Source organism: Astyanax mexicanus, chromosome 9, assembly GCF_023375975.1.
Source record: "Astyanax mexicanus isolate ESR-SI-001 chromosome 9, AstMex3_surface, whole genome shotgun sequence".
Lineage (NCBI taxonomy): Eukaryota > Metazoa > Chordata > Actinopteri > Characiformes > Acestrorhamphidae > Astyanax > Astyanax mexicanus.
This window is the reverse complement of record NC_064416.1, coordinates 23,152,700-23,405,294: the sequence shown is the minus strand read 5'-3', so window position 1 is coordinate 23,405,294 and position 252,595 is coordinate 23,152,700. Positions and strand designations below refer to the sequence as shown.

Below are 252,595 nucleotides of genomic sequence, written 5' to 3'. Positions count from 1 at the left end.
AGTGTACGCACAAGTGTGCATGCACTCCTCAGCAGCCTAAATCCCACTCGCTCTGCTTACTCTAGCATGCCGCTGTGGTAAGCGTTGTGGCAAGACCCAGCAGTCTCTGGAGGAAAGGGGTGGAGTTTTCCTGCAGATTCGTCCAGAAAAGTCATCCTGGACTTTTCTTTCTCTCACTCCGTCTCTCTCGGTCTTTCTCTTCTGTAGTTCTTCCCACTCTTTCCTCCTCTCCTCGTCGTCTCAGAGCAACTCCAACCCTGGCCTGTCCAGACCCAGAGACATGGCCGTCCTTCCTTGCTGGCCGGCGGTCGCTGCAGTGACCCGAGTGACAGCTGCACGCAAGTTACTGCAGTGCAGGGTGTGTGTGTGTGTGTGTGTTGGCGGTCAGCTTATGTGAATGGAGTGTGTGTCTCAGTGCTGGCACAGCAGGCAATAAACTGCACCCCCGTCCGCAACAGGTCCACGCTCAGGCCGGCTGCCAGAAGGTGGGGCTTACTTTTCTGTGGGCATCCCCCACAGAATGGGCACTTTTCTACTTTGACCCAGTGAAGAAGTCAAAAGGTGTGTGTGTGTGTTGAGCGTGTGTGATGTATGTGTTCCAAAGGGTCCACTCTGCCTTAAAGAGAAAAAAAAAAAGAGAGAAAAAGATTAATGCAAAAGATGTGAACCAACAAAAGCAATCAAAATCACAAAGCCGTAAAGACTCTAGCACACACAGAGGGATTTGAAAAAGTATGGGTGGAGAAGATCTGGCAACCTCCTTAAAACGGCTTACGAAGGAATGACCTGCAAGAAGCGGGGAGGCAATCAGTGACCGGATTAAAAAAGAGGAAAAAAAAAAAGACAACAAAAAAATCTCATCACTCCAGCTGACCTGCTTTTGTTGCTACAGTTATTACGTATCAGCAAAACAAAGAAGTATGTGTGTGTGTGTGTGTGAGTGTGTTTTTGTGTGTATGCATGTGTATACACGTGTATGTGTGTGTATGTGTGTGTCTGGCCATCCCCTACCATTTTCACATCCAGGTTCACACTGCTGGGTGCCACCCTCAAGGCTGGCTGCACTGGTTTTGATGGAAGCTCCTGTTTTGACAAGGCGATGTGCCCTGCTCTGTTGTTGTCCCTTAATCTCCTAATCTGTAATCTCCATGGTGTTGCCACCCCTCAGCACCCACCCCCACCCTCTCTGCCCTCTCACTGCCAACCCTCCCAATGTCCTCCGGCCACCAGTCTCCCCTTAGTGCGCCCATGCAATTGCTAATGCTTGCACTGTACCCAGGGGCTCCGATACAGCTGGTATAAATGACTGGGACCTGGTGAGGTTCAGGGTCAAGATCACCTGATAAAAAAATAATAATAATAAATAAATAAATAAAGATAAATGTTTTCAGTAAAATTAAATTTCTATTTTTTTTTCATTTTATAATGGGAAAAAAAGAAAACGAAAAAGAGGTAAAAAAGAGCTTGATGCATGTCATTAAGTGTGTGCATCCTAAATGGTCAGTACTACTGTAATTAACACTGCCTTTGGCAAATCTCACAGTTTGTAAACCCTGTTTATAGCAGCTAAGTTTGTTTTAGTACTTGGTTGAGAGGTTTTTGACCATCCTTCCTGGCAAACGGCTTCCAATTCTATGAGATTCTTAACCTGGCTGTTTTTCTACAATGAAGACTTTAGTGAAAAATCTACCAAAATACTTACATTACAATTAATTAATCCGTTTCATATCAATCTGAACAGAAAATGTATCAACACAGAATATTTCATCTTGCTTTTTGTCTATAGAATTATGCTGGAAAAAACTGCTCTAGGTCTATTCACAGGGTCAGCTATATCCACTCCAGGGTCAGCTATATCTTCCAAAAGGTCTTTGGCAGTTAAGGTTATGCTGGTAATTCCTTTATCTACTGTAACTGTAGATTTACCCTTATTTATAGAGGAGATGCCGCTTGTTTCTCTTAGCCCCCAACTCCTTACTACCCTACTATTTACTTCTTGTCCTGGACCTGATGTCACATGATCACACTGGGGTAATAAAGAGTAAAACTAATCTCTATTTTTTATCCAAGCATAATTCCATAATTTCTTAAATGTATGCTTGTTTGAAAAAAAAATAAAACAAAAAAACTCAAAATAAACAAATTAACTGATGCATTGCACACTAACAAATACACTATGACATAATGCTCCTGATTGCTTAATTCTAAGTGGGTATCGCTATCAGCAAATACAGAAATACACAACAATATACTCTAACTGTAAATGGTATCTATGCATCTGTACTAATTTATAAACAAAAATAAATGGAATCAGAGAGTATTCTGTTGTATGACATCCTTTTTTTAAGGTCAGATTTTGGCAAGAAGGCAGAATTTGGCACAAGCCCGACAAAACGCAAATCGCTGAATTCTGACACGTGCCCTTCTACAAACCCATCAATGTCTTATAATAAAGTTCTTCAGTGCACTTTCTAAACTGCAATGCAAACATAACTAATGGGACCAAATATACAGTATGCAATGATGGACTGTTGTGTGGATTTAGTGTGGATTTTCAGGTGTAAAAAAACACCTTTAATCTTTCAGACCTTTCCTTGAACAAAGTTAACAGCTGCCTGAAAAACGCTTTGCTATCTTCTTAAAGCCTTCATCTGCTTTTTTAAAAGCCAGCTGCAAAGAGTACCACAAGGCTGCTGATTATTTGGAGTCAGAATATTAATCAAGCTTGGCCTTGAGCTTCACCTGGCCTTTCCTAATGATGACTGTGAACAATCCATAGCCCGTACAAGTTAATTAAGGCCTGTGGCCATCAACTGAGAGCTCAAATCCCTCACTTATTTTATTTACCGTAACAGAACATTTGACTAGACTAGAGCTGCAACAAGAAGTCCACATAATCAATCAATCAATCAATCAATCAATTAATGTTAATTATAAAAATTTGTTGACTCAAAATTTCTTTGTTGACTAATAGTTGTCTTCATTTGAAAAAGTGCTTGCAGTTATATTTGTATTATTTACTTTATTCAATTCACTTTTATTGTACTTGATGTATGTTGATGTAAATACATTTAATTAAGATTAAGTGTTACATTTATGTTTCATAGGGAATTATGTTAATCTATAATAGTTTCGTTAAGTTATGGCAGAAACTGGACAACAGTGTGACATTCACAGGGGTGCAGACTTTAGCTTAAAAAATGCATTAAATTAGCAGTCATGCCCACAGGAAGCAGAGAGAAAGAGCATGGTAGAAATAATCATCAGATTAGTCGACTTCCTAAATAATCATCAGTTGCAGCCCTGCTCTTTAAACTCTGCACAGCTAGTCCACTTAATTCTGGAGGAATAAACAGTTTTGATGGTACCTAGAATACAAAATTCCTGCTTTATCTTCAAACACATTAAGCACTGGCCTTCATATTAACCAGTATGTGAGGTAAGCTTCCAAACATCTGCGTTTCATTACTGCATTACCCAGAAATGAGATTCTCCAGGAAGGCCTGTTTTAAATCGTTTCCAACTTTTTTAAAGCCTTGTTTGGTATAGGCTGAAGTGTTCTTTGTGGGTTGTACAAATGTACAAGAGCTGGCCTCAGAGCATGTCTAAGAGAGAACAAGAACCAGAATCATGGCAAAACCTGAAATTTTATTCTGATTTCTACACTAAAGTTAAGATGACAAAAACTTTTCTTAGGATAGTTTGCAAAGTTTTTAGTGTTTTATTTTATGGAAATAATTACATTAATTGATGTAAAATATTACTCTATTGCATTATCCATCTACTGCATTAATGGCTACAACAACCATTGCATTATCTTGATTTTTTTTCATAACAAGCATAAAAGATTGCTAGTAATAGTGTCGGTAGCTAGGTAATTTTTTGTTTCACCTTAAATGATGGAGCAGTTACTTTCTGGCACGTGAGGCTGTTTCAGGATTTCATTTGGAATTAGGGGTGGACAACAAAAAAAAAAAACATCTGAATCAGTTTCTTTCCTTTTGCTATTTATATGTATATGTTTGAGTAAAATGAACTTTGTTTTTATTGTTTTATTCTATAAACTACAGACAACATTTCTCCCAAATTCTAAATAAAAAAAAATATTGTCATTAGAGCATTTATTTGCAGAAAATGAGAAATGTCTGAAAAAAAGAGATATTAGACCTTAAATAAGTCAAATAAAACAAGTTCATATTCATACAGTTTAAGAGTTCAGAAATCAACATTTGGTGGAATAAACCTGGTTTTTAATCATAGTTTTCATGCATCTTGGTTCTCCTCCACCAGTCTTACACACTGCTTTTGGATAACTTTTTGATGGCTTGTGATCTCCCATCTCTTCCTGATATATATTATATATATATTATACACCAAATCTTATATTCCAGATTTGGTAAAAAAAATCCTCATTTTTAAGTGGTCTCTTTTTTTCCAGGGCTGTAACTGTTGCATGACTGATCATCCCCCACACACACACATTTTCTGAGAAACAATGCCCTAAATTTAAGGAGGGTGACCCCTGAAAACAAGGCTTAAAATAATAAATGGAATTGGGCCTTAGTTTTATCCAGTTCAGTTAACTTACCTGTTATAGAGCCTCTCCAGTCCAATCACTCTGTTCAGCCAGATCAGATGATTACAAGACTAGATGCTGCTGGTCTTTGGTCACTCACAGTGGAAGATCCTATGAAAAGGTCAAAGAAAGTGAAACCATCAGAGGGTGAAAATACTTAATATTAAATCAATTTGTTTTAAAGTCAACTTGACAAAAAAATAGACAAGCAGAACATCACAATCAGTGTTTAACAATTACATAAATACAGGTTCCTACATGAACCAGACCTTGTGACTGTGTCAATATCTGCAGAAGGGCAACTCAAACTCAAAAGCAAGCGAGGAAGCTGAAGGAAGCCAGGGAAGCTAGCTGGTATCTGTGCTAGGATAAGTGCTAACTCTAGTCAAAATTCATTTACCGTATTTTTGGCAAAGTAGACTACATAAAACTAATGCTAACTACATATCAGAAGAAGAACTTAAACAAAATATACAAGAAAACCATAAGCAGTAGTGCAAAAAGTTAATAGGCATTTGCTTTCTGCAATGTTACTTCTAAACCACATGCTTACATGCATTTCTGGACAAGCTGAGAGATACATAATGATGGATATATAGTTATATAATGAAAGAGGAAATAGGTGTTGTAACTGCTTATTACTGATTTATAACCTAATTAATAACCATCAATAAACTATTTACAAACCCTTTATAAAGGAGCCTTATTTTAAAGTGGTACCTGCCCACTTCACTAAGAGTTAGTGGAACTAGCAAAGTTAGAGTTTGTAAAGTTACATAGTACAATCAGATATCAGATTCCCGAGCACTGGGCTATCAGTGACAGAGATTCTCGAGATTATACTGTCCCTATTACAGTGGGTGAAGCATCACAATGGTTTTGAAGCTCTTATTTTAGAGAAAAAATCTAAATATTGAAATCAAGGTTCACACTTCACAGTGACAATTTTATTTAGTTATGAGACTCAGCCCCAATTATTTAAAACATTATTAAACACCAGTGAGGTGAGGTGACTACACGATTTAATATGCTGCCAATAACGAACTCTCATAAAATAAATCATCAAGGGGAATATCTCTCGTGAATTGCTGTGAATTAGGTGGAGCAGGATTTGTATTTGTAAGTTCATATTCATAAAGTTTCAAGTATTCAAACATCAATATTTGGTGGAATAACCCTGGTTTTTAATCACAGTTTTCATGCATCTTGGTATGTTCTCCTCCACCAGTCTTACACACTGCTTTTGGATAATTGTATGCCACTACTGGTGCAAATATTCAAGCAGTTCAGCTTGGTTTGATGGCTTGTGATCATCCATCGTACTCTTGATTATATTCCAGAGGTTTTTAATTTAGTAAAATCAAAGAAACTCATTATTTTAAGTGAACTCTTTTTTCCAGAACTGTAACTGTTGCATTACTGACCACCCCCACACACACATTTTTTGAGAAACAATGCCCTAAATTTGAGGAGGGTGACCCCTGAAAACAAGGCTTAAAATAATAAATAGGGCCTTAGTTTTATCCAGTTCAGTTAACTCTCATAAAAGAATTCATCAAGGGGAATATCTCTCATGGTCTGAAGAGCCCTACCTGCTGTGATTTGTATTGAGAAATTATCTCACAGCGATGTGGCATGACACTGACAGCAAACTCCTCACACCAGCCCGTCTCACCCTCTGATTGAGGATTCACCATCTGACTCTCGCTCATTTGTTGAGCACTCCTGCCTCGTAAACCAACCTCAAGTCCCTCTCCTGCTCTCCCCTGCCAACACTCCTTCCAAGACCTGTCTTTCTGCATTTTCTCTTCATCTCTCATCTCAATTCCCAAACCTTTTTATTTTCTCTCAACCCCCCCACCCTCACTTTTTCACATTTTCAACCATGTCTTTCTCTCCCTCTCTCTGAGGTCAGTACAGTGGGACTGCTTCTATCTTTGGGGTTCTCTGGTGGCAGCAGCTCTCTGAGGAGGGGAGATGGTGTGTTCTGTGTGTGTCATCCAAAAAGATGTAGAGCACCGTGGCAAAAAGGTTCAGGAGAAGTAGGAATGCCCCAAATAAATAGGTGGAAACCGATAATATTTGTCTGAAAATGGCAAAAGCAGCAGCTTCTGTGTTCGTGTTCAATTTGTAATAATCAATGACTCATTTATTTACAGTCCTATTTCAGTGATTCATCTAATGGAGAGGATTTTTAAGGCACCAACTGGTGCTTCTGTCACTAAAGCTGGTGTCTGGAATTGGATAGTGGCATAGTTTTTTTTGTTTTGCAGTGCATGAAGATTTCCTTGCATAATTTCCAACGGCTGTGTACAGTTTACCATAAACCGGACTTTAACTAAACACCAGGCAAAACAACCGGTTTACCAACCAGTTTTCAATTAATTTGCATTTCCCCAAGCCAGCAAGTTAATGAACACACCGAAGTTTAGCACCTCTCAGTCATGAATAATGCTGACGGTTTCTCTTAGTTATGTCTGTCTGTTATTTAATGAGCTAGCTTGCACACAAAATCTGGAACTTGCTAAATGCTATTTGTAAAACTAATAAAACTACTAAAATTACATTAATTGTTTGTGGTAATTTTAAGATTGGGAGATAAACAAATTTAAGACTTTCAATGACCTCTGGCATCCTGGTTTACAACACTTTTACACACTTCCTGTCTTCCAGCTGATAGATACAAGCTCTAAAGGGCTAAGCAAGGAACATAGGCTAAGCTAAGCTAAGCTTTAAGCCTTAATTAGCATCTGTTTGTTTACAATAAGTCTCCCTGCACCTCTCTTTGTACATTTCACTCATATGTGATTTTTTATGACATTTATGACTATGACTATATGACATTTTATATGACATTTTTATATGATATTTATGACTTAAATAGCACTGCTTAAATAAATGTATGCTAAACACTGAACTGCTGAGGTAAATACATTGTGCTTTGCTGGTGTGTCTAAGATTAGTGATATGCCATATTGTGTCTTACACAAAAATATAAATATAATTTTTTTTAAGAGCAAAAACCAGTCATATTATGAATCTTGTTCTTAAAATAGTATATTTTGTATTTGTTTTGGTATGTATTCTAAAGCTTTAAGGGTATTTTTTTATTTATTTATTTTAAATGTGTGCACTAAATATTTTGCATATTAGTTTTTGTGGTAGATTTACTTGTTACATCTTTTTTCATCTTTGTTACATTTATTTAAAAAATGTAAAGTTTTATAATTATAATTTAAAAAATGTTAGAATAAATAAAACATAACCATTTATTTTTGTGCAGTACTGTATTTTTGACATAAATAATTTTATTTTTAGTGTTTTGTCATCTTGTCATGTTGCATACTTAAAAAATTCCCTGAAATATCATTATATTATTTTAGGCACATCTCCCACCGCTGGCTGGGATAATAAAAAAAGTGTTGAATAAAGAAATTCAAATTGTAGTTTTGCTTAAAAATGGCTAAATAAATTTAAACCTACAAAAAATATGTTCGGTATTGAGTCTTGTTTTTGCAAATAATTTCTTCACTTTTGTTTTCAGTCAAAAATGTTAATTCTGTTCATCTCTAAGGAGTAGCGGAGTATTCAGTATTCCCACTCCTGCACTACAGCGAGGGAAAGCCGGTATGCAGTTTTCGCCTGTGGCAAAACTAAATATGAGTCTTCATGCTGTCAAAAGAGACGCCTGTTTAGAATCAAAGTGCTCAAAAAACAAAAGAAGAGTGCAAGCTTGTAGAACAGTAAAATGCTGGCAGCTCTGGCTTTGTTGCACTTTTGCTTTTAACCTCATTTCTGCTGCTTCATGATGTCGATACGTCAGTACGTGTAAGAACCTTTTCAAGTGCAAAATTAACACAGCTTCTACAATCTCTTCATCTACACAAAGCAACACTGATACGGCTTCTAGAGCAGTCACAAAAGATCTCAGAGCTCCGTTTCAATGCTGGAGTTGTTACTGTACCACACCGGGCGAGTCTCTTTAATTACAACAGTGACTACCTCAGGTTACCATGGTAACCGCAAAGGCCAGATCCATGCAGTTCAATAGATAATAGTTCAGAACTGAGCCTGGGTTACATCAGAACGCTGCTGGGAAGCAGACGTGGACGACATGAAGGGATTGGATGTCTGATCAAACAAAAGAAAATGAAAAAAGATCTTTCTGTCCTTGAGCAGAGATCGACTAGTAGCAGTACATTCTGGTATAAAAGCCCAGACTTACAAAAACAAGAAAGCGGTCACGCCCAGCAGAGGGTTTGGTTCTAAATGTAATACAGCATCTCATTCACACTCAAGATGCTACCTTTGACAAACACATTCTAATCAATACAAAGTGCATTTAGCACTAGTTACGAGGTGGAGGGCAAAGTTTCCTCATGCCATCATGCTATATCTCACCAGGTAAGTACCTAAACTTGTGTTACGAAACATCAATCACCTCTTTAAAGGACCATTAGGGATTATAGTAAATCCCAGGGTTCCAGTAAAGCGAATAGTGTGAAGCAGCAATGGAAACAGGCGAGCTGGCTATTTTTCTGCTGAACAGGTAATCACTGCGCTTCAGTAGGGTTGCAAACCACCACCACTAGTGTAGTAGAGACATGCACTTTGATTAGCTACAGAGTAAGACTCATCGTCGCTTGCCACTGTGTGTTAATCTGGCAACCCACATGAAATTGGACTGATTGTTCCGTTAAAGAAGTAGTATACAAAAGCCGATATTTCCCACTCATGGGCTCTCCCTGCTGTCTCCCTGCCAAAGGACATGTTTACATGCATTTCTGGTCAAGCTGAGAGATACAGAACCATCAATGAAAATGAAGGAAGAATGTCGACTGATAGAGTAATTTTACAGTAAAGTAAAGTAATTTTACAGGATTTTACTCAAATATGAGCACTCATCATGCCTCACAGTCACAATTTTATTTAGTTCTGAAACACAGCCCCATTTACTCACAGCATTTAAACATCAGTGAGGTGGTTAAACCAGCTTAATATGCTGTGAATAATGAACTTACATTAAAAGAAAGATTGTATAGTAAAAAGAGACTGCCTTCTGTCTGTCCAATATGAGTCTCTGGAATAAATTGATTACATTCTACAAAAAAAAGATGAGCACACTATTTTGTTCTTTAAATGAAACTTCAGAAACAGCTAATTTTAATTAACACTGTTTTTCATGTCACAAAAAGCCTTGCATTACATTTACATAAATCCAGTTATTAATCCTTGATCGTGGCGTTGGCCATTCATGTTGAAGTTATTAGGAGTGCTGTCAATCAACCTGAACTGCTTTTTGAATGAGGCACAGTACATTAGAGCCAATCAAGGTCATTTACATACCATGCCATAGTCTATACTCTGCACTCAGTAAAAGACTGTTTTAGAAAGAAACACATACCATACAGCTCTGGAAAAAAATAAGAGATCACCTAAAAATGAGGAGTTTCTTTGATTTTACCAAATTGAAAACATCTGGGATATAATCAAGAGGAAGCTGGATGATCACAAGCCATCAAACCAAACTGAACTACTTAAATTTTTGCGCCAGAAGTGGCATAAAGCTATTCAAAAGCAGTGTGTAAGACTAGTGGAGATGAACATGCTAAGACGCATAAAAATATAATTAAAAACCAGGGTTATTCCACCAAATAAACTTATAACCTTTATGAATATGAACTGGTTTTCTTTGCATTATCTGAGGTCTGAAAGCTCTACATCTTTTTTGTTATTTCAGCCATTTCTCATTTTCTGCAAATAAATGCTCTAAATGACAATATTTTAATTTGGAATTTGGGAGAAATGTTGTCCGTAGTATAGAATAAAACAAAAATGTTTATTTCACTCAAACATATACCTATAAATAGCAAAACCAGATAAACTGATTTAAAAACTGAAGTCCTCTCTTAATTATTCCCAGAGCTGTATATAAAACTAGAGAATTATATTTTTTTTTTATTTTTTTGTATGTACTCAAATGGTAAATGCAATATTTGGAATTAAACCTACTTAATTTTGCAGATAATTTAACCTATTAAGTTTCTGAAGTGACTTTTGCCATATTCATCAGTAGGGGTGTGCCATTTTGTATTCCTACATAGAAAATCCATATTGTGATAAGAGCGGTATTCTGTCTTGAATTAATTATGCTCTTTACTAATATTTACTAATAATTAATAATACAATGCGATTTAATAATATTTTTGTAAAACTGTTTATCTTTGCACTTTATATGCACATACTAAATATCTTATACCTTAATAGTTTGGCATTTTTTTATACAAACTCTCTACAAAACTATTTGCAAATAGACTTTTTTTTCATTTCTGCTGAATTTTTAATAAAACTGCAACATTGATTTTATTGCTTCTTAAAATTAATCAAATATTTGTCATTGTTTTCATATCACCACACAACATATTGTGTTATTATTTAAGGGGCTATATCTCAGACCCCTAGTGTACAGTACAGTAACTAAAACAGCTTGCTTTATTCAAAATGGCAAAGAGGAAAATAATAATTTAAAATTAATTACATGTTTTTGTTACATAAAACCTCACAAATGTCAAACATACCTCATGGAGACAAAACACACACAAGAGACAGTATGAGGGCCCTTTAATGAAGTGTGAAATGATCACTGGCACTGCTGGTTATAACTATGTTAAAAAGAAACAAGGTGTTTGTGTAGAGGGCTGAATAAATTGGTTATTTTTTCCCCTTTCTACAAATCTCACTTTCAGTAAGCTTCCCCTTAGCATAAACAAAAGCTCTCGTTTATGTGGGAAAACATCTCTGGAGAGCTGTCACATTCCTCCACCATGGCTTTCACAAAATTGTAAGTTACCAAATACACACTGCATATTAAACCTGTGTTGTTATGTTGTGTTCTTTGCAAAGCAGCTATTCATATATAAAACCGTGTGATTATCCAGTGTTTTACAGGCTGTTCTTAGACCAGCTTTACAAGTCTACTGATGTCCATCAAAGTACATTTCAGTCCATTTTAACTCATTTAACAATTCCCCTTCATTATACGTTTAAAAACTTCTGCAACAAGGACACATACTGATGCAAAACACCACACTTTTCAACTGTGATCAAATATTTAAGCAATATTGACACTATTTTACACATCAGCATCAAACCTGCCCCAGTGTTAAAATTAAAACATGACAACCTCAGCTCCATTTATTTATTAACCATTCAGCTGAATGTGGAGTAAATGCGTGTGTTACATCTTATCTCATAGTTGAAACAGCGGTAAAAGGTTTGCTAAACTGATGCAACCTAGAGATGTTCTAAACTAAACCAGGGGATCAGAAAGCCTCTCAGCCAATCACATTACAGGGTTATAACTAACTGTGGTATAATTAAAGTTTAATATGATTTAACTGCCCTTTTGAAGCTATAACAGCTTCAACTCTTCTGGGAAGCCTTTCCACAAGGTTTAGGAGTGGGTTTATGGGAACTGTTGACCATTCTCCCAATAGAGCATTTGTGAGGTCAGACAGGTCTGATGTTGGATGAGAAGGCCAGGCTCACAGTCTCCGCTCTAATTGATCCTTAAGCTGATCTATAAGAGATCAGGACTGTCTGCAGGCCAGTCAAGTTCTTCCATATCGAATTTGTTCATCCATGTCTTTATAGTCCTTGCTTTTGCACTGGTGTACAGTAATGTTGGAAAAGAAAGCCCCAAAAAATGTTCCACAATGTCTGGTAAGATAGAAGTTAATTAAAGTTAATTAAAGTTATATTTAAGTGATTTATGATAAAGTACAATTCTTTAAAGAGTAACATTCTATACTTGCATTTTTAGTTCATTTAATTAGTTCATGGCCATTTGTTACATGTACATATTGCCCAACATTTTATTTGCATTTACACATCAGTAAAAAAAATATACAATGTTTTATCATTTTTTTTATCAGTCAGCATTAAATGTGTGTCTCTGTTAATAATTATATTATATTATATTTTATTTTCAAACTAGAAGGCTTATTATCTAAAAAAAAGAATCCTGATTTGTGTGCATCCCTCAGTTACATTACCACCTTGTCAGAATCCACTCTGTCAAGTTAAATTGTGAAAATGGCATCCATGTATGAATAAAAATGATGACATTAATGAGAATTTTATGCCTGAGGTGGGAAAATGTGTTTTTGGGAAGATAAACACATTAGTCATTTTGTGGATGAAAAAAATGTTTGGTCTTGATAAAAATAGGTTAAAAATGCACTTTGGTACGTTTTTGTATTTAATTCATCTTATCACACATTTCAGACGCAAATGATACTCATTTTATTGAATCAGAAGGTGACAGAAGCGATGTTTCCATGTTATATTTTACCCACATTAGCTTGTGCCCCTTGCCTCCTATTGCGAGCACTCACTGGAATAAAAAGCAGTGCAGTTGTGACCTAACGATAAATAAGAAAAGATAAATAGAGGTGTCCGTGGTCCAGTGCGGGATGGACTGTGGGAGAGCGGTGAAGGGTCAGTGAAACAGGTGGCTCAGCTGGCCAGCGGCAAGCTCCAACCACTGCTGCTGCCACCGCCACCGCCTCTGCTGCTCCAGATTAAACCATGCCGCTGTGATTGCATGCGTGGGTGAGCCGCTAAAGCTCGGATAATGCCCTCCTTTGTTCCCAATTAGAAAAATGAATTCCAGATTACATTTTCTCCAGCAGCAAGCTTTAGCCTACACATCGGGCTTTGGGGGTTATTTTTTCCTCCTTAAAGCTGCTGCTCATCCTCGAGATGCACATACATTATTAGTGACAGTGAGGGGGAGTGAGGGAGATACAAAGGAAGAGAGAGGAAGACAGGATGAGATGACACAGAAGAACCTTAACATCATGCACATCATGTAAGCCGTGTACATCTATTTTGCACTCAGTATGTGCCGCATGTGGAATTGCGCCACAGCCACCGCGGGGAAGTCCAACAGCTCTGCTCCAGAACATTCCGGCCCATTTTACCAAATTCCAGTGAGAAATTCTTTTTATTGCTGTGTATAAACAAGGACACACAGTTTCACTTATGCAAAGCATCACTATTTTCCATTGCAATTAATTAAGCATTTTTTATACAGTTCAGCACATTAACCTGCAAAACTCAGATACAAATGAAAACATTAAAAGCTTGCTAACTGTTTTAAGCTCCTACATTAAGCAATTCAGCTGAAAGAATAGTTACTAGAAGTAACTGGGGCAAACCAAGGCAAACTAGGGATGTGATAATCTTTTTCAAGGGGTCAGGGCTAATCTAGGTATATTTAAACAGATCGGGTTTGAGCTATCATAGTTTCAATCTTTCTTTTTTCTTTTCTTCTTCTCCCTCTTGTGTCATCTAGTCTCCTTTAACAGACATTATTTATAGCCTGCAGCAATGATGAGAGCTCTCAGGTGGTCTGCAGTGTAATAATATATGTATATACATATACATATGTATATATATATATGTATATATATATATACGTATATATATATATACGTATATATATATATATATACGTATATATATATATACATATATATACGTATATATATATATACACTGCTCAAAAAAATAAAGGGAACACTCAAATAACACAATAAAACTCCAAGTAAATCAAACTTCTGTGAAATTAAACTGTCCACTTAGGAAGCAACACTGATTGACAATCAATTTCACCTGCTGTTGTGCAAATAGAATAGACAACAGGTGGAAATTATTGGCAATTAGCAAGACACACTTAATAAAGGAGTGGTTCTGCAGGTGGGGACCACAGACCACTTCTCAGAACCTATGCTGTCTGGCTGATGTTTTGGTCAGTTTGGAATGTGGGTGGTGCTTTCACACTCGTGGTAGCATGAGACGGACTCTACAACCCACACAAGTGGCTCAGGTAGTGCAGCTCATCCAGGATGGCACATCAATGCGAGCTGTGGCAAGAAGGTTTGCTGTGTCTGTCAGCGTAGTGTCTAGAGGCTGGACGTCCACAGATGGGGGTTGTGCTCACAGCCCAACACCGTGCAGGACGCTTGGCATGTGCCAGAGAACACCAGGATTGGCAAATTCGCCACTGGCGCCTTGTGCTCTTCACAGATGAAAGCAGGTTCACACTGAGCACATGACAGACGTGACAGAGTCTGGAGACGCCGTGGAGAGCGGTCTGCTGCCTGCAACATCCTTCAGCATGACCGGTTTGGCAGTGGGTCAGTAATGGTGTGGGGTGGCATTTCTTTGGAGGGCTGCACGGGCTGCATGTGCTCACCAGAGGTAGCCTGACTGCCATTAGGTACCGAGATGAGATCCTCAGACCCCTTGTGAGACCGTATGCTGGTGCGGTTGGCCCTGGGTTCCTCCTAATGCAGGACAATGCTAGACCTCATGTGGCTGGAGTGTGTCAGCAGTTCCTGCAAGATGAAGGCATTGAAGCTATGGACTGGCCCGCCCGTTCCCCAGACCTGAATCCGATTGAGCACATCTGGGACATCATGTCTCGCTCCATCCACCAACGTCACGTTGCACCACAGACTGTCCAGGAGTTGGCGGATGCTTTAGTCCAGGTCTGGGAGGAGATCCCTCAGGAGACCATCCGCCACCTCATCAGGAGCATGCCCAGGCGTTGTAGGGAGGTCATACAGGCACGTGGAGGCCACACACAATACTGAGCCTCATTTTGACTTGTTTTAAGGACATTACATTAAAGTTGGATCAGCCTGTAGTGTGTTTTTTCACTTTAATTTTGTGTGTGGCTCCAAATCCAGGCCTCCATTGGATTTTTGTGTGATTTTGTTGTCAGCACATTCAACTTTGTACAGAACAAAGTATTCAATGAGAATATTTCATTCATTCAGATCTAGGATGTGTTATTTGAGTGTTCCCTTTATTTTTTGAGCAGTGTATATATATATATATATATATATATATACATATATATATATAAATAATTGTGGTAAAATACACTGTATATTAATAACTGTTGTTCTAGTGTTTTGACTAGATATGAATGAAAGAAAATTGTCATCATAGACAAGCAAAAACTTTGTATATAAAAACTTGTATGTTAATTTTTCTATATTACCTCTTTTTGACATTATGTTATTTGCATTTGATTAACATTTCATGATGAATAGACCAATAAAAATTTAAAATGCTATATATTCCAAAATGACTAGGAATAAAATCTTTTTACATTGATTTCCACTTAACGTTAACTTGAAGTTTTTTTTTTTGTGAAGTTTCCATTTTAGTGATGAGATCATCTGTCTGAGGCCCTTCAGTCGATTGAGATTCTCAGTGTCTGTCTGTCAGTCAGTGTGTATTACAGTGTATGCATTAGTATGCACTGCCTGCGAGAGAAATTGAAGGGAAATCCCGCATCACATCACAGCCTCCATAGGGGGGTCCGAAAGCTTTGCCTCGAGTGTAATACTACACACCGGGTCAGACACCCATTCCTGTGGAAAATGAGGACATCATGCACTAGCAACCGCCAAGCCCATTCATATTCCGGCCTCATCTTCTAAAAGAGAAAATCAATTATCATATTCTACACACCTCATCCAATTACTGGAGGCGGCAGCCTCACCATTTACAAAGCCTCTGGCCCACGAGGCGCCTGGGCGAATTGGTTTGGCCGCGCCCGCCGCCGCCTCCAGCACGCACAGCGCAGGCTGCACAAACAACAGGAGACGGGATTGATTTGGCCCCGGTCAACAAATCTAATGACAACAGAGAACACATAAACACAGGAAAACACACAAACAGCAGCCTGACTCGGCTTGGCTCTGAGTGCCGCACTCAGACAGATGTCTGTGTCTGTCTGCCGTTAACTTTGGCATATTGGCAAACAAATGTGTTTATAAGTGTGGGCTAGCGTGTCTGCCTGTCTGTCTGCCTGTGAGTTTGTGTAGTGCATCACAACAAACATAGATGCACACAATTTTATTTTCTAGGGGGGCGGGTTTGGATATGGCGCTACTGACTTTTTTTTTCTCCCCAATTTGAAGCTCACTCACCCCACCCACAGATTAAGACTCATCCCATCACCAGCAAGGCCCTGAAAGTAGGAGGGTGAAGATGCCTACTAGTACACCACCTCTTTTTTTCCAACTGGGATGCTCATGCATTTTTCAACAAGACAATGAAAAAGCTCACGCTGTACATAAGCTGTTACCAAAGCTTGGCTGCAGAAGAAGAGGGTATGCTGGGGTATGCTGAAACTCTCTCTGCTCCAGAAAAGGGATATTTCACAGCAACCAAGCAAAGTCCAATGTTATCATAGGATTCATATCCATGATATGTATACTGTATGCAAACTTCAAACCACAACTGTACACATCTGTACTGTGGGCAGGCTATTACCTAGCAACGCTGGATTCACACACAGACACATCCTCCAAAACATCCCCTTATCCCACCTTAAAAGCTAACCCATTATCATCATCCTCTTCCACAGAGACACACGCCAACGTACAATGACACAAACACAGGCCCTAAATGCTCCTTTTTTTCTACAGCCTCCCACACATTTATAAAAGTGCTTTTCCATCTCCCCTCCTTGTTTTTGCGGGTCAGGCCTGCGCACCTGCATGAAAAAGTGAATAAATCATGGGTAGTGGGCGTAAGCGTTGCTGTGGCAATCATAAAATAACAGCTGGCTGCCATGGAGATGGAATTGGGAGAGGAGAGGCACTGGCCTTTCCCTCAGACTGCTGCTGCACTGCCTCAAAATACTCGTATGAGATTGGTTTGCTTTCCACCTTTAAAGATCTACAGCTTTTGGGGATGATTTGTCACAGTAACTCTAAAGGGAAGTCCTGAAGTTGTGATGTGAAAAGTGTGTTTTTCTATTTCGTCCCCAGACTTTTCTGAATCACCACTATGGTTGACTGACTGGTGTATCAGAGATAGATAAAAAAAAATCTCAATTAGCAACCAGACAAGCCAAAGAAGTTTTGCAATGTGTCATTGATTTGTAATTGATGTGTAAAAGAGCATTATCCTGCTGAAAAAAAAGGGGAAAATACATGCCCGCAGGATGTCCTGCACATATCACTACTAGGGTTGACCGACTGTTGTGCGCATCCCAACATGTCAGCATAAATGCTAGATTGGAGATAAATCTGGTAAATGTGCAGGCCAAGGAAGGGTTGAAACATTACTGGAAACCCTTGCTGTGAATGGGTAAGCATTGTCCTGTTGAAAAATGCCAGTTGGCCATTGGTGTTGTTGGCCAGTTGGTCCCAACATAAGATGCAACACATGCCCAGAGTATGTCCTGCACACATTGCATAGAGCTGTGAGTGTCCTTCATATCAATAAGGGTGGCAGATTGTTGTGTGTATCCCAAGTGTTAATATTAAAAGCTTGTTTGACGAGAAATCTGGCAACTAGGAAGACTAAGAAAGTGTTGCAATCTGGCAGAAACATTCTTGGGAATTCCTTGCTGTGTGTGGGCGATCATTATCCTGCTGAAAAATGCCAGCTGGTGGTCAAAGGATGTCTTTGTTTTTGGAGATGCGTTATCACAACTCAAAGTAAAGCACTGAGGCCGTTTATGTGTTTCATCCTCAGAGATTTTCTAAAGTCTACAATCGTTTGAAATGTAGAATCCTATTCAATAGCAGCTGTCTGGATAAATAATTTTTCAGAAAAGGCTGAATACAGTTCATATGGTTCATTCAATCTTTCTTTACACCAATAATATATTTCCTTCACCTGCTTTAAAACTGTTTAACAAGTAAAATTCAAGAAATTTGAGCCTTAAAGTTGGAAACTCAGAAGGATATATATATATATTCTACCGGAAAGGATGATTTATACCCAGAGGGACTTCAGTGTGGGGGTCTGAGAGAGCGTCAAAGGCTTGTGGTGGCAGTCCAGTGGATTTAGAGTTAGCACTGCAGCGGATTAATCTAATCATAAAACAGTAATTTTCAACGGCTGGGCCCAAAGGCCTAATCTAATTTCATGTTTAATGGATTAAACCCTTTAAAGCTGGAAGCACTATTGCCTGTTAGAGGCCTCTCTCTGGGACTATACTGCGAGCCATTTCTTCAGAACATTAATATATGTGCAGAGGGAACGTATGGCGAAGATTCATGCTCTATTTTTCAAGGCTTTGCTACGTTCCCATGTTACATGATGGGTTTTTTCTTTTTTTCCAGAAATAGAAAGAGGTGTATACATAATGTCCTTGGATATAAGGGGAGGCTTTGTTCTGCGCTATCTTGGACCAGTGTGGACCAGTCCATCTCTTCACTGCACTTTTATATGCAGCTAGAGAGTGCAATTCCTGCAGAAACTGTTAGCGTGACTGCAGCTCATTCATGTTGCTGTGATATAGATGTTGGTTGCTAAAAACATTTGGATGAACAGCTTCTAAGCCTAAGTCTTGGAGTTCAAAAATTGTTATTTTGATAAACGGTGGAAAGCAAATACCTTTCACTAACAGAGCTGTGTTCAGAGGTTTTTGGTTAAATATGGGGTGAAAAAGCTTTTGCTGAAAATATAGCTGATCTAAAAGCTCCCCCAAACACACAGTACTGAAGAGCAATGGAGAGGAAGGAGACCACAAGATCCCTCAAATCTGGGAGAGCTGCATCCGTGACATAATTTCTGTTTGAAGATTTCACAAAAACAGTATGTTGGATCTGTTAATAAATAGAGAAGTTTTAACGTTTTTGTATCCCTGCTAGGGCTGACCATACGTATTCCAGCTGGTACCACAGATGCTCGAATGGTAATAAACTTGGCAACCTGCAGTCCAAAGACGAATTGCAACCTTTATGGAACTTAAAACAGCAGTACTAAAAGGCTCCAGTCGGTCAGCATTAGGCAGCACAAGATATATATTCAGATATTCAGATTTAATGTAATTTTAAAATGTTTTTTTTACTTGCAGTTTAGTTGCCTTTGTCCAAATCAAGCACTACAATGATACACTGTTGCATTTTATCCCTAATTTGCTTTGCATTCATACTCACATATTTGCAAACAAGCCAAATGAGGGTAATAAGATAACATATGACATATGAATGACAGAAAGCTGCGAGCAGAGGCACGAGGTGGGTGTGTCCACAAGTCCTGCATGAGCCACATAATCACTAGCAGAAAAGAAATATCTATTCCCTGACCCTAAACCTGTCTTATTAAAGCACATCGTCTTAATATCAGTAATAAACAATAATTTTGATCATGCACAAATGTTAATGAAACCAATGTTAACTTTTATTTTACAAATGAATGTTTCCGCTGTAAAATTTTATCTTACTGTGGCTACAATCTCAACTTGCACACATTTTCACTTTACTAAGGTGACAGCACTAATAAATCCAGTTTTGATGGTGACAAGTGTTAAAATGCACTGTGTAGTTTGTATGAATGTGATATGGGACTCAGTCCCACTAAACTAATGGTGCTTTCACACCAATCATGTCTAGACTGAACCATAATAGCGGGGTTAAAAGGTACCACAAACCAAGATCTGGAACAAAGGACCAAAATTTGGTCTGACCAAAAGAAGTGGTCTCGGTCAAGAACCATGGTCATGGTCAGATTCCTTGCAGTGGGAAAGCACTTTTCTAGATGGTTCAGAATTTACAGAAGCTACAGGAGGCATTAAACAAAAAAATTAAAAGGTAAGTCAAGTTGTCAATACTGCATATGTACAGGACATACAGAGAATTGAAATTACGTTACTCTCCTTCCCAATTTTACAGCAAGTACAGATAATAGATATAATAAAGGAGAATGGAAGACACTATGTATACAATACAGCAGGGACACAAATAGACATACATGAGACAAAAACAAGGTGCAGTGGTGTGGGGGAGGAATAGATATATAAATATAAGTAAATAAGTAAAAATAGATATATAATTATAATATAAAAGAGTGGGAGACACTATATGTTCAATACAGCAAGACACAATAAACATACGTAAGACAATAGTGCAATATTGATGGTGATTGAGATGGAATGACAGTAAAAATAGTAAATAACAGTAGTGCAAATACGGTATATGGTATATAGCTTAAGGCTGGTAAAGTGAATGGGTGCGTAAGTCCTTAAAGTTCACAGTTTAATTAAGTGGAATTAAAGTGCGTATTGACAGTGCAAGTATATCAGTAGTGCAGGTGTTGTGTAGTGCAAGTCCGTTTGGAAGGGACCAGTACTTTGTGCATTGTAGTGCAGAGTTTCAGTACTTTATTAGTGGGGTGGGTCAGGATGCTGAGTGAGTGTGTGCTGGGGGCAGGATTGGGATGGGGGGTAGAGCAGGAAGAGAGTTCAGCATCCTCACAGCCTGATGGATGGGGCTGTCTCGCAGTCTGCTGGTCCTCGCCCCGAGACTCCGCAGTCTCCTCCCTGATGGCAGCAGGCTGAAGAAGCTGTGTAGTGGGTGAGAGGGATCTCCTGCCAGACGGAGGGCTTTCCGTGTGAGGCGGGAGCTGTACAAGTCCTGAAGGGAGGGGAGAGAGGTGCCAACAATCTTCTCAGCTGCTCTCACGATGCGCTGGAGGATCCTGCGGCAGGATGCTGTGCAGGCCCCGTACCACACGTTGAAACAGCTGGTCAGTATGGTCTCGATGGCCCCTCTGTAGAAGGTGGTCATGATGGGGGTGGGGGCTCCAGCTCTTCTCAGCTTGCGGAGAAAGTAGAGACGCTGATTTGCCTTCCTGGCCAGTGACGCTGAGTTGGTGCTCCAGGAGAGGTCCTCTGTGACGTGCACACCCAGGAACTTGGTGCTGCTCACCCTCTCCACAGCAGTTCCGTTGATGAACAGAGGGGTGTGCAGGGGTATGCTGAGTTCTCCTGAAGTCCACAACAATCTCCTTGGTCTTCTCTGTGTTCAGAGAGAGATTGTTGTGTTTGCACCAGGAGGCCAGGCGGCTCACCTCGCTCCTGTAGTCTGACTCATCGTTGTTGCTGATGAGACCCACCACCGTTGTGTCATCCGCAAACTTGACGAAGAGGTTGGAGGTGTGTGCTGGTGTGCAATCGTGGGTCAGCAGAGTGAACAGAAGGGGGCTCAGCACACATCCTTGGGGAGCCCCTGTGTTCAGTGTGGTGATGCTGGATGTGCTGCTGCCAATCGTTGGGGGACGATTGCTGAGCTGAAGTCAACAAACAGCATTCTGACGTAGGTGTTCTTCTTGTCTAGGTGTGTGAGGGCTGAGTGGAGAACAGTGGAGATGGCATCATCGGTCGAGCGATTTGACCGATAAGCAAACTGGTAGGGGTCCAGGGAGGGGGGGAGCAAAGACTTGATGTGATGCATGACTAGTCGTTCGAAGCACTTCATGAGGATGGGGGTGAGTGCAACTGGACGATAGTCATTGAAACAGGATGGCGATGCCTTCTTTGGGACAGGGATGATGGTGGTGGCTTTGAAGCATGTGGGAACCACCGCCTGACTCAGAGAGGTGTTATAAATGTCAGTATAAACCTCTGCGAGTTCCCAGGCACAGTCTCTCAGCACACGGCCAGGAATGTTGTCAGGCCCAGGAGCTTTCCGAGCATTGATCCTGCTGAATGCTCTCCTCACACTGTCTGGGGACAGCGTCAGCACCTGGTCACCAGGAGGAAGGATGGATTTCTGGGCGGGTGTGTTGTTGAGTGGCTCAAACCTTGCGAAGAACCCATTCAGGTCGTTCATCAGAGATGTGTCGCTGTCGCAGGTCTGTGGATGTGGTTTATAGCCTGTGATAGACTGGATACCCTGCCACAGGTTTTGTGTGTCTCTGCTGTCACTGAAGTATTGGGAAATCTTCTTTGAGTACAGCCTCTTAGCTTTCCTGATCCCGCGGGACAGGTTGGCCCTGGCTGACCTCAGGCCTGCCTGGTCACCTGTTCTGAAGGCTGCATTTCTAGCCTACAGGAGCTTGTGGACCTCTCCTGTCAGCCATGGTTTCTGATTTGCACGAACAGTGACGGTCTTGAGGTCGGTTACATCATCAGTGCACTTGGTGATGTAGGCAGAGACAGTTTGAGCAGTATGGGCACAAATGCCCATGTCGTATCTACTGTAACTATAGATTAACCCACAGTGTTAAACTGAAATGTCAGCTTGTTAAACTCAGAACATAAATGTATACAATGTAACAACCTCATCAACCTTGGTTCAGACCCTGGTCCTGACTTTCAAGTATAAAAATACACTAAACCACAGGACAGAAGAAAGATAAAGCAAAGTGCGGAAATATGTGCACCTGTGCACAACTCTAACTGCAAGAATACTTTTAATGCAACCATCTTTTGACCTAACTTCTGCCTTTATTGTGTTCATATCTCAATCGAACACACCAGAGTTTGAAAGGCAGCGTTCAGGCTTAGGCCAGATCCCATTTATTCTTTGTGTTACTACAAGGGGTGTGCCATATCATATTGTACACAATAATATCGCCAACATTTTTGCATATCGTGAACGATATTATATCCTGAAATATTGTGCCACATCACCCACCCCTAATTATCACATCAGGGTACTACTTTTTTGCTGTTTTAAGCTAAAGAAAAACTCACACATTTCTAATTTCCTATTAAATATCTACTAGAGACAGATCTGTCCAGTATCATTTATTTTCATTGACTTCCGTTACAAATCTGCTAAAATTATAGTTTTTTTATATCTTAGTTAGAGGTGTGCAATATCATATTGTATACAATACAAAACTTTTTGCAATGATTCTGATAACGCTCTATTCCGAGGACCATGCAGCCCTAACACCTTTACCTCTCTATCCCAACAAATGAGACACTGTCTGGGACAAATGAAGAAATGGGATTGGGCCTAAATGTACTACGATTTAATTGAAGCAAAGCAGCCTTAGACACAGCCTTACAATCCAAGGTCAAGATTCAATTGGATTTTCATATTTCATAATAATTAAAACGTATTGATTCTTCAGAATTCTAATCACCTTCTACATCAGTGGTGGCCAGTCTTGTCCCCAAAGAGCCAGCGTGGCTCCAGACTTCGATTCTGCCCAAAGCACGAGCACACCTGACTCGACTTGTTTAATCAGTTGGTCTCCGTCTTCAAACAATTGATTGGATTGAGAACCTGAAGCCAAATGGCTCTGTGTGGATGAGACTGGGCACTCCTGTGCTGCACAGATTGGTTTGGCTCAGACACATAAAAGTTCTCAAACTGAACTCAGAACTTCTCAGAACTGTCTGTGCTGCTAGCTCTCTTACAAAGAAAGCCAAAAGTCTGAGTTCCAGATCTATTCAGAACATACAGTATATTCTAATCATATACATTGTCTTTTTTTAAGAAATAAAACATAGTCATTTTACTTTATTTACAGTAACAGAGATGTTTCAATCCATCCTTCCAATTATTTTGTTATGTGGAAAACATCAGTCACGCTGCATAATTACTCTGATATAAAAAAAAACAATAAACACTTACTGACTAGAACGACACACTGAATGCAAACACTGACTCTCTCAGACAGAATCCTTACTCAGCCAACATATGAGTCATCCATATTTTGCTTTAATATGTATAAAAACAGATCTGTGTAAGGCATGTACATGATTTCCAAAGTGGTCAAATGATGGTACAGAAAACTGAATTATATTTTATAACATTACCTAAACAATTTCCTGAACTTACTCTGCAAGGGATTCCCCTTCTAGACAAGTTCTGTAATAATCAATATATTTAACAGACATTTCACATAAAAACAAATCTCCTGAAACTGTTGTTATCTTTTTATTCTTACTGCAAAGTGTTATATTTATATTTAAAAAATGGAATAATACTCCCAAATCATATGTTTTAGCTGAAGTAGAATTTATATAAAAAAAACTTAGATCTGTTAATAACCCAAAAAATAACACATTTATAAAAGCTATGATGGAACTTTTGACAAACAAAAGCAGGTGTTTTGTATTGTATTCATGTATTGTATATCGGTGTATGTTTATGTGTTGTATAATGTGTACATCAATTATACGCAATATATTATACAATCCACTAAAAAAAAACATTAAAATACGTTAGTCACTGTGATGTTCCTCTGCCTTAAATATTGAGAATAGCATCTAATATACATGCTTGTCTGGGCTCAGTACACTGCTAACTGCACTATGTAACTCTGGTAAAGCAGGCAGCACAATGGTGGCGAGAACTGAGAACTTGAGTCATATTCATGCATAATCCTGTAATATAACATGCGACAGCTGTGTTGACAGTTCTGAAACCCCTGAATGTAGCTGTCAGATATAAACACATTTATTCACTGTGTATCGCATGTTTATGTTTGAACTATTAGCCTGTGATTCACTGAGTCAGCTATAAGGGTAAAGGGTTGGAGCAATGAGCAGAGGCCTGTCGGTAACGGGTTACCCATGCTCCTTTGCACTGAGTCATATGCTTCCAAGGCTGTTGACCCCTCAGCATGAGTCCCCCAGCAGACCAGGCGTACGTTAGCCAGTGGGGAGGTAGCTAGGGAGGCACCAGTCAGACCTTCTGAGTCAGCCATATCCGAGCCAGGCACTGCAGCAGGTCTCAGAAGAATGTGTGAGAAATGCGTGGCTGGATTTCAGGAAAGTAGAACGTTAGGCCTCCCACCATACTGCTCTTGATGGGCCAGCTGGGAAAACTGCTGAATGCTCAGCAAATCTCTAAACCTGCTGAAAATAACTGTACATGTATCTTATGAGTAAGATGAATTGCTTCTACTTTACATGGCTCCACATTAGACACCCATAACTGACTGGAGCGTGTTCAGACTTTATAACCTTTTTTACTGTTCAGACTTTATAACCCATCTGGTGAATTGTATGGTGAGGAAACAGAAAAGATTATCTTCCGATGACACCTTCATAAAGATCATATATGTCCAGATGCCACTGCACAGTAGAACCACTCCAGAATTTGCTCAAATTTTCTGAAGGTATTTTGAGTCAAACACAGATTTAACAGATTTAACTGATGTTTCCTTAGTGTTCTAAAAATCAGCTTTCCTTTAACCAGTCCTGTTAGCTGCTAGTTACTAAATATATTGCAAACTGAGGAAAGAGCTACCAGAAAACTTTGAGATATAGTGTGTTTATATTAGCAACTACTCGCTTCTAAATGCGCTTTATGGTGGGGGTTTAAAAAAAAGACTTCGGACTTTGGAAATTTTAACAATATGTATATTTTTTATTTCATATTTTGTTTATACTAAAAATAAAATAAAATACTTTTTTAATTATTAAAATACTTTATTTAATTTAATTTTGATAACATTTTATTTGGAAGAAACTTAAAAAATGCAAAACTGCAGGTGAATTTTTTATATTTTGTAAGTAATCATCTTGTAATTGATGTAAATAATTTTCACCTTCATTATGTATGATTTATCATTTACAGTAAAATACAGAACTGCAGCTCATCACAAACCCAACAACTTCTCTCATGTATGATCTCACATGAATTTTCTCAGACACCATCAGTGGGTGTTCTGTTACAACTGGCAATCCCCCTTGAGGGTTCTATACAGACCAAGCAACCTGAAAGAATTGCTATATACTTCTGTGTTGTGTCAACACATTGAACCCACTTGTGTCCGCGATTACACGACACTATGCCGTTTAAACCGTGAAGGCAGGAATGTGTGAACCATGGATTGACAGAACCTGCAACATTGTGTTAAAGCCAGCAGATTCAGTGGCTCACCCAAGCAGACCAGCGCTGCAGTTTGCCGCCCAAAATGATCAAACATTTGTTTTGGTTACCTGTGCATAAGTCTTATGGGACACATTTTATACCTGACGAGAAATATTGTGCCATTTTCGTCCCACAAGTTCTCGTCACACAATGTTACATCTGTATTACATTATGGAAAATAAGAAACGTTTTGCAATAATAGTGCTGAAATGGTATAATGTGCAGCCCTATCTTGACATTTGCATCGCCTGGCCTTTAATAATGACAACTATAAAAATGGCTTAGCCACTATGTATTAGAATCAGGCTAAAGATGTCTGAAAAACTTAAATATCTTAAGGGATCACAAACTCTTTCACTCTAAAACTGCACAAAGCAAAATGACTACACTAATTTTGCATAAAATGTCAAAAAGAATGATTCATATTTATCCTTATACTTCAGAGATCAGTTCTTTTTCTATTCAGAAACTGAGCAAGTATTGTAATAATTTAGGAACTGCAGTAATTTGAAACCATTCAATATGATACAAATATTGCTAATTTGATGCCTTAACAATAAATATCCATGAATTAAAGTTGGCATTCTGAATCTAGACCTTTTTATGAAATTTGTGCTGAAATACCGAGGGAAAAAAACAAAACAAACCATTGTATTTGGCATTCACCCTCTAACTTAAAATGGTCTCGTATACAAAAAGGTTATAAAAAGATAATTCTAAGTACGGAGGACTGTGCACTCTGCAGTGAAGCTCATCTAAAGCACTCAGCCAATAGCAGGACAGTTGCTGCTGCTTATCCTCACATAAATAGGCTCCCAAGAAATCTGCTGCCTGCTCCCTGAGCTTTTAACAGCTGCAGCTGGCCAAGGGTCTGACTCAGCACCCCATCGCTGCACAGGGACCAAAGACTGCTGGACTTTGTGCATGTGCGTGTGCAAATGTATGTGTGTGTAAGTGTGTGTGTCCATTCCTATTCAGAGTGCTGGACACTCTAACAGGCATTGATTGCACAAAGACTGGACAAGTGCATAGCTCACTAGACACTCAAATTAATTTCAGAGCATAGAAACAGAGACAGTCTGAGGAGAAATCACATGCTGTGAAATGTTTAATGGATTAAAGAAGGAGATTCGGAGGGGCGTAATAAATAATGTAGCAAAGGCTTGAAGGGTCTAGAGGAAGCAGAGTGTTCACCTAAGCAAGAGTCAACATCATAATTCTCCACCAAAACTTCTTCTCCCTCTCTTTTAATTGACCTTGTGTGCATGTTGGCAGAATTACTAAAGTCTCAGAATGTTCCCTTCTGGCATATCACTTAATTAGGCCCGGGTCCAAGCCTGTAGCAAAGTAGATCCGTCTACCTCTTTCTCTCCGCCTGCCAGCCCCTGTTCTCTTTTGCTCCACAGCTTACGACTTCCTCTGCGTTTTATTAAAATAAATATATATATAGCCACCTCTGCTGCAGTTCCTTTATTGCTCATACTCTGTCTGAAGTAATATCACTCATCAGAGTCTCTGGCTCCCCTTTTATGGGGTGGGAACTGTCTCAGATCCCACTGGACTGGGGCCAGGTCCCAAGGCCTGTCGCAGAGACCATAGATCCGGAGGAAACCAGAGACACCAGGGCACCAAAAAAGCTGCCGCTGTAAGACCCCATGCTGAGGCATTTTAAGCCTGATTCACCTCCAGGCAGACTTAACAGCACATGCCTCTGAAGCAGATTAGCACCTTTGGATTCTGAACAGACTAATGCTAATTGAAAACAAAAGGGAACAAAACAAAAAAAAAAAAAAATGGCCAATTCTGATGTCATTAATTTGGGATACTAATTTGATACCAAATTGTCTAAAGTTGACAGTCTGCAGTAGAGAGGCATCAACATTATGCAAAAAGCTAAATACTAAATTGTACAAAAATGCTTATCTTTGGTTGGAGTAGCGTAGTGGATAACAATGCTGTCCTCCACCCACCAGACTACAGTTGAGTACCATTACATTTTAGAACAATTCCTTTGTTCTAAATTTCCAATGGAAATTTAAAGGTGCCATACAATATATATGCTGATTATTTCATAAAGTGTTTTAATGTATAATAGCTAGTATGTGACTTTGGTTTATTGCAAAAGATTTACAAGTCCATTTAGCATTATTTATTTTGCTTTAGAATGAAAAGTCTGCTTTTTATCATGTGACAACTTATAGAAGCCACATAGCATAGCATAGCATAAAACAACTTTGTTTTTAGCATGCAGATTTAAAAGCATATTTACTTTTAGTCTGGGCTTGCAAATAATAAGCTCTGCTTTTAGTGACCGTGACAGCTTACATAAGTGACATAGCAAATAATAGCATAGCATAGCTTAGTTTTTAGTTTTTAGTATGCATATTTACAAGCTTATTTACCACTATGTAATGTTGCTTTAGGACAATATAAAAACGTGTGGAAGCAACATTGCATATTATATCATAGATATATATCATAGATTTAGGCATATAGTTTTGTAACAAGAACATTGTAATTTTGCCTTGTAACTATGTCCATGTGTGGTTGCAACAAATATTTTTTATGGGATGATAACTGTCACAAACATCCCCACAATTTTATAATATCACAGTGTCCAGTATTACACAGTCATAGAGTATTACTAGTATTACTTTTGTTGTTGTTCGTATTAGAAACAACAATGTCAATTTAAAAAAAATGGGCTAATCATTACAGTTTACAAACACAAAGATTACATATTAACACACTAAATCTCAGTACTTTTCACATTTAAACAGCTTCAGGGCATTTAAAGGCTATTTAAACCCCATGTTTAACAGTTTCTTTCCTTTTAATGGAAAGAGAGCCTGGCAGAAATAATCATTGACTAATAAACTGAAAAGTTAATCATCAGATTAGTTGTCTATCAAAATAACCCTTAGCTGCAGCCCTTTTGACAATAAATGAATAAGAAAGCTTGACACAAAGCACATGTGATGAAGCTCTTTAGAAGTACTTTGTTTCTATCTGAATATTATTTTTATTATGGATTAATTAGTAAATTGTGTAATGAACTGACTCACTTTTGTTTTTTTAAACTCTAAAAAAAGAAGAAATTGATGAGATTTGTGTCTTGGTATCCTCTTGGCGCGATGTGCGGTTAGTGAGCTGCAGAGCTAATAGAGGAGGGTTTGAAGATTTCCTGACCACAGTGCCCACTTATGAAGAAGCAGTGACCTCAACAGCATGCAAACAGCCAGTAATTTAGACTGCCAATCATCAGACTAGATTATGAAAGAAGTGTGACTATTGGCGTTTAGGCAGTACTCTAACAGTTCTACATTTCCAGACCTAATTTCTAGCCTGGCTGACTCCAATCATGGCCGCCTACAAATAATGCATGTTCAAGGCTTTTCATTTGGATTATTACACAATTAACTAATGAGGTGAAATGGCCAAAGTGGTCCTGCATCCTTCCTCTCACTGCACCCTCATAATCACCTAATGTGTGTGTGTGTGTGTGTGTGTGTGTGTGTTTGATCTATTGTATTCAGCTCCAGTCTGAGTAAAGCTCACAGCAGATTTGGTTGGTGAGGACAAACTTGTTACTGATGGGATCAAAAGCTTGATTGTACAACGCCATCAAATTTGCTGTGCTGATGTGATGAACGTCTTTGCCAAGAAACAGCCTCCCATCTGTTTGGGTTTGAGAGCCAGTTAAAGCATTCAGTAGCCCAGAGAACGTGTAAGAACACAAACACACACACACACACACACACACACACACACACACACACACACACACACACACACACACACACAAATAGGCAGAAAATCACAATAATTCAGAGTATTTTTGTGGTAATGATATTCAGTGAATAAATATATTTGAACCAAAATTCACAAAATTCATTCTTTAAAAAATTGGTGTTAATAATAATTTTAACTGCACAATTTTAGATTTTTGAAATTCAATTCTTGAAATTTCAGTTTTAAAAAGTAGCAGGGACTTAATTTTCAGGTAAAAATATATAATAAAAAAAATAAAGCAATGCACGTAAAAACAGGTAAAAATAATAATATCATGTAAAATATAATGGAAAAATAATGTAAAATTTTAGGAACATTTTTTTGATATTCTGAAAGTGTAAACAAGTGCAGAAACAAACAGACCTTATTTGTTATACTGAAACTTCATTATCTAAAACTGTGTAGGCAAAATGTGCAACCGAATTCACCGAAATTCCGCACACTTTTTTTTCAAGAATCATAATTTCTGGTTTAAGTTTAGTTAACTGAACTTAAAGTTAACAGATTTTATGCCAGTTTTAAACATTAATAAACTCTTGTCTATTTTGTAAATAGTAATAACAAGAACAGTCTGAATCTGTATAAAACAACAATAGTGTGTAACTTGCAAATAATGTAATGTAACCAAAAGAATGTACCACAATACTAAAGTACAGATTTTTTAGTGTAGGCATTTATACTACAAATATAAAAACAAACAGAATACCACTATTATCACCGTATGCACTGTTTTATCATTAACAAAATTATGTTAGCATTACTGTCTATGATACAAAATGGCACATGTCTTGAAGATAGACCTACATAGGTCTCAACAGCTAGATGACCTATTTGACTGATGTGAAGGTAAATGTCAGAATGAAGCATCCAATGAAAGCAACTCTTTTTTGGCTGGAGCTGCTTAAGCTGAGACAAATCGTTCTCCGGTAGCCCTGCTGCGGACTCGCTCTGTGAGCTAGCCTATTTGAGTCCCTGATAAAAGAATGTACCCTGTAGAGTAACCTATTTATGAGCTCTCATCCATGGCTCCTTGACAGCACCCTGCGTTTCAGAGAAGAGTTAACCTAGTTAAGTCTGCAGGACTTTTGTTGCCACTTTCTACTCCCTCGGTGCTGCATTAACCTAGCTCCAGATAGAGCTGATGAACCTCAGTCAAGCAGATCTGGCAAACACTTACTTTCAAAAATAAAAAATTCGATTTTTCTACATTCTAATAATGTTTAAATGGTAGCACTTCCTTTTGATGGTTTTCTGTACTTAGACACATTTTAACCAACATTTACATACAGTACATGTCTATTAAATGCAAAACTATTGCAGAATTAAATGCAGAACAATTGTAATACAACGCAAATCTAAAACTAATCCTAAACCCAACCCTAGCGTAATATATCATCATGTGAACACAGATGAAGGACTAGACGATGACCAACACAGATTCAGCAACAGATTCAGAGCTTCAGTCTCTGATTTTACATCTACAAGGTGGAGCAGCTACAGTAAGTAGGAGTGTCTAATAAACTGGCACAGTAAGTGGATTTAAGTGTCTAAAAACTCCAGCAGCACTGCTGTGTCTAATCCACTCATACACACACACACACACACACACACAGCACAACACACATTAACACACCACAACTGTCAGCATCACGGTAGTGCTGAGAACGACCCACCACCCAAATAATAGCTGCTTTGTGATGGTTCTGCCCATTGAAGATCAGGGTAAAAGGAGCATAATAAAGGATGCAGAGAAACAGATACAGGACTGTAGTCTTTAATTATAGATAGAGAGTATATTATAAGAAGTGCTCCTATTTGCTCAGTGGAGCTGAAAAAATGGAAAGTGAGTGTAAAAACAGGGAGGTGGTATTAATATTATGGCTGTTTAAGTTAAGAAGCTTTCTGTACAGCAAGCATTTTTAAAGTAAGCATATGTCTTTAAAAAGGGACAAATTTAATTATTATGGTACATTTTTCAATATGTGACAAATCAGGCAAAAAGTTTAGCTTAACTGAGCATAAAAGACACTCTGGCATTCTATAAATACACAAATACTTTATTCTAGACTGATAAATCACTGCACAGATCAGCCATTGCTAGTCAAATTTCTAAAAAAAAAAAAAAATGTAAAAAAATAAAATAAAATGCTCTGGAAAAAATAATGACCATTTAAATGATGTTTCTTTGATTTTACCCAATTTAAAACCTCTGGAAAATAATCAAGAGGAAGGTGGATGATCAAAAGCCATCAAAGCAAGCTGAACTGCATGGATTTTTGCACCAGGAGTGGCATAAAGTTATCCAAAAGCAATGTGTAAGACTGGTGGAGGAGAACATGCCAAGATGCATGAAAACTGTGATTAAAAACCAGGGTTATTCCACAAAATAATGATTTCTAAACTCTAAAAACTTTACAAACATGGACTTGTTTTCTTTGCATTACTTGAGGCCTGAAAGCTCTGCATCTTTTTTGTTATTTCAGCCATTTATCATTTTCTGAAAATAAATGCTCTAAATGACAATATTTTTATTTAGAATTTGGGAGAACGAGGTCCACAGTTTATAGAATAAAAACAACAAAGTTCATTTTACTCAATTACATACCTAGAAATAAAACAATCAGAAAACTGATTCAGAAACTTTCTAGAGCTGTACATGTTCTTATATATCAGATTTAGGTTCACTCAAGCGGCTAATATTCATTGTACTGATTTATTCATAACACGGCTTCAGCACAGTGCCACATTACATGCACTGTGCGTAATTCTCAGCAGAGTGGCATGAAATAGATGGTCATCTACTATGCCTTTGGGAGACATTCCATTACACGTGGGTGCAGTCCTTCAACAGAACGCTCCGTTTGAGCCTGGCCCTTAGCTCTACGGGTCAATGGCAGCAGAAAGCCGCAAAAAAGAATTTGTTTGGCTACACGTGTCCACACTGTATCTCATTTATCTTAACAAATTATGGTCTGAAAGAGTCGAGTCATGCAATTAATCCCAATAGTGATTTCCATTTCACTTTATATAATTGGGGATGTGGGTGTAACTAATTAGGTAAGGATAAATGTATGTCAAATAAAATCAATAATGATGTGTCTCCAGAATGCAGGCTTGCAGTATGTGCAGTGCAGGTCGATGGTCTGCTGGTGTTTTACGTCCAACCTTGACATACATTTGATCAAAACATGTGTTTCATTGCTTGCAACGGTTGCCTTCAAATAATGGTAAGGAAGGTAAAGACAGGCCATTCAGAATTTAATATGCAACTTCTCTTAAGGCTGCACAAGCTCAGCTTTGATTGGGTGAGGAAAGAGCATGGTCAATTTCGAAACTGCTCCATTTTAAAGAAGATAATCTTGTATTAATTCTGATGCTGCACAACAATGCACAGTAAATGTACAGTTGGACCAGTGTTCCTTACACATCGATGATATCCTCAATATGCAAAAAAATAAGATAAACAATAAATATACTGTGATACTGCCCACCTCTACTCCAAGCTGTTCAATAAATGTATATATGAACAGTACTGTGAATCTCATTTTGAAAACACAGGGCTCTAGACTCATTTTATTTCTTATGAGCACCAGCACAACAGTTAGAGTCATTCAAAATTTTTAACTGCATCGCATTTAACATAGCAGTTTTACAGGTTCACTTATTTTTTTAAATGCTGCCCACATAGGCAATATTGACTTGTAAATGTCAATTTACAAGTCAATATTGCTGTTCAACATCAAGTCCTGTATTTAAAGCACAATTCTAAAAGAAAAGAAATTTACGGTGTTGTAGCTTAAAGTTTTGCATTGAGCTGAAACTTAAAAAAATCAATATAACTGAAATAAAAAGAAAATCTAGAGTTTTAAGGGCTTATTAATTTATTATATTAGTATGCACCTTTATTTGCCTAAATAGAAAAGGATTTATAAGATACAGTCACACCTTCCAGAGGTTACTTTTATATGATTATTAGCTTCTTAAATATGTCTTACAGAATTACTTCACTCTTTAATTCTTTAACAGAGTCAAAAGTCTTCTTCTCAAATTTCTCAAATAAAAAGAGAAGGAAACTGAACGCCCCACAGGGAACACCAACACTATTAACAAGATACTACTGAAAGAACAGAGTCAGTCTCTTGTAAAATAAGCTTGTCTGGAGGAAAACATTAGAGAAGCATCAGTTTTTAGTTGAGTAACTTGAGTAACACTGAGTGTCATTTTAGTTTGCATAAATTCAAATGTTGTAATAAAGTCTGTACAATCAATTGGATCGTTTTACAATTGTGTGAATAAACTAGAGAATATACAACGTTATCCAAGATCTGCTCTTCAACTGAACACCGACTGAGAGGGGGTGCCATACGAGAAGAGAGAGATAGAAGTAAAGAAAAAAGAAAGAAATTTAAATATAGAGATGCACGCAAAAAATGAGAGAGAGAAAATATATAAGAAATATAAATATATAAGAAATAAAGAAATAAAAAGTAAAATAAGGAATAAGTGAAGAAAATGCAAGAAAATAAGTGGTGAAGAGTGTTATAAAAAATGCATGTTTTATTAAATGTTGTATTATATTATTATGTATTAAATTCATTTTATTTTATACAATTATATGCAATGTAAGTATCTTATGTGGTTATGACAATAAAGCAATAAAGAAGCAATAAAGAAATAAAAGAATTGAGAAGTAAAAAAAAGAAAATGCAAGTAAGAAAAAGAAAGAGAGAAAGAGAGAGAGAGAGAGAGAGAGAGAGAGAGAGAGAGAGAGAGAGAGAGAGAGAGAGAGAAAGACCTCCACTTTCAGCAGCAGCAGCAGCACCATGCAAATCTCCACTATCCTGTGCTGCAGCCCCGCTGTCTCTTAGCAACGCTGGCACACCGGCGGGAGTTCAGGGCCCGAGACCCCCACATAAATTACACAGGGGGGATACAAAGAGCAGAGGATAGAGTGGGCTTCATGCAGCAGCACTGCAGACAGCCTGGACACAGCAACCCTCTGATAATGACCATATCAGTGATCATGAAGAAGAATATCAGGCATGTCAGGAACATCTTCCTCAGGTTCATCCTCTGAATCAGCGCATTTATACACACAGCACTCACACAGAGAGAAAGAGGGGGTCAGTTTATGAGAATCCGGTCCCTTACCTTCGTGTCTGGGATGCAAAACTCTTCTTCTCCTCCTTCTTCTCGTTTCTTCAAACACAGCTTTGAGCTGCTGCTGGGCTCAGCCTGGAAATCACAGCCCCTGCTCCTCCTCCTCTCCCATCAGTCCTGAATCGCTCCAGTCCTCCAGTCTGAAGCGGCAGATAAAGAAAGACTCAGCTGCTGCCATATGAATAATAATATTCTTCACATGGATCCTCAGCTGGTAGGCGAGGTTTCATGTCCAGCCTGGTCCTGCTCGCCCTGTCCAGATGTGATGGGAATGTGCTGTCCTGTCTGTTTTGCAGCTCTGACAAGCTAAGGCTAAGTGTGTGTATGTGTATATGTGTGTATATATGTGTGTGTCGGCCTCTAGCTAATTCAACGTGGAGAAAATAGTCCCTGAATCTCTCAGACAGCACTGCTTTCACAGCACCCCCGAAAAAGATACCCTCAGCCTGCATTCCCCAAACTTACCGAGGGGGCTGCTGGGAAATGTAGTTCTGAGCCACTCACTGCACCACCAATGTTGACGAACTCTCTATTAAATCAAAAGCCGATTCAATATAATGCGCCCTGAAATAGCTTTAATTTTACAATTCGAGAGCAATGTAACTCAGAAGTGTTTTTCATACCAAACCAGCGCGGAGGCATACACTGTTTTGAAACGACAAATCCCATAATGCCCTACGAACAACGGAGGGTCTTCATTGAAGACCACTGAGCTCTGTGATAGGGCACTGATTTGTCTCACGACGCGGTTTTCAGCGTGTCATTGCACGCATTCACGTTTACACGCATTTAGACACATTTAGAATGCAACACAATTACCTGTAAGCTGGCAAAAGAAGGCAAAAGTGTTGTAAAGGTAAAGATTGTGGGAAACTGGGAATTCCTCACATCTATCTCCTTTTGGACAGGCTTGAGTTAGAGCTCCAGGGTTTCGCCAGCTAACTGAATAAAGAGAGCACGCTGGCTATTCAGGACATAGCGAGCAGATTGATTACAGCGGGCTAATAGCTCTGAATGTAAAAACTGAATCTGCTTTTTCGTTGTTCTGGACATGTTTTGATAGAAAAAATCGCCTCATAGTCGTGTAACTGGTAACATAATCAGCACAGCTCATTTTCCACTGTGGGCTGGACAGGCCGAGGCTAGCCTAAACTGATTTCTCGGTCGCTTGATTTCCATCACCCTCCTCCAATCTCCACATTGAAATTCCATTAAACAGCAGGGAGAGTTTACATATGCAATGGCGCCATCGCGTGGACGAGGGTCTCCTGTTCTATAACTATTTTTATTGGGTAACCTCATACTATATGTGAGTACATCTATGGTCTATGGTTAATTTTGAATAATAAATGAAGTAAGAACATAGAAAACAAGAACTATAATTAACTATGACAATACAACTGTATTAAAGGCATAGTATTGTAGGGCAATTAACCACAGCATTACGCAGATAAAACTCTGATTTAAAAAAATATCCCAGAATTTAAAAAGATGACCATTGAGTCAAAGTTTAGAATTTAAAATATATTAAAGTTTACTGTAAAAAATAGTTTCAGAGTTTCAGCATTACAGATATAAAGAATAAACATAGATAAATAGGTACATTAGAAAAGAGTAAAAGTACATCAACGAGTCAACACATAGTATAATTATATCTCAATAGGTCAGCACATTCATAACCCAGAGAAAGAAGGAAAAAAGGAAAGAGAAAGCCAGGCGAGGGAGTGAAGACCCTTGGGCGTCTCCTCCCCTAACCCAACACAGACTTCATCCAAGCAGTTATACGTGTTTGCAAATTGCATGTTAATCAATAGGGTCCAATAAAATTGGATAGAATCTATCAATATCCCTACGTCAGCAGTGTCCAGTTAACAGCTTGTTTTCCAGTTCCTATGACATGATCAGTTCCAGCCTGTCTGGGCAACACGTTCTTATCATGGTGTTGCTCAGCTTTGTGTTGTCTCCTAGTTTATATACACTGGTCTCAGAACAGCAGTGAAGCTTCTCTGCCACTCAGGGTCATGTTCTCCTCACAGCTCTCATTGTTGATGAAAACACTCTGACCTGATTCCTGGAAAAGTACAAACAACCTCCAGAGCCTTGTCTCATTGTGACAGTTAAAAAGAGAGCAAAGTTTATAAAGCAAATTTATTAAGTAAACAATAAAATAATATATGTATATATACATGTATAAAACATTTAAGAATAAGAGTGTGAATGTGTGGTCACACCTTTCAGTTTGTATAATATTTATAGTCTTTTTTTGTGTTTGAATTCTGAGGTAAATGGCTTTTCATCTTATATAATTTACTAAACCATTTCAATAGGAACAAACTAAAGGGTATGAAACAATGTCCCTTCAAAAGAGAGACCATTCAGTTTTTCCATTATTGTTTTTTTGATGGTTCAGAAAAAATAATTCTCAGTTGGAGAGCTAGATGGATCAAGTTTAAGTAACGGCATGCAGTGGTTCATATTCTCATTTAGCATTAAAGTTACAAGTGAAATTTTAATTAAAAAAAACTAGTCAATTTTATTATGAGTTACAGCATAAGTATAATATAAATCCATTATTTAAACCATGCATATACTAGCACTTATTTTGGTGTGTTAAGTGTTCACACATTCAAAAGTCTGCCATGCTCACAGCCAGCCTAAAAAAGTAAAAAAAAAAAATCTATTTATTCTATTATTCTATAAGGTATAAGTAAAACTGTGTAATTTAACAAAATGAACAGCATCAAATTAGATGTTGGGACAGTATGGAAAATGCCATGTTCTCTCATTTACTTTTTATTTTAGCATGACAATATGACAAGCAGTATGAACCCAATATATTTAATGTTTTATCTGGTCACCTTTATTTCATTTCTATATACATCCATTCCTGCATTTCATGCCTAGGAAGAAGAAACCTTATTTAATAATGTGATTTAAAACAGGTGATGTGAACAGATCATATGTGTAAAAATAATTGAAATGTTTGAAAATTATTTTTAATAAAGCCTAAGCTGAAGGCTAATTCACAAATGCCCCATATAATTATACTGTGCTACACAGAAAACTTATGTTATTAGGCACATTTATTTAATCTTTCAAAAAATATGAGTAATTTCCATATTTTACAGGTAAAAAATGAAAGGGCTCAATGCACTCTGCATGGTCAGTAGTAACACTTATTTTTCTCACAGTACCACAGCTTGTTAACACATTTGCAGTGTTTAGATGATTTGACCCATGTTTGCACAGTAAACCACAGTAACAAACAACAAGTACAGGAATGAAACATGTAGTGAGCAATGTTAGCAATGGTATGAAGCAGGGTGTAATTAGTATACAAAGATAAACAGGACAAGCTATGGACTAAGAAAAAAGACTCAGCTTTTTGGTGAGAAATTGCTACTAGTACTCTCAGTGTTCAGTGATCTGTGGGAACTGCTGAAGGAGAGAGGTTTTAAAAAAGGGTTGTGTCAATGGGGAGAAGAAACTGAATTAATTTCCAAATTTGGACACACCTTCTCATTTAAAGTTTTTCTTTACTTCTTTATTTAATTTATTTTCTACATTGTAGAGTAACATTAAATCTATCAAACGAATTAAGGGACACATATGGAATTGCGTAGTAAACAAAAAAAAGTATAAAACATATTCTGGTTTGTTTCACATGTTTTGTTTACAACAAAATCCTGTATAGCGTATGTCTTAAATATTACATTTACAATGTAAAGAATAATTTAAAAACAAAAATATATATTTAAAGAGAAAAGGTGTGTCCAAGCCTTTGACTGATACTTTATATGTGGCTAATTGTTTTATTAATTAATTTATTATTTTTTAAGGATTTTTAAAGCATTTTTTGTCTTTTAAATAAATCTGAAATATGAATTTTGTAAGGCTTGTAGCGGGCTGGACTTTTCAGCAGGCAAATGGCAGGGCGACTATGACACAGGGCTAACAGCAGGAAGGACCCCCGTCGTTCGAGCGGCGTTTGAACACAAAACGCCGAACGAACAAAAAGTTTCTCATCGGGTGAAAATCTGCACCATCCTGCCTGCTGAAACGGTAAAACCCTGGCATACACCGCCAGCGCCAGTTAAACGGCGATATTATAGCCATATATGTGTCATGATGCGGTTTAATATCAAGTTATCTCAGAATTCTGCGTTAGCTTCACTTGCTAGCAGAGGCTGAGCGGGTAACCGGGGTTTCAGGCTGTTATTAACAGCGCGGAGTTTAATAATACTGCAGTATAAAGACACGTTAACCTAATATACGTGCAGTTTTTACGTGTTGTGGGTATTTTATGGGTAAAGTATATACATTTAGTTTAATAAACCAACATTCTGACTAGCGGCTAAGCGAGCTAACCCATTCATTTGAGGTGGTTTAGCTAGCTAATGCTAGCAAGCTTGTAGTTTACATAGATAACTAGCTAGCCAGCTGTGCCCCTAGTAACAGTAGGTTAGCTACTTTTAGTTTATTTTTTTTAAACCTGATCAATTAGGCACGTTAGGTAGATTACATCTGGAGAAAAACAAGACTTTATTAGCTTTCAAAATTTCTCTGTTTGCAGCCCAGAACGTGTGCACTGCTTTCTTCTGTTGATCTCACATGAGGCCTCTTTCTGGGTTTCAGGTGCAGCAGTAACTTTCTTCATCCAAGCCTGAGGGGGCCCAGAGACATCCACCATGTTTCTGTACAACCTGACATTACAACGTGCCACTGGCATCACTCATGCCATCCATGGGAACTTTTCAGGTATACGGTCTTCGTTTTTCCATGTTAAATATGTGATTTGTAATGTTTAACTCTAGAGGTGTAGCCCTGCCCCCACAGGCTTGCATTGTGGGCACTAGACCTGATGGGTGTCTCTCTCTTACCTTAATGTGCACCTCACTCTGGAAAAGGGGGAAATCTGGATTCATCAGACCACATGGCCTTTTTCTGTTGCTCCAGAGTCTTTGCCAGTTAACCTCACTGATGAGTGGTTACACAGTTTAATCCTAATCCCTTGAGTTTCCTTCACATTGTGCATGTAGAAATGCTCTTACTTTCACTAATAAACATATCCCTGAGTTCTAGTAAATATTTAATGGGAGGCACTTACCATTTGCTTATTAAAAAAAAGACTGTACTGGTATGTTAAGATGTTGATCTTATTAATTGAGAGAGTTTGAGACCCCCATTTCTGTCTTTTTTTTTTTTTTTGTTTTTATTGATTTTTAGGTTTTTAAAACTTCTTTTAAAGCAAACATTTTTTTTTTAAATGTACCAAGAATTTGAAAAATGGGAAGTTTCTATATAATTACATTTAGCAATGGTAAAAAAAAAAAAAACTAAGGAACTTTTTCAAACTACTAGGGGTACATATTTTATAATTGGAAATAAATGCCCTTTATCAAATAAATAACCTTTAAATCCTTAATTTAATGTAACTGTTCACCTGTAGTTTAGTTTAATAGTTTCTCCAGAAGGGGGTGGAAGTAGCACTGTTAGCTTAAGCAAATCCACATCAAACACTTTGCTTGCAATTAACTGTATGACGTTCTTTGTCTCTAGGTACGAAACTGCAAGAGATTGTGGTTTCCCGGGGAAAGATTCTAGAGCTGCTGCGTCCTGATGCCAACACAGGCAAGGTTCACACATTGCTCACCATGGAGGTGTTTGGCATCGTCCGCTCCCTCATGGCCTTCAGGCTCACTGGTGGCACGAAAGGTTAGTGTGAATGTTGAAACTGAGTTAGTTTGTTTACAGTTCAATATAATTTTGGGTAAACCAGCCGTAAGATCTTGTTAAAGTTGCTTGCGAAACTAAATGTAAAATTACTGATCAGGTAAATTGCTGATGTGTGGTTTATTCAATGTAATAAAAAAAAATGGTTTGTTTATTGGACTGTGTCTCTTAATTTTAAGACTACATCGTGGTGGGAAGTGACTCGGGACGTATTGTTATCCTGGAGTACCATCCTTCAAAGAACATGTTTGAAAAGGTGCACCAGGAGACTTTTGGCAAGAGCGGATGTAGACGCATCGTTCCCGGGCAATTCCTGGCTGTGGACCCTAAAGGCAGAGCTGTAATGATAGGTAAAATTCTGGTTCTTTGCTAAGTGTTTTATATTTAAGGTGGTTGTTTTATCTGTCTTGGGTTTGAAGAAGCCCTGTGGCATTGTTAGTATGTACACTAACAGCTAGTCTAACACTGCACTTTTGATGCACTTTGATATAAGCTCAAACTAAGGGATAAAGGCCACAACACTGTCTTAAACATGCTTTTTAAATGTGATTGGAAAATACAATGCTACAGAAAGTGTGGATTGCAAGTACCTTGTAAATTTATGTATTTCAGGCTCACTTAAGATATCACTCCTGATTCACATGTTATTATCTGTGAGCAGTTTAATTGTGTGAAACAAAACATTGAGGATAGAAGGATTCCACTTAAGTTTAGATTTGTGCAAAGTTTGACTTATATTAATGTATAGATTATGTGCTGCAATTTTGATTTCATAACTATTTACACTTCAAGGTCATTGCATTGTGAATCACCATTTCTCTTTACGAGCAGTGAATGGAATGTTCATGCGTCTGAGTTGTATTGTTTATCATCCCCACAGGTGCCATAGAGAAGCAGAAGTTGGTGTATATCTTGAACAGAGATGCTGCAGCTCGTCTCACCATCTCCTCTCCGTTGGAAGCACACAAGGCCAACACCCTGGTCTACCATGTGGTTGGGGTGGATGTGGGCTTTGAGAACCCCATGTTTGCCTGCCTTGAGATGGACTATGAGGTAAGATGACTACTACTACTTGAGGACTTAACTTTTTGTGGTGTGATTCTCTTCACGCTTCTGTTTTTGAGGACTTGTTAATGTACGCACTGGCGTAGGAATAAAGATCACCTGTATGTGTGTTTTCAAAGGTAGATCTGTGGTGTTTTATTGAAATGATGAGTTTGTTCATGTCTCTTCTCTGACCAATTACTGGAGAGAATGTAAAAAAAACCTCTGATCACTGAAAGTACACAGTATTGTCAACTGCATAAAACATGAAGCGTTCTTCTCATTACTGTTTTGTACTGCACCCTTGTCTTGTTTAGGAAGCTGATAATGACCCCACAGGAGAGGCAGCAGCCAACACACAGCAGACTCTGACCTTCTATGAGCTTGACCTGGGACTCAACCATGTTGTGCGCAAGTACAGTGAGGCTCTAGAAGAACATGGCAACTTCCTCATCACAGGTAATTCATGATATGACCCCCTTCCCCCTTTCCTTAGTCTCCTGGTTTCATGACTGGTTCAGAAAACACTTTTCTGATTTCTGGTTGAGTGTGTGTCACTTCTGGTAGTGATGTTGAAATGATGAATATCTTCATGTCTCTTCTCTGATTGATGCTGAAGAGAACATTTAAGCTATCTGATCTCTACTCACTTAATCTGGTTATATATATGCTGATATCTTGATACTTTACTAATTCTTCCCTGTGGCTTTGTGTTGAACAGTACCCGGTGGCTCAGATGGCCCCAGTGGAGTGCTCATTTGCTCTGAGAATTACATTACATACAAGAACTTTGGGGACCAGCCAGATATCCGTTGCCCAATTCCTCGCAGAAGGGTGAGTATTTGAGTGCTTCTGCACCAGACACAGGGTTTCAGGAGTTAAGCCAGATTTTATTCCACTAGCCTCAAACTGACCCACTGCCAATTGAAATGATGAGGTTTTCATGTCTCTTCTCTGACAAATCCTGGAGACACTTAAAACTTCTGATCTCAAAAACTGTGTCGTAACTCTGACTTACAGGCATAAACAAATTCAAAGTATTGTGTGGTCTTCGTGGTTGTTCCTGTGTTGCTTGTTTGTGGCACAATGGATATGATGGAAATAAGCATTGTTTTAAGAATTTTGTAGTAGCAGTTATTGGAACTGGTCCAATCCACATCCTGTTTCTTTTTGTTCTATATCAGAATGATCTGGATGACCCTGAGAGAGGCATGATCTTCGTCTGCTCTGCCACACACAAGACCAAGTCCATGTTCTTCTTCCTGGCCCAGACTGAGCAAGGAGATATCTTTAAAGTTACCCTCGAAACAGATGAGGAGATGGTGAGAACTTTTATAAGTTTTAGTTACTATGGTATTTTTCACTTGGCCTATAAAAAAAATTACAGGCATAAAACTCTGACGGTGAATTTACACTGCTCCGACGCGACAACGCACATGGTCGCACTACCCCCCTCCAACCGGTCGCATGTGGGCGTGACAAAGGCTTTCCCTGCGTCGTCCAATTAAATTGTTTTAATAAATGGGAAATGCTTTTTATATAAGCTATTATTATTTCCAATAATTAATAAATATAAATGTGTCTTTATAGATATAAATGTTTGAATGAGCTTCATTACACTGTCTAGTGAGCATTATATAAGCGGACAAAAGCAAACTTTTCCAATTAAATTACATATTAATATTTAAAAAACCCACCAGAGACTCCAACAATCACAGCAGCCTTTCTCCTCGCTGACAGAGTCCCTGTGAATCAGCAGGGATTTTATAAAGAACAGGGAAGCCTGAAACTTCTCTTCCAGGCTTCTCTGGACGCTTGAAAGCGGAACTAAAATGTTTTCACGCGCTGCGCTGAGGACGTGTTACAGGCCAACACCTGCTCTCTGATTGGACAGACGCATTGCGTTGGACGGATTCATTTGCATGAAGTTGAGCCGAGCTCAACTTTTCATCGCATCGCATCGCATCCCCCGCTCTCGACGTATCGGACCCATGATGCACCGCGCGACTGCGTCTGACGGAGGTGGCGCTTCCCATTAAAAAATGAATGGGATCAGTCGCTGTGCGTTGTCGCGTCGGAGCAGTGTAAATTCACCGTGAGCCCATTTGACAGTACAGTACACACTCTAGCACCTAGAAACAGTCTGTCCCAAGTGTCTACAATAATCCAGTGGGCAACACACCTTCCTTCACACTTTGTATTTCTCCAACCTGTTGACACACCATCGCTGTGCTGAAGACTTAGGATCACACACTCGCTCTCACAAACAACTTATGACATGTTTGAAATATGCAGCTACATTTTCTCCATCAATGTTCTTGTTAAACTCAGTAACTTAATATGCAATAAAGACCACACTACACTATTATTACTGCCCCCTCCCCAAAAACAGGGGACTACCAGCATTAATTAAATTGTACTTAAAATTCTTCCATGGTTGGTGGGTCTGTATTACACAGATGAGCTGTTTCATAAACTCCTGGTGATCCTTGCCTAAGGGGTTTAGTAAGAGCAGATAGGGGGCGCTTATGAACCTTTAGATCAGCAGGGTGAGTCTAGGAGACACACACACACACACACTCAGACTACAGGTGTACCATGTGAAACTGAGGATGACTTTGTTCTGCATAATGTTCTGCTGGGTTCCTGCATTTTTGTGGATGCTTTTTTGGTGTGTGCTGTGTGCATGGTTTTAATGTTTTTACTGATTGGTGTAGGATCTAAATCTAAAATAAAATAAAAATGTGGCTTAGTCATTTTGTGTGAATATGAAATGGTTATTTGACCGTACGAAAGCGGGCACTTCTTTGGCTTCCAGTGTGGTCTGGTGAATGTGGTGGGGAAAGAAAATCTGTTCCCAGAATTTTTGATTTGTGTTTTAAACATTGTATTACGGCAATTGCCCACAAGTATACAGACGACGAAAACTGAGAATGTGTAACTTATTTGGAAAGAGCCCCAAGTTTCATTTTTAATTATGTACCATTGCTACATAACCTGCTTTGTCACTACCTCCTAGGTCACTGAGATAAGGATGAAATACTTCGACACTATCCCTGTGGCCACAGCCATGTGTGTGCTGAAGACTGGGTTCTTATTTGTGGCGTCAGAGTTTGGAAACCAGTAAGTTGCAACACACAATCTCTCCTGAATGTCAAACAAAAGAAAGGTCCTAGGAATTTTCTGAATGATCTTGTTCATTTCCTGTAAACATGCTACTCAAATACAGTTCAGTCTTGATTCTGGCAAAGTGGATTATAAAACATTGGTATTGGACACATTTTTTTTTCCCACTTCAGTGCCATTCTGTAGTCTCTTATTCAGCGTATACACCCACCTGCTCTGTGGTAGTGGTTCTATTATGTGGTTAAACTTTGTAATCTTTGAGTGATGATTGTTTAGTCTCAAACAGTTTGTAAACCAGACCTCCTGTAATTTGAACTCTTTCTCTTTTTGGCCACACGCACTCTTACACTCCCGCAGAGCTGTCTCTTTGTGTCTCATCTTTATTTCTGTGTTTAGTTACCTGTACCAGATAGCTCACCTGGGTGATGACGATGATGAACCAGAGTTCTCCTCTGCCATGCCTCTAGAGGAGGGAGACACCTTTTTCTTTCAACCTCGACCCCTAAAGAACCTGGTGCTTGTGGATGAGCAGGAGAATCTGTCTCCAATTATGTCCTGCCAGGTGAGCTTGTGTGCAAGTTAGGAAGGTGCAGGTGTTCTTTTTTATATATATGTGTATATATGTGTGTGTGTGTGTATATGTATATATATATATATATATATATATATATATATATATATATATATATATATATATATATATATATATATATATATATATATATATAATTTTTTTATTTATTTACTTATTTTTTTGTTAGTTTTAGTAGTTCTAATGTGAGTACGTGCACTGCTGTTAATGGAAAATGCAGTTATGCAGACTGTGAATGGATAAATTTTGTAAGGGTTGCCAGTCGAACTCATCTTTAATTTACATTCTCAATTTCTATCATCATGCTTTTAAATATTACATGGGCATGTTTGTTTGTTTATTTATTATTATTATTATTATTATTATTATTATTATTAATCTTTATTTATTTATTTATTTTAATATGTAAACTTCCCTGTGTATGTGTAGTAATTTTATTCCACCCTGGAACATTGAGAGCCCAAACACACAAGTTTAGCAAATAAAAAAGCTTGTAGAATATTTCATTAATAGTAATCAAGGTAAACACGACCATGACGGGCAGTGGGATATGACTTCGTTTTGTGACAGTAAAAAAAAAAGAAAAGAAAAAAAAAATAGGAATATCATTGAAAAGTTACTTTATTTCAGTAATTCAGTTCAAACTGTGAAACTCGTATATATGTATTACACATAGTGATTTGTTTTAAGCATTTATTTCTTTTATTCAGGTGATGGCTTACAAACAATGAAAACCCAAAATACTGGGTATGTAAGTGTTTTAAGGTTTTGAGATGAATATTGGGACGTTCCTATCATGGGAATGTCGCTGTCTTTTTGATAAATGCGGAGGTAGTCAGATTTAACTAAAATTTGGAACAACACCGTCATGTTTGTTCACATGAACGTTCCATCACTAACGTCTTGTTCCATGCTCGGGCACTGATAGCGCTCACACTACATGCGTAACGTGCTGGAGGTTAAGTGAACCGTGCTCTGGCTCTCTCCTTCCAGTGTTCAGTGTGCCGTGCCTGGGCACACTAGTAAAATGAGCTATGCTTTGGAAGGCATGGCACAGATTGCATTGTGTGAGTACAACCTAAGAGTCCCCGGATTAACTTTATATAAAGCGCGTTTTTTCAGTCCTGGTCCTGCATCCCCGTGCTCTGCACACTTAGCAGGAGTTAAAGCTAAGAAATCCTAAAAAAAAAAATGCAGGGCAGAATTGTGCAAATAAAATAGTACCAAAGTTTCTCAGTAAAAGGAGAAATGTTATATTAATTAAGCATACTTCTATTTGTTTAGTGAAATTCAGTATATAATAAGAAATTGGTCTTTTTTGTGGTTATTGTATGAAAAAACAATATTTAAAAATCAGTCTATGTATTTTATAGATATATAGAGAGAGAGAGAGAACACTTTTTTTTTTTTGGGTCCTATCATAACATCAAGTGCTATAGAAACACATGCCTGTGTATTTTCAGCATATGTACTGTTCTTCTTTTAACACAGGATATGAAGATAAGATCAGATCTTTCAGGATATGACCTCAAGCAACAAACAACAAATGAGACTTTTATGGTTCTACAAATTTAAACCAAGCCAATGCCAACTGCAAACACCTTTTTTAAATTGTGTACAGCACTTAAGCATTTAATACGGTTTTATTTTCTGAACATTAGACATATAATGAAGTGGCATTGGGCATGGTGCCAAGAGGTTCATGTTTGTCAGTTCTAGAGACACCAAACTTTTCTAGACAAGACAAGCAGTGTTTCAGTTGCAATGAAGCCAATGAAAGGTACCTAAATAAATGTATTAGAAAGGGGTGTCCTAAAACATTGGACACAGTGTATTTTGGCCACTTTGCTGCCAGGGATTGCACATTACCATTCAAATTTCTCACTTTTGTTAATCCCTCTCGACTTCTCCCACTTCCATCTTCCTGCAGATTGCTGATTTGGCCAATGAGGACACTCCTCAGCTGTATGTGGCGTGTGGAAGAGGACCCAGGTCAACTTTGAGGGTTCTAAGGCATGGGTTGGAGGTGCGTTAGTTTGATGTTTTTTACTATAATGGAGATTTTGTATTTAGCAAGCCGTAAATGTTTTGTTAATTGCAAACATTTTTTTCAGGTTTCAGAGATGGCAGTATCTGAACTTCCTGGTAACCCCAATGCTGTGTGGACCGTTAGGAGACATGTAGAAGGTATACAGCCTTTTCCCAGCCTTATTTTACAGTGTGTTTTTTATATATATATATATATTTTTATATATACTTACATTTCTAAATTATTTACTGCATTAATCACTGTCTGTGATCACAGGGCACATTATAGTAATAGTGGCAAGTATTGACCATATTATCCCTCTAGTCTGGACTCTATCCTCTACAATAATTTTGTTTATCCCAATTATTTAACACTTTATGACCCTTATAAAATGCTTTATAATACTTGTAATTATTTAGATGTTGACAGTCTAAATACTGGCTTATCCTCCTCAGTGGTCACTTTTCACCAAGTGATCTAGTGATATTACAGAAAAAAGGGTAGTCTTTCACAAATTATACAATAAATCGGTAATTATTATACCACTCCAGCCATTAAAATGCCAGTTATGATTTTTAATATTGAATAAATTTTTTTAAAGTGCAATTACTCTTTCAGGCAGTTTGTCATCATTCTTTAAATGTGTCTTAAAATAATTTACAAAAGAACAAACACTGCCTCAAAAGACACCCCTATGTTTAGTGTGTGCTCTTCAGTAGGACACCTGCTGCTGATTTTTATCTAGAACACAGTGCAGATCTGACCAGGCTAGATGCAACATGTAGGTTTTTGTCTGTGTATACAGAGCTTATGTAGAAACCTGCATCTCAGATTTATGCAGCTTTAGACCTTACCTTTTAGACATGCTCTCGCTTGTGAAGGAAGTAGGAAACTGAATATTTAACATTTCTTTCTCAAATGACTTTCCTCTGGCTGCCTGACAGTGTTTTGCAGTGCACTGTGGGTAATGAATTCCCTGCCAGCCTCTGTTCCTTGAAATCATGTGATCTCTGCTCTGCTTATTTTGTCGCTTGTGTGAGTCCCCTGAGCTGAGTGTGTGAGGAAGAGAGAGAGAGAGAGAGAACGTTGATTCTCTCTTGAAATCAGAGTCTGGTTATCTTTATTTGCAGTGTGTGTACATAGACAATAAATAAATGTCTTTGGTTACACATTAGCTGAAAGGAGGTCATGATAGGCATTTCACACATGCACCTTAAATAGACGGTTGCATGCAAGAAGCCATTTCTGTAGACTTTCTGTAGAAATAATTAGCTTATCTGGTTTGTCTTCTGCAGAGCCTGATTAATTGTATTTAAGCCTCTCTAATAATCTGGCTTGCAGTTGTTGTATCTCTTCTAGACCTCAGCTATTATTGCTTTCCTTTATGTTGTGAACTGGAGAATCAACCACTTGTTATCACTTAGTCATCTTATTATAACATTTTCCTGTTAATTGTTTTTAAGGCAGATGCTATGAAGAGCTTGTTTTTTCCCAAAAATTACTATTATGCCAATAAATCACATTTTGGCTATTCCAGATCTGGCTAGTATATCCCAGAGCAGTTCAAATGTTAGAAATCCTCTTATTTGCTCCTTCCTCCCTTTGTCTTTATACGAAGCCCCATCTTAGGGTGAGATATTGCAGATTTGAAGTGGATTTATTTAAAAAAAAAATAATAATCAAATCATCTATAATTAAGATGCACAGATAGGTGTAAGAGAGCATGTTTAAATAAGGAATGTTTCATTAGATTTATATATATTATTTTATTTGTGCAAACCTGTATATGTTTGTAAAAACAAACCTGTAAAAATTACTACATTGTGTGTAGGTGGATGAAATGACCCTAAAATATTACTAGATTTTGTTGTACTTTTGCAATAATTGCATTTTTGGTGATACAGAAAAGCTGAAATTATATTTTCAAGAACAATTTTTTTTTGTAGGTGAAATGTTAAAACATTTATCCGAAACTGAAGTTGTAAAGATATAGATAGATAGATAGATAGATAGATAGATAGATAGATTCTGGTGTCCTTGGTACCACCCCAACCGTGTGTGTGTGTAATAAATATAATATATATAATAAATTAAATGAGAAATTGTAAAAAAAAAAAAAAAAAAATGTAGAAATTCATACACAATGTAATTTAGCAAATAATTGTGCTATATATATATATATATATATATATATATATATATATATATATATATATATAGCACAATTATTTGCTAAATTACATTGTGTATGAATTTCTACATTTTTTTTTTTTTTTTATATATATATTTATTTATTTATTTATTTATTTATTTTTTTTTTTTTTTTTTTTTTTTTTTTTTTTTTCCCCTGTGAATTGTAATGTAAAGATACTAGAAAATGGAAGGAAATTATTGGGGACTGTAAGAACATAGGGCTGATGTGTGATATTTTTCTTACGTCATTATGCTTTGTTAACCAAAGCTGTGGTAACTGTCGTTCGCTTATTCAGTCAGTATTTAGACATCGCTGTAAAACCATCTCACACCATAGTTTCCTTCTTCATATGGGACAAATTGACTAATGTCCGGTTTCCATTTCGCAGACGAGTTTGATGCCTACATCATTGTGTCCTTCGTTAACGCCACACTGGTTCTGTCTATCGGGGAAACTGTGGAAGAAGTGACAGATTCTGGTTTCCTTGGTACCACCCCAACCCTGTCCTGTTCACTACTGGGAGAGGATGCTCTGGTGCAAGTAAGTCCTGTAACCATTTTTGCACAGCCTTTTCAGAGTGGCCTTTGTTTTCTGGCTGTTGTGAACATTGAGAGCGCAAGTTCAGATGCAACAGCAGACACAGCCTTGCTTCCCATCCACAACTCTGCTGCCCATTCACAGTGTAGTTAGTATTTAATACTGTTATACTGTTGCGTTGGTGACTTGGTTTGCATTATACTTCATGTGACACAAAAATAAATGAATGCTTACCCATAATGTTTTATTATTTTTTTTTATCAAGCAGTTAGCACCTGAATTATCTGGGTAATTCAGCACCATTTTTCTAAAAACTCCAGACATTAATCTGCATACATTATCACATCATACAAACAAACAGCCAAACTATAACGTGCAGTGCCATCAGTCTGTTATCAAAGATAAGAGATAATGATTTATCTCAGAAAACCTGTTTGCATTTGGCCAGACATTTCAAGTTTCAAGTATGCTGATGTTGGCCCTGCCCACCCTGTGTAGCAAGAGTCCACTTCATGTAATTTGCATCATTCTAAGAATGTATAAAGAGCTTTGATTGCATTGTGAGCTTGATTTAGCTGCTAATTAAACGATAAAACATTATGCTTCTGTGGTTGATTGCTATTATGGCATAGAGCTGTGCAGTAGGTGGGCTGAATTTGACATTGAGGATCAAACATAGAATAGAAAAGAGAGAGTTCTGGAGGTCTTATCTTCTATTCTCTTCTTTTCCATTACCCTCTGTCCCTCTGCTAGGTTTATCCAGATGGCATCCGCCACATCAGAGCCGATAAGCGTGTGAATGAGTGGAAGACTCCGGGGAAGAAGACTATCGTACGCTGCGCTGTCAACCAGCGGCAGGTTGTCATTGCTCTGACTGGAGGAGAGCTGGTCTACTTTGAGATGGACCCGGTAAGCCTGCAGCATTAGCTGGACAGCTGGATTGTTCAAGAGAGCATCTCTTTTGTACAAGGAAACAAAAGACAGTTTAAATCTACTGAACGTGCAAATAGTAGTATGGTGCAAAAAATAAAAGGCAGAGGCAAAATGTGCAATAAATATAAATACAAGGAACATAAATATCTAATTAGGTATATGGTAAATGTAACAAGATGTAGACCCTCACAAAAGACTTGTACTTGAATTGAACAATCTAATTCAAATCACGGCATTTTGGTCTGATATGCAATCTGTGCATGCTCAGTGCCACCAGTTCCATGTGGCATCTACCCATTGCTACAACAAAACAAACACGTACACCGTAGCCATGTAACTCCACACTGACCTCCCCAGTGACCTATGGCTATATTCATCCCCACTGGCACTGTTAATACATGATAAGTGCCAACAGTTTAAGTTGTTTTCCACACACCTTTCTACCACACTGTAATAACATACGCAAAAATACATTTGTTAATCTTCCACTACACTACATCTGCACAATTGTTCACACTGTGAACTAGTTAACAGACTAGATTTTTTAGCTATTTTCTGACAGTTCCTGCACAGCTACATAAAATAGTTTGTTATATGAATTATATATTATAGGTTAAAATGGCTTCAATTTTCTGTACATTTTGTGGATAACTACCTATTAGTTTCTGGAAAAAAAAGTTAGATTATTTGATTATTAGATTTTTAGTGCTGGTGGCCTGAATTCCTGTGTGGTTCGGTAACATTTCCTGCTCAGGCACACCGGAGTGATTTAACAGTTAGTTGGATTGCTGGGGCTTGAAAGTAACTGCACTGTACTGCAGGCTTTAGTTTGCTATAGAGGCCCCAAATATTGAGCAACCAAACATTTTTGACTGTTAAATGGCAACATAAAAGTACAAATAAAGTTTATTTATATATTTTTTTTATTTTTATTTATTGTAGGTTGTCATTGTATATTTATTGTAGGTGTTTTTTCCCAACTGTAAAACTTAACCATAGCTAGTTAGAGCCACCCTTCTCTCTCCTGTCTTCTTCCTGTGCTCTCTGTTTCAAAAGTCCCGTGCTGAGTTTTGTAATTGCAGTTTTATGACCTTTCTAAAACAGTGGCAATTATGCATGTGTTGAGGGGAAAATACTGCTTTGATGGTATGTCTAATGAAATGTTAAAAATATTCAGTCTTAAAATAAATAGTTAAAAAATGTTAGCTTTAACATTTTTGTGTTTCAAAGAAAAAAAATTGTGTAGGCTGTTTTTTAATTTTATGCAATGGTGGAAAAAAGCAAAATTGCTGAAATCCTGACAAAAAAAAGCTATGCTTTCGCACTTGAATTGACTCTTATTTTGAGTGTGGTGATCTTTTCTCTTTTAACAATGCTGTGTGTCTGTCTGCAGTCAGGCCAGCTGAATGAATACACAGAAAGGAAGGAGATGTCTGCAGACGTGGTGTGTATGAGCCTTGCTAATGTCCCTCCGGGTGAACAGCGCTCACGCTTTCTGGCTGTGGGTCTGGTGGACAACACTGTGCGCATCATCTCTCTGGACCCCTCGGTATGTTCTCTCCATCTGTGTTCTGTTCTCTGATTACTGTCTCTTTCCTTTTAGCTTTCAGTCTAGTGTCCACTTTTAAACTTGAATCACTGTCCTAACAGCCTCTGTAAGAGTGTTTGATTTGGTCTGTTTAAAATAAAAATAGCGTTGCCATGATTGAAACAGTGTTACTTAACATTTCTGAAGCAGATGCATATTTCTCACTCTGTTTTGTGTTTGTGTGGTACAGGATTGTTTGCAGCCACTGAGTATGCAGGCTTTGCCTGCGCAGCCAGAGTCCCTGTGTATTGTGGAAATGGGAGGCGTGGAGAAGCAAGATGAGCTGGGCGAGAAGGGCACCATTGGCTTCCTCTACCTTAATATTGGTCTACAGGTAAAAACAGATTTCTGCTGTATATTGCACAGCTTTTGCTCTTGATTGGTTCAGCTATTTTCTACAAAATGATCATGCATTGGTCTTTTATGTTTAAATTCTCTCTGTAATGAATGGCTGACATGTCTTGTCTGTATCTGTCAGAACGGTGTGCTGTTGCGTACTGTGCTGGATCCTGTAACTGGAGACCTGTCTGACACTCGCACCCGCTACCTGGGATCTCGTCCTGTCAAGCTCTTCAGGGTGCGGATGCAGGGCCAAGAGGCTGTAAGTACATATCGGAGAATATGCCTTAGGGAAGGGCGTTAATGTTAAATTTGATATTAGATTAATACTCAATACTGCAGCCTTCAGCCTGCAGATTGTTCCTTCAGTGTGTGTGTGGTAGTCTTTTGTCAGTGTGAAGCCCAGATTTACATCCCTGTATGGATTTATTTCTCTGTTGACCTTAGTTAAATGTTGCAGAGTACAGTAAAAGAACTGTCCTGTCACACCGTAGCAAAAGTTATTTTGGTTAGAAATGTTAGAGGTGTAGGTAAGGGGTATGAGTTATCAATGTGTTGTACCTGTTGGCTTAAGGTACTTCATTAACAATACCTTGGTAAGCTAGTAGGCTTGCATAGTCAGACTTTGCAGAGCTGTTGCTCTGATGCATACAGTTTTTGCAAAAATCAAGACCAGAAAACAGCATTTTATTATTTTTCACTAGTCATGAGTGGCCAGGGATTGTGCAAGTACAAGTGTAGAACTTTCTCAGCAATAATTGATGCCTGCTGTGTTCTTTTACAGACACAAAATATGGTTAAAGCTGCTTCTACTCTGTAACAGAACTATGTTTAAAATACTTAAAATGCATAATTAAAAATGTGACATTAAGCTGGGTTTAGGTTGTAAACAACTCCATCTATATAAACCCTTTAGCTTAAAAATGTGATGCATTACTTTTGCATTGTCAGCCAATGTTATGACCAGTTAAACTAAGTTTACAAGTTTTAATATGTTCTGTTTAGCCCTTTCTTTTTTTTTTAAGCAAATATTGTTACACAGTTGGCTTGGCTAGCTCACTAGGGCTAACCATGCCCTGCGACTTGCTGCTAATCATGCAAGAGAAACTCTGTCAGAGAGGACTGTCAATACAATACAAGTTGTGTTGAATGTGTTGAATAACTCGTGTGATAGAAATGCCACCTACTACAGTCTAGTTCTTCTGTAATACATTTAAGGGGATTGGGAAGTTAAGTGTGTGGCTGCAGTGTATTGGATGAGAACACAGCTCTCCCCATGGCAGATTAGCTTTAAATTTCATGGCCTGGGGCAAAACTATCTTGCCTGTAACATGAATTAAATATGAGTCAGCCTGGATAAGAGTATCAGCCAAATGTGGATAATTTTAAGTTGGTGCTACCATGTTTATTTTACCTTCTCAGGTGCTGGCCATGTCTAGCCGGTCGTGGCTGAGCTATTCATACCAGTCCCGTTTCCATCTGACTCCACTTTCTTACGAGACGCTGGAGTATGCCTCAGGATTTGCATCAGAGCAGTGCCCTGAAGGAATAGTTGCCATCTCCACCAACACACTGAGGTAAAACCCCCTTTTCCTGTAAGCCTTTGCTTATGCTTAGTTCTTAAGATCTAAATGATATGCTTTTTTTTGCTAATGTTATGGCTAATGCAACTCCAGTTATTTTAAAATTGTTCATTCATTTCCAGTATCTTCTTTGGTAATAGCCTTACTGTATGTGACTTCTGTGGAATTTAGTTTGGTTTAAGGAATTCTTGTGGTCTACTCCTGGATTCATTTTAGTGCTTATTGTCATAATCAGTCTTAAATTGCTTAATTTCTTATTGGACTGTTTGGGGTGAGTCAGTTTATTGAGGTTTGTTCCACCGTAGTTGTAGTTAGTCTAAGGCACACTGATCAGATGTTTACAAATAGTAACAATCTGAAAATGTAATTGTATATATAGACAACAAGCTTATATAAAGTACTTTTTCTTCTATTAATAAATATTTTAGATATGCTGTGACCATGCTTATGGATTTTGACCTCACTGTCAATGATGGGTTGAACTTCTCTTAAAGACCGCTTTGATTCTCTCCTGCTAGAATTCTGGCTCTAGAGAAGCTTGGTGCAGTCTTCAACCAGGTGGCCTTCCCACTCCAGTACACACCACGCAAATTTGTCATTCAGCCAGAGACCAACAATCTAATCCTCATAGAAACGGACCATAATGCCTACACAGAGGCCACCAAGGCCCAGCGTAAACAGCAGATGGCTGAGGTGAGAGCTGCCCTTTTTTTTTTTTTTTTTTTTTTAATAGATCCACAATTGATGTGCTTTTTTGACATTTGGCTGATTTTAATAGTGCATGCTGTGTTTATCTCCTTGTCTTGCTTAGCAGCTTATGTCAGTTGGTAATTCTGCATCATGAGTAAGAACTGCACTAGTGTTCATTGACTTTGTGTGTTGAACACTGCTGCGATCAGAGCCAAATAAGGGTCATGAGAACTCTGTGCTTTGGAATTTCCTGTGCAACATTTTAGGCCTTTTTAAGTGTCCGAATCAAAGCTCATGGCAAAGATAGCAACTCTAAGATATTCTCTCTCTCTTCTCTTTCTTCTGTAGGAAATGGTGGAGGCAGCAGGAGAGGATGAAAGGGAGTTGGCTGCAGAAATGGCTGCTGCGTTTTTGAATGAGAATCTCCCTGAAGCAATTTTTGGTGCCCCTAAGGCTGGATCAGGACAGTGGGCATCACTGGTGCGCCTGGTCAATCCTATTCAGGGGAACACCTTGGACTTGGTTCAACTAGAGCAGAATGAGGCAGCCTTCAGGTGAGCAGGGTGGGCAGGCGGGGGAAAACTGGATCTCTTTGTAGTAATCAGTGGAAATAACCGCGCTAAGAAAAGCACTTGTTTTGAGTTAGATCATCTCTAGTTCATTCTGTGATTTTCATTCTTAATTTATTTTTGTCTCCAGTGTGGCGGTTTGTCGCTTTGCTAATGGGGGTGATGACTGGTATGTGCTGGTGGGTGTGGCCAGAGATATGATCCTTAACCCACGCTCGGTGGGTGGTGGCTACATTTACACATACCGTCTTGTAGGGGGCGGTGAAAAGCTGGAGTTTATGCACAAGGTGAGTGAAAACGAGAATTCTGTATGTCAGACCAGTAGTTGGTCCTATACGCAAGTTCTGTATCATCTCTGCATTCCCTGTAGGGCTTTGTTTAGAGTTGGTTCTTTTTTCTATAAAAGCATGGTGTTTGGTTCAGTGTTCTTATCTAATCTTTGTTTATTCATGTCCGCTGTAATATCGGCCAAGTAGTTGCAGACATCTGTGACTCTTAGTACTTTTACTTTCAATCTAGTTCTCTGATCTGGCCCATTTAACAAGAAAATAGAGGTTTGTAGTGGATACACTCTCCTGGGTTGGGTTTCATGACCAGGCAAACTTAAGGCCATACTGATGAAAGTCATTGGAAAATACTCCTCCACTGCATTTGTGTTCATGTCATTCTGGATAAGAGCGTTACCAAGTTAAATCTTGGTTAATGAAAAGTACCTGACGTTTCTACATGTTCATTTTGGCTTTGGCCTGTAAGATTAGTGTATATATGCTTATTAACTTACTTTGTCTCATTCATATTCTAATTTTAACTAATGAAGTCATGATTTGCATCTTAAGCGAAATGTTGTACAATAGAAATGTATTATAACGATGTGTTTATTGGCAGACCCCTGTTGAAGATGTGCCCCTAGCCATTGCTCCGTTCCAGGGCAGAGTGTTGGTGGGTGTGGGCAAACTATTGCGCATTTATGACCTGGGCAAAAAGAAGCTTCTTCGGAAGTGTGAGAATAAGGTGAGCAGACAAAATAAGGTTTTTATTTATTCTAATTATTCATGTGGAGGGCAATTTGGATAAAAATTCTATTAAAAGACCTTTCCACAAAACATGATTTACTTCAATATTTTGACATGCAAGTTTCTTTAAGGGTGTTTATTTAAATGCTTTTCCATTTATCTAATGCATTTAATTTAAATGAACAGAAATAATTACAAATTGTTTTAGAATGAAATGTCCTTCAATGTTCTCTAATCCCTTGTGATACTTTGTGCACCGTAACTTACTTAGTTTATCACAATATTATAATTTTGCAAATTATTAGACTTAGGTTGTGTTTGCATTGGGCTTCCACAGTCTCGCAAATGATGATTTAAAAAAAAGAAAAACGAGTGCAGTCAACTTTAATGCATAATGTAATTTATTTGCGCCAAAAATAAATAAATAAAACATTGATGACTGATGCATTAGCTGTTTTTACTGACTGTTGAGTTTAGAAGTTAGCTTACCTTTATTTATTTTATTTCAGCAAATTTATTTTCTCTTTATTTTCTCCATTAAAACAGTTTAACTTAGTGACTCAGCACATCAAAGCATCTAAACTACCGTAAGAGAGTGCAGTAGAAAAACTGTATCTAGTGTGCCAGGTGTAAACTATTTTTGGCGAGGGGACAAAAATAATGGTGTGGTTAAGTACCAGCATTTTAAAGAGATTGGCTTATAGTATATAGAGTTTATATACCTATTATCAAAAGCTAAGTCTTGAGGGAGAAAAAAGTGATTAACGCAGAATTCTATTGTGATTTTTTTAATTTGATTTTTATTTTTTTTAATTATCCACCACAAAAAAGTGTTCCTGCTTAACACGTCCTCCTGACTTTTTAATGTGTGTGCCAAATATTAAAATTATTTTTGGGCAAAGCTGGGAGTGCATGCATTTTCTACATGAGTGCATGTTTGTAAACAGTGGATCCACTGGAAAATATATACTATAATATTAATGTTTTCTCTTGCCTTTGTGTCTTGAAGCATGTTCCAAACCTGGTGACGGGTATTCACACCATTGGCCAACGAGTGATCGTGTCCGATATTCAAGAGAGTCTGTTCTGGGTACGCTATAAGCGCAGTGAGAACCAGCTCATTATCTTTGCTGATGACACCCACCCACGTTGGGTTACTAGTGCATGTCTCCTCGACTATGACACCATGGCCACAGCGGACAAGTTTGGGAATATCAGCATTGTGAGTGCTATATGATTTCGATCCTGGTTGTTGCGTGTTCTCTGTTTGTAGTATCCATGTTACTCATTAAGTTTAGCAACCTAAATTAAGAGAAACATTGATTTGGTCTTAACACAGTAACCTCATACACATCCTCTCCTCTTAGGTACGATTACCACCCAACACCAGTGATGATGTGGATGAGGACCCCACAGGAAACAAAGCATTGTGGGACAGAGGCCTACTGAACGGAGCATCACAAAAGGTACCTTCCTCCGCTTACCCTCACTCTCCACACCAGAGGCCTGAGAAAACTGCATCAAACTGCCTCTGTTAGGGTCAAATCGGCCTTCCATCCATGACTCTCTTGTTTTTGGGTCACTGTTTGTGTCTGTCTGGTGTTGTGGTCTCTTCAATACACACACCCAAAACCCAGACCTGCCCTGCGGAACAGCTAGCTTGAGTCCGCGCTGTGGTCTGGCCCTAAAGACCTCAGGAACCAAGTCTTGTCTTCGTGCCAGACATTATAATGAACAAATCAAGAGCCTGGAAATGCTTAGGTGGACACTGGGGAAATTCCCTGTGTGACTTGTGTCGGGGAATTTATCGAGATGCCAAAAGAGTGTGTAAGCAAGTGAGAGGAGGAATGGGTGGGTTGACATTGGCTTGCGTTCAGGAAGTTTGACTTGTGTGTCCATTTTGACAAGTGCCCATTAAATGAACCACAGTTGAAGGTTAATTATTCAAAGTCATGACTTATATTTTGTTTGTCCTAATAAGAGCATTTTTGTGCATATTTGCAAGGCAAATAGTAAACTGATAACTGGCCGTGTGGTGTCCAATTGTTTCTTTGTTTCTTACACACTTCTTCCTTTATATCCTAGGCTGAGGTAATTATGAATTACCATATTGGAGAGACAGTCCTTTCCCTGCAGAAGACCACCCTAATACCTGGAGGCTCTGAGTCCCTGGTGTACACCACTCTTTCAGGAGGCATTGGCATCCTGGTGCCCTTCACATCTCATGAGGTGAGCTACTTTCAAGTACACTAAAGAGCACTTTTTTAACCCTGCTCCTTGAATGCTTAATTTTTGTTTGGCCAGAAGCATGTTTAATCAGTTAGAGCTGTGATCTTCAATTCTGGTTCTGTCACCCTGTTGCCCTGCAAATTCAATGCTTTACCTTCTACCAAATCTAATTTACCTTCTACCAAATCTAATTTAACTAATTAGCTTATTAACAAACACCTTCACAGTTGCAGTGGGTGTGTTAAAGCAGGTAATACAAAAATATGCTTGACTGGGGTTGCTAGTGCAGAATTGCAGAACACTGTGCAGTCAGTGATCGTAAACTTGAAGTGGTTTGCCTTTACATGGTGAAAAATGTAATCACACACCAGTCCATGTAAAAATGTTCTCTTCATTTTTTTGTTAGGTAAAGCTGGGCAATATATAATCTATATAGATATATTCCAAACAATATCGTTGCTGCTATGTGGGTTATTTCCTCAGTGCAATTTATTTCCTGTGTGTGGGAAATGGTTTCTCTTCCAAAAAGGTCACTAAACAGAGCACAGTCTTCTGCAAAGAGCTGGTTTGTTAGTGTTTAATCAGTGTTGAATTGGACAATTTACATCTTTTGCTTTCTCTTTCCACAGGACCATGACTTTTTCCAGCACTTGGAAATGCATATGCGCTCTGAATTTCCTCCACTGTGCGGCAGAGACCATCTCAGTTTCCGCTCCTATTACTTCCCTGTAAAGGTGTGTGCACCAGTCTAAGCCTTCCACACACACACAGTCATGCATACAATAACTGTAATAGGATCCTCCCTTGTTGTGGTTACTCAGTTTTCTAAATTGTTCAGACATCTCTTTAAATGAATGAGTTTCCGTACGTAAAGGAACTGTTATTTGGAGTGAAAGTATTAATGTTCTTATGGTTAACTGCAAACAGCCACCAATGTTGCCATCAAAGAAATAATCCAGCAGAAGTGTGAAGGCTGAGTGCTGCAGCGAGGGAGGGGATACTTATCAATATTTGTTTTTTCAAAAGAAACCTTGGATGAGCAGTTATTTGCAAACTCTAAATTAGACCAAATAAGGCCAAAAACATTGTTTGTAGATAAGTGCTCCAAAACAGTGGAAACCCCCAAATGTTTCCTAGACAATTTTCTTTTACAACATTTAAGTTTCTCATGCTACTTTTTGTAGGCCAAGAACAGGAGAACCCTAAATGGCAGGTTTGGGAAAGAATAAAACATTGTCCGTAATGTGATGTGTAATCCCTTACTTTCTGGTTTGTTTTGCAGAATGTGATTGATGGAGACCTGTGTGAACAGTTTAACTCCATGGATCCTCATAAGCAGAAAAGTGTTGCTGAAGAGCTGGACCGCACGCCACCAGAAGTGTCTAAGAAACTGGAAGACATCCGCACGCGCTACGCCTTTTAAAATCGCCCATCTATGTATGTGTGCTTTACAGGCTCACATTTTCAAGCCCACTCTTTTTTTTTTTCTTCCTTCAGTCTGCCTGCCTCCTTGCTTGCTGCAACCACAGGTTTCCTACCACAAATATGGGTACGATATTTTGATGATTGCTACAAGAAGTGGTTCATGAGTGAGACCATCTGGGAAGCATCCCTGTGGTCTGTGAACCTGTCGGGCAGACATCAGTACTCCTGTAACAGTACTGTGAAACTGGGCTGTACTTGGACGTTCATTTGTATAGATGTAAATACAGCACAGTGCTGTAGAAAGACCCATAGAAGACCAAGGATTTGTTTCACCAAGTCTCTGGTAAGTTGCAGCTGTGGACTGAAAGGAGTTAGAGTATAACGTTCAGCGTGTGCGATTTACTTTCTCCACACTTGCATTGTGGCTGAAATGAACTAAATTAGAATTTTATTGAATGAATCACATGTGGAGACTTCCAGCAGTGTTGAGCAACCGCCTGGTGTCCTTCAATTTGGATATTCACAAAAAGAAAATTGTGCTCACGTTGTTTAAAAATACAGTGGCATCTTGTAAAATAGCTTTAGTTGTCTCTTCACAGGGACAGTCAGACGATAGTGGGTTGTTGTTGCTTTTTTGGAAAGAGAATGGACTTAATCATCAAACCCACAGTCACATTATTCTTTTTTTTTTTTCCTGCTGTCCTAAATTAAAGAGTTGTCTTTTGTACCATGAGTGAAGTTTTGTAAATAAATCTTTTTTTTTTTAATTAAAATGTGTTTAAAAAACTTTCTTGCCTCTTAGGGTTTAAGTAGAGCAACTGGGCATGTCTGTACACTGCCCCTTTACGCGTTAAGTGGTCATACAGGTATTGCAAGATTCCACTGTCTGCTGCTACAGACCATGTGGGCTGTTTGGTTACAAATGCTTCTTTTGTTGTGGATTTCCTCTGGTGATCGGTGCCCCCACCTCTAAACGTGTCTGTGTAAGATGGAGAAGGTGACGCTAAGTCAGCTGAGCAGATTAGCTAAAGTCTACAGTACAGGAAACTCAGTCAGAGGTGAGTCATCTCTGCTTTAAGAGTAGTTAAACTGTTGTATTCTGTTAATCATCTCTCTGGCTTTGAAGAGAGAATGCACATGTCCGGGTCACCTCTAAATCCCTGCATTACTCTTTATTTGTGTGTTCAGAAAATTTTGTAAGTATTTTTTAAATAAATTGAGACCTTGTGGAAGCGTCTTATGGATTTTTTTTTTTTTTTTTTTTTTTTTTAAATAAACATGCAGTCTCTGTATTCCAAAATCCTCCTAGGTTTGTTCAGGTGTGGCACATAAGTCAAAGCCATTTTGATATACTATTTGATATATCTATTTGAAGTTGAAATACACTGTCTGGCCAAAAAAAGAAAAAGACACCTGGATTTGAAATAAATGGTGTGGGGTTGCTGCAGTTGGTCAGGTCTAGGTTTAGCAACAGTATGTGCTGAAAGAATGAGGTCAGCTGACTACCTGAATATACTGAATATAGACCAGGTTATTCAATTTTTTCTTTCCTGTTGGCACGGATGTATTCCAAGATGACAATGCCAGGATTCATCAGGCTGGAATTGTGAAAGAGTGTTTCAGGGAGCATGATTTCATGATTTCATAATTTTTAATTCATAAGGTTTCTAATCCAATGATGTTTACATTTTCAAAACTCATGTGACCCTTTAAAAAGCATGTTTAAAAGTCCCACTAATTCATCTGATTTTTCTCTCAAAGTTTTTATTTTAAATAAATAGTTGACTGCAAGTTCAAATAATTATTCATGACAAAATCACTATGCATGCCCGTTGTATTTTTCTAAAATATGCAAAGCCGTTTTTATCTTTTCAAGAAGACCTAGACCTGACATCTATCATCAAATGTATCATGCAATTCATTGAACAAATGTGATAATTGAGGAGCAAAACAGAATGGGTGGGGGAGTGGTTTAAATTAACTAATATTTACGTAAATAAATCAGTAAATCAGGGGATTCACTTCTGATACTGGAACTCACTCCGGTTACTTTTTATGTTTTGAGTAACAGGAATGTTTAGCAAAAACAAAAAATTGTTAAAGGCGGCTATACTAATAGCATGAGGACACAAAGTTATCTTTTGCAATGAGGTCAATGTACAAGACACTATGCTTAGTAATAAAATGAATTTTAATGTTTTTTGTCTATATAAATATATATGTTGGACATTTATATAAATACAGAACATTTAATTGGCCCCAAAAAGGACTATTCCGTATTTTTAGAAACACAAAGCTACTAGCTGAACAAAACACAACACAGGCAGGGACGTGATAATTGGTAAGAGATCAGTATATATCAGCCACCGATATAAAGAAAGACGTTCTGTAGCCCCTAAGACTTCCGGAGACATTAATTCCGATGTTAAGAGACATTTTTGTACATTTTGTGTCCTGTCTTTCCTTTGGGGTTTTCCCAACTGACATCATGTTGTTTAGGGTGGCAGATGGTGTTCGGGCTCGGGGTGGAATCCCCCTCTCTTCAGTTAACGTTAGCTGGTTACTTAGTTTCTTTAAGCGGGTCCACTTCTAGCCTTTAGTTTAATTTAAATCTACAAGCAATTACTGAGTGTTTCTTCAGAGTAATATACTACTGTCGAGCGCGCGCGTGTGTGATCCAGCCCACCACGGCCTGCTCTCCTCTGAGGGTCCATTGACCTGGATCTGCTCGAGCTGCCGGGTTCAGGGGTGCGTTTATCTCCTACTTCAGCCATTCATCCTGACTGATGCCCTGATCTGACTGTTAGCAGCTTCATAACCACAGTAAATGGACGGAAGAAATTAGTAATGCTACACGTGGGTGTTGCGGTGGGACAGCGGGTATGAGAGAAAAAAGTGTGTGTGTGAGAGAGAGCGAGAGATAAATCATGCATTTATAAATAAATGTATTAGGTATCACAGGAAAACATCAACACAGGGGGACTTTTCTATATATATAAGGTATCAATTCTTTCACTAATTTATTTATTCTGTTTTACAGAAGTTGGAACGTTTATATTCACAGTAGAAGAGAAACAAAATGATGAACTTGATTAGATGTGGCACATAACTGTCAAAGCAAACTTGATACGCTGTATGTCCAACTGTTTGTGGACATCTCTTCTAATGAATGCATTAATCTACATGGAGTTGCATCCATTGCTGACAGATGTGAAAATGTGTGCATACACACACTGCTTGTCTATTCCTTGTAAAGAAAAACAAGCAGAAGCATGACCTTGTTGTGATCTGCTAGTAGAAAGCTTTCTATGGACAGTAGTAAAATTTACTCAAACTAACGTTTTTAAAGCTCTTGATTTGGAAAGTAATAATGACCAGCTGTCCTAAAACTTTTCAAAGAGTGTACTTCAGGCATTTGCAGCCTTTAAACATCTAGAGTAAAGCTTTCTGAGAATGCTGTTACTGCCTTCTCAGAGGCCCCCAGTTCTTTTTTCTTTCAGAAGAAACATTAAATGAATAAATAAATACATTGACAACATACACAATTCCATTCTTATTAGTTTATTAGTTTATTAGCAATACTATGCATGAGTGCTGCAGTGGGACAGTGGGTTTGAGAGAGAAAGATGTGTGCTTGTGTATGTGTGTGTGTGTGTGTGTGTGTGTGTGAAAGAGAACATGAGAGTATTTATAAATATTTTTTTGTAGGCCTATCTTAGGAAATTATGAGCATCCTTTGACAGGGGAATTTTCTCTGATCATCATAAAACATCCATTAATTAATTAACTCATTAGAAGTTGGAACATTTCTATTTACAGTAAAAAAAGAGAAGCAAAGTGATGAAACGGAGGTTTAGTTGTAGGCAGAGCAATATTTAGCTATGCTAGTAAGTAAAGCAATGGAAATATCTCACTAAGCTAAGGTGTCAGCGTGGGTGAAGGCGCGATTCTGTGGGGAAAATAATGCTGTGGGGACATCTGATTGTTGCCCATATATAAATCCTGTCATTATACTCATGTACACTAAATTAAATTTTGCTTAGTCATTGTGACTAAGTGATGGACAACAACAAAGTAAAAGTAATTCTTAATTTTACTTTTTACTGGAGTATTTTTATTTTGATATTTTCAAATACGGGCATCTTACTTTTATTCCACTGCATTATGCAAAATCTAATATTTATGTGTATATAAAAATATATCATAAAAAAAAACTAAGCAAAAAAAAAGTACAAAGCAAGCATACAGTTCAATTCTGGGGGTGCCCATGCATGGATTAATAATGAAATATATGTGATATATGGATAATGACATGGTAAAGGAAAACTCATTTGTGAATCTGTTTTTAAAGTAAGGTTTACATAGTGTTGCAGTATAAAAAATACATTTAAATACTTTTTTGGTCACATAAAAAACTGTTATTTAAAGGTTATTAAGCAACGGTCATCATTCTAAATAGAACTATGGACATATGAAGGTTTAAGTTGACAAAATAACTATTGAAATTTATTTATTTTCATTTTTGTGCATGGCCATTGTTTCTTCTAAGTGAATGTTTCCTATTTTTATCAGAGATGTTTAAAGTACCAGACATGAGTAAAAGCACATATCTATAAAAATAATTTGAGTAGAAGTTGAAGTGTTATTTAAGTCCCACAATTAAGTTGAAGTGCTAAAGTATTAAAAAAAAATTTACTTAATATTGCAAGATAGTAGTTTTAAAATTTACTATTCAAGTACTGAAAGTAAAAGTACAAGTAATGTAGTTATTATTGTAGTAATGTAGTTATAATGTGGGTTTGGAATTATTTTTAATATTTTTATATTTGTAAAAAGTTATGATGCAGCACTTTCGGTACATTGTGCAGGGCAGATTGCCTTCAGGATCAGGACTGCAAAACACTGTTCTATTTGATGCAAAACCACCGGTTTACACTGGTCCTAATATTTTATTGCTTCTACATTAAACATGTAGTTTATAATTCCTCTTCATAATAAATTTAAGGAGAGAATAGAACACTGAAGAATTAATTTGATTTGCATATGTCAATAACGACATAAATAGTTTTATTTGTATCAGAATAAATACATTCAGACTATATATATATTTATGCCATTATACATGCCCACAATCACTGAAGTAGAAGAAGAAGATCATGCTATGTATACTGTACCATACTTGTACTAGACACAGATGAAATGTAGCCTCTGTTTTTATCCCACCCTTGTAGTGAACACTTATACACACCAGTGAGCATATTCAAGACAAACTCTAGAAACTTTCCAAATTTATTTTTTCAGATATAAATAAAGAGAAATTAATGTTTTAACAGTGAAATAATGGTTCTTGTCCTGCACTCCATAAATATGAACATAAACTCTGCTCTTACAGACATGTCTAATTACAGACAGAATGGGAGTAAATAAGAAATTACATTTTAAAATGTTTTAAGGAAATTTTAAGGAAAAAAATTGTAAGTTTGCTTGATAAAGCGGCTAGTAAAGCTTTAAAACTTTACGATTTATGTTTAAATGCTCTTGAAGTGGTTGATGCTGTGGTATCCTAGGTGAGTGTCATGATGTTGCCAGGTGGTGGCTATTGTATTCTATGTTGTAGATATGTCAGGTCATGAATATATTGAAAGGTCTTTGATTTCTGATGCAAAATGAATTGGTAGCTGGTAGCTTTTCTGTGCTGACATAAAAAGGGTTTGTTTGAATGCACTCATTGGATTGCGTAACACACGGTTGGGAAAGCCCAAGAAACTTAGAGCAGATCTAAGAAGTATGATTGTAGTCAGAGATGCTTGAAGACATTTCTAAACAAGAGCAGATTCCAAGACTAAGATTAAATTCAGACAATTGCACAAAGGTACAGGTCTTAAAACATATCCAAACTGTCAACCTCCACTGAATGGAAGTTGCTTTAAATGGTCAGCCACAAGCCAATAATGATTTCAGAACACTCTGTAAATTAAATCTTCTGCACCAAATTCTTCTTGTATTAATTTCTATTAAAGATTCCACTAAAAGCCTAATAAAACCATAAAAAGCCTCACAAACTACCCATGTGTTATTTTACTTTTCTCCAACCTACATATCAGATCCTTTTCTGGCAAACATGTTCTGGCTGCAAAATATTGAATATTTGTCTTCTAGTGTTATATGGGGTTTATATATGAAAACTAGTGAGTTTTTATGGCTGCCTATAACATCTGCACTGGTCTCTAAATCCAAAAATGAAAGAATAAGTACTGAGGTGGTTTTAGCTTTAGGTGCAAACTTGGAAATACCCCTCAAAGACAAAAAATGACAGTGTATGCATGTGTGCATGTGTTAGCATCTTTGTGTGATTTTTTTATATGGGGACATTTTCTGGTTTAACCCTTGTGTGGTGTTCATATTTTTGTTACTCGTTTACTTTGTTACTTGTATTTAATTCAGCAAAATTACACATGCTTGTTTTACCTAAATTGCAAGCAATATAAAAAGCTTGCATGGTTAATATTTGCCCTTTACCTTTCTTATGTTACATTTCTTTCAAAAAGTGCTACTCTTTCTTTTATTGTTTTTTTAATAAAATTAATTAAACTCAAGATATGAGTAGAAAATTTGTTTAGTTTCAAATTGACAAATGAAGCAATGTTTATTAGCCCTTGGCCAAACATACTGTATGTAATATAAATGTGTAGGGGGGGGGGGGGGGAGTGTACAGTGTGTGTTTATCAAAAATGTGTTTTGATATATGTTTTTCACAAAAAATGAACCAATGCCAATGAGTTTGAGTTAGAAAAAATATTTTAATATCATTTGATGAAAAATGAAAACGGGTCCCACAGACCCGAACACCACACAAGGGTTAAAGATAGGCCCACCTCACAATAATTGAACATTTTACCATGATTGTGATAATAATTAAGAATTATTTTACATATGGTCACAGTGGGGTTTTTTTACTTGCTATTTCAGTTGCTCATTTGGCTTAGTGTTTTGAGTTTTCTTCATTGTTGCTTCCATGTAGACTGGATAGGGTGGGGGCACGCAACTATACATGCAGTAGTATTGCTGCCTTTATGTCATGTCTGAAGTATCATATTTATGAGAAGAGTGCATGTGTTCACTACAGCAAACTTTTTATTTATATATTTTTATATAATTGTATTTTTCCGGAAAAAAAAACATTTTACTGAATTCAGTGATGAAAAACCTGAGTGAGATCAGGAATTTGGATGATCACCACAAACCCCAACTCATCCCCAACTCCCTGACTCCCTGACTTGTCCCAAAAGTATTGGATGAAGCACCATAATTTCTGAGAACACAGTTCCACTGCTCCACAGCACAGGTGGTGTAGCAGTGAAGATCATGGTTAGTGTTATATGTCAGGCTGGACAAGTGGACAACATTAACTCAGAACTCAGAATCATTTACCAGTGGAAAACTCATATTTGTCAATAAGCCATGACTTTCTGAGTTAGTACATTAGTTAGTACATTAGTTTCTGAGTTAGTACGTTAGTACTAACAGTTCGTGTACCTACAGTTCGTGTCCCTTAAGCCCACACCAGGCTTTAGGCACAGTGCCAAAAGGTTCATGATTATCTGCTCTGGGGTCCTATTCTGTTGGCAGTACTTCTTCTCTGCAGGGATTAGAAAAGCTGTGTGTGTACATTTATTTTTCCACAAACATTTGGATGTATAGTGGCGGTGTCCCAGACAGATATTAAACCTAGTCCTAGACCAAATTCTTCTTGTAATGGAAAAATTTCCATGTTTTTGTTTTATTGATTCTAAGTTCTTATTTTGAAATGTTATCTCATTATCGTGATATACTTAGTAATTACTTTGAGATACTATCTCATATTTCGAGATAGAAAGTCATTATTTTAAGATAATATATCATCATTTTGAGATACAATATGATAACAATACTCTTGGCAATAGGACAAAACATTGAATTAAAATATAAAAAAACACTACTGCAACAAAATGAAAATTAAATATTAAATATTAATATTGCGTACGATATGATGTGGCATATTTTATCAGATTTGTAACAGAAGTCAATGATCCAGAATGTCATGATACTAGTAATGCATTTAAAATATCTCCATATATCCAGGACTAAAATAAAACTGGACAGATATAATTTGTGTCTAGTAGATATCTTTCAAGATACTTAAACATGTTGGCAATATTATACCCGTAAAACTAAGTTGTTATTTTGAGATACTATGTTGTTATTTGAAGATAGTATCTTTTTATTTTGAAATACTAATTTATTATTTTGAGATACTATCTCATTATTTTTAGAATAATTGGTCATTATCTTAAGATTTTAAGTGGTTATTTAAAGAGGTTTTCTGCTGACTTAGTATCTCAAAATAATGAGAGTAATAAATAATAATAATGAGTAAAAATACATGCTGGATTCCCATGCTAACCAATGCCTATAAGGTAATGTTAATTCAAGTTATAAATTAGAATTTTAATTTATAATTAATTTTAATATAAAGCCATTAAAATACCAATAACATCTCTTTTTTCCCCATTTTCTCCCCAATTTACATGGTCAATTACCCAATCCACTCATTAGGACTCTGTTTATCACTATTAATGCCCCAACACCAGGAGGGTAAAGACTAGATAACCTTCTCTGATACATGCAAAGTCAGCCACAGCTAGCTCTTTTCAAACTGCTGCTAATGCAGCATTGCTGAGTAGCATCACAGCACGCTCGGAGGAAAGTGCAGCAACTCGGTACATCGATACATCAGCTCACAGACGCCTTGTGCTGCGGACATCACCCTTTGGAGTGATGTGGGGAGAGGGTGCCATCTATGCACCCAGAGAGAGCAAGGCCTCTCGGCCTCTCTCAGAGCTTGCTCTCTCAGGGCTCCGATAGCTGATGGCAACCTACATGAACAGGATGATTATAGTGGCAACGCTTAGCCCGCTGGACCACTCAGTGCCCCACCAATAAGATTTCTATTTTCAATTTCAGGAAAATCAGTAAGATTTTATGCTGATGTGCATTATTTCTGCATTCTGTATTCTGGTTGTGTAAGGGGGTGTGGGTAGGGGGTAGACTTTCTAAAAGGCTATTTAAGTAGTCAACGAACAAACATAGCATGTGGCATAAACTTGGGTAACAATATAATTATCTTATTATATTTTCTTTGGGTTAAAATGGCAGGGGTCAAATTGACCCTAAGCATAAAAGATGTAAGTACATTTGAGGGTAACAGGAGGGTTAAATAATGTTGTTTAATAAATTGTTCTTTCATGGTCAGCATTAAATGATGTGATGCTGTTGGAAAATGAAGGTTTATTGGGTGTTGTTTGGTCTGAGGGGCAGAAGGTGCTTCTGTGCTGTGGGCTGTGAGGGGTTAAAAACCTGTTCGAAAGTGAAAGTAAGTGTCAGCGCTTGGCTCGCTGGGTCTGTGCTCACATGCTCTGTTAGCTCAGCGTGAGGAGAAGCAGGAGGAGGGTCTCAGTGAACAGAGAGGGTCAACGCGAGGAGGAGCGTCTGCGGGAGTTTCCACGCGCGCGGGTGTGTGTGTGATCAGGCAGGGCTTTTTCAGCGAGTTTAAAACCTTCCTGCCCCCTGAAGCTACGGGACGACACGGCCACTGCACTGCATCGCGAGCCTGCGCGCGCCACTGCCAGCACCGCGAGCTCCTCCACACAACACACAGGTCTGTGGGAATTCTCTCTCCCGCCGGGGCTGCGCAGCTGTTGCGCAGGTGTTGCACGGGTCACCTGCGCCTAGGTGAAGCACTGCGCAGTTTCTGCGCGGTCTTTCATCTTCTGGCCTGTGTGTGTGTAGTTAGTTTTAGTAAGGTTTTGCTTAAGAACTTCGTTTAGTTTAACTAACATGTGCTCGCCATTGCGTAAGACGTCTGCTTTCCATATTTTTTCTCTCTCTATACCTCTCTCTCTCTCTCTCTCTCTCTCTCTCTCTCTCTCTCTCTCTCTCTCTCTCTCTTTATGTACCTGTCTGTCTCTATCTCTCTCTCTCTTTCTGTACCTGTCTGTGTCTCTCTCTCTCTCTTTCTGTACCTCTCTATTTTTCTGTACCTCTCTCTCTCTCTCTCTCTCTCTCTCTCTCTCTCTCTCTTTATGTACCTGTCTCTCTCTCTCTTTCTGTACCTCTTGCTCTATATATCTCTTTCTGCACCTGTCTGTGTCTCTCTCTCTCTTTCTGTACCTCTCTCTATCTCTTTCTGTACCTCTCTCTATATATCTCTTTCTGTACCTGTCTGTGTCTCTCTCTCTTTCTGTACCTCTCTCTCTCTCTGTGTACCTCTCTCTCACACACTCACTCTCTGTATCTCTCTCTCCCTCTCTCTTTCTGTGCCTTTCTCTCTGTGTCTCTCTCTGTATAACTCTCTCTCACTTTTTCTGTGTGCCCCTCTCTCTCACTCTCTCTTTCTGTACCTCTCTCTCTTGCCTTGATCAGCTTTTTATTGGTAAGGCTGGAAGTGACTGAGCAGAGGAGGTGCAGTAAAAGTGAATATGTTTCCCTATTATTTTTAGGTCCTTCAGTTCTTTTACAGTATATTTTAATGCTCTACTCTTCTCTTGCAGTTGGAGCTTTTTTTGACAGCCTTAGATTTGCATCTGGCTGTGTAAACATCCGATCCTGCCTGTGCCCAGAGGAGTACTGAAGCTGGTGAGTGTTTGGGGTAGAATCGTGGGATATAATGTTTGTGGAACTTTTTGGGTGGAAAATTGGCAATAAAACAGAAGTTTCTATGTTGAGAAGGCTGTTTCTGCATGGCATTACACTCCTACTACTGACCTGTGGGCACTCTTCAGTGGAACAGAAGGTTTTTGTCTACACTGTTGTAAATATGATATGTAAATATATAAACACTTAAGGAACGCGTATGGAATTACATAGGCCTGCACAATCCGCTGACCTAAACCCAACTGAGATGATTTGAACAGTAGTTCATACAGTTGGTTGAAAGCTAAAATGTAAGGCAAGTAATTGTTGCTATGTTTGTTTCTAAAGTTATACCAAGGTGTCAAGTCTCGCTGAAATATATAAGTATGTATTTCAGCATAGGAGGATTAGTTGGTGGTCCCCTTTTGTGAATGGTAAATGCCACTGGGCCCCCAACCCCCACCCATGCTGGTGCAAAAACTAAATTGGCAAAATCATTTCTAAATTATACTTTTGAATGATGATTGGAAATTGATATAAAGAAGACATACAACCTATAATATTTTTCTGTGGCCCCTCTAACACCCCATTGTTCGGCCCCAGTTTGAGAACGGCTAAATTAAATTGCTTTGAGGAACCTTCACTGAATCACCCTAAGTTTTCTTGAAGGTTCCTCAAAGGTTCCTCCAGGGTTTCTGCCTGCAGAACTTTAGCTTCTCTGGTTTACATGTTGAGACTCATTTTCTTTGTTTCTCTAAAACACCCATGGATGCATTAGGCATAGATAGTTAGGCATAGATAGTGTTTAAAGCATCATAGAAATGAAATATGAGTGACAAGTCCTTTTAAGTAGGTCTGTCATCATATTTACATTATTAACTTATTGTACAATACATTGACATGAACTCAAAACATTTTGCTAAATATTAGCCATTTTTATTTACTTACGAATAAAATGGGGCAACTACATTATTATGATGTCATCACTTTTAAGTAGTATAAAGTGGTAAAAAACTGCCAATAATATAATTTATTGCAATTATTTCTGGGGCAATGTATTGTTCAAAAATAGTTGTCAGGCAGGCCTACTTTTAAGGTATAAAGGACCTCTGCATGATGTTAAAGTTCTATATAAAACAGTAATGGCAATAAAACAGTGTTTGTTCAGCAGTTTCTGTTCTAACAAGGCTGGTCCTGGTCTGTATTACTACACACTTAGTGGGTAATCTTCAGTCTAAGGGGTTTTTTGGTCTAGAAAGGAAATCATCCTACAGAATACTGGCCCATGGAGCCAGCTCGTGAGACGATGGCACAGCCTTTGGGAAGAATTTTTATTTTTCCTCCTGATTTAAAGCGAGTGGGTGGGGGGAAACATCTGGATTTGTTTTAAACTACTGACCAGCATTAGGAAGTGTAATAGGACAGATAGTGCTCTATTGCTCCTATTTTATTAGTACCTCCAAAATAGTAGCTTATATATAAATTGCCAGTTTCAAGTTATGTAAAAGGATTTTTAAAGGTTTATAAGTATACATTAGTATATACATAACGTTTCATGTACAATATAAAAGCTCTTTTGTAAAAGCAGCTTTTGTCAGATTTCCCACATCAAGTACTAAACCTATATGTATAAACTAGAGTTGTACAACATTTAAGCACTGTCATAACCATATGTGCATGCAAAAGTCACATCGCAGGACATGCATTGTCAAGTAAGGAAAGTTAAATCATACATGCCTTTCAACAACTTAAGTGATTCAAAAGGAAAATTCACACGGTTCTCATTTGATGACATTTGAACTGATTTCATTCATTTTACTCCAGGCCTTAATTAATTATAATGACATTTTTATATCACTATACATGTCACAAAACATTAAAATGGTTCAACTTCATCATTTCCCAATATTGTTTGTCTCTATTATAAATAATTTGTTATGCAGGTCTTATGTATGTGTCATGTAACCTTAATAATGCTGCCCTTAGTAAAAGGGTTCCAGAGTCACTACCTATGCCAGAAAGTATTGAGGAACCTTTATTGTTTAATGCAGTTACTGAACAATAAACCTTTCAGTGTTTGGAAATTTTGTAATGATGCAGTATAATTATGTTCTGTCTTATGTTCATGTGGACACTTCTTGACACTGTGTTTTTTCCCGTAGGTTTAAACGTGCAGGAGGCCTCGTCTGATTTCTGGAACAGTCAGTGTCCAGATTCCACTGCAGGGGACTGCAAAGTGCATATCTCTACAGAGTGTAGAATCTCCCCAGAGCAGGCATGGTCCAGTGTAAGGCCTGGATCCTGAGGGGGCTTCTGGGTAAGTGAGGCCTGTTAATAGCTTTGGGGGGAGAGGGGTCGCACGTAAGCCTGACCCTAAAATACCTCTAGTCTAAAAGACAGCACCAGTTTGTCCAGATGTTTGGGGCTGTATCTGGATGTAGCTGTGAGAGAATAAAGTGATCAGGCAGCTGAAAAAAACTTTATGTCTCAAAGAATAACAGTAGCTCTGCTGGGAGGATGCTTTGGGAATTGGCATGTTCTGGTGGTTCTGATGAGTTAAGTAACTGAGGCCAGAGTCACGTGCATACAAATATTCTCTTAAGAAAAATTATGAAGAATTTTAGTTTTTTTTTTTTAAGAAATATGTTTTTACAATACAATTTTTTTTAATCTGAAATATGATGAGATCTATCATTACTAGAGCATATTTGCAAACAGTTTTGTAGTTTAAAACATACACAATTATTCTGATTTAGATTTTTGTTAGGATTTTTCAAAAAAAAAAAAAGTCTACATTTAGGAAGTCCTTGGTTATTGAATAGGACGCTTTGGGAATTTGCCTGCAGACCAAACTGTTCTTTCATAGCCTGACAACATGGTGTGCAGAAGAAGATTGAAGGCTTCCTGAATAAGCACAAGCAGGCATGTTGAGCATTTTGAAAGTTGAGTTAATTTAGATAAAAATCTGTCAGCATGTAAAGGCTTACATTGCTGGTTGAGAGAGCATATTGGAGAGAGAGAGAGAGAGAAAGAGAAAGAAACCAAATGATGCACATCAGGTTTGCAGCAGAGATCTTGGCGAGCTTCTGTGGTTTAACAGTTACGCATTTGACCAAGTTTCATGCTGATGTAGAGGTGTGTGTGCGTGTGTGAGATGTGCACGTAGTTAATTTGAGATCAGTCTTTGCGTACAATCCTGCTTCTGTAGAAGTCAAAAGCTTTCTTTTTTGTATCTCACCACTTCCTGTACTGAAGAGATAGAAAGATGTCGAATGTAAGCGAAAGGGCAGCGAGAGGGAGAGAAAGAGGGCAAGCGAGGGTAGTGCGAGTTCAGAGAGAAGCGTGGGGATTGAGTGGTCCGAACCCGTATATAGACTGGGGTCCTGTGGCCGAACAAATTCCAGAAGGCCTCTGAAGTGTTTTGTATGGGCTCTGGGACTTTGCTGACTGACCGTCTCTTCACAACCCGTCTGAATTGCAGCTTCACCGCAGGGGCCGACCACACGGCGACGAACGGCAGAGTGACATACAGCTGCAGAGGCTCTCTCTCTTTCTCTCTCTCTCTCTTTTTCTCTGTCTTTGTCTCTCTCTGTCTCTCTCCTCTGTGCTTCTGTCTCACACTGTCTGCATCCCTCTTTCTCTCTCAGCCTAAGGCTACACAGTCACAATCACTTATCTTTAACTATCAAAACCTCTCAGTTAAAATAGACACAGGATTAAACTCCCATGCCCTCAATCCCTCTGCTCACAGCAGGACTGAGTCTCCCTGAGAGAAACTTTCCATAAACCATGCTTGACCACCTTATGCAACGCACCTCTGACCACACATGAATTACAGTGCAGCAGAGGTTATTGTATTGTGGCATTATGGCTTGTAAGTGTTTATTCAGGGGAGGTTGATTTATTTTCGGCCTTGTTTTCCTTATTGCAGGGAGGAGAAGCAGTAGATAACTAGACTTTGGAAGGACTCTGGAGGAAATACATTTTGGTCCTATTTTTGTAGAGATAAACGTATATATTTAGGTGTATAATCTGCACTTGGCAACAGCCTTAGCTTTCGTGTTGTGTTGAAACAGATCATTTTCCTCGTAAATCCAGCTGTGGTTTTGTGGTTTTGATGTTAACTACATGAGACAGCTCTTGTGTTTCACACTTTAGCCTTCATCTGTTGTGACAACAGAGTCACTGGGTCTTTAAAGAGACATTACATCTAAATTTATTCTTACATTTCATCTAAATTGGTTCTTAGCTTTTTCAAAAATGTTTTTAACCCTTTATGCTTTCTGTCTTTATGCTCTCTTACAAAAAAAGGCACTACTACTCTGTAATTACATGCAAAGCAATGCAGGGGTGGGAGTGGGAGTTTAGTAGGTTAGGTAAATGCATGGAGTCAGATTTACAAAAGTTTTCCTAAGAAAAAAAACTTATGACCAACCCTTCTTAAGAACTTGTTAACCAATACTTTTAAGCGTGATTTGTTAAATTTGTACAATGATCTGTAAACAATTATGTGGTTTAAAACCACGTCTTTAATCTGGCATAGACTTTGTTAGTTATTTTTTCTTATTATTACATTTTGAGTTGGTGAATGAGGCCCAGTGTTCTTGAATGCAGTTCAAGATCTAAAATCTAAAATATCTTAAATCTGTAAAAAATCTGAAACTGTTAATTGTTATTAATTGTAAAACAAAATTGCATTAAGTGTACAAAATGTCCACTAACAGTGGACATTGCAGTAGGTGGCAATGATCATGACAATGATCATGGCTAGAATTGCCCATCAACATAGACAAGCAACTCTGGCACAAATTATATCCATCCAATTATGTCCTTTAGCTTCCATGGGGCATGTTGAGAAAATATTTGAGAATGTATATTTTTAAGAATACTACTATAAGATAAAAAAAATATTTTTTTCTTGAGTATAAAAGTTTGAATAAAGAGCACATCAAAGATAAATTTCCTTCTTTAGACACTTTTGTGAATATTCTTCCCTGAAGTAGCTACCAGAAGAACACACATGCTGATTAAACCCATTGTTTTGTATCAGCAGTAATGAGAGACATCTTAGTACATGAGTTACTCAATCCAGCGTGTGTGCTCTTGTGGTTACTTTGTTTGACAGGAGAGAACTGTAGCATATAATCAGTTTGCCCAGGGAGAGTCCTACAATAAATACAGCGTTACTTTCAGAAAGCTGACAGCATTTAACTACTCTACAAGTAAAACTCTGGCTGAATTACTCACCCCCTGGATTAGTGCCATGGCCTAGTAAGGATTAAAGGATATTATGTGACTCTTTCAGGAGAACTGAATGTTTGTGCCAGTTTGAGTGGAAGAATTCTTATAATTTTGTGTAAATGGTAATTTAACTGTAGGTCTGGTAGTGCTTATTTAGATCCTCAGTGTAGATCATCATGTGTTGTTCTGTTTTCTGTGTGTCCGTCTCTGCAGCTCTGCTGTGGGTATTACCAGCGTGGACGAATACAATGTCAGAGAGATGCACAGCTCTACACACCGTTAAAGATCAGCTCAACCTCACCCTAAGAAGACGATACTTGGTAAAGCAGAGTGAACCTAACATTATGAAAGTTTGGGCTTTAGGGCATTGAGACACATCAGTGTTGAAAGAAAACTATGCATCTCAACTCCCCCACCAAACAGAAAGTTAACTTACAAACAAAAACAACAGATTCACTCTAGATATGATATATGTATCATATGATACAAATAAAAAATGGTTATGCTTATATAATATAAGCATACTTTAATATAATTGATCATGAAGTGTTGCTTCATTTGAGCAAGGCCTGATTGTGGGTGCCTAATGGATGGAACATTCAATTTCTCAGCTTGTTTGATCCACAGTGATACTTAGAAGTGATTACCACCCACAATGGACAGTGCAGTGGTTGGTAATGATTGTAACCAGACAACCAGACAAATGACTCAACAGAAATCAAAACAGAAATCAAATCAGCATATACTGCAGGAGGCCCTATACACTTTTTCATACAGAATAATACATTAGTTTTGACACATATCCTTCGATACAAAGTTCCTGCCCCATGACTTTTGGCATGATAGTGTATATGATTGTTGTCACAAAAACCTTGTGTTTCCAAAATGACAAACTTAAAGGAGAAAGAAAAAAACATTTTAACATTAAGTGGAGGTCAAAGTAAAATGATTTCATTATATCACAAGTGATTTTAGAGCATTTTAACTGGTTTGTTCTTAATGAAATGTGGACAGAATGCCAGGTTTGCCAGGTTTGAAAAAATGCACTTCTTCTTTGTTCTTTAAATTGTGTCAAAAGACCATGATAAATAAATTTGGTATTTTGAACATCCAAGGACAATATGTGTCCAAGTACTATATATGTCAGTCAATATAGAAAAATATATAAGCAGACATGATCATATTTAATTGAAGGTGTATATATGTACAAACACCACTATTCTGCTCACAGATATAGAAAACACCCCTCAAGACAGACAGACAACCCTCCATCTATGTTTGTTATAATTACATTTCATTAAATGTTGGTCAATTCTTGATTACATTTTAAACAGTATAAAGGTCTACTGGCATTTTAAAATATAAAAACATAATCAAATAAAAAAAAAACTATTTTTTTTCCCATGACAATAAAGAGAGCCAATTACTGTCACAGGGTAATGTGAAAGGCTATTTACACTGTTTTCTTTTTATGTTTTTAGAAGCAGAACTTCCCCATTAACTACACCATTCAAGTGCCTTATGAGGAGGTCTTCAGGCTGCACAACATCAGCAAGCTGGTGAGTGAGTGGCCCACTACTCCTGTCCCTGAACTCTGACTCACTGCTCCACTATGCCCTATTCCCACACTCTCCACATCCTCCCACACTCAGTTTGATCCTTTTCTCTGGGTAATCACTGTTTTCCTCCTCAGCTATAACTTATTCATTCATTCACCCAGTTTTTCCTCTTGTGATATTGAAGTCTCTGCTTGCTGGCATTTCCTGAGCTGAGCCACGTCTTGTCCGATGTCTGATCATTTCTTAAGTCATTTCTCTCTCTCTCTCTCTCTCTCTCAACTCTTGTAGAATAAAACTGAAGAAAATGTGCAAGTGGAGCATCTGCAGCACCTGTGGCTCATAGTGGCAAAGGCAGGCATAAAGAGGATTTTGAGGGTTCTACCCGAGAGACATCCAACACGAAAGAGATACCTCACTCAACTGGAGAACCTTTTCAGACTCTATGAGCAACGTTTTGGCACAGGGATCTCTGAAGAAGATGTAAGCACAAAGTCTTTCTCTGTTCACCCCTGAATCAGCTGACTCAATCTTTTGAATCATTCATGCAGCCTCCCACCCCCTTTTCTCTTTCTTCAATGACATAATTTCTTCTTCAGCCTTCTCTGAGCTGGTTTTGTGCCCAACAAGTGTATTTCTTTTATGATATGGCTTTTATAAAATGACTTCTCAGATTTTTACTTATGTACAGCAACTAGTTTTACTATCTATGAGCAGGGCCTGTTGTAGCCTGCTATATCAGAATGGGCTGGTAAAAAAAATATGTGGTCACATTTTGGGTGATATAATAATTTATTATGAGCATGTGGTCTAAATAATAAATGTAGTATATTATATATTTTGTGTAATATACAACTGTGTTATTGGCTTTCATCTACCTATCTACCTACCTAACTACTCACCCACCCAAACCTCAAACCACAACAGAAGTTTCCTGTTTCTCATGGCAAACATTCTGACAAATTCATCCTAATTCATGTCTATTTATATTTATTAGTTACGGGTGTCTTATAAAATTGGGTTGATGAAAAACAACTGCTAATAGAAATTCATGAGTAGCTAAATCTGATTTTAAAAAAAACATCCGCTGTTTTTGAGATACTAATCATCATACATGATTTCTGGAAAAAATAAGCATAAATATACCACAAATTTAATAAAGTTAAAAATTTAACACTAAACAATAATTGTAGCAAACTATGCTTTGAATCTGCTTTTTTATAAGCATTGGGATTGTGTGTATCAGTGCTGTTTATTAGTGCTTATTAAAATAGAGAAGGCACAACTTTGTGTTTATGTGTGTAGGTGAGAGAGCGAGAGAAGACATGAAAAAATAATCTGATGCACAGTTGAACTTGAACTTTACATGAACCATAGCTTTAATATAAATGTGATTGTCCTTGCACATTATCACATCTATAGTACCACATAATTTGCAGGAACTGAAAGAAGCTCTAACAATAAAAAAAACAGCTCATCAATTGTACTGTATCAACACAGGCCCAATTTTTTTTTGCTTTATAACATCTGTATGGAGCTCCGTAAATTAAAATTAGAAGTTGGATTAAATTAGGTAAATGTAAGCAGTCTCTGATATTTCATAATAAAACACTTACACAAGGTCATGCATAATAATTAAACCAAACATACTTTTCTGCTTATACTTGTCTACATATACATATTATTTACAAATTACACCACTATCGAAGGCACATATATGTTTAAGTCTAAAGGGACGTTATAAGGGACAGATGTTGATCTTGCGTTACACTAATGATTTATTGTTGAACATGTGTGTTTGTGTGTATGATACAGGATTACCCAGATATCATAAACGACATCTTGGAACGCATTGGCAACCAGAACTTTGAGCGATGGAGATCCGTCACCCCTAAATCTTTAATAGACAACTGCTATCGAACCATGCACTGCCTATTCAAAGAGTGCTTCTCAACTGAGGGGGACAACTACGACTGTAAGTGGATGTTCTATACCTTTAGCTTCTTCACAGTGCTCTGTAGCCCTCCAAGAGAAAACCTTGCATTGCTTAAGCATGCCCCATTCATATTGATCACTCTCCTTTGTGTAAAAGCTTGAGAAACTGGTTTGACAGAAATGTCAGAGTGTTGTTGACTTAAATCTTAGGTTTGTGCTACAAATGGAGAAATGGAGGGAAAGGATATGCTAGTAAAGTAAAGAGGCATGGAGGAAAAAACGAGCACATAAACGCTGTGTTAGACACGTCACTGCAAAGAGTTCTTGACCTTATGGATTTGATCAGGAAACTTTGCTGAGTGTGCCCACATTTGCTCAGTATTTCAAAACAAGCAGGCCATGGGGGCAAAATGAGATAGCATTTATGAGACGGGTACTTCCACCATGTCCTAAGGACTTGTTGTTATGCTCGGGTTGGTCAATATTTGCAACACCGTGGTGTAAAACCACAGGTTTTCGAAGTTCTCCTTGGTAGTCTGTGGCTGACCACCATCGTGCTCTGCGAGCGGGAACACATGCTGGGGGGGTTTGAGTCAACGACATTTCCTCCATGACAAGTGAGACGGGTGTGTTGGATCATGCCTGTATCTGATTCGGCAGTGCGTGATTCAGGCTGAGAGTGTGGAGGCGTGGAGGTGTCAGACCCCCCCCATACCTTCACTGGCCCGCCACGGCTGATTTAGCACCCTCCAGCACACGCATGTTCCAAAACATGCTGCTCACATTCACCAGTGACGTCTGAGGCGTGACCACAGACAGTGATCACCATGTAATTAGACTGAATTTGACCAGAAATAGTCTGGAACGAGGTCTACAGTAAGGTGTACTGAACTGTAACGGCCTGTTATCCTGATATCAAGTCCAGGCGTATTACTTACTAACTGTTCGTTATGAAGAAAGACCTTGCACATTAGTTTTATAGAGGTATTGAGTAATCTGTGCTGCATTTTGTATGAATAATGTCCTGAATAATGTCCTTGATGTGGGTTTTAATGTTGACTCAAGATAAAAACCTACATAAAGTTGAAGAGTTTTACGGTGCTTGTCTTTCACTGCTGTTACTGCTGTTCATTTAAACCTTTAAGCAGTATTAGTTTAAGCATCATCTGCAAACACAAGCTACCCATATTGTGTAAACATTTTAGTAGAAATATTCCAAATATTTTCATGTGGATGTGATTTCTGCCAGAGTAAATTCTGGCCAGATGCCACCACTCACAATCATTAGCACCCACTTGCTCTGTCTACAGTAAGTGGTAATGCCTTCTTATGGCATATTCCCAGTTCATACAGGACACTGTGGATAAAGGAATGTTAAATGTTAGGGGTATTATCTTGCCTTACTCACAAGATAATACCCCACAACTTATCTAGGTATGGTTAATACCTAAACCTTCCCCTGAGGTAGCACTTTGTGATCAGTTTACATAATTTAGCCATGCCTTTTTATATGACTTTTGGCATGTCATTGTAAGTAGTGGGTAGAAATGTGATGCCTTTACATTTAATATAGTGATAAACAGTATTGTGTAAAACAGTACCTATCTGGCCAGTAGGTGTTTATTTATTAATTTAAGTATTAGAATAAATACAAATTCATACAAAAACAATGTGGTTTTTATATCTCTGTGTTCATTAAAACATCTCCAATGCTTTTCAGATGGGCATCTAGTATTATTTATAGTATCTAGTATTATTTATAGTAATCATCCATCATATAGATCAGTAATGATGTTAAGTCATGCAGGTGAGCTGGTGATGACAGTAAACACATCCATGCACTGTTTTTGATGTTCAGCAGTAATCTGGTGTCAAGCTTCTTTAATCTGGCTCACAAAAAATATCAGCTCCTTTCTTGAAAATTAGAACTTCTTGTTACATTTCACTGTGTTTGTGTTTACCTGTATCTGTTCTAATGTGACCCACTGTATCTGTCAGCTTAACCGTTTTGTCTCTCTTTTTCTTTCTCTCCCACCAGACTGTGATCTCTACCACTGGAGAAAAAGGAAGGGAACAACGCCTCAGCCGACTTGAGCAGACCTGCTTGCACGTGCCTGTGCTTGTGTATTAATATTTTATGTTTGTTTGTTTGTTCGTTTTTGGGTGTGTCCTCCTTGATCTGCGGTGGTATGCACGACGTGCTTTTGTCCTGCTCCTCGCTGTGATGATTCCAAACCATCCCTGAAAGAGGATTCTGTATCAAAAGACATGCAAAGGTCGCAAGCACCCACTTTGTTTCCTCTAGACTTACAGAGCAGCTACTGTCTACATACAAACCATCCATCCACCCATTCTTCTAACAGTGCTTTCCAAGAAGAAAAGAGATTTTTTTTTTCCTGCTTCTTAAGCATATGATCCAAATGTGAGCACAGATCCATGTGTCCACTCAGGAGGAGAGCAGCTAGGAGCTTTCTGCTATAGCGTATTCTATTTGTAATTAGAATCATTCATGTCTATGGCTAACTTACTCCACTATTTTCATTGCCTCCAAAAGGGCCTCAATGGGTTCCTTAATGTTGCTCTTGATGCTGTATGCCAAAACCAGTATATAATCTTTACTGTGCATGTGTGTCTGTGATATTGTACCTGTAATGTAAGTGAGTGTTTTATAGGTTTCTTTTCTATATGTATAAATTGCATGCAGATGTTCTGCTGACTGCTGGCTTAGTCAGCAAATTCCTCTATACTTACAGCCTTTTCTGTGCGCTTTGATGTAGGCTCACCGCTAAAGTCAATTTGTGCCAGAATGATGTTTAAGTGTCTTCAGAAAAAGTATTTTTTAAAGGGAGAAAGATTTTAGTTTTATGTTTTATACGTTTTATATGAGTTATTTATTTGGAGACGTCTAAAGAATGTTCTGGTAACGTATCATGTTGTAATGAAAGAGAAGATAAAATAATAAATGTACCTCTGTCACCACCTTGTGTTCAGTCTATACATAACAGTGTTAAATCAAACCTTCCTGCAGGTCACTGAGTTTAATGGCCAATGAAAATAGTAGAAGTAGAACAGTATGTATAGACAGATTTGAACATTTGAGCAAATGTATGTTATAAAAACATATAGCTAACAATTTTTGTTGTGCTAGTTATGGTAAGTGTTGGTGCCAGCACCTAATAAGGAAAATGCAGTGATATTCAGCAGAGATATTCAATCTTCTTTAAAGGCATCTGGTTTTAATTCTTTTTATTTTATGCTGCAACTGCAGACTAATCCATTTAAATTAGATTTTATATATTGAGTGTGTCCCAACTGTATACTAATTGCTACCTATTTTTAAGTAGGTAGTATAGATAAAAATCCAAGTTAAATGTACTTAATGTACTATATGTGTAAAACAGGAAGGGAAAAAGAAAAACAGCACCACAACAATTAAGAGAAAATTAGAGATTGGACTAGGAGGGGTTAAGGGTAACTTGTTCCCAGTAACAACACATGTCTAACCCCAATCATGGCTCATGCCCACCTGGAACTTGCCTAGTTCACATTTCACCCAAGTAAGCCCCAAAGGTATAGAGCTTAAAAGCTGCCTTAAGAATTGGAAATCTGCATTCTGTATATTTGAATTAAATTTACCTAACTTTTGATTAGCTTGAAATACTTTTTTTAAATGTACCTCTGAAAAAAACATTTATCAGGTTTCAAAAAAATCTATGTTTTAACTTAAATTTATTTGAGTTTATGTCTGCATGGATCTGAATTTTTGTATGGATCTGGATTTGAGTTTAAATCTGTTATGTAAATGTAAAATTTAATTTATGAAATACACCATTAAATATTTAAAGTTTCTCAAAAGTCAGGCAAATTTGATTAAAATCTACAAAAAAAACAGATTTAAATATTTGTAAAAGTATTCACTCATCTGCCTTTGAAAACATATGAACTTGAGTGACATTCCATTGCTAAAAGACATTCCCACCCTTTGCAGCTTCGACTCTTCTGGGAAGGCTTTCAACAATTTTTGGGAATTTTTGACCAAAAGCGCATTTGTGAAGCCTGACGAGAAGGCCAGGCTTGTGGTCTCCGCTCTAAGGTTGAGGTCACTACAAATTCTTCCACACTTTCTTGTGCTTGTCTTTATGAAACTTGCTCGGTACAGGTCATACTTTGTCATGTTGGAATAGAAATTGCCCAAAATCTCCTTTCACTGGAACTAAGGCACTGAGCCCAACTTCAGAAAAACAACCCACACCAAACTTGGCACATTGCGGTTCTACTGGTAACCATGGGCGTAGAAGTGGGGGGAAAAGTGGACCTGACTACCCAGGGCCCGAGTAGGGAGAGGGGCCCATTAAAATCCAGATTTTTTTTCACTCATGTTCCTTGTGTACTGGCATGGATAGAGGCCCAATGGCATTAAGTGTGTACTGGGCCTAGAATTTGCTTCTACACCCCTGCTGGTAACCACCACCAAACTCAGATTCATTCTTCGGAATGCCAGACGGAGATATGCAATTTGTCGCTCCAGAGAACATGTCTTCACTGTTTTGGAGTTTAGTAGTGGCGTGGTTTTTGATGATGTGAGGCCTGGATGCAGCTGTTTAGCCATGGAAACCCATTTGATTAAGGTTCTTGAGCTAATCTGAAGGCCATATGAGGTTTGGATGTCTGAGCTGTAAGATTGTGTAACTGTTTCCAGAAAATTTCTGTTCTTCAAATAAAACAGGCTGCTACTTACATCAGATTGTCATCCCATTGATTGAAAACACCTGAATTTAATTTCACCTTTAAACTAACTGATAATGCTAGAGGTTCACATACGTTTTCCACTCACAATTATGTAATATTGGATCATTTTCCTCAATAAATAAATTACCAATTTTTAAGCATTGTAAGTGCTTGCTTTTAAAAACTTGTGGCAATGGGAGTAATTGAAACATGTCTCACTGGAAGAGATTCAAAAAATAACCATTATTTATTCCAAGATGAGAATAAATATAAACCAATTCACTCCACATTTGATTGAAGCTAATATTAAGTCTTCCTCATGGGCATTACTTTACAGCAAGCTTTATTATTCTCTGGCTACAACTTAATTATCTCGTTCCCACACCTTAATAAGTCGTGGCCACCACTTAATTTTCTCATTCGCACGGCATAATTCTCTCATTCCCATACCCTAGGATCTCATTCCCACACATTAATATGTCGTGGCTATACATTATTTTTTTTTAGCATGAGCAAGTTTCCCGGAAGTCATGGAATCGACTGCAGTATACAATTTTTTTTTTTTTAATCATGCATCTTATCAAAACCTCTGACTACTCAAAAGTATATCCATGTCTGGTAACAGTAAACAATACAAGTTTTTCTTTTTTTTAGGGGAAGTGGGCTGGTCGGGTAGACAGTAGATAGTAAGTTACTGACTGTCGGTCCAATGTCTTAACTGACTACTGCACTCCTCCTCCTCCTCAGCAGCAGCATTTGTTATTATCACCATAAACTTTGTCCCTGCGTGCTTGCCGTACTGCACGCTGGCTGCTGTCGTCAGTGTTTTCTGCTCACCTGATCGGGTGTGAGAGCTCTCTGGAGCTGCAGAAATCTCCTGTATAACTGAGCACAGGACCCGCAGCGATGTCCTCCAGCAGCGGCATCCAGATCCCCAGCCGCCTGCCCCTGCTGCTTACCCACGAGGGAGTGCTTCTGCCCGGGTCCACCACCCGGATCAGCGTGGACTCGGCGCGGAACATGCAGCTGGTGAAAAGCAGGCTGCTGAAGGGGACCTCGCTGAAGAGCACCATTATAGGGGTCATTCCCAACACTAAAGACCCCGAGCACGACGGAGAGGAGCTGCCCTCTTTACACCGGTAACTAACTAAAGGAGGAGGAAAAACACCGACCCGAATAGTAGCAGCAGCAGCGACGGTGTTCTGTCGAATTGTGCTAACCCGTCAAACCGTGCTCCCCTAGTGTAAGTTATGTTTAACTGTAAAAATACAAAAGAAGCACCATATTACATAATTTCCCAGTAGACGTTCCAGTATATTTAGCGTTAGCATATTTGGATAGCATAAATCACTGTACCATGGTAAAGTTATGGCAGTGAGAGGTCATTACAAGATGCTTTTGTAATTTTTTTATTTTTTTTTAATAATAATTATTGTTATTTATATTATTTATATTTATATTTTATTTATTATTATTAATGTTCATTTCAACTTGTAAAACATGTGAAATGACAGTGAGTCCAGGCTGTTTAATGCAAAACAAAAAACAGATTTATTATTAAAAAACGACGAATAATTAAAAAGTGTAGGGGTGCTCATGCGCAGTGCCTTTAGGAAGCACATATCGACGGGTAGCACAACTCGACAGAACACCGGGGCTAGCAGGCTAACGGTTATATTAGCTAACTAAAGCTAACTACTGCTGCTTGAGTGACAGGAGGCGTTTAGTAAGCAGAACCAGAGCAATAACCAAAATTTAAGACTCTTCTATCTACATAAATAAATATCTAAAAGTTAGTTACTGGCGTGTAGAAGCATTAAGAGTTGTTCTGTGGGAGTATTGTACAGTGATTACTGTATTACTGTGTTTAGATTCAGTATAAATGATATTAGCTGGATGGTAAAGTGCTGTGGATGTTCTGGAATGATCTCTGTGTTACTGAAGGACTTTAACCTCGTCAATGGACTTCATACTGTCTCATACAGTTCAGCTCAGTTAGTCTGGAGGTTTTGTAATATAGGGTAAATGTCAACAGACCCACACAACCTACTTACTGCCTTAAGCCTCGACTAAAACATTACCTTAATGTTTGAAGATGAGTTTTATGTTTTTTAGCTTTAGTTAACCCAGCTAGTTTAAGGTAATTACTAGGTTATGCAGATTTTTTGTACCTTACATAAATGGGTAGAAACACTAAACACAGCAGCACAGCTTTAAGATATGTAGATATTATGCTTTAATATTGAAGTGTATTTACCTTAAAAATAGGAGTGTGAATGACTAACTACTTTGTTTGAACTATATGTTGTCACAGAAATCCTTGCTATAAACGATACAACTGTAATTTTAAACTATCTATGCCACAAATTTAAGGTTAATAAAAAAGGGTAATAATGCAATAACATTTTCATTGATTATTAAGGTTAGTCAGTTTTTTTTTTACCCAACCCTTTCAAAGAGAGAGAGCATAATCTATCCATCCAGAGAGAGCAAGGCTAATTGTGCTCTCTCAGGGCTCTGGTAGCCAATGGCAAGTTACATAAACAGGATTCGAACCAGTGATCTCCCGATCACAGTGGCAGCGCTTAGCCTGCATTGTAATGTTTACATTTTTTTGTTGAAATATCTTTTGCTGTTTTTTAAACAGAGCCGACATACCGACAATAGTTGTACAATATATAAAAAAATACGACTTATTCTCGGTCTTATGTGATGTTGACATTTTGAAAATACATTTTTGGAGTTATAAAAAAAAGTATGTATCTATGTATACATTATGTTCAAAAGGTTCTGTATGCTTGTTTGTCCAATTAACACCTTCTGAAATCAAAGGTGTTAAAAGGGGCTTTGTCATGCCTATATCTCAACAGGTCAGAACAGTTACAGTTTTAGGCGGAATGCTTACAATCGAAAAACCAGGGGTACAAATTAGAAATGGCATTGAGTCTAAGTAGCTATCCGCTATGTATGTGTATGTTTTAAGTACTCATTTTGCTTTATCTTCTTGTAGTATTGGCACGGCAGGACTGGCAGTCCAGGTGGTGGGCAGTAACTGGCCAAAGCCACACTACACACTTCTCATCACAGGCCTGTGCCGCTTCCGTGTGTCGCAGCTACTGAGGGAGCGGCCCTTCCCCGTGGCCATGGTAGAGCAGCTGGACAGGCTGGAGCAGTACACAGAGGGAGAGCAGCTGGACGGAGAGCTGGGGGAACTGTCTCAGAGATTCTACCAGGCTGCTGTGCAGGTGTTGTTATGAAAACCTTAATGTATAAATGAAAAATTAGGTCAAGTCATCCCAGAACTTTTCTTATGGCTAAAGAAGTAAAATCTGATTTTATCTTGTTTGCATGTGTGATGCAAGCATTCTCTTTCTCTCTGTATTTACACAATCACCCACCAGCTATGTGCATTTCACCTTTTCCTTGTGTATTTTTATGTGTTGTGTTTTGTGTGTGTGTGTGTGTGTGTGTGTGTGTGTGCAGCTGGTGGGTATGCTAGACATGTCAGTGCCCGTGGTGGCGAAGCTCCGACGACTGTTAGACAGCCTGCCCAGAGAGACCCTGCCTGATGTGCTCGCATCCATGATCCGCACTTCCAACACAGAGAAACTCCAGGTACACCATGCAACAGGGTGCACATAATTTTACTATAGCAAAAGGAATGATGTTTTAAATCAACAGTAAAGGTGCCATAAGCCCTACTGAGATGGGATTTGTTTCATATAGGATGGTGGGATAATGTACGCAGCCTCAGTAAAGATTCTGGTTAAAAATGATTTTTGCCCTAAAAATATTTTCAGGTTAGTGGACATGTGACAGGCACGTGCAACATGTGCACAAAGCTTCATGTGTTATTTTGTAAAGTTATTGATTACATAGTTACATAATTAATGTGTAGACCGGGTCTGGATTTTGTTATATGTCTTAATATAAACAACAAAACAGGACAAATATAAGTAATAACAATAATTTTGTATCCCTGCAGATACCCTGCAGAAAAAGTAGTAGATCAATTATATTCAGCCTTTATTTATGCAATGTTTATGCAGTTTTTGTATAAATATGTCTCTGTATGTATTGGTGCAGGTGCTGGATGCTATAGATCTGGAGGAGCGATTTAAGAAGACTCTCCCGTTGCTCACCAGACAGATTGAGGGACTCAAGCTGCTGCAGAAGACCCGTAAACTCAGACCCGATGATGACAAGAGAGTAGGCCTGTCATTCATTCCTTCTTTACACTCACTACGCACTTTCACATATCTCCTCTGTTTTGCTCACTTATCTTCAGTCTGTTATTCCTCTTTGTCTGTTAGGTTCTGGCAATCCGTAAAGGCGGCGTGTTCCCTGGGCGCCAGTTCTCACTTGAGGAGGACGGTGAGGATGAGGATGGTGATGACATGGTGGTGTTGGATAGGAAAGTGAAGGAGGCAGGCATGCCTGAGCCAGCCTTACGAGTGTGTCTGAAAGAGCTCAAACGGTATGTAGTGTCCAAATAATTCACTTCTCCTTAAAGCTACCTGTTCCATCAATGGAACAATCTAGTGGAACAATATAGTACAGTTGTGTGTTCATATGTCATATTGGTGTAAAATCTGGTAATATTACTCTATTGCATCAGTCCACATGCTTTTTTTTTTTACTTTATATTCATATGGGTTTGGTTACTTTTCCACATGGCCTGGTGTAGTTTCTGATTTATATTGGTTAAACTGGTGCTTCAAAAGCACTGTTTTGTTTTTAATTGCATAAGAGTCTGAAGCAAGTGCTCAAACCTGCATAAATTGATAAGCGTAAGCAGTCACTGAGTTACAATAATGCATCAGTACACATGTTTTTTCACTGTATATTCTAGCTTGTCCAGAAATGCACAAGTAGAGGGAAATCAAAATGAGTTACTGTAGCAGTGTAAAAGCAAGTTGCAGGAACAAAAAATACAAATTTGTTTATATTTTTTTGCTGTAAATGAGGGTTTACCATCCTGTTTTACATTTCTAATATGTGGTATTGTAATATGTAAAAATTATAACATTCTTATGTTTTCTGACTAATGTGTAAATGTACTTGCATATAGTCTAAAGAAGATGCCTCAGTCCATGCCAGAGTACGCTCTCACTCGCAACTACCTGGAACTCATGGTGGAGCTTCCATGGAGCAAAAGCACCACAGGTGAGATTTGCCAAACTACAATATTTACTTTTACTGAACAAAGGTGACCTAGTGATCATAATCAAAAACTCCTTTTAAATATTTTAATTTAAAAGTAGTCCCTTATTCTTATTGGTTAACCCTGTGCATTGCTTTAATTTGAATTGCCTAAGTGCTTAAACCTGCATAAATTGATAACAGTAACAGTCACACAGATGCACTATTGTAGAAATTGTTTTAATATTTTTTGGACATGCTGCCTGTTTTTTTCTTTACAAAAGCAGCTGAAAAAACAGGTGAAGGAGGTTTATGGCCACAAGGGGGACCTGTTCCCTACACTCTGTATCTGTAATATTGGTCATGGCCACGAGGGGATGTTTGTAGTTTGTGTATTTATACAGTAATGAGTGCAAGTCCAGCAGCAGCCTCTGTACCTCTTCCAGGTTATTTCTGTTCATTTTATCTGTGTCGTCAGATAAGATCATTTAAGACATGTTTTTCTCTGACTATATTTCTCATGACTCTCACTTTCAGAAACACACACATACGCACACACACATATAAATCAACGTTTTTAATATTTTGTCATCATATACATTTAAAGAGCACTTGTACAGCACAGAAAACCCGTAAAACAATAAAACAAAATAATTTTACAAACGTTTTTGGATCAACATCTCATCTCAAGTGACTTGTAACAGTTTAACAATTTACACACCATGTCCTGCACATGTTGTTTAAACTTGATTGTATTTTCTCAAACATTTATTGTGATTTAATTATGATTAATGACAATTGAAACATCTATAATTGTTTAGACAGACAGATAATTACAGGATAGTAAATACAGTATACAGCTTTTAAGATGGTTTAATGTTAAATCACTACTTTTTGTATAAATTTTATGTTTATCTAATATTAGTTCCTTCCTGTGTGAAAACCCCTAGCTTATTAATTCAACATTTTACAGGTGCCTATAAAGCTTTTGCAGTACTGTATAACAGAATGTCTGTAATATCTACATATCTATGCCATATGTTATATAATTATGAATATACACATAATTATAAATTTAACACAATTACTAAACATTTTCTGCTGTACCTATTTATGTTTTGCATGTTTAGTCAGGGGTATTTCCAAATGTTTATAAGTTGGTGGACATGTCAGTTCTTAAAAACATATAATTGATGTTTAATAAGTTTAATTAGCCAATAAACAGCGCTCACATATATACAACCTATGTGAAAGCAATACATTTGATATTTTTTATTCATTATTGAATTGAATGGTTCTGAATGGTTGAATGGTTGAACTGACATATGCTTAGAGTGTGCATGCTGAGAGTGTGCATGGGAGAAAATGTGAAACTGATTTAGGTTTTTTCAGCCTCACAGACATAATTTATCTCTTTTATTTAGTTTTTTTTTAACTTTACATATGTCTACAAAGTGCTGTGTCTGCAGAACTTGGAGAAGTCTGCTTTAACAGGAAAGCACTCCTATAGGCACATTCCAAGATTTGTGAAAGCTGTAAAGACATTTCTGTGCCCAGTTTAAGTTTATTTTATGGGACAGCTGTGCGTGTGTGTATTATGTTACTCAAGATGGTGATGATTCAAATGCCTTCAAAGGAGTTCCTAGATTACTTTCAGATGCAACTATATGTGTGTGTTTGTAGTGGTGTGTGTGCTGTAATATTAGTATTATCACTTTCTATGCTCAACAGCATGTTCACTGATCTTTATTCAGACTGCCTGGACATCCGGGCTGCTCGGGTGCTGCTGGACAATGACCACTATGCCCTGGAGAAGCTGAAGCGGCGAGTATTGGAGTACCTGGCGGTGCGACAGCTCAAGAGTGCCCTCAAGGGTCCTATCCTGTGCTTTGTGGGGCCACCGGGTGTGGGCAAGACCAGCGTAGGCCGCTCAATCGCTCGCACTCTGGGCAGAGAGTTTCACCGAATAGCCCTCGGAGGAGTGTGTGACCAGTCAGACATCCGCGGCCACAGGTACACTTCTACTGTAGTTTTCTACCACTGCTGTAGGAAACAGGGTCTGGCATCAAGCTGAGAAGCTGATTTATTTATCTCAGTGTTACTGAACTCTACTGAAGCATGAGTAGACTAATAGATTGTGTCATACTAGCACTGTTGTGATGCAGTCGAATGCACTTTTAAAAAAAAAAAAAATAAAGTTTTGTTCACTTCAGCGCCCACCTGCGGAACTGCCCAACTGCGGAGTCCACCTTACATTCAGCTTCTAAATTAACTAGAAAATAAATACACTTAAGCTTTCATTTTAATAATCACAAGCCTTAACCTGTAATTAGTGGCTGATAATGTGTATAATAATGTGTATTGTTGAATCGCTGGGCTTATTTGTGGGACCGCGTCTTTACCTGCGTCGCCTATTGGAGACATGGCATTTCTGCACTGTGCCCATGGGATCTAGCACCTCCCAGTGGTGTTTAATGATATCACATTTGGTTTGTAAGCGCTGCATCGTTGCTAGGTTACCTGTATGTGGCGGAGGGTCGGAACTAACTGTGGTATAATAAAGCATGAGTAGACTGATAAATCACTGTACTGATGATCAGTTATTTATCTCAGTGTTACTGAGCTCTACTAAAGCATGAGAAGACTGATAAATAATGTCTTTCTGATCTGTTGCTTGTCAGTTTTATGATGTCTACTGTCAGCTAAGAATAGAATTGAAAGTGTATGAGGTGCAACAGAGGTTTGCTTTTGATCTAGTTCAGTTCCACTGAAGACCAGATTTCTTGACCCTGAACTTTGCTCTGCACATTCATTCAGTTTCATCTGTTTCACTGACGTTCATCTTCAGACAGAGCCAGGAATTACACAGTTCTCTACTTTTTTTCTTTCTACTTTTTTTTTGTTAAAAGGTTTACTAGTAAAATATACAAAATATCTCAGTAGAAAATGTTCAACATTTGCTACATGGATCTGCAGCTCCATCTGAAACTGCTGTAGGTTACTGGTGTAGGCCCTGAGGATAAATCTGAAGCACAGAAGCTGGTGTGTGTGCAGTAGTGCCTGGAAGGCACAGATAAATTGTCTCTCACCCTCTGCCAAACGGAAATATCTGCAAAAGACTACAGACTTCTGTTCTATAGTGTCTGAAAGTGAAGCTCAGTGTGTGTGAGGTGGGAAAGTGATATTTGGTGAAGCCTCTTCTCGGGGCGAGACTTGCACACTAGCCAGGGCCACTAGTACTAGCTAGTGAGACATTACATATGACCCAGAGTAATGTGATGGAACCTGAGAAGCTGCAGCCCTAGCTGCATCATGAGGTCATCTTTGATCTTCTCTCTGATCTCCTGTCACCGTGGAGACCAGCATTATGACATCGAGCCCTGCAGGCCGGGCAAGTCCCTACAGGTTTCCTGTGGTTTCAGCGGAAGCCCCCTAAACGCACTCAGACACATTTTGATCTATTTGAACCACTCAACACCACCAACTTGTGGGATACACTTCCCTCAGTGAACTCCCAGACTTTACAAAGCCGCAGTCGGCCCGGCCATTGTTGTTATTTTGTTGCGTGAGTATTTTTTGTACTCACTCACCCACTGTTTGTGAGCAGGGTTAGCGGTCTGCTGCTGTACTGTAATAACATCACTGCTTCCCCCTCATGTCTGTAATTATGTGTCATCTCTTGCCTTCTTTTCTCTAGATCGTCCTCCCTCCGAGCCAGACGAGTGGGAAGAAATCCCTATGTTGCTTGTCTTGGCTTAACATTCCTCCTACATGTGTTTAATTCTCTGTGAACTCCAGGGGTGGCCAGCCTCTCCATACGCTAACAGGCTTAAAGCATCCTCCCTGCTTGCACAATAATGCTGGCAGTGTGAAAGCACTAAGACATTTATCTGAATGAATTATAACGCTTTCTTCTCTTCTTGTCTTTTCTTTTCTTTTCTTCCTCCACCCATTTCCCCATATCATTTCCTTTTTGTTCTCAGGAGAACCTACGTGGGAAGCATGCCTGGCCGCATCATCAACGGCCTGAAGACGGTTGGTGTCAACAATCCTGTTTTCTTATTGGATGAAGTGGACAAACTGGGGAAGAGTCTGCAGGGGGACCCTGCTGCTGCCCTGCTTGAGGTGAGAGGAACTTTTATTTTACATACAATGATGATAAAAAATTAAGAATTTTAATATTACACAGTTTTCCACCACTTTTCCAAAATTTACATCATTACATTTCAGTACACAAATAGTTACTTAATAATCTGTCATAACGGTCTGTTTTCATTATGTTTTTTGCTTGAAATTATACAGTAAACAAATAAACAGATTTTTTTCTATTTTAAAATGTTTCTACAGCTACATTATTCTTGACACACAACATTTATTTATTGTTATTTACAGTTGTTTGGTAGTTAAATATGAGGTGGGGTGGTGATCATCCAACTTCCTGACTTGACTAATACACTTAATACACTCAATTTTGTTGTGCCCCTGAAAGGCAGTGACTAGAGATGCACCAAAATGTTAATCTTTGACAAAATACAACGTTGAACCAAAGATACAGCTCACAGGTTTCCACTTTTTTTTCACCATTGCATAAATAACATTTTATATATATGTTTAAAAGAAAAACAGTTGCAAAGCTAGAATGTACATTTTTTTTTTATTGAAAACAAAAAAGGGTAAAAGGGTTTTTTTTTTCAGATAATTTTGGAGAATTTCTATTGGTTCATTTATCAAGACATTCTGACACCGTGTAATGAACAGTTTGTCTGTTCAATTTATTATGAACTTAAAATTGATAAAAATAGAGATACTTGTTTTTTACTGGACAGTGATATGTTTTGGTCCTCAGGATCATTTTATACACTTGCCTGGAACCAATGTGCTTTTATGCTATTAAAAATATTTAACTTTAGGCAAAGTTAAATATGAATATTCTAGTCAATACAGCTATAACAAGATAACATCAAACTGACTTTGAAACTTCAGATGTCTCTCTTTATTACACATCAGTCAGCAGCAGATTTTGTTTCAGTGCTTAAATAAAGCAGGACTTTTATCTTTTGTTTTTCTGTTTTCCTTTGGGATATTTAAGAATCTGTAGGTGGTTCCTGAGTGAAAGAGGTGTGGAAGAGGACAAAGAAAAGCAAATTATACTGAAACAAGACAAGCGGCTATGGGAGTTTTGGGCTGGGAAATGAAAATAAGAAGCTGTGCGGCTGCTGCCGTGTAGAGTAATCGTACACGGGCCGTGCCCCTCTCTCCCAGCTCGATCTGGACCACCTATGAAATAACATATTTTTCCTGGAATTGCTCTAGGCGATGAAGCTATTCCGGCTCTCTCGTGTTGTAGAACAGAGAGAACTGAGACCAAAGAAGTTGCTGCAGATCATTTAGGTTCTGCATGCTGGTGTGATTTATCAGCTTTGTTTAAATGAGGATTGTAGTTTTCATTACTGTAAAATAGTGTTTTTTAAACTTCTCAGATGATGTGCCTCCCGTGATCAAAGTAAACTACAAGTACCACCTACAAGAACCTACAATTCACAGGAACACACATGCTCCACACACAACACACACACTATAGCTACATTCAGATAGGAGGGAAATGTGGCCTAGATCGTATTTTCATATGTAATTCAGATGTGCTATTTGCAGCAGTGTGAATGGCACAAAACATATTTAGTCTGACACTTTCTAATGTTTTGATTCGAGCCACTTCAGTATGTGAGACTAAAATCTTACACATTTTTAGTTTGCGGTAATGTGAATTAATGCAAAAATGGACGTACGTAGATGGAGGTGGGATAGCTAGTAAACAGACCTCTTAAATATTAGTACTGGTGGCACTGTTCCAATAATATTAGAAGGTTTGAGTTGCAAACACTTTGTATTTCTTATAAAAGGGCCAACTGCGTCCAAAATAAATGGCTAAAGCCTCAAAGTAAAATAAAAGGACAAAGTTAAAAGAAACCAAGAACACAAAGCAAAGAACTGTCCATAGCTGAATAAAGTGACCTGTTAAAAGCAAAGATCAAACTGAAACTTCACTGGAAGCGCTGCTATTTTGTGTATTTGCGTTAGTTACACAGCTCAAACTGTTCAGACAGGGATTATATTATATATAACAACCTAAAATAAACATCCAATTTTGTGAGAAAATCGAACTTGGACCACCTTCACTTGCTGTGTGAAGGTAGCCTTATATTCAGTCAGCTAAATATGGCCTCTACATGTCATCTCTATTGCCAGTGGTTCTTCACCAACAGTGTGAAACTTTGCAATTTCAATCTGTAAACTAGCATGGTTGGACATTTGATTATTGATGTTGATGTTTTTGGTAAATGCAGTACGAATAGTGAAACATTATTTTTTTTTTACTATTTTGCCAGTTTTTGCTGTTATGTTTATGTTTTTGTGGATTTCATGTGGATTTTTGTGGATTTTGCTGCAAAGAAAAGTAAAATCCACTTAAAACTACAGAAAATTCACAAAATAAACAAACTAAAATAAAACTGAAAAAAAAAATCACTCCATAGGGTTCCACTGAGGGCCTATGGAAAAACAGCTGCTAAAACTTAATAATCATAATACAGAAGTGTGGTCTCTCATACAGAGTCAAGGTTACAGGTTAAGCACTAAAAACAAACAAATGTAATTCTCTTGTTATTTTGCAGAACGAGCTCTAGTGCTGGTGTTAGACTGCTGGAAGTGATAACACTCTTTCTGGTTTTGTTCACCATCAGGTTCTGGACCCGGAGCAGAACCACAGCTTCACGGACCACTACCTTAACGTGGCCTTTGACCTCTCGCAGGTCCTCTTCATCGCCACGGCGAACACCACAGCAACCATCCCCCCAGCCCTTCTGGACAGAATGGAGGTCCTGCAGGTTCCAGGTCAGAGTTCATGTCTGGAAGATGGGACAGTCAGTGACATATGTAGACATATTGATGACTGATCACTGATATATTGATTACTGATTTTCATAACAATGGCACACGTTTCACTGGGTCCTGCAGTTAAGCAGATGGCCTTGTAGTTGCATGGGAGTGTGTGTGGTAAACTGTGTGTTATTGTGTGTGTGTGTGTGTGTGTGTATTGCAGGGTATACACAGGAGGAGAAAGTGGAAATCGCTCATCGGCACCTGATCCCTCATCAACTGGAGCAGCATGGCCTCACCCCTCAACAGCTACAAATCCCTCAAGACACTACACAGGAGATCATTAGCAAGTAAACACTCACACACACACACACAATGGATTGTATAGGATGTGAACATGAGGTCATGTGATCTGCCTGATTTTGTATTATATACAGTAACTATTAAAAGTTTTGGATGTCTAAACAACCACTTTAGTAACATTTATTTTATAATTTAAGTGTGTTTTGCATGAACAAGCATTTTTAAAATAGTAGTCCTCAATGTCACCAGTGGCTGGATATATTAATTTAAATCCTCCAGCAGTTTGATTAAAAGATAAAAAATTAAGCAAATTAACATATGTTACTGAACCCAGATGCAGTTTGATATCTAAAGTCTAGATGCTATGCTAACTTTGCTAACAAATTGTGGATTTAAAATAAGGTAAAATAAATTATTTTCATTAGGGCTGTCCCTAACGATTATTTTTTAAACGATTATTCTAACGATTATTTTTTTCGATTAGTCGACTAATCTATTCATTGAGAAACATATTTAAATAATTATTTTACGTTTTAAAGCAAACGATAAATTACTATATTTATATATAATAACAACAACAACAACAACACAAGCCTACTAAACCAAACCCCACACTTATAATCACTTACATGTACAGCACGTTGTTTAGATCTATAACGCTAAAAATGGATAAGCTCCCATACACCACAACCGTGTGTTGCACTGTTTTCTGTGACCGCTAGATTTTGTGACCACTGGCAAGTAGTTCTCAGCAGACCGGTGCACTGGCCGATTCGAAACGTGTTCGTTTCTAATGTTTACCCCGACTGGCCAAAACGGTTCAGTTTAGGGCTGAGGGTAAGGTGTAGGTATAGAAAGCTTCCGTTTTGCCAATGAACGCTCATAACCGTGAGCACTGGTCACAAAATTCCGACGGTGACAGAAAACGGTGTGACACCGCAGCGCCGACGGCGCTAGCTAAAATAACTTAAGGCAGCTAGCTTAGCTAAACACCTGAACTTATGAATAATGCTACTGTTTCTGGAAACTGCGAAATGCCATGCACAAATATAAACCAAAAATGTATAATTTCTGCCTGTGGCAGGTTTAAAACCTTTGGTAGACAGTCTTTTTAAGGACACCCGCGGAGACCCTGATGTAAACGGTAACTTACTGTGTGACTCTGTTGACATAGTGCTCCTGGATGTTTGCGCTTCAAGTGCTCCTTTTGCACGTATGGCAGAGGACCACATTGTTGCCCTTTTGCGTGAAATGCTCCCAAACTTTAGATGCCCGCTGGCGTTTTTTTGTAGCTGGAGATTGCTCTCCGGAGTCCAAGCTCTCTAGAGCTTAGATTCTCTGCCCGAACCCGACATGACCCGAGGCCCGCCCGTAAATCCGACCCGGGCTCCAGAAAATAGTCCGAGATGTAGGCGTCTGTTTTTTAATTATATTTTTATTTTAAAAAAAATAACGAAAACTGAAAGTGAAACTAAACTAATTTATTTATAAGCGCTGTTTTCACTACCGCAGTTCTACAGCGGGGGTGTTGTGCCGATTCTGTCCGCGAAGCGGGAGTCAGATTCAGCAGAGAGTCGGATTCGGCACAAACGCGGCAGCACCTCGCGGTCCGCGGTGTCAGTTGTAAGCGCTCGCGCTAGCCGCAAAATACGGCAGAAAACACTGAGGGAGCTGCAGAATTATGAATGGGACTAGAATATGAGCACGAGGAGATCAAAGAGAACCTTTACCTGTGAGTAGAACAAGCAAATCTCTCTCTCTCTCTCTCTCTCTCTCTCGCACGTGAACTCCTCCGCGTTTGACTTGCAGAACTGTGTTTAGCTGTTCTTAAAAATCATTTTAATTAAATAATAGTTCTATGCTTCTATGTTACCGTGTTAATTAACATAATTCTGATCATATTTCGCTCATTAAAACAGCCCGAAAACAGCCAGTTGGAATTTTTGGGCCCGATCTAACCTCTAATGCTCTCCACAGGCGCCGCCATGTTTACGACGCGCCGACGCACGTTATGCAAATCGATGTATTTTTGTAATCGATGACGTCGATTATGTCGATGCGTCGCCCCAGCCCTAATTTTCATACCAGCTTGCTAAGTGTGTTTTAATACGCTTGTTTATTTATTTGGCTTTTTAATAGTAGATGTTTACTAATTTAAACTAATTAAATACTAATTATACAAATTTAAAATTGTACCCTTCATTTTCTGGTATGAGATTAGTGTCAGTTTAAGTCCAGTATTTGTTAACAGTGTTAGCATAATAACTAAAGAAGCACACACCAGATGTAAAATGGTTTGGTTAATTGACTGAGAGCACTGATTATATAATGCTTGTTCGATTTTTTGCAGAATTTATACTTTTCTAAACATACCTGCAACCTCTGTCACAAATAATGTGCTTTTAGTTTTTTGTAAAATCACTGTAGATTATATCAGTTAGAGGTTTGGAATGTATGTTTCCATTAAATATTAGTTGCCCAGATCTAACACATGCATTCAGATAATTAATCACATGCAAACATGCTAAGAGCCTGCGCTGACTGTGAGCACAGCAAGAGATTACTGTGTCCAGACAGGTAAATCAGGTCATGTGGGTCGACGCAGAGCTAATGTCCCAGACAGACATAAAGAGGAAATAACCCACATTCACACCCCAACCCACACACACACACACACACACACACACACACACACACTGGCACTAATAGTCACCTCCCTACTGCTGCTCGAGTGTTAATTAGTGAGTCTGCCTGCCTCGAACCATGAAGAGTAAAAAGAGCTTATTTAAGTTAACAGTGGCACAGCAATTTTCATTCTCATTACACACAGACCTTTCAGATGGAGATTCTCTAAAGGAGACTTAACAGGACTCTTGGTTTGTGACCAAAAAATTAGTTAAGTGCTCATTTATGGATCATTATTTGTCCAAATGCAATAAATTTTTCAATATGAGACTACACCACCCCCTGCCTTCCCTAATTCAGCAGTGAGAGTAGCAAAACAAACTGAGTCTGTGTGTGTGTTGTGTATTGTGTGTTGTGTAGGTACACTCGGGAGGCCGGTGTGCGTTCTCTAGAGAGGAAGATCGGGGCCATCTGTCGAGCTGTGGCTGTGAAGGTGGCAGAAGGTCACAAGTTGTCAAAAACAGAATCATCGAGCGAGTCTGAGACAGGTATGGGTGTGTCTCATCAACACAGGCTGTTCTCTTCAGGGGCTCTTCTCTTCTTCTACAGCCCAGGGGAGGTTGATGGAGGGCTGACCCACTTAGATGAACCCAAGATTCTTAGCTTTTTAAAGAATAATACAGTGTAAAATCCAGTTTGCCCATGTTCTAACTATAATTGAAGAATTTGTGGTGTCTTCCTTCAGGTCTTACTGAATCTATAAGGCACATTTGATAAATGTCTCACTCAGAAAGATTTGAAAAGGACAAACCCTTATTTGGTTGGCATTGTAGTTAACAAGAACATCCAAAGCTGTTCTATTGATTTCATTAATATCCACTGACTGGAAATATAATAAAAAAATTAAAATGAAGTTTATGTACAGGAAAGCAGTGTAATAAGACTTTTTCTTTGTAAGAAAGTATGCCAAGAAATCACACCATTACACCACCTCCTACATGAGGTTCCATATAAACTACCTGTAGTCAGTAATTGCATTTTGGTTTCATGTATTGTAAATGCTATAAGACTGCAAGTGAAATAATACAGGGTGTTGACAAAATCCTGCACCCAACAATTAAGGTTAGAACCAGCCCATTCCCTTTTCCCATACTTCAATTACCTTCTATATCAACCACTACACCATTACAATCAAAATCCATAAATTAAACCTTATAATAAAACCTAATCTCAAACTTTTTTATTTTACCATGGCTTTTTATGATCCGATCAGTGATGTCAGTAACGCGTTAACTAGTAATGCGCTACACACACACACACACAGCGAGCCATAACGCATTGAGCAATGCGTTACGCTAATCTGACCATTTTTTTTTTCAGTAATGAATAATCTAATGCAATACTATTTCCAATCCAGTAATCAGATTTAAGTTACTGACAGGATGGACGAGAAAGACGTTTACAGTCGTCACTTTATTTCTGGAACTGTCTGGTGCAACCACACCAAAACAACAAGCTAATAGGCTAAAACTAGCACTAGGGCTGAACACACACACACAAATACACACACACACAGACCCTGCCCTCTCTTTATCCCTAAATACAATAGTACATGTTTTAACAGTCAGTAAACACAAAACATTCCTGCAGATTCACTAAAGTACATTTCCTCTCGGGAGGAGACGCCTGACTTATGCGACACTTACAGTAAAGTGAGTTTTGGCAAAACTGTTATGTTGAGGTGGCAGTAACTTAAAAGTAACTAAGTGACTTTTAAAATGAACTAATCCATAAAGTAGCTAAGTTACTTTTTAAAGCGGTAATCAGTACCTGTACCACCACTAGATCCGATCAGCAACTGAATTATACCTACTTCAGTTATTTCTTACCCTGCTGCATTGCTGTGATTGTTTATAATTAAATCAACAGCACTTACATTATTATCTAAACATTTTGCTGTGTGAAGTGCAATAGTACACGAAGAGAACAATATCCTACACCGAACAATAATAATAAAGTTACACACAGGGCCATCCCATTCCCTAAACCCATACTCTAAACAACACACTATATTGTAAGCAAGCTCTTCACAGGAGAAGAGTCAGGATATGGAAACAGTAAGTATATGAGAACAGTCAGTGCATGGAAATATTCAGTTTAAAGAAACAGTCAGTGTCAGTGAGCAGTGAGTATTTAGTACTGTTAGCATAAGGGAACAGTACATATATAGGTACAGTATAAGGGAAGTGTATGTATATTTGGGAACAGTATAAGGGATTGTTGAGTATACAGGAACAGTATGTAAAAGGGGAAGTGAAAATAAGGGAATATTTAAACAAGGGGAAGTTTAAGAGTTCAACTCTTACAAGTAGAATACTGTTGGGTTTGTTGCATGTGATTAATATCAGAGCAGGGTTATTTGCCTCATTCTGTGTGTGTGTGTGTGTGTGTGTGTGTGTGTGTGTGTGTGTGTGTGTGTGTGTGTGTGTGGTTCGGCTCTGGGAGCATTACTGCAGTGATGTGGCACTTCACATTCACCAACACTGATGGCTGTGATTTCTCTACTGCATAGAAACTGCTGAGCGCTGCACAATCCCTCTTGCTGTCTAGACTGCATATAAAACAAGACAAACACACAAAACAACACATATAACAACACAATAACATTTCCAAACACTCAAAAAAGGCCACAACAGAGTACAAAGACACAAAGAATAAAAGGTTATATAATATATTAACAAAAATGCACAAATATTTAAAAGAGTGTATCTTGCTTTTGTTGTAGTAAATGTCTTTACTGTCGGCATGGCTTTTATGCTAGATATTGCAACATTGTTGTGAGGATTTAGCCCTATGCGGACAGGATTCGTTTCTCAGGGGGTCTTAGGGTAATGTTCCCATTTATAGGGCGGGTCCTCTGTGATTTTATTCCCGTCCGGAACGACCATGTATGTTTATTTTTTTCAGACATCCTCTGAGAAAATTATAGGCTGAATTACCTACCTGAGTTTCATCTCCTTGCATTTAATAAAATAGCTATTTGTCCACTGCCACGCATTGTAACTACACTTTTGCCACAGTGATCCATGTAAACACAACAGCAAGTGGAAATGGAGGAGCTACTGAACATGATGTCATGTGACTGAGAAAGCCAAAAAACATACTGGTCCTCCTGTTTTTTATTGCAGTCTGGATGCAGGAGTTTTATCACAGAGTAGAAGTGTGAAATATTTTTCACAGACGTCCCCCCGAGAAACTAATCTCGTCCGGATTGGATTTTTACATGCATTTAGGAACAGAATATTTGTAAGGTCAGGATGTTGATGTTGAATGATCCCCAATTCATCACAAAAGTATTGGATGGGGCAGCATCATGTTAGAGAACACAGCTCTTCCACTGCTCTACAGGCACATGTTGAGGGTCTTTTATGCACTTCTAGCCTATGCTTGGCATTAGACATGGCGCCAATAGAGTCATGTGCATCTGCTTCAAAGCGTCCTTTACTATTGGCAATACATCACTTCAGGGACTAGACTAAGCTTGTATGTGTGCATTTGCACATTTGTGTCAGCAGTGGGTGCTAATTTAATGAATGCGTTCATTAAAACAAGTTCCCACAAATATTTGTGGACATATAGTGTACAAATAGTGTATGTCAAACATTTATTGTGCATTGATTGGACGAAATGCTCCAGAATGGCATGGAATAAAATCATACATTGATTTCAATTGAAAGTTAAGAAAGATTTTTTTTTTCTCATGTAAAGTTTCTGATTTGGAAAAAGAGTGTGTTTGCAAGACAATGACAGTACAGTATGACAAGAAGTCATTATTGGTGGTCCTTTTATGGTACTTTAATCTATTTCTCATTTTTTTCCACATAGCCAGGTCCCATTTTTTTCCAGAAACTAGCACATGCATGGCTGGCCGCCCGTCATCAGGTTCTTTAGCAGTGGGCCGGAGGGGGTAAAGTGTGCTAACAGCCGGCCTTGTGCCCCCGCTCCCTCCCCTCGCCTCAGTGCAGCTGCTCCTGTATAAGACGAGTGATCACACTGCCAGTTAGCACAGTCGGGGGGGGGGTGTGGGGGTGCGTGCTGCTCAGCCTGTGTTCAGTCTGATCCAGCTCCTCTCGCCCCTCGCGCTTCGCCCCGCCCCTCCGTGTCCTGGCAGCGAGAGCAGACAGAGGGGCTGATTGAGAGACTCTCGCGCAGCTCTCTTAACTCATCCGCTGCTCGCTGAATATCAGCCTCTGTTGCCAGGTAACAGATATAATAGGCAACCAGAATAAAGCTTCAAGGGGTGTGTGTGATCTGAGACATGTGCCTGATTCTGCTGCTGTCTCTCTCTGCCCCCACCTGCCTGCTGTAGTCCACTCAGAGAACACTGACACTCTAGAACTGGCCATGAGATCCATTTTATTTTATACATCACCACTAGTGGTGTCAATCGAATACATTTTAAAAAAAATCAGATTAATCACATCAATATTCTGCGATTAATCACAACCACAGTTTGAAATGCTCAAACTTGTATTTTTAGGAGGGATGAATAACATGTAAATATATAACTTTTTTAATGTTATTATAATATGTCAGTGTAGTTACGTGATTTTAAAATTAGAATATCTGAATCTGTTGATTAAATGTTTTAGGGAGAGTAAAAAGAAGTTAGAGAGAGAGAAAGAAGAGGGAGGTGTAAGTTAGTAAGAGTCAGTTATGTGATATAATGCATATTTAAGTTTTAGTAAAAAAAGTTGAACTCCATCGCTGTGTGTTCATCTAAAAATAAACCTGCTAATATTTCATCAGACATTGTAAAAATAAAAAGGAAGAAAATTGAGACCAAACTTGGTAGATAGATAAATTAGAATTTTTAAAAAATGAATGCTTTACATTCTCCAGATTAATCATGTGCATTTATGCATTAACATTAAACTTGACTGAATAAGCTCTCCTTCTCTCTCATACATACATTCTCTCTTGTTTTCTCTCTCTCTCTTTTTATCTATGTTTAGATTGAATGGGTACTGTTGTGCTGTAGAAGCACATGGACCTCCTTCGCATGTCATTAAGAGTCAAGTCATGTGATCTGTGGGCAGTCAGTGGCATGTGCATAATAATGAGTCGCGCCACGGGCTGGTACACACACACACACACACACACATTTACAAACACACACATTCTGTAAGTAATGCCCCCCATGAGGTTTAAACTCTCATTATGGAGAATGTCCAGACCACTCGTCTTTCAAGCCCCCAGAACTGAGGAGCAGCACCTGCTCTCACCCCTGACTGAGCTTCTGTGCCCCTAACAGCAGCCCCCTCATTTTACTGCCACCCCTTTCTCCACTTACACTCTCAAACACACTGCAAGCTTAAACTGAGTAAAACTGAATAAAATCTTCCTCTTCTTATTTCCCCTTGTTTGGCATACTACACTATAATGACATTTCTTTAAGGGAGCTTAAAGTAGTTAATTTTATTTTGTTATTTTCATATTTGTATACAGCATATAAATAACACAAAAGTTAAATGTTTCCCGACTACTTTATATAAATGTTTAGCTTGTATTATGCAATAGTAATTATCTTTTTAGTTGGCCTGGGTGGTCCAGTGACTGTAAAATCTGTAGGACCATTCGTTTTCAATTATGACACACAGAGTTTCAAAGATGGCTTTTGACATTCTAAAATACTGAATGTAAAGCTCATCTGATAAAACGTCTCGACACTGCTGCTTTAGAACGATCTGGTGCGTTTGTGTTCCCAGATGTGTCATGGACCTCACTGGGGTGTCATGGACATTCCTCTGGGTCACAATCTCTCTATTCTGTTTGTTTTAACCCTGCTTCAAAATACAGTAGCCTGTATCATTAATATTTTGTAGTGGATGGGGGAAAATGGAAAATCTTAAAATTGCGCAAAACCATGTAATTAGAGGTGTTTTAATAGTCATTATCATGCAGTAGAAGCCACCTTCTTTACATCAGTCCCCAGGACTTGTTTCACGATGCACCTGGCCTTAGGTTCTTTTAAAAATATCTTTATGGTGAGGATGCAGAACGTGTTTTCTTTTGATTACTTTTTCAAGAAAATCATGTTTGTACTGGTTCTGCTGCACAGTAGAACAGTGCTCCACCACTCCTAAGTCAGTTGAATGTATTGCTCTCCTATTTTACATAACAAAAATAACACTACAAATTAAAATCTCAACAGTAAAATGGCGTAAAAGAATGACTATATTTAACTTTTTGTCTTTTGAAGATTAGTTCACCTTTTACTCTTTTAATTCAGAGTAGCAGAAACCTGGGTGGCTAAACATTGGCATGCTATGGCATTTGTCTTCTTTTATTTTGATCTGATTCTTCTGTTTTTTTCTCTTTTATCCCTTCATCAGGTCAGGAACGAGAGGGGAAAGGAGTGGACTCGGACATAGCAGCTCCTCCAGAGATGCCTATAGTTATTGACCAAATTGCACTGAAGGACATCCTGGGGCCACAGATCTTTGAGATGGAGGTAAGTTTAGGGTTAGGGTTTTCACACCTGACTGTCTGGACCAAAGTTCAAAGCAGGGTGCCTGTGTTTGTTCCATTGTATGGTCTGCATTTGGTCCAGTTAGTTTTGGTATCACACTGCAGTTTAGTGAGGGCAAACTGAACTGTGATACTGTGTCATACTGTGGCATGCTTTCTGTTTGAAGGGGTGTAATTCCAAATTCTGCCTCTCTGCCAGATTCTGATTCCCTATGCATATTACACCTATGCATCCCTATCATTCTGCAGAAAGAGCTTTAACAGATTCCCATCAAATTAATTTTTATTTCTGTAAAAAAAAAAAAATTAAGGCTTCAGCATACTTGGTGCAGAGACAACATTTGCTTGGCTTTAGCAACCAATTTTCGGTGTAATTGGGAGAAAATGAATAACCGCAGACGTCTCACAGCGGCTTTACTTTGCATGTGTTAAGTGAAGAAACTGTGCAAGTGAAGACACGAAGTAACAAACCATTTGATTGGTCATTCAGTTATGCAGTTATGGAGTGTATTGTTACGGATGAGAGGGTTGGACGTAAGTGCAGAATTAATATATTTAATAAAATAAACAAACTAATAAACTAACAAACAAACATGATAAACAAAAGTATTACAGAAAGCAAACACGTGTAGGGAAACGTAAAAAAAAATAAACAATACAAGGATAACTAAACTATAAAAACTAGACAAGGAATAGAAATTCAAAAAAGTCTTAACTAGAAAACAGGAACCTAACAACAAGCAGCATGAAACACAAAACAAACCTGATAAGACTACAGACAGCAACCAAACCCACAAAAGACTAGACAAAGAAGGCTTGAAACAAAGAGGCTTATATACACGAGGAGGGAACAGGAAACTGGAAACACCTGAGGATCAATCAAGAGGGGGCGGGGTTACAAATTACTGATGACAGGGTGGGGCTAGGGCAGAGACAGGACCAAAACACAACAGTAGCGCATGGCTGGGAAACACATGACAGGAAAACAGAGGGCAGGAGCACAAGAGAGAGAAACACAAGACAGACATGGGCTAAGCTGTGACATGTATGTGAAACTACACAAAGTAAATAAGCTTATAGTTATAAGTAAAATTGCAAAGGTGCGATTGGCCTTTTGCACTTATGCTGAACTCCAACAGAAAATATGTGGATGACTTTAATCTACAGTTAAAGTATGCATGTGAAAGGATGTCAGATTTTGGCACAACACCATTTCTTTTCTTCTTCTATTGTTTAATGCTTGATGATAGCCCTCCCCAACTTCCTATAATTGATCCAAAAGCCCGAACCATCAAAAAAAACATGGCAACCAATCCAGACCAAGAACACCACCTTATTTGGTTCTTTGTTCCGGGTTGAGGTTTTTGGGTACCTTTCACACCTATTAATTTCAGGGTGCTCATTCCTGGTCCTAAAGATCTGCCATCCTGCAGTTTACCCCCTTTTTTCTCACAAACCTGATTCAGAATGTGAACAGTCTAGATCTCCAGAGTGGTAGCTCTCCAGCACGAGTAATGTGCACCCCTGGTTTGAACCAAACTAAAAAGAAGGTCTGTAACAAATAAGGATGGTGTAATAACAGTAATAGTAATAATAGCAGCAGTAATGATTCAGTCTGGGTATTACACTTTCCTTCATTTGTTCACAGACCACTTGGAGCGTTTCCTCTGAGCATGTGTGTTGAAGTTACGGTAGTTGCTCAGAGCAGAAAGTGGCTGCTTGCCTGTAGTCCTGCATTCCAACCATTCTCATGGGATTTTTAGCAACCTCTCCAAAGGAGCTCCATTGAGAGGCGCCTTAGAGGGAGTAAGAACTTCTGTTAATCTGTTCATGCTTTTAGCTCCAGGGCTCTGCATGCACGTAACACTGAGTATGAAATGCACAATGGTGGTCATTTCAATCAAATCACAAATCTTTAGGGGTCACTGGGACTTTAATAATGATTTTAATATATGCAGACAATTAACAGGAATTTAAATGAAATGCTCTGCTCTAACAAAAGTACTCATGCTGTAGTTTTCCTTACCACCTTATATGTACAGTTGTTTTGTTACTGACAACACTGTACAGAGAGTTGGTGCATTGTGCTGAAGAGTAATATAGCACCACTCAAGAGCTGTTCAACCCCCACAGTTGGCTGTTCAATGACCAGCTATAAAAATAGATCTGACTGGGGCACAACCTCTGCCACACAGCACATACAGTACCCCTTCTGCACGCTTAAAAGACAATAACTGCTTTGTTTAAGCTCTGCTTCTCCTTCTCCTTTCTTTTACAGTTTCAGCATGACAAACAAGCTTAAAAAAATCGAGGGAATATACACTGTCAGTACTTAATAATAATAAATCTAAGCCACGAAATATGTTCTAGCTCTTATTTAAGAGGAGTTTTGTCCCTTTTTAGTGATGTTTAGGTTAAGGGTCTGTGAGAGGCATAGCTAAACCAAAGCATGAACTATTCATCTCTGTGCATAGCAGTTGGAGCTTTTTTCTTCAGACACATTTCTTCATTTCTGTGTTTAATTTCATCAGTCCACGGAACATGTATCCTTTTTATTTACTCATAGCTCTGAATCTGTAGAGAGGATGCAGAACTTTTCTTGCTGGTAACTTTTTTTTCTGAAGTATAACAGTGCACCATTTCTCCTGAGTGTGCTATCTTCTTAACGATAATTTTCAGTTTAACGGGTTTATAATTTGTTCTTCTAGCTTTCCTAAAAGCAGTTCTCGCTGAAATTGTTTTAGTTACTGTTCTTGTAAATTGCCATTACTTTATTGAGCCTTTCCAGTTTATTACAAGCAGCTTTCTCTGTTTGGAAGAAATCATATATATTTTCCTACATTACAAAACTAAAATGTGCCCTGTATAGACTTATATTTTATTCTAAGTGACTTGATAAATGAAATAATTCTTATAAGAGTAGAAAAAATAACTGGTTCTCCTAAAAGGGAGATATTTGTGTTAAGTTCTGAATGGCTGAATGGCTCAATAACAGTACATACTGAGGAAACGGTTGTCTGAAAAGGATTGCTATCTTCTTGTAGACTTTGTATTTTAATTTTCAGTGTGGTAGGCAGCTGTTTAGAGGAGCCCATGACTGGTAATTGTTGGAACAAAGTTTGACAAGTCAAAGGATTTATAAAGCTCTGTACCTTTTAAGTTATCCAAAATAATGTACAAATTTTGCTTACATTTTTTAATAGAAGTTACATCTTTAGAAGACCAATTCATCCTCTACTTGATTAGCTATTCATAGTAATAGACCATTTGACTAGAGATAAAACCAGGGTGGCTAAGTGGTTAGCAAGTTTGCCTTCCAGCACTTGTGTTAAAGTCCACATCTTGGTCTGGTTTGTTTTCTCTGGGGACTCTGGTTTCCTCCCACAGTCCAAAAACATTGAAGTTAATCAGGTTAACTGGATACTCTAAATTGCCATGAAGTGTATATATGTCTGACTGTATGCCCAGACATGGATTGGCACTCTGTACTGGATAAATTTTTCAGTGACCAGTGTAGTCCTCCAGATGGACAGTTGTTTCCGGTTAGGAGTGTGTTGTGCGTGATTGGCTGCCGCCTTATACCTGTGTGTGTTGATGCGTGCTTGGGTGCCTAGAATTATATGTACTGTATATATATTGTGTGTGTGTGTTTTTTTTGTGTGTCTGTAGGTGTCTGAGCATCTGACTCTGCCGGGCGTGGCGATTGGGCTGGCCTGGACTCCGCTTGGTGGAGAGATAATGTTTGTGGAGGCCAGTCGCATGGAGGGTGAAGGCCAGCTCACTTTAACGGGGCAGCTGGGTGATGTCATGAAGGAGTCGGCTCACCTGGCCATCACCTGGCTCCGCAGCAACGCCAAGACCTACCAGCTAACCAACAGTGAGAGAAACACACTCACGATCCGGTCATACTATTACATTATACAATTATTTAAATGAGGCCGTCTACTGCTGTCTTTAAAGTTGTTTTGCAGTGTAATTTAATTTGTCGTTCACTGGAAGGTTGATTTGCAGCTTCCTTGTGTTTGGCCATCTGCCGTCCTCCATGTAGCGGACACTACTGTCACGTTTCATATCTGCTCCCGTCTGCAGTAAAGAAGACTGATCTGTTCTATGTGTGCGGCTGCAGTTGCAGGCTGTGCGGACCCTCTGGAGGGAAATGACATCCACTTGCACTTCCCGGCGGGCGCAGTCACCAAGGACGGACCCTCTGCCGGGGTTACCATAGTAACATGCCTAGCCTCTCTGTTCAGTGGGCGTCTGGTGCGCTCTGATGTGGCCATGACTGGAGAGATCACTCTGAGGGGACTGGTGCTGCCGGTGAGGCTCATCTACACACTCAACCTCTTAAACTGGGTCTGAAACTGAGCCCTAGACACGATTCCCTGCCTGCAAAAAAAAAATTATTAAGGCGCAAGACCAATGAATGTCTATTTTTTTTGGTCTATTTTCTTACATAAGGCACATTTTAAGTTACAATAGTAAGGAACAAGGGTGTCACCAAGTTCTAAATCTACACGGATTTCTTTCCTGAAAACAGTTTATTTACAGTTAAATTACATTTCTAGTTTTTTCAACAACACGGTTAGCAGCAGCGCAGTTAGCAGCAGTGCTAGCCACTGCCGCCCAACAGCGCTACACTGAGGATCCCTTAGTTTTCCTGTAGGCCAGAGAGATATCAGCTTACGATCCATCCCACATAGAGAAACTTCACTGAAACTCCATTAACTCCATTAACAAACACTGGACTTTAGCAGAGTGGCTTTACTGCTCCTCAATACCTAACTGGTAAAATTCATGCATAAGGCGCACTGTAGATATTTGGGAAAATTAAAGGATTTTAAGTGCGCCTTATAGTGCGAAAAATACAGTACATATTTACTCTTTAAATATTAGTATATTCCACATTTAAACATATTCTGGACATTTGAATAACACCTTCAGCTGTTGACTTTATTTAAAATTAAGGGAAAATGTCAGAAATAATCAGTAATCACCAGATTAGTCAAGTAGTAAAATAAATCATTAGTTGCAGCCCTAGTTGTTACATGTTTAAACTCAATGCTGTGTGATTGAGGAAAAAAAAAAAAAAAAATCGCAAAATGAGTTTCGTGCCTCAGTGTCATCATACCTACCGAGGAGCTGTCGTACCTTCGACTGCAGCCCAGACATTGGAACACAGCTATCATTTGTAACTTGCTATTAAGAATGTAGCTAAGAACATTTTTTTTACCAGAAAAAAAAGCTAGCAGTTAAATAGCAGGAGTTCTTAATCTGAGGGTCCTGACACAGTTTGTAGGGGGTTATGAGAGAGATGCAAATTAAGGAGGTTTAATAAATGATAACTGCTGTATATTTGACACATCGTGAATGCTGCAACTGTCACAAATGTCCCTTACTACATTCTGTCATTATTTGTGCAGTACATGTGCTTTTATATTATATCTGGACATCATTTAGAGTTGTCCTTTTACTGATTTGCAGTTTAACTTGATTCTTCTCAGCTTGATTCACATTCCTGCATGTGATTCGTGGTTCTGTACATTCAAGATTGCTTAAAAAATTAAGAGCTTTTTAAAACATAGGGCAGGAATTTTAACTCCAGAAACTCCAGACAAGTCTATACAGAAAAAAAGGAATGAAATGAGAAAATTATAAAACAAAAAGTACTTGCAGTTCTTGAGACCCACAAAAACACATGTGGAAGATCTTTGTACTTCAATGCAGGCCCAGCCATCACATTAAGTAAGTAAATTTATCAGATTATTATCCTATTATTAATAGAAGGCAGTGTATTTTGAACACTAAAAAGGGGTCACTCAGCTAAAAGGTTAAGAGCCCCTGATAAAATGTTTTTTTTTAAACAGTATAATACATTTTATACAGTTAGATCAAAGCAGTGATGATACCTGATCTTCTTTTTGTGTTTTTAGGTGGGAGGCATTAAGGATAAAGTCCTGGCGGCTCACCGGGCAGGTCTCAAGCGGATCATCCTCCCCAAGCGCAATGAGAAGGACCTGGAGGAGATCCCGGGACACATACGGGCTGAACTGGACTTTGTTACGGCCGGCACTTTAGATGACGTTCTCAATGCTGCCTTTGATGGAGGATTCCCTGCTCTCTCCCTGACTCACCCACAGATTACCAGCAAACTCTGAGAGACTGCAGGGCTCACATACACAAACACACAAACACACACACACACACGGTAACGAGACAGGCCTTCATGTTCCTCTTTCAGAACACTAAAATAATCAGCCTATGGAGATGTCTTGTAATTAGATGTTCCAACACTGAAAACTTAGCACTTAATTCAGAGTTTCCTTTGTTTTCTTCATTTTTTTCTTTAATAGAAAAACACTGTGAATAATGTTTATTTTTGGTTTTGAGAATGTCACTAGCTGACATTAGTTTGATATTAACAACTGTAATTACTGTTAACAGTACCTTTATTTTTGATTTATAGTGGAGCTGCATATTAATGATGACCGTAAAAGATTGTCTGCTAATTTAACCAAGAGGGAATAAGATGCAATTTTTTTTTTTTTCAAACTGTGTATCATTTTTAATTCATTCTTCTGGAGAAAACTAATGTTCATTGAGCTTCTCTTTATTAATAGATAGATTTATACATTTATAATCATATATTGAACAATCAACAATTAATAACTGAGCAGTTGTATAACTGTTATACAATATTCTGCTGCTTTAATTAACTTAAGATTAAGTTTATTATAAGTTACTTAACAGACTTCTGTTTAGTAAGTAAAACTCAGTTAGTTTTGTTGTTCCCATGAAAGACAGTTTTCAAATTAACGTAATGAGCGCATGTTTGGTCAGTGCAACATTTGAAGCAATAAACTTTGCTTTGTTCTCTCTTCTACTCTCTCTACTCTCTTAGTTTGTGGCCACGCCCACAGTTCATTTCATTGGATACAGATAGTTTGGGGCTTAAGAGTGCTATTATTTGGCTTAAAAATGTTACTACTGCAGAAGGAGGACACCAACATTTGAAGAACCTTCTCAACAAACTGTGAAATCATTCCACCATAGCAACACCATTAGCATCAGTAATTTGGTAAATACTGAATTTTGGTCCAGGTATTTATTAATACTAGTGTTAAATCATGTTAAAATATATATTCATATCTTTCCATTAGTAGTTCAGTAAGGTAATCTGGTTTGGTGTTCTGCTAAAGGATTGGAGTACCGTTACCATTGGTACAATCAATAATGAGTTTCTAAAATCATAGGATTAATTCAATAGATAAAAGGATGATGTGACCTCATACAATTATACACTTCTTTCACAAGAATAAAGGCATAAAGTCCAAAGTCATGACCCTTTATCTGAGCTAAGCTGTGGAGAGTTGTGAAACACTGGCTTTTTCTCCTGGCCTTAAATCTTCACAGTTCATCGTAATTTACTCTGAGAAGTAAAAATAGCAGGCGTGTTGAGAGATGCCTCAGGATCTAGGGAAGCCAGTATCCCTGCAGGCTCCGATTTCTCTGTAAGTTCCATGGGATTAGTTTGAAACGCCACATTCATCAAACCGTGAAATCAAGATTTCTCTACACCTCACTTGTGCAACAGCGGAATGTGGAATAAAACCGTGTTATTATCCACTTGTTCAAAATACACAAAATAATAATCCTCCACACATCAGAGTGCCTGTTCTAAGATCAGATGAGCTGTCCTAACAAAAAGCGTGTAATTGCAAAATGTTAACTTTACAGGAGAAGGTAAAAACATGCTAAAATATACTGCTCTTTTTTTTTTTTACCAACTTCTATGGAAGTTTTCAGGACGGACACTTCCAACTCCCGACTGTTTGGTCTGATTTTGCAAGTACACCCATTTAACCACATGGGATACCACAGAAACCACTTCGCAACACATTGACAAACACTTGAGACCATAGTGTTATACAGCATGTATACTGGTCTAAACTAATTCCAAGAAAAACACCTATGTGGTACCTCAGATGATCTCAGAAACAACTAAACAGCCTACCAAGCTACACTGGTACCATGTACAAGATACAGGTGCAAAAGTTCCTGTCCAACTTACATTAAATTTACATCTTAGGGTGAAGATATTTACAGTCCAAATCTCCTCAAACATTACACTTTTGATCTAGTTTACACCTTGAGTACCAGGATTATAACTGGAAAAGTCCAAACCACCTTAAATCAAACTAATTCAGCACATGTTTAAGTGGCGTAAACAGAACCATTTCTCCCTTCACAAATACATTACAATCATAAACCCCTCCCCCCCTGCAGTGAGTCATTGCTTTGTTTATTAGGGACTGACTGAGACCAAAAAACTGCCCTGGACTTCCCCAAAATAGGCCCACCAACTCTCTGGGGGCTATTGTTGATTATATCTACAGTACGTGATGGGAGCTAAGGAAACCCTGCACAGTGTGCACTGGCACATGAGAATTAAAAATGTGTTGAATGGCAATAGCCGAATGTAACATCCCGTCAGCCATACCTGAAAATATTTCACCAAAATAAGATTAACATGTTAAAAACATATATTTTTTGTTATGCCAGACTTTAAACCTGTTTTCATAAAAAAAAAAAAAAAAAAAAAAAAAACCTGATCAGCCAACTTTGGTCAATCACAACATTTGATACATACAAGAAAAAGGAAAACCGATTTAAAAAGAGCTTAAAAAAAAGGGTTACAGGTGGTTACAAATTCCAAAAGGTCCAATTTCACCATGGAGTTTTTGCATATATCCAATCACATAGAATAGCCTGTGTAAGAATTACACATTTCATAGTTGTAATATTATGCTGCACTTTTGTTAGCCTATATATTTAAGCCTGACAAACAGTCCTAAAACTAGAGTATTAACACATTACTTAATGCAGCCCTGCTGTGATTAATTATGATACCAGTCAAACATTATAAAAATCAACCTTCAAACACCGCAGACTTTTATTTACATTTATTTAATTTATTTAATTTTATTTATTTAATTTTACATTTATTTAATGTTGAATAATGTTCCACAGTCCTGTACGCAAATACTAAAGAGAAGACGAAGATAAATAAACAGCTCAAAAGAAAAACATTTCCCCTGCTCAAACCTCTAGAGAGCTTCAGCTGCTTTGTGTGTAGAGTTGTAGCGGTGGGGGTGGATGCTGTTCGGCAGCAAGTTCTTGCTGCGCATAAGGAGATAAATAAATAAGCAAGCGCAAACACAAATACAGTTAATAGAAGCTGTGAGACAATGAGAGGGTCAGTGAGTGATCTGCTGTTTTATGTGCTTTTCACTTACCGGTAGCTCCTCCTCTGGAAATTCGTTCATGCAGCTTTTCAGTCAGTCCAACTCTGAACTGAGCTCTGAGAAGAAAGGGAAAAGAGTTGTGTGTATGCATGTAAGTTTAGAACAGGGAACTGATCAACAGACCAGATATGTCACATTTTAAAAGTTGGTAAACAGCACACAAAAAAAAAGAAAAAGAAATGTTGGTTACAATCAGGATATAATGCAGATACTGATCAGATGAAATGACCATGTGTGTGTAAAAAAAAAAAAAAATCTTTTAGTTTAACCCAAAACCTGTTTTGGCAGCTGGTCTTTACTCAAAGCATTGGCACACATGGTCAATCAGCTTTTCTCAGTCTGTAAACAGACTAACATTCAACTGAAATTATCCATCCTCCAGTCTGATTAAAACAAGATCCTGCAAATCACAATGATGACCTTTACAAACAGAATCAAAACACATCTGCTTTCATTAAAAAGAGGAGATAAACCGGAACAACAAAGTATGAAAAAGATAGATTTATTTAATGGCAAAATAGAACAAAACAGAAACAAAAACAACCATTAAAACCAAATAAAAACAGACCAGGACCAGCAACAGTACAATGTATCCACAGAGATGTTTGGCTTTTGCTTCGCCCACTCCTCACAAAAACAAAAAAACAGACATACAAACGGAAAAATATCTGTACTTACAAAAAAGAGAACAAAAGACATGAGGTCTTCTGAAGAACAACACTATATACAAACACTGAAGATTAGCCACAATGTTACAACAGCCTTTTTCATTCCTTTTTCTTATAAGTCATTACAAAAATGATAACAATAATCTCAATAATAACTGTAGAAATTGCCCTCGTTTTCTAGTCTGATATTCAGTACAGCCTTGCCCCCACCTCCCCGAGTAAGAGCTCACGATTTCCAGACAACATGTCTATACCTTACAGCGGCCTGGACTCATACATGCTGTAAAACGGAAGCAAAATCCATTCTGTTAACTGGATTTCATTTAATTTCAGTACAATGACTCAACATTCACAGGCGCGTGACTGCTGTTTAAGAGCACCTGATCTGAAAAAGAGGAGGCTATTGGAGATTAAGCTAGAAACCTAAGAGGGACAGGGTGATGTTTGAGGGGCTTCAAGCCTGATGTGGTCACACCAGGTCCACACACAATCTGATGGACCCTCCCGAGACCCCTTCCTACAGAGAAGAAAGAAAGAAAAACCTTGAAAGGAAAAGAGAAGAAAAAAAAAAAAAAAAAAAAAACACTGCAGTAGTGTTGGAACAATACAGATTTGCAAATGAAATCTGGATGCATCAAGTCTCAGCCCGTGTATCAGCATCTACGTCCTTCCCAAGGGTGAGGGGTCAAAGGAAACAACGAAACTTGAATAAATTCTACAACAGCAGAAACTCAACTTGGAAGTTAGTGTTTCATTTGAACTAAAATTCCAACATGTGAGTGCGGGGGGAGGGGAGGGGTGAAGAAAACGAGGGGTGGGGGTGGGCAGTAACCAATATTTAGGAATTAATTTAAATTTATTTTATTTTTATTTTATCTTTTTGAGTGAACCCCACCACAGAACCTATCCCAAAACCCCCCAACCCTCCATTCTACTGCACCATTCTATCACCATTCATTTTCACCAACAAAGCCACATGTGCGCAAGTCCGCTTCACAAGGCCCTTTTTCACCTTTGAGGGCAATGCCATTTGCTCTCAAAAATGTAGAATACATTACTTTTATCGTTTAACTTATATATAATAATAATAACAATAATAACAATAATAATAATGTAGCATAAAATTGAAAACCCAGGAATAATATCCGGTTGGGCGTGCCAAGCTTTTAACTGATAAACGTCAGTTCTATCATTTGCTTGGAACGTACAACAGCGAAAAAGTTCCCTCGGTTAGATATCTCCCCCCTCCCTGACCCAAAGTACAACTCAAGGTGTCCCATGGTGGTGGTGTGAAATGTATGTTTTTTTTTACTGTATGCTTATGCCTGTTTTTGTGTGTGTGTGTGTGTGTTTTTGTGTCTGTGTGTGTGTCTGTGTGAGCACACGCTAGTGCGTGTGTCTGTGACGGTCCTCAGCACATGGATATGGTGACGTTGATGCCCAGGTTGCCGTTCTCAGCAAACAGCTGGGCGATAGAGGTGTCGAATACCAGACAGTCACTGTTCATGATGGCGGTGGCGATGCCCTCGTGAATGGAACGCGGCGTGGCCTCCCAGGTGAGCCGCCGCCTGTGGCCGTTTAGCTCCAGCCTGTAAGCAAAGTTCTCGGCTTGCTTCCTTGTGCCGATCAGCTGCACGATGGCGAAGAACTGCTGGTGACCGTCGTACTTTTCCTGCTTCTCCAGCACCAGCATGAAGTGAAAGCCGAAGCAGGATTGCATCATGACCCAGTCCACGGCTCCGGGGAGGTTGATGTCCGTGGCCAGGAAAACGATGTCCTCGCCCTGCAGCGTGGTGATGGATTTGTGCTGGTGCAGGAGGTGAGGCATGACTGCATCGAGCGAGCCCTGCCACTTGCAGGAGGCGCCGGGGCAGGGGCACGAGTACGGCCGGAACTCGCACAGCTCCTCGTGCTCGGCCTTGTCTGTGTGAGGCAGGGTCACCTCGCAGCCGGACGAGGCGTACTTGCAGGGGAACAGGACCGAATTGGCCACCTTCTCCATGGCCAGGTTGCGGATGGAGCCCAGGGGGCCCCTGCAGGTGGGGCAGCAGGTGAGCTTGGGCCGGCAGTTGCTGCACACCAGGTGGCCGCTCTGGCACTGCAGGATGGGGGGCAGCACATAGTCGAAGCACACGGGGCACTCGAACAGGCTGGCCAGGTCACTGTTGGAGGCGGTGGTGCCGGACAGGGTGGGGACGCGCTGAGAGGGGGCACACTTGGAGGTTCCTGTGGGCAGCGCTGTGGCGGTCTGGCGACTCATTTCTGGAGATCAGACAGAGGGAGGAGAGAGGGGAGTGGTTGAGAAATGGGCAAATGAAGGAGGAGGGGGAGAAAAGAGAAGGGAGAAGCAAAAGATTACACGCTATAGTAAGAAAAATGACTGCACAGAAGAACATGAGCAGGCAAGACCAATTGAGGGCAAGTAATACACCTGGCAGCACTTCAGCGGCATTATCCACGGCAATCGAGAATACAATTATGCCGTCGCTTTCAATCTCCCTGATGCTGCAATTTGACCCTCGGCTTTGTGTGAAAACACAGACACATTAAATGCAGACTGTGGGCAGACTGTATTTTTCTCTTTCCTTCTTCATCGATTCAAATAGCCTTGGGACGGCATGAAAAGGCTGCTTACCGTCATGAGTGGTGCGAGCCAAGTGCTGCAACACAGAGACGCTTGTCTATTTCCACTGAACAGTTCCCAGATATTGTGGTCGACTTGCACTGATAAAGTCAGACATGGGCCTCCGGGAAGTGCTCGGGGCGGCTATTTTTGGCGTGGACACAATATCCACGCTTTAGTAGAAAGCAGACGTAGCAAGAGCCGGGCTCGCTTAGCAGCCAGGACGCATGCCTGCTAAAGCAGCGTTGCTATGGCAACAGAGTGTGGTGAAGTGCGTGCGTGTGCGCATTAGCCGTACACACGGGTGAGAACAGAAGAGTGTTGCATGAGATCAGGGCAAGATTTCCCCCGTTGCTCGGCAGAGGCAGGGCGTGACCCAGCCCTCGTACTGTGCTGCTTTATGTAAGCCACAGCTGTCTCTGCCTATAGCACAGCCCAGCCCGGCTCAGCACAGCGAGACACTACATTTATCAGGGTGGAGGAAAATGAGCTCATATGAAGGGGTTAAGACAGACAGTGAGGAGTCCCAGTAAAGAGTAGGGTGGGGGGAGGTTGCTTGTATGGCTAGCTAGCTGTGTGCACATGCTAGTGGCTCAGAAGCTGCATGTAAACACATCTGCTGAGATAAAGCCCTGTGTATTTTTAGCTCCTTTACTGAGCTGCTCTTTGGGTGCAGCAGCCGTAGCCAAAATTAGCCGCGAGAGTAAGAGGCCTGCAGCAAGCCCCAAATACAGGACCTGGAGATTAGAGAGTGTAGAGCAGAAGATAACCTGATGAGCTACTGCTGCCAGTAGTGCTGGAAGATAAATCACCACCTCCATGTCTCTGAGCATGTTCTGCTAATGAAACTATACCTGGTTCTACAGAGAGTGTGAGTGGGAACTATGTAGATAAAGAAGTCACATAATGTAATGTATCATGTATCACATAGAGACGTTGTGCTCAGTGTGTGCGGATGGGCTAAACATATCAATTAGCTTTCTGACATGGTTTCACAAGTACTATCTTTGCAACATGTGCATAAACAACAGTAAAATAAATAAGGCAAATAAAACCATAGCTGTCACATGCATCATACAACATACAACTCTCTTGATACTAAAGGAAAAATAAACTTGGACTTGTAATGCAGAGTTGCTGCATTTTTCAGGTCACTTGTACTTTTCAATTCAACAAACTCAAGAGTGATGTTGGAAAATCTAGAAGGGAAAATGAAATTTCACAGGCTTGTTGCAATGCTGACAACCTATTACAGTTTCCTGCTGGAATTCAGTAATCTTTTTAGATCAACCCATTCTTTTACTAGTTATAAAAGGAAGAATGTGCATGGCTGGGTGTTTATATGTCTGTGTCAATGGGACGTAATGAATTAAAGGGCATCTTAATACTTCTGTCCATGTAGAGTCATGCGTGTCATGTTTCAAACCCATGCACTGCAAAAAAAAAAAAAAAAAAAAGCAGCTTCATGTAGGAGGAAAATTTGATATAAACTGGTGGGCAGCGTTTGGTCCTCAGACAACCTCACTAAGAAGCAACATTATTTTAGTTACCAAAGACACAAAAACCCCAGTGTGTGTGTGTACACAGAGACGTGCGTTGAGAGCTGTTGGCACGAGACGCACTGTTGAAACACTGAGAACAGCAGAGAATGCCCGTCTGCTGTTAAATGACACTGCCACAGAAATGGCAGTGAAAACTGAGGCACGCCAACCTCCCACTCAGAGAGAGTGCTGAGAGGCAGGCAGCAGCCATGCTTCAGTATACACTGCTGACCTGAAAATACTGCACTGTTTGGTTTGGCTTAAGTGACAGATGGAGTGACGCATGTTTTTTAGTGAGCAGTCGAGGGGCCTAAAAACACAGGGATGTGAAAGTTGGGATGGTGAGTTTAGAGTGTGTGCACAGTTGAAGCACTTGTTTTTGAACCCAATTTCTACCTGGATGTTAGTCACCAATTCCCCTCCCACTTCTAAGATAATGCCAGAAATGCTGCTTTAAGCAGTCATGTGCTTTGTTTGTTGATTGCGGAGTTGGTGGTTGCCAGGGTTTTAGGGTGCATCCATTTCTGTTACCTTCTGGCTTATCCCTTTTAGTTAAGCTCTGCTGGAGACATTAGACTGTTCACTAGGTGACCATTTTTGAAAGGACTGCACAGGTCAGTTTTGTGCAGTCTGATATTGTATCTTGAGTATCTGGTGTCTAAAATGAGGTTGGATTTTGCGTATATCCATGATGATACTACCACATAAAATTGTAAATAAATCAACTATTTTAACCAAATCACGACAGCCATCCATAAAGTGGTACTTGAATTACTACAATTTCTGTTTGTCCAAAAGTATAAATAAAAATCCCAAATGTGCACAATGAAAACCCCTAACCATCAGATGTTTCAGAGGACTTCCACATCATCCAACATTTTGGGCCAAAATAATCAAAACGCAGCACATAATCTCTAAATGTGTTTTTAAATGTTCACAGAGACAGACTGCTATCGCAGTAAAAAGCATTAAAGCAGTACAGTATCTGTTTAAATCCTGCAATGCAATGTAAATTAATATTAGCATTTAAAACAGAGGCAGCGCTTTTAGAGACTCAGAACATTATCTGCCTACACTTTTCTAATTCTCTGTGCAAAAACACAGATGTGTGAAAACCAAAGGCCTGCCCCACCTCTTTAATTCCAAGAAAATGCAACACTGAACTGCTGCGCAAGTGGAAAGCCTGGAGCACATCACATAACACAGGAAATCCTGTAACCCCAGAGGAAGTAGCCTGAGCAGCCCTAATGTCAGCTCCTCTAATGGAATTACAGCCATGGGGAGAGGCAAAAGACCTGAGCTCGCAGTATCAAGCATAGGCTTGGTCTTGGGTCACCACTTCAGATCTGTGTGGGTGGTAAATCACGGACACTACTAGGGCTGTGTATTGGTGATGACCTGCATCACGGTTCAGGGGTTATGAAACAGGATACTGTAACACTTAAAGCAAGACAATATATTGTGATTTTTTTCATTATAATTTTAGGAAATCTTAAACAGCAAAACACTAAATGTGTTTGGACACTTTTTTTTGGATTTGTGTTTTTTCCCCCCATACACTATAAATTACAATTTATTTACAATGTTTATTTTTGTCTATTGTATTGTTCCATGTTGAACGATGGTTCTGGAGGAACGTAATTTCGCTACTTTGTGTACCTGTACTAGGGCTGCAACGATTAGTCGACATAATCAACAACGTGAATTAAATACATTTGTCGACTACAAATTTTTATTGTCAACTTATTGTTAATTTGTAACAGTACAGCATTACTGTTGTAGTGCTGGGGACAGAAGCGCAATGGAAGATGGGTAAATATCTCACTCACAGTTTACACAACAGTTTACACAACTGGAGTCTGTCTCTCCAAAAGTGCCCAAACACAACAGATTACATATTAAATCACTAAATATCAGTACTTTCCACATTTACACAACATCTTGACATTTAAATGTCTTTAAAATCTCATGTTCAGCAGTTTCTAAATGTTTTTGAGACCGAGAACATGGCAAAACCCATCGCTGACTAGTCGACTAATCAAAAAAATAATCCTCAGATTATTCGACTACCAAAATAATCATTAGTTGCAGCTCTAACCTGTACTCAGATATAATGACTATAAAAGCTTCTTGACTTGACTTAATACTGAAGTCATCCAGACTATGAAGGAACACATACAAAACCATGTATTAAACGTGTTAAACAACTTGCTGTTCTTATCTACAGTGCTGTTAACTTGCCATTTCTAAAGCTGATTAACTTATCCTGTGCAACAAGACAAGAGCCAGTTTCATCATAACGTTTTTGATGGTCTTCACAACCGCACTTTAGGGCACTTTTAAAGTTCTTGCATTTTTTCCACATTGACCATTTTTTAAAGTAATTTTTAATTATTTGTTTAGTTCAGTAGTTTTTGCCAAAATATGGATTAGAACATTACTGAAATAAAGTTACTCACTGTATACCAACTCTACCTTTTCACAACTTCACAACTGATGCTCTCAAACACATTAAGAGGTCAAAAAAAAAAAAAAAAAAAAGTTCAGCACAGCTGTTAACTGAAAGACATTCCAGGTGACTAAATCATAAAATCTGGGACTAAGAAAATCCAGCCAAGACGTGCAAACTGTCACATAAGCAAGAGCTAATTACTATAAAGAATCTTAAATGTAGAACACATTCTGGTTTGTTTTACACTTTTGTCATAATACGGGATACCACTACAATGTTGATTATAAAAATGTCAACACCAAATTTTATAGTATCAAATTATTGTTAATTTGTAACTGCAATGCACAACACAAAATTCGGGGGACAGAAATGCAACAAAAGATTTAAGGTTAAGATTAGTTGGGGATAAGATGACTAGCTGACTATCTGAAAAAAAAAAGAAAAGATTAGTTGATTACCAAAGCCCTAACAAGAACAGTGTCACAAGGCTTCACACTAAATAATTGTAGTATGACAAATTATTTAAAAAAAAAAACACACTCGGCACAAAACGGTTATTTGATGGAACACGAAAAGAGAATTACAGTTCATCTCCTAATCAGATTAGCAACAGAGGTTTTGTCACATCATGATATGCAGCATGTTTTGTGAAAATGTCTCCAAGTATCTTTATGATCACACACACAGTGTATTGTATGTACTGAATTAATCTTAGCCTGTTGAGCATGAACTCTGCTGACCACAGTAATAATGAAATGATCTGCAATCGTAAACTGAAAAAATCTACACTGCAGAGGCAGCTCCTCATACTGGAAAGGGCAAAGGCTAAACCAACATGAGGGCAAACGAGCAGCAGTGCATACTCTAAGGGCTGTGAGCACAAACATGCTATGTGGAATGAGTCAGTGATATTTACACTGCATGATGCCTTCTTCACAGTGCTGAGGGGAAGAAGCGAGACTGGATTGGATTTAACTGCAAGCACAGAGGATTTTGTTCACGCTAAAAGATGCCTGGCAAGCAAAACGAAAATAAACTCTTTCCATCACAAAAGAAACAAGCTTACCTAAAGATATAAGCTGCATGCCCACAAAGCCTATCTGTCATATTCAACAACACAGAGCTACTGCCTGCAAACTGACTCTTCATTACTCTACAATTAACTCTATAAAATTACTAAAAAACAGATCAACTAATAGAGAATAAAGCTGGAAAAAACAGCGAAATTGAACTTTTTTTGGAGTGATGTCACTCAAATACATCTGGAAGAAGATGACAACCTTTTGGTTGAACAATAAAATCCCCACAGCAGTGTCTATACATTTTTTATATTATATATATTCCAAGTCACTCAACTCTAGCAAGGACAGTGAAAGAATTGACAGTAACCAAACATATATAGATGATTGTAAACAGAAACAAAATTATACTTCTTAATATAACATTTATCAAACATTCAAAAAAAAAAAAAATATATATATATTAGTACAGAAGCCGCACGTGATGTCTTTTGTTTTTTTTAGACATTGTTGTCCAATACAGGCTGAATGGCATGTAAATAATAACTGTATATTCTTGTAGCTTTAAACTTGATGTTAGCATCCAGCACTGTAGGAAACTGTAGGTGCACTCTGTTTACAGATCATTACACATTTACTGTTAATATACTGTGCTTTGGAAAGAAGCTGCCAGCAGATAAAACTCTGCCAGGTTCAGACAGGCACTCAGCAGACAGGGCACTGGTGGTGGATAATGGGTTTAAAGAGAGAGAGATAAGGGAGTGCTAAACAACGGCACGATGCACTGAGAGTTAGTCCTGGTGAAGGCAGGTTGTAACAGGACACGGATTCACCTCTCCCGACGCAACGAACACTAACAGTGGGTCAGAGGGCACAAGAGTTTGATGGCACAGATATGCGCCTCTCCTCTATATAGCATACAGGGGTGTTTTGGGGGAGGTGTGTTGCAAGGCCAGCCGGGGTGAAGGATGAACTCTTCCAACATCTGTTCCCCTTCTTCTCCTCCTTAATCAGCCCAATTTTTCACTTCATAGTGCATGACCCAGCTCCTCACTCACATTATAAACCAAAACAACCAGCATAACAAGCCTAGCATCTCACGTAAACAATGACAAGGTGATGCAACTCACAGCTTTTACAGGGATTTGAGTTTCCTTGAAATTTTAAGGAAGATTTTTAAAGCAAAACAAACTAAACTGTAAACTTGCCTTCGTCCATATGATTCCCAAGTAAGGCTATCTTCTTCTCTTGAAATGTGTGGACCTCTGGAAAAAAGAGAAGAGGGAGAAAAAAAAAATATTTCAAACAATAATATTAAAAAAGCACCGTGCAACCCATGTGCAGAATTCTGTAAGACAAGTTTTTCTATTCAACACAACAGGTTTTACATGAAATATGAAACTTGATCTTAATCAGCTTTGCTCAACTTTGTCATAAGCATATAGATAAGGCAAGCACACACACACACACACACACACACACACATTTTCATAAAACCTTTGTGATAAAAATCAGGCTAAATTTGAAGAGTTCACAATGTATTATCCAGACGTTTGTTTCTAAAAGTTCAAAATATGACATTTTAAACATTAATATAGCAGCAAACAACAAATCTCAATGGTGTTTCTGTTCAACCGCATACACTAGGGCCCTAACATATGATATTTCATGGTATTTTTGCGAAAACTGTACTCAACAATATGACAAAACATTGAATAAAAAACAATATACATCAATTCATAAATACACTACTGCAACATAAAGAAAATTTAACTTCACTATACCATATATGGAACACCACAAAATAAAATGAATTTTATCAGATTTGTAACAGAAGAAATTATCCAAAATGTCATGATAGTAATAATGCACTCCAAATCAGAAGAGTGAATTATACTTTTGCTAAAAACAGCAAAAACAAATAGTACCCTGATGCAAAAACTAAGGGGTGGGTGATATGGCACAATATTTCAGGATATAATATCGTTCACAATATTCAAAAATGTTAGCAATATTTGTGTACAATATGATATGGCACGCCCCTAGCAGAGTTTAGTACTGAACACTTAGGTGAAGCTATTGTCCAAATATTCCTGCAAATATTCCATCTCAAACAATATGTAGGAATCCAAATGTCTGGGGCAGATTAGCTGCAATGATAACAGCCAGGCTCAGCAGGGCTAGAGCTGCAATGCTACCAAGAACAGCAGACAGAATGCACAGGTTAGTTGTGATGCTAACAGCCTAGCTCAGTAGGGTAGGCGAGGGTTAGCCGTGACACTAACAGCTGGGCATAGCAGTACTAGAACTTCAATGTTACCATAAACAGCAACCAGGGTCCACATGGTTTAAAGAAAGTTTGTAGCAATGCAGAAAGCCAAGCTCATCAAGGTTGGAGTAGCGATGCCACCAGCAATGGTAACAACTGGGTTCAGCAGAGTTAGAACAGGACAGCAGCTGCACTGAAGCAGTCAAGACAAATACAGGAATCACAACAGAGATGCTAACTTTTTCTTACCCAGAGATACTTGTTTTGGTCTGAGATGCTGGTGCTCTAGTGTATGGTGCTCTAGTGTACCATCTAGTGATAGAAAAAGTCACAGAGCTCATTTGAGGGTCAAACTAGTTTTTTTGTCTGTACCTAAAGCTATGCAAAAAAACACCCACATCCTCCCTTTGTAGTATAAACACTAATTCACAGGAAAATATGGGTTAGGGCCTTAACATGGATTTCTTCCCTGCCTATTTTCCATTCCTTAGATCAGTGCCCAGCTTTAATATTTCAAGACCTTACAAACAGAACTGAAATCAGACTTTTAACAAATCAAAGTTTAAGCTATTGTGGTCAACTCACAATATCAAAATGACCACAAGGAATGGAAAGTACACTGATGACCAACTTTCACAGCTTATAACTTCAGATATATAACTGTTCTCTGATTGTTGATGCTGCAGTTTAATGCTTTGTGTATGTTTTAAATCTACAGCCCTGAGATAAAGCATACTGTAGCAAAGTGAAGGAAAACAACCAGTGGAGATGACTGCACTCTGCGGTTCACAGAGAAGCATGCAATACTCCAGTCCAGTCTTTGAGTCAGTGTTGCCTGGGTGGCCAGGCGTGCCCCAGCCTGTCCAGACTGTATAGCCTGACAAGACATTTAACGGTTTACTATTAAACACACATTTACAAAACACACACACAGGATAATGCCACATTTATAAACCCATACTTTACAGGACGCTCATGTTTTCTTCCAAGCTGTACCTCCCTTCCTACCCAAGTACCACAAACATATACACATATATACACACACACACACTGCAGAACTAAGTCTGGAATCTTGGGCCAAACACAAATAAGAGTGTTTTCTTCAAAACAGAAAACTTCCATGCTTTGTCCTCTACAGCGTCTCTCAGTCTCGTGCACACACTCACACATACACACAACAATCATGGAATTTAAACAGAGGTCAGAAGCGAACAAAGCTCCTGTGAAGGGGTTTCACCCTATTCATATACGCACACAAAGCCCACGTCTGGTGTGTAGGCTGTGTGCGTGAGAGATGCATGAACTGACAACATTCCAAACAGGCTATGTGACGCAGGTGGAGAGATAGGAGTCAGCAAGTACAGCGGTGGGCTTGTGTTACCTTTAGGCTTGCTGGCCGTTCGGGCAGCTATGCATGTGAAGAGCTTGAGAACCCCCTTCCATGAGTAGACGGGCTGCAGCCTAACAGTGGGCGACATGGGGAGCTGAGGGACTCTTCATTGCGCTCCTTCCATAGAAACAAAACAGCCCATAACAGAGGGCCCCTTCAGTCCAGTCTCTGAAACTGCTTCCTCTCTCCCTCCCAACACAAGGCCAGCTGAAAATACTCCTCCAAATGGTTGTTAGGTGTTAGGTCCACTCATGGAGACCCCCTGAACACATGAAGGACAGAGGGTGCACAGAGGCCTGACTGACCACTTACACAGTTTCTCTCATATACTCACAGGCACACAAATAATCCAAGTGATTGTACACTGACCACTGTGCAGGAGACTTACAGGAGTCTTACAGAGGGGGTGAGAAAAAAAATCCTCTTTAGAGTGCAACCCAGGAAACACACTCACATACACACACACACACACACAAGGGGTAGAAAAAAAAAAAAAAAAGATTAATATTCAAAAAACAAAAACCCCAAAAAATAGGCACTGTAATCCATGAATGTTACACAAGTGTGTCCAGCTTCAAGTAGTAGTCAGGAAGTTCCTTTGAGATGGAGCCCAAGGAGAGAGGGAGAAAAAGGGAAAATGAGAGGAAGAGAGAAAAACAACAAGAACGCAGAGGCAAGTTTCCCCCCTTGTCTACGAATGCATTCCAGCGCCAGTGTGAGGGACCACTCCCACAGCCTGCTGAAGAATCCAGTGAGAACTCCAGAAGCGATACAGAAGAGAAGAGCAGAGCAAACTCCCTAAGGTCAAACAGAGCAAACTACTCTCAGCAAAGAATCAGAGAGAGCGAAAGAACGCAGAGTGCTGCCTGCCTGCACTTTTGCCACTGCAGCCTGTGGGCTCAGGAGTCGAATGTCAGGCTGAAGTCAGCATGCTGGCTCACTCCCCCTGTGTGCGAGTGTCTCTCACCCTCTCTCCTGAAGAGAAGGAGTAGGGCCTGCTCTTGGGTCTGCCTCGTGTCAGATTACACACAGCTCCTCCTCCTCCAACCATGCGGTTCAGACAAAGAGACATTACAATACAGCAGCACTACACCAAAACCTACAGAAGAGGGCACAGCAGGAGAGCAGTAAGGGAACGACAAGTTTCACTTACTCCTAATTTGCAAAACAAAAACTTCAAAGCGAACAGCCTTGTAACAAGAATTTGTATTGCTTTATCAAGCAGGAAATTATCTAAAAAAAAGATTTAATACATGGATGACAGTATTGGGACACATGTTCATTCATGTTTTTTTTATATTAAGTACTTTAGTACAAAAAAGAAATCCTGAGACTTTATCCTGCTTGTGTTTGAGTATTTACTGTAACTTCTACTGTCCAGGAAAGCCTTTCTACTCCAGATTCTGGAGCATCCCTGTGACAACTGGATTTAATTCAGATACAAGAGCACTGCTAATTTTAGAGGTTCAGTTTTTCAAATAAAAACCAGACTTTCTTTTTGATGGAAAATCTTAACTCAAAATGCTGTTTAGTCCAAGACTAGGGTTAATTCCTGTCTGTTAAGTAACTGTAGCAGGATGTTTGATGAACACCACATACCAAATGCACCCAAAATCACCAAAAGTACTGGATAGAATGACATAATTCCTGAAAAAACATTTTCACTGCTCCACAGCGCTACATGATTGGGGTGCTTTATAACCCTCTTGCCAATGCCTGGCTTTGAGCAAGGTACAAACAGGTCCACCTCCAAGGAGCCCTATTATATTGGCAGTAATTTCTTACAGGGACTAGACAAATTGTAAGCGCATGCAATGTGAGGAACTGAGAGATATTTGCTGATTTCATTTAAAAGGGAAGTTCACAAATATTTGGTGTATCATAGGCCAACAGAAATACCTTGCAATTACCCAGACAATGAAAACTCTTTACAGGAGAAGGCAAAAATAGTTTAAAGCTAAAAACAGATCTATGTTTGACTGGTTTCACTTCCCTCATATTCCAAACCAATAACTTTTTTTAGACAGAATGGCATAGTCTGACATACCTGTTGCTGCAACTGATGAACTAATCTTGCAATCCGTCACAGTTTTTGCTTGTAAGCTTTTATGTCATGATTTTCGTGCTTACATTAACCCCTAGCCACAGACAAACAAACCACAAACCCACAACAAACTAGACAACCATATCTATGTTTTATGTTGTCTTTTTTACACTGATCAAAAATGTTGTGTGAATGAAGTAAGTCAACCACTTCAAGTGCCTTTAAGACATCTTCAATTCACCACAAGCATGTTGTATACCAAACACTTACAGTTAGCGTAAGTACAATAAGTAAAGTGACCTTACAGCATATAGAGCACCAGCTAATACCACAGATGCCTTGTACAGTGAAGTAAAAACAGCAGCAGACATTTAAGGGCTTTGATTGGCTTATTTGACATTTGAGCCCACCTGGTACTATCCAAATACCCAACAGAAGAAACCTCAGGTCTGATATTTCATCTGCTAAAGCTTATGCTAATGCTTATCATCATTCTACTGAACTTTCTCAGTAGCTTCACATAATGTACATGTGCTCAGATCAAATTCACAAAAAGGGCAGGGGGGATAGCCTTTATGAAGACTTTCAAAAGAGAAAATTCACTCATCCTTCTCAGCCACCCAATGAGCGCAAGAACTGATACAACAATGATGTTTTGGCTCTACCTAAGACTTAATGACACAGCAAGCCTAACAAAACAGATTGCTCTCTTGAAAAGTCAATGGCCATGTGATTACCCTTTGTGTTTCAAGTTTCACCTTTACACAGGGTAGATGCAAAGGCATCGTGCCACCGCAGCTCATTCAACCAGGTCGCAAAAACAAAACCCACAATAATCTCGCTAGAAACACAACAGAGAAACACATTTAATAAATTCCTGAGAGCAAGATTACTCATCTACGAGCTGATCCAACAGCAGGAAGCTTAAATATATACAGAGTAAATACAGACCCTTTTCATTACTGAGCATGACTCATGGCTTTTACAGACTCACCTTTTCATCAATGAAACCAGAGCAGAAAACCAGGAGCACATTTTCAACAAATAAACTGAAAGAATACTGGAATAAATGTCATAAACAACTCTAAATTCCACTCAACACTTCTTCCATTCAAGTAGAGAAGAGAAACTCAGAATTCACAAAACAATATATAGTTGATATATAGTCTATAAATGTTTTTACAACTGACTACCCTTAAACTGACTTAAACTCACATTTGTAGAGCGTGATAAACTAACATTCCTCATGTAAGAAGCAGAGAAAACACTTAAAACCACTAACCGGATACACACAGTGTACATCACGAATACTCATATGGTGGGCATCACACGATCGTAGAACTAACCAAACACTGCTAATCACACAAAACAGAAAACTGTGCAGATGACATTTAACCACAACCAATACTACAGCAGCAAAGTATCACCAAACTAAAGGAATTTAGTCCAAAGTAATTGAGATTTTAGCAAAAATGTTTCTGGTTGTTTTTTCATATTAAGCTCCACAGTGCAGTTCTGCACAATATAGTTCTGCATGGGATTTCTACAGCTTTTTATAAGTAGTTGATGCCAAAATTAAACCATGTCTTTTTAAGAGGCAGTGCACAGAACATTACAGAAGCCCGGCACAATGATGCACTATTATTAAGTGTGTCTAGGTAAAATGTGAAATCCTGCATTCCCCCTCAATTGGTATCAGGATTTGACGGACTGAACTGAAAGACGATTGGTATTGCCACAAAAATACTGATTAATCAATAATCTTTCATAATTACATTTGTGCATCTTGCAGACTAAGGTTATGACTTATTTAACTATTTAACTGTGTAAGTGAATCCAGTTGTAGTCTTCCCCTTGAACTGAAAAGGCAGGGGGATGTCTCAAAGAAATGAACTGAAAGTATTATTGATTTATCAAAGCCCAGGGGCTTATTAGTGAAGTGTGGTGTTCTGGCTCAAGCAGGGAATCGAACCACAGTCTGCTGTGCTGTGGGCAGAAGTGTAAGCCCACTACCACTATCGATTAAATTGAACAAAAAAAAAAAAAAAAAGGATTTGACATACAGAGCAAGTTACATTAGCTTGAAACAACTTAACACGCTACACAATAAACAAAAAAAGGCCAAAAGGACACAGGACAGCATTTACATCTATGTGTGATTTTCCTGGCACAACATTTACATGGAGTCGCTCAAACTCTTGGCAGAAGCAGGACGCATGAGCTGGACTTCAGTCAGCAGCAGGATGCAAAACAGGTTCCCAGTGGAAAGTTCTTTCACTAATCACTACTGGAGAACACGCCTTGGTGACAGAGCAAACACTTTCACATTAAAGCCCCTAATCAATGCCATTGTTTTCAAGTGACAAAATGGTTGTGGACCAAGCCATCAAAACAGATGGCCTTTTTCTGCCCTTTTGCCACAAAGAACAAACTAACCCCTTTTACATTCACAACCCTGTACAAATACACATTTCTGACTAGCCACAACACTGTGCTAAAAAGCCTAAAATAGGGTGATCAAGCATAAATGAGCACACCTCACAATACTTAAATGACTCTTATTCAAACGTTTCACAAACTGCACCAAACCCAATTAACAGAGACTAATTTTACTCTTAGAAATGAATACTGCAGTTTGTCTGCATGCAGTTTTTTTTGCACTCAATTTAAACCTTGATGCTAAATACTGGCAAACCATAATACATGGTCCAAACCATATTTGTGTTTATATAGCTAATACAGCCATTAGAGGTGGGAAATATGGCCATAAACTAATAGATCACAATATTCATCAACAATAATAATATTCCTGAGACAAGCATTGCATTGCAAAGCATTGCATTTAATTCGAAAATATACTACTGTTACAAACCTACTAGTTTTAATTTGCTAAAATATTGCAGTTTCATAATTTTGTATAATATGATAAGTGTAAAAAATCAAAAAATAAATGTAATAACAAAAGTGCATGCATTTAAAGTGCAAACAATTAAAAGTATATAGGTTAAATAGAAAACAACCACAAAAAACACTTCTTTCAAGAAAGACACGAATATCCTGATGTGATTTAATCATTTCAAATATGTTGCTGATATTATTGTGCACTGTATGATATAGCACACCCCCAACAGCCATACAAACTCCAAAAAGCAAGATACATGTCATCATTGTGTTTATAACTTCATACATTTGATTACATCAATATGTAATCAGTATTAGGTCTAAATTGCTCATTGAGTAATCTCTACATACCAGACATAATTCCAGAGTTTAGATATGACAGGGCTGAATATCTCCCCAGCATGGTTTTGGAAGCATGGGGGACAAATGGAAGATAAACAAATATTGGATAATCAATGCACTATAACGATTCATGTTATTTTTCATGTACAGATGTAAAATAATTACACAATACAGACATCCAAATTCATTTATCATAATTTTGTAGGTACAGACATCGTTTGTGGGCATTCCTGGTAGTTTTATGTGGCTTTTATGTTGGTCATAAAGATATCAGAATTAAATTGTACGGGCTGAAATAAAAATATATATATATATTGTGATCATATACAAGAAACTTAGGCCCTACTGTTGAGCCCTATGTTACTTCCCACTTAAAAAGTGGAATAAACCTACAATAATGCGCCTTGATAACAAGCATTAACAAAGCTTACCTGTAGGTTTCTAACCACCAACATGAGCTTGTTTATTATTCTGGTTTACACAGACTTCTGCTACCATGTTACTTGCTAAACTGAAACTCTGTTACAGGAGAAAGAGGCCACAGATATTGATGTAGTAGTTGTGGTAAGGGTCCAGGTCAATACTCCTCAATCTCTTCTGAGGGTCTCATGTATCAACTATCCTGGAAACAGCCGGCAACGAGGCATCTACATCATAACCTTGCAGAATAAATTGGACAAAGAAAGGAAAAGGCTTGTTATGCATGCACTTATATTAAAAAGCTTGCTTTTAATAAATTAATATTTGGGTTGAGATTTTTAGAAAACACAATCATGCTGCAGACGTTATCATACTAATATTAATATATTAAAATAAAACACTTATTTAGACACAAACAACATGACAAAAATCGAATGGATAGGTGACTAAAATAATCATAATTGTATTATTTTATTGCATTTAGGGGGGAAGGAGGGACCTAGTTTACACTGAACCCACTGCTGACACAAGATGTGCAATGTACAAGAAAAGTACTGGCAATCAGACGTCTCAGAAGAGGATAAACATGGACCTTCTGGTAACATGTCTAACACCAGAGATGAGCTAGAGGAGTACACAGACATTATGCATTAAGCTGAAGCACTGTGGAAGTGTGGAACAATACAGCTCTGGGAAAAATAAGAGACCACTTAAAAACTATAGTTAAAAATAGTTTCTTTGATTTTACCAAATTGAAAACCTCTGGAATATAATCAAGAGGAAATGGATGATCACAAGCCATCAGACCATGCTGAACTGCTTGAATTTTTGCACCAGGAGTGGCATAAAGGTATCCAAAAGCAGTGTTAAAGACTGGTGGAGGAGAACATGACAAGGATGCATGAAAACCTGGATTAAAAACCAGGGTTATTCCACCAAATATTAATTTCTCAACTTTTAAAACTTTATGAACATGAACATTCACATTTAATTCTTAATAGACATTCACCTAACATCAATAGTTGACAAACAACACACATCACTCCAAAGTGTGTACTAACACAGACCCACAAAGTTACTAAATTGCAGATGGAAACTGAATCGTTTCCATCTGGGAGGAGAGCAGACTGGCTTATTATATATAACATGCCCTTAAAAAGGTCACACTTTAACCAACTAAATAAATTTATTTCAGCATTTATTAACGCCACATTATATCTAAACCGTGTGGCTTTATTATGTATACAAACACAAATACTGGATGTGAATCGGCTGATCCTGAGCAATAAGAGTTCTGGATCAGATAGAAAACAAATACCCTGATAAAAATAAAAACGTCTACATACTGTAAATATGTATGCAGTGCATTTATGGCTCAAGTGTGCTTCTGCATTATAAATAGTGTTTTAGCCACTTAGAGCGCAGCCTGACTGCCAACTCAACTGGTGTCTGACTCAAAAAGTAATCTGATCTTTCCCTTCTGCACACTCACAGGACCGACTGAAGCAGAACACACTCTCCACTATGCAGTTCATAAGAGATTCTATCCCATCTATTACCTCCTCCTCATCTTTAGGATATCTTTACCATGGAGAGAGCCCATTAGTGCCCTGTCTGGTAACATGATAGGTGCAGAGAGTGCAACCCTCGGTCTGCTAAGGTAACCTGCAGCTGAAACCATTAGCAGACACACACAGTTAGCCATGTGACCAAGCAGGGTGTACATATCTCTTGTTTACTTCTTTGTCATGTCTGTCATTAAGCAAAGGCCACCCTCTATGATTTTTTAATAAAATTGAGAGGAGAGGAAAAAAAAGGCTCACAGGCCTTTAAGATCAGGTCAATCTGAGAGAGTCGATGCTCGCTGTGTGTTTAGCTTAACAAAATAAGCAAGTTGAACACTGGCTGCAAAGAGGCACCCCAGGCACAGAGCAAGCACGTAGGTGGACGAGCGAAGAGTAAACAACTCCTACTGGTTGTACACTGGTAAACAGATATTTGTGCCAGCTCCACAGTCTTAATAAGAGCAGAGTTAAGAACACTCGAGGCAAAAACAACCCTGTTCTGCACTTGTAGGGAGAATGTAGGGAGAAAGGTGGGGCTGCAGTATCTGCACAACCAACTCCAGAAAGAGCATCCAGTATTTTAGCCAGACAGTTCGTACCGCGTCAGTACCTCTACATTTAGGCTGACAGCATGCATTCAGCTGCCTTGCTTTGATCTATGTCTGTGGTTCCATGAAGGAAAGTAAATGAGAGATCAGAGGACCAGAAGCACAGATCAGCAATACAGACTGGAATTTAGCTGACAACTTACATTTTACTTATGTTGCATTAGATCTTGGCAATATGATATGCATCATGATACAGGGGTTATGGCTCAATGTATAGCGATATATTGATACTGTATGCTCAGCCATATATTGGATTTGTTAAAAATCAATAGATTACATAAAACACAAGTTTCCTTTTATGCAATTATAACATCAAACAACACTAGTATCTACTGCATGGGGTTTAAACACTTGATACTAAATAAACCACTCTCTGACATGTGAACACGAAACCTATTAAGTCTATACAGTAACATCAGTCACTGAGTTTATACATCTGTGCATCCTTTATGCTGACTTGGATACAATTGGATACATCTAAAGCAATATAATCACTAGAGGGCAGTTCAGAGACAAAAGTTTTCAAAAACAACAAAACACAGTGATAGAGATTGTTGCCAGGCAACGAATATATGAGTATGCAAATAAACCCAACCTATACCTAGCCGATTTACTAAATAATATATCCTATAATCAAGGTATATCTTAGATTAAAAAGCAAAAAATGAACTCTAAACTTACCAACACTAATATGTTTAGATGCCTCTAAACTGAAGCATACTCAAAGGACACTATGAATTTGAAGATCCAGGTGACAAGGTCACAGTAGGGCTGGGCGAAATGACAAAAATATTGTCTCCAATGTTCAGGATGCACAACATATATAAACATGCAGACTAAAGGCATTAGTGGTTGCAGATTTTTAAAAGAAATGCTAATAATTAGTAAAAATCTTTACATTGTGTTTTTATTTAAAACTGTTACACTTCATCCAGTTAAACAGGACTTATTACACTCTCAGCACTGAAATGTGGAGTTATTCAGTTTGATTGAACTATCCAATAAAATAATCATACTGCCCCGCTGTAGGTCACAGTTAAGGATAAAGGCTTGTGCAGACAAGTAAAAATTGGTTATATTCAAAAAATATATTTTTGATCCCAAATAATTTGAAAGACCCATTAAACGGTTTGACATCCTGAAGTTTACATTTACACTAAATTAGTCTGGGTTTTTTTGTAGTGAGATTAAGAGATGGCATAGTACAAATGCCACCAAATATTGATTTAAAATAGTAAGACATCAGCTGATGACTTTTCTAAAAAGAGCAAACATAGGCCATTACAATATCATAGTGCATCCCTAATTGAGCTTACTCTGCTTCATTAGGGGATGGTGATCTTTTGCTAAAAGGAAAACAAAGGCAAAATGTAAAAAGCCTAATTCAAACAAGCCCAAAGAGGCAGCCCTGGTGGAAACAGAGGTGGAAACTATTCAGAAAGTCCTGCCATAATTCTTTTTTGGCTATTTGTCCATTGTGTTTTAGATAAACTACTGGCTACACTGACCCCACAATTCACAGTGGTATGGCTCTACGTCTGGATATTAGAATTCATAATAAATGCACAATATAAATGTAATTATTATAGAATACACATTAATTACCCATCAGTAATTAATTTGGAGCATAAATTGGCCTTTTTTTGGCATTGTGTGCTTCCCAAAGTAGAAATCTATACTAAAAATAGCATCAAAATCTATTTAGCCTACTTTTATACACTTAAATTATCTACAAGTACTGTGGTAGATAAAATCTTAATATTATATTTTATATCATATATTACAGTAGTATTGTCTCGTACAGAAACTTTCAATACTGGTTTTAAAAGAATACTATCCCATCTCTAGTATTTTTGATTAATTCCAACTGACCATGATCTCAAGTGCCCTTATCAAATCATGCTCAGATCGTGTCTTTACTAGAACCAATTTCTTTTAAATCTCATCATCATAATCATCATATAGACCACATTTTTATCCACTGCTCAATACAAGCCTTTCAATATGAGGATTTGCTGTATAAATCAGCAAGCAGTACCATAGTGAAAAGAAGACTGGAATAGGCTGGAATAACAAGAAAGACCCCTAACCTCTACGAGACACATAATCAAGGTCCTCATTTGTTGCACTTGAGCAGATGGTCAGCTAGCATTTATGATCCGTGTAGTGATTATGCAGGAGGCACACTGGTGACATGAGGAAGAAACAGGCATGGCTCTGCATGTGTGAGAGGGAAGGGGGGATGCAAACAAGGGAACTAATGGAGATGACAAAAAGAAACAGGGCTCTACACTCATAATTCAGAAGTTGTGAGAAGGCTCAGATTACCGTGTCATTACCCAGGAGTTGGAGAATAAATCGCTCTACAGCACCCCTCCACTCAAAAGGACCAGCTGTCATTTTGGCAAGGGGACTCCCAGTGTGCCTGGCTCTGTATGCGCAGCTGCATGTGAGACGGCAGAAAGCTGAGGGTCAGGCTGAGCCAGAGCACATGAACCAGCACTACATGGTACAAAATGACTGATCCAGCCAAATAATCCAATTTGCATGACCATCACAAGCAAGGTTAGGCTGGCATCCCAGAATCAATACGACTCAATCACTTGCTGTAAAAGACAGCAGCTGCTACACGAGCAGATGACACAGAGAAGCTGAGTTGTTTGTGGTCCATCTGGACTACTACAATGACAAGGACTACTACTACTACTCCTACTACTACACCACTACAACAACAAATCACCACAACCATCATTATAAAACTTAGTACAATAATTCCAAATCAGAACACTAATACATGATGTGCTAATATTACTGCAAATCCAACAATCAACATCATTTTCAGGGTCACTGTTGGTCTACAGCCTGCCAGCATCATTGGGCACAAGGCAGGAACACCCCTGGGCAAACTGCCAGTACATCACAGGGAACCACACACACACACACACACATTCATTCAGTCACACTACTATCTAAATGCAATTCAGCACACATGCAGAATCAAAAGCATCACTGCTGATCTTATATCCCGTTTTTGCAATACTAATATTATTAACACACTGTGTTTGGTGTTTCTTTAGTACAATACAAATATATTAGACAACACACAATAAGTGATGGACAGCATATATTATGAGCAGTGATATATTCTACATGTGGCCTGGTCAATAATGTAAATAGGAGCGATTCTAAATTACAATTCAGATTTTAGTTTTTACATAACTTCAGTTTGTTTTGTAAACAAATAGCACCATTTAAATTAATGTGCAAGATATTGTTTTCTTTACATTCCATTTAAAACTTTTTACTTAGTTTTCATTTTTAGAAATAGTAAGCAGATATTAAACACAGTGCAAACATAACCTCCTTGTATTCAGTTAAAGAAAAGAGTGAAATATTAAAAATCACTCCCACATAAAGGTGTTTTTTTTTTACAGGTTTCTGACAGGAGCAAATCAACTGAGCCATTTATTGATATTCTGATACTCTGGCATCTTCTATATTCAAATATGTAAAATCTCAATGACCAAATTTTGAAATTAAAACAGTAATTTGATTAATCAAAATAAGTTGAATAACCTCCCAGCTCAAATCCAAACTATTGTATACAAGATTCAAAAAAAGCGTATAACAATATCACACCAGCTACACAAAAGTTACTTTCTGTATAAGAAATTCTAAAGAACATGAATGGGTCATTGGGTCATGAGTGGATATGGTCTGGTTTAGTACAGAGAGAAAACACTTAAAAGTACAATGTAGTGCAAATCATGTTATAGAAATATCACAATTAAAGGAGCAGTATGACAGCTGTACTTTCACCACTGCAAACAAAATGATCCAGGCATCCAATAAACGATATACGAATATAAAATTGTGTGTCTTACGTGCATACTGGAGTTTCCTGTGATTCTAATTCCTCCAAAGTGACTGGCCTTCCAGTGGTACAAATCTCATTTACCCTGCTAATGCGCCCCAGGGAAACAAGTACAAAGTGTCCACAACTGCCTCACACTATTATCCCTAACTAACTAATGAGTCTGGAAGAGCGTTCCACAGGCGTCCAAAATACGCGTTTAACAACGTTAACACAAATATCGCACGTTTATCAGCTAACATTAGCTACCATTTAACTCGATACTCACCTCCAGAACGTCTCTGCAAAACATAACTGCAGACAGACAGCGGGCTGATAGCGGCTAGGGATACTTGACCTGCGCCATCTTGGCACTGATTAGGTATCAGCAGCCAGGTAGAGAGGTACACACTGTGATTAAGGCAGCTAAGACTGTGAGTGAGGGATATAGCTATAAGCCTGATCCTGAACGAATATGGCCGAATAGAATCATTATCTAGAGTCCCTTGTTCTCTAATCTCAACAGGAATCAGTTGAGGTGGTGAAGTGGATGGATTAGACGGTTCTGCAGTGTGGAGGATGAGAGCGGAGCATCTCTCTGAACCGCAGTTAGCTACCGTGTAAACAAAACACTCGATCTCACTGACAACGTCAAAGTACTTTAGAGATAGCTAGGTTTACACTTGGCAGGGAATGAATAACGAAAATAAAACAGGTTGCGGGGACACAAATGAAAGTTAGTTGGTAGCTAGCTAAGTTAGCTAGCTTGTCTGCCATTCAGCTGGCGTTAGGTAATTAAATAACGTGGGTATGTTGATACATAGAGAGAGACAGACAGAGTGACAGTTAACGTTAGGTTCGCTAACTAGCTAGCTTATTTACAACTACAACAGGTTTAAGTAGCAACAATACTGCAAACACATAACTACTAACGTTAGCAAGATACAGAAGTCAATGAGTTAATTAGGTTAGCTTGGTTAAGTAACTAGATTAACTAGCTAGGATATCTGGAAAACGTAAAGACTTATAACTTACATTAAGCCATCTAGCAGCCATCCACAGCATTCGTTACAGGCTTTAACCAGAGTTAGACATGCTATGCGTTCAGCCTCAAATATCTTAGCAAACTAACTGGTTAACTAGCCAACTATAGCTTCTTATTCTGGTTACAGGGTTGCGTGCAGACTCTCTAGCGTTAGCTTGCAATGTAATAGACCATCAAGGCCGCAACTCAATATAGCTAGTCAGCTAGCACGAATATAGCTAGCTAGCTAGCTAGCTACACATCACAGTTCCTAACAACTGTCTTGTGGGCGTTGAGCATCAGAGAGACAGAGAGAGGTTGGGGACAACTGTCATTTGTTTCACAGCTTAGGTTAATAAATATGCTATGTAGCTAGCTAGCCTTACCTAAACAAGACAGACAGCAAGCTGGCAAAGTCTGTAGCCAATTTGTACAGCTCGCTAGCCAGCTACCAAGCGGTTGTTAACACCTCCACATTAGCTAGCAACGGAGCTTGCCCGAGTCCCGCTGGATACACACACAAAGGCAACCAGTGTTAGACAATAGTTAGCTAGAAATTCCTCTAAGCCCGGTCTTACCCACTAAAATATTTAATTTGTAAGATATATTGTTGATAAAAGGACAGATATGTCCTTATAGAACCAGCAGCTAGCTACCTAATGACAAACCAGTCGGCTAACCCTATGTTTACAAGCTGCCCGCTTCAAGTTAGCTGACTAGCTGTAGCTAGCTAGCGGTTGCTAACCGTTGTTCCGACACTTCAAGCTAGATAGCTAGCTAGCATTAGCATTAGCTGGCTGACCTGGCTAGCCCGCCAGTCCATACCAAGAAACAGCAGAATCACAGCACACTGACACTAATATAGCGCTTACCTCTAGAGAAATATCCTTGTATTTCTATAGAAAACAAACCCAAGCGAATAATCCTCTCACATATATCGTCGTTTAATCGTTGGGTCGTTTCAGTTTCCACATTCGCAGCTTAGCTAGCGAGCTACAACGCAGACGCTGTCGCCGGCAGCCTCCGTCTCACACACTGACTGGGCTGCTAAAATACTTTAGCTAGCTACCAGCTGCACCGCGGGAGGCGCTGTAAACACAGCCATCATTAAGCTGGCTAATGAACTCAATGGATAAGGACAGAAAAATACACAGGACCTCCCTGAACGAGACTCTCCCAATATCAAAAAGTAAGGGATTTACAATATCTGAATTTACTTACAAATTCATTGACCGTTTTTTGTTGTTTAAACAAAAAGCACGACACTGTCACCGGATTATATAAGGCAGGGTTATATAAAGCAGTCTGCCACATATACTGTTAGTTAACAGTGTAGTACGTGGTGTAATTAACCTTCCCTATCCAGTTCCCTTCCCACACCAGTCCTTTTCTTAGACTGATAAATAATTTACTGGTTAAGGAGGACTCCGGAGAGTAGTCTGTCTAGGAAGAACACTGAGATAGATACCTTTCACTTCACGCCTGCTTATAGCTGCTTATGTTGGTGGGTAGAGCTCTGCATAATTCTGCAGGTGTTTTTACACAGTAGCAGTCCATAACTAAACCCAAAACAGCTTTTTTATTAAATCACAACATACAAACTTATGTAAAAGATATGTCAACAAAGATCAACAAAGAGTTAGTGGTGCTTTTAGGTCTTTTAGGGTCTTTTAGTACTTTGAAGTCACATATGTGGAGTACAGTAGCACATTTCTTTTTGCTTTAAGATTGTTTGAGAACAGGGATATTGGCCCCAGCTGAAATCTGATTGCTCCCCTGAAGTGCCCCACAAAAATTCACTAAAATTCACAGAAAATCCACAAAAAAAACTGAAAGCAAAGACTGAACAAATCTAAATGCAACTTATTTTAAACTGCAAATAATAGTAAAGCACCTTTAAAAGTATCTTTTTAAAATAAAAATATCTAAAATTTGTTTGCAGATTTTTAAATTTAGTGTTGAACTTTTGGCAGAAAAAATAACTACATAGATGTTACTGTATACGTTTTGTTTAAACATGGTGTGACTGGTGAAATAATATGTGGCCCCTCTGTGAATATTGTTGCCCCTTTATGGCCCCTTACTCAGAAGAATCCTAGATACGCCACTGTTGGTGGTGTGGTGCAGTGGATAACAACACTGCCTGCCAATGAGCTAGCATGTGGGAGACTGGGGCTCCGGTCCAGGTCAGGGTAACTATGCTGTGCTACTTTAATAAGGCCTAATAGGCAAGACTCATAACACTACATTGATCCACCTCTGTAATAGTAATAACCTTGTAAGTCGCTCTGGATAAGACAGTCAGCTAAATGCTGTAAATGTAAATATTGTTACACGTAAATGGTGTCTCATACATTAACTTTGTGTTTTTGGCTAGCAGTAGAATAGAGTTTAGGTCACCAAATCTTCCATGACAAAACCCTAAACCCTAAAAAAAGTTTCATTTCACCTTTCATATATATGAATGATGCCTCGTACTGTGCTGAAGTAAAGGTGTTTCCATTATTCAGCTATGCAGAGACATACAGTATTTTAAACCAGCAGATGTTTTGGACATTTATTCTCAGAACTAAGGTTAGTCACAGTTCAATTTCAGTGTTACTGGACTCACTCACTAAGCATGGTTTACAAAATTTTGTACAACTATAATGGCATGTGACCTTAGACCTTAAAGCTCTGCACATCTATTGAGTGCCAAACTGTGTAGTGCTATTGTAGACAAGTTTGTTGTCCTTGATGCTAAAGTTTCCCCACAAAGAAGTGTTATTATCCCTAAATAACTTTTGGTTCTTCTTATTAGTGACACTGTGTATCCTTGTTTTTGCTGTAACAGTGCTTTGATTTCAGGTATAATAGCATCGGCTAAATACCATGATACAATATTTTGCTTTGCCTCATTTTTGTCAGCTTTGGAGTTAATAAATTCTAACTTTAAGAGATGTATTTCTCAGTTAAAGCTGAGCTTGCACTTTGCAGTAATATGCAGCAAAGCAACACTGTAAAATGTTTGAGCAGTAACTTTACTTTTTTTATTTATCTTAACTCATCATATTGAGTTTTGTGATTTCAACTACATATGCCTAAGTTCCCTTTGTTGGAGGAACCGCCACTCCTTCAGTTTGTTCAGTCATGCAACACTTTATGCAAAAACCCTTTTATGATAAAACCCTTCTCAGGTTTAGCAGACTAAAGTTCCTTGACAAAGGAGTGCTATTATTCTCTAATAACTTTTGGTGCTTCACATTAATGACACTGCATGTAATTGTCTTTGCTGTTAACAGAGCTTTGATATGATATTTGGGCCTTATTAGTTACAAAAATGTATATTACTGTTGTTTTATCAAACCTTTTTCAGCTCTAGAAAACTGAAAATAGTAGTTTTAAAGGGAAGGGGGCTATGCCTATGTTACCACTGTAATACTTTTATTAAATTTTGTGTGAAGAAAATACAAACTTACAGTACCATAGCTTACTAACATCATGTCATAGATAATAGTGCCATGATCTTCACATATTTAATAGACCAACATACATTCTACTGTGTGTCAGCAATGTATACAGTGTGTGTTTCAGTTCGCACTCTGCAGCAATGCTAAAACACAGCACAGATTGTTTAACTAAAATGTTTTGGAAATTGTTTTGTGGAAACGCAAATGTGTGGTAGACTGAGTCACACTGCCAACTACCAGCTCAGCAGTCTGCCAAGCATACTTGCCCTCCACTTAAAAAAAACACACACACGTTTTTCCACATCTACCATTCCTGTCAGACTGGACATATGCAAATAATTTATAAACAGTCTGACTCTCAGTTAAAATGAATGGCTGCACTGAAAAAAACACACACTTTGTAATGCATATACTGTTGCCTACACATCCCAGCTGTGTCACTGTTTGAAGATCAGCCAAATCAGAACAGAAGATGTCATAACAGGGTGAAAAGTTTAATACTATGATGAGTCATTTGTTCACAAACAGAAACTCCAGTCCCTGCCATGATGCCATGTCCTCCTTCTAAGTAAAGACTGTGTAAAGCTCCGACACTGAAACCAGCTTGCAAGGCTTGGAAGGCCCTGTTGTAGGCAGACAATGGAGGAGAGAATGGGGCGAGTGTCTGAAACGCATGGCCGTAAAAGAGAGAGCAGCCTTTCATGACAAACCGGCCCCTTCTTTCTTTTCAGCTCCCAAAGTTGCCAGCTCAGCCGGCAAGAGGAAATGACATCATTGTTTGTGGCTCTGCAGCAGATGGAGGGAAGGGAGCGGCCCCTCCCTGAGCCACGGGTGCAGCCGGCGTGCCACATGGAGGAGTCCAAACAGTGCATTCAGTGAAAACACATGGCCTGCCTGTGCCTCTCCCTCCACAGAGTACAGGGCAGCCACAGGAACTCCCGACAGCATCCTGGAGAGTCTGCTGGCTCTGCTAACACTTGCTTTGTCAGCAAACCCTATGACATACTCCTTCCCCAGTCTGTATTATACATATAATCTTTGTGTATGAGGGGTATTTTCCCTCAAAGCATACCATATGTACATTGTGGCCAGTTTATTAGGTACAATCATTCACATCACACTGACTCATTCTTTAGCCCATCTGTTGCTGTGAAATTTGTCAACTACCCCAACTATCAATGAAAAGGGACCACCTACATAGACTTCCAATGACCGTATATCATTTAAGAGATGGACCAATTTCAACAAAGCATGGCCACTAACTACTGCAGTTACTGGATCGATCAAATGCTGTGTACCAGTTAAACTGAGGAGGTACTTTATCCTTACTTGATACCATATCAAAGAAATGCCTCTCTGTCACTTCTTGTCTTCTTTTTAAGTGTCTTTCATGAGTTCTTTCCTTAAAAACACTGTCATTGATCAATTCTATCCCCGCTGGCCACAAATGTTGATAGATGTTTTTATCTGGTTGAATATAGGTCATGACATCGGGTGACCAAAATTCAATCCCAGCATAGCATCTTATGCCAACACCAGTTTACATCAGCGGACATCTGCCAAACATTACTATCACATGACATCGTAATATTGCTATAATATAGTTGTAAGGTGTGTTGCAAAAACCCAACATAACAGACAAAACAGTCAAAGTACTTTTAAACGTCATAACAGCAACATCACTGATTTTAGGATGATTCCAGTGTGTTATAAAAGGCACTGAATTTGTGCCCTGAGAATTCAGACAACACACAAAATTACTGATCCCCAAAATAGAACACTAAACAGCGAGCAGGGTGTGAATTCAGACACAGCTAATGTGAAATTAAGTGGTTGTTAGATATTCCTATGATGTTTTAAGATGTGTGAAGTAACCAATTTGCTAGTATTGACCCACGCTCTTGACTGGGCAGAGAAGAAGAAAAGAGGGGGGGAGCGAACTCAGAGAATTTGAGGTGGAGTTCAGGGCAGCTTCGCTGTAAAGCGTGAAGCCGAAGCCCCCCCTCTCACGTAGAGAAACATGAGAAGAGAATAAAATTAAAGAAGGAGGAAGATTGGGAGGAGGTGGGTGCGGTTTTGTTCAATGAGCAGGTAGAGAGGAAGTGACGGTTTAAATAGGGAAGGAAGTGGGTGGAGTGAGGGCGTGGATCACTCCCAAAACTTAGTTATGATACATAACTCCACTATGTAACACCTGTGAAAAGTTGGAGCTTTGTTTACATGATGTATGTGATGCTGGTACATCGTGTACATACTACACCTCACCATACTGAACTCTTTCATTTATATGCACATTCACCCAATTATAATAACTAGACTACATGTTCACTACAGCTAATTATTAGTATAGTAACAGCTAAATTCTAATCACACACATATAGTACATATTGTATTTATTGTCTATGTAGTGTTTCATTGAACTGAACAACCCTAATATTATGACAGTACATCTAAATTGAATTAAACTGAATTAAACATTTGTCTAGAGTTAGAGTCTGACATCTTTCTGACATTAAATTGACCTCTGGTGCTTGCTCTTTAAGTACATCCCATCAGACTAAAGTGGAACTGGATGGAACAGGGATTATGCTAAGGACATAGCAATGCTCAGATGACTGCTTTTTTTCTGCAAAGCTTATAAATTTTAGGGTTTGTGGCCTTTAAGGTTTATTTAGTTAGAGGGCGGCACAACAGACAGTGAGCCAAAGCAATCTGTATTGTAGGGAAGAGCAGGACACAGACTAACAGACAGTCAAATATAACATGTCCTTTGGATGTAGTTCCTGTATATTCTAATTATTTTTATAGAGCTGAGCATCTCAAGATTTACCTTAAATATTAGTTTCGGTATCATTATAAAATTATTAATATGATGGTAAAGATGTGTAAAACATCTGTAATTAACATTACATTACACACATGAGCACAAAGGCCATATTCATATTCAGACTTTACTGTACTGAAATTACAGTTCTGAAAAAAGAATACATGTATACATGTGAGCATCACAGCAGGAATGTGACTCTTCAGTGCACACTGTTGTACAGATAATACATGCTACACAGTAAGTCGTGGATGAAACATTCAAGCAGTGGCCGGAAAATAGATGAATATCATGCAGGGCTACATTTTACAAGCACTAGTTCTACCTGAAACTAGTTGAATTTTTTTCTCACCTTGAATTTTAAGCAAGTAAACTTTGCGTTCACATGCTTTTTATGTAGTGAGAATGGCTCCCGGTTAGATTATCTTCAGTGTTTTTGACTTTATTTATTGTTTATCACTCTGTTTTGTTTTCCAACCTATTTCTAGCTTATTTCAACTAATGCAATCATGGTGTATTAGACAAGGAAAATGTATCCGTGTTCTTGGACAGTTGTAAGGTAGGTGTGCAGAAATTAAACACAGAACATCCAAATGTTTACATCAGTGACTGTAGAAAGCATGGACAGTACAAAGACTCTCAAAAAGAAAAAAAAACACAGATCTAGCAGCTCTGCTCCTCTACACCCTCTATATATTTACATTTTAAAACAGATTATTTTCATCTGTGCTGACAGAGGTAGAATTTGTATTTCAATTTCCCCCCTAGAAATCCCCTTAATTATTTTGCCATATCATAAGAAGGTAGAGTTACAATAAGAAATTTAGTAATTGACAGTATTGCCTACAATAAATAAATGATTTGCAGGACTTTTATTTTAATTTAATGAACTAGCTGAGATGTATAAGAAGAGTAGAATTCTGGAAACATTTACACTTACCATCTCAGAGGCGATTATATAGGCTATAAGACTATGTGGGAAAAAACTGTAATGTGCACTACTGAGTTTTCCAAAAAAGGAAAAGAAATGCAGCCTTAAGAACTTGATAGGTTTTCTTGTTCTAAATTCTGTGAGGTCCAAACCCTGGTGTGTACTGTATGGTTCCATGCCTTAAACCAAGGCCTTTTTGTGCTTTCACATCTTACCTCATGTCTTCAGTGTGAGGTAATCTGGCAAAAATGTTTCCCTGCAACACTATATGAGCTCCTTTGTTGTTGTTATGGAACTCATTTCATCCATAAATCCCTATGCATTCCCCTCCCACCATGATAATCTCTGCACACACTGAGGCTATTCAGTAAATACTCCACAATAACATTCTCGCACGTGAGCTCATGCTCCTGATTAGTCGCACTGTAATCTGCGCGCTCTCGTTTCACGCTGAACCCGCCTGCTGTTCTGGCCTCCTGGTCCGGCTCACGCTGCAAAAAGAAAAGCATCTGCAGCAGCATGTTTATGATTAAAGATTAAAGGGGTCCATTACTTCCTCACTGGTAATCTCACCAGACTCATTCGGGACTGGCCCACTACGGCCGGGTGAGCTTAAACGGAGCAGAGGGAGAGGGGAACAGAGGGCTGGGCGGGGGGAGGCCTGGTGTGGGATTACTTTAACTGGTTATGTAAGCACATTGTCCCGCCACAGAGTGTGCATTTGTGCATGTGTGTGAGAACATATGAGATGAAAATGGAAAGAGGGAAGGAAAGAGAGGGTCTGAGGGAAAGCAGGGGGAGAGAGAGACATTAGTGAGAGGTCCAGAGCAGGGAACCAGATGAACGAGAGGGGAAATTTGGTGGGAGGAGATACAGAGGGGAATGTTGAGCTGTTTTGTAATGCCACTGGTATTCGAGCCTCCCCCCCCTGGCCAGAACAGTGAAAGTGTTTTGCTTGTTTGCTTGTTTTCCTTGCCATGTTCAGATAACAATAGGAAGGAAAAGAGGAATGATTGTCGGATTCTTTTTCACTTCTGTCGCCCTTCTTTTAAAACTTTCTGCAACTTTTTTTATTGTTAAGTAAAGGGAATTTCCAAAAGCATCATAATATTAAAGTGGCCCTTTAACTTGTCAAAATGCATTTTCTTTGGCACAGTTGAGTTCTAAAACATACTGTTATCTCCTCCTTCAAAAAAATCCTACATAACCTAAACAAAGCTAGGAAATAAGACCAAATTCTGAACCCGCAAAACTGTTACATAACAGACTTTTAACAGTATACTTTCACATTCTCAAAATATACACAAACCCAGCCCACTAGTAAAAGCCTAAATTAAAGCTGGTGAAACTTAGTATATGGTGTTGTCGATACTCGAGAGCAGTACATCACCTCCAGACTCTGCTAGTTATGGGAATATGGGTTTCTAGTTAATGGGGAAATTGACAACACTGACCGACTCTTACTATTACTTATTTAAAAATTGGCAGGGATATGTGGTCTTGATAATACATTTTTCAGAGACTTTAAGAAACTTAAAGATTTAAATAAGGATGCAGTTACATAAGCATTTGATGTTATCACCTTCATGGTGTTGAAGCCACCAGAGTGATCGATTAATTCCCTGATTTTTGTGTCACCAAATGTTTTTAGAAATTGCCCACCAATGCCTCAGAAGCAAATTGATGTTCGCTCAGTACTGACTTGGATGCTATGTGAGAACTGCAGAAATATGAAATATGTGAAAGTAGAGAAAGTACCAGAAATTGTTTTTGGAGAGCAGAAAGATATGTTGTGGGTTCCTCCTGGTGAATGGTAATAGTTGTGTCCAAAACTGTGTGAAAAGTTTTGAAGACTGATAAACTGTCCTAAAGTTTTGAAGACTGATGTTTTACAGACCCTTGTTTACTCACAGTTCTCAGCCTTTGGAGCAAAGTTAGTCTTATAAAATTAGTTTTCGCGTTTAGGAATTCATATTTATTACCTTGTAAAGTGTAAAATGATTAACTAATTAAAGCATTTGCCAATGTATCACATTATAATCATCACATTATAATAAAGTATATAATTACATAAAACAGTATGTAGTTTGTTGTATTACATAAGCTTGTTGGTGTAGTAGCTAGCAATATAGCTAATGCTAACTAAGCTAGCTTACATTTTACTCAATGTTAGTTTGCTTTTAATTCCACTAAACACCAAAAGGCTTTTAAAAAATAATCTTCATATGACAGTTCTCTTGATTACCACCATACCTCAGCTGCAACAAGAGTTTTGGAACACAGCTTGTGTGTGTTGCTACAGTGATAACACTATACTATTGCATGTGGCTTCTGTGAGCTTTCACTAGTGTGGTAAACCAGCCAATGAAAGCAGAGCTTATTGTTTTTTAGTCCCACCTGAAAAGAAAAAACAGTGTGTATTTCAATTTTAGCTAAAATAACAGGGTTGTAAATAGACTTGTTAAATGACATCTGAGCATTTTGTCACCCCAAGCCAATCATGTACTTGCTATTAAAACATCAAAGAACATAAAGAACATCTTATACAGTAGAGTTCACCCCACAGAAACTCATTTTAGAGAGCTAATACCAGACCACACCTCCTAAATTTATATTGTTCATTTTATATCATGCTTTTTTGTGTTTGCACTAAGTTTTTTTTTAGCGTAGCACAGCTATCAGCTAATATATATGTTTTACATGTCTTACAATTATTTTCACACCATAGGCACGACACAGGGGTGTCTCTGTGTTTGAACTTTCAGCCATGGAGCTGCAGAACTACAGGGAAGTAATAATCTAACTTAAGAAAAGAGATTATTTGAGATGAATGATCACGCACTTTTATAGAGGGTTGCTATCAAAATGCCTCATAATCACAGACCTTGCAGAAGGAGTAAGATCTTTGTTATTTCACCATTTAAAAATGACATTTGTAAAAATGCTTTTGTGAAACCCAGTCCAAACATTATTATTATATTATTTTTGCCACAAGCACCCGAGAAATACGAAAGATTTTTAGACCGTCTAGGATTGTGCCCCATTTTTTGTTACCCGTGGATCTGTAATAGATATTCCTTCTGGATGACAATAAAATACACTATGCAAAAGCATTCCTTGGGATTAACCATGTCTAAAAAGACAAATGCAGGATTAAACATGTCAGCATGAGGAAATAGTCCATCGTTTACAACCGCAATAGTGGAATCCATTAGGCAAACCCAGAATCCAAGCACTTGACCCTTGAGTAAAGACTAAAGCAGCACAGTTATAGGCCTGTTGAAGTGCTTTCAAGGGATCATTCTCTTACTATCAGTTCACTGACATGCCCTTTTGTACGAGCATTTTCAGAGTTAGGAATAAATGTGTTACTGGGGCTTTATGTTTTATATTTGCATGCTAGTATAGCTAGGATTAAAGGGTTTTTGAGCCTGAGATTCCACCCTGAGACTGCCAATAACCTGCTCATGTAACATATACAGCTCTGAAAAAAATAAGAGACCATTTCAGTTTCTGGATCAGCTTCTCTGATTTTGCTATTTATAGGTATATGTTTGGGTAAAATGGACATTGTTGTTTTATTCTATAAACTGCGGACAACATTTCTCCCAAATTCCAAATAAAAATATAGTCATTTAGAGCATTTATTTGCAGAAAATAAGAAATGGCTAAAGTAACAAAAAGATGCAGAGCTTCCAGACCTCAAATAATGCAAAGAAAACAAGTGCATTTAGGAGTTTAGAAATCAATATTTGGGGGAATAACCCTGGTTTTTAATCATGGCATGTTCTCCTCCACCAGTCTTACACACTGCTTTTGGATAACTTTATGCCACTCCTGGTGCAAAACTTCAAGCAGTTCAGCTTGGTTTGATGGCTTGTGATCATCCATCTTCCTCTTGACTATATTCCAGAGGTTTACAATTTGGTAAAATCAGCTCAATTTTTAAGAGCTCTCTTGTTCTTTTTCCAGAGCTGTATGTTGGACCTCCTGCAATAAGTGCATAGAGAACTCTGGCCAAACACTGCTGGTCAGAATATTATGATCACCTCCTTGTTTCTACACTCGTTGTCCATTTTTATCAGCTTTACTGTGCATAAATGAGAACATTGTAGTTCTACAATTAGAGACTGTTATTATTAATCATTTGATTCTCTGTATTTCTCTGCATCCTCCTGCAATCTTCCTGTTTTTCAGTGGTCATAATGGCACAGTACCATCACAGAGCAGGTATTATTGGGGTGGTGGGTGATTTTCAGCACTGCAGGGACACTGACATGGTGGTGATGTGTGTGTGTGTGTGTTAGTATGTTGTTCCAGTATAAGTGTATCAGAGTGTATCACAGAAGCGCTGCTGAATTTTATGGCACAAACTACTTAACTAAGTACAGAAATAAAACTTTAATGTCAGACAATCTGAAAAATTAAATAACACTTTGAAAGTATCCTCAAGTGCAGTCGCCATCAAAAATGTTATGATGAAACTGGCTCTCATCAGGACTGACCCAGAAAAGGAATAACAAAAGTTACCTCTGTTTGTCAGTTACCAGCCTCAGAAACCACAAGAGGTGTGTCCAAACCTTTTACTGGTACTGTGTTTCTTAACAATAAAAATGATGAATGCAGTTAATTTATATCAATCAAATAAAATATAATAACTTAGATTACTTTTATGAATTGCTTGACAGCACTAATTTAAATATCTGTTAATAAAATCTTCAGTTTTAAGAAGAAAAAGTGTTTAATATTGGTTTGATTAATCTGATGAATCCTTTTAATTGACTGACACCACTAGCAGACACAGTATAAATGTTGTGGTATCATAACACAAAATAAGGCCAGATTAGCACATCCTGGCATAATCACATTACAGTAATCATAACAACCGGGCAGCTCTGAACAGGTGGTGTTCTCCTCGTACTCCACGGTGCAGGTGACCCATCTGCTGCAGCTCAAACTACCAGCCCAGCAGTTTGCATAATGAGGAGGCTTTCAGAAATCACCTCTTACGCAACCTTTGAGAACCTGATCACAGTGTGAAGTAGGGACAGCCCCACAAAACAACAGGGACAAAAACAACTGTAGCCCAGCCATACTGATCAATAACGAGAGGGACCAGTGCTAGCCAAAGACAAACCTGTACAGTGCTGAACTTTTCTGTGGGAAAAAACAGGATGGAGTTGAAATAACAGCTGTAAGTAGTTCAGACAGGTTCTGTTAGTGTATAACAGTAGTATTAGAATTAGAAGTATAAGTGGACTTATATCCTCATCAGTGTGCAGAGTTTAATTGGCTTATGAAACCCATGACCCTGTATTACAGAGGATGTGCATCTCTGACAGAGGGCTTTATGCAAGTCAATCACTCCTGCATGCCAAGGTCAGTTTAGGCTGGACTTCAGCACATGAGGAAATGTCTCCCTCTACTGCCAGCTTCAGTCATGTACACAAAAAAAAGCATGTAACTATACTTGGATGTGAAACACTGATCGGCCCCAGGCCAAGAGACTTGAGTACAAGTAATCAATAAAAAAAAGTGTCTTAATTGTTTTATGTATAAAAATGAAACTGTTCTTCTATTCTATGTAAATATAAAATGTCTTAAACATAGTTCATTAAACACATAACAGATATAATTCCTGTGTTTATCATAACATCCACCCATTAATTATGGAGCAATTCTGATTCTGTGATCTGATGAAAATGATGAAAATCGGTTCCTTAAAAAGTTAGTGGTGTAAATAATAATATTCTGTTATTAATCACACTTCTTCTTAAACCTTAAGCTTTAAATAAAGGTTATTTGAAATGTAAATAAAATATTGTGAGACTGGATTCCCTGAAATATGTTCATATTAGTGTCTAACAAATAAAAAAAAAAGTGTTGTATGCCTGGCAAACAGACAACAACCATTCATTACTGTATTATAATATCTCAGGGTACTTTTAATGATTTTTATATTAGGCTATTTAAATACACAGCATTTCCCAAAATCAATAGGCAACAAGATAATTTAATGTCTAAATAAATTAGTTGAAGCTTTTTAGCAATTGGCTGCACTCATTTTCCAAGGCTAAGAAATACAGGATGAGTCAAAAGTCACAGCACACATTTTTCTATCAGAAACAAAAGGAAGGATGTTATTGCAGGCATTCAAATGTGTTTATAGCAAAAGCATATATTACAATTACAAAATAAATATGCTCTGGCATAAGTCCAAGCAGGGAAAACAAAAAAAATGTGTGTGGGGAGGTTTTATGGCCTGAAATTGACATGCATGTGCCCAACATGAATAAATCAATAAATCAACTACTACTTCTTTTAACTTGATTTAAAACAATACAAAAGATTGAGATTGAGTGATTTAGCTTAGGTTTCCACAGTTTATCAGCTTTTTGTGTGTTGTAACTACATGTTTTTTGCCCTGAGAGTAAAATACACAGAGTCTGTGTACAGTAAACACATAAATGGCCTTTATTAACACTGCCATTCAGAAAAGAAAACCAGCACAGCCTTGCTGTGAGATACCCACAGCTCACCTGGATAATCTGCTGCTTACTGTTTGAGGTCTTTTCATTTCCCTGTTCTAGACAAATCCTGTAAATCCCAAATCATAGATATCCTCAACTTAAGAGCACTGCTGCACATAATCAAGACAGCAAAAATATCAACAGGAAGGGAACACAGACACTGTGACAGGTTGTGCAATAAATCCATTGTAGTGGCAACTGTACATGCTAGGTGCTGTTCAGATATCAGTACAGACATTGTGGCGAACGCTGGTCAAGATGTTTTACACTCACACTGCCCCCTGCTGGTGAACTTAATCACTGATAAAGAAATTTAGGTCAGCACAGCAGTTTCACATTTGAAATCACTCAACATAACATGGAAGCATTGCACAATCCAGAGAAGGAAGAGGGAGTACCAAGAAAAAATTGTGTAATGATACTAAGTACTGAGAAACTTTTAAAGCGTTCAGAATGTACTCCATTATATAAAAAAAAGAAGAAGATAAAACTGCATCATTTGGGTGGGTTGTCCAGACAAACGCTTACTCCTTCATTACCCCTGAAGAACTATACATTGTAAAAGAGTGGGAGATCAAGTGAGCAGGTCCGTACTCTCCAGATTCTCAGGGCACTTCAGTGGGGGCACTTTAATCAATATACTCTATTTTACAGCCTACTGTACACTACAAGAAAACAAGAATCAATGAGGCTACTCAAAACAGATCAATATGTTGTCCATGAACTGGCAAACATACCAAAAACAGGAAATTAAATAAAGACAGAAAAAAAGAACGTTAAGTTGAGAGTCCTTCACCAGTTACTGTAGCAAAGCCAGTTTAAAACAAAAAAGCAGCTGTGTGGCTAAAACACCTTTTAGAACAAAGATTTCGTCTTTTGTGTTTGTTTACAACATAAATTATGAGTAATGTTTCTTCTTATAAATATGTACACTGAATATTCGCCACTTGGACTGTAGATTTTATAACATCCAAAAGCTTTAATTTTAAAAATGTTCATTTCAGAGCGAAGTGTAGTGCTCAGCCCAGCAGGAGGCCTGACAGTGCGTTCAGGTCTCTCATGTACGGGTTATCATTGAGGATGGAGTCGATGCGCTGCTTGTGGTCGGGGAAGATGTCATATAACTTCCTCTTGAGCTCTGTGGTTTCTAAGGGTGACCGCTGAGAAGGGGGAGGAGAGGAGGACGGTCGGGGTGGGTGCCAGTCGGGTGGGCCAGAATGCGGCCAATGGGAAGGCTGTCTGGGCTGCGAGGGGAAAGGGCCGTGTGTTGCTGATGGAAGTGTCTGGGAATAAGTCATGGGAATGACTTGTAGGTCTGCCATAGGACTTAGTCTGAATATGGAAGAAAAAAAAAACAAAGGAAAGGACATGATCACAAACCTCGTCCAAAGAACATTTGTGAATAATAACCACATATGTACATAGGGTCAGGTATTCCCTGTGAGGAATAACTCACTGGCTATCCTTGTGCAGGAAGTGCTCTAACGAAGGGCCAAACCTTCCCAAAGGATCATCTGGGATCATGAAGTGATCTCCAACAAAGGTGAACTGAAGCAATCTGAATAAAGTCATAGTTACAGTTATAGTTACATCTTTAAGAACCATTAGACAGTGTTACAAATTAATGTGCATCAGACCCAAACTTAATTAAATTAAATTAAATTAAACATGCTAATTTACCTCTCCTGGATGATCTGCCTCCAGGCATCAGACTGTTTGACAAAATCCCTCATGTTGTCATTGGTGACAATAACGCCTCCTGTCTTCTCTGCTAAATGAAGTAGGAACCTGTAAGAAAAAGATCATAAAAGGTTATATAATACAGTAATTTAATTCTACCATCTTATCTTCCTTCCATCACTACATAAGATTTTTTAAGTAAGTCCATGTCAAATCTGATACAGTTTTACAAAGAACTGAACAAATAGACTGGAGAAAATTTAAATTCCCATTCAACCAGTTTACACTTCACAGTTACTGTAGCCAACCTCCCTGGATGTAGAAAGAAGAAGGAGAAGAAGGACAAAGGAATTAAATGGAACCCCATTGTTAATACAGAGACAAAAAAAGAATCCAGAACCTGCCTTATATAGCTGTAGGAAAGGCTGTACTCTGAAAAGATGATGCGAAAATAGCTTTTTGATAAAGCCAGTCATTCTACCATTTACTGAAAATGAAATCAGTACTTTAGCGGTCGCCTGGAGCGGTCGGCAAAAAAAAAAAAAAAAAAAAAAAAAAGTTGGCCTAACTCCAGCAGTGGGTCAAAAAAATTATTTATGGGTTTAGTTACGGTTTTCAAAGTGTGTGCTATCAAATATTTAGGTGCCAAAAATGTTATCCAGTCTATTACTACAGTTCTGTGTGAATAATATCAGATTTGGCTTTTTCCCTCCTTTGTGTTGTTCAAATGCAAACAAAAGAAGTAAAAGAAGTTGAATACCAAAGCATATGTAACTGCAACCTGCTTTTTTCTATATTGTCAAACGGTTCCAAAATACTACTATACTATATAGTATTACTGAGGCAGGCAGTGTAACATAAGCTGTGCAGGTAGCAGACGGTCCTGCGTTTATGTGGCTTCCATATCATCTTAATCCTGCATTAATGTAAAACTGAAAAAACAATCAAATACAAAGTTTACTTAAATAAACTAAATTGCACACTTTAAAAAAAATAAATTAAAGTTAAAACAGACAGTCTGACCATCAAACATGTTTAACTGCTGCAAATTAGGGAGAAGTTACGGCTTTAGCATCAGCTTTGTTTGTTTGCAGGATTACATTCTATTTAACACAGAACACACTTAAATCTGTCAGGTCATAATGTGTAAATACACTTTTACCAAATAACCCTGTGTGTCTACATTTTTGGCTATTCCTGTACCTGTCATCATGTGAGGAGATCCTTTTTCCACACACTTCTCTGGAAGGAGTGAAGGAGAGTAATCGCAAATCCTCAAGCTGATTAAGAAAGTGTGGCTCTGCGAATGAAAAAGAAACATTGAAGGAAAAATGAGAAAACAGGATGTAAATTAATAATCACTTGAAACAAACTCATCGTCATGTTGTTTAACATTTGCTTAAACATTTCCAAATCTTTCCTCATCGAAGTTCTATAATCACGGTTAATTTTGAATACCTTGTCTATCTAATCAATTCTCTATGAGCTGGTGGAGCTGAATAAAATCCATATATATTAAGCTAAAACTCTCTGCCATGTCAAATTTTAAACCAGATTCTGCACATTAGAAGCAAAGCCAAACTTGCCTAATCCTTCTCCCAGACCAAGCATGTCTCAGACTGCCTTCATTGAGCATTTAGCACAGGAGTAAAACGTTTCAACAGTAAAAGTGCAGTTCAACTCCACACCATGTATTGAAAAGTGCAATACTGGAGTCACTTTTATATGTGTAACAATTTAAAAACTTCTGGGGAAATTAAAAACTACAGCTAACTGTTGGAATTAGACATTGGAGATGGAGAGAAAATAAAGGAAAAGGATTTTTTTTTATATAGAAACATATGTGGATGGGCAGAGCTACAGATCATATTACAGCCAGTCAGCAGGTGCGCTAGATCTTTGGTGAATTCAATATTGAGAGATCTTGCACTGCCCATGTTTTCTACAGTTGTTGGTCTGTAGTGAAGGTCTATACTTACCAGTTACTGTTGGGTCTTTCTTTTGCCTCCACTGGGGTACAAAAACTGTAATCTCTCGATGCCCCCTCTGCCAAAACGCCTCCACTGCGATGGCGATCCCACGACAGGAAAACATTCGATGTAGTCCATGTCTAGGAGGAAAGAGACAAATCATGTGATCAATCAATGTGGACCTCATTGACTGGAAATGTAATGACGAAATTTAACAGTAATGCATTACTAGTCTTACAAAACAGAGAGCGAAAGAATATAAGTTCATAGTTTCAACACTCTGAGTCACACTGTACTGCACCTTTAAAATCTGAAAGCAAAAACATAAAAGATAAAAGAAACAAAAAGTTCCTTCAACCCAAATGATACTGAAGAAATGTATGTCAGCGTTATTTCTTCTGGGAATGTTTTACATACAGAGCAGACGTAAATATATCCGTTTTATCTATTCACAAAGATCTCACACACAATCAAGGAGGGAAGTTCCCTCTACGAGAGAAAGTGATTTTCAACAGGAAGTGTTTCTAAATCTACCGCAGTTGACGTAGAGTAAAATAACGCTGCCAATCTGGAAATACAAATAGTCGAATATGCAAAAATCCCATTCATGTTTCACATGTACTTCTAAAAAAAAAAAAAAAAAAAAAAAAAAAAACACACATACAAAACACCTCACAGTGAAGGGCATCAGCTTCATCTTAATTACTAACATCTATCTTTACGCTTTAAGAATTAAGCAATGGTGAAGATAAGCAACGAACATCCTAAACAACAGTGTTTCAAAACAGATTTCTGATATCCTGAACCTGATACATTTCAACACAGAAACCAGACACTGCGTCACCATCAACTTCATTAACAGTGCAGATCTGCTGTTATCAGTTTATTCATAATCTGCATTCCACCCTACAGAATGAGAGCAAATTATAACCATCATTACATGCTAGCTTAGAAACAATAAGGACAGCCATTATATATTAAGAAATACACATTTCTATATTTGAAATAAAACCTTTAAAACATGTATTTATGAATGTGATGTAATTATGTTACCTTTACACAAACAAATACATTTAATTGACATTTACTTTTGAAACACACACACACTTTGTTAAAAAAAAAAAAAACTAAAATAAAACAGCAGAATACCATGATTGTAACCCATTTTGACATACCAACCAAATACAATACATTTACCTCTTTAGTGCAGTTCTAACCATGAATTTACTTCAGCAGTGCTATTCTAGTAAAGCTTGAACTCAGTAGTGCTACTAAAGTCATTTATAAGTGAAATATAAGTGAAATGAGTGATATTTTGTAAACAACCAGATGCTAAGGCTAAGATATCTCAGCTAGCATTACTATTCAGTAATACTGAATACTACCTACATAGTGCACTACTTAGAACAACTATACAAAAGAAATCACTGACAGCATGTTAAATAGAGTTCTCAATTTCACAGCTACATAGTGTACAATGCACTTGGGAGAGGGGGTGATTTAAGATCAAGCCTTATAGAGTGTACTCTATATACTGTTTGTGAAAGAGTCATGGCTATAAGAGGGCCACTTAAGATGAACTGAACAATTTTAATAAGCAAAAGGAGTCTCAGGTTCATTGTCTTTTCTACATCACTTTTAATTATGAGGCTCTCAGATTAAATTAGCAGAGTTTTAATATAGTGGTACTTCAGATAGCATCAAGCAAACACAGGGTATTTTTAGAGCATCTTAAATACAGTTGCAAGAGGGGGATTTTGCACCAAGACAGAGTCTGACAAACACGTTTGTACCATAATATATTTTTGTGCTAAAAACACAAACCAGTAAGAAGCCTTTAGGGACAAACATGCCTGTCACAATGACCACATCTGTTTAGACAATACACTGTCTCAGAAGTAATTGTAATAATCTTAAATTACAGTAATTTAATGTAACACTATTGATTGATTTATTTATTTTTTTAAAATAATTTTATTTCTGATTTTTCCCCATTTTCTCCCAATATGGCTATTCAATTGTCCCACCCCATCGCCAGTGGCACCTGCGACCCTAGGAGGATGCAGACAAGCCCCACTTTTTTTTCGAGCTGCTGCTGATGAATCATTGCCTGAGCAGCTAGCACGCTCGGAGGAAAGCACAGAGGCCAGGTTCCAAAATATCCGCTCACAGATGCCTCGTGCTGCCCGCGCCACCTTTAAGCGTGATGGGGAGAGAGCGCCATCTACCCATGCGGAGGGAGCAGGGCCAATTGTGCTCCCTCTGGGCGCTGGCAGCTAATAGCAAAGCTGCATGAGCGATGGTTCGAACCTGTGATCTCCCGCACATAGTGGCAGCGCGTTGGACCGCTGGACCACTTGGCGCCCCAATGCTATGATCTTAATGATATAGTATAATAGCAAAATGTGATTACACTATTTTAAGAAGCAATGACCTTTTCATTATTAAGACTATAGAGAAACTGGAATATATGTTTTAAAAATATCCATAACAAAACTGCTTTTAAACAGACTGTCTCATTCATATAAATGGGTTTTCCTATTATGACCAATAACATAATTTATAATGATAGGCTTAGTTATAAAAACATCTCTTCTAGGCTGTCAAGTGTAAAAAACAACAATCAAACAAACAAACGCCGGTTTACTGGTTGAGACACCCAAAACCTTAATAACAGCATTGTAATTAATGTATACATGAATGAATGTGACGCAACTTCATCTGTTCATCATCTGTTTCTTCCTGGTCAGGGATAGTTTGGAAATTACCTGGCAACACTGGGTGCAAGGCAGGAATTTCCCCAGGACAGGGTATTAGTCTGCACTTTCATTCACACACTGCGGACAATTTAACATGGCCAAACACCGGAGCTAGGATTAAACAGAATTACAGAAATTACAATAACCATAATCATATTGGCCAGCCCTTTGCTCCAGGTGCCCAGAGTTCAGGCTCTGATTTAATCTGGTCATGCTGCTTGCCATCAGCAGACAGAGCCTGAGAGGTCGGTAGATGAAATATCACTCCAAAGGTGATGCTGATTGGCACAGGCGTCTGGGAGCTGATGTATCAGAACCGAGTCGCTGAGCTTTCCTCCGAAAAAGATATCAAAGATAAGGTGGGACTTACAGTGACAGCTAAAAGAAGTAATACTCCACAAAACTGTATGATTCTTTGGATCTGATTCATCAAGACAAACAAAAGGCAGTGTGAAGCACCACACCAATGATCAGTAGTTGGTTTTTCTGAATTCAGACTAAGCTAGAAAGGAACCAGCTGGAAATAACCACAGTGCTTTTTGTGTTCACAATGAAAGCAGACTTCAAACGGGGGACTCAATTAACAATTTTCACACTTCTGCATTTGGAATAGCAGAAGTAGTCATGGTACGGAAATCATCATAGCAACAGTGGTGGTTACGAATGAAATTGACATTGAACTGACAATGCACACTCCAAACCCTTCATTATAACACCTCCATTATAACATATTCCGTGAAAGATCATACTTTCTTTTTTGATTGGAAAAAGCTTGGCAAGACCTGCAAGTTAAGCCAGATGTAAAGTTGTTAACAAATTCATAATGGGTCAGTATCTCAGACAAAGACAATGTTTTCCTCTCAATTAAAAATCTTCATTCAGAATGAATGCGTATTAATAAAAGACTAGGTTTAATCCATGGGAAGCTGATCCTATATATGTCAAAATGTTTTAGGACACTTAATAAACGCTTTAAGCTACTGAACTAAAGAGTAAGTTGCACCAATTGCCAACAGATGTGGATCTGCACACACACAGCTTGTCTAGTCCCTGTAGAAAAGTACCATCAATAAAATAGTCTAGAACAGTCTGACTCTCTGGAGCAGATAACCCTGAACCTATTGGCACCTTGCAGTACTGAGCTGTAAAGCAGTTGTCTTTTTGGGATGAGGTAGAGGTTAACAAAGGGTCTTATTATCAGTCACAGCAATGCACCAAAACATACTGGATGACTGGAAGCCTAAAAAAGCCTAAAAAACTGAATTAAATAAAATCACACTTTTGTGTTTCAATTTCTTTCCTTAAATCTCTATTTATATACATATAGTCTAACCCTCCCAAAAATGAATGGAACGAAGAGGGGAACAACCCTGCAAATTTGAATCTTAAAGAAACAATATGTCTGCATGTCATTTAAATGTGCCAATGTCAGACGCCACTCAGCTTGAACAAAATTTAACATGGCACTGTTAACTTGTTTAATGACTTAAAGAGTAAGATTTCCAGCTGAACTTGTCCTTGTGAAATTTATCTTTAATACAAGAAAAATTACACCGATTATATTGCATTCTATTTTATAATACTGTAGCTTGTTTGTGTATTTGTATTTTTTCAGGAGACTTCAAAACCCTACTAAACAGTTTGTAGGAGTACTGTAAGTTTCAAGAAATGTATAAAAGGTATGTATAAACTCGTTTCAAACACATTGTACTACAACCACCTCTGAAGGTGGACCGAGTTCAGTGTGGCTGTGTTGGGAGGAAGAAAACAATATGTGGCCACAATGCTAAAATGATTAATGATCCAAGTGTGAAAATACGCTACAATTGCAAACTCAGGCTTTCAGAACAATGAAAGCAAACAAACACTGTGAATCCCCACTGTCTAACGCTTTCTATTAGTAACCACTCTGGTTACATTTTAATAAAGTTACAGCTGCCATGGCAACAAGTTATCATATGCTGCTTACACACATCAGGTCACCTGTTTGAGTGGGCAGCATTTGGTTTAGGTGGGAAATCTAGTTCCATCTTCCTGAATAAGCTAAGCCTCAAACACGAGGCCCAAAGGAACTAATTATTAAGCTGTTTTATTAATTTTAGCCTGATTCACAATCTGCTATACTACAACCCCCATCATGCACTGAAGTGTAACAAGCCCTTTGATCTTCTACCCCAACAACCTAGCAAGTGATTTTGTCGCTAGATTTAGTGACTTTTAAGTCCTGTCTAGAGAGATTTTTTTTAAAGAGATTGACAACTTACCTGTTAACTTTTTGACAACACTACACCTATGTTCCATAGAGGAGCTCAGAAATGATCCCAAGAATGAATAACCTTGCAGCAAAGATGATTTTAAAAAGTCTAGTATCTAGTGCAAGGAAAGTTACATTTAAAAGTGTTACCACTTGAGAACATTTATAAGTTATCTGTAGCTATTAGCTAATGTAGCCTGCTGTTATAAAAATATATTTTTAATATGGTCTACTGTATGTATATCAATTTAAAATAAAAAATGACAGTTTAGTTGTCAAAAAAGTTATTTAAAAATTAAATAAAAACATACATGTTCTCTGACCCCTGACTTTGTTAAGATTGTTATATGTGGCCCTTTATATGGTGGAGTCTGTTTTAGGTGAAAGGCAAATGCTGCTGTGATTAGTCAACATATTTTGAGCATACAAGTAGGCCTGTAACATTTTGTAACAGTACAGAAGTACACAAATTGCTGGGGACAGAAGTTCAATGGGAGATGAGTAAATCGCTCAGTTACACAGTTTGCACTCAACTTAGTCTGTGTCTCCAAAAGTGCCCAAACACAACGGATTACATATTTACTCACTAAATATTAGCCCTTTCTATATTTAAACAACATCTAGACATTTAAATGCCTTTTTAAATCGGATGTTCCGCTGTTTCTATTGTTTTTAGGGATGAGAACATGGCGGAAATAATCGGTGACTAATCAAAAAAATAATCATCAGATTAGTGGACTACCAAAATAATTATTAGTTACAGCCCTACATACAAGTCTAATGACTTCAAATTTCAGTGTCGACTAATCATTCATTTGTAACTGCAAAGCGTTGTGGACAGAAAGGTAATGGGGGTGTTTTAGGTTTTGACAGTTACTCAGTTCACACTACAAACTTGCGAAAACAAAACAGATTACATATTTACTCTCTAAATATTCAAATATCTCACAATTTAAATTCAAGTGGCATTACAATCCCACACTCTACTGTTGTCATCTTTTTGAAAGAAGACATACCCACAGAAAGCAGAGATGGGGGCACAGCAGAAATATACTAACCAACACAATCACAAAAACAAATCGACCGATTAGTCGACTAACAAAATAATCATTAGTTGCAGCCCTACTTGGACGTGCGGTAGGGCTTGACTAAATAATTAAACTAGCTGAGAAGCTAAAGACAGTCTCTTACACACATATGTTGCTCTATAACCTACTACAGAAATGTTCTGTGTGGATGGTGAAGTGTAAATGTGAGGAAAAAAAAATTAGAACACCCAATGAACACTAACGCATATCTATTTCAATATTAATTGGTAAATTATAATGAATAGAAATGCATTTTTTTGAGGTAAATAGTAAGCACAGGCCCACATTTATGACTACTGGAAACACCTTTATTTGGGATCAGCTGTGGAGGATTAGAACATGATTAGAGAGGTTCTTGGAGGAGCCTGCTTTATTTAAACCTCAGACGTTTAGTTTGGTCGTGTAGTGAGTGGGAACTCCATGACCAGATCCAAAGAGCTCTCTGAGGCCTTTAAAAAAAAAAAAAGACCCCCAAACATTTTGGATGGATGAATCTTGAGTCTTGTACTGTTGTTTTTTTTTCACAGAACATCTCAATTTAAATTATTTAAATGCAGATTAAATTGTATTTGCCTTAAATTCACATCCTTCCAAAGAGCAGAAGTCAACAGAAAGGCGAAAGAAAAGCACCAACATTTAATATATCTCTTGATTACTCACAGAATTGACTTTTACTGGCTCACTTGGGCCCAGCCCGCAATAGTTTTATGAGGATGTGTCTACACCATTGGGGGCAGAATAATGTCAAAATCTTCTTGTTTTTTGACCTCCCACGACTGCCACTTGTGAATTATTGCACATGTTAAAGTTTATTATTATTCAAATGTGGACCCATTGTAAGTCATCCTCCTACTCATACACTATTAATCACACCTCAGTGTCCACAGTCATAGTTCTCATAACTACAGGGGCCCTGCAGGAAACCACCTAGAGAAGAGTACAGAAGTGCTGAAGAGAAGCATTTGAGGGGGAGAGAAAATGAGAAAGATTTGCATCAATCTGCAAAGAGGAAGCATGCAGATGCGTGGGCCATGTCCCCACAATTCAAGCCAACACAAATCCACCCACATATTTTGCACCTTTTCTGGGGTTTTGACACACTCACTCTCTAACACAGACACGCACGCTCACACACACACACACACACACACACACACACACACCTGGGCAAAAAAATGCTCATTTACACAATTTACTGGAAGTGACTTCTTAACCTTTAAGCACCATCTCATACTCAGAACCAAAGCGTTTACCACATGCATTTATTCACCACTACAGTGTGAAAATGGGGCTAGATAAAAGAGGCACTTGCTAAAATAAACAATACAAGTCTTTATTACATTAGAATTCTTTAGGAAATTAATTTTAAAATGTTATATCGGAGGCTTTAGGGGGAAGTATAACCATACAATAATCCTTAAACAAATATTATGTTCCATCATTTGTGTGTTTAATGGTTTCTTCCTGGTCAGAGTCAACCTGGTCTACCTGGAATCTCTAATCACATAATCAGGAGTACACCAGTACATGGTTATACCTGTACTAGATGGTCACCAATCACAGGGTAACAAACATGGAATATTCACCTACCATGTGTTTCTGGGGCTTTTCCACTGCATGGTACCTACACAACTCTACTCTTTTCACTTCTTGGTATCTGGTAGACTGTTACAAGTGGAACTATGATAATTGTTTAGAGGATTTTTATTTCAAAGCTGTGGATGAGGGGCTTTAACGTAACACTCAGAAAACATTTTTCTTCTTCTAAAAAAAAAAAACTTCTTCTTTTCTTGAAGGTCACTCAAAGCATCTTAAAGGGATCCTCCACTGTTTTAAACTTATACTTTCAACAATGCTCGTGATCTATTTTTCACTACCACTGCTTCCCAAACCAACACTTCCTTCATCTTTATCTTTAAACCAATGACAGCTTAACAATGGAGACTGCTTAAGAGATTGTTTTCCAAACACATACATCATTTTTCCTGGATGTCTGCATTGCATTGCATGAAGTGACATCACATTTTAGTCCCTACTTAGCTTGCTTGCAACCCTGACTCAGCAGGTACTAAAAAAGTACCCAGTTTCAGGTACTAAATTTGCCTAATGAAAAAGTAGGTAGAGCAGGGTAGGTCCCATGCAATGGAAAAGCACCGTTTGAGAGGTGGGAGTAAACTAAAGTACCCGGAGGAGACATAGGAGGGAACTGTCTCCACTCTGCTTCCTGAAATATGAATGAGCTACTGTTAATAACTCAATTACTCAAGTCAAATTGCCACAACTGATGCAATTATTACGTGTCCATATTCAAATGATCATAAATGTTTACTTACGCCATAGCCACGTTGCTGCCATCTATGATGATGTGTCGGAGTTCGGGGCGGCCAGGTTCATTCGGCAAGACCAACCTATATGGTGTCTGTAAGGACTGCTGAAAGCGAGACACCCCTGTCAGAAGCAAGGGTTTTGAAAGTGCAGTTGGCTCAGGGTGAGGCAGTAGTACCCTTCCAGCAATAGTCTGGTAGGAGCAGCTTGGTCGTGTCTCTGTACCAGGAGGGCCTTGTGATGAGCTGCGGAGCATGGTTACGGTCTCCATAGGAACGCGCCCCACTGTCTGAGAACCACCCCGCGCCAAGTAACCAAACCTGGAGTCAGACTTGAGATCTAGCGGCCCCACGGTTCTAGACTTTCTGCCTATGTCTTCATCCTCCTCGTCGTCCAAAACTATGATGGCCTGCTGCCTCTTCTGGTTGAAGCCGTTAGTGCTGAGCACCCTGATATTGTCTTTGGACTTGATCTCAGTAAGAGCACGGCCCTGCACCCGCTCCTGCACCCGCTCCTGCAACCGCTCCTTCTCTTTAGCTTGTGCATATGTGGATGTTGAGGTGGAGATAGAGCTGGTGTTGAAAGACGGAGAAGAATCAGTTGCGTAGCCTGAGGTGTACTGTACTCCTTGCATGCCCGGGCTTCTCTGGCTCTCCTGAACAATGCGCTCCAACAGCAGGTAAGTGTCCTCCGTTTGCCCCGTCTCCCTCACCACCCGCTCCACCACCTCTTGCTGGTAGCCCATGTTCCTAAAGAAGTTCACCAGGCAGCGCAGATTTGTCTCTGGGCTCACAGCCTCACCTTCGTCCAAAATCTCAATGGATTCCAGTGGTAGAGTGCCTTTGGCAGGAGTTTTGGTCCGTGTCTGGCTGGCCTCATATTGCCTATCCCTGTCCTGCTCTTCATCTCTCCTCTCCAGAGAGTATTGTCTCTTGGTGTCCCTCTGCTCACTTTCTGATGAGCGTCTTTTGTGCGTGGGCCGTCCGTTAAGCACCAAGTCTTGTGTGGGCCTGGCCGTTCTATCCTCGAAAGTAGCTCCAAGGATACGATTAGAGAGTTCTGTGACAGGAGTGCTGGTCTGAGAGCGGTCCTGATCCAGGTCTATAATAGCATCAGTCTGAGTGGGCCTCTGCACCAAGCCCAGGAGCTCCTCCTTTAGGGGGCTGGGCAGAAGTAGCAATTCCATAGTGTACTTATCTGCCCGCTCTTCTACAAAAGTCTTAAAAGTGCGCTTGACCAAGGGCTCTCGGTCAGCGGGCAAGCTGCGTTTCTCTTGAAAAAGAGTGACGAACTGCTGAACGCGGCTCTGCGCCATCACCACGGCTTCGGCACGCCCGAGAAGCCTCAGCCGCCCTGGCTCCAGTACATGGACCTCTGCGCTGGTGTCTCGTAGCAACCGGTCCAGAAAGAGGCCACGAGCTCCCGCAAAGATGCAGTGCATATCAACTGGATACCTCTCCTCCTTTTTGAGCTCTGGGTCACACAGTCCTTTCACAAATTCCTGCAAAGGAAACAAGCAGAGAATGTCTGTGTGGGTCAATGTGAAATAACAACTGCTATTTTTTATTTTTACTGTACTCAATCACACAGGCCATAATCCAAACACAATTAGCAGTATACAAATAATTTAATATCATTTCTGTTCAGCAAGAAGATCTACAATCTTTCCTTTAACCTAAAATATATGTATTAAGCCAATGCATGTTTAGACATACAATTGTTTGACATGTTCTTTACATTATAGCAAGAGGAGGTCTCTACTGGAAGCCTCGAGTCACAAGTGTAGCACATGTGAAAGTAGGTGAACGGTTATGTTTATGATGCAGCCGGTTGTTTAAATTAGTGCACGGCCAAGAAGCAAGTATCTCTAGCTTAAGTCATATTTTGTAGAAAGTTCAAAGGTGGCTTTCAGATACATGTAAACAAATAACTGTATAAATAATCAATATGTATAAGGGTAACCATAACTGGAGAAGGCATATTTCAGTTTTAAGTTTCATGTTTTTAGGTTTATTTGTTACTTGAACAATATTTTAAGGCATTTGTGCTTAAAGAAATGCTAGTGATGAGGTTTTGGCAACGTCTCTACAGCTGGGTTTAGAACAATATACTAAATATGCAGAAATATACAGAAACAGGAATGGCCAATAAATATGTATAATTAAGTGTCATGTGAAATGTGTATTGGCATACAGCTGACACAGACTCAGTCTCGTGCCATCTCTATCCATATCTGTGGATTCAAAATTTAACAGCAGACTGTGTAATATGGAATGCTGGAATTATAGGGGATCTTCCAAACAGGCTATGACTAATGCACGACTGATAAATGTGGAAGGTCAAAAGCTCAATACTATAAGCCTTCAGCACACAACAGCCATGTCATGTGATTTTACGTACAAGCAAAAGCTGTCTGTTCACCTAGAATGACATCTAAACACCAAGCACATGTATAACAAACTGCTGACTCAGAGAGTAAGTATGTGGTTCTGTGATGGAATGACTTGCTTTCCTCTCCTTCTCCGCAACAGATGCGAGCGTCATCATTACACAGGAACCCCCTGGGGTAGACCATAGCAGCAGAAACCTTTTCTTGTTTTGTTTTATTTTTTTTGCTGGCTATGAATGTTGAATGAGTAGTCAATTTACCGTACATTCTGAGTCCAGATTACCAGTAAAGACAAGAGGCAAAAATTGAAAAAGACTGAAGATCACTGAAGAAACTGGCTAGGCTTAATACAAGATAAAGGAAACGTCATTACTCCAAACAAGGCTCCTTATAAAAAATCTACTGAAAATAAAAATAAATAATCAACTAAAAATAACAGTTTTATTTAATATATAAAAAGCTATAATTGTGGTGAAAAATTCAGTAAAAAAACAAAAAACAGTTTTTGCAAAAATACTGTGATGTATCAAATGCATATAAAGTACAGAACAAACAAATATGGTGTATGCATAAAAATTAAAAAAATAAAAATAAAAGTACGAATCAGAACTGCTTTCAAGACAATATACTGCTATTATCATGACAGAGGGCTGTGCAAAATGATAAAAAAAACACCTATCATTTAGTATTATGCTCCATTCTATACAGCCTATATATTGTTACAACAGCCTTTTTGTTGCTGTGTGAAAGCAGAAAAGTGATTGCACTGCAAAACAGGGAACAGAAGACTGAATGCCAACGGTTCCAACATCACCCACACGATGGTCTGTGTCTTTCTCATGAACACACACACATCCCTTGCCTGGGTGCTGACGCTTTGCTCCATGCATGTGTGTGTTACTGCATTGTTACAAGCTTTGGTGAGTGCTGTTCTTTCCTAAACTCCTATAGGGCCACAATAGCTCTGTACAAGCCAAACCCCCAATGGTGATCACTGGCAAACACTGATAAGCGTTAATGTTGTGTCTGTCCCAATTCTTGTGTATGACACTGGTAAACAGAGAGCGAGTGAGTAAGTAAAAGTTCAAGGTGTTAAGATACAAATCAGGACACGTATATCTCACTACTTTTTGTTTGTGAAGGCTTTCCTGGAGTTAGAGTTCTTACATTATTTGCTGTCTCCATATAAAAGTGTTTCTCATTCCTGATCCTGCACCCCATGCTCTGCACAATTAGCTGATTAGCTAATAAGAAACATATGTCTTTTATGTCTATTTTATTGTGCTATAGCGTGATATAGATTATCAGGATATCAAATGGGCTATATTGGGATATGATTTTTTTTGGTGATATCGCAAATAATTTTTATTTCTTACAATTTCTAATGATACTATTGAGTATGATAAAATATGGCACAGACCTAATCACAGGTAAACATTTTTTTTATTTGCCTATGACTCTTAATCAGGTCAGCAGGTCATAACATGTTACATGAATCATTACAGTGGAGTCAAGCAGAAATCTCTAAGCTGTTTCACTTTATCATCATGCGTGAGTAATTCGATCATTACTATTCCTAAAGATCTGGCCAGGCTGCTGAAACATGAGTGTGTGTACACTGAAACTATGATATGACTATACAGGACCTGAATTTGTGTACTCACTGGACAATGTCCTTGCTCAGATGGGATCATCATATAGTGACTAAACAAAACTCAGGCTCTGGGGTTTCCGCTGTGGTGCTTATCAGTGGAGTGGATATTCCACATTTACTGGCACCAGCAGTTCTGCCTTCCTCTTTATTACAGTTCAACTTAAACAATGGCGGTGTGTCAGCAGCAGCAGCAACACGATGTAGTAAGATAACTAATAAACACCAAACCGTACAAGAGTGGAGGGCTGTGAGGTGTCAGGTTGCAAGCTTTTGTAAACTATAGTTGTGTGTGAATGTGTAATGTGGTGTGGTGTGACTGGAAGTCGATGAGGAAAACTGAAAGGAGAGTTGTGTTAAACAGAATGTGAAAGGCCATCTCCAAGATATTGTGAAAGCAGCATGCTTTCCCACGATTATCTGAACGAGTAGTTAGTAACAGTGACGTCGTAAGTGTATTTACAGTCTCATTTTAGGTCTAACGTTAATATATAGTTAATATATACAGATTAATGTTGATAACTAAGAACCATTAACATAGCCGTCACGGTTTAGCGGGAACGTCCTGTTTATAAAATACAGCCAAATCTAGGGTCCAAAGCAACAGGGTCAGTAAACAAGATATGTGGCTAAATCACAGACATGACACATCATTATTTAACTAAGCTAATTAATAAGCACATTTTCCGTTCTAAACTAAAATAATAATTAGGGTTAGCTAACCTTAGTGGAGTTTCAGATTTTAGCTAGATAAGCTAGTTATATTCATGTTTGTTTAAAATACAGACAAAACTGTGGTCCAAACCAACACAGTCAGTAAACAAGATATCTGGCTAAATCACAGAAATGACAAATCGTTAGTTGATTAACTTAACCCATTTTCTGTCCTAAACCAAAAGAATTTTTAGGCTTGGCCAACCTTGGAGGAGTTGCTAAGATAACTAACCTAACTAACAGCCATTAGCGTCACAGCTTAGCGGGCTCTCTAGCTAACTAGCTAGGTTAGCAAACACAGCTATGCTAAGTCAGCGAGCGTTAGCTTGTTAGCTAGCTATGGTAACAAGCTACATTTTAATGTGTTTCACTATTCTAGCTAGCTAGTTAGCTACCACTGCGGACTAAACCAAGCAAAAAAAAAACAATATAACCTAACACAACTAAGCTCACCAACCAGAGTACATTAGTTTTACCTTGGCTTTCGCCACATCCTCTTTCTTCCCCTTCAGCTGAAGCCAGATCTGTCTGGAATCTTTACTCCCGTGGGCTCCAGTGTGGTCCAGCAGGCCGATGATTGTAAACGCTACTTGGAAAACTTTCTCGACTCGAGGCTTCGTGCACTTTAACTCAGTCTCTCTGTCCTCGTGCACTGTGAACTCGTCCACGGTCAGGGGCTCCGCTGAGTGTCTGCTGGGGGTCGGAGAGTGGCTGCTCCCCGGCGGCACGGAGTAGTTTACCTCGGTGTTTCGCTTCATGCCTGGGAGGGGCCGCGTTGTTGACATTTTTCCCCGCTTCTCTCGACTCGTTTAGTCCGCTCTGGTCATGGCAACGGCGCTATAAACAGGAGCCGAGATAACCCAACTCTCTCACCCCCTTCATGACCCGCTCACCGGCTCCTCTCATCTCCTCGGCTGAACGCGAGCATGCTGATGTCTCCTATCGCAACTTTTGCTCAGACCTCGAGCTGCATCTGACAACCCCTCACACCCGGAAAACCCCGCTGATGTCATCAGCGCACGACACTGCTTCAGCTGCAAACACACACAATAAAAGCCACTGAGCTGAACATCCATCCACTCCTTCCTGGAATAAACATTATTAAAAAAAAAAAAAAAAACATATGAAAGCTGTTATGTTTATTTAAAAATGAGCAATGGTTTAAGAGGATAGTTTATCAAACAGTCGAGCACTACATTCTCACAATGTTGAAAAATTGATTGAAAAGACAGAAAACAGTTTTAACATTTTAACAGCCACACATTGTAGAGTTTGCTGGCTTTATAGACTGTTTTGCAGACCAAAATGCAGACTAAAAAACACAATGAAACTCAAAAATGAGACAAAAAACTATTCAATATTTATAGGCTTTTTTAGAAGTAAACTTTTAGTAAAAATCACTTACCAATTGGGGAAAATCCCTGAATCGTAGAAATTACATCAGTAAATTTAGACGCCATACTAAAAAGCTATTAAAATGACCTAAAAACACAATTTATTTAGACTTACTATCTTAAATCACACTCTTAACATTGACCATTATCCTAAAGGGGTAGAATCAAATAATCACAGGTTTTATCACATGTGGCAGCAGCACAATAAGGACATGATTTACACAAAAAGTGTATTATTTTAGTAGATTATTTTAAGAAGATGATTTTTTTTTTATTGTTAACTAACTTCAACTTCTCAATTTTCTCATGCAAAATATTTCATGTTCTTTAATAAAATAAAATTTGGAAAAAGAGAATAAAATCCCATTACTATCCAAGTTTTTATTTTATTTTATTTTTTAAATACGACATAGTCATATTTTTATATTAAAACAAATATGTTTTGAATATGACAGATTTGGTGCAATACCTGATGGTGTTAATGCAAGGGCGTAGGAGCGGGTTTGATATTGGGGGGGACACTTTTGCTAATGCACCAAAGCCCATATAGTTTCTTAAAACAACATTTAATGAATTACTTTTAATCACAAATAATCCCTTTTTCTGTACTCTGTTTATTATTAGTTACATCCAAGTAAATGTGACTTTACAACCACCATGTTACTCCACATTACATTTAAACAAATATGCGTGAAATGTCTGAATTATATACATATATGACAAAAACTGATCAGTTATCATCTGCGCTTTTAGTTGTTTCTACTGAAAGCACTTCGTATGATGGTGTCCTTTTTTGAAAAAAGAATGTAACTTTACGTTTCATAGAGATTTTTGACAGAAGTTAATATAAATATTAGACTAAAGAAAAAAACATTTGGATTCACCTGGAATCCTTCTATTTACTCAGGATTTAGTCTTACTGTGAACTACAAATAAACAGAAGTCAGGTTAGAGCAGTGTTTCTCAACCCTGTTCCTACACATTCTACTGCATATCCCCACTGCCTTCTCTGCTTTAAAGTCACTTAATAAGGTATGATGTGTCTAATACACTGCTGACATACATAATGAAAAGGATTTAAACAGGTAAACTCAGTAAAGGACTGTTTATTAGCTAATCAGTTGGATCTGGTAGAAAACACACAATTTTAGGGCAGAGATCAGGGTTAATAAACTGCTTTAAACTACCAACATAAAGTACTGTACTAAATTCTGACTATCCACTTCATCTGGCTTCTAGCTAACTATTTTTTTCGTTTACTATAGCTTACAGTAAGTCCTGCAATCCTAAATTAATAAACACAATTTGAAAATGAAATAGTGATTAGCTGATCAGGGCAAGCTGAACATAACATATATGTTTTTTTTAAGCCTTGACTCCCTGTCTAGCTAATTCCAAAGTTAAGCTAACTGACTAACACAGCTGCAGTTTATTATCACACGGTGGGTTTAATCTGTGTGTTTTGATTTGGAGAGTCTTTTTAACCAGCTATCAGAAATAATCTCAACACAGGCCACATGGTAAACTCCGTTACCTCTTAGAAAAATCGCCGTATATCCAGATTTACTTCAACACCAGCTGATGCTGGACACCGCTTCTAAATCTCACAGCGAGGGGGAGGGGCTTCTCCTCCACCAGCACGCTAACTCTTCTCGCAAGACCAGCGAGCTGATTGGCTGTTTCTCCTGAAAGGCGGGACTTTCTCCCTGAACCGGCACCGTGATTGGTTTCCCAGCGCTTAGCGGTCGGTCTCTTCATTAACAGTACGACTGAGCTGAGCGAAACTATTTCATTTTTGGGGGGGACAAATCCACCTGTTTCTAATATTGGGTGGGACATGTCCCACCATCCCCCCCGGTTCCTACGCCAATGTGTTAATGTAGTTGAATGCAATTTAGACGCTTGGAAAAGATTTTTAACAAATAGTGAAAACAGCACCACCATCAGAGCATTCACTGGAAGTTCAATAAGGAAGAAAATATTTTCTTTTCTTTACTGATCTAACTGAATTGAAATATGGAAATATAAAATTCAGACTAAACATTTAGGTCTTTCAAAATAGCTGTTTATTTTGAAGTGTTAAGAGAAATGAGAAATGCCTATTCATGAACTGTTTGGGAACAAAACTCAATCTAAAAATAACGTATTTTGTATATTTCCAGCACTGTGTTTGTAATGGACACAACAGGAGCCAATACGCCCTTACACTTGTTACACCTTTATTATTCGTTTTATAAATTTATATTTACATGTTGACACAGGGTGAGTGGTATTTTCTTAAAATGGAGAAAATTTTAAACATTAATGAATCTTCCCACGATTTTCTGGCCTGCCAAAATTCCGCAGCAGTGACTCATCCAGGAAGTCACAAAAGAAACCAGACGAACAAGGAACTGAAGGTCTTGCTTGTATTTATGATCCCACTGTTATGAAGAGACTTGACAAGAACAGAATTCAAGGGGGAAATGCAAGGTGAAAAACCACTTCTAGCCACAGAGAACATAAACTTGTTTCTCATTGGCCAAAACACTTTTACGTAGTGCACTATAGAACCGTGTTACATGGCCTAAGCTTTTGGATTTTTTTTTTAACTTAAATTATACATATACTGTGTTGACAATTTACTGCCAAGATAGCCTTGCTGGCACACAACCGACCTTCAACGTTGAAATGTGGTTGAAATAAGACTAAAGTAAAGTCTGTTGTTGTTTCAACGCTGAAACAACGTTGAATCAACATTAAATGTTCAATGGTTGTACTAACGTTGAAATTTTAACGTTAAATCAACGTTTAATGTTCAATGGTTGTGCTAAGGTTGAAATTTTAACATTGAATCAACATAATGTCCTCAACCCTCTGCCTTTTGAATCAGCCTTTTACATTTTATCACCCTATAATTTCTAAAAACGTTTGGATGGAGGAATAAAACAGTGTTTTACTTCTATTTGCAGTAACTGCCTTTTAATTTAATACCATGTTCATGTTCTAATAGTTTTACAGTTTTAGTGTTTTTGAAAACAGATTTTAAATCAGGTTGTTAGTGGTGGGGAACTTTCATTATACTTAGCTTTACTACAGTGATGTAAGTTTATTGTTAACACTTTGTTAATCATTGGATTTTCTAATTTTAGTGAGCTATGGTTTATTAAAGGTTGAACATATTACATTGAAACGTCACTTTTCAAAATCAACAGTTGATTCAACATAGATTCAACCATAACATCTACGTTGATCATTGTCATCATCAGCAGTGGTGTGTGCGTGAATGTGTGTGTGAGAGAGAGAAAGAGAGAGGGAGAGAGTATTTGTTGTGAGATTTAATCCATATTTCAGCATAAATAAAAAGTAATCTAGCTAACTTTTGAACTCTAAACAAAAACACCAATACTTCGTCAGGCTCTATATATTATTAATTTGTGTTAACAAAAAATGATTTTGATTGATATATTAATCGCATGCATTAATGCGTTTACATACTAACAGGGGACTGCATGTATAAGTATTCTGCACACATTTATGTACGTGTATTCATATATCTACAGCGGTACACTTGTCATTCCATCAAGGATGAACTCAATACTGATTTCCAAGTTGAATAAGCCCATGTTACTTGTGTTATTTCTTCTGTTTAGATAAAGAGCAGAGGAAAGTGTGTATTGGATTTTTATGAGGAAAGGGCTCAGAGAGGAAAAGGAACAAAGGCCCTGCAGTTTGTAAAGCTCTGAGACCTTGAGATGGTTCACTGCATGAAGCACAGAAAGAGACCATTCACAGCTCCAAAATCTCATCTACTGAAGGTCATGTCAGAGCACCCTTACAGTCTGCTGCACGAGAAATGAGAAATAAACTAGAATATTTACACACTATGAATGCTTTGCAGTCACACTAACACACACACACACCACACACAAATGAATGTATGTGAGAAGTGTATGTTTAAAGGCAGATAATTATTTATATATACATACAGTCATTGGTATAAACACATATTTCTATTCTCTTTCTGTCTTTCTTTATCTGAAGGCCTTGTATTCTACATTTCTTAGTATTATCCTTCCTGGTGATGTGGTCGGAAGTTTACATCCATTTGAAATGCCAATATTTCTGTGATGAGAAATGAGAATATTGGATTCTACAATAAACACAGGTTCACAGTCATATCTACTGGGTCAAGAACATTCATACACCTACTTAGATGATTAATCTAGTGGCGGTAAAAGTTCTGAATTGACTTCTAACTTTCCAAGACCAAGGCTTTTTAAATTCTTAATTGGAGTTGTGGATTAGTGGAACTTTGCTCTTTGAACTGATGGGATGAGTTTGGTAAATTGGGGAGTTAAGTGTCTAGTCATCATCTATCATCCTGATCTCACTATTATTATTGTCACTGGATGCAATCACTGAATATTAGAGACAGCTACTCCAACAAAAGCAGGATTAACTCTTTTTATACAGGCTGAGCAGTTCTCATCTCTTACCTCATAGATGGCTGTTCCAAAAGGAAGAACATTTCTTTTACAGCAGAGAAATGCAGCCGACATTGGTTTACCACAGATCTCTGCGCACGTATAATATGAAGAGAGAGAAAAAAAGAAAAACATCACCTTATTTTTTCAAATGTTTTAAATTGCTATAAAATAATTTCAATATTGTTGTACTGATGTTGTATTTAATTCATTTTCTTACACTAAGGTTTCTCAACAAATATCTGCAATTGATTCAGACTTTTTTTGTGTGCACTATAGCATATGTGCACGTTGAGCGTGTCCCCCCACCTCTCACATACTATCAAGGTGTTTTTATCCCCCCCAGGCTTCCTTCTCTTCGGATACAAATATCTCTTATATAATGGCTATCTGCCAGGCCTCAGTGTTTAAGGCTGTAAGATCAAGTTGTCATGTTCTGTGTTGCTGAGTGTGACTATATTATTTATTAGTTTATATATGAATTAAAGAAAAAGCTTTCTTTAAACGTTCCTAGATATTAATCTAAAGTATCACAAAATATATTATGGAGCCAACTACATGCATTTGATTGATGTAAAACATTAAATTGCCAGTAGAAATGTTTATTTTCATCGGCAGATCTTACAATCCACATTTCACAGAACTTAATATGCACACGCATATTATTTTGATATTATATGTATGCTTTTACTTAAGCCTCAGGACAAGAATGGATCTGGACCATCTGATGTTAACCAGTATACACAGAGTCACACAAACTATGTATGTACTTTGTTAGAACTCTAGATTGCATACTGCTTCTATATTCAGTATCTGACTTGGAAAGGCCAGTGTTGCAATATTAGATTAGCAAATAATATGTTGTGTTGCATTATTATCTATCTTAATGAGTAATAATAATTCACTAAACACTATTAACCCTAAAAAAACAAAGATATACATTTTTTTTGGTTTTGAGGATTTGTCTACCTAGATATACCTCCCCTTTTTTCCACGTCTAGACAATAATCCTAGAACATCAACAAAGTCGCACTTAACGCCTGTAAAACACAGTTGAACATTTGCTGTATGTATGCATCACTATGAATGTACAATTCAGACAATGCTCTACAACAGGGGTTCTCAACTGGTCTCAGCCCGGGACCCACCTTTATAGAATACAAACCAAACAAATTTATTTTTGAAAAACAGCTTTTAAAAACCTATTTGCAACCTATTTGCAAAGTAAAATTAAGAGCAATTTTTGAATGTGCATGTTTTAAGAAACTGAGAAGAAACATAATGACAACATGTAATGACAAAGGTAACTACAATAAAATAAAATATCAAAACTGTACAGAATAAATGAGGCCACAACATTAGATATTTTGCTTCTCTGCACATCTCTGCATTCAGAGTACATTAATAAGAAACTTCCTGTCTCTTCTTTTCCATTATAAAACACAAGTATAAAATCAGATGAGAATGAACTATTTTAATGTTTTTAAAATGTATTCTTTTTTTTACAAATATCATTTTTGGGTCCCGACCCACCAGTTGAGAATTGCTGCTCTACAAGACACAATATGGACCTCTCTGCATCCTGATATGAGCACTAGATGGTGCTCTCACTCTCTGTGAGTCTCATCTCCATGGTAAAGCCTCCCAGTTTCATAGTGGTTATTGAGTGAAATGTAATTCTCAGATCAATATGTTTCATTATTAGGAGTCCAGACGTGCAGAACAGGGGAATACAGTCTTTATTGAAGTTCACCGAGAGGAGATGTAGTGGTGAACAGTACAGGATTAGAGTAGATTGTGTGTCCTGACAGACGTATGGCTGTAAAATAAGCATGTTCTGTGGCCTCCTCTTCCCCAGGCACATCCTCATAGCCAAATGCAAACAGTACCACAGCAACCCCTATTGGCAGAGGCTGTTGATTAACTATGTGATATGTAACACTTACTGCTTATCTTTTCCTGTTTTCTATCTGTTCTATCTGCCTGCTCATGCTTTTCCTCGCAAACACACACCAACACAGTCTGTTTCTGTGCTTTTCGCTCCTCTTCTTCAGCGCCACACACTTCACATATGTCCGCCCGCAGCTATCAATTATGGTTTACACATCAACTCTCTGCTTCTCGCTCTCTTCTCCTGTTATGCCACCATTTGTCTTCCAACTCGGGCTCCGAAAACCATTCAGAGCAGAGACTTGGAGCGTTTTGAACAATATAATGGATGATAAAGGTGCCAAGAAATGCATTTAGTAAGTATTAAGTAGCTTTTCCATGTATAAAAAACAGGTATGTCACTTTGGTTGGGGTGAAAAATGCTCAGATGTCATTCAACAAGCCTATTTACCACCCTGTTATTTTGTCTTATAGAAAGAAACACACTAATTTACCTTTAGTGGTTAAAGATCTGCTTAAATTAGCTGATTCACAGCACTGTGATGAACTCACAGAAGCCACATAATATAGCATAGCTATACTTAACACCAATTAATGATGGTGATGTCATGAAGTGCCTTCTATGCCAACCCTACCAGAAAGTGTCCCAAATGTCCCTATATGTGCCCTCACATAATGCAATTAACTGTATTTAATGATACAAAGCAAATATAAATTGTTGTTAATGATGGCAAAAAGTTCTAATACATTATTCATTATGTTTCCTAAATGTCTGTTTGTCCCTGTCATTCAAACAGCCATAACTAGTACAGTCTGGGGTAATGTGCTGCTCTCCAGTATCAACAACACATATTTTTAGTAAAAAAAAAAACAAAACAAAGGAGACTGGGTAAACCTTTTTGTCTGTCATAGGTAAGATGTTGTGTGTAGGGGTCTTTAAGAAAGCCTATTTTTATCAGACAATGATAGTGGATTTGCCTGAGGGTGGGTAGGAGAAAAATATTTTTTATTTTGATGTCAATGTAAAATCCTTAATAAATTAACATTAATAACATAACAAAAAAAAAAATAAACTGATTTGTGTTTAGGATTAGAAATGTTGTATTCTGCATAAAATGTGTGACAACTGTTGAACCAATGATGACGTGTAATCCCAGACAATTTACTCAATTAATAAATAATTACATTGAAAAAAAAAACATCTGGAAAGAATTGGATGTATGACTGTGTTTTAAAGTTTTGCCATATCTGACTAAGGTTTTCACTAATAGGCTGGGTATATATGATGTAGTTTCTTAGGGTTTATGGGATTGTCCTGCTTAAGTTAGGCTGGATCTTCTTTCAGGTGACTTTTTTAACATGTAAATCAGACCCCAACAAATCAGTTGTCTAGTTATTAAAGCAGGTTCCCATAATTTAATTTAGAAAATACATTCTATTGCAATCTACAGTACTTTTTGTGGTAGAAGGCTCTATTTTACATTGTTGTTCTTTTTGTGTATTTCTCTCTCTCTCTCTCTCTCTCTCTCTCTCTCTCTCTCTCTCTCTCTCTCTCTCTCTCTTTTTCTCTTTCTCCACTATGGCTCTGATTGGCTGGACTTGGACCAGTATAGGGGTGGTTAGAGGTACTAAAATGTTTTTACAAAACTAAAAAAGTTTTGTTAAAAAAATACTAAAGTAAATAAATAATACTGCTTTGAAATCTTCATAGAAAATTAGATTTTGTTTGTTGTATTGTAGTTCAGAATTATACAGAAAAATAAATGTGACAATTAAAAGGGCACACTGAATGTCAATGAATGAACTATATATTAACCAAATGCTAAATACTGACAGCATACAATAATACAGAAAATGCTGTGGAGTAAACACTATAGCACATAGCCAGCAAAAAGCTCATTATATTAAATTATAACTTCATTTTACAGCATACAATATGGAGGCCAGGAAATAATATACCTAATATACAAAATAACTAAGGTAGACTGGGGGAATGACTACACACTGACAGTCAGTGTGAATGTCAGTGACTGAAGGACACAATCAGTATACCTACAAAATTTTTACATATAACAGACTTTATTTATTTGAGTTCAAACTAATTTGGGGTTTACAGTGTAGGAATGGGCTGAACTGGGAAGCCATCTGCTGCTGTTTGAGGGATAAAAAATATTAATCTAGCAGGGAAATGATGCTGTGGAATTCAGCCTAGCCTCTTCTCTCCCACAGGAGCTGTGGATATGCTGCGTGTGAATCTTCACAGCAGTTCGGCCCAGGCCTCAAGGGGGCGCTCTGCACAGCACTGCTCATGGTAGGGAGCAGATTTGATTACCTTGGGAAGAAGCCACACATACACACACTTCCGCACACTTCCACACACATCCTTTTAATGGGAGAAAAATCTCATCTGCTTTTCCGATCTGTCTGAAATGGAGTACACACTACAGAGATGAACTTATCAGAACATGGGCTACCGCTGAGACGGAGAAGTGTCACCGGTGTGTGTGTGTGTGTGTAGGTGTGGGTGTTTGTGTGTGTCTATATGTGTGTATGTGTCTGGGTTTGTGATGTTCTCTATGTGTCTTCTCACAAGTAGGTGTTGGTACGTGTGTGTGTGTGTGTGTGTTAGATTCAAGTGATGGACAGCCCACTAAATCCCGCTCTGCACACCCATCCCGTGGAGAGGGGAATAAATATAACACCACATAAAAAGCAGATCATGAATAATAAAACAGCCATAAATTCCATAATCTGGCTGGATGATTTATGAATTTACAGTGTGAGATGGCCCTGGCCACACTGTAAATATTCATGTGACAAGCGCTAAGCTCTATTTAATTGTGATTAATGGTAATGCATTGGAGCGGGCCTCATAACTGCCAGCCTTTATTACAGGCAGCTGGCTGAATGCAAATGTTATTCCGTGTAAGATTAGGGAGACAAATTGAGGCTTTCCGATGGCCTCTGGCTCCGCAGGACAGGCGCGGAGCTCGTAAGATTTTATACCTCAGCGTGGGTCTCAGCCAGACAGCGCCGGCCTGGAAACTCTGCGAGAGTCCCACTGCCAGAGCCAGCGGACACAGACTAACCGCCCGACTGCTACTGATAAATGTTCATTATCAGACAGGACAGGACCGTCCCGCCACACCTGAGTCTTTCAGTTCTCAGCTTTTCCTGAAACCTTCCACCATCGAATTCAAGGGTTAATGCTGCGTTCATGTGCTAGTCACAACAATCTGATTAACATTTACAAAGTCAGAATTACAAGCTCTTCATTTTAATTTAGTGTAAAAGCAGCATTAAAAATAGCAGATGCAGTTTTTCTTATCACATTCTTTATGGGAAAATTTGCAGTAGTATTCAATTTTGTCTATTGTTCTGCATCACATTCAATACACACATATAACAGATTGAAATAATGTATAGTAATAACAAAATAATATTAAAATATTTTAATAACACAATGTTAAAGTTTCCACAACCTCTATCTATCTATCTATCTATCTATCTATCTATCTATCTATCTATCTATCTATCTATCTATCTATCTATCTATCTATCTATCTATCTATCTATCTATCTATCTATCTATCCATCCATCCATCCATCCATCCATCCATCCATCCATCCATCCATCCATCCATCCATCTATCTACCTACCTACCTACCTACCTATCTACCTACAGAGCACACAATGACAGGGTGGACACTGTTAGAGAAAATTGGCATTTAATGAAAATGTGGTTGAGTTGCAAATGTTTTGAATTGTTTATGATGACCTTAATAACATTTTGATTATTTGAATTATCAGGGGAGTTTTTAAAAATGTTTAAGTAGCTTGTTTTTTTTATTAAATGATTTTAAAACATATTTAGAACTTAAACAATTGTAATTTAACATCTTAAAAGAATTACTCAATTTAACTGGGCAGCACTGTGGACATAGAAAAAGCTAACTATCACATTATGAAGAAAAATGTAAAAGTGTATTTAACATTGACATGTGACATTGATTGGTTTGTAGAACGTCGTCAATACTGCACGTTGAGCATGTAAATTCTCATCATGCAGTAAAATGAGAGACAGATTTCTTTCATTTCTCTTTACAAATAAAGGTTAATCTACAGTTACAGCAGATATAGAAGTCACAAGCATAATCTGATTTTTCACTGGTCTTTTTCTTCTTCTATTGTTGAATGGATGATTATAACCTGTCTCATGTTCCTAACTGATAAGTGGTCTTAAAGTCCCATCTGAACCACCAACCAGTTGATGCTATGGTGTGGACTGTGGTACACCGCACCCTGCACACCTGTTATTTTGGTTCAGACTGAACTGAAAAGTCTAAAGGTCTGGACCAGGATCACACTCCTAATGATGAATCACTCTTTAAAATCTGAGACTGTGATGTCTGCTTAATGAAACATCTAATTAAAACCATTTTTAGTAGAGACTTATGTAAGTTCTCAAGATTTCAGAAAACTGAAAAATCCTTTTCAATAGATTCTTCTTTTTTTCTGTGTTCTAATGTGGTGTCATCCCGTACATTATCTATATTTCCTGAGACCTTTCTATTATCTATTATGTGGGGGAAGCGACGTCTGCATGAGCTACGGTCAATTTGCCTTTTTGTCTTATGGCCATTGTGTGCCTTTCAAAGGTTCACTTTCTTTGGGATGACTCAGCCTCTTTGACAAGGCCAGATAGGAAGGAACTAATCTATTGCAAATGTTCTTTCTGCTCATCTGAAGAACTGAACATGAGGAGTCGTGCGTTAGAGACATGTTAGAAAGTCTCTAATGCACTACTGAGGAAAAGAGATGTTTGTACTAGCAGTAGTGATTGATGTGTTTGATCAATATTTTTTTATTACTTTATTACTGCAAGTCTGTTTGAATAACAATAAATACAGATATTATATCCTAGTTTCTAGATACTAACTTAAATGAACAATAAATATAGAGTTGTGCTTATGAATTTTATTAAAGTAAAATGTGTCATCGGCTCAACTTAAATTTCAATTGCTTCTAAAGAATAATGAGCAAAAGTAACCATAGACATTTCATACAACTTAAATGACTAAAAACATAGAGTGATGTTTTTATACATATTAAAAATTAATTACCTAAACAACAGTGTAAAAGTGTGTTTGACATTGACACTTGAAGTTGATTGGTTTGTAGAATGTTTTCAATACGGCACATTGTCATTCCAGTTGTTGTACCGAATCAGATTCCCTGCAGTAAGATGAGACATGCAGATTCCCCTTTCATTTCTGTTTACAAATAAAGGTTAATCTACAGTTACAGCAGATACAGGAGTCACAAGCATAATCTGATTTTGCACTGGTATATTTCTTCTTCTATTGCTAAATGGGTTATTAAAGCAAGATAAACTAAAGATTTCTAATTAGCACAACTAGTGGTGGTGTTTTTTTTTTACTTTAAAGTGTGAGTTGGCCTCAAAACTGAAAAAAATCTAGTGCAGTAAGTTGCCTTTAAATTTTGAGTTTTTTCAACTTTTTCATTTTTATAGTGTATGTACAGATCCGCTAAAAATGATTACCAAGGTTGTGGAGTTCGGGCAGCAAGCATTTAAGTGTTTTAGCTGTTGTGTTTCTTTGTAGGTTTTTTAGACTGAACCTGGTTCTGTTAGAATCATGCCGGATGACTGTTACATTGTACATGTGTTGAAGTTAGGTCATGGTCATGTAGAGGGACAATACCATTCATAACAATAAGCTTTCAGATTCAAAGAAAAGCTCTTACATCAAACCTCAGTAAAATAGCTTATTTCTAACACATTTCTCATATTTCTCATATATTCACCTTCACGCTTACACACACACACACACACACACACACACACACACACACACACACACACACACACACACACACACACACACACACACACACAAGTGCACAAGAAGTTTGGAGGCCAGAAATCAATAGAGCCTGATGAAGTTTTGCTGAATCCCACCGTGACATTTAGGCAAAGAGCTCAGTAATGAGGACCCACCCGAGTCCCAGCAACACACCTTATACACACACTCAGTAAACCTCCCCTCTCACATTCATAATAATGTGATTTTCCCTTATGAGTTGAAACCAGCTGCTAAAGCCACATCCTCCTGCTTAAGGCCAAGCAATCCGGCAAAGACAGGACAGCAGCTGGCATCATCCTGTAAATAGGAAAAAATAGCTACCATGTTCTGAACAGAGGCAGCATCAAAGCTCCAGTAACCCTCAAACACCCTCTCCTGTTCCATCAGCCAGGCTTTCTCTCATGCCTCTGGTTGATAAAGTCAGAGGTCAGTCTCGACAATGCTGACACCTTAGAAAAAAGAAGAATTTGATCTATGGTCCATCTATGGTTCACATTTCTTTTAATGTTTTATACATACACTTAAAAAAACCCTACAAAATAACCAGCAAATGCATTCACATGTATTTGTTCTTAAAGGCTCCTGGACAGCTATGTTGTGTTAAATTTAAATATACTGTAACATACTGCGATACTGGGATCTGAAGATACAGTACAACACACTGGTTGTGCTGGAGTCTCAGACTATAATACCTTTATGGACCCATGATGCTAACCTTTAAACCAACTAGAACTCTGTCTGTCATTCAAACTCCCCTGATTACTAATGAGCCTCACCTGTTTTGCCTTGTTTGTTTGTATATTATTCTTTGCAAAGTATTGTCCTTAGTTTATTCAGTACATACTAAGCATTTCTTATTTTTGATATGCCTTTATGTTATGACTATTTTTCTTTCTTGGTCTTTGGCATTCTTGTTACTGTTACTGTGCTACGTAAAAATCCACTGTTTTTTTTTTTTTTTACAATTGATACAATATTATAAAACCTAATACTGTGATATTCAAGTGTATCAATATTTCCTTGCTTGTATACAAAAAAAATTATATTACACTTGGTCAATATTAAATCTAGAGCTGACGCATGCCATGGTGCATGCCAGGTGGTGAAAAAGTTCAGCAAAGCTTTACTTTATTCAAATGAATCCAATTCAAATGTGTCCAGCCAATCAGGAAAAAGCAAGCTGCTATGTCACATACATACGAGCACCACACATACAGAACAGGTGCCTTTTAACCACAGAAGAGAAGCTGAAAATGGCGAAATATGGATTTATAGAACTATACATTACAATGAGGTAGATTAAAAAAATTAAAAATCTTAAACATATGATTGACTACAACTGTTGCTAAGTTTCCAAAAAAAATGTCATAGACATACCCACATGACAAGTCCAAAGATCTGGCACGGCAGAATGCGTTGACCAAAAGTGCTAGTGGACACGTACAGTGAGCCTGATGTGGCCCATCCTCATCCAGACTCCAGCGGATGCTTTGTTTTATTTAATTTGTTAATGAGCATCCATTATTGCTCATTACCTGCAACATATTCCAAAACAAAGTCAAAGTAAATGCAAGAAACATTGTGTTGCACATTGTGCATGTTTAAAACAGTCTAAACCTTTTTTCTGATTAGGAGTTGTGAATCTGTCCAATGCTAGAATAGCTAAAATGAAAGATAGCAATTTAAAAAACAGTGAGCTCAATAGAGAAAAGTGTAATTTACAAGATTTTACATTTTGGGGTGCTACTCTAACAATGTGTATTCCATCTTCTTGGTACTGCTTTTATGTTTGGCCTGTGTGACACTGGTCCAACCTCTGAATACATGATCACTGTACATTAAGAACAACATCACTTTTAGAAGGATACCAAGGATTTTATTGAACTCTCCCTCTCATAATCTTGAGGAGATCACTATGTAAGATATGAGTCAGAGGTGAAGAGCCCGCGGCAGGAGCTGAGAGGGGAGGCAGCAGCGACAGCAGCAGCAGCAGCTGTTTGTCCCAGTAAGGGCTCAGACGTCCATCAGCGGGCCGGGACGCGAGGCGGAGGCTCTGCAGGGGCTGAATCAGCAGACATGCTTGTCGGACTCAGGCGCACATTTAGGCCCGGCTCCCTAATTGGTGGCAGCGCGGGGACTGGCACACAGCCTGGGGGAGGTGGGGACGGGGAGGGTGGCGTGTGCCTGCGTGCCTCTCTCGCCAATTGCAGTGGTTAGAGGAAGACTGAGAGAGGGGGGGGGAGACGGCGAGGACCATCAAGCGGAGGAATCGCCAATAACGCGCCACATCACACCCACTTTTCTCCTTTACTCACTGAAAAAATAGTGCACTGAATTTACTAGATCCATATACACTATGTGTCCAAATGTACATCCAATGCAACCGACACAGATGTGCAAAAATGTACATACAGACCAGACACAAATTAGCAGTCTAAAATCTGTAGAGATATTGCCAGTAGAATATCCCTTTTTCTGGTCCGATAAACACAAACCTGTTGGAACCATGTCTAACACCAGGCATGGGCTATACATGAGCATTACATATACATTGAGCTGTGATAAAAAAAACAGTGTTTCCTTTTCAACTTTATTACTTTTTGAGTTGTGTGTTGGATAATTTGGCTATAGGGATCATCCAACCTCATCCTGACCTCATTAATGCATGCTCTTGTCACTGAATGTAGTCAAATCCTCACAGTAATGCTACAACATCTATTTGAACGTTTTGTGAATGATGGTACTCTGGAGCTGTAGATAAACAGTGTTCCCTATGCAATACTTTTTAAGTTGGACATTAAATAATGGCGGCTGGTGATCATTCAACTCACTAATGCTTACTCCTGTCACTGAATGCAATCAAATTCCAAAAATATATATATTTGAAAGCCTTGCTTGAGCAGTATTGGAATATTTCTCTCATAAAGTTTCTAGCTAAATGAATACTAACATTATGGAAACATTAAAAGTACCATTCCCAAAACTAAAAAAATATATAAAAATACTGACAGAGATGATGGTAGACAGCAATGTTACCAGAATGAATAAAACACTAAATAAAAACATTCTAAGAAAATTGAGAAAACGTGACAGAATTAACATTCTTAGATTGTTAACTGTAATGTTCAGAAAATGCTGGGATGTTGGGATGCTACTGTCTGTCATTAGCTGCAACAGCAATAGAATGCTAACATGCTACTAGATAACCAGAGAGTTGGAAGGCTAATCAGAATTAGCCTTATCGTACCAGCCTTCTTTTATTAATTTTTGATTTTACAGGTTTTTGTTTTGCTTGTGATTTGAACTGAATTAATTGAAGGCAAGTTTAGCAGGTTTAGCTCTTTCTCTCGTTCAGATTAGCTTTCTCTCAGGCTCTCTCTTTATTTACCCCAATTCTTCATGGTCTTTGTTTAACGCATATTTTTACCTTCCACTGCTCTGTGGTAAGCGGCGAGGCGCTTGGTTCTCTACAGAGGAAAGTGTCTCAGAGAGCAGCAGGTGACAGCGAGACAGACAATGGTGCAAATGAGTGACAAATGTAACCACAGCTTGATCATTTTCCAACGTCACACCATCAATCACACTAGCTAACGCGCTAGCTGTAGCGGGGAGACGTATCGGGAGGGGAAATGTGAAGATCTGTCGTCATAATCATTCAGTATCAGCTGAGAAAGATGATATCATTAACCAGTCTCCATTAGCTGCCGTCCACACGAAAATAACAACGGGCTAAAAAAAAATAAAATGCAGAGAAACACTAGGCTAGCCATCATGACAAGCGATGCTTGGCGGCATGCTGCGGTGGAGTGATAAAAACAGAAGAGTGGCAGGGGAATCTGTCTCACATGCTGGGCACAGTCGCTGCAGACCACTCCAATCCAACCAACTCCCACGTCCCCTCCACCAAAAAACCCGAAGCCCCCCTCCTCTACAGCAACCCCCCCCCCCCCCACCGTCCAATCCCCCCTCCCAGTCCAGCTCAGCAGGGGAGAACAGCCACTGAAGCCAATTAGCAGAACCACTACAGAGTGCTTTTACTCAAGGGCTGATGGGCTCATTAAGCATTAAGAATTCATGACATTTAACTCCTCAACATGGCGGGCAGGAAGCGCTGAGTGTGTAGGGCGGCAATTGGAAAACGAGGAAGGGGGGAGGCGGTTCCCCCCCAGTAATCAACAAAAATAGACCTCTCTCTCTGTGCACTTGGAGAACAAGGACATAAACAGTGGTGAATGTACTCGTTTTTTCTGTTGTGTGTGTGTGTGTGTGTGTGTCCGTGTGTGTGTGTGTGAGGTCTATAGTGTATTGTACACAAGTGTGCCATTTCTCACTGGTTGGGATAAACCGTGACAGCAGCTGCGACAACACACTCTCATGCACATACACGCACAATTAACTTAATTGACTGATTATTGACTAGTCATTAACACTTAATGAATGCTCGTGAAAACCCAGGTAATAAACATTTTATTGAGCTCTGGGGCAGGCCGAGTGGAAAAAATCACACTTTAAGTGCACGGCGGAGAAATTTGGGCCATATATCGGTTCACTCATGCCCTGCAGCTTTACAACCTACACACACGCACACACACAAATGTTTATTTCTGTATAGAGGACGAAAGTGCAGATCTTAATATGGAATAAACTCCAACAAATATGTTACACTGTTCAAAAGATTCAAGTAGAACCTTGCTCACTTAGCTCACTAATCCTTATTGATGATGTACCTAACTCAAAACAGCACAATTTGAATAAATTCAGGGACCTACAGACCTATCTACTTTCTGTCAGGTAGTTTCCTGGAAGATCAGAAAGGAAGGATGGCACAGTTTGATAAAGTCAGTTGTTTGATGTAGTTATTGCAAGCAGGCATTTTTTTCTTTTTTTTTTTAGATGTTCTGTTGTTTTTCATTTGCTTACCCCAAATTGGGTGTTCTGCTAATAGAGGTTTTAGGTTCTAAATTATTAAACAGTTCATGATGCAAATAATAGGACATATATAGCTGAAATTCTGATCTGTTTTCTCATATTCATCGTAATATCAAACCTAAATGTACTGTGTGTAAAAGTAAAGCAGGTTATATAAGCAGAATATGCAGTAATGATTGCTGTTCCTTTTTTTTTTTGCATACAGCTCTGGAAAAGTTCAGTTTCTGAATCATTTTCTCAGATTTAACTATTTATAGGTATATGTTTGAGTAAAATGCAAATTTTTGTTTTATTCTATAAACTACAGACAACATATAAACTTCTCCCAAATTCCAAATAAAAATATTGTCATTAGCAGAAAATGAGAAATGGTTGAAATAACAAAAAGCTTATTATTTCAGACCTCAAATAATGCAAAGAAAACAAGTTCATATTCATAAAGATTTAAGATTTCAGAAATTAGTATTTGGTGGAATAACCCTGGTTTTTATGCATCTTGGCATGTTCTCCTACACCAGTCTTACACACTGCTTTTGGATAACTTTATGCCACTCCTGGTGCAAAAATTTAAGTAGTTCAGCTTGTTTTATTGGCTTGTGATCATCCATATTCCAGAGGTTTTCAATTTGGTAAAATCAAAGAAACTCATCAATCTTAAGTGATATATAATTGTTTCCAGAGCTGTATATACTGTATTTGTAATTTGTAATTGTATATATATTGAATGTACTGAATACATTTGAATTTGTAGACATCCATTTAAAATAGTGGACTAGTGTAAACAGCTTTGTTAAGTGCATAAATCTGACACAGACAATCTGCAACATTTTCCTGATCTAGCCCCTCCCCTTGTAATAATATTACCTGTGGTAGGTGGAGAAATGAGGCACTGTTGCTATGGATACATACATATACTCAGCTTCTGGCAACTGATATATCTAAAAGAGATCAACAGTCTGCATTAATCGGCGGTCATTGTGATACATACCTATATGTGCTCCCTCCTTCCATATAAACACAGCATATATAGTAATTACATGGTATAAAACAGACAACCTGAGGAGATCAAGCTACGAGACAGCCTGGGAGAATCAGAGAAACGAACACGTTAAACAAACACACACCTACATTCTGACGTATACTAAATATAATATTAAATATATAGGATGGTGAAATGCTCTTTTTTACTCTTAGATCTTGTCTAGATCTTGGTCATAATAAGAGTGGATCAAATTTATCATCATGGTATAAAATATATAGAAATCTCATCTTGGTAAAATGAAAATTGCATTAAAATATATTTTCCTATATGTCAGCAGCAAAAAAGAGAAGTTATAAACTTTTTTGAAGTAGGTAGATTTTATGTTAATGACTAATAATCTATGGTCTAAAAGTCACAATTGTAGACATTGTAGACAGTACCAGTCAAAAGTTTGGTTTGCAGGTATTTAACTTGTGTTTTCTATACATCTGATGAACATATCCTGTGCAACAGAGGTAACTCTTGGTCTTCCTTTTCATGGTCCTGATGAGAGACAGTTTTATCATAACTGATGCACATTAAGAGGGCAAACACATTAAGAGGGCAAGAAATTCAAGTAATTAACTATGTTAAATATTGTTCATCAGAATAGACATTTATCAGCCAATCAATGCCCACTGCATTGGAAAAATACAGATCTGCACTTTGTGAAGCCTGGCAGCATCCCGGCTGATGAGGCAGAGTAAACATTTTCTCCCCATCATGTTATCAGTTTTTTTGGAAGATAGATAGATAGATAGATAGAACATATGTGCTTTTTATTAGTTTATTTCATGTTTAGTTTACTTATTTACTGAATCTTGAGAAAACAGCACTTTTATATATTTTCTTCATCACTGCAACATAATTAAGGTCTAAAAAGGTTAAGTTTAGTTCATCTTCAGTATGCCCTTAAGCCTCTACCCCCCCAACATGCCTGTGAACAGACCTGGTGTAAGCTGGTGGTCTTGTTGTATCATATGGCGTAGAGTAGACTTTAAATCAGTAGTACTGTCATTGAAAACAAAAGGTTTGGCCTTCAGCAGCAGCCTAGCCTTATTAGACATGCCAGACTTTCACGATTTCAGTTCAAAGATGAAATCTAAAAAGCTGAAACATATAAACCCAGTGTTTGAATGCAGACCACAGAACTGACCTGTGACTTCCTAATAAATACTGCTCCCCTTTCAGATTCGCTCCAGCCCACCTTCCCCTCTCCGACGTTTGCTTTGTTACCCCTCAGAGCACTCTGTTTCATCTCATCATTCCATTTCTCCTCCATCCCTCTCTTTGATCTGCTCCCACACTCCTGCTCTTTTCATATCTTTTTCTTCTTCCTCCCCTCCCTTCCTCCTTCCCTCCCTCCCCCGTTCACTCGTTCTGTGTTTGGTATCAATCTCCATACTTTTTTTAAAAAGGATTTTCTCGCGTTTCTTTAGGCTCCACAGCTTCAAATTTCACTCCCGCCAGCTTTCATTCCATCACGTTCATTACACCGCAGATTTCACATTGATAAAGTTGAGAAGCAGTTGACGACGCATCTGGACTGCCAACGTTTTTATCACACGTGTTCACCACGAGGGACGACGGGGCTGAGAGAGGAGTGCATCAGAGATCTGACTAGTCTTTCCCGTTATTCTTCCATGAATACACACCTCCATCCACCTCCGCTCACCCTCCCTGACCACACACACACACACACACACACACACACAGCTCCTTCCCTCACAGGTTTTTTTCTCGTGCTGCTGTGGTGGGTGTACAGCGCCCAGGTGCTCAGGGAGCAAGGGCAGTAATTGGGCAGCTGAAGGACAGAGAGCAGAGCTGCACAACTAAATTATTCCACAGTACTTTTTTTAAGGTGGCGCACCTGGACACTGTCATTCCCTTCGTCTGAACTTTGACCCCATATCCTGTTCTTTGTTGTTGTACCACTGTGATAATAGGACTGTAGAAACTCTTACTCTTCATATACAGTACTAGTTAATGTTTTATTTAGTATTTTCCCCTTATTGTAAATTAATACTGAAGTCATTTAGACTATGAAGAAACACATGCATATTGAATCATGTTTAAAAGTGTTAAACAAACCAAAAGTACTCTGTAAAGCATTTAGCTGCTTTTATCTGGGGTGCTGTTTACTTGCAGTTTCTAAGGCTAGAAACTGTAATAAACTTATCCTGTGCAGCAGAGGTAACTCTTGGTCTTCCATTCCTGGGGCGGTCCTGATGAGAGCCTGTTTCATCATAACATTTTTGATGTTTTTTGCGACTGCACTTGAGGATACTTTTAAATTTCTTAAAATGTTTCAGATAGGCTGACCTCAGTTTCTTAAAGTATGTTTTTCTTTACTTAGTTAAGTAGTTCTTTCCATAATATGAACTAAATAGGGCTAATCACCTTTAGTTTGCACTGGTGTTGTGAACAAGGATCCTGGACTGCTACACACTGAAACCTTTTTTTTTTTAGCAAGAATTCAGGTTCTCTTTGAGATCCAACAATGGTTGGGTTCGAGTATGGCAGCCTTGGTAACAGCAACATTGGTACTGCTAATAAGTGCTAATAAGTGTGTAGATTACTATTTAGTTGGAACAACTATTTTACTACCCATGTTTTACTTTGTGTAGTGGAATAAATGGGATAATTTAGTTGACTTGCTGATCTTTGTATGTCATGTAAAAATAAAACTATGCCGAGTTGTATTTGTGTGAAAACCTATAAATAAGCTGTAACCCTTTTTTGTTTTTTTTCTATATCCTTCAGCTTATCAACAAGTGCTTGTGCACAACTGTCAGCAAATATTTTATTATATATTTTATTATTTTTACTGAGAAACAATGTTTTTAAAAAAGCAATTACTGCTTCTCTGCCAGTGCAGTAGGATACTGACACTTGACATTTTCAAGATTATTCAACCTACTTATGGCTATGTTGTATTGGTGTAACAATGTTTAAACTTCAAACATAACAATATGTATATACATATATATAATAACGCTGGCTCATCCATTACTATTATTAGAATAATTTAATGATGAGAAATGTTAGATTTATTGAATGATAAAGCTGTATTTTGTGGTGTGAAGCACAGAGAGATAAAGTTCAGCGATCGTAATGTTTCCCCCGTTTCTCTTAAATGAAAATGACCCCCTTTACTCCACACTCGGAGTGCGAGCAGTGGGAGCTCTGTGCGGTCTTTACAAAAACGGATGGCAAGCAATTAAAAGGATGTTCACCTACGCGTCCCGTGACAAGAATAGGTGCTCAGTGCAGATGAGCTTAGGACAAATCGATTCAGCGGGGAAGAGAAAAACAGCATGTGCTGGCACAGGAGAAAAACAACAACCTGAGAGTGCTGCAGCCCACAATAAGTGAGTCTGTGTGTGTGTGTGTGTGTGTGTGTGTGTGTTTCAGTCAGCTGAAGTGTGGCTAAGCGGTCTCTCAGTCACTCTGGCATGTTATTGAGCTGTCAGGGGTGGCCGGAGAGTCGGTAAAGGTCTGGAATCTCCTCAGTCTGCGCATACTGTTCACAGTAACAGGCATTGCATTAACCCGGAGCAGGAGGTCCGCTGGGCTGTGAAGTGTGGTGACCTGAGAAATTCAGGAAATTTCCACTTTTAACTGTCATATCTGAGATCATTTGCGTTTCCTGGATTCAGTGGTTTATACATTGAACGCTTCCTCATGAGCACAGCTTATTTATCCCTTAGTGCCCTTAAAAAAAACAGGATGTTTTCTTACAAAACACTGAGTTGTGTCTTCACTGCTTATGAAAAAGTATTACGTAAACAATCCAGTTCACATCCTAAAATAACGCAGTGATACTCTTCCACACGGCCATTTTTCAACTCAAAAGAGCCGAGATCTGTGAAGTGAATGCTTACGCTTAAAGCGAGAGACCTTGGGGACTGGATGGTGCAGGGAGATCTGACCTGAACGCAGGGGTGAGTGTGTTATTACTGCACTTGTTAATGGACTGCTGCAGTGGGAGAAGCTGACCTTTCCTCAAAGGTACCGAAAGTACTCTAATTAGCCGCTTCTTTAAAACCGAAGAAAAGGATCACCTTAATATCTGGTGTACAAATAACTACAGAGGGAAGCCAAGCGAAGGGGAGAGGGGTGGGGGGTGCTGGATGCTGGGTGCTGGGTGGGCTAAGCTTTGTCATTTGGAAGCCAGGTCTTCCTAGACTCCTGACTGCGCCAAAGTAAAAGTTCTCCAGTGCCAATTGAAATGTGTCCCCTTCTTATCCTACAATACAGCATGCACCCAAAGGGCTGTTAAACGTCTTGCATCTCTATACCTTTGTTCTGCCTTTTGAAGCATATTAGTGAGCCTTAGGTGTCCATGCCCCTCGCCACCTGTTTACCAGATTTGGTACCACTTTTGGTAGGTAGTGACCACAGTATACCAACTCAAACACCAGAAATTCTGCCTGATGTATTGGAGATGCTCTGACCCAGCTGTCTAAATAACTATTTAGTTCTTGTCAAAGAAGCTCAGAATAATACTCTTGCCTATTTCTAAATGTAGCTAAATATAATTAATCAAAGATTTTAACTACACGTTATGTTATGGCTTGTCAATATATGTAGTACAATACATGTTACATAGTAATACACTGTAATTCACTGATAATGTTGTTGACATGATAAGTTCATTATAAAATTCAGGTGGGAAAGGTTTTAGTGCATTTCATTTGTGTTACATAGAAGACAATCTTGGGCATATTAATGTTATTTACCTAAGGCCAAGCAGTGAACTTGTGATGAACTGGTGTTTTTTTTTTTTTTTTAAGTGAGATTTTATTTCCAACCCAGTGGGCTTGAAATTCTCAGCCTCTTTCCAATCCCTCCCACCATATTCTCTTCCTCAGCATCTTCAAAGGGAGCTGAATAGAGATGGCATCTGTAGCTTGGATGGGCTGCGGGGGTCAAGCTATTATTGGGTGTGATATTTCCATCTGGGGCGTAAAACGTCTGATGCTGACCAATTTAGCAACCGTGTGTCAGGGATGAAGACAGGCAGAATGGGAGGCACACAATGGAAGAGGGATGTGCTCACCCCCGCCTGGGCTGTATTACATCATGAACAGGGACACCCACCAGCAGCACCTTAGTGTAATAAATATTGTGTGGGTTTAGATACAGGAAATGGTAATGCTAACAGGAATGTATCTAACTGCAAATTTATAGATGCATTAATGTCTCAAGGTCATATGCACATGATTACAGGTGTGCTAAAAAGTGCTTTCCACTGCTGCGCTATTGAAAAAAAGATTTTTTGGGTAGTGTACCTCTTGGTGAGAGACCGTTGACTGTTAGACATGAATCTACGACACCTTTAAAGACATTTTGGTCAATTTTCAGACTTTGAGAGGTGGTGCATCATTTAACTCATTGAACATCAGAATGGTAGTTTCAAATAATTTCCCAACATCTTACGAAGAAACCTGGACTATAGACTGCTATGGACTGGCACTGTATCGTAGTTAGCCGTGTGCTGAGTGCTTTAATTCTGCTTATGCCATGGGGGACCATACTTCTCCTGCTGCTTGCATACAATAGTCGGTCACTCCTAGTAGTGATACTAGGGACACTAAAAGCTCAGCAATATATGCAGAACATCCTGCGTTCACATGGCATTTTTCAGTAGGATAATGCTCGGCCACACAATTCAAGGCTTTCTTAGGAATGTCTTCACTAGATTGCAACAACTCTTTGGCCTGCCTGATTGGCAGTTTTATTGCCAATCAAACATTAACTCTTAGAACCCTACGGACGGATTTTCCATCCAAAATCGCATCTTGTGTTCTCAGCTTAATTACTCAGGAATTCCTTCACACATAAACATGATCATATTAGATTAGAAAGGGCGGAACTTACTCTAACCACCTAAAAACACCCAAAAAAAGTGAGATATCCTTCCCCAACCAATATTATTTACCTTTAGTGCTTCAAACATATTTATATGATGTTTCAAACCAAATAATATCAGTAAATGACTCAAAAGTGTCCACAGAAAAAGTGTGAAACTACCTGCCCTCAAACTAAAGCTAGGTATGCTGCGCACTACTTTATATAGTTTTTATTTTACTTGCACATTTTTACTAAGTAGTTATTTTGCACTAAACATTTTTATCTATTTAGAATAAAAAGTAAAAAAATTGTATATAGTTTTCTTTGTGTGTCCTGATCAAAATACTGAGAGTTTTAGGCTGCTCTGAGTGTCAGGTGGTTTTTAATAATCTACATGTATTCTAGAGGTGTGATTATCAACAAAAATAACTCCGCCTGATGCTCTCCATGTAATTTTTAAAAGTAATAAGCCATGTAATGAACTATCATCAATATTCTTATGCTTTCAACTCATTTGCACTCTAGTATAAGCATTTTTGAAAATATATCTTAGGTGTGAATATATATAAAGTCTATACATTCAAAAATAAGTAACAAAAACAGGCGCTTGGTAAAATTTTGACCATATTTTGAAAATATCACAATTCTGCTTCATTTTACATTTTAAATGATTATATTTTTGAGCAGCCGTGTGGCTTCTGGAGTAAAAGAGCTCAGGGCATGAGGCTGTCTGATATAATTACTGTGTTATAAGACCTAAAAGAGGAACTGACAAAAACGAAGAAAAAACACACCGAAACAGCCTAGGGATCAAAGGGTTAAAGTGGGCCACCCAGAACATTTTTAGTTTTGGTAGCTAAGAGTGTGCAGGATCTAGGGGTTTGTATTTTCTATCCAGGCTAACAGGGTACAGTTTTCAATAAAAACCTCATGCTTTGCTCCAATATTGTAATAACGTACACATATCACCATTACATTCACACATTTTATTTAAGTTTCATTTATTTCCATCCACTCCTTCTTGGTGTGTTATTTATTTATTTATTATTTTTTTTTGTAAACAAGCATATTAGGCAGCAAGCCAACAGTCTGTTCCTGAAGTTGGTGTGTAATGATAATGATATGGCCGGTTTGTGTTTAGTAATGTATACAGTATTGAAAGGCACAAGGCACATGAGAATGTCTACTATAATTGGCATTACTTAGCACGGTTTGAGTAAAGTGGGTCAGTGTGGTTCAGTCATGCATTTAGTACAATGCTTCTGGCAGAGAACAAACTAGCCTCTTGTTAGCAAATTAGCCTTGTACAGTGCTAAGCCACCTTGGGACACCAAACATGTTTAGGCTGATGGACTACATGGGCTTGGGGAAATAGGAAAATTCTGCTATTTTTTTTGGTATAACTATTATGTAAAATCACTATGAACCCTCATAGAATGAGCCTTTCATTCCAGGAGCATTACATAACACATTACAGATTCATCTGAGAGATGAGTAGATGGTGAAGTGAAATGTGAGAAAGGAAAGCAGCTGTTCTGCGGTGTAAAGCAGGAGTGCATTCCCAGATGTGTCAGATTCGAGGAAGGAAAGGTTCAGAAGTGTGAAGCCGGGTAGGATGCTTTCATTTGAACTATGAAAAACGAATCCAATATGTGTTATAATTCTGTTTTGTTTTGGAAATATAGTACATCAGAACGGAGAAGGGAGTGTGCGGTGTGTTGGAACACTATGGCAGGCGTTGTATGATTAGATACTGGATCTTACCACAAGAGGACATAAATGTTTCTTCTGCTTTCCTTCTTCTTGGTAGTTTACCTCTTGCTGAGAGTTTTTTGACTGGAATTTTTGTGCTATTATTTATGCCTCTATTAAGTAAAATCCATATGGACTGTAATAAAAAAAAGCTGTAAAGCTTTTATGGTGTTGTATGATTAGTTACTTGGTCTTGTTACAAGATTCCTCCTCTGCTACAAAAAGAAGCTCAGAAGCTCTCAGAAGCTACTGTATGGTAGTGTACCTCTTGGTGAGAGTCTAGTGACTGCTAGATTGTTCTAGCAGAGTACAAACAGGACATATGTGCCATTACTTATGCAATAATTGAGTAAAAATTACAATGAACCACATTAAACATTACATTTTATGAGCTGTTCTGTGGTGTAAAGTAAGAAGTCAGGTAGGAAGCTTGTATGGTGTTGTATGATTAGATACTGGGTCTTGCCACAAGATGGAATAAAACTGCTTCTTCTGCTACAAAAAGGCTCTCAGAGGCTACTGTGGGGTAGTGTACCTCTTGGTGAGAGATCGTTGATATCTTTTCTGTGGTGTAAAAGCATGAGTGCATTCCTAGATGTGTCAGATTCATGAAAAGACATGTTCAGAAGTGTTAAGCCAGGTAGGAAGCTTTCTTTTGAACTATGATAAACTAATCGCATATGTGTGGTAAACCTGTTCTGTTAACCCTGTTCTGGTAACATATCAGAATATTAGAATGGAGAAGGGAGTGTGTGGTGAGTTGAAACACTGTGGCTTTGTATGTGTAGATACTGGGTCTTGCCACAATAGGCCATGAAATGCTTCTCTTGTAGCCCTAAAAAAGGCCCATAGAAGCTACTATGGGTAGTGTACCTCTTGGTGAGAGATCATTGATACCCTTTCTGTGGTGTAAAAGCATGAGTGCATTCCAAGATGTAACAGATTCATGGAAAGACATGTTTAGAAGTGTGAAGCCAAGTTGGAAGCTTTGATATAAACTATGATAAAATAAGCCTGTTCTGTTCTGGAAAAGTAGTAGAACATCAGAATGTAGACTTTCGGAAGCAAGGACTTTCGGAAGCAACAGAGTCGTACCACAATAGGCCATAAAATGCTTCCCGTGTTGCCCTTTGAAAGGCTCTCGAAGGCTACTATAGGGTAGTGCACCTCTTGGTGAGAGATTGTTGATATCTGTTCCGTGGTGTAAAAGCATGAGTGCATTCCTAGATGTGTCAGATTCATGGAAAGAAAGATTCTGAAGTGTTAAGCCAGATAGGAAGCTTTCTTTTGAGCATGATAAACTAATCCAGTAAGTGCGGTAAGCCTGTTCTGTTCTGGAAACATAGTAGAATGTAGAATATCAGAATGGAGAAGGGAGTGTTGGGCGAGTTGGAGTGCTATGGCAGGACTTTCGGAAGCAACAGAAAGGCAGCTGTGAAGAGAAAAGAGCGCTGCAGAGTTTGGCCCGAGAGGCGCACGACCATAAATTAGCCTGTGCTGTTGAAGGGGTCCCCAGCTGGCTCCCATCCACACAAAGAATAATTACACTGTTTCCCTCTCTCTCTGCTGCCCCTGCCAGCCACCCCAGTCACCCAGCTCAAAATAACACCCAGTTATCTCTCTCTCTGCACACCTTAGCCTGATAATGCACAAACACACACACACATACACACGCACACACACACAGCTAATTGTCTCTCTCTGTCATTCTTGTTGGGAAACTGTTTAGAAGAAGCTAACTGCTAGGTTACGGGTAAGTAACGCAATAGGCAAAAAAGAGAGAGCTCTGAAGGCCTGGTAATTAGGTAAGGTTTTGACTGGCCATGAAATTGCACCATTCCCACCTGTGCAACACATTCATTATCAGGTTCATCACTTCAGAATGTGCGAACATATGACACCATGGAAGATAACAGTCATTTTTTCCCCTTTTTTAATGTTCACATAGTCTATGGGGAAAATACCTCAGGAAAGTGTGAGCTGACAGGTATTACTGCGATGAGCAAGTTTCAAGTGTTTTTTTCCGCCGCTATGCTGGAGACCGGTGATCTGAAAGGGACATTAGTTATTATTGATGGTGTCACTGCTAATCATCTAGCCACATTTCTACTGCCCACGCCGACTGTAATTATATCTTTGCAATGCCAATCTCTGTCGTCCTTACTCTGCCTGTTTGCAGCGCAATGGTAATATTAAAGGCTTGTGATGGACTTGACTCATATAGAAGCTTTAAAATATTTGAAATTTCTTTAGACATCAAAAGGATTTCTCAGACTCACAGATCTCATCTTAGTTACAAAACAGAAAAATGTTTTTTTTTTCTCTTTGAAAAGACATGTTAAGACATGATTTGTGTCAGACTTTGATTCTTTGAGATGTTTTCACACTTGGGCTATACATTCATGGGTTCATCTAAATCTGTTTCGTGTTCACTAATGAAAAGAGGTTGGCGCATGCCAATACATACTAATTACTAGTAGTTACTAGACTTAAAATATATTTAAATATTAAAGTATATAATGTAGATAAACTTTTCAAAGTTGAGTCTGGATACATATGCAGAAACAGCTAGTTCGTTTTTTGTATGATAAGAAAAAAGAATTTAGTTTATTTTCCATGAATGCAATGCAGTTATCCAACGTAACACTGCAAAACATTAAAACCTTCTTCCTTCCAATCCCACTGGTTTGTCTATTCCCTTTCCTGTAAACGCACTTCTATTTCAATCACCAATGGCAAGCAGCATAATCAGGATTTGAACCGGCAATCCTCAGATCAAAGTTACAGCACCTTAGTCCACTGAACCACTCAGAGCCACCTCACATTGGAAAATTCTAGCATTGTTACATAACATACATATTTAAGTTATACAGGGGAAACCATTTCTAAACATTAACCTTTGTTGCTGTTTTGCTGCAAAACCATACCTTCCTCTGATTTTCTCTTAGACTTAGGTGAAATATGCTAGTTTATAACTGATTTGGACTTAAGCACTGAAAAAAGAAGGCAAAAAGACAGCACCAGAACTTAGCGTTCAACAAAATCTTAAATTAAATACATGTGGAAATATGGTTGCATTGTGTGAGGTGTTTGGTGCGTTCTCCACCTGGGTTATCTCCTGGTAATCTGTGAGGTTCCAACTCTGCCCCTTACGAGCAAAAAGCAGATAAAATAGTGGCTTGTTTGGTCGCAAGGACAATTCTAGCCAGACACCATTGGTCATGATCATGAACTCCCACAGTGACATGTGAGACTTTAAGGAATGTTTTTTTCATGGATTCCATTGCAGTAAAGTAAAGTTTTGCAGCTCAAGCTGTAAACAAAGTGACACATTTTCCTTGAAATAATCATCAATGGAAGGTGCCTTCTTCCAAAGAACCTTTTTTTGGCTGAAGTTGTCTTCGCAATAAGGTGCCAAAACAATCAAGGATGTGCCTGTAAATAGCATGGGCAAAAGGATGGAAGGAGGAGGGAGAGACTGCTGAAAGTAGGAGGAAGGAAGACCCACTCAGGTAGCCCTCCACCCTCATATTGGTCCCCCACCTCCGCCCATCCCTTTCGCACAGCATTAATGTTATTTATTCCCTCTCTCTATTTTAGTCCCATTATGCTGCCACTGCCTCATTATCCGCCTGAGGCTCGCCGTCCCCACTGAGCCTCAGGCAGATAATGAAAAAACCCACGACGTGGGGTGACCCCGGCTTCCCCCTTCTTTCCCCCTCCTCTCTGTGCACCTCTAAATTGCCTATTATTTCTCCATTTTTGGGTGGGCCGTCCCCTCTCTGCCTGCGCTTTAATGACCGGTGGGCGCGGGCCTCCTCGCTGTGCACACGCTCATTAAGCACGGACGGTGCAGAGAGCCTTTTTTTTTTTAAGACAGCCATCAGTCCACCACAAGACAAGCAAACTCCTCTCTTACAGACTCAGGGACTTCTCAAGAGCAAAGCGGACAGATCCAGACTTCATCCGCCTCGTCCCCTAGAGGACAACATCTCCCACAATGCTCCGCTCATATGCAAATGTAGTCAAATGTGGGCGCAAAAAAAGACGCTGGCAGACTGTTGATGAATAATGAGAGCGATGCTGATGCAGGCACACCCCTGCGCTCGGTCTGCCCCCGGCGGAGTTACACTGTGCCGAGGATAGATCACACAGGTACATTAAATGGTCACTCTAGAACGGATTCGGAACATTGCAGAGAGAAACCCTGGGGACGAATTGACCTGAGAGCGTGACCTCCGCATGACTTACAAAAAGCAACAGATTAGTCTGCGCTTTTGTAGCCATTAATGAACACCACGTCATGTGACCAGCGGCGAGAAGTGCCTGTGGTTTATCTTGGTGACAGAGCAGCAGGCTGGAGGAAGACATACTAAACCCCTAGAGGCTGCAGTTATTGCTGCCACAAAAGAAACCATGCTGTAATTTCATATTAATTGTTTTTTACTCATAACTGAAACAAGCATTCAGTTGTATAAGTGTTGATTATAAATCACATTTATTTTAGTTTATATGAGCAGAGGACGCAACATTTTTTTGTAAATGGAATTTGATTAGTCTCATATTTACAGGAAGAAAGAAGTATTTTACATAGACAGAAAGACTTATATTTGTCATATTTATCATGGGAATGAGAATTAATTTACTGCATGTAACTACTGTATTACAAAAGCGTTGGCATCCCTGGTCAATTTGAGATGTACCGTTGTTTCAAAGATTGATCTGAAATACTTCTGAGTTACACTGTAAAATCACTCCAGTAGCTCACCCAGAGATCCACCAAGCCACAATGTAGTTGCTTCTAAGGCTGGCAGTCAACTTAGCAATGAGCCAATCTGTAACATATAGAATTGCTCTAGTGGTTTGGCCAGCAGTCCACAGAGCTCAATATTCACTCCAGTGGTTAACCAAGCAGCTGACCTGAAAGACCCTCAATCTACAGTACATTGTAAAGGCACTCCTACCATCAAGCTGCAACATGGATTTTGCTCTGGTGGCTCACCCATTAGTCCAATAAACCAAGAGCTAGAGTTGCAGCCCACCAAGCCACAATGTAGATTCATCCCAGAGGTTGGCCTGGAAGACCTTTGAACCATGCTGTACAGTCAAACCAGCCACTAATTTTACAATCCATCAAGCTGTGATGTAGAGTGACCTTGATAAGTTAGAGCCACGAGTCATTCCAGTGGCTAAACCAGTAATCCACTGAGCCAAACTGGCCTGGAAGACCTTTGATCTGTGATCTAAACTCACTCCTGTATCACATCTGTTCTTTTAAACCATGATGTAGAGTTGTTTCAGATGCTGACCCAGCAATCCACTGATGTGCAGAGTAGTAGAATCTGATCTGGTAGCTGGCCTGGAAGACCTCCAAGCCACAATGTAAAGTCACTAGTCACTCTGACAGCCTGCACAGAAAGTCTCATGTCTGCATTGTGAAATGATGAGTGAAAAGAAGGAAATAAACATAAACAGGACAAAGCGTAGTTCTAAATGACAACTTATATAGAGTGGCATCCAAATTATGCCAGCATATTTACATTGGAACACATACAAACACAAACCTTCTAACAGAAATTGAATGTAAATTACTGAGTAAATAAGTACTCACTTATGTACACAAGCATTGACATATGGAATCACTGTTTAAAAGTTTGAAATCATTTTTATTTCAGTATAATTAGTGTAGGAAGACTGTATTAAGTGATATATAAAATACAGAGACCACTTCAGTGTCTGAATCAGTTTCTCTGATTTTGATATTTATAGGTTTACTGTATATTTGAGTAAAATGAACATTGTTGTTTTATTCTAGAAACTACAGACAACATTTCTCCTAAATTCAAAATAAAAATATTGTTTAGAGCATTTGCAGAAAATGAGAAATGGCTGAAATAACAAAAAAGATGCAGAGCTGTCAGACCTCAAATAATGCAAAGAAAACAAGTTCATATTCATAAAGTTTTAGGAGTTCAGAAATCAATATTTGGTGGAATAACTCTGTTTTTTTAATCACAGGTTTCATGCATCTTGGCATGTTCTCCTCCACCAGTCTTACACACTGCTTTTGGATAACTTTATGCCACTCCTGGTGCAAAAATTCAAGCAGTTCAGCTTGGTTTGATGGCTTGGTTTGTGAGAGTGTTCACATTTTGTGTGTGAGTTTAGAGATGGAGCAACAATATCAGGAAGCATGCGCAGTGCGGCAGTCCACCCGCGTGTCAGTCTGCCCACTGTTGGCCCCCGATCGCCCACTGTGACTCGTTCTGCAGAGACTGCACCATCTGCCAATCAGCATGTCATAAAATAAACCCCGAAGTGAACAGTTCTTCATGACCTTTCACCCCTGCTGGACCGGACAGTGCTGCATCAGTCCTCTCTGACAGGACTGCAGAGTGATGAGGGGTCCTGAGGGGCCACCATGGTGCACAATACACCAGTGGAAGTACAATAGAGTTCACAGCAGCTTTCTCTCATCACTCTCTCTCTTAGTTTTTTGTGTATTAAAACTGTATTTAAATTAATGACAGACAAGCAATGTGTGTATGATTTGATGTACTGTACGTCACGGAGGAGAAGTACCCGTCATGCGAAGCACGTAAATGCCAGGAAAGATATGATTAAAAAATATGAGGCGTGAAAAATAATAGAAAAGTGCAATCACTGTGACCGCTGCACTCCAGCCTGGCTGTGGGTGAGATCTGCAGCTTTATTTAACTGCATGGGTGAAAAAAAAGGCCCCAGTTTTGTTCAGATCACAAATCATTCTTAATTATTATTCTGCAGATTCATAACAAAAGGAAAATATTGTAATGAGTCACTACTTTTTTCTGTACCTTGCAAGGAGGTGAGTGCTCATTTTTCAGCCATAAATTTGCATAAATTCACATATCTTTAAGTACGCACTGCCAAAAGTGATAAAGCACGCCTCGTGCAGACTACTATAGGGTGTGTAGGGAGGAGGTGAGGGCGGGGGGTAAGGGAAAGGGGGGGGGGGTTGTGGTAGCGAAAGGTAGAAACAGAGCAAGCAGAAAATTCCAGGGAGAGAAGGGAGGGTGGAGAGTGGAAGAGATAAAGATAGAGAAAAAGATAAAAGAGAAATGTAACAGATTTAAAAAGCTAAAAGAGATACCCCAGTCCCAGTGGTGTGGTGGTATTACATTGGCCTTGTTCCAACCAGAGGCTGTCAGTTCTAATCCCTTGCAATGCAAGTTTGGGGCAGTGGTGGTTCAGAGGTTAGAGCACTAGATTATTGATAGGGTTGTGGGTTTGGTTCAATTCCCCCACTTGGGCATGCAGTGAACTTGAGCAAGGCCTTTAACCCTCACTGGTTGCCCACTGCTCCAGGCATGAGTACTCACTATATATCACTATATCATCAGTGTCCAATAAAAAACAAGTATTGACCCAAGCCACAGAACACCACTGGCACCGTCACGCTGAACCGCTGTCCGTGGTGCTGATGTCTGATCAGCACTGTCACGTGGACAGCTCCTTAAACCACGTGAGGCACAGGCGGGGCCAAGCCAACTGCACACAAGTGCTGATCAGGACGCCAACAGGAGCCAATCAGCTCAAGCTCCTTGTCAGCAGGTAAGCTTTACTCCGTATTTAAGGTCACAAATACTTAGGTTTTTCTCACCTCTGCCTGTCTTTCGCATCTACTCTAACTTCTCAGGGTTCTGAACCACAGTGTTGGCCACTAACAGTCAGGGAAGCAGGAACACCTCAACCCACCGACGCTTCCAGATTTACCACAGTCAATCAGCCGTATTGTCCAAGATTTTTGTGACTGTGGAAGTTTTTTCAGCAGTTTTGTATCAGTGTCTGGTTCTAGTTCTGCCCGGTCCGTTGTGGCCCACAGTCGATTTTTAGTTTACAAAATAATTTGAACACACAAATTGTCCCTTACGCTGTAGATTTTTTTGATAATGAAACAAAAGACATGATCTAAAATGACCTGAAATAACCTCTTTTTCAATTGACTTCCATTGAAAGTTAAGAAAGTTTCGTCTCTCTCATGTAAATTTTTTTTAAAGATGTTTTTCATTGGACAGCAATAATTGACTATACGATGTATCACTAGTGTGTATGTGCATGCTTAATGTATGGATGAGTTACAAACTGATGCCACATACCATTGTTGTTTCCAAGTATGTTGAATAATGTTTATTTGGTTGTGGTTGCATTGTTTTGGCTGGTATCAGCAAATCCTGAACATTCCTTACATTCTGAATTTCTACAGTAAATAAAATATACTAATACATGTTGGTGATATTTGTCATTACATACATTTATTAACTCAATTTGCAATTCATTTTATATTTAATTGTATGATAGCATTCATAAAAATGTAATAATAATATTATACAGTTGACATCTTCACCTCATCCTGTTCTTTCTAGAAAATTACTATGGGCACAACATTAACATTATTGGATTTGACCAGTTTTAATGTTACTTGTTACTTGTCCTAAACTTGTTGCAGTGCCTTCTGGGTAATGCAGTTTATTAATTGATTAGGAACTAATTTGTAGAGGGCAAAAATGAGTATAGGTGTGGTGTTAAATTCCATTTCCTCTGTTTTTTTTTTAGATAATTTATTTAAAAATGTGTTCTCTCTCCACTTTGGAAGGCTAACTATCCCACCTATTTGTTACAGTTTGAATCACTAGTAACGCTAGACGGGTAAAGGTTAGCAAAGGCCTCCTCTGATACATGCAAATTCAAAGTCATTGCCTCTATTTGAACTGCTGATCACTAATATCAGATTAGGAGAGATCAGGTGACTATGGACTCTCTCAGACTCTGGCTGCTGATGGCAAGAAGCATTAAACAGAATTTGAACCGGCGATGCTTTAATCACACTGGTAGCATTGTAGTCCTCTAGTTTGGAGCCTAGTGTGATTCTGTCTGGAAGCTAAATTTGAATGTGGAGAAAAAGGGATGAATATGGAAGAAAGTAATATAGGACAAAACTTGAAAGAAACAGGAGGGAGAAAGAAAGAGTGCATTGTGGATTTACAGGTTGTAGTAGAGAGGTGGAGAGATAAATAGAGGAATGAGTCAGGCACACTGTTTTTATAGCAGCACTAAAAGCACAGCGTTTTAAAAGCCTGACTTTTAACTTTTACTGTGAGAATGATGGTATTGTGTGAGTGTGTTGTTTTGTGTGCATATCCTTGTGTGTGTGTGTGTGTGCTGTATGTACTATATGTATACATTAGTATGCCATTCAATGTGTGAATAAATGACCCAGTTTAGATGACAAAAATGTCAAATCCATCCATATATCCATCCATATCAAACAAGGATTAAACTTGTTTGGGGACAGTTGGCAGCTGTTGCCTTGAAGTCAGAGAAGTGTCTTGGGACTGTTAGATGGCCAGGACCAGCAGGAGGCTGCAGGAAGTGAAAGAACAGTTCATTTCCCTACTTCACCTCCACAAGGGGGCTGCCCACTGGTGTGTGCTGTCACTGTCCACAGTTCAGTACTGTGTATGTGCTTATTACCACAGATTAAATATGGATTAAAACTATTTTGAAACCAGTATGTTAAATGTTTCCAAAATCTTCTCAACTATGTTACTCATCACATTTTTCAACATTTAAATGTGTAGTAGCCTGACATAAATGTTCTGAACTACAAAACCAAAAGCACAAAATATCCATACAGACTGACTGGCTACACAAAGGAGTTTGAAAAAAAAAAACACACACACAGATTGTAAAAGTGTGTGTGTAAGAGTGCTTTGTAATCTCATGATCTCAGTAGGCATCATGCGTTTGTTCTGAAGACATTCAAAGAGATAAACTCACTTTTTCTAGACACATGTGGAACAGGAGCACTGAAACATTTATGCACCCTTTAGTGCCACTGGAACTCTGTCACACACACACACACACACACACACACACACACACACACACACACACACACACACACGCACAGAAGATACGTGCTGAAAGCCTGCCTTGTGTTAGGCCAGATGTCACGTTCCAAATATAACTGGAAAACATGATATTAACTATAGATAAGGTGGTGAGGAATCTTTGGGAATAGCTGTAGCTCATACTGTAGCCTACTTTTTTTTCTACAGAATACATTTGGGAATTTAGTGAATATCTAAAGCCATGTTTACTTTACCTTTTAAACATGACCTACATTCAACATTCATCTACACAGTTCACACTCCTCAACTATATGTGTACATGTGCAACAGAGCACCGCTTCACGTGAAGTTTCAGCAAGGTCGGCAACTAACTAACAAACAAACAAACAATAAACTGGGCAAGGCAAAAGAGCAAATGATAAACAGAACACGACCAAACACAGAGAAGCAATAAACAGAAGAGAAACACATCGTAGAAGAGCTGGGGAACCTAGATTCAATACTTGGCTACTAGAGAGAGAAAACCGAGGGGTATTTATACTAAGAGTCCAAGGAATAATTAGTAAGTGGGCGAACCAGAACGTCGAAGTGTCACGTGATCTGATGAGTCATTGTAGTCCAGGGAGTAAGAATGCTGAGAAATGAAGTCTTTGAGTCCTGAGCAGGCAGACTGACAGCATCACTACTGACAGCGTTTTGCAATAATATATATTTTTTTATTTCCAGTGCTTCTTCAATGGTCAGGAAATGTTATTCATGCTTTAAGCTACAACTAAATGAACTTTTACACATGCATATGTGGAAAAGCTGACACAGAACCATCACTAAAAAACAGAAACGTGCTTTGTGGCAGTAGAGGGTTATTGCACTGTGTGTTACACAGGTAGAGGTGCTATTTTCTCTATTGCAGTCATATTTCTCTATGGCTGAGGGAACTCTGGTCATAAATCGGTTTTTGATCCACACTCTGTAGGACCTTAAACTGCCATGTGTCTCTGAGACTTAACTTCAGGGGCATCCAGAAATGTAGGGATCTTGTTGGTACATACATTACCAGTGGGATTCTGCATAATCTCTCTCTCTCTCTCTCTCTCTCTCTATTCTTCAATTCTTTTCCCATTGACAAGCTCTGAATACAGAAGCCTCCTAACATCTGTGCCAAGAAAGGTAGGATGCTCCTTTGTGATCACCAAAACCATCCACCTCCCTCCATCTCTCCTATCTCTCTCTCTCTCTCTCTCCCTCTCTCTCTCTGTATGTGTTAGCTCCTTTTCCCATCCCACGCTGGAGATGCCTTTCAGTGTCTGTGTGACCTGGACATCGGAGCACCAGCTCAGCATGAAGCCGTTTCAAATCAGATTCCTCTCATCACACAGAGGAGGGAGGGGCGGGGCAGCAGGAGGAAGGTCAGAGAGAATAAAGTGGGCAGTGATGGGAATCTGATCTTCAAGGAAAAATAACAAAGAAGAAATTGCACACCTTACCAGGTACTGGAGGAAGACAGGGTGAGCAAGATCGCTGATCACTGAGAATACATACAGCATGAAAGAGAGACGAAGATCTGTATATGCAGTGAGAGAGAGAGAGAGAGAGACAGAGAGAGAGAGAGAGACATAGAAGGAACACCAAAGGAAGTTCCAAATTTCAGAGAGAAAGAGAGATACAGCTAAATTCAAAAAAGAGAATCAGAGAACACAAGAGCCAAAGTGTGAGACACAGATAAAAAGAAAGAATAAAAGATGTCAAGAAAAACAAAGAGAGACAGGGAGACAGAGAGAGAGAGACAGAGAAAAAAAGACAGGTGAAAAAAGAGAGAGACAGAGAGATATATTTAATATAGAATATAGAGAGTGAAAGACAGATAAAAAAAGGCTTTAGAGATATGAGGGGAAAGATATATATATATATAGAGAGAGAGGTATATATTATATATAGGGAGGGAAAGAAGAGAAGAGAGCTATATATATATACAGAGAGAGAAAGAGAGAATGAGAGAGAGAGAAAGATAGAGAAAGGAAGAAAGAAATTAAGAAGAAGTAAATTGAGAGAAAAAGAGTCAGAGTGAATGAGAATTAGAGAGAGAACGAGTGTATATGAGACTAAAAGACTGCTCCTTTTTGATAGGCTGCACATCATCAAAGTGATATACCCTGCATTCCTGATTTAAGTGCTCTTAACTCTGAGTCCGTGTTTCCAGCACGGGGAAGATGGAGGCGGGCGACGTTCGGAGACGCAATTAAACCGTCCTGAGACGAAAAAAGTGCAACAACTAATAATCTCCCTTGCCTGTGAATGACGACGCCTGCCTAAAGCGGGTCCCCGGAGGGGCCTGGAGGAGCCATCTGCACGTACGTAGCAGCAGCTTCAGTGAAAGCCTCGGCGGTGGCAGGTCCCCGCGCGTGGGTCAAGAGACGCCGCTGTTTTTCCTCCAGTCGACCTGACAGGCAGGTGACAGAGATTAATAGCCCCCATATTGACTGAGTAACTTGCAGTTCCTTATCTCTGTCGGGCCCGGGCTTGGCCCGAGAGCATGCCGCTGTTATTAGAGGTATAATTGCGGAGACATTTAAAGCGTTTTCCCTCCGGGGATGGCGGAATCCAATAAAGCTTTCATAAGAGAGCCAAGGCAAGACGAGGTGCTCCGGTACTGCCTTGAACGCACACACACACACACACACACACACACACAGCACCGGCCTCCAAAGCTCAGAGAAAAGCCCGCAGAGTCGTCAGCTCTGAGAAAATGAGTGATTTATGGCGCGTCACACAACTCCAGATTAGTTGTTTTATTAAAATTGTATGGAGAGACTATGGATATGACAGCACTCCTCTCGCTGCATTGCGCATCAAATAATCGTCGCAGTTAGAATAGCAAATAGTGCAGCTGATGCGAGGAGTCTCCGGATGTTTGTTTAAGCGGGGGAGTAATGTGGGCTTGTGTGGTCTGTGTGTGTCTGCGTATGGAAGCGTAGTGCAGTGTGTTTCCTAGCTTTTCTTCAGGGACCAGAGTACTGCAGTAGAATAGTCACTGTGCCCAGCTACCATTAAAATCAATGTGTCTGGTTTTTACTTTGATCATTTTTGTGATAATTTTTGTTAGGATTGTTGGAGACTTCATTTTGAATTTAGTGCTCTGCTATTGGGGTGCAATAAAAACTCAAGAAAATGTTTTACAAGGAGACTCCTACCACCTGCTACCTTAGCCCTGACCAATCACCAGCTTCCATCTGTCTTTGAAAGACCTCTACTTAAACACATGTTTTAGTTTTTTAGATGCTCACGTCTCACTTTCCCCTCTATCCTTTCCACCACCATCAGGGTGGTAGTATTCGGTTACCTGGGGCATTGGCTCCACCCTGGGTCTAGAGACTACAAGACCTGGACCAACAATGGGGCCTCGCTAAAGCAAAGACTTTAACTTTAGAACTGTTCCCTATACAATTGAACTAATACATTTTCATTTTTAAGCTTGCCTCCAGAGTCTTCTGATAGAACTTAAAACTACTATCCCAATTCAAATGCACGGCTGGCCACCCAAAACCCAAAATATTTAATGTTTTGTCTGGTCAACAACTTTTATTTGTTAATATAAATCCATATAAGCATTTTAGGGATGCACCACATTCCAAAAAGGGACTTAATGGACTTAATTTAGGGCTGGTAATGAAGTGAAAAAAACACATTTTAAACAGGTGGTGTTAACAGGTGCTTGTAATCATAATTTGGAACAAAAGCAGTATTCACAAAAGTACCAAATATAAAAAGAGGATCTCCATTTTGTTGAAATGTAACAAGACTGGCCAAACACATTTACGGTAACCTAATGATTAGAGATTGTTCACCCTGTCCCAAATAATGCATTTCCTTGCTTTGTCTACTACTTAAAGATATAGATACTACTTAAATAATTATCACATACTCAGTAAAATGACACTGAGTGTTAAATATGAGGTTATCTAAACCAGGTTTCTCAACCTGAGGGCCACAGACAACCAGTGGGTTGCAAAGCACCCTCTAGTGGCCTGCTGGCTTATAAATAATATTTATAATAATACAATTTCTGAGTTGTTGTTATTGTAAGTACATGTGTTATTTAAGCACAATTATTAATAGAGTTATGGCTAAAAGAAGACATTTTCTGTGATTAAACTGAAATGCATTATATATCTTGCAAGAAACTGTTTAGGCCCCAACTCAGAACTAGAGTAATCCATACTTTCATCATGAACTGTAATGCCTTTTAGTTATAAATGCTTTTAGATTAGACTTATTGTGCATTATTTGGTTTGAGGTTCTGTCATTTCATGAGCAACACCTATACTTTAAGAGTGCAGGTTTGTTACAGCAGAGAACTCATCAAACAGTGCTGGATTCGAGTCTTCCAGAACCAGAACTGTCAGCTCCTGGTCTACAAATGTACATCTGCATGTTTAAACATGAGCCTGACTGCTTTCCTCCTCTCCGTCGACGGCGATTTGGGACGGAGTGGAGAGAGAGAGGAGGGAGAGCTGCTGAATATGCAATTGTAATCTGCACTCTAACTCGATTGTGCCGAAAATGATGTTTGGCACCCCGGGGGAGCGAGTGCCAGGGGTCAGCTGAACAAGTGCCTGCTATGAGGTACTTGCTGAGTGAGTGCAGACAGAACACAATCACCCAGGCACAAAAAAAGCCGGTTGGAAAGCCATGAAAGGACTTGTTTATTACACGCCTGTTTATTACAAGCTCGAATCGCCGCTCTTTGAACACTTTCCAATGCAGAGAGGTGCTGGGGCGCTGGTATGGAACCAGGCTTGGGTCTTTTGGCAACAGTGAGCATCTTCCAGGTTGGCGGAGCTCTGTGTCGAAACACCAGAGAGGGGAAAAAAAGTACAGTTTGGGGTTGGCTTCCCGTTCACCTTCCTGGGAAGCTTGAGGCACTTCAGCACCCTGAACACTGGGGTGGTGAGTGGGTTCAGGTGTGGCTTCTTATTTCCCTCTAGCTATGCTGAAGGCTTTTTTTTTTTACAAGGACTGATCCACACTAGAAATACATACATTTGGTTTCTCAACAGTTCTGAAGCTACACACTGTTCTACAGGAGTGCATTCAATCAAATTCTTACAGCAATGCTCTAGTAAATTATCTAGTAAAAAGGCTTTGCTGGACAGTAAAGAAAGCTACTTGATTTGAGAAGAAACCATGAATGAGTGGATGTCCCAATACTTTAGTCCATATAATGTATAGTAGTATGTATATAAGTCTATTCAGCCTATAGAAGTCTACTGTTCCTCCAGTTATTTACTTAGAAGTTATAAGGAATGTTTAAGCCTTGCATAAGGGATATCTGGAAAATAGTTCTATAAAAATATGTTTATTAAAGCTAAAAGTGTGTTTATTACGGCAGTCCGTAAGTTTTCTTAAGAACGTGTAATTGCACTGAGCTTTCTAAAAAATTACTTTTTAAAATGTGCATTGTGCTGCAGTCTCCTTCCAGAGTGAAGAATGAATCTGGTGAATGTCAGTGTTTTTCTGCTTGTAATGCATGAATGAGCAGATGAAGACTCTAAACTGATGGTGTTTGCTGTTCTGATATCTCCATGTTCGCAGTAGCTCTTGTATCAGCACCATTAGCAGCTCTACGGTTGCTCAGGTAACCAGCAAAAACTGTTATAGCCAGAAAAAAAAGGTCCCAGGACCTACCAGACCACTGTATTTATAAAATGAATATATATGTGGCTGTGCAGGAATGGTAGCAGAAGCACACTGATGTCATTTATCCTACTATGTTGTCCTTTCTTCACTCTATTGCTTTCAATTCAAAAGAAAAAAGAAACGTAAGGACTGCAGCTTTAAGAAGGTCTTATTTTTAGGATGACCCTGAAACTCTCTTCTCTCCTATTTGTGAGTTTTCTAAACAACTAGTAATTTAGTTCCCGGAAAAGACGAAATAGACAAAAGCTTGAATAGAAAGATTTCTTATTTAATGACTCAACAAGGCAGCGTTCAGGGCTTTTGTTCTTGTTGTTTTTATCTTCCAGTCTTAAGTAAGCCGCCACCTCAGCCCACTCTACCTTCACCTCGTGTTCCTGTGCAGAACACAAAAGCGGTGGATGAGAATTTAAGGCACTGAAAAAGACAGGCTGCCAGTTTGTGTGTGTTTAAGTATGTGTGTGTGTGTGTGTGAGAGAGAGTGAGTATGCGTGTGTGAGTAAGGCACAACAAAGCACAGGGAAAGAATGGAGACAAGAGAAAGTTCAGGGCCACCAAAGTAATCCTGAACTTATATTACAATTAAAAGAATGACAAGCAACTACTCAGCAACTAACCAACCAAAAAAAAGGATTTTTGGTTAGCAGAACATTTTCTGAATGTTCTGGTTAATGTTCTTAGAACGTTCAATCAGTCAAAGTTTACAGATGTTCTTAGAACGTTTTTATTTAACATTTTTAAACATTCTGGTATCATCACTTCTGTCAAGGTTTTTATTTTTAGATTTGGAATTTTTTTATAATTTTATTTAAATGTTTTTCCCATTTTCTCCCCAATTTACAATGCCTAATACCCAACCCACTCATTAGGACTCCCCCTATCACTAGTGATGCCCCAACACACCAGGAGGGTGAAGACTAGCACATGCTTCCTCTGATACATGTGAAGCCAGCCACCGCTTATTTTCGAGCTGCTGCTGATGCAGTATTCAGCAGCATCACAGCACGCTCGGAGGAAAGCGCAGCTGCTAGATTCCGATACATCCGCTCACAGACGCCCTGTGTTGTGAACATCACCCTAGGAGTAATGTGGCGAGAGAGCACCATCTACCCACCAAGAGGGAGCAGGGCCAATTTTGCTCCCTCTTGATGGCAAAGCTACATGAGCGGGGGTTCGAACCTGCGACCTCCCGCTCATAGAATGCTGGACCACTTGGCTCCCCCTGGAAATGTTACTTTTAAGATTTCCATAATGTTAGTATTCATCTAGCTTCATCAGACTGTTGCACCCTTTGCACGTCACAACTTGTAATCAGAAATCTTTTGGTGAATTGTGGGTCGCACACTACAACAATAAACAGCGACACAGGGCTCATAAATCACTTACACGAAGATCTTTCATGAGAAGAAACCCATGAAGAACTTGACAGCTGTCCAAAATCATGTTTTGTCACAAAAGCATATGCAAGAACTGATTCGTTGGCATATGTGAGTCACTTTTGTTTTGAAATTCTTTCAAAAGTGATTTCTGGAAAGAAAACCCAGGAAAAACCCAGGGAAACCCACGGCAAGTCTGACTGCTCTCCATACTCACGAGAACTAATGGATTGTTGGGTGACTGGAAGATTGGGCATTGAATAATGTAGCATGACTCCGGCTTAAACTCGAGAAGAAGGTGGGTCACTGGGTGGAGAAAAGCTCCACTGCATTTTGCCCTCACATAAAATACATAGAAGGTCAGTTTACAGCTTTAACGTCCTTTCTATTGCAACCAATGGCCTTCCAATCACCATCCCAAAGGAGTAAATGTACAATGAATGTGATATTAGCAGGTTTATGTGACCCAACACCCCCCACACACATTTAAAATCCTACATCAGCAGCCTAAGTGAAGGCAGGCCCATAGCCCTGGGGATTGACATGCACACACTGGAGCTCATTTGGTAGGCACTGATGTCGAACTGCCTTTTCTGGTAATTTCTCTGTAATCTGGTTAGCCTGTGAGCTCTCGGCTGACCTTGTCGCGCTCTGCGCTGCTGTCATTCTGCTGCTGACAGAGGGTGAGGAGCCTGGCAGTAATGTAATAATCACAATGTGTGTGTGTGTGTGTGTGTGTGAGAGAGAGAGAGAGGAGAGGAGTGAGCAGTAAAGCGGCGCATCGGGACAAGTGGCGCATGCAGTGTGGAGTTTGTCCCGGTGAGTGCCGCCTCGTGTTTGAGCCAAGACAGACACAATCAATCAATCTCAGAGTGTCAGCGCTTGTAGTTTTGGCCGCTCCCTCCGTGCTCCGCTTGTCAGATCTCGTCTCGTCTCCTCACCCCCGGCCTGGTGTCAGAGGAGGTTTTGAAGGGGAGAAAGTGAGCAGCGAGAGGTCAAGAGTGCCACACTCCAGTCGCAGCTCACCGGGTCAGGAGCCAGGGGATGGTGCACAAGTGTGAGCGTACTGTTTAACACCTTAAATCATAACACAGCCTTCATTCAGTGGATAGTCTTACAGGAAAATTGCTCTGAGGTTTAAAAAATCCAGTAGAGGATATGTAAACAGAGTTACACATTACATCTTCACTGATGAGCATGGTGGTCTGAAAATGTTGTCACCCCTGAATTTTTTTCCAGAAAATTAAGTATTTCGGTAACACTTTATAATACTGTTCCATAGTTAATAGGTAACTAAGCAGTAACTAAGCAGTAACTAATTAATAGTGCTGCATTAACACCTAAATATTTTCTATTAACTACCAGGGAGTACTGAATAATTACTCAGTAGATAGTACTGAACTAATGATTATAGTAGTTCACTATTAACTCCACAATAATTACTGAGACTTACATATCTCCCAGAGAACTACTTACTAATGATGTCTTCTTTATAATAACTACTTATTACTTACTGCTCAAATCAACATTAACTACTGAAAACCCTTACATCCCACCTGGGGAACTATAGATCTAAATCAGTCTACACAAACAATTATTCTATCAGGGGTGATATTAAAGGCATATTTGAAGCCAGTGACACCATTTGTAGTAGTAGTAACCTTAATTACCTTATTATCATCATTATATTCCAAATATTAGCAACATATAGTAAAATACTACAGTGTGTCGTAATCTGCTTAAACCCCTTTTTTGAAAGAAAAAAAAAACTTTATAACGTAATATTATTACATAGTAGACATTATTTATGTTCTCCAGAAGACTCTAAGACTGACTGTACTCAATTTTGTTTTAATGGTCACTGCTTTAATTTTAAGCACCAACCTTATAAACGTTCATCTTTAGCCTTGCAGTCTCACAGACTTTTAGTGCCCATTATTAGGGTAATTACGGTAATTCCACAGCGCCGGACCGCTAGCCTCTATCAGTGTGTTTATCTGCTGCTGCAGGTTATTCTATCAGTGGTGGTATTAAAGTCAGTGACACCACTTATCATATATTAACCTTACTTACCTTAGTATGCTCAATATCTTCCAAATGTTAGACACACTGAAATGTGCAGTAGTCTGCTTAACCCCCATTTTTGTAATGTTCTGTCAGTGTGTTACAGGTGTTTATTCTAAACCTGTGCTCTTCTTCAGTCCTCCTGGAGATGTGCTCAGTAGAAGTGATGGCTCACATACAGCTTTACTGTAGGTTGTGTCCTACATCCTTATTCTGGGGGAAATCATGTTTAAATGAATAAATATTTGTGTTAGATAACGAACTAGGTGTCCCTGTGTTCTTCATAGATAATTAATAAGGGGTCCCTGTCTTCTTTTTTCGGGAGTTAACAGCAGCACATGGTAACTCATTACTAATGACTGAGGAGTTACTGTGTTCTTCTTAATGAGTTACTGCAGATCATACCACAGTATTATAAAGTGAGAAAAATGGTAACTAATTACTAATTACTGAGGAGTTACTGTGTTCTTCTTTAGGAGTTACTGCAGATCATGTCACAGTATTATAAACACACATTTAACCTAGTTAACTAACACACACATTTAAACTAGCTAACACAATTAACCTAGCTAACACACACACATTTCCCCTAGCTAACTTAGCTTGCTAACTAACACACATATAACGTTAACCTAGCTAACTAACACACACCCATTTAACTTGCTAACACACATATAACCTAGCTAACTAACCCACACATAAAAGTTAACTTAGCTAGCAAACGAACACACATAACCTAGCTAACTAACACACATTTAAACTAGCTAACTAACACACACATAACCTAGCTAACTTAGCCAGTTAACTAACACACACATAACCTAGCTAACTTAGCTGGCTAACGCTAACTACACACACAACTTAGCTAACTTAGCTAGCTAACACACATCCTAAAGCTGGTTAACAACCCACAAAGAGTCCTCATCTGATCCGGCGGTAAATAAGCTGGAAAAGATCTCAATATCTTGATTACTAGTTTATTTTCAATCAAATACAGAAATATGAAAGCAACAGAGTCTCTCTTAATCCTCCTCCAGCAGCAGCAGTAGCAGCAGCAGCAGCGCACAGCAGAGAATTTACACGAAGGACCAGGACAGCTGCGTCGGCTGTGAAATTACCGTAATTACCCTAATAGTGCGCAGTAAAATAAATCTCTGTGAGACTGCAAACGCTGCAGATGCACTTTTATAAGGCTGATACCTAGTATTAAAGCAATGATTGTTACATTATTACAGTCTTACAGTCATTCTTAGAGTCTGAGATGCCTTCTGGAGAACTTTCATCAATGTCTTCTATGCAATAATATTACGTTATAATGTTGTTTTTTTTATTCCAAAAATGATTGTTATGCAGAGTAATACACACTGAAGTATTTTACTATATGTTGCTAATATTTGGAAGTAACTGAGGATAATAAGGTAATTAAGGTTACCACTACTACAAATGGTGTCACTTGCTTAATTCAAATATGCCTTTAATTAATATGCATTTAATTCAAATATGCCTGATTTAGATCTATAGTTCCCCAGGTGGGATGTAAGGGTTTTCAGTAATTAATGTTGATTTGAGCAGTAATTAATTAGTAATTAATGGATAGTTATTATAAAGGAGACATAATTAGTAAGTAGTTCTCTGGGAGATATGTAAGTCTCAGTAATTATTGTGGAGTTAATAGTGAACTACTATAATCATTAGTTCAGTACTATCTACTGAGTAATTATTCAGTACTCCCTGGTAGTTAATAGAAAATATTTAGGTGTTAATGCAGCACTATTTATTAGTTACTGCTTAGTTACTGCTTAGTTACCTATTAACTATGGAACAGTATTATAAAGTGTTACCAGTATTTCTCCTATAATGCTATTGCAAATACACATCTTTTGTTGTTCACATGTTTGTTTCCTTTGTGAGTATTGGAACAATACAAAAAATGTGACAGAATTGCACACAAAACTCCAAAAATGGAGCCCGTCAAATGATTCCCACCTTTTTGATGATTGCACTTTTGGTAAATAACTTTGTTTTAAGCATGTGATGCTTGAGCAATACACAAATCACACCTAAAACCTGATAAAAAGGAGAAAATTGTTCTCAATCTCTTGTGCACTAATCACAGAGAACAGAAAAAGGAAAAGAGAACTCTCAGAGATCTTGATGTTCCTTTGCCCACGATGCGCAAAACATTATCAAGACATTTATAATCCATGGTACTGTAGCTAACCTCCCTGGACGTAGACAGAAGAGAAAATAATGAAAGGTTGCAGCATAGGATAGTTAGGATGGTGGATGAGCAGGCTCAGGGTGCATCAGTGTTGGCACAAACTATCCATCAACATTTAAAATAAATTAAATACTATGGAAACACATTTAGACTCTAGTTTGCCAAAATGCATGTGTGTAAGCTAAAATGTCCTGTGGAGATAGAAGGTAAATTTGGTAAAGCACAACATTCTGCTCTTTACCGAAAATGGAATGAGACCTACAAAGAGGTTAAAAGTTAAGGGCTGCTTGGTACTACTTTAAAATAAGACTACCTTTATAAAGTGTTTATAAATGGTTTACAATTCGTTTATTAATGGTTACTAATTAGGTTGTAAATGCCTTAAAAATCATTAATAATCAGCACAAACACATACAGAGAAAGGGCAACAATGACCTGTTGTTTGCCAAATAGTGAACCCACAGCCATCTATATTGTTGTCTTTTCTATGTAATGTGTTATAACTGATAATTAATATTTTTTTATGCATTTACAACCTAATTAGTAACCATTAATAAACTAATTGTAAACCATTTATAAACCCTTTATAAAGGTAGTCTTATTTTAAAGTGGTACCGTGGTCACAATGTAGAGCCCTGTTCTAGAAAGCTGGATTTGTCTCATACATCACGGGTCTTCCAGCTGGACAATGACCTCAAATGTACTTCAAAAGGCTCCCACAGATGAACGGAGACAAAACGCTAGAGAGATCTGAAGTGGCCAACGATAAGTTAAGAGATCCTACAATTTCTTTTGGGAGAAGGTACCTTCCAAATATGTGTGTATTCCCAATATGGGCACCATAAAGCAATAAAGACAGTGTGTGTGTCACTTTCTTTTAAAGTCAATTGAAACATAGTGATTGGTCAAGAAACAAACTGTTTATCATATTTACAGTAGTAACAAACACATATGGCATTAACTGTTAACTGGAAAATATCTGGGTTTGCTTTAATAAACTGAGTGTGAAATAAATCAAATTATCGAATGACACAATTCTTTTGTTATCACATTCAATAATGTCAATTTCTCAGTGTTATAAAAACACTTCTTGATGTGACGTGTAATCTAGACACAGTAAAGGACTGCTTAGATCATGTGATTCTGTAAGATCAAAAGAGGAAGCAATTATGATGACATAAAGCAGTCTATCCAAGAACGGAGATAAAAGCTAAAAAGCACAGCAGGTGCACAAAGCCGTTGCTGGTCTGAAGAGACTACAAAGGTGCTGTGAGGTTACGCCGGCTTACAGCTCTACTTCATTTATGCTCCATAAAACACAAAAGATGAATTAAAGCATGCCTGGAGACACAGGGGAACGCACATCACGCGTAGACGCCAATTTCAATAGCATAGAAGCTTAGAAGTTTAAACATCGTACAAACATTGTGTAATAATACATTTTTTAAAGATTTACTTTGAAAGAACACGTCATTACAAATATAAAGGAATGTTTACCTTTTAAACGACTTGATTTGACTTTTTTTGTTGAGGTTTGGCTTTTTACCATGTTTACGTGCTGCATGGTTAAGCTAAACAGTGCTTTTAGGTAGTAAAATAACAAAAAAAAACAATTATAATTTTTTTTAAACAACTATAGTTTCTTAAAGGAAAGGTTTTTAAAAACTAATGTAGTATGCATTTCTATTATTATTTATTTATTTCCATAAAATTATCAAGCTTTAAATCAAGCTTTAATCAAGTTTTTCAGCGATCTTCTATGTTCGGACTTCATTGCCCAGAATGCACCACACACTGACATCACTCATTCACTCCCTCACATGACACATCACGTGACACCTCCCAGACCACAATCACCAGGATATTGACTTCACCTGTTACATCTACTATATAAATTCACCTGTACTTCACTCACTCCCGGCCGAGTATTTGATGTGGTTCCGTTCGTCACTTGCAAAGGCCTTTTTTTGATATTACAATTCCGACTAAGATTTTGCCTTGCCCTCTGATACTGCCCTGCTGTTTAATTGACCTGAACCGTCTCACCCTCCATGGTACCTTTACTGACATTTGTTTGTGCCTTTCGGCCTTTTTTTCAATAAAGTTGGCCCTGAAAGTAAACCAATGACCAAGAATTTCCTGCCCACTGGCAAACAAAAGTTTGGAAACACATCTTCTTATTCAATGTGTTTTCTTACTTTTTATTGTGTTAACAAAAAGTGTTAAACAAACCTGAATATGTTTTATACTTTAGATTCTTCTAATTGGCCACATTCAGCTTTGAGGACAGATTTGCGTCTTGGTATTTTCTCAGTGTTCTCATGAGGTAAAGTGACCTGGAAAAGCCAAAATTCACAGTATTTTGATGATGATCCACAGGCATCATGTCCACAACCTTTCACACCACCTTGCACATTACCTTACACACTGCAGACGTTTCAGAGCCGTGCTTTGGCTCAGGTACGCCGAAATCTTTCCAAATGAGAGACAATTTGGAATCTCACCTGCGCAGAGATGTGAGAGGGAGAGCTGTCATCAACACCTCATAAAGAAGACTGCTAATGAGAGAGCGAATAACTCTCACACACACACACACACACACACACACTGATAGTTCTGCTTGGGGTATGACAGATGTGCGGATTGGTATCAAGGCCAAAAACGGCCTGAAGCCTGGCCCGCGCCTGCAGGGATACTCTATGATACAGTTAGGAGAGAGATACACCTGCTTGGCTCCTGGTCACGCTGCTAAGACGCTTCCAGTGCCAGCATTAGATCCTCTGGGCTGGATCTAAATCTCCTGCACTCTGACAGTTCCTCTTCTGGCCTACAGGAGGCACTGTTTCCACAACTGATAGGAAAACATATACATTGGCCAGCAGGAGATTTATTGGCAGCGCAGACGTTTTCTTCAGTATTTCATCACTCTGATTTTAATGCTACAAGGTGTCTCGCCAGCTTAAAATCCTAAATGAGGAGACTTGGCACCTATACAACATACAATGATTTACAATCAAGCAAAAATATATTACAAGATACACAGAGAAAGTTATTTTAAGATATTAATAACATATTAAAAATATAAGCGCTACATATGGTTATTTGTGTGATGTCAGTTTTGAGCAGTGTGTGAGTGTAAAGAACTTTTTCATCAAGTGAATTCTATGGAACATTCTTCACAGCAAAACTTTACACTGTTCTCAGTTCCTATTGAATATATACTAGAGAATATACAGTACACTAGGGACAGAGTATGGTTTGATTAGAGAAGGGGCGGGGCTACATGTTTATAGGGGCAGGTAGAGACACTTATAAGCGATCTATCACAGGATTTTCTGTACTGCTGGGAGTAAAGATTAGTTATGTATGGAACTGAATCTATAGTATAAGGGCATATACATTACGTATATTCATTTATATTTGTAATTATGTATGTGTATGTGTTTAAAATAAATCTGGAATAATGTAATATTAAACAGTGTTTGTATGAAATTCAAAATTAAAGTGGACATATTATACTTATCTTGTTACACAGGTTAGAATAGGTCTTTGGGCTATACAAAACATGTTTCTTTGCACAAAATTATTCTCACATAAAGAGTTCTCACTAGCTATGTTCTTTTAATCCCTTTCAGAATGAGTTGTTTGTGAGGGCTCTGTCACTTTTGACAATGCACCGTGAAAGTACTACCTCTCTCTCACCTGCTGACTTGCCACAGACAGCAGGTATAGATCCCTCAGACGAAGCATGATGCTGGTATAATCAGTAGCCCAAACTAATTTAATGGGTGGTGCCAGGGTGGTTCTAGGCAGGTTTTCTTATTGTGAGGTCACAATAAGGGAGCCATCCAAATGACTCAAAGAAGCATAGGATTTTTACAAAGGTTTTGCATAATATGTTATTATGCTGTGGAAACAAAATATATGTTATACTGACATTGACTGAAATATGATCAGAAAACCAAATACTATAGAAAGAACAACAGCAGCATGTTCTGATTTTGATTTCTGTTGTGTTAAACTGAAAAAGAGAGAGGCAAAACAGATCAGAGACCAGAGATTCGACAGTTCTCAACAAACAGATAGACACACATACATACAGACACAACACTTACTGAAATGCTGGAAACATAATGGCTCCAGTATTGGCAGAATCGGGCCTAGTCAGGATGCGCTAAGCGGCTGTTTTAACGTATGCGTGAAATCTCCAGCCCCGGCTCTCTCTGCACACTGAAGGTGATCTGATGTGCCGCTACATCACTGTCCCCCTGTCTGCCCGCCAAACGATGACTCAATTAAAGCTGTGCTCTCGCTACTGAAGAGCCCAGGCCATCAGGCTGGCTAATTAAACCACAACCACTTACCACAGAATTTAATGGCCTTCAATTATGAATGAAGAGCCGGACAGCCCGGTCAATGAGCTGAATGAAAACCCTGCTGATCACAAAGACCTCAGTGTTTACCCCACTCTTCATCAACCTGGAAAAATAACACTCATCCTCACTAGTGGAGCTCACTACCTGTTCTGTTCCCAGAGTAACAGTGGCACAGAGGCTACTAGCACAGACAATAATTACTGCTGGGCCTGCATTAACTGTTAACTGTATTTTGTTTTTTACATGGTGTTAATAAAGTAACAATAAATAATAATGAGTGTTTGTGTAGTTATTAGTGTGTGTGTACTTATTAACACATTGTTTACAGGCTTGTCCTAGTAAATGTTACAGTATTTTTCTTGTAAAAGCTTTTTTTTTATTATAAAAATATACTGATTTTTAAATATTTTTATGGAAACTAACTGTAAAATAAAATGCTTTCTTTGTCAGACAATTTCTGTAATTAAAAATTTAATTACGTGTTTTTCCTGCCCTCGTGTTTGTTTATTTACCTTTCCCCAGCACGTGGCCCTGTATGTTCCTCCCGTGTCTCCACCCCTGTCTTCAGTGTGTGCTCAGAATTGTACATCTGTTGTTCTGCCCTCTTGTTTCCTGTTCCCAGGTGTTTACTGTCTGCTTCTGTGTGTGTATATATATAGTCCCTTTGTTTCAGTGTTCCTTGTAAGCTCTTGTGCGTATATTGTCTCTTCAGGTTACGTGTTTCTTTATTTTATCAGTCTTATATGTACTCTGTGTCCTTGTTGCTGTAGTTTTGGTTTATTGTTTGTTTATTTTGTTTTCTTGTGTGTGCAAGAAACGCATGTTAAAGAATTATTATTATTTCTTTTATTATTATTTGTCACCAAATACACTTATATATCTTCATTTTAAAGGATTGTGACACTGGAGTGCTCATATGATGCTTTGGAGTTTGTTTGGGATTCGTGTACTTTGAAGAATGTGAAATATAAAACATATTCTGGTTTGTTAAACACTTTTTGTGTTTATCAAATATTTTAAAATGTTTTTCTTTACATTTTGGATGACTTTAGAATTAATCTAAAAGCAGAAAAAAATAATAAAACCCACTGAATTTAAGGTGTGTCCAAACTTTTGAATTGAGGGTACCATCCCAGTGACAAGTACATTAAAATACAGTTTATTTCCTGTATTGTGGGAGTGTACGTCTGTATTGAAGATGCATGTGATAAAATGACCAGTGAGTGTAAAAACCCTGTGTAACATCTGTGTGATGTAGCTGTGGAGGTACACATACACTACAGTACATTATTGACCCATAGTAAAAGCATCATTTGATCTCTGACTTCTCTGGTCTTTCTCAGCATATTTCATCACTGATGTTGTAAGTTACACTCTATTGTGAGTAAATGGAGATTAAAGAGGAAGGTGTGTGACTTTCTGTCAAAGATTATACAGTATCTAACACCATACACGCCACCAAGAGGGAGAGAGTACTGTGTGTTGTTGCCCTGGTCTGAGGCCAGTTCCCTATTAGAGCAGACCACCATCCTCCAGCTGGAGTCCAGAGACTTTTTTTAAAGGGAGCATCAGATGAAAGAACTGTCTTTTAGACTTGTGGACTCTCTGCGTGTACTGTAGTTCACACAGTCTGAGGGCACACACACACTTACGCACACCATCGCACTTAAGCTATTGTTTGTGGTCACTACTGAAAGCTTCTTCATCTGGTCTCTGTATTTAATAGCCCCAGTGTACTTGGGTATAGATTTTAAAATGCCACACAACCAAATAAAATTTTACTGAGAATACTGTAAATTCTGTGAATTGTTAAAATGGTACATTGGCAGGGCTGTTCATTAATGCAAGAAAAATGAAACATTTATCGAAAACAAAGGTAATTGGCTATTGCAATATTATGGCATTAAATACCATTTTCCTTATCCTCTTAAAGGTTTCAGTTGTAGCATCGACTTAAGAGCAGACAGCAACATAGTATTTGGGCAGTGGCACTTTTTCTGTGCTTTAGCCTCTGTACACCATCACAACTGACTTTAAATAAAGTAGATGTGAATTAAGTGTAGAATTTCAGCTTTTGTCTAAGGGATTTAACATAGTCCCTTCATTTTACAGACTTGAGGTCTTAGTTTCCCTAAATCCATCACTCACGTCTGTCCAATGAACTCATGAACATTCCCGAATCCTGAGTTTCCTCCTTTGTAATGCTGTTAGGCTTTAAGTGCAGACGTCTTCAGTACTGTCTATTTGTGGGTCTCTCTGCCCTCAGTTTTGTCTTCAATAAGTGAAGAGCAATCTCAGTTGGGTGAGTCAGTTGGCTGACTCATCAGTTTAAGAACATTAAATTTTTTTTGGCTGTATTTTTGGGTTATTACTCTTTTTTAATATGAAGTACTATTCGGCTGAAGTGCTGTTGGGCTGAGTATTGGCAAGAACTTGAAAATCCAAAATGTTTTGCAATACATGGGTTTTGATTTAATGTATGTGTGAGCAAGACCATCATTTTTATCAGAATTGTTGTCCTGTCCTTGCATGAAAAACACATATTGTGCATATATTAAGAAAATCTGGGTAAAAGTAAAGTTTATTTTTTACTCTTTTTTCCCTCAGCACTGCTATCTAGCGGTTGGGATTTAAAGATGAAATAAACCAACCATCTGACACCAATGTTAACATACACAACTGGAATTTAGGCCAGTTTTGTAGGATTTTGGGATTGATTGGTATACTTTATTCAAGTTAAATTGTTTATAAGAGGCAGTCACACATGCCAGATGATGATTTACAATGTCCTTAATTGAGTCTTGTCCTGTACTCATTCACAGTCAGATGCACTCAGAAAAGAACACAGGTACACATATAGAAGCTACATTACTTGCTAAGAGTTAATGACTGGTTTATAGCACTACATTGGATTAGGTTGGAAACGCCTTGCATTAAAAAAAATATTTTTTCTTTTATAATTCATTCAGTAAATGCTTTATTAATAAAGCAGAAAGAGATGTAGGCAGATTCATTTTGGTCAGTAATGGACTTTTAATTTTGATTTCACATTAAACAAGTATCCGCATCAGCAAGTACCAGCTGTCAATTTTGCCCTGATGTCTGGATTCAGAATAAAAGTTTTACAGAGCTAAGAACAGCTTGTAAAGTCTCTGTGGTTGTTTGACTTAAAGAAAATGATTGTCTTGAATTTAGAGTGCCTTCTTTTCCCATAACAGTCTAGACTCTGTTCACCTTCCTCACAGAGTAATTAGTCTGTCGGTAGCTGTGGAAAGTGTCTTAGTAAACACATTTGCTCATTTTATCATGATTTTTTTATAAGTATGTATCAAAGATTTGGAAGCTAAAATTATTTTAGGATATAGGCCTACATATGCAGGCCAACATATACCAATGGTGTCCAATAAAAAAGTATCTCCAAAACCGCAACTTTACAGCAGAGAGATAAAACCTTCTTAGCTTTCAGTGGAAATCAATATACAAAGAAGTCATTTTAGAGAATTTCTATTGGCCCATTTATTAAAACATACACGGTGTAAATGACAGTTTGTCGAAAAAAAAATCGACAAAAATGGAAGATACTTGTTTGTCATTGGACAGTGACAATATGCACATAATAGTGTAATATAGTGTAATTTAACTCCTTCTGAGTGGCACAACAGTCTAACTGCCTGCTTATTTTGAAAGAGGTATATAAGAGTATATTGTTAATAGTTAAAAGTGAGTTATGAGAACTAGTTAACTAGTTGAGTTAATTTAAAGATAGCTCTATACTTAATCACATTAACATCTTGAGTTCTTCTTCTTTTTTTTTTTTAATGTTTCAGTGCAATTGCCAAATGCACTGAAGGATTAAACTGGGCACAAAGCTGAAAGCCCTATGTTAAAATGAGTGAAAATATTCCCAAAGCAAAGCAGAGCAGGATGAGTTTTAATATTTTGTCTGATGCACCATGGGGTTGTTTAAACAGGTGACCTTGTAATTGTGGCTGAAAAACACTTCACCTCTGAACCGCAGCCTCGTGGGCATGGAGTCCACAGTCAACCTGCACAAAAGTGTCTCTGGTTTGGAGTCCCCAAAACATAAAAACTATATATTTTTGCATGAATTCAGTGACTATATTTGCTTTTAGGTGGAATAAATTGCTGTGCCTGTGGGAAACTAATGCTGCTTCGTGGTAAGTGGTCAATGTCATTTTCAGTCTCAAAGTGGACGTTCAAGAGCATGCAATTATACCTGCTGTATTATAGTTGTTGTCATTAGTCATACTTGATGTAATACCAAGGTACAAAATTATACAGAATAGAATTATAAGCTCTAAGCACACAGCATCATCACATTCACTTTACTACTATCTAAATTCTCTCACACAGGAGGAGATGGTGGGTGTTTGGCAGCTGGGATTGAAACCTAATGTAGGAGAAAAGCTGAAATCACTGATTACAGACAAGTGAACGCTTGAAATACGAGCATAAAAACATTTTAGATTCAGATTTAATGAAAAAGAAATGCCATTATGTTTTGTATCATAATAGTGTTTGGATCTGTATGTAATTTTCCCTTCACTACATTTTTATTTACTTGTTTCCCCAAATAATATCCTCGTCTCCAGTTTACAGTCGTTTCAGGTCTTTTATTGTGTGCAGACCTCTGGGAGTTTGGAGTCGGCATATGATTCTTCCAATTCAAATTCTTACAGGCTTTCATTCATATACAAAGTGTGCACATGCCAAACGTCTTATATTTACCATATTAAAGCAAACATATCATGAAATACTCACTGTTCAGTGCTTGGGTACATACAATATCTAAAGCTCTATCAACCAATGACTAAATAAATGCATGGACAGGCTCTCATAAACCAGTTTTGGGTAATGTATCTTTTGGTGAGAGATGCTTGACTGTTCTGCAATTGTAGAACCCAGAGGGCCCTATTCTAGCAATCTGTAGGCAAAACATCAATTGATCTGGATTTAGGGCGTGTTGGTGTGTCTTTGGTATCGTGAAGTCACAAAAAGTACGCCTTGCGCAGCTTGAAAGGTGCAAAAGGCATGAACTAATTCTCTTTATTAATCATTGGTATGTTTTGGATGTAACATGAAATAAACCAAGCAGCATTTTAATTGTAATTTACTTTAAGAGGCAGGTGCACTCTGACTTTGCCACTTTTGTATCTTAACAACACAGCGATTTTGCGCTTTTTTGCAAGGAAAACTGACCAGCTCATTTGTGCTGTGAAGGTATTCCAGCAGCACATTTAAGTGAACAGCAGTGTTATTTTATCATTTATTCTGTTTATTGTTGAGTTAAAAGTCAGGTGTGTGCACTGCAACATGCCAGAAATGTACCTGAACACACTTTATTTCCAGACCACCACACCCATTAGTGTAGATATATTCCTAAACTCCGACGCCATTTTAACGGTGTGGGCGCTAGATGTGAAAATAGGCTGTTGACAGGGTGTAAGATAGGAATGAGCATTGCGACTCACCTTGCGCAGGGTGTAAGACAGGGCTCAGAGTTCCTACAAAGACATTCTGAAAAAGACAGGGCGCCGTATTGGACTCATTGGAGAAGCAGGATGATCATTTTGATGAATTGGCAGCTAGACAGACACTGTTGTCTTTAGCCCTATCTAGACGGGATTAGTTTCTCATGGGGTCCTGGGGTAATTTTTTCTTTTATTGGGGGTCCACTGTGATTTTATTCCCATCCGCAACGAACATGTATGTGTTTTCTCAGATGTCCTCTGAGAAAATTCCAGGCTGATTTACCTACTGTTTTTCTCTAAACTCCGTGGTCCTCTGGTAATTTTAGGCCTGTCTGGATGTCCAAACTCAGAAAATGAGAAATGGCTGAAATAGCAAAAATGAAGCAGAGCTTTCAGATCTTAAATAATGCAAAGAAAACAAGTTCATATTCATAAAGATTTAAGAGTTAAAAAATCAATATTTTGTGGAGTAACTCTGTTTTTATTCACAGATGCAATGCATCTTGCATTGTCCTCCTCCACCAGTCTTATACACTGCTTTTGGATAACTTTATGACACTCCTGGTGCAAACATTTAAGCAGTTCAGCTTGGTGTGATGGCTTGAGACTATCCATCTTTCTCTTGACTATATTCCAGAGGATTTCAATTTGCTAAAATCAAAGAAACTCATCATTTTTAAGTGATCTCTGATTTTTTTCCAGAGCTGTATATCATCATTACATTCAGCCCTTTCATTAAGACCACCAGAGACCTCTGTTACACAGCTGTTCTACAGTATAACTCTTTGTAGGAATTGTCAGTCTGGATTGCTCTTTGACTGATGCTGAAATATATAATACAGGACATTCAAACAGAACAGAGCTGATTCACAAAGATCAGTCTCAAAGAGAAGAAAAGCGATGTTTAAATTCGGTCATGATAAAATGAATTAGGACTGGTTTTGATATGTAAAACCATACAAATGTCACAAGTGGATCTCAGGGAGAGCGAGCACTATTTGATTACCACCCATATTCTGATAGGAGGGTCTCATGGTTTAATGTTTTTTTATTTTCCCCCTTTGAACCTCACGGGTCTGTCGGCTCCAATTTACCCTTCGCTGAGGAGCATCAGGCTTTTGCAAAACAGGAAAAAGAAATAGACACCTGTTGTTTGTTTGGCTTACATAAGCACATGCTGCCTCTCTCAGAAAACCCGTGGCAGATCCTCCACATTCATCCTGCCTTCTTTTGCTCCTTTGTTTACCCATCTATCGCTCTCTTCCCATCCCGCCTCCTCCCCTATATGCTGTCTCTTGTTGTGGGTCTTGTTCTCGCAATCTTTGCCTTTCTCTGATTTTTCTCTTCACAGTGAAGTGCATGCTGGGAGGAAACCCACAAACCCACCATGCCTATTGTGTTGCTGTTGTCATCAGTTAGGCTGCAGTGACTGGATGCTTTGCCTGATTGAGGGAACATGTTACCACTGTAATAAAACCTCCAAAATAAAACACCATAGTGACCACCTAGCAACACTACTGCAACACTACTCTACTGCAAATCCCAGCAAACACCTAGAAAACACATATCATATTTATACTGTATGGTTTCTTAGTCAATGCAACTTTTTGGGTGCTTGTCAGAAGACCTGTCCACTTTTCCCTAAGCTGTAGGATTTCTCTACCATCATCTTGTGATTATAACACTGAAGAAGAGGAAGAGAACTCAGAGAAGATAGGCAGAGATTGTATTTATAAGATGTTAGATTGAAAGAAGGGGCTTCCAAAACTTTGTTATACTAATTACTACACACTGAGTTATCCACAAACACAAAGTTTACAAAATATTAACAAAATAAAAAACTGCTACACTGTAAAAAATGTTTAACTCTCACCAACATAAAACTTTCTAGTGACCTGTTGCACCTATTTTTTAATTTTTAATTATTTACTTATTTAAGTTCTGCTGAGAACTCTAGGATTTAGGTCCATGTTTTACATAAATCAAACTCACATAATAAGCACAACACTTAATTTTTGTTAATTTAAGTTAGCAACTGAGAATTTTCTTTTTATAAGATTATTGTGTTTATTTCTTATTGTCAGTCATATAAGCTTGCTGTAATGCAAATATCACCAGCTGGACCCGGCCAGCATATAGTCACACTGATCAACACAAAACACAGTAACTTGCTCTTTTCTTGTTCCTTCAACACTGAGGACAAGCACTTTCAAAAATCACAAATATTTTGAATAAATGTCCAGTATCTCATCACCACACACCCATACAAACCTGTACATGTGTACACAAGCACACCTGACCGTGCACACATACCTGTGCAAAAAACATGTGCATGCATGTGCATGTGTATGTGAGTGTGTCCACCTTGCGCCAGGTGTCTGTGAGGTGGATGGCCTCGGCTGGGGACAGTAGCCCACACACAATTAAATTAGCCTGCACTTGGCACTCAGTGCTCTTGCCCCAAACCTGCCTACCTGCTGATTTAATTTCCTCTGCTGCTCTGCTGAGAGTCTCTCCACTGCCCCTCAGTGACCACCCCACTCACCTTCCACACACACACACAAAGAGAGAGAGAGAGAGAGAGAGAGAGAGAAAGAGTAAAAGAGGTGTAACAAAACACTAAATGCTTCCTGCAAGGAACAGGTTAAGCTATTAACCCCTTAAATTGTAGAATCATTATACAATTATTAACCCATTACATCCTCAAGCTGATTACATACTAAAGCTTTTTTAGCCTTTAATTGCAGGGGAGTATGTGCAGTACACTGTAAACCCAGAAGTTGTTTGAACTCAAATAAATAAAGTATGTTTTACATAAAATTGGATATTTCTAAACAAAAACAGAGATCTTTGAGTTGAATCAACTTATAATAACGAAGTTTATTCTGTTGCCATTAACAGCTTCTTTTCCATTTGGCTTCTGTCACAATCTATTTGCATACTGTGTGTGTCCAACAGTTTCTGACCAACACTCACCATCAGTGTGTAGTGATTCACCCGGGGCTACCTTAGGTAAACTTGTAGATCACCTATTATGATTAACTGCTTGGTCTCTGTGTTGTAGGCTGTAAGAACAAGCATCATTTACTGAGCTGCAGTAACTCTGTGTTGTCGCTCTGCTCTCAGTACTTTTAATACATTTTTAGTATGTTTTCTTTCATCTACTTTTCTATGAGTATTTAAAAAATAGTTGAGAGAAACAAGAAAGAAGACTAAATACAAGTTCGGGAAAATATTAATTTTAAATATATATATATGTATATGAATTTGTTAAGTTCTCTGTACTTAAAAATTACATTACATGAACTTAAAATTTATTAGGTATTCGGTTACAACAAAAGTTTTGAGTTTAGTCAACTTATCAGGTTTTACAGTGTATTAAATTAATCTTCACTGTAAAAACTGAAAAAAATAGTAGCAAAGTAACTTAACTAACTAACATAGCATTTAACAAATTAACTTGATTTATACAAACATTTTTTAGTCATCTCAGTTTGGTCAACAATGCATATTAGTAATTAAGATGCAGCTGAAATTTATTTATTTATTATTTATATTATTTATTATTTATTTATTATTATTTATTTATTTATAGCTGAAACATATTGTGTGAAAAAATGTGTTCCTTCTCTCTTTTACAGTTTGTGTACTGTTCAATCTGTAGATTAGAATATACCCTATACCCTCACATGGTCCTGCACACTCATAGGTTGAAGAAGCTTGCGTCCCAGCTGGTCTATTAAATGCTCAATTGGTGATAAATCTAGCCACAAGACCAGGAATTGCTACAATCTGGTGGACAACTGGAAAATGCTTGCTGTATGTTTGTGAGCATTATCCTGCTGAAAACGCCAGTTTGAAGCCCTGCCATGAGAGCCAACATACTGTCATGGCTGCAGGATGCCCTGCATACAGTATATCACCGAGCAGTATCACTTATATCAGTGTTGTATGCAATGTCTCTCTAAATTATCACACCAATAGTTAAGGCAGTGTGTCTCTCAACAGCAAAGGCAGGGTTGAAATGATCACCATGAGACCTCCATACCCAAACATGACCTATGGTGGATCCCAAAAAAGAAGCTAGAAGTCGGTAAAGGTGACACAATCCATGTTTCTTAACTCCTTGACTCCTTGATCGAATTAAATCTACAGTGGGTACCTGATGAGTTTAGCAGTTAGTGATCTCTCACTTAGTGTTACCCTTCCCAAAAGTAGCTTCTGATTACATTTTTTTAGGGCATAGGGGGATATTTCACACTTTTTTTTACCTGTTTACAGTGTGTCATAAGGGACTGATTGTCAGCTCTGGTTCACATGAGGTAATATATATATTTTTTGAGGGAACAAGTATTGACAAGAAGTGGTAGCAATAATGCTAGCGCTTAGCCTAGCACGGCTCCCTTTAAGAGCAATTGTTTCTTCATGTGCCGATTCTGAGTTCCACTTCTGAGGACAATGGCAATGGTCATGAAGTCAGGTTCATTTAGCAACTGCTGTTTCCAAAACTATCAGACTCTAGAGACAATTTGCTGCTCTCACATTCGCTGGGCTGGGTTTATGTAAATTTAGGGGTGTGAATATATAAAGGCAGTCACAAAAGTTACAAAACAGTTTTAGAGTTATGGGATTTGGCACTTAGAAGAGTATTAAAGTAAAGTATTGGTTAATATATAGCCACTTGCTACATAGACTACATTTTATACTGAACTTTATCACATTTTAATTGGAGCTGAGCTCTGACCTCAAATGTACTGGCAAAATAATCAAAACATAAGATGTTTACTTATATAATGCTGCAGTTTGTGTCTTTCCACATAAAAATACCCCATCCTGCTACACATCACCACCACCACCACCCAAACACACTAACCCACACCCACACAATCAACTATCCACACACACGCTGCCACCCACTTTCACCTACACTCTGCACAAACTCCCTACACCTACCTAGACACACACACACTAAACACATATCCACAACCCAGTATTTAGCATGCAACAAAGGTTTCCTCTCCGGCAGAGGCAGATCTTTCCTCCTGAAAAGATTCAGCTGAAGCTGTCCATGCACTATCAAGCTCCTCCAAACAAACTTTAAACACAATCACAGATGACTGAGCAATCCCAGCTGCAGATTCCTGAAGTAGAAGATTGAGCAGAGAGATGGAGCACATGATCAAACAGGCTGTAAAGAGGAGGAGGAAAGAATAGGAGAAGGAGGATGTACAGCGTACATACGTGTTGTCCTGATCCAAAAGGCGAGATTATCTCATTCAAAAAGAGCTTTGCTGTATATATATATACACTCTTTAACAAAAAATATGCAATAAAAAAGAGGTGTTGGAATAGAATTAATCTTTATTTGTTGTGAAATTAATGATAATTACATGTGACTACAATATAACTATACATTTACAAGAGAAACTCTACAGTTGAACTATATTACTCGTACTCTATTAGGTTGCTTTTTGCCTGAGATATTGTCAGGCATGAAGTGGTGGTATGAAGATGGATGATCACAGCTATTAAACTAAGCTGAACTGCTTGAGTTCTGCACCAGGAGTGGCAGAAAGGTATCCAAAATCAGTGTGTAAGACTGGTGGAGGAGAACATGCCAAAATACAATAAAAATTGTGATTTGCATTTTTCAGGCCATTTCTTATTTTCTGCAAGTAAATGCTCTAAATAACAATATTTGGTAACACTTTACTTGGATGGTCCATTTGATGGCCTCGTTAATGCTCAACTGACATTCTACTAACATTCAACTGCATGTCTATTAAATGCAATTGAACTGAAAAGTGAAAGTAAATGATTCTCTATTGAATGTAACTCAACATTCAACTCTAACCCAAACTCTAATCTTAATATTTTGGGATTGGGTTTAGAGTTAGATTTTAAGCTTAGGTTAATGTTAGGGTTAGGGCTAGGTGTAGGGTTAGATTTTAGGGTTAATTCATCTTTAAGGTTAGGGTTAGGTGTAGGTTTAGGTTCTATTTTGTATCATTTACCTTCAACATAGGGTTAAGTTACATTGAATAGACATTCAATTTAGTGTTAGTTGAATGTCAGTTGAACATCAACAAGGCCATAAAATGGACCATTCAAGTAAAGTGTTACCCAATATTTTTATTTGAAATTTGGGAGAATAGTCCACAGTTTATCGAATAAAATCTAGTTTATAGGCTAATGTTCATTTTACTCAAACATTTACCTATAAATAGCAAAATCAGAGAAACTGATTCAGAAACTGAAGTGGTATCTTAATTTGTTTTCAGAGCTGTATGTTCTGTTGAATTGTTGATAATGATGGTACAGTTCAAGTCTGTTGCACCACTGCATACAAAGATGACAGTGGCTGGCTGATTGGTCGCCTCAATGGTGGAAAATTAATCAATATGAACATCCTGTTTCTCTCAGTCCAATGATCCACTTTTAACCCTCTTGAGGCAAGTCCCAGTGTCTAATCAGACCACACCTGTAATCATTTACATATCTGCCTGAGACATAACTGCATGCCCACATACTGTACACTATCTACTCCATGTTTTTCAAGCAATATATTTACATGATTTTCTAAGTAATGTTAAGTAATGAAATTTTACAGTGAACTCTTCCTCCAACAACAGTTCCTCTCTCTCTCTCTCCGTCTCTCTAGTGCACACACATACTGTATACCATCTCTCCACATGCACCCATATAAACTGGTCCAGATGATGGCATTAGTTGGGGAGTTGGCCGGTCTCCAGGTGTCCCAGTGTTCAGTAATATTGCCTTCCCCATATTTCACTCCCCCCTTTCCCAAGCTCTGCTGAGCAAACTCAATCAGCTTCCCCCCCTCCACCCCCCGCCCAAACACACGCCGCTCGCTCCCCGTCGCCCGTCTGCGCCGCTCCGGAGTGTGTGCCGTGAATGTATAGAGGCAGATGCCATTCGCTGATGGTGTTTCTTATTTTAAAGTGTCTTCAGTTTTGCATTTGAGGGAAGCATAAATTAAATTGCAACTGTCCCAGAGTTCCTATATATGCAGTAGATAGAGAGAGAGAGATAGAAAGAGAGAGAGAGAGATAGAAAGAGAGAGAGGGAGCTAGAAAGAGAGAGAGAGAGAGAGAGAGAGAGAGAGAGAGAGGGAGACATCTCTTTCAAAGAGAGAGAGAAACGGGTGACAGCACAAGGAAAATGACAATGATGAAATCTTTGAAATATATTTTAATTTTGTCTCCATTATGGTCATGCTTGTGTTATTTTTACATCTTTAGCTTCATTTAATTTAATTCGTTTTTGAATGTGACTCCAGATTGTTCAGTCGAATGGTGTGATTGAATGGCGCGATTGGTGAGAAACATAGCAACCACCTTACCGCATCATAGCAACCAACACAAATGACATAGCAACCACCTTACCAGATCGTGGCAACCACAACAAATAACATAGCACCATCCGAGCAACCACCTTACAAGATCATAGCAACCACCTAAAATAACATAGCAATCACCTAGCACCATTATAGCAACCAACTTACAAGATCATAGCAACCACAAGAAATAACATAGCAATCACCTAGCACCATCATTGCAACAACCTTACAAGATCATAGCAACCACCTAAAATAACATAGCAATCACCTAGCAACATCATAGCAACCTTCTTGACCTTACTTAACAACAACATAGCTAGTATTTGGGATGTCATATGAACCACCTAGCAGCACCAAAGTAAGCACCCTGGGATAACACAGCAACCACGTAGCAACCTGTTAGCAGTATTACAGTATCCATTTAGCAACACCCCATAAACCACCTACAATGCCACAGCTAAAATATAGTTTATCCCAAACTGTTGATTACAAGTTAGTGTATATCTGCAGCATCAAGTGTATAATTAACGTTTTCAAATGCACCATTACAATGCTAATGTTTTTAAATCATACCAATTCCTGATTGTTTTCCCCACACACAACTAGTACCCTCGACACACACACGCAACACACACACGTATCAACCATCTATCATTTGCCGTATATGGATCAAAAGCCTCATTTTATTCTCACTCTTTTTTTTAAGACAGTCGAGTAGCGTGACCCTACTGGTCCTGCAGATCTGAGCCAATAGCCCAGCTGTTCTCTGCAGCTGCAGGGATGGATGATCTGAAGCTGCAGAGAGACTTATCACAGCACACTGAGTACTATTTTACATGCCTGTTTGTAGGATATATTACAAGTTTAGTAAGTACAGTAAGTAATAAAGTGTAAAGCATCGTTTAATAGTCATTTACCAGATTATTTATTAATTTTAAAGCAATAATGTATTTTTCCTGTTTGTGGAATCATGCAGGTGTAAGCGTTATAAAGAACTGATATGCAGTGTTGGGCACGTTACTTTGAAAAAGTAATTAGTTATAGTTACTTCTCTAAAAAAGTAACTGAGTTACTCCACTGTAAAAGTAACTAGTTACCAGTAAAAGTAACTATTGCGTTACTTTTGTTATTCGCCCCCGTAACCCCTTACCTTCTCAGAGCGTGTTTCAAAAGCCAGATGAGTAGAGTGTGCGCAGTTATCTCATCCTCCCCTCCCTTGTGACTCACACACAAAACGCACACACAACACACTTGTGCCTTAGTCTGTATGCGTGAAGAAAAAAAAATAAAGTTCATTGAGCGGCTAAAGTAACGTGCAGTAACGGGGTGTCGGAAATGGTAACGGCGTTATAGTTACAGTCAGAGTAATTAGTTAGATTACTCGTTACTGAAAAAAGTAACGGCGTTAGTAGTATATTTCACCGCCGTTATTCCCATCACTGCTGATAATGTTGGTGCGCTCTTGCTTACCTGCAAATCTGTACAGATTTTAGACGTCATTATATATTGTACACTGATACACTGCAGTGCATCTGAATATGAACAGCCAGAAACTTTTCTAGCAAGGAGAAGGTGAAATGGACTTGAGGAGAAGGAGAAAATGGATGTTACTATAGTGGAAAATGGATGACAGCAGTGAGTAAGGTTTTCAGTAGGGAGACAAATTCTTAAAATGTTCTTGGTTGGTTTTAGAAGGTTTCAATTACAATATTTATATAAAATGTGATATATAGCATTTATCGTACATTTCTGTCTTTGGCAAATATGAAGTCCTTCACAAAGACCCCATCTTTAGCGCTTGTCCAAAGCATCTGGACCCTAGAAGATCCTGCTGTATGTCTATGGTGGAGACGGAGCCTATCCACTGGGAAACGTGTGGGAGTGACCAAACTGGAGGTGAAGGGATTAAAGGTGGGCAAAAACGTAGATCTATGTCTGCAGGCAGCAGATAAAACATATTTTCACTGTCCAATGAAAAACATGCGTCTTCAAAATAGCAACATTTTTTTGGAGAATTTCTACTGTCCCATTCATCAAGAAATTAGTACACAGTGTAAGTGACATTGTGTGTGTTCACATAAATTAAAAATTAGTAAGTTAAAAATCAACAAAAACGGAAATACTTGTTTTTCATTAGACAGCAACGGCATTGTGGGAGCTGGTGATTGGCTACTAAAATCTGAGCAGAGCTTACAGTTCATGTACAACATTTAATTGGTGTTGAACCTTTACATTGATATAGAGTATTTTTTTATTTCACTTAATGCCTGTCTGTACTAGGGCGAGGTGTTTTTGTAAAAAAATAAAAAATAAAAAAAATAAATAAATGTTGATATTCTACAAATATATATGATTTTCAATTTCCAATACATATCTATATAATGTTTTTACATTAAACAAGATGCAAAAAATAAGCTCCTTATATTTCAACTAAGGACAAGTATAAAATATTTAAATTACTCCTACAAAAAAGAGTTCTTTTCAGGTTTATTGACTCAAGCCTATCTTTTGAGCTTCCCTCTGCCAGCTTCTAAATGTAAAGATGTACAATCTCAGTTATTATATTTAGAAAATCACATTAAATGATTTGTTTAATGGAATTCATTTGATTAATTTGCCGGTACTAGCCTGTACTGCACAAGGGCGAGTGAAGGAGGCCTGAAATGACTGTGCGTTAGTTTGTGGTGTGTGGGAGTTTGTGCTTGTGAGACTGTTTTTGTTTTGCTGGATCTGGGAGCGATCGGAACTGCGGGGGACCCAGTCTGTTCCAGTCTTTCTATTCACCCAAGCAGATGCTGACTTGCACTGGACTGTCTGCATGTGTGTTTCTATGCTTATGTGGGTTTGTAAATGTGTGTGTGTGTGTGTGTGGATGTGTTATGACCTCTGACAGGATGGACTGGTTTATGCTGACTGGGCTCTCCTGGTACAGAAGCTGTTATTCCAGCTAAAACAACCAACCCCCCCCCCCCCCCCCCCCCACTCTCACCCCCCCTCTCACCCACATATGCTCCAGCTACTTATGCCAACTGGGATAGACATACACTAATATACACCCCCACCCACCCCCTGAGCCTCTGTCTCCTCTATCCTGCTCTCTCTCTCTCTCTCTGTTTCTCTCTTTTTCTTTCTCTCATTCTCTCTGCTGCTCTCTCTGTTTGCTGAAGAATATGGTAAACTAAATGTCAGCGATCCCCTCACCTCTTCTCTCCCCCCCTTAAATTCACAACCAGCGTCTATCACTCCTTCCTCTATAGCTATATAGGAGCGATTCATTTTGACACCATATGCCAGATACATGTGGGTCTATTTCTATAGATCTTTTCTGTTCCTCTTTCTCCAACGCCTCTGCAACCACGCATGCACAAGGTCACCGACAGCAGCGCACACACCGAGACTTCCACACTGCAATATCCGGGCGTATTATGGTCTTTCAAAGCTCTTTCAAGGTGCTGCGAAAGTCTCAGTTCTGTACTTCCTAGCAACTGTTGCTCCAGCGTTTGAAAAGCAGAGTGTTTGGCTGTTAAATTAAACTGAGAGTTTACTGAAAAGGCTTGTGCCTGAGAGCTGAAGCCGCGGGTAGCGAATGGGTGAAAATAGGGGATTGGAAACGTAGTGCATGAAAGATGGAGGGTGTTTTTTTTGTTGCGCCCTGGCGAGGGCATGGAGTCGATTTCTCGCCACGCCTGGGCTGTAATTGCTGGCGAAGCCCTAATGAGGCCGGCGGGCTGTGAGCACATCTCTCCATCCTGCAGCAAGGCAGGTGGTCCGCTCTGGCTAATGGGGATGAGAGTAGCCCCTGATGCCACATCAGAGCCACATACTCTCCCTCACCTGTCCCCACCTGGGGAGGGCCGTCTGGGCTGGCTGCAGTCACGGCCGGGGAGAGGAGAAAATAAGAACAGAGGGAGCGACCGGGGGAGGAGAAGACTTGATCCTTAGTTAACAAGCCTGAGAGAAAAAGAGAGAGAGGCCTGAAACAGAAGACACTGTACTGGGAGGCTTTTCTCGGTCTCCTCTAGCCTGGCTGATCTACTGCCTGATTTAAAGCAACTCACTACCACCTGAGGAGATCTCACCACTGCTGAATTATGTGTAAAAACGCTTTGCTCTGAGGGTAGTACTGCGGTTTGCAGTGATGCTGTTGATAGGAAGTATTTCTTTTTGCATTTTTATCATCTGTAAATACAGTATGTAGAACTCTCAGTGACAAGTGTGAACTCAGTGCCCTTTTACATTTAGAATGAATTTCTAATTTTACTCCATGTTGTACCCATGCCAGTGATGAGTCAGAAAGCCTGATCTATCACCACTTGAGACATTTTAAGAGACATTAGGTGCAAACACATTTAAAAAGATGTCTGTATTTACAGAAACCTTCTTCCTAAATGTTCTTAGTGTACAATCAAAATTAAACAGTTAAACTGAATGTTTTCAGTCTATGATATTTATTAATTCATGTTTTCTGATTTGTAAGGCAAAATTTAAATACTGGGGTTGTTTCTTAAAATATCATAATCTAATACTGGAAATACAGTTTGTAAAATATCTTTAATTCAAACAAGAATTCAAGTTTTATAAAGATTTTGATTTAAAACCAAGATTTCATGAATCAATGAGTGTTCCAAAAAGATGTCCCCACATAATTACAGTCCAAATGTAAGATTCCATGACTCATTAAGGTTTATCTAAACAATCATAATCCAGTTTCATAATCCAGATATTCTGTGATGCATTGAACGATTAACGGACTGGATAAGAGGTCAGAGATCGTACTGTACCTTATTTTCCCTGCTTAGTCACTACAGCAGTCTGATAGTGAACGGTTTGTTGAGCACATTTTCCGCGTTTTGCTCGGAGGCTCTGTTACCCTCCTGAAGCTGGTGGGGCTGATCTGGCTGGTGCTGCTCATTACCGCCGATCATCGTTAAGCAGGCAGGCTCGTCTCCAGTGGAACACACACCACTGCAGTGGAACTAGGGCGTGACGTTAACAAATGTCACTAATGCACATTGACAGACACCAGAGTATTACTCAGAGGCTGGGATCCCTCCACCCACAACAACACAGCACCACACACACCGCAGGCAAAGCCAACAGCCATGGCAAATGTTCATGCAAAATGTGCACAATTTTACGCATTTGCTCAATGAAATGCTAGCACACTTTCAAAACACATGTTATACAGTTTCTACTGTCTTAATAGACTATCCATATGTTTGTGACAGGAATTGTGCCCTTATTTACATGTTGGCCTTTACCTCCCAAATTTTGGGGCATTGCAAGTGAGGTGGGATAGAAGTTCTCAAGTAAGAAGAAAAAAAAAAAAAAAAAAAAAAATATATATATATATATATATATATATATATATATATATATATATATATATATATATATATATATATATATATATGCATAAGTCCTACAGTTTAATTAAGATATCCACTGTCAGACAGTGTTCAGTCATTAACAGGCTACAATGCTGTATGCAACGCTGAAATTAATTAGTGTATGAATCTATATATGCCTTAAAGTGGGTTTTTATTACAGGCTGTATTTTTAAAAAGAAGTTCCCACAGTTAACACACACACATTCGTTTATTATTAATCTTAATACTAGGAAAATTATGAATATATATGTTACTGCTTAACATTGTGCTTAATAAAGTTTAATATTTCTTCAGCAAAGCTTTGTTAAATATTTTAGGCTACAATTACAAAATCAATAAAACTCTAATCTTTGCATTAGATTGTAGGTAGATACATAGACCTTCAAGTAATTCAACAAGTATGAAATAAATGTGTGCTTTGAAAAAAAGTCACTTAAAATCACATAAACTGGAAAAAGGTCATCTGGAAAAAAGATTACCTGCACTGTTCCAAAATGCAATCAGTAGTTTCATGCAATTCATTACATTTTATTTCAATTTAAGTTCATTCAATATAATGGTTACAAGATTAAAGTAAAGTAAAGCACTATGGATATTTTAAACATAAATATGACTAACACATATTTATTTATTTATTTATTTAATGGACATGTGACCAGTTTTAGAAGGTCATTAATAAATGTACAGGATCAGTTTTAATGTATTTAAACAGAAAATAGACAGAGAACCTGGGGGAGGAGCTGCTGCTGCTGCTGTTCCAGTGCAGTTCTGTCTTGGCTGCTGAGAGAGTGAGACTGGAGGGACCGCTGGCAACCTGTGAGGATGTTGGAGACAGGATGTTGGCTAAAAGCTTACTGAGATTAACAAAAGCTTTTTTTTGTTCACTTTTATTAGACATTAAGAAACTAACAAAGAACACTATGGAATAATATAACAAAAAGGTAACTAAAACAAAACACAATGAACCAGAAGATAAACTATAATACTAAAACAAACAAGCCAAAATAACAAATAAAGAAACAAACTACATAAAGCAAACATTGAAAACTGAAGACAAAAAACACAGCAGGTCTGAGGCTAAACAAAACATATAAACACAATCTAAACAGAGTAACAGCGCAAGGTCAAACAAAAAGCGCGACAGATAACAAAGGAGCACATGGGGTATTTATACACAGGCAAACATAAGGGACACCTGTGGGAGCTAACAAGGGGGCGGGGTTACAAATGAGACAAGCGGTTACAACACTAATGGCTAAGGTGGGGCTGGGGCGGAGACAGAAGGATAACCAAAAAAACACATTTAAAAACATTGTCCAGGTCGATATAGAACCCTTTTTGCTAAGCGTATACTATTGATTCCAACACATACTTTTTTATCTCTCATCTTCTCCATCTGTTGAGGCACACAGGTTTTTAAGAGAGGTGGTAGCTCAGAAGTCTAGTCGGGTGAGAAGGTGAGATTTTGATAGTTCAAACAACATTTCAAGCTTCTTGATCTCAGCCTCAGGTTTGTGTAATTCTTGTAGGTCTCTAGTTCTTGTTAATAAAAAAAGATGTAACTAAATCCAGGAAAGAAGCTGAAGGAGACTGACAGGGGCTGAAATCACAGGTACCGGTTTATAGTCTGAGTGCTTGGATAAGTGGGACTGTTTAGAACCTGTGATTTATACTAACTATAAAGTGACACGTAGTACCTGTCACTAAATTATGAACACCTCCTTGTTTCTACACTCATTGTCCATCTTATTAGCTTCACTGAGTATATATCGTATTAGCTTCACTAGGTAGATATGTTTATGCAGTGGAAGAGATGTGGAATGAGGCTGGTAGCTAGGTTAGCATGCTGCTAATGCTAGTGATATGCTAACTGTCGAAATATGAAATCAGGACAGGAATGTGAGACCTGACACATCTTACAACAGGAGAATAAGTAACAAGGCAAATGTAAAAAAAATTCTAACCAGTCTATTAGGTCCAACAACACAACCATTTGTCCCAGCAGTCCCAGAACCCATTCAGATTGCATTACACAGTGCCTTTAACTAGAAAAGAGACATTGGAGTTAACATGGAAGTCAGTCAGATAAATCAGGGATGATTTTTAGTCAGGCACTACTGTGCAGAGCACAACTCAATGCTTATTAGACTACAATAGTCAGAGGTAGGACAGACTGTCCAGAACAGTCACAGCTAGCTAACACAAAGACACATAGAGCCCATAGACTCCCTGTCACTGTTTGTTGTTGCGCCGCCTCGTCATCCTAATGAACAAACATATCATAGCTGTGTAATCATACAAGACTCACCCAACAACTGAAATGCAAAAAATAAAAAAAACCTTCCATATTTCATTTTACACAGATATCAGCCTGTTTCTGTCTTAGTCTTTTTTCGTCTCAACCTCTTTGTGTGTCAGTCTGTATTTTTCTATCTCTGTCTATTTCTGTCCCTTTAGCCTTTCTGTCTCTGTCACAGTTACCCTCTGTTTGTCTTCCACACTGTGCATCTTCCTCTTTACCTTTATTTCTGAACGAGTCCGGGCCGCTGCAAATGTATAAATGTAAGTGCAAACACAACTAATCCCAACCATTAACCAATCATCCTAAGGAACAAACCGCCCATGATCGGGACCCCAAAGGACCACCACAGATATATTTATTTGGGTGGTGGGTCATTCTCAGCCCTGCAGTGACACTGACATGGTGGTGATGGTGTGTTTGTGTGTATTGTGCTGGTATGAGTGGATCAGACACAGCCAAATAAATACCTGCTTTAAGAAAAGGTGCCATTTTTCTTGCAAATGAATCTGCTAGCATTACATAAACACTAAATACAAAGCACAACAATGACTATCAGTTGTCCATGGGAAAACTGTAAATGAGAGAAATGTATTGGGTTTAAAATATGGATAAGCCTTTAAGTTTTTTGATAATTTGGTGAATGGTCAAGCTATGTGTTCTTTTTTGTTGTTTAATACTTTGGTTCATATCGATTTGCACATGATTTATTTAACCTGAGGTTTTCCAAAAGATAAAATTAAATAAAGTTACACTTATATAGCGCCTTTCTAGAAACCCAGAAATGCTTTACAATCCCGTCCTTTACACACAACCATTTACACTCAACCCTCATCTACAGGCAATAAGAAGCAGCAGTCAATAGAGCACAGCATACTCTCAACCAGAAACAACCGTCTATCGAGCACTACAACATTTTACCCAGGACAGAGTGCCATTCCATATCTGGACACTCATACATTGAGTCATTTATACATACATTTACACACATAGATACATACCACACACATACCCATACACATACACACCAGATCAGTGTAGAGTATTCATTTTTTCTGGGCAATTTAGAATATCCTATTTACCTGATCTCCATGTTTTTGGACTGTGGAAGGAAACCAGTTTCCCTGAAGGAAACCCATGCTGACACAGGGAGAACATGGAAACTCCACCAAGATAGGGACTTGAACCAACGACTTCAGTACTTGTAGGCAAAGGTGCTAACCCCTAAGCCATCGGGACGCCCAAATGGCTTGATTTACAGAAGATAACATGGCATTTGAAGCTTAACTGAAGCCAGTTTACACTGTCCCTAAAAATGATTGATATGGTGCATTTGTACTGGACTAAAATCACTGAGAAACACTGCTAATAATTGCATTACCCCACCTCTACCAATGTACTACCAATTCTATCCCAGTAGGGCCCAAGTCATAAATGCTTATTTACTCAATTGGTATTCAATATACAGATTCAGAGCCGTTACAGATCAAAAGAAAAATTGCTCATTCGGTGTCCATTATCATTCTCTTTATTTAAAAAAAAAAGAAAAAAAGCATATCCAATGTTATCTCTTGTTTAACAAGGTTTTTGTTAGAACAGCATGATATTTTCCATACAGCAGTACATGGCACCGCCTGGATTTTTTCTATGTAAGTTTTGTTAAATGTGTTTTGTTACTTCCTACATCTCATTACAACAGCCTGAGTGAGTTTCTGTCAGTTTCTGTTGTTTGAACAATGGTAATATTTCTCAGTCTAGCTGGGGATGCCTTGGTGCAGCCATACCCATTAGCAGCACAACAGAGCGGAACAGGCTCCCGAGCACAGCGCACCTGTGTGTCTTTCTCAGTGTGTGCGGTGTGTGTGTAAATGTGTGTGTGTGTGTGAGAGCATGTGGGGGTTGGCTCCGTCACACCCTACCGGGTCGCTCCCTGGGAGAGACTGCTCAACAGATGGCAGCGCGGCTTTGGCTGAAGGGTGCGGCGGCGCCCCCCGCCCGCTCGCCCCAGCACTACACTCGGGCTGAGCCCGGCTCCTCCAGCAAGACCCCATACCGCACACCTTAATTACCTCCTCCCCTCCCTGCCTCCCCCAGGACAGCCCGGTGGGCCGAGGGGGATGGGCGAGTGGGCGGACGGGCAGGCGTGAGGGTTTGTGGGGGCAGAGTCGCGTGTGTGGCTCGGTGATCTGGCCAGAGACGATTCAGGACTTTACTCGTGCTGTGCAGCGTTTTGAGGCCAGAACTGTGGTAAACAAAACAAAACCACACACTGAGAGGAGCTGAGAGGGTGAAAGAGAGAGAGAGAGAGAGAGAGAGAGAGAGAGAAAGAGAGTACAGCACAAAAGAGACAGTGAAAAGGAAAGTGGAGGGATAAATATTGAAAAGAGAGTGAGAGAAAAAGTCAAAGAGTGAGACAGATGCAGGGTGTAGAAGACAGACAGAGATGCAGGAAAAGAGATTGCAAGATTAAGAGACAGAGACGGATGCAAAGATAGTGAAGTAGAAAGAAAGAGAGAAGGAAAACCGACCATGATTGAAAAAACAAAACAGAGAAAAATATGGAGATAAAAGTCTGAAATTAAAAGAGAATAGGAAATTTAGAAAGAGAGAAACTATTGAGATATGTGCAAAGAGAGTCTGGGAAAAAAAACAGATTAAAGGGGAGACAGAGAGAGATGAAGAGACTCGAATAGAGATAAACTGAGATTATCTGAGACAGAGACAAAGAAAGTAAGACAAAAAGTGAATCTGAGTTTCACTGAGACAGATAGAGACTGAGACATAAAGTGAAAGTGAAACAGAGGGTAAATGAGACAACAAATGAGATAGAAAGAGACAAAAACAAAAAAGATTAATACAAATAGAGACAGAAACATAGAGACAAAGTCAGAAAGAGACCAAGAGTCCAAAAGAGACAACGTGACATAGACAGACAAAGACACAGAGACAGTCAAAGAGACTGAGATAGGGACAAAGAGACTGAAAAAGAGACAAAGAGATTGAGACAGACAGAGACTGAGATAGAGACAAAGAGAATAAAACAGAAAAGGACTGAGATACAAAGAGACTGAGACAAATAGAGAATGAGACAGAAACAAAGAGACTGAGACATATAGATACTGAGATTGAGAAAAAGAGAATGAAACAGAAAAGGACTAGACTGAAACAAAAGAGGTTGTAATTGGGAATTTTGCATTTGTATGTGGCCTAGACTCTTTTAGATATAAAGTGTAAGAGGAATATGCACAGTGTGGAATACAAACTGAAGGTAGCTGAGACAGACAGAAAGACTGAGTCTGACAAAAGGAGATTGAGACACTAAGAGGTTTTGAGACAGAAAAAGACTGATTTTTGTGTTTAGTGGAATGTGGAAGAGTCTTGTATGTTTATGCTGCTATAGTATGTGACTCGTACGGTGGCCGAGAAAGCCCAGCGCAGTGCAAATTGAAAAGCGCTGCAAAAGCACAAAACACATCCATCAAAATTACAACACAGGCGCAGCAAAAAGAAAAACTCGCTGCAAAAAGAAAAACGCGCTGCAAATAGAAAAACGCGCTGCAAATACAACCACAACACAACGGAAGTGAGTCACAACACAACGGAATTTTCCCGGGGGACCTTAAAAGATGCTGTACCAGCTGTATACAAAGGACAATAAGTGGCAAACAAGCTTCTGAAAAGTAAGTTATGTTTATTACCACGGTTGTGTGCATATTATTAAAAGTTCTGCTTCACAAAACGCCTTGTTTGCCACTTATTGTCCTTTGTACACAAAGTGAAGTCTGAGACCTTACTGAAGACGCAGCTTAGCAGGTACAGTATCTTTTAAGGTCCCCCGGGAAAATTCCGTTGTGTTGTGACTCACTTCCGTTGTGTTGTGGTTGTATTTGCAGTGCGTTTTTCTATTTGCTGCACGTTTTTCTATTTGCTGCGCCTGTGTTGTAATTTTGATGGATGTGTTTTGTGCTTTTGCAGCACTTTTCCATTTGCACTGCGTTGGGCTTTCTCGGCCACCGTAGACTCGCATGTGTTTCAGTCCACCTTATGAAGTAATTCAAAAGTGTATTGGATGTGTTTACACTTGCATTTTAATGCTGCCTGGACTTATTCAGATATAATTCTGATATTTAAGATGTTTAAAGTGACCAGGTGTAAATGGTCTAAGATGGTGTAAGAGATACGTTGAAAATAATATATGAGATGAGGGAGTGAGTGAAAGATATATAGAGAGAGAGAGAGAGAGAGAATGGCTGTGTTTGCAGTAAGTGGAAAAATTTGCATCATCACTCTAATCAAAGACACCAGGCACATCCTAACAGATGCTTAACTGAACAAACGCGCTAGACTGCTGGTGACTAATACCTGAGGTCACGAGCGTACAGTACCATCACAAGTGTGTTTGTGTCTGTGTGTTGTGTGCAGGTGTGTGTGTGTGTGTGTGTGTGTGTGTGTGTTTGTGTGTGTGTGTGTGTGACAGATGCACTGTGGCCAGGTTTCACAGTGGAACAGATGGGGAGGCTAGAGTAGAGTAGGACGGAGAGCAAGAGCAGACAGAGCTCAGGGATGGATAGAGCACGGCTGCTACTAGCAATGAGAAAGAGAGCTAGAGAGAGAGAATGAGGAGAGGAAGACCAAAACAGAGAGAATGTGGGAGACAGATAGAAATAAATAAAAAGACAAAGAGTAAAAGATAAGATGGAAAAGAAAAAAAAAGAAAGAAAGAATCTCTTTTAGTTTTTAAGGAATTGGATTAAATAAAATAATCACTTAGATACTGTTTGTAAACACATACTTTGTTGCTTTAAAAACGTCAACTTCATCTTCACAGAAACACTAAATAACATCAGTTTAATAGGGCCCGCAATAGAGCCCTGAGAGACTCCATACGATGCAGTATGTTAAACCAATTTACATTATTTTCTGAATTAGGATTGATATCTAACCGATAAACCTACAGTGTAAGGTGTTAAAGTAGTGTTCATATGCTTGAGTCAGAATTAAGAATGTGTATTTGCTTGTTAACCCCTTAGATACTGTATTAGATACTGCCCACACATTATGGCTCTCATATGTCAAATATACTGTATTACAGGTGCAAAAATTTAGAACAATTTATAGGCCTTAAAATAAAGCCCTGAGGTACTCAAGATATGTGCAATATATGTTGAACCAATCAGTTATCAAATAATTTATATTATCTAATTAAAATAGTGAGTGTGTAAGGGGTTAAAGCAGTGCTAGGGTGTCTAAGTGAAAATGAATACTGTTTATTTGTGTGTGAATGTGTTTGTTCATGTATATGCGTGTGTATGATTGCATGTTCTGCTAATGAGCGTCTGGACGTCTGCACCTGCTCTCTGAGAAGGCCTGTGTGTGAGTGTGTGTGAGAGAGTGAGGGCAGGAGGCAGGGTTAGGCTAAATGAGGCGCATTAATAACCTGTGTCAGCAGGTGGAGAGCGCCGGGTAGCGCTGAACGGAGAGCGAGGTTAGAGAACGCCGGCTGCCTCAGACTCTGCCTCTCTCTATTAATGCAGACTTTAGGTACAAATTATAGACCCTTATTTAGGAGACGGGGTTATTTGGAAAATAAAACAAGGACAAAGACACAGATGACAAGCCCTTCCTCTATCTGTCTACTTCTTCATTCGTATACAATTATAATGAACACATTTCTTTTCTAATGAGCACAGTGTGGCTCTGCTAAAGCACATCATTTCTACACACATCTCCGTGGTGCATTTCCTCAAATGAGACCTCTGTTTATTTGGGTTCAGAGCTAGAAAGGACAGTATGTGCCTGGGTCTTTTAATTAGGCTGACAGTACACTGCAGATTAATTATTATATAAAGAAAACAGTCTGTATCAGTTTATTAATAACAGAAAGAGACTATTATGAAGAGAGACTGAGACAAAGAGAGACTGATATAAAGAGAAACAAGAAGAGAGAAAGAGAGCCATACTGAGAGAAAAGGACTGATATGGAGAGAGAGAGAGACTGACACAGAAGGGTGAGAGATTAAGACAATGAGACTTAAACGACTCATAGAGAAAAAGACTGAGAAATTAAGACTAATATAGAGAAAAAGAGGCATTCTAAGGTTTATGAAAAAAGAAAAGATTGAGAGAGGGACTGAGAAAAATAATAAACATCACACTGACACAGATACTAAAAGATACTGAGAGACAGTGACAGAGAAAAAACAGAATAAGACATAAAGAGAGCCTGAGATAGAAACAGACCGACCCACTGAGACAGACAGAGAAACTGAGTCTCAGATAGACAGACAGATAGACTGAGGTAGATATAGAGACACTGAAAGAGACAATGAGAGATTAAGACTAAGATGGAGTCAGACAGAAATACTGAGACACGGAGAGAAAAAAAAGTCATCCAGACACAGGAAGGGATTGAGACTCAGAGAGGAGTTGAGACAGAGAGACACTAACATTGAGACAGGGAGATATATTGAGTCTTAGACACACAGACAGAACCTGAGACAGAAAGACGCATTGATACGAGAAAGACAGAGATTAGACAGAGACAGAGGCATGCAAAACAGAGACATAGAGACATTAAGACACAGAGAGGAATTGAGAGAAGAACAGAGAGACACAGATAAATACGAAGAGGGAAATTGAGTCACAGACAAAGACAGAATGAGAGAAGAGAGGAAAAGAGACATTAACACAGAGCTATTCAGACTGAGAAAGAAATGAGAAAAGAAAGAAATAATGACAGAGAGAGATAGACTGAGAGAGAGACTAAGACAGAGAATAAGAGACCCTGAGATGAAAACAGCTGTTAAGACAGAGGCAGACAGAGTGATTGAGACAGACAGAGACAAAGAGAGAAACTTAGTCTGAGATTTAGACACACTGAAGTATATATATTTTTTAAATGGAAACACATAAAAACAATAGGTAACACTTCAAAATAAGGGTTTATTAATGGATTATAAATGAGTTTATTAATGGTAATTAATTAGGTTGCAAATACTTTAAAACCCATTAATAAACAGTTAATATATAACATAAATAGAAATGGCAACGGTGAGCTGAAAATGAGCAAAGTAGTGATTCTACACTCGTTTATACTGTCAATCCTCAGATCTTTCTAGATACTGATTTTACTTTGTGTTTTCCACCAATCAGCATTAAACCAGTCATATGAATATATTTATAAGTATGTTTAACTATTTACCATAAATGAAATGACTAAGTTGCCACTGTTGCTTTTTTAATTGATGTGTTGTAACTGCTTATCAATGGTTTTTAAGGCATTTACAGCCTAATCAATAATAAGTAATAATCTAATTTACAAACCATTTATAAATCATTTATAAAGTAGGCTTATTTTAAAGTGGTACCAAAGAATATTAGATGTATATTCTCATACAGTATTTAAAATAGAATATGTAAGTTAAGTGTGTTTTACCCAATTCAATTTTCTTTTAGTTCTCTTAAGTAGAGCTTCATCTAACTTTTCTTGAGCAAGACACCATCAGGATCAGAGGGTTCTCCCTCCGTCTGTGATTTTCAAGTAGTCTAAAGCTCTGTTTGTACACTTACATTGTGTTAGTATGGAAGATGTTTAACTTCATTGCTGAATATTTCCTCCCTCCAGGAAACATTAAAGCTTTTGATTCTTCTTTACACTGAAAGGGACAGATTTTCTGAAAGAGACGCTAATTACAGACACCAAGGGTGGCCAATTCAGTGTTACTTAATAACAACAACGTGACTATAAATTAACATGTAACCAGCACAATATGAACCCCTGTTTTGTATAGAAGTTTCCAACAGATATAAGAAGAATATGTTTTTTTTTTAATCCATTTCTGTTTAAGATTTAATCTGACTTAATACCCAGCCTTAAAACAAAGCATTTTTCTGAGGTTTATGTTGTTTATCTGCTCCAGAGAGTCATATTCCATTGACAGTCCTTCTGTACAGGGATTAAACAAGCTGTGTGTGTGCATTTGCGGATCTGTGTCAGCAATGGCTGCTGCTTAAAGAAGTTGAATGTATTTATTAGAAGGGGTATCCACAAACATTTGGAAATATAATGTATAAAAAAAAGAACATCGATACATTAACCATTTGTTCTAGATAAATAATTGTATGGGTCTAAAATTATTCAGAGAGTTCTTGAAGGGATTTTTACTGACGTTACTTTACTTTAGATTTGTTCAATTCAATGGACTCATCACTGAAGATGACCTGATGCTACTC

General features: G+C 38.6%; 5 protein-coding genes and 2 non-coding genes across 12 annotated transcripts; 5 read left to right on the top strand and 2 right to left on the bottom strand.

The window, feature by feature from the left end:
- Positions 1-39,128: 39,128 nt before the first annotated feature.
- On the top strand, positions 39,129-62,046 carry sf3b3 (splicing factor 3b, subunit 3). The gene is made up of 27 exons (XM_007249176.4): positions 39,129-39,252; positions 39,826-39,948; positions 40,750-40,905; positions 41,103-41,273; positions 41,804-41,976; positions 42,285-42,426; positions 42,689-42,801; positions 43,152-43,289; positions 44,987-45,090; positions 45,490-45,655; positions 47,616-47,711; positions 47,800-47,872; positions 50,297-50,448; positions 51,199-51,354; positions 52,772-52,927; positions 53,157-53,300; positions 53,445-53,567; positions 54,728-54,882; positions 55,407-55,581; positions 55,927-56,132; positions 56,278-56,434; positions 57,033-57,158; positions 58,170-58,382; positions 58,528-58,626; positions 59,246-59,389; positions 60,019-60,123; positions 60,672-62,046. Exons 2-27 carry the CDS (start codon positions 39,879-39,881, stop codon positions 60,810-60,812), a joined length of 3,654 nt encoding a protein of 1,217 aa, XP_007249238.2. The 5' UTR covers positions 39,129-39,252; positions 39,826-39,878; the 3' UTR covers positions 60,813-62,046.
- Positions 42,123-42,204, top strand: LOC125804681 (small nucleolar RNA SNORD111). The gene has a single exon (XR_007440836.1). It is a non-coding gene; the product is annotated as a small nucleolar RNA SNORD111 (small nucleolar RNA).
- Positions 42,536-42,614, top strand: LOC125804682 (small nucleolar RNA SNORD111). The gene has a single exon (XR_007440837.1). It is a non-coding gene; the product is annotated as a small nucleolar RNA SNORD111 (small nucleolar RNA).
- Positions 62,047-70,251: 8,205 nt separating the features above from the next.
- On the top strand, positions 70,252-83,179 carry il34 (interleukin 34). 3 transcript variants are annotated; one of them, XM_007249177.4, is made up of 8 exons: positions 70,252-70,511; positions 71,404-71,488; positions 73,648-73,802; positions 76,940-77,046; positions 78,208-78,285; positions 78,574-78,765; positions 80,098-80,257; positions 82,256-83,179. In XM_007249177.4, the coding sequence occupies exons 3-8, from the start codon at positions 73,763-73,765 to the stop codon at positions 82,309-82,311; spliced, it is 633 nt and encodes a 210-aa protein (XP_007249239.2). In that variant the 5' UTR covers positions 70,252-70,511; positions 71,404-71,488; positions 73,648-73,762; the 3' UTR covers positions 82,312-83,179. The 3 variants fall into 3 exon arrangements, with proteins under 3 accessions (XP_007249239.2, XP_007249240.2, XP_007249241.2); XM_007249178.4 differs by lacking the exon at positions 70,252-70,511 and adding an exon at positions 70,521-70,585; XM_007249179.4 differs by lacking the exon at positions 70,252-70,511 and adding an exon at positions 71,007-71,314.
- A 2,527-nt stretch (positions 83,180-85,706) lies between these two features.
- lonp2 (lon peptidase 2, peroxisomal) lies at positions 85,707-113,302 on the top strand. Its single transcript, XM_049483360.1, has 15 exons — positions 85,707-86,084; positions 87,956-88,190; positions 88,429-88,560; positions 89,032-89,154; positions 89,259-89,422; positions 90,017-90,111; positions 91,842-92,100; positions 94,071-94,212; positions 96,828-96,978; positions 97,187-97,313; positions 100,312-100,439; positions 106,287-106,405; positions 110,092-110,299; positions 110,549-110,739; positions 112,353-113,302. Exons 1-15 carry the CDS (start codon positions 85,852-85,854, stop codon positions 112,575-112,577), a joined length of 2,532 nt encoding a protein of 843 aa, XP_049339317.1. The 5' UTR covers positions 85,707-85,851; the 3' UTR covers positions 112,578-113,302.
- Positions 113,303-116,210: 2,908 nt separating this feature from the next.
- On the bottom strand, positions 116,211-141,494 carry siah1 (siah E3 ubiquitin protein ligase 1). 4 transcript variants are annotated; one of them, XM_007249181.4, is made up of 4 exons: positions 127,678-128,668; positions 126,546-126,608; positions 125,236-125,292; positions 116,211-118,654 (listed from the first exon to the last, which is right to left on the bottom strand). In XM_007249181.4, the coding sequence occupies exons 1-4, from the start codon at positions 127,772-127,774 to the stop codon at positions 117,804-117,806; spliced, it is 1,068 nt and encodes a 355-aa protein (XP_007249243.1). In that variant the 5' UTR covers positions 127,775-128,668; the 3' UTR covers positions 116,211-117,803. The 4 variants fall into 4 exon arrangements, with proteins under 4 accessions (XP_007249243.1, XP_007249245.1, XP_049339318.1 ...); XM_007249183.3 differs by lacking the exons at positions 126,546-126,608; positions 127,678-128,668 and adding an exon at positions 141,316-141,494; XM_049483361.1 differs by lacking the exons at positions 126,546-126,608; positions 127,678-128,668 and adding an exon at positions 132,983-133,004.
- A 12,604-nt stretch (positions 141,495-154,098) lies between these two features.
- n4bp1 (nedd4 binding protein 1) lies at positions 154,099-172,091 on the bottom strand. The gene is made up of 7 exons (XM_007249184.4): positions 171,484-172,091; positions 166,262-167,754; positions 157,837-157,967; positions 157,061-157,157; positions 155,858-155,965; positions 155,634-155,735; positions 154,099-155,509 (listed from the first exon to the last, which is right to left on the bottom strand). Exons 1-7 carry the CDS (start codon positions 171,790-171,792, stop codon positions 155,197-155,199), a joined length of 2,553 nt encoding a protein of 850 aa, XP_007249246.3. The 5' UTR covers positions 171,793-172,091; the 3' UTR covers positions 154,099-155,196.
- Positions 172,092-252,595: the final 80,504 nt, after the last annotated feature.

What these genes read in the sequence shown, in the direction of transcription:
- sf3b3 (XM_007249176.4), top strand. Translation starts at nt 39,879, where the DNA reads ATGTTTCTGTACAACCTGACATTACAACGTGCCACTGGCATCACTCAT. An exon ending in TCATCTCTCTGGACCCCTCG is followed by an intron (nt 52,928 to 53,156) that starts GTATGTTCTCTC and finishes TGTGTGGTACAG; the next exon opens with GATTGTTTGCAGCCACTGAG. An exon ending in TGCCCTTCACATCTCATGAG is followed by an intron (nt 59,390 to 60,018) that starts GTGAGCTACTTT and finishes CTCTTTCCACAG; the next exon opens with GACCATGACTTTTTCCAGCA.
- il34 (XM_007249177.4), top strand. Translation starts at nt 73,763, where the DNA reads ATGGTCCAGTGTAAGGCCTGGATCCTGAGGGGGCTTCTGG. An exon ending in CCCTAAGAAGACGATACTTG is followed by an intron (nt 77,047 to 78,207) that starts GTAAAGCAGAGT and finishes TTATGTTTTTAG; the next exon opens with AAGCAGAACTTCCCCATTAA. An exon ending in CAGGGATCTCTGAAGAAGAT is followed by an intron (nt 78,766 to 80,097) that starts GTAAGCACAAAG and finishes TGTATGATACAG; the next exon opens with GATTACCCAGATATCATAAA.
- lonp2 (XM_049483360.1), top strand. Translation starts at nt 85,852, where the DNA reads ATGTCCTCCAGCAGCGGCATCCAGATCCCCAGCCGCCTGCCCCTGCTG. An exon ending in ATGGAGCAAAAGCACCACAG is followed by an intron (nt 90,112 to 91,841) that starts GTGAGATTTGCC and finishes ATCTTTATTCAG; the next exon opens with ACTGCCTGGACATCCGGGCT. An exon ending in TCAGACATCCGCGGCCACAG is followed by an intron (nt 92,101 to 94,070) that starts GTACACTTCTAC and finishes TTTTGTTCTCAG; the next exon opens with GAGAACCTACGTGGGAAGCA.
- siah1 (XM_007249181.4), bottom strand. Translation starts at nt 127,774, where the DNA reads ATGTCGCCCACTGTTAGGCTGCAGCCCGTCTACTCATGGAAGGGGGTT. An exon ending in AACGGCCAGCAAGCCTAAAG is followed by an intron (nt 126,609 to 127,677) that starts GTAACACAAGCC and finishes TTCTATCACTAG; the next exon opens with ATGGTACACTAGAGCACCAT. An exon ending in ACCAAAACAAGTATCTCTGG is followed by an intron (nt 125,293 to 126,545) that starts GTAAGAAAAAGT and finishes TCTTTTTTCCAG; the next exon opens with AGGTCCACACATTTCAAGAG.
- n4bp1 (XM_007249184.4), bottom strand. Translation starts at nt 171,792, where the DNA reads ATGTCAACAACGCGGCCCCTCCCAGGCATGAAGCGAAACACCGAGGTA. An exon ending in AGGATGTGGCGAAAGCCAAG is followed by an intron (nt 167,755 to 171,483) that starts GTAAAACTAATG and finishes TTTCCTTTGCAG; the next exon opens with GAATTTGTGAAAGGACTGTG. An exon ending in ATCTCCTCACATGATGACAG is followed by an intron (nt 155,966 to 157,060) that starts GTACAGGAATAG and finishes TTTTTCTTACAG; the next exon opens with GTTCCTACTTCATTTAGCAG.